At 45.1% G+C, this 288,358-nt stretch overlaps 3 protein-coding genes and 1 long non-coding RNA gene across 4 annotated transcripts; 2 read left to right on the top strand and 2 right to left on the bottom strand.

Annotated features, from left to right (window-relative positions):
- Positions 1 to 32,187: 32,187 nt before the first annotated feature.
- DRAM1 (DNA damage regulated autophagy modulator 1) lies at positions 32,188 to 98,317 on the bottom strand. The gene is made up of 7 exons (XM_044280695.1): positions 97,989 to 98,317; positions 69,353 to 69,420; positions 52,123 to 52,265; positions 38,719 to 38,896; positions 36,682 to 36,740; positions 35,670 to 35,762; positions 32,188 to 32,437 (listed from the first exon to the last, which is right to left on the bottom strand). The coding sequence occupies exons 1-7, from the start codon at positions 98,120 to 98,122 to the stop codon at positions 32,393 to 32,395; spliced, it is 720 nt and encodes a 239-aa protein (XP_044136630.1). The 5' UTR covers positions 98,123 to 98,317; the 3' UTR covers positions 32,188 to 32,392.
- A 36,975-nt stretch (positions 98,318 to 135,292) lies between these two features.
- LOC122926002 lies at positions 135,293 to 146,486 on the top strand. Its single transcript, XR_006387649.1, has 4 exons — positions 135,293 to 135,351; positions 138,211 to 138,443; positions 144,170 to 144,328; positions 146,353 to 146,486. It is a non-coding gene; the product is annotated as an uncharacterized LOC122926002 (long non-coding RNA).
- Positions 146,487 to 159,188: 12,702 nt separating this feature from the next.
- LOC122928137 (protein ANTAGONIST OF LIKE HETEROCHROMATIN PROTEIN 1-like) lies at positions 159,189 to 167,156 on the bottom strand. The gene is made up of 4 exons (XM_044280694.1): positions 166,598 to 167,156; positions 166,402 to 166,508; positions 160,489 to 160,635; positions 159,189 to 160,348 (listed from the first exon to the last, which is right to left on the bottom strand). Exons 1-4 carry the CDS (start codon positions 166,715 to 166,717, stop codon positions 159,442 to 159,444), a joined length of 1,281 nt encoding a protein of 426 aa, XP_044136629.1. The 5' UTR covers positions 166,718 to 167,156; the 3' UTR covers positions 159,189 to 159,441.
- Positions 167,157 to 167,227: 71 nt separating this feature from the next.
- Positions 167,228 to 260,320, top strand: GNPTAB (N-acetylglucosamine-1-phosphate transferase subunits alpha and beta). The gene is made up of 21 exons (XM_044280693.1): positions 167,228 to 167,469; positions 186,543 to 186,628; positions 193,986 to 194,105; positions 194,221 to 194,262; positions 201,064 to 201,275; positions 205,487 to 205,551; positions 207,053 to 207,187; positions 222,141 to 222,302; positions 226,622 to 226,801; positions 229,869 to 230,039; positions 231,227 to 231,350; positions 231,978 to 232,178; positions 233,089 to 234,038; positions 235,476 to 235,675; positions 238,911 to 239,130; positions 241,697 to 241,810; positions 242,818 to 242,903; positions 244,420 to 244,518; positions 251,239 to 251,406; positions 251,489 to 251,579; positions 259,385 to 260,320. Exons 1-21 carry the CDS (start codon positions 167,341 to 167,343, stop codon positions 259,460 to 259,462), a joined length of 3,633 nt encoding a protein of 1,210 aa, XP_044136628.1. The 5' UTR covers positions 167,228 to 167,340; the 3' UTR covers positions 259,463 to 260,320.
- Positions 260,321 to 288,358: the final 28,038 nt, after the last annotated feature.

Below are 288,358 nucleotides of genomic sequence, written 5' to 3'. Positions count from 1 at the left end.
CCCGGCAGTGCCTCGTAGGAGAGCATTAAGTGGCGCTGCTACTCTAGCAAAGTCCTTAATAAACCGTCGATAGTAGCCGGCTACTCCCAGGAACGCCCTCACTTCTCGCAGGGTAGTCGGTGTCGGCCAGTCTTGAACAGCCGCTATCTTGTCCCTTGACGGCCTCACCCCTTCTCCTGATACACAATGACCCAAGTAATCAATTTCAGATTGGAACAACCGACATTTACTGGGTTTCAGTTTGAGCCCATGTTCCCGCAATCGTTGAAATACTTGTCCCAACTGGCGGAGATGGTCCTCAAAGGTTGCAGAGTACACTATAATGTCATCCAAGTAGATGAGAGTGAATTCAAAGTTGAAGTCACCAAGACATTTCTCCATCAATCGTTGAAACGTTCCAGGTGCATTTGTCAATCCAAAGGGCATCCGGTTAAATTCGTATAGTCCCATGGGCAAGATAAAGGCTGTCTTTTCCTTATCTTTCTCGGCCATTGGCACCTGCCAATACCCACTAGCCAGGTCTAGTGAGGAGAAGTAGCGGGCTCTTCCTAGTGCTGAAAGGGACTCCTCAATCCGAGGTAAGGGGTAGGAATCTCGTACGGTGCAGGTATTCAACTTTCGATAGTCTACGCAAAACCGAATGGACCCATCTTTCTTCCTTACTAGTACCACTGGAGCTGCCCAGGGACTTTGGCTTTCTTGAATGATCCCATTCTGCAGCATCTGGGTCAACAGTTCTTTCACCTCCTGATACATCTGTGGAGGAATTTGTCGGTAGCGCTCTCTGATTGGAGGGGTGTCTCCTGTGGGAATCTCATGGTAGATCCCTGTCGTACATCCAAAATCTTCAGCATGACGTGCAAAGGTTGTGCGGTTTTCCCATAACAGTTCATCTACCTTCCGAATCTGTTCCAGAGAATAGTGTTGAGCGCGAATATTCGAATATCGAATTTTTTTCGCGAATATCGGCACTTCGCTAATTCGCGAATATTTCGAATATAGTGATATAAATTCGATATTTCGAATATTCTTTTTTTTTTTTTTTTTTTTTTTTATTGTTATATTTTTTTCTTTCCCACTTCCCTAAAGTTGTTCTTACCTGTCCTTTGGATTCCTGGCTTCCTGGCTGCTCCAGTCAGTGCCCGTTGCCGCTTCTGCCGACTTCCATGCTCATGGAGCGTCCCCATCACCATGGGAACATCTCCATATACTAGAATGTACTGTCGGATTTGAGAATTACGTTGAAATCGCAATTCGATTTTTTCAAGTTATAATAATCGAATTTCGATTTTAACTTAGCACTGCTATATGCCATATTAGTTAGCCTAATATGGCATATAGCAGTGCTAAGTTAAAATCGAAATTCGATTATTATAACTTGAAAAAATCGAATTGCGATTTCAACGTAATTCTCAAATCCGACAGTACATTCTAGTATATGGAGTCGTTCCCATGGTGATGGGGACGCTCCATAAGCATGGAATATGGCTTCAATGGCTTGGTAGAATTAGCGAATTGACGAATATATTCGTTATATTCCACAAAACGAATATAACGAATGTATTCGTCATATTCCACAAAACGAATATAACGAATGTATTCGTCATATATCACAAAACGAAGATAACGAAGTATTCTGCATCTTCATTTTAGCTACCTATTCATAAACTTCGCTAATTCTAGCAATGATATAGGAAAGTTGACTATAGAGACAGCTAAGTATAATTCGCTATGCGATTATATGACTGCTTTTTTTTATAAATAGTATAATTATAATAATTATCAGGTATTATAATTATTCTATTTATTTAAAAAAAAGCAGTAATATAATCGCATATCGAATTAAACTTAGCTGTCCAGTCAGTGCCCGTTGCCGCTTCTACCGACTTCCATGCTCATGGAGCGTCCCCATCACCATGGGAACATCTCCATATACTAGAATGTACTGTCGGATTTGAGAATTACGTTGAAATCGCAATTCGATTTTTTCAAGTTATAATAATCGAATTTCGATTTTAACTTAGCACTGCTATATGCCATATTAGGCTAACTAATATGGCATATAGCAGTGCTAAGTTAAAATCGAAATTCGATTATTATAACTTGAAAAAATCGAATTGCGATTTCAATAGGAGAGTAGCCTTTAAGTTAAAATCGAAATTCGATTATTTAAATCGCATATTAATCGCGATAACAAGAATAATGACGAATATTCGATTTCGACGAATATAAAACGAATATTCTATCGAATATTCGCGAATTTCGTCGAAATCGAATATGGCACCTGCCGCTCATCACTACCAGAGAACACAAAGAAGTCTCTATCTTCATCTGTTCTCGAATTGCACCGCCATTCCATTTAGGGGTGGGGTTCTCGCCTTCCCCCATAGACACGGTTACGGCCCATTCACCTCGTTCAGCCGGCCTCAACTGCATCGGGGTCGCTTTCCTCACTTCCTCCGGAGTCACATAGAGGTTATCCAGCAGCCTTCCTGGGGCTAGGTCTACACTCTGATCCTGAGTGTTCACACATCGGCGGGGTACTCTCCCATTGCGGACTACTGCCAAGGAACGGGCTACTAGCGGATCAACACTTCTTCCGGCTGTCGGCAGTGGTTCTATCAACACAGCTATGCCCTCTAGTTTCCTACAGGTGCCTACAGGCATGGACACTATCATCTCCCGTCTGGGTGGCAACGTAACTTTTGTATGCAGAGGGACCGAAATTCGAGCAAGAGGACACTGTGCATCTGAACTTTTCTGTAAGCCACATGTTCGGACCAGCCGCTGGAAGGCCGTTTGAGTAGGCCGATGGCTAGTGGTTTCTCTCCAATAACCGTGACCTTTCTTTTCAAAGAGAATCTGATCCAATTCTTTTAACACATTCATCCCCAAGATGACAGGGACCTTTACTTCATGTGACTCCTGTACTACCACAATGCCTTTCTTGCCTAGATCTTGGCCACATAATCTGACATTCATGCAGGCCACTCCCACCACCGGTACTGGTAACTGATTAGCTGCGACCACTCGTATGAATGTATGGGGATCATATTTCACATGTCGCTGAAAATACCGTTCGTAACAGTCTCTACTCAGGGTCGTTACTTGGGAACCCGTGTCAATCATCCCGGTAACCGGAATACCTTCCAATTCCATCTGTATGATGGGACCTGCAGCGATCAGATCCTCTTCAGGGCATTCTCCTCTCATAATCTCCTTCTCAGTTTCCCCTACTGCCCGCCCTACTGCAGCAGGGGATTTCAGTTTAACGGCGGTCTCTCATAATCTTGTCGCTGCTCTGGACAACTAGCAGCAATGTGGCCCACGCGTCCACACTCCCAGCAGCGTACTTCCCGTCGCTCTGGCCATCGGTTTGGGCCCCTTCGGTAAGCCCCATCGTTCTCTCCTGAGAGTTGTACTACATTATTGGGACCCCTTCGGTAGGTCCTATCCTCATCCCTCCAGTAGGGTTGTGGGTGATGCTGACCTTCTTGGTATGAACGGCCCACCCCTTCGTCTCTAGTTTTCTGGAGGCCTGCAATTCTAATAGAATTCTCATTACAATTGGTTTGTAGGTGTTCCATTTGCTCTTGCAATTTCTGCATTACTGTAAGTATCTCTTTAACTGTCCCTTTTTCCAGTGTTTCTGGGCCAGAGCTAGCCCTCTGCGACAATGTAACTCCAACTGCGGTCTGAGGCTTCTGAACCATACTATTGGCACGTGAGATGGCCTCCACCTGTACGTCATGAAATTTAGCATCAGTCTCCCGTCGTATAAAGTCCTGCATAGCAACAGTCAAGCTGCCATCACGGATCCCCAGAACAAACTGGTCACGGAGTGTCCGATCAGGGTTACAGAAGGCTGGTGAGCCCCCTCTTTCCTTCCCTTGAATATCTCGGAGCAGTTCTTGTAGGGCATTTGCATACTGAGGGAGACTTTCATTCTCCTTTTGTACCCTCTGAAAGAACCGTGCCTGCAGGGACCCCAGCAATGCGGTTTCTCCATAAATAGTTTCTAGAATCTGGACAACTTGCTCAAATGTCTGTCTTTGTTCAAATGGCCGCAATATCACTGTAGTCTTAGCATCTCCTTGTAACGTCAATATGGCTAGCTCTACTAGTACTTCTGGTGCGGTCTGGTACATGCGCTGTACCATTCGTATCTGTTCTGCCCACACACTCACAGACATATTATTGCCATCAAACTTTGCTAACTGACTCATTACAGCCCCTGCTGGCATTCTTCCTCCAGCACCATCCCTCCTAATGGGTGCGTCGCCGTCCATTCTGGTAGGCGGATCCTGCCGACTACGCCAATTTGTGAACCGAGAGCAAGGCAGGTGGTATGACTCCGCAACCAGAAAAGAGTGCGTACGCAGAAGTCAAGATTAAGAAAATTGCATTTACTATCAATTAATAAAAGCAGGTTAACAATAAAACAGTATGAACAATTCAAGTCAAATACTACAACAATTTCCACCTTTGCTGTGTCCGTGTTCGCGGTGCGGACACTAAGGAATAGCAGTCCCAGGAACTATCCCTAACTGACCCTAACTTTCAAGCGGGTGCGCACCCCCCTTATCCCAGTGGTCCAAGTGGACCTCTTACAGTTTGTGGAAGTGCACGGTGGGGCCCGATGTCGTCCTTTTCCTTTATAACCAGCGCAGGATCCGCAACAAAGAAGTCCTCCTCAGCAGGCCGGAAAACCAGATGGATATAATCCAGAATTTTACAGTGACTGTCCGGTACCTCGACAGCACTGTGAGTCTCTTTACTGTTTGGGGCAATCCACTCAGCCCAATGTCAGCTCCACAGGTTAGCTGCTGCACACAGTCCTTTTTAACTTGGCTTCACTAAATGCACGGTCTCTTTATACTCCATCCGTCTCTAGACTGAAGTACACACAGCTTGGCTGCACAGGAACGTCCTTTAGTATCTCCACACATGTCTTACACAGCACAGAACTTGCTTTCTATCTAGCCAAGATGGCAGCCGTTATAGTTTCAGTCCCTCTTCCTCATTCTTCCTGCTCACACTGAGGCAGGTTGACATCATAAGGGGCGTGTCACTTCAACACTTAACTGCTGTTTTAAAGAGCCACTACCACATTAATACACTTTCTCTATGGCAAACTTCAAGGCAAATTGGTCCTATGCTGCCATCTACTGACCAAACGAATACTGCAGGCATTTACATTTATCTGTATTACTAGAATAGCATTATACATTAAATTTTAACACAGTTTACCAGGATAACGAAACTTAGACACATTACATGACTGTTTCTTACAATTCCACATGTGTTAATTTATAGTTTTGATGCCTTCAGTGTGAATCTACAATTTTCATAGTCATGAAAATAAAGAAAACTCTTTGAATGAGAAGGTGTGTCCAAACTTTTGGTCTGTACTGTAGGTACAATACTGGATCATGATGGGGTGGCTACTGGCACATAAGGGGGGCTACTTGCACATGATAAGGGGGGCTACTTGCACATGATAAGGGGGGCTACTGGCACATGATAAGGGGGCTACTGCCACATTATAAGGGGGCTATTGGCACATGATACGGGGGCTATTGGCACATGATAAGGGGGGCTACTAGCACATGATAAGGGGGCTACTGGCACATTATAAGGGGGCTATTGGCACATGATACAGGGGCTATTGGCAGGCACATAAGGGGGGGCTACTGGCACATGATAAGTGGGACTACTGGCACATAATAAGGGGGGTTACTGGCACATAATAAGGGGGGTTACTGGCACGTGATAGGGGGGCACTCTGGCTACTGGCACATGATATGGGGGAGCTCTGGCTGCTGGCACATTATGGTGGGGGGGGCTCTTATTACTGGCACATGATAGGGGGGCATCTTACTGGCACATAATTGGGGGCATCTATGGGGCACATCTTACTGGCACATGATTGGGGGTATCTATTGGGGCACTGATTACTGGCAGATAACTGGGTGGCACTATAGGGGCATCTACTGAGGCTAAAAAGAAGTAGTATTTCATATGGGGGGCTCTGTATATGGGCATTTTATACTGGGACACATTATGGTGGGTATTATGGGGAAGGGGGGAGAGGAGCACTATGGGGTCATCTACGGAGGCACTGAGAAGGGGTATTTTATATTGGCACATTATGGGAACATTAGCTCAACTGGGGGCATTACAAAGGGGTATGTTTTGCACATTATAAGGAGAATTATTTCTACTGGGGGGGGGGGCATTATGGTGGGCTTTATTACTGCCCCATGGTATGACCCCCTAGTAGCAGCACCAGCCTCTCCCTGCTCTGCTATCCCTCTGCCCCTTCTCCAAATCCTTATTATGAAATCTTTCTCAGTAGGATAAAACACAACAACAGCTCCACCGAGCCCCCAGCCAAAGTGTTGAAGTGGTGTCCGAGATCCCCATGGGCCAAGCCAAGTAATTGTAAGTTTTTATGTGAAATATGTTTATGTTTGTAGTTGATCTTTATTATCGATTTTACATCGCAGATTTTTTATTTATTTTTTTGCAGCATATGGGTGAGATTTTATAAATATTTTTATTATTTGGTCAAAAGGCTCATTGGGGGGGAGGGGGGATTGTAACAGGACTGCCGTAGAATATCTAAAATAGCTGGTCAAGTAAAATGTTGCATGCAACAATCATTAAATAGGTGGCCAACAAAAAAGGGGCGGGTCAAAGGGCGTGGTAAAACACAGTCTGAGCATGCTGAGAGTTGTAGTTTTGCAAAGTTGGAGGCATCCTAGTTGGGAAAACACTGTGATAATATGAACAATGGGGGTTCTACAAAAGAGCTATCGTGGGTCAAAGTTCATATTCGTATTTACACACGTGTTTTAAAATAAATGCTTTCTCCTATTATAAACACGTAAATAAATACGGAATGCTGTGGGGCTGGTATGCAACTTTTGCCAGGGCTGGTTTTTATCCCCAGTCCGGCCCTGTAGGTGACAGGGAATAAAATTTCTGAAATGCTTCTTTAATTGATGCGCGCCACCTCATTTGATTCAATGCTTAAAGGGGTTGTCCAGGTTCAGAGCTGAACCTGGACAGCTCTCCATTTTCACCCCAGCAGCCCCCCTGACATGAGCATCGGAGCAGTTCATGCTCCGATGCTCTCCTTTGCCCTGCGCTAAATCGCGCAGGGCAAAGGCATTTTTCAGAGTTCCGGTGACGTACCGGGCTCTCCATGGAGCTGACAGGAACCCCGGTGACGTCACCGGCACTGATGGGCGGGATTTAGCGCTGCCCTAGCCAGTAAAACGGCTAGGGCAGAGCTAAAGCCCGCCCCTCAGAGCCGGTGACGTCACCGAACACACTGCTGGGCGGAAGTTACTCAGGGGAGCTGCCGGGGTGAAAATAACGGTATGTCAGGGTTCAGCTCTGAACCCGGACAACCCCTTTAAACTTAAACAAGTTGTAACACATTTGCACTTCAATAATTTGTCCCACATTTTCGCTGTACTCTTTTGGCCAACATTTGCGCCTTAATAGCTTTTCCCACAATTCCGCTTGACTCTTTTGGCCCACATTTGGGCTTCTGTAATTTGTCCCACATTTGCTCCTTAATAGCTTTTCCCACATTTCTGCTTGATCCCAAAATTTGTTTATAAATTTATCTCCCTTAAATTTTGTATCTTTTTCTCACGCTCCCTTTCCGGCCTGGAACCCTGATTCCCCGCCACCCACGATCACCATGTTAGGCGCATAAAAGAACATCGGAAGTTGATAGAGAAGATATTAAATTGGATTGTGAACATCACGGGGACGTGCGACATGGTGGGGCAGTAAGTATGCACACACCTACAAGAATTAACTGACAGGGGTCAGCACCTGCAACTTGTGGGTCTCAAAATTGGGCACATGGCCTGAACTTGCCCTTTACACCTTGGAGGTGCTGGCCTACTCTGCAGCTAGTGTATTGTCTGAACGTGTGTTAAGCACGACTGGAGGGTTATATTTCCCAATGTTTTGGGGTGTACCCTAATTTTAAAAAATAAAAATAAAATTTTCAAACCAAAAAGCAGTGTAGGCTACCTCCTCCACTGCCACTTCTACCTACACCGCCACATCCACTGGCTCCTCAACCTCCTACTCCATATGGACCTGGCCCTCCTAGATCAAGATTATTATTTTTTATTTTTACGTATTTTATGTTATTTTCAGTAATTTCCCTATCCACATTTGTTTGCAGAGCACTTGCCATGCTCTTAACCACATTTTGATGACATTTGCAGCCCTCTAGCCCTTTCCATGAAATTTTTACAGCCATTTTAGTGCTCAAAAGTTCAGGTCCCCATTGACTTCAATGGGGTTCGGGTTCAAGTTCGGGTCAAGTTCGGGTCCCGAACTTGAACCTTCTTCTGAAGTTCGGCCGAACCCATCGAACCCGAACATCCAGGTGTCCGCTCAACTCTACAGCTGATCTGACCATCTAAAACATTAGGGGTGAGGACCTGATACTGAGCTGACCCACTAAAACATTAGAGGCAAGTGCCTGCTGCTGATCTGACCCTCTAAAACATTAGTGGCGAGTGCCTGCTGCTGAGCTGACCCTCTAAAACATTAGGGGCGAGTGCCTGCTGCTGATCTTTACCATCTAAAATATTAGGGCAGAGTGCCTGCTGCTGATCTGGTCATCTAAAACATTAGGGGCGAGGGCCTGCTGGTGACCCTCAAAAACATTATGGATGAGGGCCTGATGGTGACCCTCAAAAACATTAGGGGTGAGGGCCTGCTGCTGAGCTGACCCTCTATAACATTAGGGGCGAGTGCCTGCTCCTGATCTGACCCTCTAAAACATTAGGGGCAAGTGCCTGCTGCTGATCTGACCATCTCAAACATTAGGGGTGAGGGCCTGCTGGTGACCCTCAAAAACATTATGGAGAGAGGCCTGATGGTGACCCTCAAAAACATTATGGGCGAGGGCCTGCTGGTGACCCTCTAAAACATTATGGTGGAGGGACTGCTGGTGACCCTCAAAAACATTATGGTTGAGGGCCTGCTGGTGACCCTCAAAAACATTATGGGCGAGGGCCTGATGCTGAGCTGACCCAGCATTTTCAGTTGACAGGCGGATGCGCTTATCAGTTATTATGCCTCCAGCAGCACTAAATACACGCTCTGACAAAACACTGTCGGCAGGGCAGGCCAGCACCTCCAAGGCGTAGAGCGACAGTTCGTGCCTCGTGTCCAGCTTGGACATCCAATAGTTGTAAGGCACAGAGGCATTACTGAGGACGCTGACACGGTCTGCTACTTACTCCTTCACCATCTTCCAAAATGTTTCCCTCCTTGTGACACTAGGCCACACATCAGGGTGATGGTAGAGTGTCATGAAATTGTCCCAGACCTTGGAGAATCAGCCTAACATGAAGTCAGCCATGTGTGCCAGAGTACCAACAGGCGAGACTTTGCTGTCATCATGAGGAGGATCATTCCCAATCGCCTCATCCTCTTCCTGCTCTTCTGCCTACCCACGCAGAACAGATGGAATTAAACTTCCATGGGTACTACCCTCTGTAGCTGAGGCAATCGTCTCCTGCTCCTCCTCTTCAGCCTCCAATTCGTGATAAGAAGACGAACTGAGGGTGGTCTGGCTATCATCAACCTGTGTAATGTCTTCCCCCATTTCCACCTCTTCCACATGCACAGCGTCATCCTTAATTGTGAGCAGCAAGTGTTTGGGAAGACACAGAAGTGGGATGGTGATGCTGATAATAGCGTTATCGCCGCTCACCATCTGTGTTGATTCCTCAAAGTTGTGTAAAACCTCACAGATGTTAGACATCCATGCCCACTCCTCGCTTGTGAATAGCGGAAGCTGACTGGAAAGGCGACAACCATGTTGCAGCTGATATTCCACAACTGCCATCTGCTGCTCACAAAGCCTGGCCAACATGTGGAATGTGGAGTTGCAGCACGTGCTGACATCTCACAACAGCCGGTGAGCTGGCAATTTCAATCGCTGCTGCAGCGTTGACAGACCGGCTGAAGCTGTCGGTGACTTGCGTAAATGTGCACACACACGGTACATCTTCATCAGTAGCTCAGGCAAATTGGGGTATGTTTTTAGAAACCGCTGAACCATAAGGTTGAATACGTGGGCAAGGCATGGGATGTGTCTAAGGTTGCCCAGCTCCAAAGCTACCACCAATTTACGGCCATTATCAGACACAATCATGCCTGTTTCTAGGTTGAATGGTGATAGGCACAGCTCAGTCTGATCTCTTATCCCCTGCCACAGCTCTGCAGCAGTGTGCTGTTTGTCACCTAGGCAGATCAGCTTCAGCAGTTGCCGCTACCCCACTGCAGTGCTACACTGCTTCCAGCTACTGACTGATGACTGACTGGTGCTGCACGTGGATAATTCAGAGGTGGAAGTGGAGGAGAAGGCGGAGGAGAAGAAATGGGGGTTGGAGCCACTAACATAGGTGGTGGCAGATACCCTGATGGAATTGGGGCCCGCAATCCTTGGCGTCGGTAGCACCTGTGCCATCTGAGGGTACGAGTGCCTCCCAGGCTCCACAACATTCACCCAGTGTGCCGTCAGGGAAATGTAGCATCCCCGGCCGAAAGCACTTGTCCATGTGTCTGTGATTAATTGGACCTTCCCAGTAACTGCGTTGGTCAGGGCACGTTTGCTGTTAAGGGACACATGTTGGTGTAAGGCGATGTCACTGCCAGCTCTGTGAGAAGATCTGGCAGACGTTCTTCTCTACCTGTTGTATGATGTTCTTTGTTTTGGTTTCACTTTCTCATCTCTTTTCCTTCTCCCAGCTGTCACCTATTTGCACTGATTGTCTCCCTTTATATTCCCTCCCATACTGCCTCACTTTGCGTTTATACTTCTTCCTGGATTGTGTTCACTGCTGGAGGCTGCGTCTCCTGATTCCTCAGATAAGTCTGTTTCCTTTATTTGTATTTCCTTCCTGGCTTGATTGTAGGGGGCCCTGACTCCGTCCGTATTAAGTGCAGGGAGCCGGTGGTCGTGTCCCCTCACTATTATAGGGTTTTCAGGTGTCACATAGTAAAAGGTACGAGGGCATGCAATCATCTACCATTAAGACCTTTGCATGGGCATAGCAGTCAGCGAGAACTCTAGGGGTTTTATAGGGCTCGCCCATATGCTCCTTAGTTTGGGATCAAGCCAGTCGGATGTTTATTTATAAGTTCCAGCTTTCTGCAACACAATCCGTGACAGGCGGGCACGGCACACCTTGAAAAATAGTGGCGGCTGGGGACTACATAATGAGGAACGGCCACAGACATCAGGCTGCGGAAGGCTTCAGTGTCCACAAGTCTAAATGGCAACATTTCCAGGGCCAGCAATTTGGAAAGCTGAGCATATAGTGCTATGGCCTGTGGGTGGATGGGTGGTTGGATATTTGCGCTTGCGTTCAAATGCCTGAGGTAATGACATTTGGATGCTGAGCTGGGACAGGGAAGTGGATGTGGTCGCTGATTGCTTGCGAAGGTCCTGGTGCAGGGCGGGAGGGCAGATTGGCCAGCACATAGCACAGGGGAAGAGGAGGCAGTGGTGTGACCCTCAGACACAGATTGTGGACCCAGGAATTCGGCCGACCTATTAGGGTGCTTTGATGACATGTGGCGGATCATGCTGGTGGTGGTGAGGTTGCTAGTGTTCACGCCCCGGCTAATTGTCGTGTGGCACAGGTTGCAAACTATTATTCTTTTGTCGTCCACACTTTCCTAAAAATAGCGCCATAATGCCGAACACCTACCCCTTGGCAAGGGAGATTTACGCAAGGGGGTGCTCCGTGGAACAGTTGCGGGCCTGCTCGGTGGTGCCCACCTTCTACCTTTTGCCACCCCACTGCCTCTTCCAACCTGTTGAAGATATCTCCCCCTCTGTACTGCTCTCCTCGCTCGGCTTGTTGCCACCTTCCCAGGTTGGGTCAGTGACCTAGTCGTCCAGCACCTCCTCTTCCATTTCCTCACTTTGATTATCCTCCTGATTTGTTGACCTAACCACAACCTCAGTGATTGACAACTGTGTGTCATCCTCTTCCTCAACTTCTTGAGACAGTAATTGCGGATGAGTCATTGGCAACTGTGTCTCATCATCATCCACCTTATTAAACATTAATTTCCGTTCCCCAGCATCATGTTCTTGTAACTCTGGATGCTCAAGAGGTTGGGAATCGTGGCACAAGATCTCAGGTTCCTCTTCAAGCGTGCTTGGCGAGAGGGCCAAATCAATGCAATTTGCGATGCAAAGAGGACCATGGAATATCCGAGTGTGGGATCACCTGTTTGGCAAGACTATAAATGGTGGGAGGAAGGAGGATCAGGGTGAGGATTGTGTGGACCAGACTCCTGGCTTCTGAGACTGGACTTGGTGGAAAACAGGGTGGGGCTTAACCGACTGGAAGCACTATCTACTGCAATCCAACCGACCGCTTGCTCGCACTGGGCTGACTTCAAGAGTGGTCTCCTGCGCCGCCCTGCAAACTGGGACATGAAGCTAGGTATCTTGGATGATTGTTTGTCTTGTGCTCTGGCAGCAGGCACAGTTTCAACACGCCCAGAGCCACAGCTTGTGCGTGCACCATCAGCGACTTCCCCGTCCCTTAATGCTCGCCTTCTTCATATTAAATGTTATATGTTATAAGGGATCGTTTGTAGGAAAAATGTTGACAAATTATGGAAAAAAATATCATTGTTTTCACTAATATTTTCCCAATATCTGGGCCTGACACACACACGTACTATTGCAGCACAGATGTGACAGTTCACTGCAGGGACCGTTTATAGGACAAATGTGGATAAATTATGGAAAAAATATATTTGCTGCCAGTAATATTTTTCCCAATAACTGGCCCTGACACACAGACGATATTGCAGCACAGATGTGACAGTTCACTGCAGGGACCGTTTATAGGAAAAATGATAATTGTTTTCGCTAATATTTTTCCCAATATCTGGCCCTGACACACACACGCTATTGCAGCACAGATGTGACAATTCACTGCAGAGACTGTTTATTGTAAAATTATGGAAAAAATATATTTGTTTCTGGTAATATTTTTTCCAAAATCTGGCCCTGACACACACACGCTATTGGGACCGTTTATAGGAAAAATGTGGATAAATTATGGAAAAAATCTAATTGTTTTCGCAAATATTTATCCCAATATCTGGCCCTGACACACACACACACGCTATTACAGCCCAGATGTGACAATTCACTGCAGGGACCTTTTATAGGAAAATTATGGAAAATATATATTTGTTGTCGCTAATATTTTTCCCAATATCTGGGCCTGACACACAGGCGCTATTGCAGCACAGATGTGACAATTCACTGCAAGGGACCGTTTATAGGAAAAATGTGGATAAATTATGGAAAAAATATATTTGTTGTCAGTAATATTTTCCCAATATCTGGCACTGACACACACACGTGCTATTGCAGCACAGATGTGACAGTTCACTGCAGGGACCGTTTATAGGACAAATGTGGATAAATTATGGAAAAAAATATATTTGTTGTCAGTAATATTTTTCCCAATATCTGGCCCTGACACACAGATGCTATTGCAGCACAGATGTGACAATTCACTGCAGATTCACTGCAGGGACCGTTTATAGAAAAAATCTGGATAAATTATGAAAAAAATATAATAGTTTTCGCTAATATTTTTCCCAATATCTGGCCCTGACACACAGACGCTATTGCAGCACAGATGTGACAGTTCACTGCAGGGACCCTTTAAACTAGTTTTATTGAAAAAGAGTAACAAGGCACGTTCGTGGTACAATCAGACGTATACAATACAATAGCATGCAGCATACAATATCAGGAATTTCGACAATTTCCCAGGTGGGAACACATTACAATAAAATAAAATCGGACATGTCAGGCATCTTCACAAATGTTATGCAGACATTCAAAACAATAAAGTAAACTAATAACCATGAAAAGCGTGTGAGGTTTGTTTGTTCTATCACTCTCGAGAGTCTATGGAAACCGCAGATCCGGGCGAGGTGATCAAATTAGAATTGCACCACAATCCCCATACTTTCTGAAATTTATCGGGACATTTTCTGTTCACATACAGTACATTCTCATAAGGGGTGATTTGATTCACTAGTTTTTTCCAAATCCCCATAGTAGGAAGATCCTCCGCCATCCATTTGAGAGCAATTACTTTGCAAGCAAGGAACAGGGATTCGCTTAGGAGTATTTTATTGTAATGTGTCCACCCATCATTGTCTAATATGCCCAACAGACATATCTTGGGGCATAAAGGTATTGGGCCCATACCCAATGATCAAAGCACACTCATTATTATGAGAGCACCTAAGACAACCAGGCTGGGACATTTTCCTCATCTTATGCAGTCGGGTAGGAGCTAAATAACTACGGTGCAACATGAACAATTGGATGAGTCTGTTATTGACCGAAGGGGACACGTGAGTGACAACCTCTATCGCTTCCGTCCAGTCCTCTGCAGTAAGATGGGGAATGTTCCCTTTCCACTTGGCCTCGGCTAGTATGGGCTATAATGACATCTGCAGACTTAACAGGTATAGAGTGCTGATATTATGCCCCCAGGTCCCTGTGACTTTATGACCCCGATTAAGGGGTAAGAGGAGACGGCCTTATTCCGGTCTCTAAACTGTTCCTGTAGGGCGTGTCTGATCTGCAAATATTAAAAAAATTGGGTATGCTCTAGCCCAAATTTCTCCTGGACTTGGGAAAAGGAGCATAGAATACCGTCCTGATATAAGTCTCGCAGCGCAGTGATCCCTGACGATTTCCAAATGTGGGTCCCCTCTATGACTTGTAAATGGGGGAGTAATGGATTATCCCACAAGGGTATATCATCTGCCCAGTCTTGGTATTGACGCAATTTGGAGTCTCTCCAGACCTGCTGTGCTAACCTGTGAATCTGTAACAATTTCCCCGACAGGGATTCAGCCTTTTCCAACACTGGCCATAGATTGGATAGCTCTAGATATTGTTGTAAATAATATTCCATGTTCAGAAGGGGCTCCCCATTTATCCAATTAGCTAGGAACCTCAACTGACCAGCAGGAAAGTACAGATGGAAGTCTGGAAGTGCTGCGCCTCCCTGTGTCTTGGATCGCTGTAGAGTATTTAAGGCGAGTTTATGTCTGGCTCTACCCCAGATAAATTGGACCATGAGGGACTGAAGGCAGTCATAAAAGCTCTGTGGCATTGGAGTGCAAGCATGTTCTAGCAAATATAGCCCTTTGGGTAGAAGAATCATTTTTATCAGGTTGTGTCACGGCTGAGGATGGGGAAAACCCTCAGCCGTGCAATGCCAGAAGATGTTAACGGCTGCTCGGCCAGGACGAGAGAATTAGGGAGCAGGTCACCTCCTAACGCATCCCTAATCCGACCCTAACTCCTAGCTGCATGAGCCGACCCATGCTCAGGAACCTCGGATCCCTACTCACCCTCTGCCGGTCCCTGAACTAGGAGTAGGGTAAGACGACCTGTTCCTTCTGGACACGGAGGAACAGGAGTCTCACTGGCCAAGCTGCAGGGAAAAGGGGAACACAAACAGTCCTATGGATATGGCAGGTGAACTGCACTAGTTCCAGCCACCTGCCACAGCCTTGCTGACTGGATCCCTGTGCTGGCAAGCTGAAGTCCACACAATACAAAATGAACTCAGCACACACACATCCACACACAGGAACCCAGATCCATAGCTGCACCGAATAACAAAGGAAAACATCAAGTAAACATCACACATAAACCTTGTGTATAAACAATACATAACAATTTGTTGATGACCACAAGGGTGGCCCCCACTGGCAGATGTAATTACCAGGAGGGTGTCTCTAGCAAAGCATGGCTGAAGAACCCCTCAGCTTCTGATCTCCAAAGAGGCTTTATAGCCCAAAGTGGCCACACCCACACAGACACACACAGGAGAGGGAATTAACCCTTCCAACACTAACCAGGGAGTGAAACCACTTAAAGAGGAAGTGTCCAAAAGAAGATCACACTGCAGCTGTTACCACAGGCAATGACATGGGTGGCAACCATGTCCTGGGAGTCAGCCAGAAGGCCGAGACACTGCCACCACATGTACATAACCAAACCAAACGTTGCCAGGGGCAGCCACAGTGAAGGGAAGAGTCACAGTGCACACCAACATACAAAGTGCATAACAAACACACACCCCTAACTGAGAGGTTGCTAGGTGCAACCGCATGAACATTGCCGCAAGCTGCCAAGCACCAGCTCAGGCTGCTCTACTGCGACAATACAAAATAACTTGTTGCCCGCGGCAACCACAAGTGAGGCAGCACACTAGCGGCCCTCACCTGTGGTTGAACACCCAATAACAAACCACAGGCAACAGCATGCGGTTCAGGAGTCACGACCATGACCATGGCCGTGACAGGTTGATCCTGCCCATGATGGATATAGGTAGAGTTTTCCAAACCTCAAATTTACTAGAGAATATAGATTCTAAAGGGGCAATATTTTTGGCATAGGCCTCCCTTGGCTCTCTAGTAATAAGAATCCCTAGGTACTTAAAATGGTCTACTATCCTAAGATTATGGTAAACATGGGGACAATCAGACCGCCATAATGGCATTAGGACCGACTTGGTCCAGTTGATATGCAACCCGGAGAAAATAATTCTATAATAGTGATGGCCTGTGGCAGAGAGATATCCATCCTACTGATAAATAATATGAGGTCGTCTGCATACAGGCCTACTCTGCCCCCCCCCCCCCCCCATCTCCACTCCTTTATATGTTAGATCTTGGCGGATACAGAGAGGCAGATGTTCAATGGTAATCGCAAATAATAGGGCAGAAAGAGGACATCCTTGCCTCGTACCCCTCTGCAGAGTAAAGTAAGCAGAGGTCGTACCATTTACTAGGATATTGGCCCTGGGACTTCTGTAAATTATCCGTATCCACTGCAAGAATCTAGGGCCAAAGCCAAACTTTCCCAATATTTTCATCAGATACGGCCACTCCAGTGAGTCAAAGGCTTTGGCCGTGTCTAATGAAGCCAACGCCCATTGCCTGGCATGTTGGGTTCCAATCTGGGCTATGACGAGTCCTGCGAATATTGTTAGAGTTCGATCGTCCAGGTATAAACCCAGTTTGATCACTGTGTATAATGCTAGCAATTGTCTTGTTCAACCTATTGGCGAAGATCTTTGTCAGAATCTTATAGTCTAAGTTTAACAAAGATATCGGCCGATAGGAGGCACAGTCCATTGGATCTTTATCCGGTTTCAGAAGTACAACTATGGTTGCTTCATATAAGGAGTCTGGTAGTCTGCCCAACCGCCATGCCTCCTGGAACATCACTTTAAGTTGAGGTCCAAGGATGTCTACATACTTGGAATATACACTCACCTAAAGAATTATTAGGAACACCTGTTCTATTTCTCATTAATGTGATTATCTAGTCAACCAATCACATGGCAGTTGCTTCAATGCATGTAGGGTTGTGGTCCTGGTTAGAGTTGAGCGAACACCTGGATGTTCGGGTTCGAGAAGTTCGGCCGAACATCCCGGAAATGTTCGGGTTCGGGATCCGAACCCGATCCGAACTTCGTCCCGAACCCGAACCCCATTGAAGTCAACGGGGACCCGAACTTTTCGGCACTAAAAAGGCTGTAAAACAGCCCAGGAAAGAGCTAGAGGGCTGCGAAAGGCAGCAACATGTAGGTAAATCCCCTGCAAACAAATGTGGATAGGGAAATGAATTAAAATAAAAATTAAATAAATAAAAATTAACCAAAATCAATTGGAGAGAGGTCCCATAGCAGAGAATCTGGCTTCACGTCACCCACCACTGTAAGAGTCCATTTTCATAAATTTAGGCCCAGCACCCAGGCAGAGGAGAGAGGTCCCGTAACAGAGAATCTGTCTTCATGTCAGCAGAGAATTAGTCTGCATGTCATAGCAGAGAATGAGGCTTCACGTCAGCCACCACTGCAACAGTCCATTGGCATATATTTAGGCCCAGCACCCAGGCAGAGGAGGGAGGTCCCGTAACAGAGAATCTGGCTTCATGTCAGCAGAGAATCAGTCTGCATGTCATAGCAGAGAATCAGGCTTCACGTCAGCCACCACTGCAACAGTCCATTGGCATATATTTAGGCCCAGCACCCAGGCAGAGGAGGGAGGTCCCGTAATAGAGAATCTGGCTTCATGTCAGCAGAGAATCAGTCTGCATGTCATAGCAGAGAATGAGGCTTCACGTCAGCCACCACTGCAACAGTCCATTGGCATATATTTAGGCCCAGCACACAGGCAGAGGAGAGAGGTCCCGTAACAGAGAATCTGTCTTCATGTCAGCAGAGAATTAGTCTGCATGTCATAGCAGAGAATGAGGCTTCACGTCAGCCACCACTGCAACAGTCCATTGGCATATATTTAGGCCCAGCACACACACAGGCAGAGGAGAGAGGTCCCGTAACAGAGAATCTGTCTTCATGTCAGCAGAGAATCAGTCTGCATGTCATAGCAGAGAATGAGGCTTCACGTCAGCCACCACTGCAACAGTCCATTGGCATATATTTAGGCCCAGCACACACACAGGCAGAGGAGAGAGGTCCCGTAACAGAGAATCTGTCTTCATGTCAGCAGAGAATTAGTCTGCATGTCATAGCAGAGAATGAGGCTTCACGTCAGCCACCACTGCAACAGTCCATTGGCATATATTTAGGCCCAGCACACACACAGGCAGAGGAGAGAGGTCCCGTAACAGAGAATCTGTCTTCATGTCAGCAGAGAATCAGTCTGCATGTCATAGCAGAGAATGAGGCTTCACGTCAGCCACCACTGCAACAGTCCATTGGCATATATTTAGGCCCAGCACACACACAGGCAGAGGAGAGAGGTCCCGTAACAGAGAATCTGTCTTCATGTCAGCAGAGAATTAGTCTGCATGTCATAGCAGAGAATGAGGCTTCACGTCAGCCACCACTGCAACAGTCCATTGGCATATATTTAGGCCCAGCACCCAGGCAGAGGAGGGAGGTCCCGTAACAGAGAATCTGGCTTCATGTCAGCAGAGAATCAGTCTGCATGTCATAGCAGAGAATGAGGCTTCACGTCAGCCACCACTGCAATAGTCCATTGGCATATATTTAGGCCCAGCACCCAGGCAGAGGAGGGAGGTCCCGTAACAGAGAATCTGGCTTCATGTCAGCAGAGAATCAGTCTGCATGTCATAGCAGAGAATGAGGCTTCACGTCAGCCACCACTGCAACAGTCCATTGGCATATATTTAGGCCCAGCACACAGGCAGAGGAGAGAGGTCCCGTAACAGAGAATCTGTCTTCATGTCAGCAGAGAATTAGTCTGCATGTCATAGCAGAGAATGAGGCTTCACGTCAGCCACCACTGCAACAGTCCATTGGCATATATTTAGGCCCAGCACACACACAGGCAGAGGAGAGAGGTCCCGTAACAGAGAATCTGTCTTCATGTCAGCAGAGAATCAGTCTGCATGTCATAGCAGAGAATGAGGCTTCACGTCAGCCACCACTGCAACAGTCCATTGGCATATATTTAGGCCCAGCACACACACAGGCAGAGGAGAGAGGTCCCGTAACAGACAATCTGGCTTCATGTCAGCAGAGAATCATTCTGCATGTCATAGCAGAGAATCAGGCTTCACGTCACCCAACATTGGAACAGTCCATTGGCATATATTTAGGCCCCGGCACCCAGACAGAGGAGAGGTTCATTCAACTTTGGGTAGCCTCGCAATATAATGGTAAAATGAAAATAAAAATAGGATTGAATGAGGAAGTGCCCTGGAGTCCAATAATATATGGTTAAGGGGAGGTAGTTAATGTCTAATCTGGACAAGGGACGGACAGATCCTGTGGGATCCATGCCTGGTTCATTTTTATGAACGTCAGCTTGTCCACATTGGCTGTAGACAGGCGGCTGCGTTTGTCTGTAATGACGCCCCCTGCCGTGCTGAATACACGTTCAGACAAAACGCTGGCCGCCGGGCAGGCCAGCACCTCCAAGGCATAAAAGGCTAGCTCTGGCCACGTGGACAATTTAGAGACCCAGAAGTTGAATGGGGCCGAACCATCAGTCAGTACGTGGAGGGGTGTGCACACGTACTGTTCCACCATGTTAGTGAAATGTTGCCTCCTGCTAACACGTTGCGTATCAGGTGGTGGTGCAGTTAGCTGTGGCGTGTTGACAAAAGTTTTCCACATCTCTGCCATGCTAACCCTGCCCTCAAAGGAGCTGGCATTGACACAGCTGCCTTGGCGACCTCTTGCTCCTCCTCTGCCTTGGCCTTGGGCTTCCACTTGTTCCCCTGTGACATTTGGGAATGCTCTCAGTAGCGCGTCTACCAACGTGCGCTTGTACTCGCGCATCTTCCTATCACGCTCCAGTGCAGGAAGTAAGGTGGGCACATTGTCTTTGTACCGTGGATCCAGCAGGGTGGCAACCCAGTAGTCCGCACAGGTTAAAATGTGGGCAACTCTGCTGTCGTTGCGCAGGCACTGCAGCATGTAGTCGCTCATGTGTGCCAGGCTGCCCAGGGGTAAGGACAAGCTGTCCTCTGTGGGAGGCGTATCGTCATCGTCCTGCCTTTCCCCCCAGCCACGCACCAGTGATGGACCCGAGCTGCGTTGGGTGCCACCCCGCTGTGACCATGCTTCATCCTCATCCTCCTCCACCTCCTCCTCATCCTCGTCCTCCAGTAGTGGGCCCTGTCTGGCCACATTTGTACCTGGCCTCTGCTGTTGCCAAAAACCTCCCTCTGAGTCACTTCGAAGAGACTGGCCTGAAAGTGCTAAAAATGACCCCTCTCTCCGCCTGGGGCCCAGCTGCCACTACATTTACCCAGTGTGCAGTTAGGGAGATATAGCGTCCCTGGCCGTGCTTACTGGTCCACGTATCTGTGGTTAGGTGGACCTTGCCACAGATGGCGTTGCGCAGTGCACACTTGATTTTATCGGATACTTGGTTGTGCAGGGAAGGCACGGCTCTCTTGGAGAAGTAGTGGCGGCTGGGAACAACATACTGTGGGACAGCAAGCGACATGAGCTGTTTGAAGCTGTCTGTGTCCACCAGCCTAAATGACAGCATTTCATAGGCCAGTAGTTTAGAAATGCTGGCATTCAGGGCCAGGGATCGAGGGTGGCTAGGTGGGAATTTACGCTTTCTCTCAAATGTTTGTGAGATGGAGAGCTGAACGCTGCCGTGTGACATGGTTGAGACGCTTGGTGACGGAGGTGGTGGTGGTGGTGTTGGTGGTACATCCCCTGTTTGCTGGGCGGCAGGTGCCAACGTTCCTCCAGAGGCGGAGGAAGAGGCCGAGGCGGCAGCAGCAGAAGAGGCCGAGGCGGCAGCAGCAGAAGAGGTAGCAGGGGGAGCCTGAGTGACTTCCTTGGTTTTAAGGTGTTTACTCCACTGCAGTTCATGCTTTGCATGCAGGTGCCTGGTCATGCAGGTTGTGCTCAGGTTCAGAACGTTAATGCCTCGCTTAAGGCTCTGATGGCACAGCGTGCAAACCACTCGGGTCTTGTCGTCAGCACATTGTTTGAAGAAGTGCCATGCCAGGGAACTCCTTGAAGCTGCCTTTGGGGTGCTCGGTCCCAGATGGCGGCAGGCAGTAGCAGGTGGAGTCTCTTGGCGGCGGGTGTTCTGCTTTTGCCCACTGCTCCCTCTTTTGCTACGCTGTTGGCTCGGTCTCACCACTGCCTCTTCCTCCGAACTGTGAAAGTCAGTGGCACGACCTTCATTCCATGTGGGGTCTAGGGCCTCATCATCCCCTGCATCGTCTTCCACCCAGTCTTGATCCCTGACCTCCTGTTCAGTCTGCACACTGCAGAAAGACGCAGCAGTTGGCACCTGTGTTTCGTCATCATCAGAGACATGCTGAGGTGGTATTCCCATGTCCTCATCATCAGGAAACATAAGTGGTTGTGCGTCAGTGCATTCTATATCTTTCACCGCTGGGGAAGGGCTAGGTGGATGCCCTTGGGAAACCCTGCCAGCGGAGTCTTCAAACAGCATAAGAGACTGCTGCATAACTTGAGGCTGAGACAGTTTCCCTGCTATGCATGGGGGTGATGTGACAGACTGATGGGGTTGGTTTTCAGGCGCCATCTGTGCGCTTTCTGCAGAAGACTGGGTGGGAGATAATGTGAACGTGCTGGATCCACTGTCGGCCACCCAATTGACTAATGCCTGTACCTGCTCAGGCCTTACCATCCTTAGAACGGCATTGGGCCCCACCATATATCGCTGTAAATTCTGGCGGCTACTGGGACCTGAGGTAGTTGGTACACTAGGACGTGTGGATGTGGCAGAACGGCCACGTCCTCTCCCAGCACCAGAGGGTCCACTAACACCACCACGACCATGTCCACGTCCGCGTCCCTTACTAGATGTTTTTCTCATTGTTATGGTTCACCACAACAACAAAAATATTATTTGGCCCAATGTATTGTATTCAAATTCAGCGGGATATAAATTTGACGGACACTAAATAACTTTCCCAGCCACAACAGTACAGCGGTAACGAGAGATTTAGCGGGATATAAATTTGAGGCCTAGTATTTAGGCGCTGGGTGACCGGTATGGATTTAGCGACAGAATTAGACTTGGAAATGCACAGTAGCGTGTGTGTGAAGTTATTCTGAATGACCCTATGTGCACCTTGAATATTATATACCCTTTTAGGGATAGATTTCAAATAGCTCTGACATAGCAGGAACCACTAAATTATGAAATTGCTAAATTGGGAATTGTACTTCAACCCAGAACAAAAAATGTGCTTTGACGGACACTAAAACACTTTCCCAGCCACAACAGTACAGCGGTAACGAGAGATTTAGCGGGATATAAATTTGAGGCCTAGTATTTAGGCGCTGGGTGACCGGTATGGATTTAGCGACAGAATTAGACTTGGAAATGCACAGTAGCGTGTGTGTGAAGTTATTCTGAATGACCCTATGTGCACCTTGAATATTATATACCCTTTTAGGGATAGATTTCAAATAGCTCTGATATAGCAGAAACCACTAAATTATGAAATTGCTAAATTGGGAATTGTATTTCAACCCAGAACAAAAAATGTGCTTTGACGGACACTAAATAACTTTCCCAGCCACAACAGGACAGCGGTAACGAGAGATTTAGCGGGATATAAATTTGAGGCCTAGTATTTAGGCGCTGGGTGACCGGTATGGATTTAGTGACAGAATTAGACTTGGAAATGCACAGTAGCGTGTGTGTGAAGTTATTCTGAATGACCCTATGTGCACCTTGAATATTATATACCCTTTTAGGGATAGATTTCAAATAGCTCTGATATAGCAGGAACCACTAAATTATGAAATTGCTAAATTGGGAATTGTACTTCAACCCAGAACAAAAAATGTGCTTTGACGGACACTAAATAACTTTCCCAGCCACAACAGTACAGCGGTAACGAGAGATTTAGCGGGATATAAATTTGAGGCCTAGTATTTAGGCGCTGGGTGACCGGTATGGATTTAGCGACAGAATTAGACTTGGAAATGCACAGTAGCGTGTGTGTGAAGTTATTCTGAATGACCCTATGTGCACCTTGAATATTATATACCCTTTTAGGGATAGATTTCAAATAGCTCTGATATAGCAGGAACCACTAAATTATGAAATTGCTAAATTGGGAATTGTACTTCAACCCAGAACAAAAAATGTGCTTTGACGGACACTAAATAACTTTCCCAGCCACAACAGTACAGCGGTAACGAGAGATTTAGCGGGATATAAATTTGAGGCCTAGTATTTAGGCGCTGGGTGACCGGTATGGATTTAGCGACAGAATTAGACTTGGAAATGCACAGTAGCGTGTGTGTGAAGTTATTCTGAATGACCCTATGTGCACCTTGAATATTATATACCCTTTTAGGGATAGATTTCAAATAGCTCTGATATAGCAGGAACCACTAAATTATGAAATTGCTAAATTGGGAATTGTACTTCAACCCAGAACAAAAAATGTGCTTTGACGGACACTAAATAACTTTCCCAGCCACAACAGTACAGCGGTAACGAGAGATTTAGCGGGATATAAATTTGAGGCCTAGTATTTAGGCGCTGGGTGACCGGTATGGATTTAGCGACAGAATTAGACTTGGAAATGCACAGTAGCGTGTGTGTGAAGTTATTCTGAATGACCCTATGTGCACCTTGAATATTATATACCCTTTTAGGGATAGATTTCAAATAGCTCTGATATAGCAGGAACCACTAAATTATGAAATTGCTAAATTGGGAATTGTACTTCAACCCAGAACAAAAAATGTGCTTTGACGGACACTAAATAACTTTCCTAGCCACAACAGGACAGCGGTAACGAGAGATTTAGCGGGATATAAATTTGAGGCCTAGTATTTAGGCGCTGGGTGACCGGTATGGATTTAGCGACAGAATTAGACTTGGAAATGCACAGTAGCGTGTGTGTGAAGTTATTCTGAATGACCCTATGTGCACCTTGAATATTATATACCCTTTTAGGGATAGATTTCAAATAGCTCTGATATAGCAGGAACCACTAAATTATGAAATTGCTAAATTGGGAATTGTACTTCAACCCAGAACAAAAAATGTGCTTTGACGGACACTAAATAACTTTCCCAGCCACAACAGGACAGCGGTAACGAGAGATTTAGCGGGATATAAATTTGAGGCCTAGTATTTAGGCGCTGGGTGACCGGTATGGATTTAGTGACAGAATTAGACTGGGATATGGCCAAAAAATAACCACACTATTGCTGGTTAAATGCACTTGGTGACGGGCGCAGCTTGCCCCTGATGTAGTATATGGCCAAAAAATGAACAGACTATTGCTGGTTAAATGCACTTGGTGTCACAGCTTGACGAACCACACTACTGAGGGTTAAATGCACTTGGTGACGGGCGCAGCTTGCCCCTGATGTAGTATATGGCCAAAAAATGAACAGACTATTGCTGGTTAAATGCACTTGGTGACGGGCGCAGCTTGCCCCTGATTTAGTATATGGCCAAAAAATGAACAGACTATTGCTGGTTAAATGCACTTGGTGTGATAGCTTGACCAACCACACTACTGAGGGTTAAATGCACTTGGTGACGGGCGCAGCTTGCCCCTGATGTAGTATATGGCCAAAAAATGAACAGACTATTGCTGGTTAAATGCACTTGGTGACGGGCGCAGCTTGCCCCTGATTTAGTATATGGCCAAAAAATGAACAGACTATTGCTGGTTAAATGCACTTGGTGTGATAGCTTGACCAACCACACTACTGAGGGTTAAATGCACTTGGTGACGGGCGCAGCTTGCCCCTGATGTAGTATATGGCCAAAAAATGAACAGACTATTGCTGGTTAAATGCACTTGGTGACGGGCGCAGCTTGCCCCTGATTTAGTATATGGCCAAAAAATGAACAGACTATTGCTGGTTAAATGCACTTGGTGTGATAGCTTGACCAACCACACTACTGAGGGTTAAATGCACTTGGTGACGGGCGCAGCTTGCCCCTGATGTAGTATATGGCCAAAAAATGAACAGACTATTGCTGGTTAAATGCACTTGGTGTCACAGCTTGACGAACCACACTACTGAGGGTTAAATGCACTTGGTGACGGGCGCAGCTTGCCCCTGATGTAGTATATGGCCAAAAAATAAACAGACTATTGCTGGTTAAATGCACTTGGTGTGACAGCTTCACCCTGATGTAGGCTTTAGCCAAAAAACAACCACACCATTGAGGGTTAAATGCACTTGGTGACAGGCGCAGCTTGCCCCTGATTTAGTATATGGCCAAAAAATGAACAGACTATTGCTGGTTAAATGCACTTGGTGTGACAGCTTCACCCTGATGTAGGCTTTAGCCAAAAAACAACCACACCATTGAGGGTTAAATGCACTTGGTCGCAGCTTGGATGCACTTGGTCGCAGCACCGCACAAGACACAAAATGGCCGCCGATCACCCCAGAAAAAAGTGACTGACAAACGGTCTGGGCAGCCTAAAAACAGTGAGTGAGCATTTGAATTTCAGCAGCTCAATGATGCACAGCTGCAGATCGATCGATTAATCAAGTGAAGTCCTTTGGAGGAGTTAATCTGCCTAATCTCGCCCTACTGTCGCATCCGCAAACCTCTCCCTACGCTAATCAGAGCAGAGTGACGGGCGGCGCTATGTGACTCCAGCTTAAATAGAGGCTGGGTCACATGGTGCTCTGGCCAATCACAGCCATGCCAATAGTAGGCATGGCTGTGACGGCCTCTTGGGGCAAGTAGTATGACGCTTGTTGATTGGCTGCTTTGCAGCCTTTCAAAAAGCGCCAAGAAAGCGTCACAAAAGCGCCAAGAAAGCGACGAACACCGAACCCGAACCCGGACTTTTACGAAAATGTCCGGGTTCGGGTCCGTGTCACGGACACCCCAAAATTCGGTACAAACCCGAACTATACAGTTCGAGTTCGCTCATCCCTAGTCCTGGTCAAGACAATCTCCTGAATTCCAAACTGAATGTCAGAATGGGAAAGAAAGGTGGGCTACAACAGCAGAAGACCCCACCGGGTACCACTCATCTCCACTACAAATAGAAAAAGAGGCTACAATTTGCACAAGCTCACCAAAATTGGACTGTTGAAGACTGGAAAAATGTTGCCTGGTCTGATGAGTCTCGATTTCTGTTGAGACATTCAAATGGTAGAGTCCAAATTTGGCGTAAACAGAATGAGAACATGTATCCATCATGTCTTGTTACCACTGTGCAGGCTGCTGGTTGTTGTGTAATGGTGTGGGGGATGTTTTCTGGGCACACTTTTGGTCTCTTAGTGCCAATTGGCCATCGTTTAAATGCCACGGGCTACCTGAGCATTGTTTCTGACCATGTCCATCCCTTCATGAACACCATGTACCCATCCTCTGATGGCTACTTCCAGCAGGATAATGCACCATGTCACAAAGTTCGAATCATTTCAAATTGGTTTCTTGAACATGACAATGAGTTCACTGTACTAAAATGGCCCCCACAGTCACCAGATCTCAACCCGATAGAGCATCTTTGGGATGTGGTGGAACGGGAACTTCGTGCCCTGGATGTGCATCCCTCAAATCTCCATCAACTGCAAGATGCTATCCTATCAATATGGGCCAACATTTCTAAAGAATGCTATCAGCACCTTGTTGAATCAATGCCACGTAGAATTAAGGCAGTTCTGAAGGCAAAAGGGGGTCCAACACCGTATTATTATGGTGTTCCTAATAATTCTTTAGGTGAGTGTATCTCCAAAGGCAGGCCATCAGGGCCAGGGGCCTTCCCGTTTGACATGTCTTCAATAGCCTCCTGTATCTCTTCTAGGGTTATATCCTCCTCTGACAGATTACTGTCTTCCAATGATAAAGTTGGGTGATCTATCTCATCTAGGTAGTGCTCAAGTTCTAATTCTGAGTATTCCACTCGTGATTTATATAATTCTCGATAAAAGTCTGCAAAGTTCGATATAATATCTGGGACAGAATCAATAATCTCACTATTTGGGGCCTGTATTCGCAGAACCAGCGGAGCTGATGAATTCTTATGTACAATATGAGCTAGCACTCATCCTGCCTTATCTCCTCAAAGGCCTGCTGTTTGTAAAAGAATAGCTTACGATTACTTTTTTCATGTAAATGAACTAAATACATCCTGCCTTTCTACATCCAGTCCTGTCTATTTGCCTCAGAAGGGTCTAAGACAAACCTCGCCTCAGCCTCCTTGACACAGGTATTGAGGGATTCCTCTTTTTTTCGGGCATCCCTTTTAACAAAAGAGATAGATGACTTAAGGCATCCCCTGAGATAAGCCTTCAACGTGTCCCATAATAACAGAGGATTTGTATCTGCGTCCTGTACCTCTAGAAACATTTGCAACTGGTCTGGGGTCCTATCTTGATCTTTCAGGAGGGTAAGCCAAAATGGGTGTATTCTCATTCTTATGCTAGATCTCCCCTCCTGCAAATCATTTAACCTTACTATTAATGGTGCATGATCAGATACACTCTGGGGGCTATATGATATATCTGATAGTTCCAGCAATACATCGGGGGAGCCAAATACATAGTCAATCCTGGACATTGCACCAGAAGAGGGGGTATAGATTCTGGATGTTTCTCCCTCCACAGGTCCAGCCATCCCATCTCCTCGATCCAGGTCACCAATAAACTGGGCGGGCCATGACTCGAGGACACTGGACAAGCATGGAAGCGGTCCACCCGTGAGTTCATGACCATATTCAAATCTCCTGCGCACACCAACCTAGCATGTGGCTATTGAGCTGCAAAGGTGGCTGCAGTCTGTAGAATTGACATGTTAGCAGGAGGGGGACAGTAAATATTTAAGAGCACAAACGGGACATTATTCACATGTGCATGCACAAAAATATACCTGCCATCCGTGTCAATCTCAACTGCGTGCGGTTCCCATCTAATGGAGCGGTTAACTACCAGAGACACTCCTCTACAATGTATTATTTTTTGTATTATAATTATATCTACGAACATGTGCAAAAACAGATATTCTCTTACCCGGATCCCCCAAGCCCCTCACATTCCATGACATTAACAATAGGGCAACCATTTTATCTGCGTCAGAAATCTATGGGTGAGGCTGTCCTTCCGGGTTCTCTGGTGTCTGTATCTCCTCATCCCTTCTAATACATATATAATTAATGCTGCCTATAAACAGTGTTTTACCACAATTTGCCCAAACATAATAGAAAAACATAAATCTGAACCAACTATGCTGAAAATTAGCAATAGAATACATTGTGTAATGCCAGATATCAGGGAATGATCCCCTTATGGCGAAGTAGTCAGGGACCAGCATATCACTAGATGTAAAAAGAATATGCCGGTATCCGACCAGCTCCCTCTGCACGATATATGTCGTGCCTGCAGCTAACTCTCAGTATGCATTTTAAACAGCAAAACTCACGCTGAGATCACAATGTTATATCGGTGTCCGGAGCGGATGATGGAACTGCACCGAGGTTATCAACAATGGGCCCTGACTACTAAGGTCACTTGGACAAAATGGACTGTTGACGGATTAATACACTTCAAGGAGGCGGCAATCTGCGCAACTTCCTTACGATCCAGTCATCCGTTTCTTTGGGATCCGTAAAGAAATGTGATCTCTCTCCATCCACCACACGCAGCCTGGCAGGGTACGCCATAGAATATGGTAAGTTCATGTCCCGGAGTCTCTTTTTAACGGCAACAAAAGTTGCCCGTTTCTTCTGAAGCACGGCGGAAAAATCGGGAAATAAGGATATTTTGGCATTTTCATGCATGATGGTTTGCAGCCTCCTTGCTTGAGTGAGGATTAGGTCGCGGTCCTTCCAATTTAGCATGCAAGCTAGTAACGGCCTAGGCGGGGCACCCGGAGGTGGTGGTCGAGTCGGGACCCTGTGGGCCCTCTCCACTGCAAACGCCATTGCGAAGGGCGCCTCTGGAAAAATAGATTTAAACAAGGCCTCGAGGAATGCTGCAGGATCCTGTCCCTCTGTTCTTTCGGGTAGGCCCAGTATGCGCACGTTATTCCTCCTGGCCCTATTCTCCAGGTCGTTGCATTTCTGCAGCCATAAGGAGGCTGAGCCTTCCAGGGCATGTATCTTAGCAGGTAAGGGGCGCGTGAGATCTTCCAGCTCGGAGATCCTCTCCTCATTTCCCCGCACTCGTTCTCTGAGTTGCTGAACATCGTGCCTGAGGAGGCCCACATCCACACGTACCTCCTCTATCTTTGTGGTGAGGGAAGTTCATCAGCTGCTCATGAGCCTCTTTCAGGGTAAGTTCAGCCACCTCAGGTTCATCTATGGCTGCTTGCTGTGCCGCTTGGCCCCGGGTGTGCTGTGTACGAGGTGAGCCGGCCGCCGCAGCGCCATGTTGATTTTCTTGGCGCGCGAATTCCTTCAGCAGTTCTGCAGTGGCTTGAGCTTTGCTGGGTCCCATCACCGGTTACCGTAGAGGTTCGTGGTTCTGCACACCGTTTAATCGGTCTAGTTAGCTGCAATAGCACTCAGGGTGGCTCAGGATTATATTCGGGAGCCGGAGATCAGATCAGATGCAACCGTTCATGCCGGCCGATAGCCACGCCCCCTGCAGGGACCTTTTATAGGAAAATTATGGAAAATATATATTTGTTGTCAATAATATTTTTCCCAATATCTGGGCCTTACACACAGATGCTAATGCAGCACAGATGTGACAATTCACTGCAGGGACCGTTTGTGTATAAATTATGGAAAAAATATAATTATTTTTAATAATATTCTTCCTATCTCTCCCCCTGACACACAGAAGGTATTGCTGAACAGATGTCACAAGTCACTGCAGACACCATCTATAGAAAAAGAATCGCAAAATATGAAAAAATAAAATCGGACTATTTTGCAAGATTCAATTGCTGCCACCACACACAATAGTCCTTAAAAGGACTTTTGGGTCTTTGAAACATTTTAAAATTGAATAAATTGCAATCACAAACTCCCTACACTATCTGTCCCTTCCTAACCGCAGCTCTCCCAGACTCGCAAGGAGCCGAACCCGAGCCATCTGGTGCTATATAGCACCCGATGACACGTTCCGGCCAGCCAATCAGTGTAATGCCAGTAGCCAACATGGCTACTGGCATTACAGTGATGGCAGTACTCACCTGCATGTTTATTGGCTGCTTACCAGCCGTGAAACGTGCGAGAAGGAGACTCGAGCATGGTGCTCGAGCTCATGCGGTACTCGGCCGAGTACCGCCATGTGCCGAACATAGCGATGCTCGAGCCGAACAGGTATTCGGCCAGGGCATGCTCGCTCAACACTACAATCCATCATCCAAAAATGGCAGGAGTATGGTACAACTGCAAACCTACCAAGACATGGCCATCCACCTAAACTGGTAGCCCAGGCAAGTACTGCAGAACACTAATACACCATCCCCACTGCCAAACATGGTGGTGTCAGAATCATGCTGTGGGGATGCTTTTCTTCAGCAGGGACATTGAAGCTGGTCAGAGTTGATGGAAAGATGAATTGAGCTACTATAAATACAGGGCAATCCTGGAGGAAACATGGTAGAGGCTACAAAAGACTTGAGACTGGGGCAGAGGTTCACGTGAAAGCAGGACAAGGATCCTAAACAAAGCATATTCATGTGGTCGAATGGCCCAGTCAAAGTCCAGACCTAAATCCCATTGAGAATCCGTGCATTGAGCTGCATACCATAACAACACACAATTCAACAGCACTCTGCAAATACAAAATATGAAATAGTCCTACCTCTACTGGAGCCAAATGGCTTCCAATGAATACAGGGAGAACAGGGTTTAGCTTTATACCATATTAAAGGGGTTGTCCGAGTTATGAAAAAAAATAATATAGCACTAAAAATCTGATATATAACTGAGCTAAGCAAGTTCTATGCAAAAAAAATATATTTTTCCTCATTTCCCTGGTTCTTTTCTAGCCCTTTGTTTACATGCAATAAAAACAACTTCTGCCCCTCCCCCTGCTCTGCTAAGGGAGTGAATACAAGAGCTGCCCTGAGTGACATGTCTGCCTGCTGGGAGACTCTGCAGCATGTTGTATGTGTAGGACTACACGTCCCAGCTGTATAATGACACTGTTAAGGGAGTGGATACAAGAGCTGCTCTGAGTGCTGGGAGACTGCAGCATGTTGTATGTGTAGGACTACATGTCCCCTCTGTATAATGACACTGCTAATACACACAGGATCTTCCCCCTACCTTCTTGTGCAATGCTCTCTCTAGTATGTCAGCTCTAGTGCCCAGCATTGTCTCCTCACTGCTATGCAGCTGAAGGGGTTAAGAATCCTAGCAGAGAGTAGACGGCAGTGAAGGGGGTGTGGCCAGCACAGTGACGTCTCGTTTACAGGCTTATAAACGACCTTTATCAGAGCAGGGAGTGAAGCTGACATCACAGGTCATGTGACCCTCAGTGAAATCTGAGAAACCAACCCCTGGAGATAAAGTGAGCGAATTGGAAAGCTGTTACATTTGCTTAGTTAGGAACATAAAAAGAACAAAAAAATAAATCGGATAACCCCTTTAAGTAAAATAAGACAGATTTTAATTACTTGCATCCTTTTTAAATAAATGTAACAACTCACTCAGAATACAATAATATCATTTATTCATAAACAAAAAACAAAAACATTTAGAAATGTTGGACTGACATAATTTAATAAAAGACACCCAGTAAATGTTATTTATCTGCAAACAAAGCAGACAGTGCAACCTGTGTACTGCTAATGTACTCATTGACTTGTAAAGTCTTGATTAAATATTCCATCTTTCTATAACACTGAACTGGAGCAATTGTCAAAAATCATCATGGATTTCTGTAGAAATTTTCAAAGTAACACCCTGCAGGAGAACCATAAACATAATTATTAACAGCCCAATGAAACATGTAATATTTCGGATGAGAAGCAGAGCTATAGCAAAAGGATATGTTTTTCCAATATAGTTCAGCCCTTCAAGGGGTTTTCTGAGATTTAGACATTGTTGACCTATCCTCATGATAGGTCATCTATATCAGATCAGTGGGGGTCTGTAGTCAATTATGTTTTTCAATACAGTTAGAATACATTCTGCCTTTAATTAGCTTTCCAAGATTTTGATATTGATGACCAATCCTCAGGATAGGATCAATATTAGATCAGCAGGTGCCTGACTCCCAGCTAATGAGCGGTTTGAAATGGCTGTGGTGCTTCATTGGTCACCTGGCCAAAGGGCAGCTCGGTGCTATTCAAATTAATGAGGCTGAGCTGCAATACCAATCACAGCCTCTATCTAATGGACAATGCTGTACTTGATTAGCTGCAAGTAGCTCATGAAGCACAGAGGCACCTTTGAATAGCTCATAAACTGTCAGGGCAATAGACAGAAATATGGGAGGATATGTATGGCGGTAAGTGGTCTGGATGGACACATGCATTTTAGGGCCGAGGAGGGAGTTAAAAGCAGTCATTTTGGGTTATTGGAAAGTCAGAAGATGAGAGAGGTGACATAGGTCTGTCTGGCAAGGTGGAGGGCAGAGTTGTAGGTTTTAAACATAGATTTATAGTGGTAACTGTGTGATGTCAACAAGTTACTGGGTGTCAATAGTGTATAGTTTTCTGTATGTGTAAAAGTTGGAATCTCATAAGAAGAGTGAAAGATCTTTATAGTAAAAGAAAGTACATTGTGGTCAGATAACAGGAAGGATTGATTCGAAAGTTGGAGGCTGTGCATAGGCAGAATAAGACTAGAACAAGGATATTTCTGCCTTTGCTGTCTGTGTGTGGCAGAAGAAGCAAGTTGTGAGAGACCAACAGAAAAAGTTATAAGAAAAAAAGGGAAAGGCTTATGGGGAGATTAGATGGTCTACGGGGATGATAAAATCAACCATATTAAAGGTTGGTAGTTCTCATGATAGAAAAATTAAGAAGTTAAGCAACAAAGTGATCCAGGAACTGGTGGGGTGAGCCTGAGGCACGATAGACAACAGCTATTTGCAGGGAGAATGCGCAGAAGAGTATTATGTTGTGAGCCTCAAAAGAAGGACATGGGAGAATGATCAAAACATGCACTGTGGAGAAATAAGTATGCCTATTCTGCCTGTCATCAGGTCTGGGAGTATGGGAAAAGCGTAGGCCACGATAAGATAGAACAGCGGGGGAAGCAGTGTCAGAATGTTAAAGCCAAGTTTCTACGATGTTCAGCAAGTTGACAGATTTTGAAAGGAAGAAGTCATGGATAGTGGTTAGTTTGTTGCACACCGACAAAGAGTTCCAGAGAGCGCAGTTTAATGACACAGAAGAAGAAGTGCAACGAACATTAATCAGATTTTCATGTTCTCTCTGTGTGGCAGGTGAGAAGCTGAAATAAGCAAAGAAGGTGGACCCAGGTTTGGTGAGATGTCACCTGCAGCTAATAGAAGCAGAATAGAAAGAGACAGAAGATGATTTAATGATTTGTGAGTGTGTTGTTATGCTGCACAATGGAGAAAGATGGGTCATGGTGATGTAAGAAGGTAAAAAGTTTATGTGAACTGTACATGGGTAAGGGAAGGAGGGAGGGACAGATGTGGGTAGATAGAACAAAGGGTGGAAGTTATGGATCAGTTTGAAGGCAAACAGCAGCAACAATGAAAATAGAAGCAGTGAATAAGGTAAGCCAATACTGAAAACTACCAGAGCTATGAAGAACTTTGTGTAGCTCACATATCATCCCTGTCTCCTGCTCCATCTAACTGCTATGATTAACTGCCTGGCACTTAAACATGCCGGAACTTTGATAGCTATAAGATGGCTCATGCCTACCCCAGCAGGATAGTACAAAGCACTGATTACCTAAAATGCCTGGAGAACCCAGTAAAATCTTTACCATGGATATATCTAGTTTTTCAATTGCCCTTTTAAAAAATGAGTCATTTGACTAAGGCTGGCAGCATGTTGAAATGGTATTACTACAACATCTGTGTAATGTCAGTGTTTCCCTTTGAGAAAGCAAAAGCTTGTCACAAACACAAAAAAATCATGGGGAAACTAAAGTTGCAGCAATTGCAGCATTACCGCAAAGCAGTGTCAATGTGAAGCCCTAGCCTTATAGAGCAGGGAAATTAAACAGATCAGATCTACCTCTCTAGCTGCTGTTAGCAGAACATAGGCAGTATTTCTTAAAATTGGAAAAGTATTTTGCTTACAGTGCTTGAACGCCCGCTGTAAGGAGTATCATTTCCTTACTGCTGCTCTGCTCTGTTACCCAAACTCCTACCCAGTTGTACAACAGAATGAAATAAACAAGAGGTTGTTTATTTCCTAATATAATAAGAAAATAAGGTCCACTATAAAGTCACTGTGAATATTTTTCTGCAAAGCAAATGGAAATTATATTCAGAAATTAACAGTAACATGCATGATAATTATTGCCAGAAGGGGCTAGTATAAATGATACTGTATGCCGTCTTTTTTTTTATATGTGCGCAATTTGGAAAATAATTTCAGTATGGAGGGGACCTTGAATTAAACAACTGGTTGATGTAAGGAATGGCTGAACTATCCATCTATAATGCTATCACATAATACAGTACATGTTTAATGCCAATGATATGAATACTGAATCTGCACAATTTACCAGGACACGTGATATATATAGATGGTTCTAAATGATTCTTTACAATCTTTAGGGCTCATGCACACAGCGGTATATAGGCCCATACTGTGTCTCCATGTACTGCCGATTTTATATGGCAGCATATGGAGGGTTTATCTGTTTGATTCTGACAAAAGAAATACATTTTGACATGTTTCATAAGACTTCATACGTACTGCAGAAGGGGGTACATATAGAACCTGGCAGAGCCTGTATGACAGCACCTGGTGTTTGTGTGGCTTTGTACTAAGGAGCAGATGCAAATTTTAACATGTTTGGACTACGTTTATGTCATATAAACAAACACCAATAATACATTATATACACAAAACACCCATGCAACATCATAAAAAGCAATAAAATTGACCACTAATATATTGTTTAATGATCAGGAAAAATGACTGAAGAGTAATTAAACCGCAAAGCTAAACAGCTTCATGTATGATTTATTGAGACCAACCTGAAATTCCTTTATGTAAGTGAGGAAGAAGGTAACAAATCCAAAAGCTACGATCCACTCACAGACTGCACTTGCCTGGTGATATGGCGAGGGCTGCATTCAGAGAGAAGGAATATAACACTTTGTACTTATCAGAGAATAATAATTTACAGATACTTTTAGTTTAAAGAGTTTTTTGAGCTTTTGAGAGAAAATGTTAAATGACATCCCATCCATGCAGAATAATTTGTGGGCATCATAGTGGCTAAAACTTTCACATTGGCCCAGATTTACTAATGTGTCTGCCACTAGAATCTGTCTAAAAAGTGGTGTCAATTGGCTCAATTTAGTGCAACAAGGGTTTCTACACTTTTTTTTCCTGAGGTGTTTGAAAAGGGGTGTGGCTTACCTAAAAGGGGAGGGCTTTGTTAGGAAGGGTCTGTAGCCTACGATGCACCAAAATAGCACCACAATTCTGGTGTAAAATTCTGTCTCAGAGTAAGCCAACCAATAGTACGTATAGAGCCAGTGAAAAGTCTCCACCACATTTATCATCCAGCCTGAGACCCTATGATAAATCTGGTGCCTGTCTAAGCTTACACCATCTATAGCATTAGTAAATCTGGGCCATTGTGTCAGTGCAATATCTGCAACAATTTGGTTGTACAGGTTTTCAGTGTTTTGGTCAACTAAATTGTGTACATATGAGGCAGGGAAAGCTTATGATCTTCATAAGGAGAACGGCAGCTTGAGATACTCTTCTGCACCAATGAAACAAGGGAGGTCATAGTATTGGTACAACTTGGTTGTAGGGTAAGAGCCATATCATAGTGTTTTATAGGCTTTTTGCTTTTGAATGCTTGGTGTGTTTCAGCACCACCTGTATATGTGTAAGTGATCTCCAAAAGGTTGGGAAGCTCTCTAGTAGGTAACATTGGGTGCTCCTGCTTTTTAATACATGATAAACATGGACACAGTTTAAAAGTGAAAAAATAAAATTCACAGGATGTAAGTAAAACGTACAATCTCATACCTCTTCACCTGTTACACAACGGTAAAATTTCATGCCATCATATGAGGCACATATTATCACTGTTAGATGTACATGTTAAGGAATGTGCTGATAGTAGGAAAGTAGTACTTATAAGTATCATATGCAGCAGACACACACATACAGATAGATACTCATGCACTAGAAAAACATAGGGATTTCATTATAAAGTGAATAAATAATATCACAATACTGTATAATAATATGCTAATATAACAGCCAAGGTGCCCGGTAACTTCTCCATCAGAGTGCCTCTTTATTAGTATCATCACAGAGTTTGCTCTAAATTCCTCTTACACATCCTGACGCTTAATAAATTCTGGTGAAGTCAATGTCAATCAAAGCCGATTAGCCTAATCAGTACACATTGGGGAGCTCCCCCTAGTGGCTGTAAAGAGTAAAAAGGGAAGAGAAGGTGTTGACCCAGAAATCAACTCTTTTCATTTGAAACTTCTGCTTTATCTACACCAGATGACTGTGCTGTGTCTGATATAAAAACTACACAATGAACTATAGTACATGGTCTAGATCGTGGTCAGCACAAGGACTATATCAATTTGGCACACCAATAGTACCATAATATAGCATTGTATATTGCAAAGCAATCAGTGATAAATAGAGAGAGCACATATGTAAAAAAACATAGCATACCGTTATAGCAAAACTGATATGACTAATGCGGTCTCCTCACAGCATACCAAGCACAGCACCAACCACTTGATAGTGGCAGTGCTTGGTATCGCAGCCCAGGCCCATTCACTTGACTGGACCTGAGCTACACTTAGGCCACGTGACAGATACCTGTGATATCTCTGACCTAGGAAGAGGGCACTGTGCTCACAGGAGTGCTGTGGCCTATTCAAACAGCTGATCAGTGAGGATGCTGGGAGTTAAAGTTATTCATGACTTATCATGAGGATAAGCCATCAATATTAAATTCCTGAAAAAAAACTTAAAAGGGGTTGTCTCACGTCAGCTAGTGGCATTTATTATGAAGAGAAAGTTAATACAAGCCACATACTAATGTACTGTGATTGTCCATATTGCCTCCTTTGCTGGCTGGAATAATTTTTCCATCGCATTATACACTGCTTGTATACAGGGTCACGACCACCACTGCAGCACAGATACAAAATGGATGGGACGGGAGCTGGTTTGCATGCATGCCTATGCGCACTCCCACAGTCCCAGCAACCAGAGAGTTTAGTGCTTTTTCCTATACTGTGCAAGCGTGACCACCACTGATGGATTGCAGGGTGGTCATAACCATGGAAATGAGCAGTGTATAATGTAATGGAAAAATTAATGAAGCCAGCAAAGGAGGCAATATGGATAACAATACATTAGTAAGTGCCTTGTATTAACTTTCTCTACATGATAAATGCTATGTGCTGAAGTGAGGTAACCCCTTTAAATCTGAAAAGAAAGAAGTAAATGTAAGATAAATACCATATTTTTCGCTTTATAAAACACACTTTTTCCCACAAAAGTGCAGGAAAAATGGCAGTGCGTCTTATAAGGCAAATAGAGTAATCTTACCGGCAGCAACAGATCCCCCCATAACAGTGTGTCATCTACAGATCCCTCCATAACAGTCCGTCATCCACGGATCCCCCCATAACAGTGTGTCATCCCCAGATCCCCCATAACAGTGTATCATCCACAGATCCCCCATAACAGTGCCTCATCCACAGACCCCCACAACAGTGCGTCATCCACAGATCCCCCGATAACAGTGTGTCATCCACAGATCCCCCATAACAGTGTGTCATCCACAGATCCCCCCATAACAGTGCCTCCTCCACAGATCCACCCATAACAGTGTCTTATCCACAGACCCCCCATAACAGTGCCTCATCCACAGACCCCCCACAACAGTGTGTCATCCACAGATCCCTCCATAGCAGTGTGTTATCCACAGATCCCCCATAATAGTGTGTCATCCAGAGATTCCCCATAACAGTGCATCATCTGCAGATTCCCCCCATAGCAGTGTTTCAGCAGATTGTTAAAGGATACTAGGAAATAAAGCAATAAATGATATCACAGAAATAGTCATTCGTATATAGCATACTCCCTTTTTACTCCATGGCGGGCAGGCTTTGAAGGTGATAATGGATTGAAGACATATATATGCAACTCCACAGGTGAAGGTGAGGAGGGCTCCCACATCATGCACTGTTGTAACAGATGTCTCCTGCAAGATAACATACAGATTATGGAAGTGTTTTTGCAGGGTTAAATCCAAAGATTCACTGATAAGCCCAAATTCTGATGCAGTAAAAAAGAAGCAGACACAATAGGGGGTTCAGCATCAGACACCCCCACTTCATCACTTCCTGCTGTGGCTTAGAACTTTTGAGGTTATTCCACAAACAACCCTCCAGACAATATCTGTCATACAACTCATGATCAGGGTTGCCAACCTCACCAGTTATTTGTGCACAATTGAAGCAAAAATCATGGAAGGACAAAAAAAAATTTCTTATAAATATTCACTTTACTTCCATAAACAAAATACAGCAGTTTTTGGACACACCTTCTCATTCAAAGAGTTTTCTTTATTTTCATGACTATGAAAATTCTAGATTCACACTGAAGGTATCAAAACTATGAATTAACACATGTGGTATTATATACATAACAAAAAAGTGTGAAACAACTGAAAATATGTCATATTCTAGGTTCTTCAAAGTAGCCACCTTTTACTTTGATTACTGCTTTGAACACTCTGGGCATTCTCTTGATGAGCTTCAAGAGCTAGTCACCTGAAATGGTTTTCACTTCACAGGTGTGCCCTGTCAGGTTTAATAAGTGGGATTTCTTGCCTTATAAATGGGGTTGGGACCATCAGTTGCGTTGTGGAGAAGTCAGGTGGATACACAGCTGATAGTCCTACTGAATAGACTGTTAGAATTTGTATTATGGCAAGAAAAAAGCAGCTAAGTAAAGAAAAACGAGTGGCCGGTCGCCACAAATCTACATTATGAACTCATAATAGCGAGAGACTTCCCGGGATTCCCGGCACTGTGGCCTGCTATGAGAGTGACTGATGCCCATAAGACAGGGGTAACCCTAGCAGAGGGGCCCGGCTCAGGGGAGAGACCAGAACCCTGGGAACCTGAGACCGAAGGGGTGGAAGAGGGGGAGACAACCCTGCTAAGTCTGATGGTGGAAGATGTGGAGGACTTGCCGGCAGATCCTGAATTGGCAGAACTCAGTGTCTCTGGGGATAATTTTGGTACCGCCCAACGTCGGAACCCAACCCTATCCGGCACCTGCGAAAATGTGTTAATAGTAGATGGTGAACCACAACAACTTGGGGCAGAGTCAGTGTTTCCCTGTTTTCTGGTTCATCAGGATATGTTGTATCGAGTAACCCAACTACGGGGTGAACCTATTGAACACTTGGTGGTCCCCAAGGCATATCGCAAGCTTGTGCTAGATCTAGCCCCCAACACGTTCTCGGGGGTCACCTGGGGCTGCAGAAAACTCAGGATCATATTCTACATCGGTTTTACTGGCCCAGCATATTCAAAGTGGAAGAGTTTTCTAAGTCTTGCCTGACCTGCCAGATAACTAGCCCCCAGCCACATTTCCGTAAGTCCTCTAGTACCTCTCCCGATTATCGAAGTACCGTCTGACCGAATAGCTATGGATCTCATAGGCCCAGTACCAAAGTCTGTCAGAGGGCATCAGCACACCTTAGTTATTCTAGACTACGCCACTTGGTACCCGGAGGCAGTGCCACTGCAGCATACCCCGGCCAAACTCATAGCTAAGGAATTAATGGAGATGTTTTCCCGAGTAGGACTACCTAAAGAGGTTCTGACTGACCAAGGGACCCCTTTTATGTCCAAGGTGATGAGGGAACGCTGTAAGTTTCTGCACATAAAACAGCTACAGACATCCGTTTACTATCCGCAAATGGACGGTCTGGTAGAAAGGTTTAAACAAACATTAAAAAATATGTTGAAAAGGGTGGTGGCTAAAGATTGGAAGGACTGGAACCTCCTTCTACCCTATCACATGTTTGCAGTGCAAGAGGTACCCCAGGCCTCTACTGGGTTCTCGCCCTTCGAACTGCTATATGGCAGACACCCTCACGGTCTCTTGGATGTGGCCAAAGAGGCGTGGGAACAACAACACACTCCAAATAAAAGTGTAATTGAGTACTTTATCCAGATGCAAGATCAGATAGAGACAGTGTTGCCTCTTGTTAGGGAGCATATGGAGGCAGCTCAGCGAGCCCAGAGTCGGCTATATATTTATATTCAGCAGGCTCGGGTCCAGATCTTTAACCCGGGTGATTGGGTTTTGGTTCTGGTGCAGACCGTGGACAGTAAGTTCCTGGCTAGGTGGCAGGGGCCCTAGAAGGTACTCAAGAAAACTGGAGATGTAAACTACAAGGTACACCAGCCAGGGCAGCGAAAGCCAGAGCAGGTTTACCATGTGAATTTAATCAAACGGTGGAAAGATAGGGAAACCTATACAGAAGACAGCCCGCGGCCAGGTTTTCTATGAGAAGAGGTACCAGCCCCTCTGCCTGATGCAATAGAGGTAGGTGGCTATTACATGAGGTTTGTTCCCCACTTTGCCACTCTAGCCGTGCCCTTGACAGGACTCTTGAAGGGACACAAGTCAATAATGGTTCCCTGGGATGATTGGGCGGAGGAGGCTTTCTCCGCTTTGAAGTCAGCCCTGTGCGGGTCCCCTAATTTTGGTGACAACCGACTTCAAAAGGGAGTTTATAGTACAGACCGATGCCTCTGAAGTAGGCCTCGGTGCTGTACTATCTCCGGAAGTCAACGGGGAGGAGCATCCCATTGTCTTCCTCAGCCGTAAGCTCACCCCAGCCGAGACCCGGTATAGTATAGTGGTCTGTAGTGGCTATCAAGTGGGCACTCGAGTCTCTCCACTATGTTTTTTCTTTCTAAGGACAGTAATGCCCGGCTCACCCGTTGGTTTCTCTCACTACAAAACCTTATGTTTTCGGTGGAACACAGGGCAGGCTGGTTACAGGGAAATGCGGATGCCCTGTCCTTAGAACAATGTCTGTCGTGTGTTCACCCCCTCAGAATTGCATGTGAGTATGTGACACAGTGAGAGTTTTTTTGTGGGAAAAAAGGTATTTTCCTCCCAGAATGTGCTGCTGGGCTGATTTACAGCCAGTTGAGGTCAAATATCGAAACAGATTTTAAGCGCCGGTCTGGGTTTTGGCAGCACCTGGCTGTCCTTAAATAGGCAGCTGGGATCAGAAGCGAGGTCTCTGTGTTGGGATCTGGGAGCTTTGTGTCTGGATAAAGGATTGCTACCTGTTTGGCATGAAAACAGTTTGGCGCTGCTATGCTCAAGGACTCTTTGAGGCAGAATTGCTGCATGGTGTGAATTACCACCAACACCGCAAGGTAACTTTTTGTTTGATTATGACTGCTTATTTGTCACTTGCCCAAAGTGTGAATAAAACACTGAACTGTTTGATCCAAAGAACTAGTTGTTGCCTCTATACTGCGTCCGCTAATACTGTCTACCAGAGTGAAACCCCACAATATATGTACAGATACTAGCTGAAGGACCCGGCTTTGCACGGGTATATTAAATTTAATGTTTGTGTGTGTCGTTAAAAGATATCAACAGTATGCACTATAACAGTGATATTTACAGTACCCCACCCCCTTAACAGTGACCTCCACAGCCCCCCACGCCTTAACACTGACCCCCCACAGTGCAGCGTCCCCTTAAAATAGGATCTCCACAGCAGCCCACACCCTTAACTTTGACCTTCACAGCAGCCTGCCCCTTTAGCACTGAGTTCCACAGCAACCCACCCCCTTGACAGTGACCTCCACAGGGGTCCGTCCCCTTAATAGTGACCTCTACAGCAACCGCCCCTTAACACTGACCATAGGTTACAGTCCCGTTTACTATGACCTCCACCATTCCCGGCCCCCTTAACAGAGACCTTCACAGCGGCTGCCCCTTTAACTGGGACTGACACAGTACCCCGCTCCCTTAATAGTGACTGCCACAGTACCACGCTTCCTTAACAGTGACATCACAGTACCTCACAGTCCCCTTCTCCCTTAACACAGTGCCTGTGACTTTAACATTGACCTCCACAGCGGCCTACCCCCTTAACAGTAACATCCACAGTGCCCTCCCGTTTAACAGTGAACTCCACAGCAGTCGCCCCTTTATTAGTGACCTCCATAGTACCCCGTCTCCTTAACACTGATTTACACAATAACCTGACCCCTTAGCAGTTACCTCTACAGCACCCCGCCCTTAACACTGACCTCCATAGGGGACGGTCCACTTAACTGTCACCTCGACCATTCCCTGCCTCCATAACAGAGACCTCCACACCGCCTGCCCCTTTAAGTGACCTCCAGAGCATCCTTATCCCTTAACAGTGACCTCTACAGCGGCCGCCCCTTTATTAGTGACCTCCACAGTATCCCATCTTCTTAACAGTGATTTCCAGAACACCCCACCCCTTAACAATGGCCTCTACAGCAATCTGCACCTTAACACTGACCTCCATAGTGGACCTCCACAGCAGCCTGCCGCTAGGGTGGCTAGAGTTCCGGTTTTAGGCCGGACAGTCCAGCTTTCAGACTCCCTGTCCTCTGTCCAGCGCAGGGCCTGGACAGACACAGGGATGTCCTTTTGAACAGCCCACTTTCAGACAGCAGCACTGTGCTGTCTGACCGTGAGCTGCAGGGAGAAAGTCACCCTCCCTCCCACCCCTGCAGCTGACAGAAGCAGGGCCGTCTTTGCCGCAGGGCAAAAGGGGCAGCTGCCCCGGGCCCAGTTGCTCCTGGGGGCCCAAGGGAGCTCCGTTTCCCGACTCCCGACTCCCATCCATTCACAAATTTTATGCAGCAGGCAGCACCGCAGCAGTCTTCAGAACAACTTACAACTGCGCTGCTTAGTTGGCAAGCACGTCGGCAGCCTGCCGTCACACACCCCCTTTTACCACGTGACGGCGGGGCACCGTCGTGCTTGCCAACTAAGCAGCGCAGTTGTAAGTTGATCTGAAGACTGCTGCGCTGCTGCATAAAATTAGTGAAGTAATGGGATTCTCGAGTCGGGAGTCGGAAACGGAGCTCCCTTGGGCCCCCAGGAGCTGCCAGCAGCAGGGATTAAGTATTAGCCTCCGGTCCGGAGCTAAAGGGATTGGGTGGCGAGTCACGGCCTCATGTGACCAGACCACCAGTGACTCACTCACCTTACCTTACACAGCCAGACCAGACCTGCCACTGCCGCGCCAGGAGGGGAGGACTCGGTAGGTAAAGAAAAAAGCTTTATTTTATATTAGAAATTTAGAACGGTCAGGACTCTTGGTCTATCTGCAGATATCTGATTGGAGCTGACTTAGTGACCTCTTTTTTACTCTTTTGCACATAAACGGTTAAACTATATTCCTTAGTAAAAATGACCAGTCCACACCACACCATGAGGGCCCCCCTGAGCAAAGATTAGTAAATCTGGTGGTGGCCCCAGGCCGCAGTTCAGCAGACAGACAGAGAATCCCTTATGTCTCTTGTCTCTCTAATAATCCACCAGTAATTTATATAACCCCATTAGTGGGGGATTATTATAGAGACAGGAGACATAAGGGGTTGGGTTCTCTCTGTCTGCTGAACTGTGGCCTGGCCTGGGGCCACCACCGGCCATATTTACTAATCTTTGCTCAGGGGGGCCCTCATGGTGTGGTGTGGACTGGTCATTTTTACTAAGGAATATAGTTTAACCATTTATGTGCAAAAGAGAAAATAAGAAGTCACTAAGTCAGCTCCAATCAGATATCTGCACATAGACCAAGAGTCTTGGTCTATGTGCAGATATCTGATTGGATCTGACTTCTTATTTTCTCTTTTGCACATAAAAGGTTAAACTATATTCCTTAGTAAAAATGACCAGTCCACACCACACCATGAGGGCCCCCCTGAGCAAAGGGTGACACCAGCCATAGCAACGTCACTGCCTCTATCTGTAAGTCGCTGGAGTGCACGGCAGGCTCACCTTTCTGAAGGAAGTGGAACTGTGAACTGTCTGAACACTGAATGGCTGTACAGTCAGTAGTGGCATGTGACACATGTGGCAATAATGATGTGTCTGCTGGCCTGCAGCCTGGTAAAGACCTGTGTCATGTCATGTGTGATGTGCATCCCAATTATGCCATACATACGTGTACAGATACTGGTCCTGTACTCCTGTGAGGCTGCAAGGCAGGGGTGTGGTGTGGACCACTCCTGAGACTGCATGTGCTTAGGCCTCATGCACACGTCCGTTGTTTGGGTCCGCATCCGAGCCGAGACTGTGTGTTGTGGTGGAGGGCATGATTGCATGCTAGGGTGTGTGAAGGCGGGATCCAGGGGGCCCAAGTAAATTCTTGCCCAGGGTCCAATCAATATTAAAGACGACCCTGGACAGAAGTAGATTTTTACCTTCATTTTTTTGAATCCCCGTTGGCTGCGGAGTGGGAGGGTGCATGGCCTAACCAGGTCGGGGCGTGGCTTAGTGGGACTTGGGGGTGGTATTTTTAAGTCCATCTTATGAGGGTGGACTGAATGGCCACCCTACCTGCCCCCTGAACTGTGACCTCCACAGCACTCCGTGCCCTTAACAGTTCTCATCCACAACTCCCTGCCCCTTTAACCCCTTCAGTAACGAGCCACTTTTCACCTCAAATCCCTGGCCGATTTTTGCAAATCTGACATGTGTAACTTTATGTGGTAATAACTTTGTAACACTTATCCAAGCCATTCTGAGACTGTTTTCTCGTGGCACATTGTTCTTAATGATAGTGGTAAATTTAAGTCGATATATTTCACCTTTATTTATAAAATAATCAAAAATTTAACAAAAATTGGGAAAAATTCACAATTTTCTACATTTCAATTTTTCTACTTTTCAAACAGATTATTCCTCATAAAATACTTATCAATCAACATTCCTCATATGTCTGCTTTATGTTGGCATCATTTTGTAAATGTAATTTAATTTTTTAGGAAGTTAGAAGGCTTAGAAGTTTAGAAGCCATTTTTCAAATTTTCAACAAAATTTCCAAAACCATATTTTTAAGCACCAATTCAGTTATAAAGTGATTTTGAGGGGCTTAGAGCCATAAATGACCCAATTTTATAAACTACACTCCTCATTTTTTTTAAACTGATGTTACAAACTTTGTTAACCCTTGAGGTGTTCCACAAGAATTAAAGGAAAATGGAGGTGAAATTTCAAAATGTCACTTTTTTGGTAGATTTTTTGTTAATCATTTTTTTATTGCAACACAGCAAGGGTTAACAGCAAAATAAGCCTCAATATATATTACTCTGATTCTGAAGTTTACAGATATACTCAATATGTGCTGGTAAACTGCCCTATGGGCACGTGGTAGTAGTCAGCAGGAAAGGAGCGCCATATTAATTTTGAAGGCAGATTTTGCTAGAATGGTTTTTAGGCACCATTTTGTATTTGAAGAGACCCTGACGTACCCTTACAGTGGAAACCCTCAAAAGGTGACCCCATTTTGGAAACCACACCCCTTAAAGAATATATTAAGGGGGTACTGAGCACTTTGACCCCCTAAGGATTTTACAGAGTTTGGAAACACTTGGCTGTGAAAATGAAAAGTTTCATTTCTTCCAAGAAAAAGTTGCTTTAGCCCCAAATTTTTCATTTTCACAAGGAGTAACAGGAGAAAAGGTACCCCATAATTTGTTACCCATTTTCTCCTAAATACGGCAACACCCCATATGTGGTGGTAAACTGATGTGGGGGTTCATGGCAGGACTAAGAATGGAATGAGCACCATATGGCTTTTGCAGTGCAGATTTTGATGGATTGGTTTACGGGTGTCATTGGTTTTTATCTTTTAAGTGATTGTCTTATGTGGGGGTTCATTTTTTGCGGGATGAGACAATGTTTCCATTGGTACCATTTTGGGTTACATAAGACTTTTTGATAGCTTGGTATTACACTTTTTGTGAGGCAAGGTGAAAAAAATGGCTGATTTGGCATAGTTTTTTTTTTTTTTTTTTTTTTTACAGCATTCACCTGAGAGGGCATATAATGTGAAATTTTTATAGAGCAGGTCGTTACAGATGCGGCGATACCTAATATGTCTATCATTTTTATTTTTGTTAAGTTTTACACAATGAAAGCCTTTTTGAACAGAATAAAATATTGTTTTTGTGTAGCCATTTTCTGAGAGCCATAGTTTTATTACATTTTGGCCGATTGCCTTAGATAGATTTCATTTTTTGCGAGATGAGATGATGATTTGATTGGTACCATTTTGGGGTACATAAGACTTTTTGATTGCTTGTATTACACTTTTAGTGAGGCAAGATGAAAAAAAAAATGGCTGTTTTGGCATAGTTTAAAAAAAATTTTTGACAGCATCCACCTGAGAGGGCATATAATGTAATGCTTTTTTTTTCCCTTGAAAGGTTACTTTTATTTTTTTACTTTATTTTCACTATTTTTTTGTCCCACTCTGGGACTTCAACTTTTGGGGGTCTAATCCCCTTTACAATGCATTACAATACTTCTGTATTGTAATGCATTGGCTGTTAGTGTGCTACTCACTGAAATACACTTAAAGCTTCCTAACTGTGAGATCCAGGGGTCTGGATCTCACAGGCTCACACGGAAGGCAGCCACGATGCCTAAGTAAGGAAGGCATCAGGCTGCCTTCCCTGCCATCAGGTCCCCGTCACAGCAGCGCAGGGACCCGATGGATACCCCGCACCAGGCAGGATAACATACATGCCACGGTCAGCGTTTTCACCGATGCCGGCGCATACAGCAGGGGTCCCGCTATCAGTATAACCTTGTAGCTGGCCGTAACACATTGTAACTAGGGATGAGCAAATTTCATATTTTGAAATTCGAGTTTGGGTTTGGGTTGTGGTATAATCTGAATTGCGTTATATATAATCTCGAATTTCACTCATCCCCATTCCCCAATTGTAACAGTAACAGTTATTATCTTCTTCGTTAGTGTACCAGGAGGCCATAGATTAGCATAAAGTACCCAGAATATCATAATAATAGATGAGTCTGTGCCCAATTGTATAATTATGCATATTATTGGCCATAGGCAGATAATGCATGACCTTAATATACAAATGAAGAGATGTCAACGTCAAATGAATAGATAGAACTAAATGATGTTTAAATATGTAAAAAGTATATATATATATATATACAGACGTGGACAAAATTGTTGGTACCCTTTGGTCAATGAAAGAAAAAGTCACAATGGTCACAGAAATAACTTTAATCTGACAAAAGTAATAATAAATTAAAATTCTATAAATGTTAACCAATGAAAGTCAGACATTGTTTTTCAACCATGCTTCAACAGAATTATGTAAAAAAATAAACTCATGAAACAGGCATGGACAAAAATGATGGTACCCCTAACTTAATATTTTGTTGCGCAACCTTTTGAGGCAATCACTGCAATCAAACGCTTCCTGTAACTGTCAATGAGACATCTGCACCTCTCAGCAGGTATTTTGGCCCACTCCTCATGAGCAAACTGCTCCAGTTGTGTCCGGTTTGAAGGGTGCCTTTTCCAGACTGCATGTTTCAGCTCCTTCCAAAGATGCTCAATAGGATTGAGGTCAGGGCTCATAGAAGGCCACTTTAGAATAGTCCAATTTTTTCCTCTTAGCCATTCTTGGGTGTTTTTAGCGGTGTGTTTTGGGTCATTGTCCTGTTGCAAGACCCATGACCTGCGACTGAGACCAAGCTTTCTGACACTGGCTAGTACATTTCTCTCTAGAATTCCTTGATAGTCTTGAGATTTCATTGTACCCTGCACAGATTCAAGACACCCTGTGCCAGACGCAGCAAAGCAGCCCCAGAACATAACAGAGCCTCCTCCATGTTTCACAGTAGGGACAGTGTTCTTTTCTTGATATGCTTCATTTTTTCGTCTGTGAACATACAGCTGATGTGCCTTGGCAAAAACTTCGATTTTTGTCTCATCTGTCCACAGGACATTCTCCCAGAAGCTTTGTGGCTTGTCAACATGTAGTTTGGCATATTCCAGTCTTGCTTTTTTATGATTCGTTTTCAACAATGGTGTCCTCCTTGGTCGTCTCCCATGTAGTCCACTTTGGCTCAAACAACGACGGATGGTGCGATCTGACACTGATGTTCCTTGAGCATGAAGTTCACCTTGAATCTCTTTAGAAGTCTTTCTAGGCTCTTTTGTTACCATTCGGATTATCCGTCTCTTAGATTTGTCATCAATTTTCCTCCTGCGGCCACGTCCAGGGAGGTTGGCTACAGTCCCATGGATCTTAAACTTATGAATAATATGTGCAACTGTACTCACAGGAACATCTAGTTGCTTGGAGATGGTCTTATAGCCTTTACCTTTAACATGCTTGTCTATAATTTTCTTTCTGATCTCTTGAGACAGCTCTTTCCTTTGCTTCCTCTGGTCCATGTCGAGTGTGGTACACACCATATCACCAAACAACACAGTGATTACCTGGAGCCATATATATAGGCCCAATGGCTGATTACAAGGTTGTAGACACCTGTGATGCTAATTAGTGGACACACCTTGAATTAACATGTCCCTTTGGTCACATTATGTTCTGTGTTTTCTAGGGGTACCATCATTTTTGTCCATGCCTGTTTCATGAGTTTATTTTTTTACATAATTCTGTTGAAGCATGGTTGAAAAACAATGTCTGACTTTCATTGGTTAACATTTATAGAATTTTAATTTATTATTACTTTTGTCAGATTAAAGTTATTTCTGTGACCATTGTGACTTTTTCTTTCATTGACCAAAGGGTACCAACAATTTTGTCCACGTCTGTATATGTGTGTGATGGGAGTTCAGGGCAGCACACCTCGTAGCAAGTACTGGGTGCCAGCGATGTCAACACTCTACCACAGTGTCGAGTCCAAAATAAATAAATACATCGCAGCACATCCAATGGTGAAAAAAACTGTGGGATCCTTTATTCACCCAGGCAACATTTCGGTCCGCTTACTGGGACCATTGAAAATGGTCCCAGTAAGCGGACCGAAACGTCGCCAGGGTGAATAAAGGATCCCACAGTTTTTTTTCACCATTGGATGTGCTGCAATGTATTTATTTATTATATATATATATATATATATATATATATTTAGTGACACAGTGAGAGGTTTTGTCTGGGAAAACAGGTATTTTCCTCCCAGCATGTGCTGCTGGGCTGATTTAAAGACAGATGAGGTCAAATACTGGACCAGATTTTAAGTGCCGGTCCGGGTTTTGGCAGTACCTGGCTGTCCTTAAATAGGCAGCTGGGCTCAGAAGCGAGGTCTCTGTGTTGGGATCTGAGAGCCTTGTGTCTGGATGAAGGCTTGCTACCTGTTTGGCGTGAAAACAGGTTGGTGCTGCTATGCTCAAGAACTCTTTGAGGCAGAATTGCTGCATGGTGTGAATTACCACCAACACCACAAGGTGACTTTTTTGCGTGTTAATGACTGCTTGTTTTGTCACTTGCCTAAAGTTTGAATAAAACACTGAACTGTTTGATCCAAAGAACTTGTTGTTGCCTCTATACTGCATCCGCTAATCCTGTCTACCAGAGTGAAACGCCACAATATACAGTACAGACCAAAAGTTTGGACACACCTTCTCATTCAAAGTGTTTTCTTTATTATCATGACTATGAAAATTGTAGATTCACACTGAAGGCATCAAAACTATGAATTAACACATGTGGAATTATATACATAGCAAAAAAGTGTGAAACAACTGAAAACATGTCATATTCTAGGTTCTTCAAAGTAGCCACCTTTTGCTTTGATTACTGCTTTGCACACCCTTGGCATTCTCTTGATGAGCTTCAAGAGGTAGTCACCTGAAATGGTTTTCACTTCACAGATGTGCCCTGTCAGGTTTAATAAGTGGGATTTCTTGCCTTATAAATGGGGTTGGGACCATCAGTTGCATTGTGGAGAAGTCAGGTGGATACATAGCTGATAGTCCTACTGAATAGACTGTTAGAATTTGTATTATGGCAAGAAGAAACCAGCTAAGTAAAGAAAAACGAGTGGCCATCATTACTTTAAGAAATGAAGGTCAGTCAATCCGAAAAATTGGGAAAACTTTGAAAGTGTCCCCAAGTGCAGTCACAAAAACCATCAAGCGCTACAAAGATACTGGCTCACATGCGGACGGCCCCAGGAAAGGAAGACCAAGAGTCACCTCTGCTGCGGAGGGTAAGTTCATCCGAGTCACCAGCCTCAGAAATCGCAGGTTAACAGCAGCTCAGATTAGAGACCAGGTCAATGCCACAGAGAGTTCTAGCAGCAGACACATCTCTAGAACAACTGTTAAGAGGAGACTGTGTGAATCAGGCCTTCATGGTAGAATATCTGCTAGGAAACCACTGCTAAGGACAGGCAACAAGCAGAAGAGACTTGTTTGGGCTAAAGAACACAAGGAATGGACATTAGACCAGTGGAAATCTGTGCTTTGGTCTGATGAGTCCAAATTTGAGATCTTTGGTTCCAACCACCGTGTCTTTGTGTGACGCAGAAAAGGTGAACGGATTGACTTCATGCCTGGTTCCCACCGTGAAGCATGGAGGAGGAGGTGTGATGGTGTGGGGGTGCTTTGCTGGTGACACTGTTGGGGATTTATTCAAAATTGAAGGCATACTGAACCAGCATGGCTACCACAGCATTTTGCAGCGGCATGCTATTCCATCAGGTTTGCGTTTAGTTGGACCATCATTTATTTTTCAAAAGGACAATGACCCCCAAACACACCTCCAGGCTGTGTAAGGGCTATTTGACCATGAAGGAGAGTGATGGGGTGCTGCGCCAGATGACCTGGCCTCCACAGTCACCGGACCTGAACCCAATCGAGATAGTTTGGAGTGAGCTGGACCGCAGAGTGAAGGCAAAAGGGCCAACAAGTGCTAAGCATCTCTGGGAACTCCTTCAAGACTGTTGGAAGCCACCTGAATGATCACCCACCATCCTGATGATGCTGCTGGGCGGTACATTGTACTGCTGGGCGGTACATTGCCATTGAAACCCCGCATGCATAGGAACAAGAGGCTTGAGAGCAAGGAGTTGGCGGATATTCGCGAGCTATGGATCCAGAACAGGTGAATAACTCATTCACTTGATGGAACACCTCTGTAGTTCCCCACACAGTCAGGTAGATAGAGGCTAATGTGCAGGTGATAACCCCTTTATTTTTGGGATTGGTTTTGCCAGCTCTTTATGGGATGTGAAATCCTTTTAAATTTACTAAATCAATTTTTATAATATATTCCTTTTGAATTGTTAAATCAGTTAAAAATATTCACTCATCTGTACAGGCTAAAAACCAATCCTTTAATTGGTAACTGAGAATAAGCATTCGGTTGACTAACCCACCTGAAAGGAAGCCACTACGCCCATCCCAATGCAGCCAATTACTCCAATTAGCAATGATGTCAAGTTGAACCAGTCGCTCAGGAAAGAGATTCTCACATTTTGAGCCTGGATTACTTTAAACCTTGCATACATTGTAGCAGCACCTGATGAAACAGACACACAAGTGTAAATTATAGCCTCTATAATCTCTTAAAAGAAGCTCGGATTAGTTAAAATGTATAATTCAACATTTAAAGGTTTAAGTACACATGTAGTCAGCTCACCTCTGGGTGCATGGAAAATAGCTGGAAAGCTTCAGACAAAAAGAACGGAATATCCAGCACTTCTGTGAGCGGTATCAAATCTTCAACATGGATACATCTTCAGTATCTTTACTCACGCGTTTCGATCATAAGATTTTAGTCAGAGCGTATGTTACACTATTAAATCCATCTCTAAATAATGTTCAGTTTGAGCCTCCCAGCATGCACCACTCACTAATGGATGAGTGCTTGCAACTGTGGTTTCCAAACTTTAGTTAAAGGGGTTGTCTCATCTCACCGTTACCAAGGCGAGATGAGACACAGTTCCGACCACCTCCCGGCTCTTATTGCCATGCAAGAGAGCTACTGAAACTGCGTAGCACAACAAGCTATTCTGTTTCCCTAATTCAGAAATAGTGTTGAGCGCAAATATTCGAATCACTAATTTTAATCGCAAATATCGCCATATTGAGAATTTTGCTAATATTTATAATATATTCGTATTTGCGAATTGTGTTGAATATTCTAAACGCAAATTTATTGTGAATTTAACGAGAATTTTTCACGAAAATATTACATTGTCGTTTTTCACAATCAAGTAAACAATGACTGGAGATCCCAAATTCTCGAATTTGCGAATTTATGTCGAATATTCGGCCAAAAATGTGCGAAATATTGCAAATTCGAATATTGCCTATGCCGCTCATCAATATTCAGAAACAGTATAGCTTGTTGAGAGCTACTGAAACAGTGAGCGGCGGAGCACTCTGCTGTTTCCCGGCCAGGAGGTGGTCGGAACTGGGTCTCATCTCGCCTTAGTAATGGCAAGATGAGACAACCCCTTTAAAACAGACAGATATAATTAAAAACCTAAGCATATCCAACCATGGATAGTGTGGTATAGTGTAACATATGCTATGACTAAGATCTTATGATCCAAACGCATAAGCAAAGATACTGAAGATGTATCCATGTTGACGATCTGAAATAAAGTATAGAAGATTTTATACTGCGTTTATTATGCAGAGAAAGTTAATATAAGCCACTTACTAATGAATTGTGCTTGTCCCTATTGCTTCCTTTGCTGGCTGGATTCATCTTTCTATCACATTATACACTGCTCATTTCCATGGTTACCACCACCCTTCAATCCAGCGTCCCTTTTGGGGGGCAGATGTTTGCCGATATCGGAAAAAGTAATGACTTGTTTTTAACAAGCAGTCCCAAAACCCCTTTTTGGGGACTAGCAACAGGTTTGGTGGTATTTTAGAGAAAATATATATATCACTCTTGAAAATGAAAAAGTGGCTTTTTACAAAAATCATCAAAAAATGATCTCTTTTGGGAACAGGTTTCAGGTTTGTTACACTGTGCAGAAGGAGTACAGTATGAAATATAATGGACAGACAAGTCAGGCTATATGCAGCAGTGTAAAGGTAGTAGCGGCAGCACAGTATGGAACACGATGGACAAGGCAGAAGATGTGTGGCTGTGTGTAGGGCTAGTAGTAGCAACAGCAGGGGTAGTAGTAGCTGCAGCTGTGGCAGCACAGTATGGAACATCATAGACAGGAAGACAGTGGCATCAATAGGCGACTTATAAACATCCAGTGCTATATCGGTGGCCAGCATCCGTTTCTGCTCTGCCTCTATTACAATCTTTATTCATTGAACTACTACTAATCCCATTTTTGCCATGACCACCACAGCTCCTTTCTCTGTGTTGTTGTGCTGGTGAATTGCTGCCTCTAATTATTAATCAGCTTCTGCTATAATTACTTGGCCCCTCTCTCTTTGCCTGAGCAATTAAGTTCCTAGATTGCTAAGGTGTTTGTTCCATGCTGCCAGCCATCATCTTGGACCTATATGAAGCATTTATATGAAAACTGCCTGCCTTGACCTATCTCTGATTATTATTGCCTGATCCCTTGGTGCTTTGTACCACTGTTTTTGACCCCTATGGGTCAGTTGCCAACTACATCGGGACTATTTCAAAAGGTAGCAGCCTTGTGATTACACTGCAGCAAAGCCAGATTTATGTATACGGGTTAAAGGATGAATACCGGCGGACCACCAGGACAATGCCCTTGGGAATAGTGCAGCAATCCATGAGGGACTGTGAACTCACAGTTCCCGTTGTACTCATATTGACAATCTCCCACTTCCTGGAGTTGAGTCTCCAGCCTGGTGATACTGTAGTTGGGATGCCCTTGATGTAAGGTATTTGTCTGGGTGCACAGCAGGAGAGCAGGTGAAATGGCTGGCGAATGATGGAGTCAATAAACAAAAAATAAATTCTTTAGAAATATTTCCTTTCACAGCAGTAAAGTTTTTTTCTGATACAAACATGCACAATACCTTGCTGTCTGCGTCCTATCCATGGCATTGTGAGTTTTAGACCTTCTAATCTACCTTTTCCTGGAGAACTCTGGAAGCAAAGTTGCTTCCTTGGCTGTTGCATCTTTGGAAGTTTCAGAGATTTGCTGAGCCTAATCCTTGCACTGAGGAGCTTGCACATGTAGGTCTTTACTGTTCCTGAGTCAAAACTAGACTCAACTAACTAATGTAGGGGGTAGATGCAAGTCCAGCACCCTGACAACTTAACATAATGGGCTAAGATGTTATTGATTATTCATACAGTACAATTAAGCACATGCAGTGACCAGGAACGGGATACGCTGACGCCACTTATGCAGTGGGTCAGGGTATGGGTGGTTAATAGTCTATAGTTTGTTCATGACGCCAATTGCAGCATGTGCAGGTTACTATAACAGGGCCGTCCCAAGGTGTTATAACGCATGTCCCAGGTTAGAAATGCCAGAGTGGTGTAATGGCCTATAATGTCTCTATAGGTGGTGATAATTGTGTCAACTGTGTCTCCTACCTGGGTACGGCTGGACTTCTGGCTCACTTGCAATAAATTTGAGTGTAGTGATAGCAGGAGTAATAGAGGAATTTTGCAGCAGAAATTATGTCCAGACCTTTAGATTCAGTTCAGATGTTTACTGAAGATAACTGGTATTCAAGCAGTGTACAGCTTTGGTCTCTGGTCCCAGCAGGTTTTAGCAATGGTTGGCAGGAATAAACACTTCTGCACTTTAAATCTGGAGGAGCTTGCATGATAGTTTGTCTGCTTGGTAGCTCTGTAGTGGTGGCAGGAACTAATCTTCTGCACCTTTCTGTACTTAAGCTGTATGGGGACAGACTAGCTGAGGAGGATATGGCTTCTCCTAGGTCTCTGCTCTTAATCTCAGATGGTTTCTCAGGGAATGCTTTCATCCTAGAACTCTGGAGGTTGTCTGCTTTCTGCTCATCCAGCTGAGGCTGAAGGTTCTCAGGCTGGGGAGGTGATCAATGTCTCAGCTGAGACAAGATCCTTGCTTTCTTCCCTATGCACCCCAACAGGGGTGGCTGGAACACTGGCTCTAACTTCCTTCTCCACCCAAGGTACAGGATGTGGGAACAGTCCACACCTCCACAGAGGGGAAGCTAAGCTGGAATAAAGCATTCCAGCCTAGATACACTAAACTGTACTAGTTCCTTACCAACGTGTTGCTGCCACCTGCTGGTGAACATGGAAAATTACAAGGAAACAATTACATTTAATATAGTTTTACATGCACAGTTGTGGAGACATAATGTAAATTACATCAAATGACAATGTAAAGGTTCTTAACAGATAGTAGCGGGGTAGAGGCGTGTAGTAACACAACTCTGGGGTGTTATACACACAAACATAACAAACCACACTGTAACAATGGCAGTTGGCAGCCGCCAGCGTGCAGCGCATCCTGCTATGTACCTCAGTCGAACTGCACACAAGGCTCCTCCTCTCCGCTGCAGGCTCAGGACCCTCTTTCCTGCACTGTCGCAGGCGGTGACAGCTTCAGTTGCACCTTGTAGGAGCCTCATGTGTCCTGTTTCTTTAAGGTTTCGTGCACGCCCTTTAATCCGCCTTCTAAAGTGTATGATTCGGATTGTCGACCATGCCTGCTTGGCCAGCTACCACTTAGCAAGGACCATTCTTGCGGTAGCGACCTAGTGTCTCCCCTGCAGCTAAGACCAGCTTCCGCATCCTGGAGCGGGATAAAGGATGAAGACCAGGGGAACACTTAGATTCCGCCCAAAGCCAAACCGGTAAGTGGCACAGCGGGTCCACACCCGTTGGAGCGTTACAGTTTGCTCAGGCCATGGACCCCGCTGGCAAGTCCAAGCCTGTGGTGCAAGATTTATACCAAGAGCTACAATGCCAGAGTGAACACCAACATGTCCTGCTGCAGTGTCTGAACAAGATATCCGCCCGTCTGGACACGCTATCTACACCTGCTCCTGCCATACCACAAGTCCCAGCAACTCCTGCAAATCCTGTTGTATCGTAGTCACGCAATAAGAGAAAAGAAAAAAGAGGTTGAGTGGTTCTACCAGGACTGTAGGTCCTGGGAACAAGGCGCCAGAGGGATGGAGGAGATGTGGGTATAAATGGAAAGAGAAATATAAAATAAAATAAAATAGAGTAGCACCACAAAACTACGTGCCTATTCAATGACTATTTGGGGAAGGCTGCGCAAGTGTTGTAGGGAAGTGAAAAATATTTTCATTCCCTATAGACAAATACCAGTGACAGGTGTATTCACACCATGGCATAACTGCTGTCCAGCTGCCTTTGCCTCCACGCTAGAGTGACGATCCGAAAGCCTGCAGAGGGCTCCTGAATCAGTGCCTGATCCACTTTGAGCTACATGGAGACAAGTTCCAGTCTGACCGAGCAAAAGTAGCTTTCATAGTCTCTCTGCTCTCTGGAGAAGCGCTAGCCTGGGCTAATCCTATATGGGAGAGAAGAGGACCTGAGACTGCAAACCTCCAGACCTTCCTAACTATCTTCCGTACGGTGTCATGGCGCAAATACAGTGGGACAATACGCAATTCAGTTCCGTACTCTGTCCGCAGAACTGTCCTGGAATGATGAAGACCAACAAGCCGTATTCTGGGAGGGTCTTAGTGACTGTATTAAATATGAACTTGTGGGAAGGGATCCTTTTGTCTCTCTGGACGCTTTGGTCACATTGGCCACACGTATTGACGTGCGATTTCGAGAACGTTTCTCAAGCCTCAAGGGTGAGGCGTACATCTAGACTCGCACCTGTCTTCCAGAGGACTGTTTAGACTCCTGCTGCGGTTCTGTTGTTCGTACCTGTCATTAGAAGGCGGAAAACTTCTAAGCCTAGGCTCTATGGGAGAAGTGACCCTAGGTAAAAGAGACAATTCTCCCAAACATCTTGTTCCTGTACTCTTGTCCTCTGGGAAAACCAGTATGTCTGTACCTGCCTTCCTGGATTCCGGTGCAGCTGAAAATTTTGTTAATCAAGCCCTGGTGACCCAATGCCAGTTATCCACTACTCGTCTGGCGAAGCCTCTGGTGGCAACTATTGTAAATGGACAACCACTGCCCAGACCTATTCAGTTCATCACTGCTCCTGTTAAACTCCAAGTTGCTACATTCTGAAGAAATATCTTTCTATGTCCTGCCAGATTCCACGGATCCAGTGCTTCTGGGATTGCCCTGGCTACAGCAACATTCTCCCGTCTTAGACTGGCGTACGGGGATATTCTCCGCTGGGGTCCTCAGTGCCATACTTCTTGTCTGTCTGTGGTTCGCCCAATGTCTCCTCGTCCGGTCCCTATGAAACTGTCAGGTCTGCCTCCGCAATATGTGGCATATGAGGACGTTTTCTGTAAGAAGAGACTTTATCACCTTATCGATCTTATGACTGCCTGATCGATCTTCTACCTGGGACTTCTCCATTATCTCTGAACGAGACTCAGGCTATGGCCGTGTACAGGTCCTTCTAAAAAAATTAGCATATTGTGATAAAGTTCATTATTTTCTGTAATGTACTGATAAACATTAGACTTTCATATATTTTAGATTCATTACACACAACTGAAGTAGTTCAAGCCTTTTATTGTTTTAATATTGATGATTTTGGCATACAGCTCATGAAAACCCAAAATTCCTATCTAAAAATATTTGCATATTTCATCCGACCAATAAAAGAAAAGTGTTTTTAATACAAAAAAAGTCAACCTTCAAATAATTATGTTCAGTTATGCACTCAATACTTGGTCGGGAATCCTTTTGCAGAAATGACTGCTTCAATGCGGCGTGGCATGGAGGCAATCAGCCTGTGGCACTGCTGAGGTGTTATGGAGGCCCAGGATGCTTCGATAGCGGCCTTAAGCTCATCCAGAGTGTTGGGTCTTGCGTCTCTCAACTTTCTCTTCCTAATATCCCACAGATTATCTATGGGGTTCAGGTCAGGAGAGTTGGCAGGCCAATAGAGCACAGTAATACCATGGTCAGTAAACCATTTACCAGTGGTTTTGGCACTGTGAGCAGGTGCCAGGTCGTGCTGAAAAATTAAATCTTCATCTCCATAAAGCTTTTCAGCAGATGGAAGCATGAAGTGCTCCAAAATCTCCTGATAGCTAGCTGCATTGACCCTGCCCTTGATAAAACACAGTGGACCAACACCAGCAGCTGACATGGCACCCCAGACCATCAATGACTGTGGGTACTTGACACTGGACTTCAGGCATTTTGGCATTTCCCTCTCCCCAGTCTTCCTCCAGACTCTGGGACCTTGATTTCCGAATGACATGCAAAATTTGCTTTGATCCGAAAAAAGTACTTTGGACCACTGAGCAACAGTCCAGTGCTGCTTCTCTGTAGCCCAGGTCAGGCGCTTCTGCCGCTGTTTCTGGTTCAAAAGTGGCTTGACCTGGGGAATGTGGCACCTGTAGCCCATTTCCTGCACACGCCTGTACACGGTGGCTCTGGATGTTTCTACTCCAGACTCAGTCCACTGCTTCCGCAGGTCCCCCAAGGTCTGGAATCGGTCCTTCTCCACAACCTTCCTCAGGGTCCGGTCACCTCTTCTCGTTGTGCAGCGTTTTCTGCCACACTCTTTCCTTCCCACAGACTTCCCACTGAGGTGCCTTGATACAGCACTCTGGGAACAGCCTATTCGTTCAGAAATTTCTTTCTGTGTCTTACCCTCTTGCTTGCAGGTCGGCAGTCTTACCCATGATTGCGGTTTTTAGTAATGAACCAGGCTGGGAGTTTTTTAAAAGCCTCAGGAATCTTTTGCAGGTGTTTAGAGTTAATTAGTTGATTCAGATGATTAGGTTAATATCTCGTTTAGAGAACCTTTTCATGATATGCTAATTTTTTTAGATAGGAATTTGGGGTTTTTATGAGCTGTATGCCAAAATCATCAATATTAAAACAATAAAAGGCTTGAACTACTTCAGTTGTGTGTAATGAATCTAAAATATATGAAAGTCTAATGTTTATCAGTACATTACAGAAAATAATGAACTTTATCACAATATGCTAATTTTTTTAGAAGGACCTGTATGTTAAGGAAAACCTCAAGAGGGAATTTATCCGAAAGTCTACCGCTCCGGCAGGAGCCGGTTTCTTCTTTGTGGCCAAGAAAGTCGGGTCACTTCGTCTGGCATAGATTATGGTGGGCTAAACAAGATCACAGTCAAGAACAAGTACCCTCTGCCTCTGATTTCTGAACTGTTCGACCGTATCCGAGGAGCCCAGATATTTTCTAAGTTGGATCTGCGTGGTGCGTATAACCTTATCCGAATCCATGAAGGCGACGAGTTGAAGACGGCGTTCAATACCCGTGATGGCCACTATAAGTACCTGGTCATGACGTTCGGCCTATGCAATGCTCCTGCAGTTTTTCAAGAATTTGTGAACGATATCTTCCGGGACCTGTTGTACATCTGTGTAGTGGTATATCTCGATGCTATTCTCATCTATTCCCCCGACTTGACCATTTACTGGAAGCAATTGCGCCTTGTTTTGCAGTGATTAACGGAGAATGGTCTGTACGCTAAGCTCAAAAAGTGTGTCTTTGAGCAGTCCACCTTACCCTTCCTGGGATACATTGTTTCCTGCTCTGGTCTGCAAATTGACCCTGACAAGGTCTCAGCCGTCCTGAGCTGGCCTCGACCTCAAGGCCATTCAAAGGTTCCTGGGGTTTGCCAACTTCTATAGACAGTTTATCCCAAACTTCTCTTCCCTCACAGCTCCTATTTCTGCTCTGATGAAGAAAGGGGTGGATGCAAAGAAGTGGACCCCTGAAGCTGAGTCTGCTTTCCTGCATCTCAAAGACTGCTTTGCCGCTTGCTTCTCCTGTTCTCCGTCATCTGGATACCTCCAAACAGTTCTTCCTTGAAGTGGATGCTTCCTCTATTGGAGCAGGTGCCGTCCTGCTACAAAAGAACTCCAAGGGGGGATATGTGTCGTGTGGTTTCTTCTCCAAGCTCTTCTCTTCTACGGAAAGAAACTATTCCATCGGCGATAGAGAGCTGCTGGCTATCAAAATGGCCTTGGAAGAATGGAGATACCTTCTGGAAGGGGCTCTGCATCCTGTGGTGATATAAACTGACCACAAGAATGTGACATATCTGCAGTCTGCACAGCATCTAAATCCACGTCAGGCTCGATGGGCACTTTTCTTTGCCAGATTTAATTTTCTTCTGCATTTCCGACCAGCTGATAAAAATGTAAAGGCTGATGCACTTTCCCGTTCTTTCGAACCAGCGGATCAGATTGAAGAACCTCAACATATTATAGAACCTGTGGAGCCTCCAAGGAAGATCTTCGTTTTGCAGGCCAGGAAGAGGAAAATTCTTTCTTGGGGACATTGCTCCAAGTATACTGGTCACCCTGGGGTGTGTAAGACCCTTCATTTGCTGTCCCGTCACTATTGGTGGCCGACCCTACCCATAGATGTCCGGGGGTTTGTGTCTGCCTGTACCTCCTGTGCCTTCATGGTCTACCTCTGCACATTGTGTCTGATCGCGGGGTACAATTCACTTCCAAATTCTGGCGAGCGCTCTGTGGGCTACTTGAGGTCAAGTTGGATTTATCTTCTGGTTACCACCCTCAGTCTAATGGGCAAGTTGGACAATTTAACCAGATCTTGGAGAACTACTTACGTCACTTTGTCTTTGCTCAGCATGGTGACTGGGTTCGGCTCCTGCCTTGGGCGGAATTCTATTACAACAGCCATTCTGGAGAATCTACGGGCTCTTCTCCCTTCTATATAGTGTATGGACTTCATCCCCGTGCTTCTCTACCCCTGTATGCATCTTCTGAGGTACAGTACCCGCTGCTAATTCTTTGTTCAGAGACTTCCTCAGCATCTGGAGACAGACTAAGGACTCTATCGCTGAGGCAGTTAGGCCTCATGCACACGACCGTTGTGTGCATCCATGCACCGTTTTGCAGCCGAGACCGTGATCCGTGTATCCTGTCCGTCAAAAAAATATGACCTGTCCTATTTTTTTGACGGACAACGGTTCACGGACCCATTCAAGTCAATGGGTCCGTGAAAGAATGCACACAAGATTGGCATCCGCGTCCGTGGTCCGTGGCCATAGGCTACTTTTACACAGATGGATACGCAGATCCGTCTGCATAAAAGCTTTTTCAGAGCTGAGTTTTCACTTCGTGAAGACTCAGATCCGACAGTATATTCTAACACAGAGGCGTTCCCATAGTGATGGGGATGCTTCAAGTTAGAATATACTAAAAGAACTGTGTACATGACTGCCCCCTGTAGTTAACTCATTGCTGGCCAGTGGGCCCCCCTCCCTCCCCTGTAGTTAACTCGTTGGTGACCAGCCCCCCTCCCTCCTCTGTAGTTAACTCGTTGGTGACCAGCCCCCCCTCCCTCCCCTGTAGTTAACTCGTTGGTGACCAGCCCCCCCCCCCTCCCTCCCCTGTAGTTAATCGTTGGTGACCAGACCCCCCCTCCCTCCCCTGTAGTTAACTCGTTGGTGACCAGCCCCCCCTCCCTCCCCTGTAGTTAACTCGTTGGTGGCCAGTGGGCCCTCCCCCCTCCCTACCCCTCCTAATTAAAATCTCCCCCCCCCTATCATTGGTGGCAGTGGAGCGTACCGATCGGAGTCCTAGTTTAATCGCTGGGGCTCCGATCGATAAGCATGGCAACCAGGACGCTACTGCAGCCCCGGTTGCCATGGTTACTTAGCAATTTGTAGAAGCATTATACTTACCTGCGAGCTGCGATGTCTGTGTCCGGCCGGGAGCTTCTCCTACTGGTAAGTGACAGGTCTGTGCGGTGCATTGCCTAATGATCTGTCACTTACCAGTAGGAGGAGCTCCCGGCCGGTCACAGACATCGCAGCTAAGTATGATGCTTCTACAAATTGCTAAGTAACCATGGCAACCGGGACTGCAGTAGCATCCTGGTTGCCATGGTTACCGATCGGAGCCACAGCGATTAAACTGGGACTCCGATCGGTAAGCTCCACTGCTACCAATGATGGGGAGATTTTAATTAGGAGGGGTAGGGAGGGGGGAGGGCCCACTGGCCACCAACGAGTTAACTACAGGGGAGGGAGAGGGGGGCTGGTCACCAACGAGTTAACTACAGGGGAGGGAGGGGGGCTGGCCACCAATGAGTTAACTACAGGGGGGAGGGGGGGGCGGCCGCACTGGCCACCAATGAGTTAAAAACAGGGGGGGGTCTGCCCCCTGCTGCCTGGCAGCACCTGCCAGGCAGCAGGGGCAGTCATGTACACAGTTTGTAGTATATTCTAACCTGAAGCGTCCCCATCACCATGGGAACGCCTCTGTGTTAGAATATACTGTCGGATCTGAGTTTCACGATCTAACTCATATCCGCCAGTATATTTTAACATAGAGGCGTTCCCATGGTGATGGGGACGCTTCAAGTTAAAATATACTATCGGATTGGAGAAAACTCCGATCCGATGGTATAAAGGGACTCCAGACTTTACATTGAAAGTCAATGGGGACGGATCCATTTGCAATTGCACCATATTGTGTCAACGTCAAACGGATCCGTCCCCATTGACTTGCATTGTAATTCAGGAGGATCCATTTGGCTCCGCACGGCCAGGCGGCCATTGATCCTCCAAAAATCAAGGAAGACCCACGGACGAAAAAACGGTCACAGATCACGGACTTACGGACCCCGTTTTTGCGGACCGTGAAAAAATACTGTCGTGTGCATGAGGCCTTACCCGTATAAAGAAGAATGCAGATACCAGACGTAGACCACCTCCTCTGTTCTCTCCTGACGACAAAGTCTGGCTTTCCTCCCGGAACATCGGCATGAAGGTACCCTGTTACAAATTTGCTCCCCGGTTTCTGGGCTGGGTTTGAGATCCTAGAGTGCATCAACCTTTTTTCCTACAAACTCCTGTTGCCTCCTACCCTCCGGATTCCAAACTCCCCTCCTAAAAAACTATTGGTCCTCAACTCCTTTTCCAGACCCCCCTGCACCACTACTTCATTTCCTACTGGCGAAGAATCTGAATTTGAAGTACAGAACATCCTCGATTTCAAGGTAGTCGATGGTAAGAGGTACTTCCTTGTAGACTGGAAGAATTATGGTCCTGAGGAACGTTCCTGGGAGCCGGAGGAAAATGTACATGCTCCGAATCTTCTCAAAAGATTTTTTCAGCACATCAGGACCAAGAAGAAGGGGCGTGATTCCATCTTCTCTCCAATCCTGGCCAAGCACCACCTTTGTAAGTGTGCTTCCCCCTTCCTGTGATGCCTGTGCAATATTGTAGTTTTCTATAGCGAAGGTTACAGCTCGTTGTTCCTGTATTGTTATCGTGCTTCCGACCTTAGCCTGTATCCTGACCTCGTCTCTGCTTGATCCTCCTGTACCTCGCTGCTCTAAAGTGTATGATTCGGATTGTTGACCACGCCTCTGTCTGCTGTTCAGCTTGTTACACTTGCTGCACCTGAGCTATTCAGCTCTGCTGTTCTAACAGCTCCAGCTCTGCTTCATCTGACTCTACTGCTGCGCTTCTTCCATCCAGCAACAGCTCGCTCCACCTGCCTGTATCCTCAGTGCTTGCTCCAGGGTGTTCTGGCCTGCTTGGCCAGCTGCCACTTAGCCAGGACCATTCTTGCGGTAGTGACCTGGTGTCTCCCCTGCAGCTAAGACCAACTTCTGCATCCTGGAGCGGGATAAAGAGTGAAGACCAGGGGAACACTTAGGCCCCTTTCACACGGGCGAGTATTCCACGTGGGTGCAATGCGTGAGGTGAACGCCATGCACCCGCACTGAATCCTGACCCATTAATTTCTGTGCACATGAGCTGTGATTTTCACGCATCACTTGTGCGTTGCGTGAAAATTGCAGCATGCTCTATATCCAGCGTTTTCAACGCAGGCCCTATAGAAGTGAATGGGGCCACGTGAAAATCGCAAGCATTCGCAAGCAAGTGCGGATGCGGGGCAATTTTCACACATGGTTGCTAGGTGACGATCGGGCTGGGGACCCGATCTGTATTATTTTCCCTTATAACATGGTTATAAGGGAAAATAATAGCATTCTGAATACAGAATGTAAAATAAAATTGTGATGGAGGGGTTAAAAATTAAAAAATATTAACTCACCGAGTCCACTTGATCGCGTAGTTGCGGATCTCTGCCTTCTTCTGTAATGTTGAGCTGCCAGCTAAGGACCTGTGGTGACGTCACATCACATGATCCAATCACATGGTCCCTCACCATGGTGATGAACCATGTGATTGGACCATAGTGATGTCACCACAGGTCTTTTGCCAGGTCCTGAAGATAGAACAGAGACCAGCAGCTATGGAGCAGGTAAGTTAACTTGTTTTTTTTAACCATAACCATGTAATAAGGGAAAATAATAAAATCTACACAACACCTAACCCAAACCTGAACTTCAGTGATGAAGTCCGGGTTTGGATCTGGGTACCAAACATGGCGATTTTTCTCACGCGCGTGCAAAACGCATTAAAACGCTTTGCACTCGCGCAGAAAAATTGTGCATTTTACTGCAACGCACCCGCATCTTATCGGGCCCTTACACGCCACGCTTGTGTGAAAGAGGCCTTAGATTCCGCTCCCAAGTTTGTCCCAAAGCTAAATAATATGATATTACAGCAATTAACCCTTTTCAGCGGCCCAGAGTCAAAACAGTTAGTTGGTACAGTGGTTCTACAGTCATTGTCCATAACAGTTTGCTTAGGCCGTCCTCTCTAATACCACTCCTACCACAAGCCTCAGTGTCTGCACCATCACCTATGCCAGCCACTTTGTCTGCAGCCTCCAGTTTGCACCTCCAACTTCTGTCACGCTATTACTGGGATTCCAAACTGTCATGGATTCCTTAACCAGTGCACTGTCCACTTTGAGTTACTAGCCCTCTAGTTTCCTACAGACCGGTCTAAGATAGCATTCATGGTCTCCCTTCTGTCTGGTGAAGCACTTACCTGGGACACTCCTCTATGGGAACGCAGCGACTCTCTGACCAGTAATCTACAGAAATATCTGTCTACCTTCCACAAGCCTTTGAGGAGCCTAGCTGAACCTTCGCAGCCTCATCCCTTCTGCACTGTCTGCCTGATAGTCTGACACCAACAGTATGCCTTTCAGTTTCCCCCTGTCACAACCAGACAGCTGAGAAGCTCTGACAGAAGCCTTTCAGAACCTCCTCCTTGAGTTTTCTTTGCTGTGCTGTTCAGTTCCTCATCTCGTTAGCCTCTCTCAGCTGTCATGTAGTTGGACTGATTGCTTCCCTTTAAATTCCTCCCCATAATGCATTACTGGGCGGCTTATATTACTTCCTGGAGTGTGTGTGCATGCTGATCCTGTTTTCCACTCTGCTACAAAGTTAAGTGCTGAACGTTTATCTGTTATTTTCTGTTTGCTGGATCCCAGGTGACCCTGACTCCCTCCGTGTCTGGTGTAGGGAGCCGGTGGTCGTGTCCCCTCACTATTGTAGGGTGTTCAGGGGTTATATAGTCGAGGTACGTGGATATGCAACCATCCACCTCTGGGATCTTTGCATAGGCTGAGCAGCCAGGGAAAGTCTCAGGTCTTGTGCAGGGGTCTCCCTTTTGGTTCCTTAGCTTTGGATCCAGTGAGTCATATATGCATGTTGCTTTGTCTTGTTTCCTGTACACCGTCCGTGACACCCCCTCAGCTTCTGAGCCATCATGGAACAATGAGACTTTGGTGGCAGCTTTTTGGCAGGATGTCAGGTCGCATAAAAGATAAACTGGCCGGTCCTGTTGTTCCATCTCTCCTTGATTACTTGAACATACTGGCTACCTGAATAGAGCTTTGCTTCATAGACCGTCTCAAGGAATCTGTACATAAGAACAGAGTTCCCAGGTTGGCACTTACTATCCACCTGCTATATGGATGACATCTTTATTTTCCCAGCTGACCTGACTTCACACAAAAGTTAGTTCCTGAGAGAAAATGGACTATGCACTAAATTTGAAAAAGGCATGATTGTGGCTTAGGATGGCTCCTGAGAAGCTGTCTGCTTTATTGAACTGGCCTCGGTGAAGGGGTCTGTGTGATATCCAACAATTTCTGGGATTCACTAATTATTACAGGCAGGTTATTCCATACTCTTCCTCATTGCTTGCCCCTATTGTAGCCCTTACTAGGGAGGGGACAAATGCCAACATGTGATCTCCTGATGCTGAATCAGCATTCCAGTCCTTCAAGCAAGCCCTATCCTCTGCAACAAACCGTCATCATCCAGATTTGTCTAAATAGTTCTTTTATTTAGTTTTACTACTTCTTTTTCTGTTAAAGCGTTCACCACGCAGGAAAATATTATAATATATTAATAGTGCAGACATTTAACCCTTAGGGGGCTATAACCTGCGATCTACTGATCACTTGTATCATACACCATAACAGAGAGCTATTATGATTTATGAGATTTTCCTTACCTGCCTGTGAAGCTTTACAGCTTTAGATCGAATGCACACGGCAGTGTTCAGCGGCCGAGAGCGGTCCGTGGTATGCCAGGCTGGATTCCTGTTCAGAGCAGGAACCTTCAGCAGGCCCCAGGATGTTATGGTAACCAATCGGAGCTCCAGAGTTTCACTGGGCACTGATTGGAAGGCAGAGGGAGCCCCATTATTATAATTTTTTATATAATCTTTATTTAATGTTTTTTACATTTTTTTTATACAACATATGCAAAAGCAAGTTCAATAGGTCATTTAAACAAGACCGTGCATCTTCGGCATCTTCTCATTGCGGATTGTATATGTAGAGGGAGCCCCGAACCTGGTCGTCCGGCAAGCTAGTGAGCCCCATTTTAACCCTGAACTAGCCTACCTCCCAAACATCCCAGATCCCGCGGGACAGTCCTATATTTTGGCGGCTGTGCTGTGGTCCCAGAACGGCTAAGGGAATGTCCCACTTTTAGCTGTCTCTGCGTCCATAGGACGAAGAGACAGCTGATTCTAATGGTGGAGCAGAGACATCGGCTCCTTGGTTCACCATTCCTCTCAGCTGCAGGAGGGGCAGGGCAAGCAGGGAATTTGCCTCTGATCCTCCTCCTCCTCCTACACAGAACAGCAGCTCTATGTGCATCGTGCCTGCTGCAGGGGAGCACAGGTCATTGCAGGAACCAGGTGAGTATTTAGTGTTTGTTTTTTTACCAGCTGTGAAGGGGCATATATCTGGGCATAAGTACTGTGAGGAGGCACATATCTGGGCATAAATACTGTGAGGGGGCACATATCTGGGCATAACTACCGTGAGGGAGCACATATCTGGACATAACTACTGTAAGGGAGCACATATCTGAACATAACTACTGTCAGGGGGCACATATATGGGCATACCTACTGTGGGGGGCACATATCTGGGCATAACTACTGTGAGGGGTCACATATCTAGCCATGACTACTGTCAGGGGGACATATCTGGGCATACGTACTGTGAGGGGCACATATCTGGGCATAACTACTGTGAGGGGGCACATATCTAGCCATGACTACTGTGAAGGGGGCACATATCTGGGCATAAGTACTATGAAAGGGGCACGTATATGATCATAACTGGTGGCACTTATCTGGGCATAACTATTGTGAAGGGACACATCTAGGCATTGCAACTATGAAGGGAGCACATCTGGGCATAATTTACTGTGAAAGGGGCACATATGGGCATGACTATTGTGAAGAGGGCACATCTCGGCATAAGTACAGTGAAGGGGGCACATATCTCACATAACTACTGTGAAGAGGGTACATCTGGTCATAACTCCTATGAAAGTGGCACATCTGGGCATGACTATTGTGAAGGGGTACATCTGGGCATAAGTACTGTTAAGGGCGACTATATCTAGGCATAACAACTAATTACTATGTGGGGGCATTTAGGGGACTAGATGGAATTAGGTTTGTCTTGGGCGGAGTTAGAGGCATAACCTAGTATGAAAACATTTGTCACGGCACACTGCGTACGCCACACAGGCGTTTCTTCTTTTCAAAAGTTGTGAGGTATGAATTAGCTATATTCTGTGTTAACATCTCTTTCATCTATCTACTAGACGTCCTATCCTTCGAGTGTATAAGCCCAGAAAACACATGCAGGTCCTGGCTGTAGTGCCTATGACTCATCCACTGGCTGTAGTGCCTATGACACATCCACTGTGCCTATGACACATACAACTATAGTTCCTCATGAGTCACACAGCAAGGCATTATGGGCAAGGTTGACCGAAGGGGTCAAGATCCTCCTTCATCTTCTCATCTTCTTTGTATTCTAATATGTAAAATGCGGATGCCATTTTAAATGATTCATGTGGGAATCCTCCCCCCCCCCAGAGAAATGGTTTGTTGGAAACCAGAATTTTTGGGATATTTGTAACAAATTTGATTTGTGTAGAACTGATTCACTAATATCTTCTCAGAATTTGTTATCAATATTTGTATGATAAAACCAGGAGTAGAACATACAGAGAGATAATGAAATGATTTGTGTCTCTTCTGTGTTTTAGAGACATTGCTGGTTTTCACTTACAAATACTGATGAAAAATACTGGCCAACTACTAATCGTGTGAATGTGACCTAAAAAAAAAGGTTGTATAAGATCTTTTAGAGGCACTTACCTAACATGGCAGTGACACTTATCATAAATCCAAACAGTCCACTTTCCGGAACGCATGTGCCAGTGTCACTAGAGAATGAACAAAGGTATACAAATTGAGACTGAAGGACGTCAACTATATAGCAGTGCCCATGGCTAACTTGTAGATTACAATTTCTTTTAGAACACATACAGATACATGAGCAAATAACCTGAAATGACCTGGGAATTTTTATAATGGCATTCTGCTACTATGCTACCCACCAGTAGAAATAGAATCAAAACAGCCTTTAGCTTGAATTGCATCTACAAACTACAGGCAAATTGCAAAGATAATAACTTAGAATTTAAAGTTCCCCACCTCCAACATTCTGACTGGATTTTTAGATCTCTCTCACACATAACAGGACATACTACAGTCAGGGTGGGGAGTGGGGGAAAACCCCCACCGTATAATGAAGTGAATAAGGGAAGTAACCAGGCCTGTAAGCAAGGATAGGAAATATGAAAACCTTCAATACAACCCTCATCCTAGCCCTGATCTCCTGACTGTATGAGCACCCCCTAATGGTGGGAGGATTTATACACTGAAACCTGGGCCCTACTGACCCTAACGATCCCTAGCATAGGGATCAGGAATAGGAGACTACCGATTCCTCAAGGACACAGACGAACTGGAGTCTCCACAGGCCAAACAACCAAAGACTAATGTCATGTACAAGAGTGGGACCACCTGACCCCTTGTACATGAAACAACATCAGAAAGTAAACTACTCTTATTGTTATGTTCTGACCCCTAGAACAACACCACAACAGTAAGAGAGACAAGACAGTGAGCCCTCAACCTATATACAGTATATGTATTTGCTTAATACATGTGAAAGCATGTGTTGCTCTAATACTCTTCCTGTCTTCATCTATTTTCTGGTTTTACTGAAGTTAGATCACTCAAAACAGAGCAGACTAAAACAGTCCACCTAAATTTTCCGGTGCTTGTATGAAGAAGACACTTCTACTGCTTCTTATTTACTGGCCTGCACAGTAGCAAATTTCACTACTGCCTGAGTACAAGGGAATCCAGGAGGTGGGATTGAACATGTGTGAAAGCCAGTAGTGGACACAGTAGGTGGACATTCTAAGAGGGAATAAAAAAAATACAATGTTAGTTTCTGGATTCCATGGCTATAAGGCTGTCTGTGGCACCCCTAATTTCAGCCCTGCTTTCAAGTGTTTAACTTGCTTTGAACTTTGCATGCACAGATATTATTTGGGGTAAAACACACCCTTCCAACTGACTATGTGCTTTTTTCCCATCCACCAAAGTCTTCACAAAGTTAAGTAATGATAACTTGTTCAGATGTGCATACCCCCAAACAGTCAACAGAACAGAAAGCCCAATGTTACCATAACTTGTCTGTTCTGACTACCGACATTTGTCTGATAGGAGGAGTTTAGGGAGAGCAGGTATGCTCATGTTCAGAAACTGGCTGGTGGTAACCATCTATATAAGAAAGTGGAACTTAAAGGGGTTTTCTGGGTGTTCAGTGACAATGGCCCATCATTAGGATAGGTAATAAATATCTGATTGGTGGGAGTTCAACTCCCGGTACCCTCACTGACCAGATGTTTGATGAGACCACAGCTGTTCATGGCCACTTTCTTGGTCAGTGATGTCATGTTTATTGGTCACATGGCCTATTTGCAGCTCAGTCCCACTCAAATGAATGGGCCTGGGCTGCAAAACCAAGAAAAGCCAATATACAATGTAAGGCGCTCCACGTATTCTGTGAGGAGGCAGCAATGGTCACCGAAGCACTGTGGGCTCTTCAAACAGCTGATTAACAGGGGTTTCAGGAGTCAGAACTCAGCAATTATATACTGATGACCTATCCTGAGGATAGACCATAAATAAAGAAGTCCCTTTAAGTTACATAGATGACTAAGCATGCACATTAATGCCTGAGCCCAGTAAAGGCGTATTTAGAGGAGGAACATCAGATTGTAGGCAAGGAAACATTCCTTCCCTACAGTCGGATGCTCATTCAGTGGATCTACATGCATAGATCACCTCCACAGTATGCAGGATCCCTATTTTGATCGCTCGTCCTCATACAGCTGCATTGTTTCTGGGCAGCAGATCTCAATTTACACAGCAACATCTGCTGCCCAGAAACAATAATTAACGTGCCTGCACGAACAGGATCACCCGATGAACGAGAGTTTCCATACTTCTATTTTGCACTCAAGTAAAAAGAGAAGTTTATTCTTCTATCTCTGGCCTGGTTTCCTGACTCCTACCACACCATACACTGGCCCTTTTCACTACAGCCACCAACATCAAGGGCACCCAAAACTACCACCAGGGAGGAGCCCCCAACTACAGTGAGTGCTCCAAGTGAAGAAAAGGTGCAGCCTCCTCTCACTGCACTAGCCCTAGGGAGTAACGCCCTGAAAGAAACCACTGTGACACATTCTATAGTCAGAGCCACTACCACTCCAATCCTCCATTCCAGCGCCTCAAGCGCTTGCTGCACATGTCATGAGACTGAGATGCAATATAAATAGCATATTTGGAAGTTAGGTTCAAACCTTCTGCATCAGAAGGTGTCCACTTCATTTGCAGGGTGCAATCATGCCAATCCAAACATGTAGTCCAAGTGTCAAATATCCTACAATCACTGCTTTCAGGACTTTATCTATGAAGAGATGCCTGATTGCTATCTTTCTCTTTTCCCAATTATCTGCAGCACTCCGCAGAGCAGTGTCCCAACAATCAACAACCAGTGGCACAAGAATCAGGATTTATACCATGATTCTGGCTCAGAATCATATTTCAAGACAATGTACCCAGCATTGTAGAAGTGAACTTTTCACCAAAATAATATTAACAGGTAACTTTATTAATTCACCTTTTTAATAGATTGTGACTCTAGTTTATTGTTGACACACTGAAGAGAACTTACATCTCTCATAACCATACTGTTTCCAGACACGGAGATTGATATTATTCAGTGTAAGCTTTACATAGTTCCTCTTTTAAATGGGAAATCCTGAAATATCAGTGTAGTGATGTAATAAAAATTTCCCTTAGCAATGACGAGCCTAAGAGAACTACATTATAAGAGCTAGCTGACAGTTATGGTTATATCAGTTTGACAGCCTGGCAGGGGAGCTTTGTGGAAGTATATTTATGTTTTCAAGCACAGATGTGACTGAATCCTTTACTTTTCCTGAATGACTAGTCTTAATTTTTTAAAGAGGTTATCACACAAAAATATTACTATAAAATGTACATGCAACAAAATATTGTTTTTTTTTCTTTCTGGTAGCAACCCCTACTGTTTATACTTCTGGTCTACCTTCTCCTGCATTCAGAGATGGACTAACATGCCCCTCCCCTCAATGCTCGCAGAGTGATGCCATAGTGAAGCAGGTGATGTGGTTTAGAGACCTTTAAATCACTCATAAACTAATTGCAGTTCATCCTGGGAAATGAAGGCACATGATGAGCTTCTGCCCACCCATTGAAAGGCAAACAAGTCCACCAGATATGTGAGTAAGAAACAGTTTTAACTTTGGGATAATCCCTTTTAAGGAGCTTCTACTTTTTGTAATGCCCTGAGTAGGACATACAGTTGCAAGAAAAAGTATGTGAACCCTTTGGAATGATATGGATTTCTGCACAAATTGGTCATAAAATTTGATCTGATCTTCATCTTAGTCACAACAATAGACAACCACAGTCTGCTTAAACGAATAACACACAAAGAATTAAATGTTACCATGTTTTTATTGAACACACCATGTAAACATTCACAGTGCAGGTGGAAAACGTATGTGAACCCTTGGATTTAATAACTGGTTGAACCTCCTTTGGCAGCAATAACTTCAACCAAACTTTTCCTGTAGTTGCAGATCAGACGTGCACAACGGTCAGGAGTAATTCTTGACCATTCCTTTTTACAGAACTGTTTCAGTTCAGCAATATTCTTGAGATGTCTGGTGTGAATCGCTTTCTTGAGGTCATGCCACAGCATCTCAATCGGGTTGAGGTCAGGACTCTGACTGGGCCACTCCAGAAAGCATATTTTGTTCTGTTTAAGCCATTCTGTTGTTGATTTACTTCTATGCTTTGGGTTGTTGTCCTGTTGCAACACCTATCTTCTGTTGAGCTTCAGCTGGTGGACAGATGGCCTTAGGTTCTCCTGCAAAATGTCTTGATAAACTTGGGAATTCATTTTTGCTTCGATGATAGCAATCCATACAGGCCGTGATGCAGCAAAGCAGCCCCAAACCATGATGCCCCCACCACACAGTTGGGATGAGGTTTTGATGTTGGTGTGCTGTGCCCCTTTTTTCCACACATAGTGTTGTGTGTTTCTTCCAAACAACTCAACTTTGCTTTTATCTGTCCACAGAATATTTTTCCAGTACTGCTGCGGAACATCCAGGTGCTCTTGTGCAAACTGTAAATGTGCAGCAATGGTTTTTATGGACAGCAGTGGCTTCCTCTGTGGTATCCTACCATGAAATCCATTCTTGTTTAGTGTTTTACGTATTGTAGATTTGCTAACAGGGATGTTAGCATATGCCAGAGACTTTTGTAAGTCTTTAGCTGACACTCTAGGATTCTTCTTCACCTCATTGAGCAGTCTGCGCTGTGCTCTTGCAGTCATCTTTACAGGATGGCCACTCCTTGGGAGAGTAGCAGCAGTGCTGAACTTTCTCCATTTATAGACAATTTGTCTTACCGTGGACTGATGAACAGCAAGGCTTTTGGAGATACTTTTATAACCCTTTCCAGCAAGTCAACAATTCTTAATTGTAGGTCTTCTGAGAGCTCTTTTGTGCGAGATATCATTCACATCCAGCAATGCTTCTTGTGGAAAGCAAACCCAGAACTGGTGTGTGTTTTTTATAGGACAGGGGAGCTGTAACCAACACCTCCAATCTCATCTCATTGATTGGACTCCAGTTGGCTGACACCTCACTCCAATTAGCTCTTGGAGATGTCATTAGTCTAGGGGTTCACATACTTTTTACACCTGCACTGTGAATGTTTACATGGTGTGTTCAATAAAAACATGGTAACATTTAATTATTTGTGTGTTATTAGTTTAAGCAGACTGTGATTGTCTATTGTGATGAAAATCAGAACACATTTTATGACCAATTTGTGCAGAAATCCATATCATTCCAAAGGGTTCACATACTTTTTTTGCAACTGTATCATAATTTTCAGCATTTCTCCACTCTCTGTAGACACATTTCAGCTACCTGCCATTGTCATTACCCTGATGCTTCTATATACTTTACCTTTGTTCAGACCATTAAAACACTGACCTGTCAGAGGTCTTGCTATCTTGACCATGGAAATATTTTGTACGTTTGATTAGTTCTAACTTCTGAACAAAATCTATAAACTGGCTCCCAAGAAATTTGATTTCCCAACAGCGGCCCTTCACTATCTCAATATAGTTAAAACTTATCGGGCCAAAATGAAAGTATGTTACTCCAAATTCAGTTCAGTTGTTGTAGACATACCTCCAAACTGTACCAGATCAGGAGGGACAGTCCCAGATTTAAAGAGCAGTCCCATGAGGGAGGCAGTATGTTCAATGCAATGGTGAAGTAGGGAGCCAACAGCACCTTGCTCCACCATTCCTTGGCCTGTACACTCCCCAGCAGGCAGGTGCTGTGCAGTGTTGGCTGAATGGAACAAAGCAAAATATATTGGCTGAGAGTCTCACATTTTAGCATATCAGAATGAGGGCTTAGTCTATATATAATGTTTACATCTATAGTGTAATATTTTCTGTGATTTTGGTTTTATAAATGGCACCTTGGCTCAGAAGCACTATGATGCAACCCATGCTATCGTGATCACTCATTCTCATACAGCTGCATTGTTTCTAGGTAGCAGAGCGCTGCTTTAAAAGTATGATCTGCTGTCCAGAAACGATAATTTGCCTGCTCGCGGGAACAAACAGTTTGACCTGATGATTGAGCGTTTCGCTCATTCATCAGGTGATTGGCTTGTTGGAAGCAAGCGTTTGCAGGAACATTTGGCCCCAATAAGCTGCCCGACTATCAGGCCACCATTAGTTTACATATCCTTTCATAGTATACATAACAAAACAAGGAAAAAATGTAAAATCATGGTAGCCACAAGTTTCTTCACTGTGGGGTACAGCATATAGTTTTGCCGTTTTACAGGCTAGGGCAACTGCTCCGATGCTCAAGGCAGGAGGGTGAAAATGGGGATATGTCCGGGTTCAGCTCTGAACCCGGACAACCCCTTTAAGTGCTCAATCCATACCCATTGGGGCGCCGCATAACATGCTTCTCATTTACTGTAGGTCCGTAGTGCTTGCAGCTGTTGTGAAGTTCTAACTGTAGTTTGGTATAATTCAGAAACCAACCTTCACTTACAACCCACACACCTTAGTTATCACTCAAGGAAAACGTGTTGCAACCCATTGTGGGGGCTATCTTATCTGGACAGCGTCTTTCTAGCCACTAACTATCAGTGGTTCTTGTGGAGCTGATTGGAAACATTCCCTGCCTAAATGAGATGTTTGCCAGATGTCTCTGACGCCAGTACACAGTGATCAACTGATTGTAATAAGAACTCTCATATTATTATCAGCATAGACATAGCTTTATCATCAACCACATGCTAATAAAAGCGCCTTAAATCACTAAACGGAAGACCAAAAATGTTATCTACTGATTGAAAACGGTTATCTTGATGCAGGACAACCACAAGATTGTCACAATAATTTCCTCATTCATAAAGTGCAGCAGTGAAAGTGCAGGGTAGATAAACAGAGTACACAAACTAAAGATATTACTAGCTATATTTCTCAGAAGGAGCTATGACCACCATTACTGATGACTGCTTTGCCTCTCTGCTTGGACCTAACATTTCAACATTGTTTCTCTCACTTTACTACTATCATATCCTTAGTGTTCATCCAATTTGGTCATTTTTCAAAACATACTGGTGACTTCAAACAACTATGGAGCAATTGTCCTTGAACACCATCCAATCAAATACTCATTATTGATATAGAAACAAATCAAATTAGAACTGAACTGAAATTTGGGTCAAAACTGAATTTTTGGCCCTTCATTTTGGTTGAATTTCTCAAAATGGCATTAGTTATTTTACAAATCAGAACACAGGAAAGACAAAGAAGGAGGATCACATGACCCCAGGTGATCTTTGTGTGTGTGTGTGTGTGTGTATACACATAGTGACAGGCAATTGCCGCCAAAAAGCAAACATTTTGGACCATGTTTTTTCAAAACATTAAAAAATCCTACAGTGCAGTTTGTTTATAAAGAAGCTGTTTATTACCACCAGCTACCATGCATTTACCCATAGCCATATACAAACCGGGTTCCAAAAAAGTTGGGACACTAAACAAATTGTGAATTAAAACTGAATGCAATGATGTGGAGATGGCAAATGTCAATATTTTATTTATGGGAGAGGCTTAACTGTGATGAGTGGGTGAAGCGCTTCCCCTGACCTAGCTGGCTGTGTTGTGCCGGAAGCCAGGAGCGAGGGTAAGCCTAGTAGTGGGCATACCCTAAAAGGGAGTGTTTGAGAACAGGGGGGGTGGGTGGGTGTGAACAGAAGCGCCCTGAGGAGCTGGAGGCTGGGGCTTAAGAAGGTAATATGCCCCTCCCACAAATTCAGGCTGACTTTTCAGCCTTCCACTTATGGGAGAGGCTTAACTGTGATGAGTGGGTGAAGCGCTTCCCCTGACCTAGCTGGCTGTGTTGTGCCGGAAGCCAGGAGCGAGGGTAAGCCTAGTAGTGGGCAAAAATAAACGAGGAGAGCAGAGTAGTGACCAAAAGCCTTCAAAACCACCCAGAGAGCAAGATTACAAAATGCCTGGGAAATCTCAACATGCGGGTTCGGGATGTATCTCGTGAAGCAAGAAGAGCGCCACCTACCCAAGCATTTAACCCGTGCGCCGAGACCCCGTTTTCGATGCTGAGGGCGCAGCTCCAGTTCAGAGCGAGTGTCCCGTGGTGGCCAGCGGGTTACGACCGAGACCTGAGGCCAGCGTTATGATGTGGGCCACAAAACTGGATTGATGACAGGGGCCCCCAACGCCAAGGAAGCAGCGGGGCCTCTGGGGAGGCCATTGCAACGGGGCCAGCAATTGACGGGGGACCATGACTGGGCACCAATCGTTGGAGGTTTTAAAACCTGACCTCCGAGGATGGTCCATGCTGATTGGCCTTCGTGGAAGGGAGCCAGAGGCCACAAAGGTCATGGGCCCAGGACAACTGTCGCACCGGCAACCCCTAACGTTTAGGGGAGGTGCTGGTGAACTCACCTGGCCCGAGGAACCCGCAAAACCCGAGATACACGGCTGCCCTAACAATCAAACTAGGAGAGTGGCCAAAAAGGAAATCCATCCAGCGCGGACGAGAGTCGCCCAAACATCTCACCGGAGACAGGCTGCGCGCCACCTACCCGCATGGCGCAGTGCTGTCTCCCCGCTAGGTACAGCTTGATGGTGTTAAATGACAGCCTGAGATTTGCAGTGACAGTGGGCTATGAACGCCAGGGTGTAGGAGACATCGTTCAAGCCACCTGCGGGTGGGACCTTGAAAAACTTTGGAAACCTTGACGCCGGCTTGGTAGTTTCCTGATGGTACGGGAAAACCTCTGAGCGTTTCAGGCAAATATATTGGATCCTGACCGATTCAGGCAAATGCGAACAACCTGTGGGAAATAAGACCTGAGCGATTTCAGGGAAATACGTGACCTGAGTGAATCAGGAAAATACATAGTAACATAATAACATAGTACATAAGGCCGAAAAAGACATTTGTCCATCCAGTTCGGCCTGTCATCCTGCAAGTTGATCCAGAGGAAGGCAAAAAACCCCTGTGAGGTAGAAGCCAATTTTCCTCATTTCAGGGGAATAAAAATTCCTTCCCGACTCCAATCAGGCAATCAGAATAACTCCCTGGATCAACGATCTCTCTAGTAGCTATAGCCTGTAAAATTAATACATACACCCTGGAAATACCGACAACCTGAAGAGACAGGAAAATACAAACCTGAGCGATTCAGGGAAATACATGACCTGAGTGATTTCAGGGAAAATACGTAAAACCTGAGCGATTCAGGGGAATACATAAAACCCAAGCGATTCAGGGAAATGAGACCTGGGGTGCGTCAGAAACCCCCCCCCCCTCCCCCCCTCCCCGGAAACCCCCCCAAAAATATATACATATTTCCCCCCTTTTTTTTTTATATATATTTTTTTTATTTTTTTTATGGAGGTGCGTAAAGCCGCCACCCGGCTCGAACTTACCTGAAACCTGGCACAGTGGAATAACCAGACACGGAGACGCCCTGTGACACAATTGAGGAAGGATCGAAATTCCGGTGGCCTGAGGCCCTGCTTACCTGAAATAAACTAGCGTTGGTACGAGACCCGGAGAGAGGTGTGATCTGGTGGCACTGGAATGAAGCGACGGAGAACCAGGATGCAGCCTGGGCATCATGGCCAACTGCTGGATGACCCTGAACTGCCAGAATCAGGGCCCGAAGTCGCGCTGCATGCAACAAGACCTGTGGGAAACAGAAATCCAGACGTGCCGGACACGAACCGGGTAACCAGGAACCAGCCGGACCCTGCTGAGAAACCCCCGAGCGTTCCAGGCAGACGCATGGAACCTGAGCGATTCAGGCAAATACATTGAATCCTGAGCTTACCTACACCTTTCGGGGAGGATGACAGGCCTGGGTGAACCAGGAGGCAGAGGTAGGAATGAGCCTGGGCGAACCAGGAGACAGAAGAAGGTGCGTGCCTGGACGAACCAGGAGGCAGAGGTAGGTATGAGCCTGGACGAACCAGGAGACAGAGGTAGGTATGAGCCTGGATGAACCAGGAGACAGAGGTAGGTATGAGCCTGGACGAACCAGGAGACAGAGGTAGGTATGAGCCTGGACGAACCAGGAGACAGAGGTAGGTATGAGCCTGGACGAACCAGGAGACAGAGGTAGGTATGAGCCTGGACGAACCAGGAGACAGAGGTAGGTATGGGCCTGGACGAACCAGGAGACAGAGGTAGGTATGGGCCTGGACGAACCAGGAGACAGAGGTAGGTATGGGCCTGGACGAACCAGGAGACAGAGGTAGGTATGGGCCTGGACGAACCAGGAGACAGAGGTAGGTATGGGCCTGGACGAACCAGGAGACAGAGGTAGGTATGGGCCTGGACGAACCAGGAGACAGAGGTAGGTATGGGCCTGGACGAACCAGGAGACAGAGGTAGGTATGGGCCTGGGCGAACCAGGAGACAGAGGTAGGTATGGGCCTGGGCGATCCAGGAGGCAGAGGTAGGTGCGTGCCTGGGCGATCCAGGAGGCAGAGGTAGGTGCGTGCCTGGGCGATCCAGGAGGCAGAGGTAGGTGCGTGCCTGGGCGATCCAGGAGGCAGAGGTAGGTGCGTGCCTGGGCGATCCAGGAGGCAGAGGTAGGTGCGTGCCTGGGCGATCCAGGAGGCAGAGGTAGGTGCGTGCCTGGGCGATCCAGGAGGCAGAGGTAGGTGCGTGCCTGGGCGATCCAGGAGGCAGAGGTAGGTGCGTGCCTGGGCGATCCAGGAGGCAGAGGTAGGTGCGTGCCTGGGCGATCCAGGAGGCAGAGGTAGGTGCGTGCCTGGGCGATCCAGGAGGCAGAGGTAGGTGCGTGCCTGGGCGATCCAGGAGGCAGAGGTAGGTGCGTGCCTGGGCGATCCAGGAGGCAGAAGTAGGTAGTAGATGAGACAGCAGTATATCACGTGAAGCATAGATATATAACATGTGGCACTGTCGCCCATAGAGTAGAAGACTGCGGTGAGCGTATGGTGACCGCTGAATGGGTATGGCGAGTAATGATGGCCTGGACTACTTGTGGTGAGACCCCCGATTTTTTTTTTTTTTTTTTTTTTAACCCGTGCTAACCTGGTCCCTTCCAGCCCAGCGGAATGAGGAACCAAGGATGACTGCCTCGCTCCCGCACGGCGGGAGTGCGTATGAAATGGCTGGAGATTGGAACCTACCGATTAACTTGTAGATCTATTTAAATTTCTTTATACAATAAAATAAAATTTTATTATATAAATTATTATTATTATTTTTTTATATATTGTAAGAGAATGTCTGGAGTGGTAGTGGATGGAAGATACGTACCACCGGGGGTCGTGGCCCTGGTGGAGTAAGAGCAGGGTGGGTGTCTGTTCCCCACGGACCACCACGGGTGGACAGGTTTCAGTTGTTGGTGTCAGTCTACACTGATCCTGGCAGGTTGGTTATCTCTGGCCTTAGTTGGGTAGGGAAGGAGTTAATCCTTCACTATGCTTGCTGGGTGTGGTCTGCCTGCTACACCCAGGGCTGTGAATATAGGTTTGATGCTCACTGACTGTGGGGCTGCTGATGAAGTGTGGTCTCCTGTCTCACTGCAGGAAGCTGTATGGGAGGCTGATCGCTCGGTCGGGCTGAGCGCTGTAGTCCGCTCGTCTACCAAGGACTGCCCAATTGCTGCAGGCTCAGCAAAGGACCAAAAGAAGGGGATCCTGTGGCCGGAGCCAATCCCTTGTCCAGGCCGACACGTGGCCTGTCTAACTTGCATGAACTTGGACAAACCCACCCCATGACAAGGTGTAGTATTGACCACGGATGTGAGAGACTGTGTGAACAGGCACCAAGACGCCTGCAGCGTTTGGGGATCCTTTGTGGGAGGTGGGGGTTTATGGACATTGCTGTTGTGTTGAATTGCACAGTTTTGATGTGATGCACTGGAGTGAATAAAAGAGCACGGTTTGGACACAAAGCCTGTCTCCTGAGCCTCTATACTGCCACCGCTATCATCTGCCTACCAGAGCAAACCCCCACAATATATATATATATATATATATATATATATATATATATTTATTTTTTTTTGAATTTTTTTTTTTTTTTTTTTTGAGGGCATGGCCTGACGTTGCCCGGGGGCTAGATACCCCTGCTTTGGCCGTAGACCTAATGGGAACACTAAATACAATAAAATATATTCACCAGGATCCAGATTTCAGCAGTATAGACACAAGCTTCTGTGACATCATTCTACACTATGAATATATATACTATAAACAAACATCTGCTGATAGCCTGTCTATCATGAAGAAGGATCCACAGGAAAAATGACCCAACAATTAGAGCTTAATTCCCTTAACAAAAGAGTCATGGTGCATAGTGATTTTAACTTTGACAGGGTTTCTGATGTACATTTATGGGCCCAGGCCTGACGGAAGCACTCCAAGCTGGAACGCACGCCGCACACGCGACCAGGCCCAGACCCGGCCGAGGGACTCCGGCGTGCGCTCCAAGCCGGAACGCACGCCGACCACGTGACCCGGCCCATGCCTTGCGGCGGATTTCCGGCGTGCGCTCCACGCTGGAACGCACGCCGGCTTGCAGTGGGGCCTGAGGTGAGGACGGGGAGGCCGTGTGGAGAGGGGGATCTGCGGGCCAGACCCTGCCCCCCCTGCTATCTCGGGAGGAAGTTGGAGGGGAACACAGGGAGGGAACCAAGGAAGGAGACAAGAAGCAATTTGGTGCGGACATGAGAATTGGCACGCGTTCCACGCTGGAACGCATGCCAACTCGGGGAGCCGGGAGTACGTGACCGCGGCTGATGGAGCCCTTGTGGCGCATTGTTTGCGCAAAATTACCTCTCCTGAAGACGTGACCGCAGCGTATGAAAACGAAACCAAACGAACCGAACCGAACCAGATGAAAGCTACTCACAACATGCACAGATGCAGCACCAGAGCAGGCGACTCCCTATCCAGAATGTGAACAGAAGCGCCCTGAGGAGCTGGAGGCTGGGGCTTAAGAAGGTAATATGCCCCTCCCACAAATTCAGGCTGACTCTTCAGCCTTCCACTTGTAATAGAACGTAGATGACAGATCAAACGTTTAATCCGAGTAAATGTATCATTTTAAAGGAAAAATACGTTGATTCAAATTTTCACCGTGTCAACAAATCCCCAAAAAGTTGGGACAAGTAGCAATAAGAGGCTGGAAAAAGTAAATTTGAGCATAACGAAGAGCTGGAAGACCAATTAACACTAATTAGGTCAATTGGCAACATGATTGGGTATAAAAAGAGCTTCTCAGAGTGGCAATGTCTCTCAGAAGCCAAGATGGGTAGAGGATCACCAATTCCCACAATGTTGTGCAGAAAGATAGTGGAGCAATATCAGAAAGGTGTTACCCAGCGAAAAAGTGCAAAGACTTTGCATCTATCATCATCAACTGTGCATAACATCATCCGAAGATTCAGAGAATCTGGAACAATCTCTGTGCGTAAGGGTCAAGGCCGTAAAACCATACTGGATGCCCATGATCTCCGGGCCCTTAAATGACACTGCACCACAAACAGGAATTCTACTGTAAAGGAAATCACAGAATGGGCTCAGGAATACTTCCAGAAATCATTGTCAGTGAACACAATCCACCATGCCATCCGCTGTTGCCAGCTGAAACTCTACAGTGCAAAGAAGAAGCCATTTCTAAGCAAGATCCACAGGCTCAGGCATTTTCACTGGGCCAGGGATCATTGGAGTGTGGCAAAATGGAAGACTGTTCTGTGGTCAGACGAGTCACGATTCGAAGTTCTTTTTGGAAATCTGGAACACCATGTCATCCAGACCAAAGAGGACAAGGACAACCCAAGTTGTTATCAACGCTCAGTTCAGAAGCCTGCATCTCTGATGGTATGGGGTTGCATGAATGCATGTGGCATGGGCAGCTTGCATGTCTGGAAAGGCACCATCAATGCAGAAAAATATATTCAGGTTCTAGAACAACATATGCTCCCATCCAGACGTCATCTCTTTCAGGGAAGACCCTGCATTTTTCAACAAGATAATTCCAGGCCACATTCTGCAGCAATCACAACATCATGGCTGCGTAGGAGAAGGATCCGGGTACTGAAATGGCCAGTCTGCAGTCCAGATCTTTCACCTATAGAGAAGATTTGGTGCATCATAAAGAGGAAGGTGCAACAAAGAAGGCCCAAGACGATTGAACAGTTAGAGGCCTGTATTAGATAAGAATGGGAGAGCATTCCTATTTCTAAACTTGAGAAACTGGTCTCCTCGGTCCCCAGACGTCTGTTGAGTGTTGTAAGAAGAAGGGGAGATGCCACACAGTGGTGAAAATGGCCTTGTCCCAACTTTTTGGGGATTTGTTGACACCATGAAATTCTTATTCAAGATATTTTTCCCTTAAAATGGTACATTTTCTCAGTTTAAACTTTAGTTCCGTGATTTATGTTCTATTCTGAATAAAATATTAGAAGTTGGCACCTCCACATCATTGCATTCAGTTTTTATTCACGATTTGTATAGTGTCCCAACTTTTTTGGAATCCGGTTTGTATGTCTCTGTAACATTACTAATACTGGCTAGGCATGAGTTGCATACAGTCCTAGGAGACCCCAGAATGTCATCCACAACCTTTCAGTGGAGCACTTATGATTCCCATCAAATTTATTCTAACCCAAATCGCCCCACCAATTCCTCCTAATCTGATCTAAATCAAATTAAAAAAATTTGCTCATGACTATATGGAAGGTATTATCTCTGAACTCCAGCTGACCAATGAGAGGATCAAGGGTATCTTTACTAGTCTAGAGAGCAATGTAAAAGCCAGTCACCAGAATTATGCAGTGTTAACCGCATCGGACTGGCCCACCAAAGTACCAGAGGATCTTCCAGGTTCTCATACCATAGTGGGACCCAAAGGACCAGGAGAAAAAATAAACATTCAGGACTGCCTTTGGAGCCAGTCTTGTGCTATTAGTGTCCACTCACCTAAAGAATTATTAGGAACACCTGTTCTATTTCTCATTAATGCGATTATCTAGTCAACCAATCACATGGCAGTTGCTTCAATGCATGTAGGGTTGTGGTCCTGGTCAAGACAATCTCCTGAACTCCAAACTGATTGTCAGAATGGGAAAGAAAGGTGATTTAAGCAACTTTGAGCGTGGCATGGTTGTTGGTGCCAGACGGGCCGGTCTGAGTATTTCACAATCTGCTCAGTTACTGGGATTTTCACGCACAACCATTTCTAGGGATTACAAAGAATGGTGTGAAAAGGGAAAAACATCCAGTATGCGGCAGTCCTGTGGGCGAAAATGCCTTGTTGATGTTAGAGGTCAGAGGAGAATGGGCCAACTGATTAAAGCTTATAGAAGAGCAACGTTGACTGAAATAACCACTCGTTACAACCGAGGTATGCAGCAAAGCATTTGTGAAGCCACAACACACACGACATTGAGGCAGATGGGCTACAACAGCAGAAGACCCCACCGGGTACCACTCATCTCCACTACAAATAGGAAAAAGAGGCTACAATTTGCACGAGCTCACCATAATTGGACTGTTGAAGCCTGGAAAAATGGTTTCTTGAACATGACAATGAGTTCACTGTACTAAAATGGCCCCCACAGTCACCAGATCTCAACCCAATAGAGCATCTTTGGGATGTGGTGGAACGGGAGCTTCGTGCACTGGATGTGCATCCCTCAAATCTCCATCAACTGCAAGATGCTATCCGATCAATATGGGCCAACATTTCTAAAGAATGCTATCAGCACCTTGTTGAATCAATGCCAAGTAGAATTAAGGCAGTTCTGAAGGCAAAAGGGGGTCCAACACCGTATTAGTATGGTGTTCCTAATAATTCTTTAGGTGAGTGTATATTTCTTTGAATTAAAAACCTAATAGACTTTACTGATGATACAGTGGTTGGGCCCATAGAATAATTTTCTCTGGTGGGCCCAAGGAACCCCAGCCCAACATTGAATGTTAGCACAAATATATAATTTCGTACTTGTCAGTCTGTGGTTCCATCATCAGAATAAAGCTACATTTAGCTAGACAGAAATAGAAATGAAGCTGGATTATACATACTTATTGTAACTGGCCATCTGTGACATCCATATGATACAGTATTTTGGGTTTCAGGGGAGCAAGGGATGGTTTAACGTTGTGATTTCAGCAAATTCCCCATATACTGACCTTAGATTATTATTATGTGTGGTTTACATACAGAGGAATGCAGAGATAAGCACATGGGGCTAGCATGATACAATAACAATATTAATGTTGTACAAACCGGATTCCAAAAAAGTTGGGACACTAAACAAATTGTGAATAAAAACTGAATGCAATGATGTGGAGATGGCAAATGTCAATATTTTATTTGTAATAGAACGTAGATGACAGATCAAACGTTTAATCCGAGTAAATGTATCATTTTAAAGGAAAAATACGTTGATTCAAATTTTCACCGTGTCAACAAATCCCCAAAAAGTTGGGACAAGTAGCAATAAGAGGCTGGAAAAAGTAAATTTGAGCATAACGAAGAGCTGGAAGACCAATTAACACTAATTAGGTCAGTTGGCAACATGATTGGGTATAAAAAGAGCTTCTCAGAGTGGCAGTGTCTCTCAGAAGCCAAGATGGGTAGAGGATCACCAATTCCCACAATGTTGTGCAGAAAGATAGTGGAGCAATATCAAAAAGGTGTTACCCAGCGAAAAATTGCAAAGACTTTGCATCTATCATCATCAACTATGCATAACATCATCCGAAGATTCTGAGAATCTGGAACAATCTCAGTGCGTAAGGGTCAAGGCCGTAAAACCATACTGGATGCCCATGATCTCCGGGCCCTTAAACGACACTGCACCACAAACAGGAATGCTACTGTAAAGGAAATCACAGAATGGGCTCAGGAATACTTCCAGAAACCATTGTCAGTGAACACAATCCACCATGCCATCCGCCGTTGCCAGCTGAAACTCTACAGTGCAAAGAAGAAGCCATTTCTAAGCAAGATCCACAAGCTCAGGCGTTTTCACTGGGCCAGGGATCATTTAAAATGGAGTGTGGCAAAATGGAAGACTGTTCTGTGGTCAGACGAGTCACGATTCGAAGTTCTTTTTGGAAATCTGGGACGCCATGTCATCCGGACAAAAGAGGACAAGGACAACCCAAGTTGTTATCAACGCTCAGTTCAGAAGCCTGCATCTCTGATGGTATGGGGTTGCATGAGTGCGTGTGGCATGGGCAGCTTGCATGTCTGGAAAGGCACCATCAATGCAGAAAAATATATTCAGGTTCTAGAACAACATATGCTCCCATCCAGACGTCATCTCTTTCAGGGAAGACCCTGCATTTTTCAACAAGATAATGCCAGGCCACATTCTGCATCAATCACAACATCATGGCTGCGTAGGAGAAGGATCCGGGTACTGAAATGGCCAGTCTGCAGTCCAGATCTTTCACCTATAGAGAACATTTGGCGCATCATAAAGAGGAAGAAGCAACAAAGAAGGCCCAAGTCAATTGAACAGTTAGAGGCCTGTATTAGACAAGAATGGGAGAGCATTCCTAATTCTAAACTTGAGAAACTGGTCTCCTCGGTCCCCAGACGTCTGTTGAGTGTTGTAAGAAGAAGGGGAGATGCCACACAGTGGTGAAAATGGCCTTGTCCCAACTTTTTGGGGATTTGTTGACACCATGAAATTCTGATTCAAGATATTTTTCCCTTAAAATGGTACATTTTCTCAGTTTAAACTTTAGTTCCGTGATTTATGTTCTATTCTGAATAAAATATTAGAAGTTGGCACCTCCACATCATTGCATTCAGTTTTTATTCACGATTTGTATAGTGTCCCAACTTTTTGGGAATCCGGTTTGTACATAGTTCCTATATGATTAATGTCAAATATTTTACACAATGACGATGGGTAAGATCATTGTAAAATAACCAAATGAATAGTTCCTCAAAGTGCACACAGGAATACTTCCTTATAATGCTTATTTGAATACCTATATTTGGTTCCTTGTTCTAACAGTTTTTCTTAGATGTCCTTGCTTTCACATGAAACACATAGTTGAAGGCCACAGACTTTTCCCAGGTTGTGGCCTGGGCAGTCCAGCTTCATAGGTACTGTGACATCATTACATCACATCAACCCACTTTGCAGAGGTAGGCGAGAAATAGAGGACTGTTCAATGAATGGTGGAGGGAAGCAACACGATAACTGGGATGGGATTCAGCCAACAACCAGTTCTGCAACCCAGCTTGGCAATTTGATCAGGAGAACCAGGTCAAACACGCTGAGTTTTATCACTTGCTAAAGCACCAAAGAATGGATGAATATCAGGGCCCAAAGTAGAAAACTGCAGGAAGAAAATGCAGCATTAGATAATAGGCAGAAATAATTGTAAGGAGTAATCTGTGTAAGAATGTAATTATTAGCACCAAGCACATAGCCTCAATTGCTTCAGAATCAGACCAGAACATTCATGCCAATCAATTTCAAAACTTTCCTGGGAATGCTGTGTCAGACACACAGCATTCACATAACAACATTCCTGTGATTTGAATCATCTTGATATAAGAGGGCAAAAGAGAATTAAAAGGATCTTCTATGCCATCAACCGGGCCACAACTGCTCATAAATCAGCACAGTGCAAAATCCTCAGTGTACTGTGTGATGCATGCCTCATAGATTTAAGAAGCAAGCAAACAAAAGGATATGGGCACAATTTAAGGAATCCTGATGCAGTTTTGAAAGTGAATTAAAGAGGAGAAGTAATATCTGTCCTTAAAATGGTTTTCCGAGATTTTAATACCGATGACCTGTTTGAGAAGACCACCACGGCCTTCTCACAGCTTACCAAGCACAGTGCGGTACATTGTACAGCGGCTGTGCTTGGTATTGCAACTCAGCCCCATTCACTTCTATGGGGCTGAGCTGGTCCTAGGCCATCTGACCGATGAACATGTCGTCATTTGCCCTAGGTAAAGCAGCGAGAAGGCTGTGGTGCTACTACAAGCACCTTTGCCTTCTCAAACAGCTGATCGGCGGGGTCCTGGGTGTCAAACCACCACCGATCAGATACTGATGACCTATCCTCTGGAATTAAATATCGGAAAACCCCTTTAATACTTTCTCTCTTTTTGTATCCAAAAATTAGAGTGAATCTGCATCACACCTCCTCATGCTATGCTTTGATCTAATTGCTTCTCAGCATAATAAACATCGCTTCTCTGTGCATTTCCTAGAATACCGCCCCCTATGCTGCATGCTATATATGGGCATTAGTATACATTTTGATCAAAAAGCATTGGCCCACTCACCACAACAAGGTTGCCTCCTCGAGTGGGAACCTACCCTAACTTTGGCGTGGCACTGCCCGACGACCACCGGCGCCGCGGCACCGCACCAGCAGGCGGCAGGACCCCATCAACCCACCAGTACAGCACCAAAGCAACAATGGCCGCCACACAGCACCCGCACTATGTGAACAGTCGTCAAAGCTCACCTTTCTCTCCTTTTACAATCTATTCCTGATTTTGGCTTCCAAAATACATGAAGAAACCTGAGCGTGGCTGTACCCTAATAGGTTCCTTAAGGCCTGTGGCTTACCAGATGCCCAGAGGTTCCGCTGCCTGGAGGTCAGGAGCATCTAGAAGACATCAGGCAGCATGATGATGTCACTGCTGCTGGATAGCTCACAGCAAGCAGGAGGAAGTGGATACTTTTTGTGGGAAAGGTGCTGGGCGAGTTTCAGTTTTTTTCTGTTATTATTATTGTGGCAAAGGGTATTCATTACTATAACAGGGCATAATTGGGGACATTACTATATATCAGGGCACAATATTACTATCATAACGGCACAGTGAGGGTGAATACTATTATAACAAGACATAATGGGGGACATCACTATTCTAACGGGGCACAGTCAGTGGGGGATATTAATCTTAGATTGCATTCATCATGAGGTGCCAGTCGAATGATAGAGGGAGTTTTATCACTTGCTAAAGCACCAAAGAATGGATGCATCTAAGGGGTGAACTCTGATCCTGGCAGTGAGAGCAGGGTACCAGCTGTATAATACAGCAGGCAACAGCTAGCAAATGCGCAGGCCCAGGCCTTGTCAACTGTTCACAATTCCTCTTCTCATTCTTCCTAAGGGCTCATTCACATGAACGTGTGCTGCCCGTTGCCGTATTGCGGACTGCATTTGCAGATCTGCAATACATGGGCACCGTTCCGTGTGCATTCCGTATCACGGATGCAGACCCATTCACTTCAAGGGGTCCGCAAATCCGGAGAACATGCTCTATCTTTTTGCGGAACGGACAGATCGCGGATCCATTCAAGTGAATGGGTACGCGATCCCCATGCGGTCCACAGCACGGGCACGGGCTTCACACGGTCGTGTGAACAAGCCCTTAAGGACATTATATTATTTTCATAAATACTGCTGGTTTTGTTAATATCACAGGCTGTTATATGCTCTAAAGCCTTTTGTGGCGTGTATAAGTGGAAAAAGTAAAATATATTTGCCGTTCAGCAGTGCAGTTATATGTTCTAAAGTCCATTTTGTCATGTAATAGGGGCAAAATAAAAATATATTTGCCGTTCAGCGGTGCAGTTATATGTTCTAAAACCTTTTGTGGCATGTATTAGTGGCAAAAGAAAAATATATTTGCCGTTCAGCAGTGCAGTTATATGTTGTAAAGCCTTTTGTGGCATGAATTAGTGGCAAAAGTAAAATTTATTTGCTGTTCAGTGGTGCAGTTATATGTTTTGAAGCCCTTTTTGTTGTGTAATAGTGGCAAAATAAAAATCAGCTGACGACGGTGTAAAAGGAGTGCGCTTCTTCTTTGACGCTAACATCGACCTGTAAGGCTGAGTTCATACTTGAGTTATTTGGTCAGTTTTGGCCCAAATAAGTAAAAGGTGCAGTGATTCTAAGAGCGATGCCTGCCATCTGCATGTAATACTGACTCACAGTATTATTTCACTACCAAAGCAGACTCCCTATGCATGTTACTGCAAGGCACAGTGTTCTACACCACTATAAGGCCCCTTTAACACTGGCGAGTTTTCCACGAAGGTGAAATGCGTGAGATGAACGCATTGCACCCGCACAGAATCCGAACCCATTCACTTCAATGGGGCTGTGCAGATGAGCGCTGGTTTTTATCACTTGTGCGTTACGTGAAAATCGCAGCATGTTCTATATTCTGTGTTTTTCATGCAATGCAGTCCCCATAGAAATGAATGGGGCTGCGTGAAAATCGCAAGCATCCGCAAGCAAGTGCGGATGTGGTACGATTTTCACGCATGGTTGCTAGGAGATAATAGGGATGAGCAACCCCGGACCCCATTAAAGTAAATTCACTGTATTATTTTCCCTTATAACACTGTTATAAGGGAAAATAATATCATTCTTAATACAGAATGCTTACTAAAATGTCGATTGAGGGGGTTAAAAAATAATAATAATAATTACCTCACCTCATCCACTTGTTCGCGCAGTCGGCATCGTCTTCTTTCTTCTTCTTTCAGGACCTGCAAAAGGACCTTTGATGACGGACAGTGACGTCAGCGCAGATCCTGCTGAATGAAGATAGAAGGATCTTTTGCAGGTCCTGAAAGAAGAAGAAAGAAGACATGCCGGCTGCGCGAACAAGAGAATGAGGTGAGTTTTTTTTTTACTTTTTTAACCCCTCAAGCCACATTTTATAAGGGAAAATAATAAAATCTACAGAACACCTAACCCAAACCCGAACCCGAAGAAGTCCGGGTTCGGGTCTGGGTACCACATTCAGTTTTTTCTCACGCGCGCGCAAAACTGGAAAAAACTGGAAAAAACTGAACATCGGAACGCAATCGCAGTCAAAACTGACTGCAATTGCATGCCTACTTGCGCGGGTTTCCCACAAGGCACACGCGACGCATTCAGAGAAAATCCAGGACGCCCATGTGAAAGAGGCCTTAGTGTTCATGAGTCCACCATCAGGAGGACGCTGTACAACAATGGTGTGCATGGCAGGATTGCAAGTAGAAAGATACTTCTTTCCAAAAAGAACATTGCTGCCTGTCTCCAGTTTGCTAAAGATCACCTGGACAAGCCAGAAGGCTATTAGGACAATGTTTTGTGGACGGATGAGGCGAAAATAGAACTTGGTTTGGTTAAACCCGTAGAGTTCCAGCACAGTATGTGTACATGAAAACCAGCGTCAGGGGTCCAGCTGTTACTGACAACCCTGCTGTATCTGCCAGCATCGGTGAAAACACTGATGGCGACATATTAACTCCTTATATGCTGTGGTCAATTCTAACTGCGGCATGTACGGGGTTTTCAGAGAGAGGGGGCTACCTCTCTGACTATTGGCCTTGAGGCCTGCCAGCTACGGATGCCACATAGGCACATTGTAAAAATAAAAAGTAAAAAAAGTGTCTTATAAGTTTCAAGTAAAAATGTGCCCCTTACCCATAATCAAATAATTTAAAATTGTAAAAAAGAAAACGATATATTACGATATATCACGTATCGCCGCGTCCGTTATGACCGGCTCTATAAAATATCACATGCTCTACCCCTTCAGGTGAGCGTTGTCAAAAAAAACAACTGTGCCAACACAGCCATTTTTTGGTCACCATGCCTCACAAAAAGTGCAATATCAAGCGAGCAAAAAGTATTATGTACCCCAAAATGGTACCAATGAAAACATCACCTAATCCTGCAAAAAAATAAAAAAAATGGCACCCAGAAAATGGTGACACAAAAACATTTTTTCTTTAAAAAATCCTTTCATTGTGTAAAAATAAACCTAAACAAAAAAAATAGACATATTAGGTATTGCTGTCCATGACTGCCTGCTCTATAAAAATATCACATGCTGCACCCCATCAGGTGAACGCCATAAAGAAAAATAATAAAAACTGAGTCAAAACAGCCATTCAGTGTAATATCGAGCGATCAAAAATTCATGTGTACTGATGAAAACATCACCTCATCCGTCAAAAAATGAGCCCCTAAACAAGACATCGGCTGAAAAATAAAAATAAATATGGCTCTCAGAAAATAGCAATGTGAAAACATGATCCTTTTTTCAAAAATGTTTAAAAGTGGTAAAACATAAAAAAACTGCAAAAAAATTGGTATCACTGTAATCTTACTGAACTGCGGAATAAAGATAACATCATTTTTTCCCCATGCTGCTTGTTGCAATAACAAAACTCAAAAAGCTGTTTATTCTGCTCTCCAAAAAGCTAAATAAAAGTGACCAAAAAGTTGTATGTACCCCAAAATAAAATCAATGATGATGGCAACTCATCTAAAAACATCTAAAAAAAAATAAGCCCTCACACAGCTCCATTGAGAGAAAAATAATTGTATGGTTCTCAGAAAATGGCTGTACTGGTGCCTCAGAGGCTGTTCAACATGGTACCCATAAACCAATCCATAAAAATCTGCACAGCAAGAGCCAGAAGAGCTGGTGTTTACCTTCTCAACCCTGCAGCATACCCAAACAGCAGTTTACGTCCACATTTATGGCATTGCAGTACCCAGTAGAGCCTACTGAACAATTTAAAAGGTGTGGTGTGTCTCAGATGGAACAAGCTGGGCACATATTGGGCACTGAAATGCTGTATCTGTGGAAAACGTGCAGTTTAAATTTTGCACAGTCCCCTTAATTAATTAAAAGGGTTTTCTGATATTTGAATAATGATGGCCTATCCTCGGCATAGGTCATCAATATTAACATATTAGAGAAACCCTTTAATTTCTACAACACATCTATGGAGTCAAAATGCTCACACCACTCCTCAATAAATACCTTGATATAGGGTCATTTCTCAGGGGTTCCATTTATTATTTCACCCTAGATACTCTACAGTTGTCAGCACAAGATGCATAAATCCCCACATTGGGTCTCAAATGTGCATGGTGCTCTTTTACTCATACCCAGTAATCCTTGAACAGCCCTACAGATAATGAAAGGGGTGTGAGACAACCTGTGTCTCCGAGATACAGAAGAACAGGAGTCTCTCCCGGCCTAGATGCAGGGAAAGGAGAAGACCATGAACAGCTACTGGATTGGCAGGTAAGAACCAGAACAACACACTTACCTGCCGCAGCCACACGACTGCAACCCATGCATATGTATTGGATCCCCCACACCAAACAGGACACAGTACAAACACCAAACATAGGAACCTGCACACCAGTAACTGCCTGGACCCCCATGCGGACAGGATGCATGAAGGCACCAGGTAGAGCTGCTGACTAATTTGAAATTCCCCCTCCAGGGAACCCTGGGGCCCTCTCACCAAAGGCACAGACACACAAGGAGATGTCTAGCATCCATGCAGGACTGAGCATACACCATAGACAGACCAGACATCGAACACCAAACAAGACATCACAACACCCACCCATATATAAACAACACCATACCACAAAACGGATAGTGAAGGGAAGGAGAAAACGGGAACACATCGGAGAGACATCGATGTCCCACTAGGTGGCCCTCAAGGACTGGGTAGATGGAACACCCTGGAAAGGAGCAAAGCTTCAGCACAAACAAAGGCTGGAGTACAACTGACTCCATCCTAAAAGCCACAGGCAATATAAACCACTAGTGGCCACACCCAGCCAGGTAGTTAACCCCACCAGTACAAGACAGGGAAAAAAACAGGAGAAAGGAGGAGGCTAAAAACATGCTGCAACAACAACACGTTGCCCCTGGCAAACAGCATGCACTGCACACGTGTCACGACGAACAACAACAATATTGTGACACAGCCGTGACACCGCCTCCACGTTCTCACGTTGTTGGTCCTACGACAATGTCCGCCTCTGCCTCCTCATCCTCCACCATGTCCTCAGCCTCCACTGCAAGGACAATTCACAGTGCCCCACCAGTATACCACATGTGCAGGGCACAGTGGTGTCACGCTGTTCAGCACCTAGTTTGCCTGGGCGAACTGAGTCACACAGGGGAGGAAATGCTCCTTCATCAAGAAATCAAATCCTGGCTTTCTCCTCGACAACTCAAAATCGGAACCATGGTGACCAACAAAGGGAAGGAAATGTTGTCGGCGCTGCTTCAAGGAGGGCTGAGCCATGCACCCTGCATGGCGCACGTGTTCAATCTGGTTGTAAAGTGGTTCCTGAAGTCTTCAGCCCATCTGCAAGACATCCTGAAAATGGCCAGGAAACTTTGCATGCACTTCAGCCACTCGTACACCGCAAAGCACACCCTCCTTGAGCTGAAACCCAACATAGGCTGATATGCAATGTTTCCACCTGTTGGAATTCCACCCTACATATGTTGGACCGTTTATATGAACAGAGAAAAGCCATAAACGATTTATTGATGATACAGGCGGACAAAGGTACTCCCCTGTGTAATTTCGATGTTAGCTCATGCATGACACCTTCCGTTTGCTTAGGCCCTTTGAGGAGTCCACTTTATTTGGCAGTCGCCAGGACTACGGGATGAACAACGTCATTCCACTGATTCATGTCCTGGAACATGGCAACTACATCTCTCGGCCACATGAGCCCTGTGGGGGCTGAACTAGAGGAGGAGGACATTCGAGCACAAGCAATGTGTAGAGAAATGGGTGGTTTTTCTACACATGTGACAGGAGAGGAGGAGGAGGAGCAGCCAGAGGAGCTACAGGGCGATGAGGAAGAGGACCCAGACACACCATGGCAGTTTGCAGTGGAGATGGAGGCAGGGAGTCCCTCCGAGTCACTTGCGCAAATGGCCTGATGCATGCTCACTTGCTTGCGTAGTGACAGCCAAATTGTCACCATTCGCCAGAGGGATGACTACTGGCTCTCCACCATTTTACAGCCTCACCACCGGTTCAAAATGGGGGCCTTTTTTACACCCACTTAGAGGGAGGACAAACTGAACTACTTTTGAGACATCCTATGTAGTTAGTTGGCCGCTGCATATGTGCACCATCGCCCATCCTCACGCAGGTCTGGCCGGGGGGGGGGGGCCCTCTGCGCTCACATTCCACTGCCATGGCTGCTGGGATGTGGGAGAAGGGGCAGGAGCAGTACCAGCTCCATCAGCAGTAACTTAAGTCTAGAGTTGCTGATGAGCAGTTTTCTTCACCTTCCTACTGAAGAAACTACTCACCAGCAGCAGATACATAACTACAAATATCCATAATTAAAAAACAATAACTAAAAGCCAATGTTATATATGACTCCTAAAAATATGTATAGGGATTTTCTAGCATAAATATTGCCTACTTGCACGGCCCGTCCTAACCGACGGCGTACAACTTGGTGGCAGTCCCTCGCTTAGATACGTGCAGGGGCCTACGAAGCTAAGAGGAATACCGTAACAGAGTCAGGCAAGCCAAAGTAAAAGCCAGGAGGTCACACAGGTACACAGGGAGCAATAGAATAACAAGGTCAAAACACAATCCGGAGTCAGAAGCCAAGAGATCATGTCAAATCCAGGGAGGTCACAAGGTTGAGGTCAAAAACAGAGCCGAGGTCCAAGAACACAGGAATGCACAATAGGAATCTTGCTAGGACTGAGGGTAGCAAGACCAATCACAGGCAACCTGTAGTCAGCGAATTCAGCCAAGGACAAATGTTTCCTCCAAAGATGTTGTTTGACTGGAGACGTAACACCTCAAATACTGTTCAAGAGACTGATTAAAACGTTCAGTTTGACCGTTGGTTTCCGGATGAAAGGCCGAAGAAAAAGACAGAGAGATAATAAATTTATGACAAAAGACCCTCCAAAACTTTGAGACAAATTGAACGCCTCTGTCCGAAACTACATTCTCTGGAATTCCATGTAAAGGTATTACATGGTCCACAAACAGGGAAGCTAGAGTCTTAGCATTAGGTAATTTTGCCAGAGGGACGAAATGAACCATTTTGCTAAATCTGTCATTGATTACCCACACAACTGATTACCCACACACCTCTGAAACCGGTAGGTCGGTGACAAAATCCATGGAAATATGAGACCACGGTCTACTAGGAATGGGCAGCGGTCGTAACTCACCCATCGGATGGGACCTAGGAGTCTTGGACCTGGCACAAACTTCACGGGAGGATACATATGCCTAGATATCTTTAGACAAAGAGGGCCACCAGTAAAACCTGGACACTAGTTCCTTGGTGGCATTAATACCTGGATGCCCACTGAAAACAGAATTGTGGCACTCACCTAGCAGCCGGAGACACAAATGACCAGGGACAAACAACTCATCTTTAGGAGATTGTACTGGAGTCAAGTGTTGTCCCGCAGTGATCTCGGTCGTCAAATCGGAGGAGACCGAAGCCACAATGATACCTGCCAGCAAAATAGGTTCTGGTGGAGTATCAGGAGACTGAAAGGCACAAAAACTCTGGGATAGGGCATCAGCTTTAACATTTGACTCTGCAGAGACTCCAGCCTGAATAACAGGTAGACAACATGAATCACATTTCACTCCTCACTTCTCTAATTCACCCGTGGACCAGTTGATGACTGGATTATGAACCTGGAGCCAAGGTATACACAGAACTACCTCCACGCGTACATTTTTTTTAATCAAAAAAGAAGTACACTCCATATGACAGACCCCCACCGTAACAGAGTCAGGCAAGCCAAAGTCAAAGCCAGAAGGTCACACAGGTACACAGGGAGCAATACAATAACAAGGTCAAAACACAATCCGGAGTCAGAAGCCAAGAGGGAGGTCAAATCCAGGGAGGTCACAAGGTCGAGGTCAAAAACAAAGCCAAAATCCAAGAACACAGAAATGTACAATAGGAAACTGCTAGTGAGGGTAGAAAGACCAATCACAGGCAACCTGTGGCCAGCAGGTTACCTGTTACCAGGTTACCCTGGGTCATGTGACGTGGCCAGGGTCACATGACCCATCCCCCGCAACTCAGAACAGCTGAGTGCCTAATTATCAATATCTGCACTCAGTTCCCCATGTGCTCATTGCCTAGGGGATGGAGGACGCCAGCCACACCAAGAAAGCGTGTTCGGCCGGGTCCTCGCCGCCCTCTGGTTGCTATGGAGATGAGGACGCCAGCCGCGTCCTCACTCCTCTTTACTAGCGGGATGCTGGAGGCGCTGCAGAGGGGAAGCGCGTCGCCCGCTCCCCATTACACAACAGCTACCAGCTCAAGGTTGTCAAGAATTTTAATTTTTTCTGGAGCATGGCAAACATGCAAAACTCAATGCAAAATCACTGACATCCAAAAAAATGTACTAATAAATTGGAAAATCTTAATGAATTATAAAGATTACAGTAGTACATGTCTACACCTCAATATACCGATGAGAACTCATTACCAACATATTTTGTAAAATGAAAATAATTACCACCAAAATAACCACCAGGCTCAAAAATAATCACGGACACATGCTTTTTTTTTATGGACACAGGAAAAAAAAAGGGCCTATTTTTACGTACGGTCCAGAAATTTGTGGATGGTTGGAAACCCTCTACCAGCCCTCATAAATGTTGACATTCAATTCTACAAAATGTTATACCAGTGACAGACATCGGTTGAGAAATACAGTGAAAGACAGTGAAAATGGAAATTCCAAAATTACACAGATTTTGTTATTTCTCGCACAAGCAGAAAGCAAGTTGGAATCATTCTCCTGAAGTAATAATGCATAAATAAATAAATAATAATAAATGTGCAAGTAAAAAAAATTCTATATCTACTAATACAGATTTCATTTAATAGAAAGCCATTATACCTTTCATCACATCTTACCTTATATAAGGTACAAAAGCCACCACATGTCCCTCAAGCACTGCAAAGATGTAAGAGGCAATAAATGCAGCAGAGGACCAAATAACCAAGACACATGGCAGCACAGCCACACCGTCCATGCACCAAACAACCATGGGGTCGTCTTCCTTCGCAGCTGGTCTGCAGCAGCCTCTGAGCTCTAGGAGGAAGTGTCTATTTCCTCTATGTACAAATCAGTATAAAGTACAAGGGTATACGAGAAACCGTATAAAACTCATTCCTTCAATTTTCTTAAGAACAAATTCCCATTCACGTGATCTCAGTGAAGTTTCATAGCCACCTTAATGTTGCTGCCGCCTCCCACATACTTCCCTTTTTTCAACATTTTCTGTTTGCCTTAACATTAACATTGATCCTGACCTTACGGCAGTTCTGAAACTAATATTTCACAAGTCACGCCTCCTCCAGTAATAGTTCTGCTCTTCCTACAGTATACAGACACAGTGATCTCAGTTGTTTAAAGCAATCAAAACATGACACCCTGAAAAAATCTTATTTAATGACAAAAATGCCTGTTTCATGGGTACATTTATTGTGTGGACAACTTATATTAAGCCATTAGTGGCATAATGCCACAAGTATGGTCCTTGTGTGGATTGGAGAGTTGGCGAGAAATAAGAACATTTCTGGAATTTTAGAAATATGGAAATCTGTAAGTATATCCATAATATTCACTAGGACCCCAGGCAATCACTAGAGGGGTATTTCATGTCTCTGTATACACACATCTGATCAGTCATCAGTGCATGCGCAGGCACATAGCAGAAAATACTTTATGTGGTCATTTCCAAACATACCAGTGCATATTCTAAAAGCAGTCACCTGCTTTGACAGTCAGCTGTTTGTAGAACCTCCAGCACAGAAACCAGGTAAGCTTGGTTACTGCAGCTCTGCTCCCATACACTTGATGTTCATGACTAGAGATGAGCAAAGTTTTTAATACAAATTTATTTGCGAGGAAACGCGCTAAGAATCAGATATTTCCCAGCCTCAGAGAGCCTGTATATTGGTGTATAACACTGTGCATTGCAGACACATGCATAAGTAGTCCGCTGTGGTAGTAAAATAGTTACTATTCGTCAGTATGACACGCCGATGACAGGCATCACTCTTAGAATCACTTAACACTTCAATTATTTAGTCAGTTATGGGGCCAAAACTGACCAAATTACTCAAGTGTGAACTTATCCTTACAGGTCAATGTTAGTGTCAGGTATAAAGAACTGTACAGCGGCCGAAGATTGTACTATAGCGTGAAAGAGAGCACTCCTTTTACACCGTCATCTGGTTCCACATAGATTTCTTCAGAATCTGTTCTGTTACAAGCTGATACAAGTAGTGGCCCCATGACAGAGTGGAGATGGTGTCAGCAGTAAGTTTGTATTGATGTCGCAAGTTATTTTACCTTCTTCTGATCCATCACAAGAACAACCCCAAAAAAACAGATCCTGTCTTTTGAGCATCCTCCTTCACATGGTCAGCTTTGGGTCAGTAATCCATCAGTATGGCTAAGACCAACAAACACAGGAGTGGATGCAAAACAGAGATGACACGTGATTAGAATATTTGCATGTATTCTGTGTTTTTTACCCACTCCTGCTTTTGGCTTCCAAATCATTAGCATATCCTGATGCAAAATAGGCTGATACAAGCCTTATGGATGCTCCAAAGACAGGATCTGTTGTGTTTTTTCATTTTTCCTTCCTTCTGACAGATCAGAAGAAGGGTAAAATAACTTGTCACCAAGGCCCAGCCTCAGAGTGGCGACGGTGGCAACCACATGATGAGTCGACACAATGGCCCAGTCACAGAGTGGTGAGGGTGGCTACCGCATGAGGAGTCAACATAGTGGCCCAGTCACAGAGTGGGGAGGTGGGGGGCAACAGCAGTGGCAGTAACAGCACAAGATGGCGCATGGCAGTAGGATAAGATGGCAGTAGAGGCAGCAGGTGTGTGGCATCAGGCAGGTGGCAGCATCAAAATAGTGGCTGAGGCTGGTGGACAGAAGAAAGTGTGGCACCCAGAATGATCTACTTTGATGCGTCAGACACTGGCGTGTGGAAATCCTGGCAGATCCATGCCTGATTCATCTTTACAAAGGTCAGTCTCTCAACATTTTGGATGGAAAGGCAAGTTGTACTTGGGGTAACTATGCCCACCGCCGCACTGAAAACCCACTCTAATGCCACACTACTGGCCGGGCAGGAAAGCTTTTCAGGGCAAACTCAGCCAGTCGGGGCCACAAATTAAGTTTGGCTGCCCAGTAGTCCAGGGGATCTTAGATGTGGGGTGGCAGGGTGCAGTCAAAGTATGCCACCACCTGCTGGTTCAGATTCTGCTCCATGTCTTGCTGCTGGTGGTGGGTAGTTTCTTCAGTAGGCGGGTGAAGATAAGTGCTCATTAGAGACTCCAAACCTAAGTTGCTGCTGACAGAGCTAATGCTGCTCCTATCACCCCCAACGCCCTCCAGTAGTCATGGCAGTGGAGTGTGAGCGCAGAGGGCCCCCCCAGTCAGACCTTTGTGAGGATGGGCGATGGCGTACATAGGCACTGCCAACTGACTATATAGGATGTCTCGTAAGTAGTTGAGTTTATCATCCCTCTCAGTGGGTGGAAAAAATTCCCCCATTTTGAAGCAGTAGCAAGGGTCTAACATGGTGGAGAGCCAGTAGTCATCCCTCTGCCGAATCGTGATAATACGGCTGTCACTACGCAAGCAACTCAGCATGCATCTAGCCATTTGAGCAGGGGACTCGGAGGGACTCCCTGCCTCCATCTCCACTGCACACTACTACAGTGTGTCGGGGTCATCTGCCTGGTCTTCCTCATCTCCCTCTAGGTCCTCATGCTCCTCTTCTGTCACTTGTGCAGAAAAACCACCCATTTCTGTATACATTGCTTGCGCCTGAATCTCCTCCTCCTCCTCCTCAGCCCCCACAGGGCTCAGGTAGCCGTGAGATGTAGATGCCACGTCTCCTGTCCCCTGGCCAGCCAGATTTATTAGCATCTGCTCCAGGACGTGAAGGAGTGGAATGCTGTCATTCATCCCATAGTCCTGACAAATAAAGCGGCCTTCTCAAAGGGCCAGAGCAAATGCAATAGAGCAGGATACGGGGTATACACACTGACGCCAAATTATGCAATGACTGGGTCAGGTGTAGATGATAGTCTATGTTTGGTAGTTGTTCGTGACACCAATTGCAGCATGTGCAGGGTACTATCACAGGTCCTTTCCAAGATGTTATAACTCACGCCCCAGGTTAGGAATGCCAGAGTGGTGTAATTGCCTATAATGTCTCTGTATGGTGATGATAATAGTGTCAACGGTGTCTCCTACCTGGGTACGGCTGGACTTCTGGCTCCTGGCTCACTTGCAATAAATTGAGTGTAGTGATAGTAGGAGTAATAGAGGGATTTTGTAGCAAAAATTGATGTCCAGACCTTTAGGTGAAATTCAAACTTGGCTTTACTGAAAATAACTTTCATCCAAGCAATGTACAGCTTTGGTCTCAGGTCCCAGCAGGCTTTGGCAATAGTTGGCAGGAATTAATCTTCTGCTCTATGAATCTGGAGCTTGCAGGAAAGAACGTCTGCTTAGTAGCTCTAAAACTGTGGCAGGAATTTGGCTTCTGCATTTTCTTTCTATCTTCTGCTTTATGGGGACTGACTAGCTGAGGAGGAATATAACTTCTCCTGGGTCTCTGGACTTTACTCACAGAAATATTCTCAGGAAAGGCTGTCGTCCTGGAACTCTGGAGATTGTCTGCTTGCTTGTCATCCAGCTGAGGCTGCAGGGCTCAGGCTGGGGATTGTGATCAATGTCTCAGCCGATACAAGATCCTGGCTTTGTTCCCTATATTGGGGAGCTCCCAACACACACACACACCCTACCCCTAGCTGGGGGTGGGCTCCACTCTTCCTAACTTCCTTCTCCACCTAGGGTGTAGGCTGTGGGTCCACACCTCCACAAAGGGGGAGCTAAGCTGGAATGAACCATTCCAGGCTAAATGTACTAAACTGTAACTAACTCCTTACCAATCCATTGCTGCCACCTGCTGGTGAACATGGAAAATTACAACAATAATTGTATTTACCTTGTACATTAGTAAATAATATAATATAAAATCATATCAGATAACAAGGTAAAGGCTCTTAACAGACCCTGGTTCTGATTTTCAGTTGGCTAGGAGAGAGACAAGATTCGACTTCCTCTTGAAGAACGCAGCATACTTCCTCCCAGGTGTCACTCCGTTCACCCAGGCAAACCAACTGCCGAACAGCGTGACACTGCATAGGTGGTATGCTGGAGGAGCACTCCGAATTGTGCCTGCAGTGGAGGCTCAGGATGAGGAGGCAGAGGAGGACATTGGCGCAGGACTCACAGCTTGAGAACACGGAGGCTGCAGTGCCGTCACCTGGCCAAGTTGTTGGTGTGGCTGAGCAGGAACTACATTTACCAAGTGGGCCGTAAAATACATATATTGTCCTTTACCGTAGGTACATCTCTACACGTTGGCGCTGCCGTGAATTTTAGCAGACACCGACAGGCTCAAGGACTGGCCCACCTGCAGTTCAACATACATGTGCAGGGCTGGTACAGCCTTTTTGGAGAAGTAATGACGGCTTGAGACTCTCTACCTTGGCTCAGCAGAAGCCATCAGTTCTCTGAAAGGTGCACAGTCCACCACATGGAAAGGGAGGGACTGTAGTACCAGCAACTTAGCCAATAGCAAGTTCAGCTTCTTCGCTGTTGGATGAGTGCACATATACTGTTGTCTTTTTGCAATCGCCTCTGTGATCGTTTGCTGGTAAAACACATGACGAGGAGGAGTAGGAGCTTAAGGACCAGTAGATAATAGGAAGGAAACACAGCTCCCTTCTGCTGAGGTGGTGGAGCCCTAACTGCTGGAGAAGGGGGGCAAGCCACTGGGAGAGGTACCGGTTGCTGCGTCAGGCTGTAGTACTACATTAGCTCCACGGTTTTCTCAGCCCACTTTATGGTGATGCTGCATGTGTTGAAGCAGGGCTGTGGTGCCAACAACTTGGCCCCACTTCACCTTCTGCCCACAGATTCTACAAACTGCCACGCGGGAAAAAAAACACACCAGCGAGTATGAAATTTCCCCACCACCACTCCGTGCTGACTGCCTACTGCCGCTGCCTCCGTGAACCCATGCACCGCTAGCTCTTTTCGGACGGGTAGGCTCCTGAGTAGCAGACAGTCTAGCCTGGACACGTTTGACTCTAGACCTTACACTGCTGCCACCCTCCTGACTCCCGACCATGCTAGCACCCTGCTGGCTAAGCCACTGCCTCACATACAACCTGCCACCCTCATTCCCCCATGATGATGAAGCCCCCTCGTCACCCGGCTACCACGAGCAATTGGCTATATCATCATCCACTACTGTCTGCCTGTCAGTGATGTCAACCTCACCAGTCTCAGGGCATTGTGCCTGACCGCTCGCAAACACCTGCTCCCACGCGATTCTCATTGTCACTACTTTCCCTCCTACCAGAGGAAGCAGTGGATCTCTCCTCCAAATCTTAGTTGGGCAGTAGCTCCTGACTGTTCTCAATAAGCTCATCCTCCCTAAAAAGCAGAGCAGAGCCGACAGCACACAATAATTTCCGAGCAGAAGGAACAGAAAATGATAGAGGCAGGTTCAGGACAGGTGGGGGCACAGAATATGTTTCTGGGCCATGCCAACTAAGCGTGGTGTCAGAGGAACCCACCAACTCCTGGCTAGGGGTTTCTGATGTCACTTGAGATGATATATTTAAGACCGAGTCAAACATTCAAGGACAGCTTGGGTGCTGGTCAAAACACGACCGCTGGATGACACTAGCAGCTCTGGCTTGTTGCTGCAACTGCTGCTACCACCCCCCTTCTTAAGCTCCTACTTCTGCCAGCTCTGGAAACATTTTGACCACTGCCCATTCCCTTAGAAGGGCCTAGCACCTGTCTGTCGAACATACTGTACTGTAACAGTAACTGTAAGTGTAAAATAGCAGTAGTATCAGGGTGCAATTTCACCCCCAAAACAAGAATGAATGGATGTACTTAGGTATAAAAGAATGTGAACACCCCAAAATCTGTAGTATCAGGCCGCAATTTCATCCCAATTACACAATTACGGATTAACGGATTTATTTATGTTTTAGATAACATGAACAAATGTCACGGAAGGTGTACAGAAAACTAGAAGACACAAAATGAAGATCCGACTGACTGGATCCAAAACTAAGGAACCAAAGGGAGAGCCCTGCAAAAGACCTGGCTCTCTCCCTAACTGCTCAGCCTATGCAAAAATCTCAATGGTAGATGATCGCATATCCTCGTTCCTCGACTGTATAACACCTGAACACCCTATAATAGTGAGGGGACACGACCACCGGCTCCCTACACTTGATACGGAGGGAGTCAGGGTCACCTGGGATCCAGCAAACAGGAAAACACAAATGAATGAACAAAAGTGATGCAGTATGGGAAGGGATTTAAAGGGATGCAATCAGTGCAACTACATGACAGCTGAGAGAGGCTAACGAGATGAGAAAACGAAAGCAAAACAAAAGGAACCTCAAGGAGGAGGTTCTGAAGAACGTCTGTCAGAGCTTCTCAGATGTCTGGTGGTGACAACACCCCAAAATTTGTAGTATCAGACAGCAATTTCACCCCAATTACACATTTAAGGAGGATTGAATTATGTATAAAAGAACGTGAAAACCCTAAAATCTGTAGTATCAAGCTGCAATTTCACCCCAATTGCACAGTCAAGGATAAAGGATGGCTTGGCTTAAAGGTGTTCTCCAGGAATTAAGACAATAAAATTACTGAAAATACTTACCGTATTTTTCGCTTTATAAGACGTACTTTTCCCCCCCAAAAGTGGGGGGGAAATGGCTGTGCGTCTTTTAAAGTGAATACCAGTGAGCGCTTCCATTATGGAACCACTCACTAGTACGCTTTTGGTGCCGGCAGTAGGGAGTGAAGTGCTGCAAGCGCTTGTAATACTCACCCTCCCGGTCTTCATTCCTCCCGTCTTCCCGGCCGGCGCTGCACATAGTGCGTGAAGTAGTGCGCGCACTATGACCTGACGCTGCATACAGTCAGGTGACAGAGCAGCGCCGGCCAGGAAGACAGGGGATGTCGGAATATTTATGCTGTCTCCGATTGACAGTCTATATTATTTATGTGAAAAAATTAGAATCTGTAATGAAGGAGATTCCAATCTAATATTATAAATGCCAAGCTAAAACAAGCTCGTGATCTGCGAAGACAAAACCCAGTTACAGACAAAATATATATGTAATTTATGAATACAATTTTTAGTGCAAAATAATATACAGTGGGATGCGAAAGTTTGGGCAACCTTGTTAATCGTCATGATTTTCCTGTATAAATCGTTGGTTGTTACAATAAAAAATGTCAGTTAAATATATCATATAGGAGACACACACAGTGATATTTGAGAAGTGAAATGAAGTTTATTGGATTTACAGAAAGTGTGCTATAATTGTTTAAACAAAATTAGGCAGGTGCATAAATTTGGGCACCACAAAAAAGAAATGAAATCAATATTTAGTAGATCCTCCTTTTGCAGAAATTACAGCCTCTAAACACTTCCTGTAGGTTCCAATGAGAGTCTGGATTCTAGTTGAAGGTATTTTTGACCATTCCTCTTTACAAAACATCTTTAGTTCATTCAGGTTTGATGGCTTCCAAGCATGGACAGCTCTCTTTAAGTCACACCACAGATTTTCAATCATATTCAGGTCTGGGGACTGAGATGGCCATATCAGAACGTTGTTCTTGTTCCTCTGCATAAATGCCTTAGTGGATTTTGAGCAATGTTTAGGGTTGTTGTCTTGTTGAAAGATCCAGCCTAGGCGCAGCTTCAGCTTTGTCACTGATTCCTGGACATTGGTCTTCAGAATCTGCTCATACTGAGTGGAATCCATGCATCCCTCAACTTTGACAAGATTTCCAGTCCCTGGACTGGCCACACAGCCCCACAGCATGATGGAACCACCACCATATTTTACTGTAGGTAGCAGGTGTTTTTCTTGGAATGCTGTGTTCTTTTCCTCCATGCATAGCGCCACTTGTTATGGCCAAATAACTCAATTTTAGTTTCATTAGTCCACAGCACCTTATTCCAAAATGAAGCTGGCTTGTCCAAATGTGCTTTAGCCCACCTCAAGCTGCACTTTTTGTGCTGTGGGCAGAGAAAAGGCTTCCTCTGCATCACTCTCACATACAGCATCTCCTTGTGTAAAGTGCGCCGAATGGTTGAACGATGCACAGTGACTCCATCTGCAGCAAGATGATGTTGTAGGTCTTTGGTGCTGGTCTGTGGGTTGACTCTGACTGTTCTCAACATTCGTCGCTTCTGTCTATCCGAGAATTTTCTTGGCCTGCCACTTCGAGCCTTAACTTGAACTGAGCCTGTGGTCTTCAATTTCCTCAATATGTTCCTAACTGTGGAAACAGACAGCTGAAATCTCTGAGACAGCTTTCTGTATCCTTCCACTAAACCATGATGGTGAACAATCTTTGTCTTCAGGTCATTTGAGAGTTGTTTTGAGACCCCCATGTTGCTACTCTTCAGAGAAAACTAAAAGAGGAGGGAAACTTACAATTGACCCCCTTAAATACTCTTTCTCATAATTGGATTCACTTGTGTATGTAGGTCAGGGGTCACTGAGCTTACCAAGCCAATTTGAGTTCCAATAATTAGTTCTAAAGGTTTTGGAATCAATAAAATGACAACAGTGCCCAAATTTATGCACCTGCCTAATTTTGTTCAAACAATTATAGCACACTTTCTGTAAATCCAATAAACTTCATTTCACTTCTCAAATATCACTGTGTATGTCTCCTATATGATATATTTAACTGACATTTTTTATCGTAACAACCAAAGATTTATACAGGAAAATCATGACGATTAACAAGGTTGCCCAAACTTTCGCATCCCACTGTATATATATATACTCTCAATTATTTTTGACTTTCTTACTATTTTGCAGATCATTGATTGAATTTCAATTGTCACCAATTTTATTATATACAGTGGGATGCGAAAGTTTGGGCAACCTTGTTAATCGTCATGATTTTCCTGTATAAATCGTTGGTTGTTACGATAAAAAATGTCAGTTAAATATATCATATAGGAGACATACACAGTGATATTTGAGAAGTGAAATGAAGTTTATTGGATTTACAGAAAGTGTGCTATAATTGTTTGAACAAAATTAGGCAGGTGCATAAATTTGGGCACTGTTGTCATTTTATTGATTCCAAAACCTTTAGAACTAATTATTGGAACTCAAATTGGCTTGGTAAGCTCAGTGACCCCTGACCTACATACACAGGTGAATCCAATTATGAGAAAGAGTATTTAAAGGGTTTCTACCACTTGCTGTGGACACATTTCGTTTTCACACACTAGCGATCCGCTATTGTCTGATGTACCATACAAGCCAAGTATTATATTCCTCCGTTCCGCCGTTTTCTTTAAAAAAGCACTTTTATATTTATGCAAATGAGCCTCTAGGTGCTATGCGGGCGTCTTTTCAGCACCTAGAGGCTCCGTCTACCTTCCTAAACTGCCGCCCAGCTCCTCGCTCCAGCACGCCCATCTCCTAGTGAAATCGATCCTCCCCCTGCTTCTGGCGTCCGAAATCTTGCGCCTGCGCCATTCGTCTCTGCATTCGGCGGCATTCGGCGCAGGCGCAGTCAATGTCTGAGCGCTCAGACATTGACTGCGCCTGCGCCGAATGCCGCCTAATGCAGAGACGAACGGCACAGGCGCGAGATTTCGGATGCCAGAAGCAGGGGGAGGATCGATTTCACTAGGAGATGGGCGTGCTGGAGCGAGGAGCTGGGCGGCAGTTTAGGAAGGTAGACGGAGCCTCTAGGTGCTGAAAAGACACCCGCATAGCACCTAGAGGCTCATTTGCATAAATATAAAAGTGCTTTTTTAAAGAAGCCATGGGGGTCTCACTATGTGGGCTGATGTAAAGTCTGATGAGGGTCTCACTATGGGCTGATATAAGGTTTGGTGGGGTTCTGACATGAAGGGCTGATGTGTTGTCCTGATAAGGGGGTCAGATGGGATGTCCTGATATGGGGGCCTGATCTGATGTCCTGATATTTATGGGGATCTGATCTGATGTCCTGATATTTATGGGGGTCTGATCTGATGTCCTGATATTTATGGGAGTCTGATCTGAGGATCTGATATGAGGTCTGATGAAAAATATTTTTTTCTTATTTTTCTCCTCTTAACCCTATGGTATGTCTTATAAAGCGAAAAATACTGGTAAATATTACTTTATTATAAATATATTTCAAAATACCTTTCATTAGTTATAATGGCTTGTTTTGTCTCGGGAGAAATCAATAGGAGAAATAAAATGGACGCCGTCCTATTAGTACACACAAAACCTGTCCTAATCACACAGCAGGACAAGTTACTTCACAACACTGAGGTAAAGGGCTGCCTCATCCTCCTCTCCTACTTGTCAAAGATTATGATCCCGAATACAGCTGATAAGATCTAAAGCTGATTCTCTTTAGGCATGGAGTTAAGGAGGAGACATGAAGTATGCTGAGGAGTGTAGGGGTGTGACTACTGAGCAGCAGAACTTGTATGCAGTCTCGATTACCACAGCCCCACATTACCACTGTCTGTCCTATCTGTCCTCTCTGTACTTCATGTCTCCTCATGGATTCCATTCCCAAAGAGATTCAGTTTAAACAGGACCTTTCATCTGGCAAAAAATTGTGAATTAAGTATCATGATGTAACGGACCGTTTCAGCAGACAAGGGGTTAAAATCCGTTTAGGCGATATGCCCCTTTCTGAAAGACAGGCACAGCTAGGCGAGGTTGGGTTTGCCACACATCTCCCCCTCCCAGGGAAGACTAACCAGATACCTGATCTCACGGTCAGTACCTGAGTTAGTCTGGCAGTCCAACCACAACCCAATACTGGACCTGTTGAATCTTGGGGCCTGGCTCCGTTCTGTATGTCCCCAGCTGTTGAGTGTGCATCTGCTACTCCTTGCTTTGTGGTTCTCCAGCTTGGAGCTGTAAGTACTTGGTGGGCAGAGGCCGACTGCGCTCTGCCCAGATGCCAGCTCTTCCGCTGGGGATGCCTGTGGGAAGTCAGTCTCTGGACAAGAGGATAGGGGAAGGCAGAGGCCGACTGCGCTCTGCCCAGATGCCAATTCTTCCGCTGGGGATGCCTGTGGGAAGTCAGTCTCTGGACAAGAGGATAGGGGAGGGCAGAGGCCGACTGTGCTCTGCCCTGATGCCAGCTCTTCTGCTGGGGTGAGGGGGGTACAAGCCAGTCCTGTAACAAGGGGGTCGGTGGAGCAGAGGCTAGCGGCTCTCTGCCCTGATGCCAGCTCTTCCACTGGGAAGGGATCAGTGGGTATTGCAGGCTCATTCCCTGCCCCCAGAACTCGGTTGGGAAGTAGCTGGGAAGGGGAGGGCTTGCTTACCTCCTCCTCCTGGTATCCCTGCGGAGATGGCTGGAGATCTGGTTGTTTGAGGGGGAGACTGACTGTCTCCTCTTTAGCTAAACAGCCCTGTTGCTGGGGGACAGGACCGACTGTCCCTACCCCCTGTGCTGTAAGTGCAGAGACCACGGTCCCATCTGCACAGTTGTGGGGCTTACTGTCTCCCCCTGGTAAGTTAAGCTGCCGCTGGGGAATGGAGACTAGGCTCCCAGTTCCCAACAAATCCTTCTGTTGCTGTGGGATGGAGACTGGGCTCCCAATTCCCAACAACTCAATCTGCTGCTGGGGGACAGGACCGACTGTCTCTGCCCCCTGTAACTCAGCCTTCCGCTGGGGAATGGAGACTGGGCTCCCAATTCCCTGTAAATCCACAGCCGCTGGGGAATGGAGACTGGGCTCCCAATTCCCTGTAAATTACGGATCCGCCGCTGGGGAGAGGTGGCAAGCTCCTCTCCCATACATACTTCCATACTCTGTGGAGGGAGACCGACTGTCTCTGCTCCCAATACAGTGTCCTGCTGCTGGGGAAAGGAGACTGGGCTCTCTATTCCCTGCTGGACACTCTGCCGCTGGGGAATGGAGACTGGGCTCCCAATTCCCGGCACATCACTCGGCCGCTGGGGAATGGAGACTGGGCTCCCAATTCCCAAAAAATCATGCTGCTGCTGGGGGGCAGGAACAACTACCTCTGCCCCCTGTAACTCAGTCTGCCGCTGGGGAGGGAGGACGCTGCTCTCCTCTCCCTGCATTTCACACTGCCGCTGGGGAATGGAGACTGGGCTCCCAATTCCCTGCAGGACCGGTGGAGAGACCTCGGTCCCATCTCTAACGGCCACCTGGGGTCCTTCCCAGTAACGCTCTACAATATCTGCCCAGCTGAATGGGTCTGGATCTGGGTCTGTCACCTTACTGTCCTGCTGAGCCTTCCCAATGGAGTGGAAGAGATCTCGGTAGTCCTGCTCCAGTTCCCACTTCAGGGTTGCTAGGTGAGCCAGGTCTTGCTCTACCTCATGGGGGTCATCCCACTCATGCCTAGCCTCCCTCTCATAGAAAATGTCCTGAAGTCTGGTTTGCACAGGGCTCCCAAAGCCAGGCTCTGCAAAGGACTCCCATAACAAGCCAGGACCATCAAACTCCTCTCCATCTGGCTTGTCATGCTCAGCTGTCCAGGGTATATACTGTGCCATATACCACCAGAGCGCCTGGTAGGCATCCTCCAGCCATAGCTCCTGCCATACCCGGTGCTCTAGTTCCTTCACCCATTCCTCCAGGGGCTGCTCTCCCAGGAAGGGCATCCGCAGGGCCACTTGCTTCTGCAACTGCTGCTCTTCACTGGGGAGACTCTCACCCCGCTGGTATTGTACATTATCCAGGGCCTGGTACCAGATGCCTTTCCTTAATGCATCCCGGCCATCTAGGTCCTCCTCCTCGTATAACACTGCTGGTTCCATCCTGTTGCTTTTAGGGTCGCTGTACTGGGACATGCGTTGCCCTTAAATTGTAGAATCCACAGAAATGGTGTCTCCTGTAGCTGTCCTTCTGGCTGTAGGAACGATCCCGCCGCTTGCCACCAATTGTAACGGACCGTTTCAGCAGACAAGGGGTTAAAATCCGTTTAGGCGATATGCCCCTTTCTGAGAGACAGGCACAGCTACTGCAGAACACCAAACTCCCGAACTGGATACAAAATAGCACTCCAAACTGGAACCTCGCGAATAGCTGCCAGTAGACGAACAGGAAAAGCATACAATCAGCTTACACTCCTGGCAATCAGTCTCTAACAGCATACAGGGAATCCCCCCAATAACGAGACAAGGCTCCGTGTTGAGGGTCAAGCAGTGGTCTGACGTGCTGGCACACCCAGCCTGGTTTTTATTACAGTTGTTGCAAATACAGGACAGATACAACACATCCCCACAATGCATCATGGTTTCCTCCTCTCTGTCCCGGAGACAACCGAGAAGTAATCCAATTATCTCTCAGGACAAAGGGAAATCACCAATACACATGTGGAGACAACAGGACAGACATCACCATTTAAACACACAATGGGACAATGGAACACACTCAGCATTTTCCTCCCCTCTGTCTATCCACCCAACTGTCTCCCAAGCTGACAAGTTACACAAACATATATATGCTTGGTTCTTTAAAGTGGTATACCCATATGCCCTAACATCATACGTACAGGAATTACCGTATATAGTGGCTGGGTTTGCCACAGGGCCATAATCCTGAGGCAAGAGGCTTTTAAACAGGCCTCCCCAAAACCCAGTGGCGAGGTTGGTTTCGCCACACATGATATGTACAGCGGCACCCAGGGATCTTACTGCACTTACTATTATCCCAGGGCGCCGCTCCGTTATCCTGCAATGCCCTCCGGTATGTTCGGTCATTTGGTTATAGTAGGAGGAGACTGCCCTTGTTCTCCTGGGCGTCTCCTTCTCCCAGGCTGTAGCACTGGCCAATCGCAGAGCAGAGCTCACAGCCTGGGAGTTTTTGTTCTCCCAGGCTGTGAGCTCTGCGCTGCGATTGGCCAGCGCTACAGCCTAGGAAAAGGAGACGCCCAGGAGAACAAGTGACCGAACATACCGGAGGGCATTTCAGGAGAACGGAGCGGCGCCCAGGGATAATAGTAAGTGCAGTGAGATCTCTGGGTGCTGCTGTACATATCATGATACTTAGTTCACAATTTTTTGCCAGATGAAAGGTCCTCTTTAAGTTCTCATCATCTGTATTCAGGATCATAATCCCTGAAGCAAAGCAGAGAGGAGAATAGCTCTTTAGCTCAGTGTTATGAAGTAACATCCTGCTGTGTGATTAGGACAGGTTTTGTGTGCACTAATAGGACGGCAGCCATTTTATTTCTCCTAATGATTGCTCCCTAGACAAAACAAGCCATTATAACTAGGGTTAAGTCAAGGGGGTTCAGACTGCTCTGTCCGAACCTGATTCATTCCAAAACTTTGTTAATAATATGCGCTCTGTACAGCCTTACAATGTCTTGGCTCTGATGAGGCAATCTTCTTATAACCACCAGTAATACGAGACTTGTTTAGTCTCGTGGCTGTGACATTACAGTTAGTTTCTGTGCGTACATTAATGTTGCAAAATCCAAACCCGAACTTGGGTTCGTGGCTCATTAACGAACCCAAGTTCGGATTTTGAAACATTAATGTATGCGCAGAAACTAACTTCCACGCACAATAGTAAACAAGTCTCGTGTTACTGGTGATGATAAGAAGATTGCCTCAGTGGAGTCAATATATTGTAAGGCTGTATGGAACTTAATATTATTAGGTTTGGGAACGATTCGGGTTTTGATAGAGCAGTGTGAACCCACTTCGCTCAACCCTAATTATAACTAATGAAAGGTATTTAGGAATATATCTATGATAAAGTAATATGTAAGTATTTGAATTTTTTTTATTCCCGGAGAACCCCTTTAAAGTTAGAAAGGTTGGGGAGCTATTGTTTATGGAACATGCCTTCAGCAGTGCTCTGAAAGAGAAGTTTTTTCTATTCATGGTACACCAACAGTCATATTTTTGGGGACATCCGCTTTGTCAAGTGTTTAGCAGGCCCTGATGCTGCCCCTCCTCCTACAAAATTAACCCTTCTTCTCTACATTGATACAGCTTATAGGATTTCCACTGACCACCTCTATATTCTGCAGTGGGTGCTATGGTCTCACTCTATACTCTCATTGTGCCCTTCCTCCCCTCTCTGCTGGTACTGTATCTCCCTTTGACACTGCTACTGTGAGAGGAGAGACAAGTAGAAAAATTACATCATCCCTGAGCTGACAGCAGCCTGGAGTAGTGTGTTGATGGTTATACAAACTAAATCAGAATATTAGGAAATTTTTTATAAAGACTATATAAAAATGTGGACTTTAAGCTTTACATTGATTATACATTGATTAAAGAAGTTTTCTGGGAGGATGAAAATATTGATGACCTACTCTGTGTAATACTACCACTTAATAAAGTGTTGGTGCAGCCTTATCTGAAATATGCAGTTAATTGAATGAATTAAATTTATTTAGTCTTGAGAAGAGACATCTAAGGAAGGGGGGGGGGGGGCGGACATGATTAACCTATACAAAAATATCAATGGGCCATACAAAAAATAAGGTGAAAAACTGTTCCATGTAAAATGCCCTTAAAAGACAAGGGGGCATTGCCTTCGACTGTAGAAGAAAAAGTTCAGTCTCCAGAAGCGTCAAAGCTTCTTTATTGTACGAACTGTGAATCTGTGGAATAGTCTACCTAGGACGTGGTCACAGCAGGAACAATGGATTTATGGAAGTAAGGGCTTACAGTAGATGAATTCTTAAAAGTAAATGACATTAATGCTTATGAAAATGTGTAGAAATCTGAGTCTCACTTACTTCTGGGATTCACATCCCCACCCATCCCTTGTTGAACTTGATGGACTTATGTCTTTTTACAACCATGTTAACTATGTAACTCTCGGGATAAGAAATCAATAACTGATCTGTGGGTTTCTGACACCCAGCTCCACCACCTATCAGCTGCCACCCGCTTGCATTACAATGCCACTGGGAGGAAATCGAGGGCATAGCTTTCCCTCATTGGCTTAGAAGCTGATATACAGCCTGGATTAAAGGGTTTCTACCACTTTGATTTCACATAATTGGGTGTCAGACACTAGCGATCCGCTAGTGTCTGCTCTGCCAAACTATCCCGCTATAATAGCTTTTGGGGCAGCCGTTTACCTAAAAAAAGAACTTATATTGATATGTTAATGACCCTCTAGGTGCTATGGGGGCGTCATTAGCACCTAGAGGATCGGTCTACCTTCTCAAGATGCCGCCGCCCAGCGCCTCCCTCCAGCCCGCCCATCTGCTTCGGAATGCGATCAAACGGACGACTTCACGCGCATGCGCCATGCGCGGCTGTATTCGGTGCATGCGCAGTGAATGTCCGACCGCTTCCCTGCTCAGACATCTCCACTGCGCCTGCGCCGATGGAGCACTATGACGTCATCGGCGCAGTGGAGATGTCTGAGCAGGGAAGCGGTCGGACATTCACTGCGCATGCGCCGAATACAGCCGCGCACGGCGCATGCGCGTGAAGTCGTCCGTTTGATCGCATTCCGAAGCAGATGGGCGGGCTGGAGGGAGGCGCTGGGCGGCGGCATCTTGAGAAGGTAGACCGATCCTCTAGGTGCTAATGACGCCCCCATAGCACCTAGAGGGTCATTAACATATCAATATAAGTTCTTTTTTTAGGTAAACGGCTGCCCCAAAAGCTATTATAGCGGGATAGTTTGGCAGAGCAGACACTAGCGGATCGCTAGTGTCTGACACCCAATTATGTGAAATCAAAGTGGTAGAAACCCTTTAACCTATCAGTGGAACAGCAGGCAGGGAGGTGGCTGTGAAGGCTTCTCATTTGTACTTGCGACGTCTGTAGATTGATATTCTGAGCTAAGGGCAGTATAAAAAGGTTATAGGCAGAGAAAAGATAGCAGGGACAGTCTAGGAAGATTATAGGGAGAAAATAGCTATATTTGGGGTATATTAAGGGGTGTAATCAGGGAGAAGGATTGAGTACTGTGCGTTTGCTAATGAGCCTAGCTCATTAAGGTGTTACATTTGTTGCTGGGGGAGGAGCTTGTGAAGGAGTGTGTGTATATATAGAGACAGACTCATTAGCTGGCCTAATTCATTAGCTGCAAGTACTACCTTCAAGTACTACATTAAGTACAGTGAAGAGATATTGCAGGAGACTGAAGAGATTGAAGAGATACTGCAAGAGATTGGCTTGGAGTTTGCAACTGGCTCATCTGTGTTTCTTTTGCTGACCATTGCTTGAGAAGAGGTAAGGAATTTGGTCAGGTGTTTGCTATTGTGCGTTTGCTAATGAGCCTAGCTCATTAAGGTGTTACATTTGTTGCTGGGGGAGGAGCTTGTGAAGGAGTGTGTGTATATATAGAGACAGACTCATTAGCTGGCCTAATTCATTAGCTGCAAGTACTACCTTCAAGTACTACATTAAGTACAGTGAAGAGATATTGCAGGAGATAGTCAGGAGGTAGGCTGGAAGGTGGAAACAATAAAAAAAAAAAAGTAAGATTTGTTTGATTTAAATTTACAATTTTTTTTTTTCTCCTCTTTAAAATGGCAGACTTGGTTCAGTGCAGGAATTGTTGTGCATTTATTTCATGTTCCACTCTTTGGAGATTCGGATGCTGTCAGATCTGTAGACAGTTCTCCTTACTGCAGCAGGAAATTGCATTTTTGAAATCTGAGATATTTAAATTATCTGTTAAACAAACTCCAGCTAGGACTGCTGCAATGCCACTGCCACAGAGGACCCCCAGAAATGGCAGATGGGTTACTGTAGGTTCTGGAAGACTTAGAGTGGTGGATAGAAGACATGTCCCACAGTCGGTGGTTCTCCATAATTCATTTGCAGCACTCTCAGAATGTAAGGACAACATGGATATGGACTCAAGCACAGAGGGTGAGAAACCATCGACTCCTATGTCTAATGTATGCAAGACTGCAGCCAAGGACAAAAAAGATAAAGTGAAGTCTCAAAGGAAGCAGCTGTTGCTGGGTGATTCAATCATAAGAAGTGTGGAGCTTAAAGAAAATGGTTTTGTGAGATGTCTCCCTGGGGCTACTGCTAGAAGAGATAGAAGACGTATTATTAATATTGTTAAGCAAGCAAAGCAGGAAGGGGACGTGGATGTTCTTGTCCATCTAGGGACAAATGACCTGGCTTGCAATGAAGTGTCAGAGGTGAAAAAATATTTTATCACACTTGGTAATGACGTACAGGATTTTGCATCCACCATTTCATTTTCTGAAGTTCTGCTTGTGCATAATGTTCAGAATGATAGGCAGAGGCGCATAAAGGAGTTCAACATATGGCTTGGTAAATGGTGTCAAGAGCAAGGATTTGGCTTTGTTTCTCATGATAGCTCTACTTGGAATAGAAAGGAACTGTACAAAAAAGATGGTTTGCATCTTTCTCTCAAAGGAACAAATGTACTTAGTGAACAACTCCAAGAATTTGCGAAAGAGTATTTAAACTAGGAAGGGGGGGCAAAAGAGTGAAAATAAAAGAGTCCAATTGCCCCCCGAAACAATGCCAGAACAGGTCAGAAGCACAGAGGTTAAGAAATGATAAGCTCAGAGTCCTGTCTACAAATGCTCGCAGTTTAGGTAAAAAAATCAATGAACTTGGGTCAATAATGGCATCTGAGAATGTAGATTTAGTGGCTGTTACGGAGACATGGTTTAATGAAAGAAATGACTGGGACATAACCATACCAGGGTACTCTTTATACAGAAGAGACAGAGAAGGCAAGAAAGGAGGAGGAGTGGCCCTGTATGTGAAAGATAGCATTAAATCTAACCTAATACAAGTTGGTGAGGCCAACATAGAGTCAGTTTGGGTTACGTTGCAGTTTGCTAATCATGCAGTAACTCGTGTAGGTGTGATATATAGACCACCTGGTCAAGTTAAAGAACTAGATGATCTACTAGTTGAAGAAATAGCTAAAATGACAATGAAAGGAGAAGTTATCATTATGGGAGATTTCAATCTTCCAGATATAAACTGGAAAACCAAAATAGCAAGTTCTACCAGGAGTACAGATATTCTAAATTCCCTACTGGGGTTATCCCTACAACAAATGGTTGAGGAGCCAACCCGGAGGGAGGCCATTTTGGATTTGGTATTCACAAATGGGGATTCGATTCGGTATAAGATGTCATTGTAGGCGAAACCTTGGGATCTAGTGATCACCAGTCAGTGTGGTTTAATATAAGAACTGTGAAAGAGTCCCACCACACAAAAACAAAAGTTTTAGATTTTAGAAAAACAGACTTTTCAAAAATGAAATTAGTCATAAATGAGTCCTTATCAGACTGGAACGGATTACATGGAGTCCAGGAGAAATGGGACTACTTAAAAGGTGCATTATTGAAGGCAACAGAAAATTGCATTAGACTTGTCAGTAAAAGCAAAAAAAAGGAAGAGACCACTGTGGTACTCAGGAGAAGTGGCCCAAATCATTAAAAATAAAAAGCTAGCATTTTGTAATTATAAAAAAAAAAAACAGAGCAATGAAGATAAGGAAATCTACAAGATTAGGCAGAAAGAGGCCAAGCAAGTTATAAGAACTTCTAAAGCGCAGGCAGAAGAAAAACTAGCTCAGTCTATGTAAAAAGGGGATAAGACATTCTTCAGATATATAAATGAAAAAAGGAAATTAAAACAAGGAATAACTAAATTAAAAACAAAGGACGGAAGGTATGTAGAAGAGAATAAAGGGCTAGCCGACTGCCTTAATGAATACTTCTGTTTAGTTTTTACAAAAGAATAAGGAGAAGGACCTCCACTAGAAAGGATGACTAATTAATCGTTTGATGCATGTGTCTTTACAGAGGAAGATGTTCTAAGTTTGCTGTCTAAAGTGAAGACAAATAAGTCACAGGGGCCTGATGAGATACACCCAAAATTATTAAAAGAGCTTAGTGGTGAGCTGGCAAAACCGTTAACAGATTTATTTAACCAATCATTAGTAACAGGAGTCGTCCCGGAAGATTGGAAATTGGCAAATGTCGTGCCCATTCACAAGAAAGGTAGTAGGGAGGAATCGAGCAACTATAGACCAGTGAGTCTGATATCAATAGTAGGCAAATTAATGGAAACCCTATTAAAGGATAGGATTGTGGAACATCTAAAATCCCATGGATTGCAAGATGAAAAACATGGGTTTACTTCAGGGAGATCATGTCAAACAAATCTTATAGATTTTTTTGACTGGGTGACTAAAATAATAGACGGTGGAGGTGCAGTAGACATCGCATATCTAGATTTTAGTAAGGCTTTTGACACTGTCCCACACAGAAGACTTATCAATAAACTGCAGTCATTGAGCATGGACTCCCATATTGTTGAGTGGATTAGGCAGTGGCTGAGTGACAGACAACAGAGGGTTGTAGTCAATGGAGAACATTCAAAACAAGGTCATGTTACCAGTGGGGTTCCACAGGGATCTGTACTGGGACCAATTTTGTTTAATATCTTCATAAGTGATATTGCAAAAGGCCTCGATGGTAAGGTTTGTCTTTTTGCTGATGACACAAAGATATGTAACAGGGTTGATGTTCCTGGAGGGAAACGCCAAATGGAAAAGGATTTAGGAAAACTAGAAGAATGGTCAGAACTCTGGCAACTGAAATTTAATGTGGATAAGTGCAAGATAATGCACCTGGGGCGTAAAAACCCAAGGGCAGAATATAGAATATTTGACACAGTCCTGACCTCAGTATCTGAGGAAAGGGATTTAGGAGTAATTATTTCAGAAGACTTAAAGGTGGGAAGACAATGTAATAGAGCAGCACGAAATGCCAGCAGAATGCTTGGATGTATAGGGAGAGGTATAAGCAGTAGAAAGAGTGAAGTGCTTATGCCGCTGTACAGATCACTGGTGAGACCTCACTTGGAGTATTGTGCGCAGTACTGGAGGCCATATCTCCAGAAGGATATAGATACTCTAGAGAGAGTTCAGAGAAGAGCTACTAAACTAGTACATGGATTGCAGGATAAAACTTACCAGGAAAGGTTAAAGGACCTTAATATGTATAGCTTGGAAGAAAGAAGAGACAGAGGGGATATGATAGAAACTTTTAAATACATAAAGGGAATCAACTCGGTAAAGGAGGAGAGCATATTTAAAAGAAGAAAAACTACCACAAGAGGACACAGTTTTAAATTAGAGGGGCAAAGGTTTAAAAGTAATATAAGGAAGTATTACTTTACTGAGAGAGTAGTGGATGCATGGAATAGCCTTCCTGCAGAAGTGGTAACTGCAAATACAGTGGAGGAGTTTAAGCATGCATGGGATAGGCATAAGGCTATCCTTCATATAAGATAGGGCCAGGGACTATTCATAGGATTCAGATATATTGGGCAGACTAGATGGGCCAAATGGTTCTTATCTGCCGACACATTCTATGTTTCTATGTAGTATAAGGTGTATTTGCTCGCAGGCTACTGTCAGCTTGCCTTTTGACCACTAGTTCTACATTACAAATTCCTGCAAAATCAGGTGTGTTTTTTTTTTCTAGAAACCAGTTGTACATCGCCGCAAGACATGGGGTAGATACAGCAGCAAATGCATGCCACATCAGTAACAGGGTTACTGATGGCAACTGCATCACAGCATCGAGTTCAAAAGCATTGCTGCAAAAAAAAATGGAGCCACACACTGGTTTTGATTGAAAGAACTGTATTGTTTTTAAAGAGCATTGAACAATTTTACCGCCATAAAAATAATCATACGACAATCATAATGCCATTACCATAGCAGTGTTACTGAACATGTTGTATGTACATTGCTGCAAAATAAGGCATAGATACAGCAGGAAAGGCATTTCACATCAGTAACACAAATTATTACTGAGAGAGGGTTTTTAGTGCCACAGAAGATATGGTGATACCCAAATGGACCAATTGTCTTCTGCCAGTGTCCAAAACATCACTTTTGTCAAAATGAATGATGCATGGATCCGGGAGGATTTTCACACTCTTCCGGCTGAGGCTGACAAATAGATCTGGGCTGGCTGGTGGTGCTTCATCTTGCCACTGCTTCGGCCTTCCTGCTTACAATAATGTTGCCTGTCTACCATCATGTTCTGTACCTTATAGCTTCTGCTGCTGCCGTCGCCATCATGCCACTGCTACCATCATGCCGCTGTCTGCCTGCCTGCCATCATGTTTCGTGCCATATGGTTCTGCTGCCAACATAGCTGCAGATGCTACTGCTCACTGCTAATCGCCTACTGGTACCACTATTAATGCTACACAACTGCCACTACTACTATCCCTAAACAGCCAATCTACTGCCTTGTCTGTTCCATGCTATGCTGCTACTGCTGCTGCTACTGTCGGGGCCACATGTCAAGATTACTCTACCCTTTCCATACCATACTCCTGCTGCTCCCAATAAAACAATAGAATTTTTCTAGGTTTGTTTAGACCCAGCCATTCTTTCTTCTGACAGTTATCAGTTGTGCAAGTACAAATACTGGCAAGCCTCTGCCTTCGATAAAGGCTCATTCAGATGCCATATGAATGAGTCCGCATCCGTTCCGCAATTTTGCGGAATGAGTGCGGACCCATTCATTTTAATGGGGCTGCAAAAGATGCAGACAGCACACAGTGTGCAGTCCGCATCTGTGGTTCCATTCTGCTGCCCTGCAAAAAAAAGATTTTTCTATTACAGTTGCATCCATGTGCGGTCCGCAAATTGCGGAACGCACACGGCCAGTGTCCATGTTTTGGGTATCTGCAAAACACTACGGTCGTGTGAATGCGCCTTAAGGGACATTTTTGGAAGCTATGTATTATGAGAAAGCATAGCACATGTGCAAGCACGTTGTGTTTATTAACGCCGTCAACCATGCTTTTACACATAGCTATGTATGTCAGTGTCACTCTGACATTATTTGCTATTGCTGTCATTACGTTTAAGAGCTTGGTGAGGGGTAAGAGAAAATGCTTAAATTTGGAAAAAAAAAATCTACAAAAGAGATAAGATCTTTTCTAGTGCTTGTGTGCTCGCGTGCTCTGGCCGAACACATCGGCATGCTCGTGTGCTCTACCGAGCATCCAAGCACAATGGAAGTCAATGTGAGAACCCCAGGCACCCCCTGCTCGGAAGAGAAGAAGGTGTCTGGTTTACAAAAAAAAATTTGAAATTGATGGAAACCCCATCAAAATGGTTTGGAAACAGCATTAAGAGGATGGCTGGATGCGTCTTGGACTCCTATATGCAAGCCATCAATTTATCCATGAGACAGATGACAGGCTTAGCCAGAATACCTTACAATGGCAGCCTTGTGCACTATGAGACATTCCAAACCAGCTCTCATCTGACTGAGAGCCAGTAAGCCTCAAAGCTACTTCACATCTGTTGGATGGCTTGGGTGGACCTGCCATCTATTGGTTTTATAGTCTTATGACAAGAGTAATAGTCTTGTCATCAGACTATGAAACCAATAGATGGCGCTGTTCATGAGTAGTGTAGATCACGAATTTTCCATGCAAATGGTTTTTCAGCTTAAAAACAAGGCAAATTTTGCTAATTTGCATGTCTTTCCCATATGCCCATGTTTATGCAAATGAGTTTTTACATGACAAAAAAGGATACATAGGTTATTGAATATTATGTTAGGACAATCAGAAAACTTTTTGTCACCCTAATGATATTTATCTAGGTGCCCAGGTCCACCTAAGCCATCCAAAATATGTGAAGTAACTTTGATGCTTACTGGCTCTCAGTCAGATGAGAGCTGGTTTGGAATGTCTCATAGTGCACAAGGCTGCTATTGTATGGTATGCTGACTAAGCCTGTCATCTGTCTCATGGATAGATTGATGGCTTGCATATACCTGGCTTTTGGCATATAGACTTTGTGTGGTTGTCTATTGTATGTTGTAGATAATAGGAGTCCAAGATGCATCCAGCCATCCTCTTAATGAGGTTTCCAAACCATTTTGATAGGGTTTACATCAATTTCTAACCTTTTTTTGTGAACCAAAGACCCTCTCTTCTTCAGAGCAGGGGGTGCCTGGTTTGATGCTCGGGTCTTCCATTGACTTTTATTGTATTAAATTGTACTCAAGCACCCCCAGTATTCGGCCGAGCACTCCGATGTGCCGAGCATAGCGATGCTCAAGCCGAACATCAGTTCGGCCGAGCATGCTCACTCAACACTAATCTTTTCCTAAAAGTCCTTGGAGACTAGAGGATTTTCAGGTCAATTGGAGTAACTTTGGTTTTGGTAGAATTGATTCTGGTCTGAACTAAACTTTTTGAAAAATGAGTCGACCTAAAATGAAACGAATCTCAAAAGATTCTCTCATCACAACTCTGCATCGGTAATACTTATAGCGAAGGAAAGGCTGATTTAATAGGGTTGATCATGGTTACAGTGATTTATACTTTGGCTAATCAGCATATTAATTAATTAAAACAGAAACATATTCTGCGGGGCAGTTCTTTTGTTATTACAAGACTTGCCATACTTTATTCTCATTTCCTGATTCATGTTAATCTGAGTACTGAGAATAAGAAGTACAGCCAGACTTACAAGAATTCCAAGCCGATGTGACATGCTTACCATTTCCTGATGGGGAAGATTTACACAATGCATCACAAGACTGAAAACTTAACTGTGGTTCTAATTGTGAAATAAGGGCAGAAAATATACATACATACAAGGTGTAAGGGATCGTCTCTTATTTGGGGGTCATTCTCACAGAATTATCTTCACAACCACTGGGTTTCAGGTCCAAACAGTGCAATTTATTTTACACTCTTCATACACAACATGGCATAAAACAAAAGCCTGCCCGTCTGGGCTCTACCTAAACATAATAAACATTGTATCCCTAACTCAGCTATACTATAGCGTTCCCACATGGAACCAGGTGTGGCTTACCCCAGGCATACAGTGCATCAGCCCTCAGGCTGTAACAAATGCAGTACCTTTGGAGGGGGTTGTGGTCTAGCAGTCCTCCTGACTCTGACTTTTCAATGCTTGTTCCCAGGTGTCGCTGAGTCCCCCAAAGTCCAGGCTATTGCATAGCCTCGTGGCCCCTCAGCCTTGCCTAGCTGAGACCACACTGACAGAGCCTCACCAGGCCTCTGTCTGCACACTCTCCAGAGTGAGACACACCCAAGATCCAGTAGCAAGATTAAATAGGATCCCTGGACATGAGCATGCCCTAAGTCCCGGACTGGAACCTGGGGAAACAACACCTCAATGTTCACATTGCCACAAAGGTCATTGCAGGAATCCACATGCAGAATAATTGCAATACGGTAACATAAGATTCATTTTTATACTGGAGAAAAATGTATGAAGAATAGTGATGAGCGGCAGGGGCTATATTCAAATTCGCGATATTTCCCGAATATTTGGGCGAATATTCGTCATTAATTCGCAAATTTGAGATTATTTTCTTGATTGCGAAAAATCGGCAATGTAATATCGGTGTAATGCGCACAAATTTACAGGCGTGGGTCACTTTTGCTACATTTTACCAAGCTGCTAGAAGTTTCCTGAGACTAGAGAAAATGGTTGGCAAGGCAGAACATAAAAAATGGCTTTATATGCAGTTAGAGTGCTCCAATATATTTGCGATTGTGCTAATCAGCACTAATGATGCAAATATTTTGGCACAATACGTGAAACTTCACATTTTAGTAGGTCTGCATGTATGTTCGGACAGCAGAACCTATCACACTACCTAACACCCTGCACTGCAACAGCTACACTATATCAGAATAACCTACACTGACTATCTCCCACTAACTATCTTATTATATATATATAAGCTATCTAACTATATAATGTAGTGTGGAAAGCACAGAGCACAGCAATGTCACTGCTCTCTCTCTCTCTCTCTCAGAACTTTAAAAAACGGTAGAAAATGGCTGCTGGGGAGGTTCTTATATAGAAAGGGGCAGGAAACTTTCCTATTGGTTGCTAGGGATGTTGCTAAGCTCAGACAAAGACATTGCAGCCTTCTCATTGGCCCACAAGCAAGAAGGGAGGTTACTGATGGAAAAATATCTAGAATATTCAAAATTACGAATATATATCCCTATATTCTAAATATTCGCAAATTCTCAAAGTGCCGATATTCGCGATTAATATTTGCAATTTGAATATGCGCGCCCAACACTAATGAAAAACAGAAATTGTTTTGGCACATATCATCAGGTGCCAATGGTACAGCCATCACACAGCTGTTTGAAGAACAATCGTAGTCTACGGGGTTATTCACACGGCTGTTTTTTTGAAGGCTCATGAACAGTGGTTGTCAAAAGTAGGACATGTCCTATTTTGTCCGTTTTCACAGACTGACAGCCTCCATACAATTGAAAAGGACCATATTTAACAGCCATTTTTTTTACTTTAACAAAGTTGATTAATAGTACACAATTCTGCCAGCAAGTATTCTGATATGTACCAACTCAAGGCCTTCTAAACTGTTGTATTATATTTACTGATGGCCTCTAATGAGTAAGTTAGGCTGGAAAAATAAAGCTGGCCATAGACATGGTCAACTGAAGCTGCTTTTTTATTGTCTATTATTGTAGCCATTGTTTCATTCAAACAATAGATAGCTAACAATCTTTAATGATTGTTGTTCATAACATAAAGTTTATGGTACAAGAGGTTGTTAACGTTGAGTCTTCTGTTGGTCTTTTGGTATGTATGATTGCAGACATCTTAAAGGGGCTTTCCAACCCCTAAAAATACCCACTAAAGTGCTCCAAAAGACTAAATGTAACAAACATTTATATGCCATACTATTTCCTTCTGTAATGCTGGTGGTCATGCCTGCTGACGTGCCTCTGGTCCAGACTGGTCCAGCCACTAGGATACTCACCTTGATGCTGTGCTGCTTCGGTGTCCATGCCCCATGGCATCCTCCTGCATCTTCCCAGGTGGCACTGCCACCAGAGCAGTGATACTGTTCTACTTCTGCTCTCGGTCTACGTGGCCCATTTTTATTCCTGTCTTCACCTTCCTGCCTAGGGCACGGGCATTCTCTTCAGCTCATACAGAACCAGCATGCGCACATACTAATATGTCCCTAGCCTATGGCTGATATTATATAATATTATATTTTATATCATGTTAAACCCATACTGCCTTACCTGACCTTTGGACTGTTTACCGGGTTGAATTTATGCTGCCTGCCTCGACCATGGCTCATCTAATGACTATGATACTGCCTGTTCCATTGGTGCCTTGCATCAGTATCTCTTGACCTGTGTGGATCAACTGTCACTGAACGGAGGCTGCTCCAGGTAGCAGCCTGGTTCTCCTGCAGCCAGGGGGCCACGTAGGTTCACATCTGCTGAGTAACACATCACCATTGCTAGGCTGCCAGCACATATGGTCATCTGAGCTGCAGCAGGAGATTGAGTATAAACCCCCTATGGACACTTTTGGAGCATATTTTTTATTGCATTGCCTATTATATGGGATTTTTACAAAATGTTTTCTCAGTTTGGCTTCAGAAGGCTGCGTGTATTCTCATACATTGCAGGCCAAGCAGACCCATTTAGTGTGAAATCTGTCAGACAAGTTCTCCAATGGCTCAGTCTGGGGTTCCTCTATTTGCTCACCTAAATGTACTAGTGCACTCGCCTCAGGCACTTGCTGTAATATTTATAACTACAACCTACATGGGAATAGAATTGAATTCTTAATTTGTTATTGATGAATGGATCATGTCCTCTATAAGCACCCCAAGTTAAACCCTACAAAACCTACAGTGTGCAAGGTTCAGCCTTTGTGAGAATACATGCAGGCTTCACAAGACAAACAGAGCAAAACTTTTTAAAATAACTAATGTTGGAAATCGTCTGCAGCAATATGAAATTCTTGAGACAAATTGTTCTTCGGAAAGTTCTTACATGTTTATTAGAGACAGAGCAGCAAGGCAGAATATGGCAGTGAGGTGATATTGAAAATGGCAATAGTACCCTATTTCTCTCCCCAGAGAGCACAGGAGAGATCATTAATATAACTTACGTTTTCCGCAGGGTAACCCAATTCATAGACATCAATGTTTCACATTTCATTACATCATTGATACATTAACCCCTTACGCATAATCACATACGTGTATGTGAGGGAATGCGGCTTCTTGCAGCATCCTCACTGCATGTATGTGATGTGATCGGGCGGGTGCAGGAGCTGCACCCGCCCAATCTGCAGCACGAGTTCGGCTGTTACTGATAGTCGGGCCCCCGGCTGCATCCGCCGGCATCGCTGTATGGGGGTGATGCAGGCGGATTAATCCTTTCACATGCAGCAGTCAGCGCTGGCCGTGGCATGTGCGGGGTTTGAAGAGGGAGGGGTCTGACTACATTGGCATATTAGATATCGCCGCCTCTGTAATGACCCGCTCTATGAAAATGTTACATAATCTACCACCTCAGGTGAATGCCAAAAACAAAAAAATGAGAAAAAAAATAAAAAAATTTGTCCCCTTACATCTTAAAAAGTGTCATTTCAAGCGATCAAAAAGACATATGTACCTCATAATAGTACCAATCAAACGTCATCTCTTCCCACAAAAAATGAAACCCCACATAGAACAATAGCCATAAGAACCATTTGGCCCATCTAGTCTGCCCAATATACTAGGTACTATGGATAGCCCCTGGCCCTATCTTATATAAAGGATTGCCTTGTGCCTACCCCATGCATGCTTAAACTCCTTCACTGTATTTGCAGCTACCACTTCTGCAGGAAGGCTATTCCATGCATCCACTACCCTCTCAGTAAAGTAATACTTCCTGATATTACTTTTAATCATTTTCCCCTCTAATTTAAAACTATGTCCTCTTGTAGCAGTTTTTCTTCTTTTAAAACATGATTTTTTTTCCTTCAAAAATGCTTTTATAGCGTAAAACTGAAATAATAAAAAATAATAAAAGTAGACATATTAGGCATCTCCACGTCCATAATGACTTGCTCTATAAAAATATTATATGACTTACCCCCTAAGGTGAACACCATAAAAAAACTGTGCAACAAATTCAATTTTATGTCACCTTTCATTACAAAAAATATAATACCAAGTGATCAAAAAGTCATATGCAACCCAAAATAGTGCCAATCATCTCTTCCTGCAAAAAATTAGCCCCTATATAAGACAATCGCCAAAAAATAAAAAAAATATGGCTTTTAGAAAAACATGATTTTTTTTTCAAAAATGCTTTTATTGTGTAAAACTTAAATACATTGAGGTATTGCCGCATCCATAAAAACCTGCTCTATGATCTACCCCCTCAGTAGAACGCTGTTAAAAAAAAACAGTGCCAAAATAGGCATTTTTGGGTCACCTTGCCCCAAAAAAGTGTCACATTTAATAGTCAAAAAATCATATGTACCCAAAAATAGTACCAAAAAAAGAGCCCCTGCATCAGCAGAAAAATAAAAGAAATGTAGCTTTCAGAAAAGGAAGACACAAAAACATGTTTATTTTCAAAAATGCTTTATTACGGGATGTAAAACTTAAACAACAACAACAAAAAATACACATATTTGGTATTGTGGCATCCGTATCAACCTGCTCTATAAAAGCAACACATGATCTATCCTATCAGAACTCCGTAAAAAAACAAAAAATTAAAACTGTGCCACAACAGCCATTTTCTTGTTACCTTGCCTCACAAAAAGCGTAATATCTAGCAATCAAAAATCATATGTACCCCAAAATCATATGTACCCCATAGTTTACAAAATTAGGTCACTTTTTGGGAGTTTTTACTCATGGGGTGCATAAGGGGGTCTTCAAATGTGACATGGCAACTTAAAATTATCCCAGTGACATCTGCCCTCCAAAATCCTCTGCACCCTGCCATGTGCCCATACAGCAGTTTACCACCACATGTGGATTGTTTCTGTAAACTGCAGAATCAGGGTAATAAATATTAAGTATTCTTTGGCTGTTAACCCTTGCTGTGTTACCGCCACCTCCATTTTCCTTTCATTCTTGTGGAACACCTAAAGGGTTAACAAAGTTTGTAAAATCAGTTTTGAATAACGTGAAGGGTGTAGTTTCTAAAATGGGGTCATTTATGGGTGGTTTTTACTATGTAAGCCCCGCAAAGTGACTTTATAACTGAACTGGTCATTAAAAAGTGGGTTTTGGAAATGCTCTTAAAAATAATTGCTTCTAAAATTCTAAGCCTTCTAATGTCCTAAAAAATAAAATGACGTTTACAAAATGATGCCAACATGAAGTAGACATATGGGGAATGTACAGTAACAACTATTTTATGAGGTATCACCAGGCATGGGATCCAGCCGGTTCTCTCCGGTTCTGCCGAACCGTTTGTTAAAATTACAGGCGGTTCGCAGAACCGGTGAGAAGCAGGGATCCCGACCCGGTCCTGCAGCTGCGCCTGCACCAGTGGTGTAGCTATAGGGGTGGGGGCGGAGCGGAAGCCGAGAGGAGAGGCCCTGTGTGACGCGCACTATGCAGGGCAGCTGGACAGGCGAAGTGAGGAGGGGCCGGGGGAGCGGCTTCAGTTGAGGTGCGACGCAGGACTTAGTCACGTACCTCACTGTGACCTCCTGCGGCGGATCTCGCGAGATGACGCGATGACGCGGCGCGGGAAGGCACAGTGAGCGAGGCATTGGTGACCGCCTGTACCAGGATGCCACAAGCTGTGAAGGAGAGAGAGGTAAGTATTAATTATTTCTCCTAAGCAGGTGCCTACTCCACCTTCCCCTCATCCTGACCCAATGTTTAGATTCTTTTAGCCAAACAAGAGTTATGGATGGGGTTGATGACAATATTTAAGGTGGCCACACACAGGGAAACACATCTATTTTGCCCACAGAGTAAGAGCAGCTTTTTTAAGCGGTACTCCACTATGTAATGGCCCCCTCTTTATTATTAATATAATGGCCCCCTCTTTATTATTAATGTAATGGCCCCCTCTTTGTTATTAATGTAATGGCCCCCTCTTTATTATTAATATAATGGCCCCCTCTTTATTATTAATGTAATGGCTCCCTCTTTGTTATTAATGTAATGGCCCCCTCTTTGTTATTAATGTAATGGCCCCCTCTTTATTATTAATATAATGGCCCCCTCTTTATTATTAATATAATGGCCCCCTCTTTGTTATTAATATAATGGCCCCCTCTTTATTATTAATGTAATGGCCCCCTCTTTATTATTAATGTAATGGCCCCCTCTTTGTTATTAAAGTGGGGGCCATTATATTAATAATAAAGTGGGGGCCATTATATTAATAATAAAGTGGGGGCCATTATATTAATAATAAAGTGGGGGCCATTATATTAATAATAAAGTGGGGGCCATTACATTAAAAATAAAGAGGGGGCCATTATAATAATAATAAAGAGGGGGCCGTTACAGTAATAACAAAGAGGGGGCCGTTACAGTAATAACAAAGAGGGGGCCGTTACAGTAATAACAAAGAGGGGGCCGTTACAGTAATAACAAAGAGGGGGCCATTATATTAATAATAAAGAGGGGGCCATTATATTAATAAAAAAGAGGGGGTCATTATATTAATAATAAAGAGTGGGCCATTATAATAATAATAAAGAGGGGGCCATTACAGTAATAACAAAGAGGGGGCCTAAGGCTTTTTAAAAGTTGAGTGGTATGTGTGTAGTGTATATATGGTGTATGTAAATATGTCGTGACTGTGTTGCATATATATGGTGTATGTATATATGTGTCATGACTCGTGACGCGCTGCGTATCCACCGCTGAGTAGGGAACCTGTTGTTAAAAATTTGAATCCCACCCCTGGGTATCACAATCTGATTTAAAAGCAGAGACATTCAAAATTTATAAATAAAGGTGAAACATATTGACTCGAATTTACCACTAAAATGAAGTACAATGTGTCACGAGAAAACAATCTCATAATTGCTTATATAAGTAAAAGCGTTCCAGCGTTATTACCACATAAAGTGAAACATGTCAGATTTGCAAAATGTGGCTTGGTCCTTATGGTGAAAAGTGGCTTGGTCTTGAAGGGGTTAATATTTATTTCTATGACCACATCACCATATGTAAGTAAAGTCACACCTCCTGTACACTAAAGCAGTTCTTGATTAGTCAAAAGTTCTTATTTTCTGACAACCTCCAAACATCAATATGCATAAATAAGGAAGACTTATGTCTTCTTATGCTTTAGGCTACATGCACATGACCATTATGTGTTTTGCGGTCTGCAATTTGCGGAACGGCGCGGAGAGCCATTAATATAACTGCCTGTTCTTGTCCGCAAAACGGACAAGAATAGGACAGGTTATATTTTTTTTGCGGGGCCACGGAACGGACCAACGGATGCGGACAGCACACAGAGTGTTGTCCGCGTCTTTTGCGGCCCAATTGAAGTGAATAGGTCCACATCCGAGCCACAAAAACTGCGGCTCTGATGCGGACGTGTGCATGAGGCCTTATGTTAGTTAATTGGCTAAAAGTTTTCTATCACGTATGAGAATGAATATCGAATGCATTCTATCCTTTCATCCATCTTCCTCTGATCGCATTGTCTTACAAAGTATTTGCCATAAACTGAAGTGTCTGTAAAATGTCTGAAAATCAAGTATCTAGGGGAAACATTAAATTACATTTATCTATCACTCCGTGATCTTATAACTAGTTCTCATCAGGAAATCTGTTTTAAACAATCACATTCTTGCAAAATTATTCACCATTAACCAAGCTATCTTTTCCGTTTAACTCTTTGCTGAACTTTGATGTAGAAATACAAGATAAGAATACAACTGAGACAACATAGCAGACCTACAGGTAGTGTCCTACAACTAATTGCAAATATGTTTTTTTTAAATCCCATAATACAGCCAATGCACAAAAATCGCCTTAAAGGGGTATTATCATCTTAATGATCACTGTTAAATCTGTTAATGATTTAACAGTAATCATTTTCCTAAATATATTTCATTAACAAATCCCCACCCCTTAGAAAAGGGTCTCCCCTGGTTACGGCCACCGCTCTTCTCAGGAATCGCGGTGGCCGCACGTGCGCAGGCGACTTCTTTTCTTCTCCCGGCCGGCCGCGCGCTGTACTGAACGCGCACGCCGAGTCCACGCATGCGCCCTGGTGACTTCTTCCTGGGCGGGAGAAGACATCAATGAAAATGGAGCCCGCCCCCTGCCGAGTGCCGAAACCAGGAAGTGGACGGCGCGCCGGGAGCAGGTAAGTATAAAACTGCTTGTTGAGAAAACCCCTTTAAGGCCTCTTTCACACGGCCGTGTGCTGGCCGGGCCCATGCTTCGGACTGCAAATTGCGGTTCGAAATGCATGGGAATGTTTATTCCCAATAATTGCCTAGTCAGTCAGTCTGTTTAAAATGATCTTTAGATTTCAGTACAGTTTGTAACACATGCCCTTTGCGGTTTGATTCCCAGGAGATTCACAGAAGCAAAGCTGCCAAGACTACATTACTGATTTATATCCAGCAAGTCCACAGATGAGTAATGCAGACCACATACATCAGCATCTTCTTCTCCAGTCCATATGATCTGTGAGGAAGTAGCTAGGTTATTGAAGACATTTTTTACATCTAAGGACATTTTGTTTTACACCCAGTAAAATAGTTTCTGTTATACAGTTGAAAAGTATAGAGAGCTAAATATAATTCAGTATGATAATAGTCAATTATGTTATTACTTTATCTATAACTATACTGGACAACTTAACCATCGTAAAGTGACCATGTACATTAGATTAACTCTTAGGCCTCTTTCCCACGGGCGTCTCGTGTGAGGGCCGGATTTGCGGGAAAATGCTAGATTTTTCCGTGCGAGTGCAAAGCGTTTTAATGCGTTTTGCACGCGCGTGAGATAAATCGGCATGTTTGGTACCCAGACCTGAACCCGGACTTCTTCACAGAAGTTCGGGTTTGGGTTAGGTGTTCTGTAGATTTTATTATTTTCCCTTATAACATGGTTATAAGCAAAAATAATAGCATTCTTAATACAGAATGCTTAGTAAAATGTCCATTGAGGGGTTAAAAATAATAAACAAATTTAACTCAACCCATCCACTTGATCGCGTAGCGGATCTCCTCTTCTTTCTTCAGGACCTGGGTAAAGGACCTTTGATGACGTCACTGCGCTCATCACATGGTCCATCACCATGGTGATGGACCATGTGATGAGCGACCAAGTGGATGGGGTGAGTTCAATTTGTTTATTATTTTTTAAACCCTCCATCCCTAATTTACTTACCATTCTGTATTAATAATGCTATTATTTTCCCTTATAACCATGTTATAAGGGAAAATAATAAAGATCGGGGTCCCCATCCCGATCGTCTCCTTAGCAACCATGAGTGAAAACTGCACCGCATCCGCACTTGATTGCGGATGCTTGTGATTTTCACGCTTCCCCATTCACTTCTATGGGGCCTGCGTTGCGTGAAAAACGCACAATATAAAGCATGCTGTGATTTTCACGCAACGTACAAGTGATGCGTGAAAATCACAGCTCATGTGCACAGCCCCATAGAAATTAATGGGTCCGGATTCAGTGCGGGTGCAATGCGTTCACCTCACGCATTGCACCCGTGCAGAAAACTCGCCCATGTGAAAGAGGCCTTACACGCACCACACTTATGTTGTGGTACAGTGTAAAGAGTATAGAGCTGGCTCACATGCTGAGACCACTCCATATGTGGCGGGTGCGGGTTGTGTAATACATCTGGCCGAAATGACTGGCATTGGCCATGACTTCAATCCCAATCATTTAACCCCTCCAATTCCATAGTCAATGGCAATTGCACCATCTGTGGGGTTAGCAGAAGGAGAGGATCCCTCTGCCTTACAATCAGAGCCCCCATGGCAAGATTTTGGGGCTCCGGTCAGTTGCCATGACAGCCTGGGGCCTTGGAAAGTTTCCAGGGCTGTCATGGCTAACTGCCTGAAAAGCGGTGCATAAGGCACCGCTTCTCAGGCAGGCAAGCAGTGATAATCCCATAGACCGCAATATTCCATTCCGGTCAGTGGGACAAGCAGAAGATCACATTTTCAAATCGTGATATCTGCAGCAAATCATCTGCCTTTAACTGATGCAAAGTTTGCAGAATAAGAGTTACAGATTTTACCACAGATTTATGGCAAGACCCATGGTGGACTTGTTCCATTCACTTTATATACAGTGTAGAAATACTGTACAGTAAATGAGATCTGGATCCTTGGCTTTGGCACCAGACGTACAGTCTAGTCAAACATATAAGCACAAACTGAGCAAAAATATCATTTGGTCATGAGAATCAGTGGGGTTTCCATCACTGGAGTCAATCTGTCTAATGGTTTTAAGCAGTGGGAAACTACGTTAAACATTATATTTGGTAGACCATCACAGTACACTTACAGATATCTTAAGTGTTCTCACAGCAGAATTCCATCTCTTGCTGTTCTTAATAGGAGATATGCTAAGAATGCAAATATTAGCTTGTTGAAGTTGATGACGTCCTTAGTAAAACATCATTGCAGTGGTGAATATATCTTATCATTTTACTTGGTGACCCTAGAAGGAGGACAACTTTACATAGTCTTTGTGGTATATTTTGTATATAAAATAGATAATCAAATATAAAATATTTGTATAATCTATGAACATTCTGTAGACATTGAAGTCATTATTCCCACATCAACCACAGCCAGTGATAACAATCATACATTGATCGGTACAGAGCTGTTCATGAAATCTTAATTTAGTTCAGGCAATAGTAAAGTTTAACAATATAGTGCTACTGCACATAGATACATGCTCGTTTCTTATGCCACTAGTGTATAAATAAGGTTTCTTATGGTTGCAGGTGTGAACAGGGACTATGGCTGGTCCATATATTTAAAGGAGTGGCATTTGCAGCTTTTGCAATGAGGCATTATAAAAACTGGAGGAACATTTCAAGTATATTTAAACATGTACCGAACTTAGGCTGAGTTCACATCACAGTTTAGTTTTCCATTCTTTTGATCTGTCAGAAGAACAGAAAAAATATATTTTCTTTTGAGCATTAGTTGTGCTTATTTTGCATCAGTTTTAATCAGTTCCAGCTGAGATCCATTATTTTTGACAGGGGGAGGACTTTTTCACCTGTCAAAAATATTGGATCTGAGACAGAACTGGCTGTGGGGGTTACTGTTAAAGAAGTGGGCTCCATGTAGGTCACTGTTAAAGGGGTGGGTACTGTGTAGGTCACTGTTAAAGGGGTGGGCACTGTGGAGGTCACTGTTAAAGGGGCAGGCACTGTGGAGGTCACTATTAAAGGGGCGGGCCTTGTGGAGGTAACTGTTAAGGGGGCGGGCACTGTGGAGGTTACTGTTAAAGGGGCAGGCACTGTGGAGGTCACTGTTAAAGGGACAGGCACTGTGGAGGTCACTTTTAAAGGGATGGGCACTGGGGAGGTCACTGTTAACGGGCAGACACTGTGGAGGTGAGGTCACTGTTAAAGGGGCGGGGTGCTGTAGAGGTCACAGTTATGGGGATACTGTTGATATCTTTTAACGACACACAGAAACATTAAATAAGTGTTTTATATAGTTTTCATAATTAGCATTAATAGATATTCCCGAATAAGAAAGAGTTGTTGAAAAAAGGACACTTAAAGTGATATTCCAGCATTTGGATGAGAAAACTGAAAGAAGACTGCAGAGTCATTGCACACAGAGCAACGGTACAACAGACCATAATAGAGAATTATCAAAACCGGTGTGAAGGAAAACGGGTTTAGTTTCCCATAGCAACCAAATTTAGTTGCCCATAGCTCCTTTGAAAAATGAAAAGTGGAATCTGATTGGTTGCTATAGGCAACTAAGTCAGTTGTCCTTTACATCAATTTTGATAACTCTCCCTCCAATCTTGCACTGCAGACACCTATTCCAGGCTGGCCTCCTCCACTTACTGCTCCAAACTCTATAGGACTGCTGGAGATAGTCACATAGTTTGACTGGAGCGGCAATGCCCATGCTTGACCACTGCTCCATTCCAGTTGGGGACATAGGCCCCCCATTCTTGTTATCGGTGTAGAGTTGGTAAATTTAAATCTTGGGACCATCTTATTAATATGTAATAGACCCCATAGAAATCTGTCTGTTCTCATTTGGCTGTGTTTACTTTGCAGGGCCAAATTGGTGGCCAGCTCTGGCAAATATCGAAGAGGAGAGATTGAAAGGAGGAGGGGGTAAGTTATCAACTCCATGTTATTATAGGAAGTCAAATGTAATGACTACTTGATGTTCTGATTCAATGGCGTTAGTCAGTGTAGTTTATGTTCAGACCTGTATTTCATAGTTCCTATATAGACATACTCTACACACAAATTGAGAAATTTACTTTACTTACCTTGAATGAATCCACATACAGTATATATCATATGTCTTAAAGAGATCCTGTCACCTCTCCTGACATGCTCGTTTTAATATCTTCATGTATCCCCCATGTAAAAACAATTCTGGAGCATCTGTAATGAAACAAAATCGCCGAAATATAGTGGCCAATATGGGGGAACTGCTCATACCCCAAACACTGTGGCGTGTTTCTCATTGGGGGAGCAGTCCCACCGCATGTGGACCGCAGCAAACGACCATCCCCAGCAAAAAATGCGTACAATGGAGGATGCCGGCGCGGTCCACATGCACCACAAAGGCATCCTACACAAAACGGAGCATTGTGCGGATGAAAATATAATATAAATCACAGAAGAAATGCACCAAACGGATATGCCACTGACTATACTAGCTAGTCATGCAAGCAGATATTAAAAGCTGAGACTTTTGCCAATATATTCCTGTCAGGAACATATCGGAGCCCATCATGCACCACGTCACGGTCTCTCAGCATGGCAAGGGGTCCTACCACTGTGCTAACTGTGGTGTGAACACGGTCTGAAGGTGATGAAATCCAGCTCACAGCCAAGCTTCCACACAACCGCATAGCAGGACAACTAATGCAATGTGAATAAAGCAAGACTGTAAGCCACACCCATATCAGTCCGTGTGATGGAGGCTACCAGGTGCAAAATAATGTTGAATGCCAGGTAAAGGCACATGTTAAATGAGCAGGATACGGGGTATGCATACTGAGGCCAAATTATGCAGTGACTGGGTCAGGTGTAGTTGATAGTCTATGTTTTGTTTGTGACGCCAATTGCAGCGTGCGCAGGGTACTGTCACAGGGCCCTTCCAAGATGTTATAACTCACGCCCCAGTTTAGGAATGTCAGAGTGGTGTAGAGTCTCTGTATGGTAGTGGTAATTGTGTCAACGGTGTCTCCTACCTGGGTACGGCTGGACTCCTGGATCCTGGCTCACTTGCAATAAATTGTGTAGTGCTAGTAGGAGTAATAGAGGATTTTGCAGCAGAAATTGAAATCCAGACCTTTGGTGAAGTTCAAACTTGTCTTTACTGATTGTAACTTTCATCCAAGCAAGGTACAGCTTTATTCTTTGGTCCCAGTAGGCTTTCAGCAATGGTTGGCAGGAATTTATCTTATGTTCTATCAACCTGGAGCTTGCAGGAAAGGACTTATGCTTTGTAACTCTAAGCTGAGGAGGAATATGGCTTCTCCTCGGTCTCTGTACTTTACTCACAGTTTACTTTACTCTCAGGGTATGCTTTCTTCCTGGAACTGGGGTTTGTCTGCTTGGTTCATCCAGCTGAGGCTGCAGGGCTCAGGCTGGGGATTGTGATCAATGTCTCAGCATGAAACTAGATCCTGGTTTTCTTCCCTATATCTGGGCGCTCCTAACATGCACACCCTACCCCTAGCAGGGGGTGGGATACACTTCCCTAACTTCCTTCTCTCCCCATGCTGCAGGATGTGGGCACAGCCCACTCTGCTCACAGAGGGGGAGCTAAGCTGAAACAAACTATTCCAGATTAGATGTACTAAACTGAACCTAAGTCCTTGCTAACACATTGCTGCCACCTGCTGGTGAACATGGAAATTACAGCAATTATTAGATTTAACAAGATTTATGCATATCTGTGAAGATATAATGTAAAATTACATCAGATGACAAAGTTAATGCTCTTAGGAGATTGTAGTGGGGTAAAAGAGTTTAGTAACACAACTCTGGGGTGTTACACATCTATTCTTATGTCTGTATGTTGTCCCATTCCTCTGTTATTTCTACTAGAAGTTATGAATAATTGGTAGTAGTCTGCAGTAAGGGTACAGAGGGGTGGTAACCAGTTGGGGGGGGGGGGGGTCCTGCACAGTCTGAAAATGGCAGCACTGATTGGATAGAGTCTGTTTGTGCAGGTACAGCCCCCCCCCCAACTGGTTACCTCCCCTCTGTACCCTTACTGCAGACTGCTAGCAATTCATTCATAACTTCTAGTAGAAATAATAAAGGAATGGCACAATATAGAGCCATAAGAATAGATGCTCCAGAACTGTTGTTACATTGGGGATACATGAAGCTATTAAAACAGGCATATCAGAAGAGGGGACAGTTCCTCTTTAAAGTTGACAGTTGCATTTACAATTCTCCAGATTACTAAGCTCAGGGGTCACGACATCCTTTACTTGTTCAGTGTCTGTGCAGAACATTTTCTAATGATTTACACTCTGAGAAGTGCAATGTGAGTCATGATACGACAATCTGATTTGTAAAACAGGCTTGCAGGATTATATGGAGCTATAATAGGTTAACTTTGCATTATTAAAGCTCTGCTCAAATCTGAATTTTGGATTCTATTCAGAATGTAAGCCACATCATAGTGCCAGATCCATCATATTAAAGATCCAAATAGTTCAATGGGGTCTGTTGAGGTTCTATCAAAATGGCCTTCATTTTGTCAGCAACAATAGAGTTGCATAGGATGTTCTTGCCTCAAAACTATCAGAACTGGAATGGAGGCTCCAAATGGAATGTGAGCCGCAGTATAACTACACAGCAGACTACAATTTCTGTTACTGTGAAGAAAAGTATACTAATATAAACCAGGCATACAGATGACCAAATCTATGTCCTGTAATAAAAAGCTTTCATAGGATTGAGGTTTCTGAGAAATGATGATTTGTGCTTTTACTGCAGATTTTAACTTACTGAACCATGAGGTGGCAGTATAAGATAACATTGTACAGGAAGAGGAGAGGGAGCCAAGGAGGAGAAGAGGACGTGTGGGTAAAATTGCATACTTCTGGGTATTGAGAATACTATAATATTCATTCATTCTTCATTTAACTTACTGGACCATGAGGTGGCAGTACAAGATAACATTGTACAGGAAGAGGAGAGGGAGCCAAGGAGGAGAAGAGGGCGTGTGGGTAAGTCATCATTTATAGATGATGTCATTTTTATTTGGGGTGGGACACAGGAAAATCTGAATAAATTTGTTGAGGAGATCAATGACAACGAAAACAACCTGAAGTTCACCTCGAATATTGGAGGTGAGAAGGTTGAATTCTTGGACATTGAGATTACACGGATGAACAACAGATATTTATGTAACACCTTCCATAAACCTACGGCGAAGAATGGTTATATTCCTTTCTCAAGCTGCCACCTACCAAGGTGGCTAACAAATGTTCCCTTTGGACAGTTCCGCCGACTCAAGCGCAACTGCACAGAGGTTGACAAGTTTGAGGAGGAAGCTATAGGCATGATTAATCAATTTAAAGAAAAAAACTACCCGGAAGTAATTATTAACGAGGCTCTCACAAAAGTGAAAGAGTTATATAGAAAAACTTTTTTCGAACCAACACAAGAACATGTATCTGACACATAGCTGTAAGGTTATAACATTTAACAAAGTCAGATGGCCACATGTCCTCTAATATTGGATATTTCACATATTAAATGGTTTCATGTAGTATTAGAAAAAAAACCTCTAGTATTTGGTAAAGACAGTATGACAAGTGTAACAGAGATGTTTAAGGGGTTGCCAGAGTTATATAAAAATGTAGGCAACCCCTGTTAATGGCCTAAAATATCAAATGAATGGATAGGCACCCATTCTCTCCTTTGCTTCACACTGTGCTGAGCTTTCTTGCTGGAGTGGTGACGTTCCAGGCACAGGTCACTGCTGCAGCTTTTCACTGGTCTCAGCAGATATGTCACATGCATAAGTGCGGCCAGTGATTGGTTGCAGCAGTTACTTGTGTCACTGTTGCAGCCAGGAAAATGAAGTCAGCAGCGGGAGAACCGGAGTGCAGCGCTTGAAGAAACGGGAGAAAATGGGTGAGTATCCATTCATTTGTTATTTCAGGCCAATTACTGGGGTTGCCCGAGCTTTTATATAACTGGGACAACCCCTTTAAGTTACTAATGAATTTTAAAGTTTATATAAGATACTAAAAACCCATATTACCCATTGTGGAAAATATCTGACCCATTAAATTAAAAGGAGACCTACCAGTAGAGATAACTAATAGGTCAATTAATGTACATTGAAATACAACAACAAAAAAAGAACTCTGTTCACATTAGTGTCATTGATTTGTAATAACACCTTACTTCTGTGATGACATTGCTTAAAATGAATGTCCACCTTCAATGCCATTTAACGTTTTAACTTACGATAGTGGATGATAAAAATTTGACTCCCTGCAGCCAGCACTAGAGGGAGTTTATACACTTGCTGAATACTTATTAGACATCGCACTCAATGTGTTAAAAAACTGCGTGTAGTAAGTTCCTAGCTCCCCCTAGTGTTGGCTGAAGTCAGCCAGAATTTTAGCATTTAAAGATGTTCTGTAATGGTCACGTACACACACACACAGAGGGGAGGATATTGACCACTGCGCTCCACCCTCACCCCTGGCCATCAGCTCTCTCCCCCCCACCCCCCGTGCCATCAGCTCTGACACATGGAGTGAGTATTAGGAACACTGTGGGCATGGTGATGGTGACATACACACACATAGACACAGACACACACAGGGACAAACACACACAGACACACACACAGGGATGGCAAATACACACAGGGACAGACACACACAGGGATGGTCAAATACACACACACACACACACACACAGGGATGGCAAATACACACAGGGACAGGCACACACAGGGACGGTCAAATACACACACACACAGGAACAGACACACACACACAGGGACAGACACACACACACAGGAACAGACACACACACACAGGGACAGACACACACACACAGGGACAGACACACACACAGGGACGGTCAAATACACACAGGGACACACACACAGCTAGGTTTCAACACACTCCAGCCTGGCTCCTCTCTGTGCAGGAACACATCTCTCTGCTCCCCCGACGCCTCCCCCACTGGTCACATGGACGGAGGACATCAGTAAGGAAACACCATCTACCCTGTTCTGAGTCCTGGGGACGCCCACCCCAGTAGTGCACTCTGTGAAAATTGTCTGCTTGCTGGGGTAAGCTGCCCTAGAATTCAGAACAGCTAGTTTAATGAACACCAGAACACGGCTGCAGGAGTGAGTGGGCACAGTGGGCCCCCCTCCCCCCTCCCAGGAGCAGTGGGTCCCGGCACTTGCCCAGGTATGCTGGGTGCAGATGCCGGCCCTGCTTAGAATAGGTCATCAATATCTGATTAGCGGGGTTCCGACACCTGACACCCCTATTAATCAGCAAGTGGAGGCGGCACATCATGTGAGCACTACCTCCTGTTCATTCAGGGGCGGATTGAGAATTTAAAGTGGCCCTGGAAAAAATATTAAAGTGGCCCCATGTTTTAGGCGAGGATAAACTGACAGAAGGTGTGGCCAACATGAGTGGGCGGGGTCAAAACACATGGGCGAAACTAGCAATATCATAGGCAAACAGAACCAGATATCACAATGCAGCACAATATACTGCCCCAGCAGAGCCAAATATCACAGTACAGCACAACATACTGCCCCAGCAGAACCAAACACCACAGTGCAGCACAATATACTGCCTCAGAAGAACCAAATACCACAGTGCAGCACAATATACTGCCTCAGCAGAACCAAATACCACAGTGCAGCACAATATACTGCCCCAGCAGCACCTAATACCACAGTGCAGCACAGTATACTGCCCCAGCAGAACCACATACCACAGTGCGGCAGAGTATACTGCCCCCCCCAACACAACCAAATACCACCGTTCAGCACAATATACTGCCCCAGCAGAGCCAACTATCACAGTGCAGCACAATATACTGCCCCAGCAGAACCAAATACCACAGTGCAGCACAATATACTGCCCAGCAGAACCAAATACCACAGTGCAGCACAATATACTGCCCCAGCAGAACTAAATACCACAGTGCAGCACAATACACTGCCCTAGCAGATCCAAGTACCATCCCAAAGTCACCAAACACCACAGTGCAGCACAAAATAGTGCCCCAACAGAAACAAATACCACAGTGCAGCACACTATACTGTCTCAGCAGAGAGTTTGCTGCACTGTGGAATGTATTTCTGCTGGAGTAGTAATTTCTTCTGCATTATGGTTTTGTGCTGTGCTATTTGGTGCTGCTGAGGCAATATATTGCGCTGCACATTAGTATTTCGTACGCTACAGAACCATATACCAAAGTGCAGCACAAAATACTTCTCCATCAAGCACAAAATATATCCCCAGAAGTTGCCTCTCTGTAGTGGCCAGTTGCCACGTTCTGTCCTCCTCCTCTAAGATCTGGAGTTAGGGTCTAAAGAGGTGTGACACAGGCCACAGCAGCAAGACAGCGCTAACTTTAGCTATTGTCATGTTGTAAGGTTCACTTTGGGCTAGATTTTAGTCTTCTAATGATCCACCCGTAGCTGTCACTAGAGGGAGCTGTGAAATTTGCTGTAATGCATACTGTGTTATCATTGACTACAATGTATATCATTGTAAAATATGCTCACATCTTCCCTGTAGTGGCTGCAGCAGTCAGCCAGCATATATGTATCCAGGCGATCTGCAGCTTTGTCTGACAAGAGCAGAATCATACACACATCACATTAAAGAGGTTGTCTAACTTCTAAGTGTGTTTTAAATAACCCCCCTCCCACCACCACCCAGTGAGACCTGTCAAGGGACGCACACTTACCTGCTCCCTAATGCTCAGTTCTGGGTCTGTGGGTCCACCGCTTTCTTTGCTGTGCTTCGATCCTCGCATGTACATTTTTAGCATGGGTGGGGGACACATGTGCTGATGCAGTCAATGACTTGCCACAGTGGTGATGTGTCCACCAAGCGGCACATCTCACTTTTCACGTGCCATTTGGAGACACGCCACTGCTGCAGCCAACCATTGTCTGCAGCAGTGCACTTGATCTCTGTGCATGCTGTAAGGTTGCTCAAACAAAGCGCAATGAAGACAGCATCGGAGAGCAAGTAAGTATGCTTCCTTTGACAAGTTCTGCTGGGTGGAGGTCTGGGGCAATTCTACACACACATAAAAGTTGGACAACCCCTTTAAGGCTGGGCTACACAGTGATCTTTGCTGCGACACTTGTTGCCGCGATCAGAAATCACTATGTGCAGTATAGCCATTGAACTAATTTGGGTTGCAGCATGTCTCGCAAGCTGATGCCACTGCAAACAGCAGGACTGCAAATAAATCTGCCAGTGTTGGTTTCTGGGGTCACAGTTGCAGCAGTTTGCAAGTCGCACTGCAATCCTATTCAGTTCTTTGGCTGCAATACGGCATAGTGATCTTGGATCACACAACAAGTGCCGTGGCCAAGATAATCAAGTGGCCTAGCTTTAAACGATGTGGCACACTGAACCTCATTTGGACCCTGGGTTTAAAGGGGTATTCCCATCTCAGTGATCATAGTTTAATTTAATAAATATGTCCCACTGAGCATTTTTGTAAATATATCTTATTAAAAATTTCCCAGTGTTCCCCCTAAAATTTGTTGCCTCCTACCTCATTGTACATGTTTGGTATTCCATGGATACGGCCACCTCTTGGCCGCCGCATCCATGGGCCACGCTTGCGCAGAAGAAGTAGCTCCATCCAGTGCCTGGCCTCTTCATGTTATCATGAACGAGCACGGCTCTGGGCGGCCGCACATGCGCTGATGTTTATTCCTCTGTCCACGTCTAAAACAGAGCCGTGCATGCGCGGCTCAATTTTTGGAGCGGTGCAAAAGAATATAGATCTGCACATGCGCGGACGCCCCAAGACTTCTGAAACTATAGAGGAGCGTGAGGACATGCCAGAGAAGGATTAGAGGACCGGAGGCAAGTTCAAAAGAGGTATTATTTTTAAAATATTATATGCACCACCAAATCCACCAACCATATAATAATATATGATAATAAAGGGAATCAACAGGAATTGAGGAACTCTATTATGGCATCTAGGCACATAGGGGGAAGACAAATATGGAGTGGCTGGAACAAAGTGGCAGAGGGGAGGGTCTTAACAGACACTGCAGGCTGCTGATGACTCATACAATCCACATGAACCAGTACGCAAGGACTGAGCTCTGAGTGATGTCATAAGAAGGCGTGGCAGGCCTTCACTCAAACTGCCTAAGTCCGCCCAGCCTTAGCAGCAGGAAACCAGGTAGTCAACAGCATAGCTGGCTGCAGGTAAGGATGAAGTAGCAAGATGGGAATACCCCTTTAACCCAATGATGGCTTCTTCTTGAGATTCAGAGTGCCACATGGTTGTAATGTGATAATCACTTTTTTCCCCAAACCTCCACAACGGCACTCCCCAGGGACAGTAAACAACGTGGAAATCAATCAATAAAAGCCCCCTCCTCTTTACCTAATCCAGTTGTTTCCTGTCCCTCTGGGAGTGCGTGGAAATCGCCTGCAAGTACGGAGGTGCCTGCTACAGGAAAATCCACCCGGCTTATAGTCTCCCTGACGGTTCAAGAGAGCTGTGGCAGAGAGGGTTGCCACAGGGCTGCAGTTGGCAACCTTTGTCCCCTCTAGGCATAAGTTCTCTGTTGAAGGCTGCTCCGGGCTAGGTCGGGTAGCACGTGCTGTAAAGTTGTTGGCGTCTCCTTTGGATGACGCAGCCGAGATCTCGCAGGCCATGACGTCTCTTCTGATGCGCCTTCTTTCCCTAGACAAGGAGCATAAGAATTAGAGTGGGACCCGGAATTGCTGCAACTTTCAGCAGTTGAAAAGTACTGGCCTTCTGTTTGCTTCCTCCTGCTTTCCCACTGAGGATGTCGGGGCCAGAGATGGAACATAAGCCTGCAGACCCAACCAGAGCCCTCAGCCCGGTAAGCCTCCTCCTCTGGACCAAATACAGTTGCAAGAAAAAGTATGTGAACCCTTTGGAATGATATGGATTTCTGCACAAATTGGTCATAAAATGTGATCCGATCTTAATCTAAGTCACAACAATAGACAATCACAGTCTGCTTAAACTAATAACACACAAAGAATTACATGTTACCATGTTTTTATTGAACACACCATGTAAACATTCACAGTGCAGGTGGAAAAAGTATGTGAACCCTTGGATTATAACTGGTTGAACAGTATCTGTTAGCATATGCCAGATACTTTTGTAAGTCTTTAGATGACACTCTAGGATTCTTCTTCACCTCATTGAGCAGTCTGCATTGTGCTCTTGCAGTCATCTTTACAGGACGGCCACTCCTAGGGAGAGTAGCAGCAGTGCTGAACTTTCTCCATTTATAGACAATTTGTCTTACCGTGGACTGATGAACAGCAAGGTATTTGGAGATACTTTTATAACCCTTTCCAGCTTTATGCAAGTCAACAATTCTTAATCGTAGGTCTTCTGAGAGCTCTTTTGTTTGAGGCATCATTCACATCAGGCAATGCCCCTTGTGAAAAGCAAACCCAGAACTGGTGTGTGTTTTTTATAGGGCAGGGCAGCTGTAACCAACACCTCCAATCTCATCTCATTGATTGGACTCCAATTAGCTCTTGGAGATGCCATTAGTCTAGGGGTTGACATACTTTTTCCACCTGCACTGTGAAGGTTTACATGGTGTGTTCAATAAATACATGGTAACATTTAATTATTTGTGTGTTATTAGTTTAAGCAGACTGTGATTGTCTATTGTTGTGACTTAGATGAAGATCAGATCACATTTTATGACCAATTTGTGCAGAAATCCATATCATTCCAAAGGGTTCACATACTTTTTCTATCAACTGTATGCTTATTTGGCTATTCTGGAGTTAGCCTTAATGCACTTATTTTTGGTTTTCTGTATCACCGTTAGGTGGTGGGTCCTTATCCATTTCTGGCAGCATGATTATGATTTAATGTTTCTCTAAGGAAGGGAGTCTCAAAAACCTGGCAATAAAGGATCACAGAGATACAGAAAGTGCACCATTTGTAAGAAAGCCTTAGGCACTACACATAAAAAAAGGGTTTGCCTAAAATGTATGGCCAAAGTGATCAGAACCATAATCAAAAAAAGAAAGCCTCGGATAGGAAAAAAAAAAGTTTCCAGATATTATTATATATATATATATTTTTTTTTAGCAAGATGTAATTTTTGTGCCCAAAAACATAATTAGACAGCCCAGAAAAAAGGAAAGGTACTAGCAGATGGTAGTCATCAAGAGGAAGGAGTATGGGTTTCCTTTTTCAACCCAGGAAATTCCTCCCAGCAACAGAAAAAAACTATAATGTCAGAAGTCAGGATTCAAATAATTTTTCAGGCCTGACAAAAAAAATAAAAATTCCCCTTGGGTTCTTGTAGTTATAAACAAAAGGGTTATCTTCTGGAATTTTCCTCCCCCTCCAGAAAAGTTCAAGGTTAACAACCCACATCATCAGGCAATACAAGATCAGGTATATATTTTCCAACAGAAAGGTACATAAAGGGTTGTCCCAAAGAAAGAGTTTGCCTTAGGGGAACTTCACAAGCAAACATCAAAGGTACCATTAGAATCATAGACTGCTATGCTAGAGCGCTATGTAAGCAGTCTATTAGGTCACAATCTGGTGACAGACTCTGGATTTTCCTTTAGCCTCCACAACAGCACCCTGTTCCCCACCCTTTTTGTTCATTTGTTTTGCTTAATGTTCATGTATTGTTATTTTCAGTTTGAATACATATAAAGGGAAGTCCTCTATCATTAACTGGATCAGGTAAAGGGAAGGGGGCTTTTATTGATTGATTTCCACATTGCTTCTTGTTCCTGCTGAGTGCTGTTGTGGAAGCCAGAGGAAAATCCAATTACCAGTAAGTAACTTTCATATTTCTTTCTGCTCTTGAGAGTACATTGAATAAAGAATTTTATTTGTTTTACCTCACAGGTGTTTTTTCCAAATGATCCAAACTTAGGGACCTAAGGGGAACTAAACTTTACTCTATATACCATCATCATTTTCAGTGTGGAAATACATCTTTATGAAAGAAAAGACAGGCACGCCAACTAACATATTTTTCTCTGTGAGCAACATTTTTCTTCTTGAGAATTGAAGGCTGGTTAGTGACTTTGATTTGAAAACTGAACCTACATTTCTAGTGTAGTAGCCCTGAGGGCATCGATTTTGTTTTATAAAGTCTAATTGATGGAGGTTTGACATTTAACCTGCTTAGATGCATCTTATAAATGCAGTGCATCGCATCTTGCTACATATGGGACTGCATAACTGCGAGTGCTGTGTTGATTCCTGTTAATCTCCAAAAGCATCCAAAATGGGCACACAAACATCAGAACTGCACCATGGCGAAATGGAAGAAGGTGGCCTGATATGATGAATTGCGTTTTACATCATGCAGACATCCAGTTGCGTGTACGTCTATGCGTGTACAACTATGGTAAGAAGGCACAGGCAGTATGATGCACTGGGCAAAGTATTTCTGGGAAACCTTGAGTCCTAGTATTCCTGTGGATGTTACATTGACACATACCATCTAAACATTGATGCAAACAAGTACACTTCTTCATGGCAATCCCTATTGGTAGTGGCCTCTTCAGCAGAATAACGCACCCTGTCACACAGCAATTATCGCTCAGTAATGGACTGAGGAACATGACAGAGTTCAAGGTCTCTGAATTGCCCAGATCTCAATCTGATCAAGCACCTGTGGGATGTGCTACAGAAATAAGTTCAGCTCATGGAGGCTCCACTTCACAACTACATGACCTAAAGTGGTCAGACAAGGAGGCATACCGCTAGGCATACCGCATATCTCTAAAATGAAGCAACTAACATGAGGCCGGCAAAGTGGTGGTTGGCAGTGCCGGCCACTACCAAGCCTTCCTATTGGCCCACCAAAAATAGCTGGAATGCTCTTTAGCGATGATCTGGCAATGTAAGGGTCCATTCACACGTCCATTGTTTCTTTCCTGATCTGTTCCGTTTTTTTGCGGAACAGATCTGGACCAGTACTGTACCCATTCATTTTCAATGGGTCCTGAAAAAAATCGGACAGCTCAATGTCTGATTTTTTTTGGGTACCATTGAAAATGAATGGGTACAAAACTGGTCCAGATCTGTTCCGCAAAAAACGGAACAGATCAGGAAAGAAACAACGGACGCGTGAATGGACCCTAATACTGCCGCCAATTACCTGGGCAATCCAGGTTTTCAACCATGCTTAAAAATCATTGTTTGCCGGCGGCAGATAGTGCTGTCTAATCAGGATCTGCTGCAGGCAAACGAGTCTGTATGGGAAACAGCGATGACATTAGTGATTGCTCCTCCCTATACTGTGGAGGAGATCGCTGCATGTAATATCAGCAGTCTTCTTCACTAAAGAGGAGGCGATTGCCAGGAAGGAACCCTTCCTTCCGGACAATCGCCTGCATAATCTTAATGTACTGTAATACAGCCTTTAAGAGATCTGCTGCTAATGTCTCTGTACCAGATACCACAGGACACCATCAGAGGTCTTGTGAGGCCTATGCTTTGAGTGACCATAACTTATTTGATGACACAAGGAGGACTTACACAATAAAAGGCCTTGTTTAATATTAGAGCTGATTAGTGTATACTGTATATCTGGAAAGATTTTCAACTGCTTCAGTTGTCAGATGATATTACTATCAGATGTAAATCCTTCCATGTGATAAACATCTGAGAAGCAGCTCTGAGACACTGCCTGCTTGCGTCAGAAGATAAGAACTGCAGTACAGCTAAAACCATATCTGGCCCTCCATGTCAGGCTTTATGCAGGTCATGTTTATTTCACGTTCAATAAGTGGACACATATATATGCAGTCATCATTTTGTAGACTTACAGTCGGTAACAACAAATTATTATTTTACCTAATCAGTTTCTTCTTTCATATTTGTTCCCAACTGAAATAATTATTGAATCTTTCAGACTCTGCATTGAAGTTCTGCAAAAGTACACTTGCTAGGCAGAGCCCCAATGAGTTTATCATATTCCTAGTCACAGCTGCCGCAACTGGTGGGCGACAGCACCATTTCTATATACATTTAAGATTCAGACATTATCACCCACTATCAAATAAAATGATTAGCGGAGCATATTTAAACAAACCATACTACCTCTGCCCACTTTTACCACACAGGGAACATCAAGACATTAATGAGGCGGTCCAGCAGTATTACATTTGTTATATATGGCTCACAGTGGGTTAAAAATAAAAAAGAAGAATGCCATTCCGACACTTACCGGCCATGGCCCGACGTTCAGGAAATGCCAGTAAAGGCCCTTTCGGCCAATCACTGTAGTAGTCTTTTGAAACTGTCCGGGGAATGTTTTACTGAAGGAACCATAGCTGAGGAGTTTGTCTCTTGATCAATGTAAAGGGTAAGATGTTATACCAAAAGGCTACTTTCACACTAGCGTTTTGGCTTTCCGTTTGTGAAATCTGTCATGGGCAAAACTGATCCGTTTTGCCCTAATGTATTCTGTATGGAAAGGATCCGCTCAGAATGCATCAGTTTGCCTCCCATCAGTCTCCATTCCGCTCTGGAGGTGGACACCAAAATGCTGCCTGCAGAGTTTTGCTATCCGTCCTGGGATGCGGAGCAAGACGTTTTCTATTGTGTCAGAGAAAACGGATCCGTCCCCATTGACTTGCATTGTGTGTCAGAACGGATCCGTTTTCTCTGACACAATAGAAAACGGATCCACCCCCCACTGACTTTCAATGGTGTTCTGGACGGAACCGTCTTGGCAATATAAGACGTAATACAACCGGATCCGTTCATGACGGATGCATGCGGTTGTATTATTGTAACGGAAGCGTTTTTGCAGATCCATGACGGATCCGCAAAAAACGCTAGTGTGAAAGTAGCCTAAGCTGGCCATACACATTAGTCCTTTGTCGGCCAAACTCGCCGAGAGCGGCTTAGTTTGGCCGACACTAATGCATGTGGAGAGCTCCCAACTCTCCCCTGATAGATGATGTTGGGGGAGACAAGAATTGGGCAAAATGAACATCCTTTGTTCTCCAGGCAGAAGTGTCTGGCAGCGGCTTTCTCTGCTCTCTCCGCAAAACACATACAAGTTTGGCCGAGCTAAACGCGCATCTGTATGGGGAACACGGGGGGGAGTCAGGAGAAATAACTGTCGGCCAAACAATCGTTCGGCTGACAGCTATTCAGTGTGTATGGCCGTCTTAAGTCTTGCGTCTACAAGCTTCAAATGATTGAAAAATGGAAATCTACCCATCAACACTGAACATTCCTTAATCTCAAGGGACAATGCCAATTCAATATTCTTGCCTGTACTTACCCGTTTAGTAATTTACTGGCCAGTCGTACACAAGAAATTTGGATAATTAACCAGAATAGTGGCTCTGAAACACGAGCCAAGGACTCAAAGTATGACGCACGATTGAAGCAATAGGCAGTGTTCATATTTGAGGGCCAGATAAGTCTGAGATATGAATCCATTGCTCTGCCTACCCTCATAACAACAGAAAAACTTGTAAGCTTTACGACTCTTATTATTTTCTCCCTTTTTTTTATAACTGTTTTGCATGTAATTTTATTTTGTCTCCTTTTATATTTTGCAAGCACTGTACCTTTTAAATTAAAGCTTTATTCTTTAAACTTTAATCTTTTTATACCCTAATACTCCACAGTCTTTGAAAGAATGTTTGATGCCTGACATCAGTGTGTGCCAGTTTGTACTTGTGTGTTAATGGATTGGCATCTTGTCAGCTCTAATAACAGGTGGTGGCAGTGTGTATTTGGGGTGGGGGGGACTGTATTTGAGGTGTGATTTATGCTGAATTTGGAGCCTTACTGGAAGGTGTATACAAGATTGAGTGGAGACAGATTCACCCTTTGTAGTGGTGCCCATGTCACGTGCCGGCGTGGTGTGTATTCTTCACCCCAAAAAACTGCTGGTCATGTGCCCCTTTTGCCATTTTTTTGGATTTTTTTTTTCCAAGGCATAATGAAAAAAGATACCAAAAAAATGAAAGATTTATGAAAACTGTCTAAAAGAAAAACCATAGCAACTGATCACCGGGCAGCTTTACCAGAGCAACAGAATAAAATGAAAGCTGATTTGTGATTACTCAGTATGGGCGATAAAGCCAGTTTTTATTTTAACCCCTTCATGTACAACTGAAGTCTAAAGAGATTGTACGAAAAGGACTCCACATGGGGCAGGTGCCGACAGTGTAATAAAGTTGACACCCACCTACAGCAACTGGAATATGAGATCATTTCTGTCCTGACCATTTAATCTCAGATTCTGCGATCAATAACAAATGTGGCATCTGCAGTGCCCCAGAGGATCACTGCAAAGGGTTAATTTAATGCTATTGAATCAGTTTGTTGTTTTAAGCACATATTTCTTTATGCGCTATGTATACCTAATGGCAATGCATAGACAACAAATACTCAAGTAACTGGCAGACTTGGTTAGTTCATTAGGGTGATGGAGATAGCCCTTCACCTGGTTAGAGACTCTTAGATGAGCAGAGCAAGAGAAAATACCTACTCTGTTACTATATGTGAGCTGGGAGATACTGCTCCTGAGACCGAAAAGCTGCCAGAGAACGACTTAAAGGGGTTTTGCCATGATTGTTGGAAAAAATGAAAATCAGACATCACATAGTACATGAGAATACCATTCGAACAAAGCTAGAACCAGCACTGTACCTCACATGGATCCAAAGATCTCCCCATTTATAGCCTTTTCCACCATCTCAGTGAGACAGACAAAAAATAAGGACAAGAATAGACAGCAGGTGGCGCTATACAGATATTGACTATAGCTCCTTGGTTACATTTTTAATTACATATTCAGATCCAGGTACTGGTAAGAAAAATGCAAAAAAAATTTCTTGACACAACCTCTTTAACTGAGAGAATACTCCTGAAGGAAAGAGAAAAGACATCTATAGAAGGTCTAGAACCAACATGGCCGTGCACTGGATTCAGACAGTAAGGTGCCACACTTATATATGGCATTAAGACTTTACCGCTTTTGGACCCAGACTGACTTACCTAATGCAATCCCTCCCAATCAAAATGCCAAAATCCTTCTTCATCACTTTCAATAAATCAATCCGTAAATTAATCTGGAAAGGACGGCGTCCTAGAATCTCCTTCAACACTCTTACCAAACCTAAAAGGCTGGGAGGAATTGGCCTTCCTGACCCAGAAATGTACATGAGAGCCATACACCTAGCCAGAGTAGTATAATGGATCAGATCTCCCCCCCCCATAAAGCCTGGGTCTGCATGGAAAACCTTTCTTCCCTCCTCTCCACGGGCTCTCCTACTATCAGGCAAACCCCTCCTACTACTACAGAAAGTCCCAAATCCCATGATAGAGTACATTATCAGTCTGGGACTGGTTCTCCTCACATAATAAGCTATTAACAACCCCCTCACCTCTCCTCACTCTAGGAGACATAATGGATCTAGCTCCTATGGCTCTGAAGGAGGGTTGCCCTCCCTCAATTAGACTTTCAACTACACCCTTACCAGAATTACTAAATGATTGTCACGGCCACGGTTTAGGCCGTGACTCCTTCGGAGCCGCATACAGTTGCCCGCGGTTTGGGTTGTTGTGTCAACCGCAGCTGGAGGCATAATGTAGTTAGCCTCAGTGCGGTTGCCGCGGACAACAGCTATGTGTGCGGTTCCCTTGGAGTTGTGTGCGTGTGTATATGCACTTTTGTATGCCTGTGTGCACTCTGTTTGGTGTTTGCGGTGCACTGACATCGTCCCTTCACTGTGGCTGTCCATGGCAATGTTTGGTTGATGTGTACATGTGGTGGCAGTGTCCCGGCCTTTGGGCTGACTCCCAGGACACGGTTGCCACCCATGTCATTGCCTGCGGCAACAGCCACAGTGTGTTTGTTGAGTTGGACACTTCCCCTTTAAGTTGGTGTTTTCCCTTCTGTGGTGTTGGAAGGGTTAACTCCCTTCCCAGTGTGTGTGTGTCACTGGGTGTGTCCAACCGTTGGGTGTGGCCACTTGGGCCTATATAGCCTCTCTCTTTGGCATGGCTCAGTAGGTTGCTTCAGCCTTGCTAGCTGGAGCAGCCTCCTTTGTTTGCTATCTGCCAGTGAGAGCCACCACTGTGGTTATAATGTTTATGTTTTCCTTTACTATTCTGTGCAGCTATGGATCTGGGTTCCTGTGTGTGGATGTGTGTGTGCTGAGTACTATTTGTATTGTTTGTGGACTCCAGCTTGCCTGCACACGGACCCAGTCAGCAAGGCTGTGGCAAGTGGCTGGAACTAGTGCAGCACCTGCCATATCCATAGGCCTGTTGATGTTCCCTTCTTCTTGCTGCTTGGCCAGTGAGACTCCTGCTCCTCCGTGTCTAGGAGGAGTGGGTTGTCTTACTCTGTTCTCTAGTTCAGGGCCGACTTGAGGGCTTGTAGGGACTATAAGGTTCCAGCGTATGAGCCCTCCTACCATCAAGGTCGGCTCATACTGACAGGAGACAGGGTCAGCGTTAGGGACGCAATAGGAGGTGACCTGCTCCCTAATTCTGTGGTCCTGGCCAAGTAGCGACCGGACATCCACCATCATCGCACGGCTGAGGATTTCCCCCATCCTGAGCCGTGACAATGATAAAGCATGTGTCAGACCTCATTGAAGGCTTGGGGAACTCCGCAACTCTTACCTTTCTACAGGGTTTCTTCAACTCAGAAGTCATTGCCCTCCTTAAAGCGTCTCCCTTACAGCCCCTGTCTTCCTGGTTTGACACAACACTCGTGCAAAACAGCCTCCCAAAAGAATCATCTCAATTCTGTATAGCCGCTTGAAAACACCCGTATCTCTTATTAAGCCAGCAATAATTGGAACATGGGAAAGAGATTTAGGTCGATTTCTGTCTCCTACGGAGAGTTCTACGGTCTTTTTAACCCCTCACAAAATATCTAGGTGTATACGCATTCAAGAGAATGGCTATAAAATTCTGACAAGATGGTACAAAACTCCTGAATCAATTTCTCTCTATTTTCCAAATTGCTCTGACTTATGCTGGAGATGCCAGACCTCCAAAGGTTCTTTCTTCCACATCTGGTGGAAGTGTCAAACCATCAATGACTGGTGGCGTACTATAGTAAAAAATTGCAACCATATTTGCCAAACTACACTTCCCTGCTCCCCTGATCTAACTCTCCTCAGCTAGGGCCTTAGGGGTCTAGGGCCTTCTAATAGCGTCCTCCTGGCTTTCCCCTGAAGTCCCAGATGTGGCTAAATGGATCCAAAGACTAGACCAGATCTATAGGTTAGGGGAACTCTCTAATTGGGAACTACGTTCTCGGTCCTCTTTCCTAACTATTTGGTTCCCTTGGAAACAATTTAGAGGGTTCCATTGACCCTTTCTCAGTACCCTTACGTACCATCATGTCTTTAAATGATTACTCTCTCTAAGCCCTATCTGTTGCTAAGTGGCTTATATTCCATCAATCATGCCCCTTAGTTCTTTCTATGTTTTTTGTACTGTTTTGTAATACTTTACTTTACAATACATTATGTTGTGCCTACTTCACTTCTGGGCCTCTTAACAGGCTTAATTTACCAATGCAGTCTTTTTCTGTAATTCAAGTTTCACCGAAATTAACCTACCATTGTCATCTCATCGAGCATAAGCGTTGTTTACATATCTGATGGAATGTACCTTTTATTTTTTGGTGAATGACCTCAAAAACAATAAAAAATTGTTAATAAAAAAAAATTAAAAAAAAGACTTTACCGCTTTTTGAAAAGGTTCATTGCCACCAGTTGCTGACCACACTTTGAGATGGACTGGCCATCTGGATCTAAGATCTGCACCCCACGGAATTGCATGGCTGTGGTTATTTGGGAAAAGTTGCAATGTGTGTTTTAGAGTGAGACTCGGAAAGTATTACTACCATCATTGCCGCTGCCTATACACACACCCATTGGAAAAAAGTAAGCTCTGTGATATACCTCAGGACTGTACCAATTGCTGCTATCTGAACTCCATCACTCATCACCTACTCATCATTATCTGCTCAGTAAAGAGAGACTTTATTGTAATTAAACTGGGCCTGGTTATTGCTTCCATCATTTGCCAGCCCTTACTCCTGTATTCATGCCTTGTAACCTGCCCAACCGTTCAACATCATAGCCTCCCCAACTATCACAAGACAGGAGTACCATAAAGTCATGGAGTGCCCCAAGGGAAGCAAGGATGCACCCTCCATTCACTGTGCACGGCCTGTGGAGCGCCATAGGGAAAACTGCCACTGTGAACTGTGAGTATTACTACCACAACCATCACTCCCATTCTCCACTGTGGCTCGCTGCATATCTGAGCAGTAGGCTCTCTGTCCCCCTATCACCCAAAAACGTCCCTATGATGCACATCACAGGGTCCCATAGGTCTGAGGTCTGCTACTGTAGTACTGCCTGTCAGAGGTGTTGAAAGGATAATATAATGTTAATAGCATTTTCATGTCCCCTAGGGGGGGGGACGCCAATTGCCGCTTCTTGGTCACCTGACTTTGCAAAAAATAAAAAAATAGGCAAAAATGATTGAAAAGTTGAAGGTACTCCAAAACAATACCAATAAAAACTATATCTCGCACCTTGCACAATTCCATCAACAGAAAAATATAAAAGTTATGGGTTCTTTTTTTAACTGCCTCCAGACCTGGTAGTCAACGTTTATCTCTGCAAGGATGTTTCTGAACATCCTTTCAGTGATGGCAGCTGCACGAAGACCGCGCAGCTGAATGAACAGGGAGTCAGTTGTCAGTGATAGCAGGGCTCCAAATAGAGAAGGCGGAGACATTTTTGCTGTTCCTGCCTTCCCCATTGCAGTATACATAGTGCTCAATGAGCACTATGTATACAGATCAGAAAGCAAAAATACCACTTCATGGGACTGCCAGATCCTGGGTATCCACAAGGGTTGCTGGGTGTTAGCAGATCAGCTCTGCAGGGCATATCAGGAGGCTTTGTTCCTCCCGTGACTGGAGTTAATACGTCAGCCCCAGGAAAAATCAAGAATTACATTTTAATGCCCCACCCAAAGGTTTCGTATGACTTCATGGAAGGCAAAAAGTAAAAAAAAAAGGCTAAATAAAAAAAATTATAAAAAGGAATGCCACTACTAGCCTACAGTATGGCTTCTAAACAAATGTAATGCAAAGGGGACACAATTTAAAGATGTACTTTAGTTGCACTTTGGCAGCTTTCACAGGATCGTATTTGAAATATGTCAGTATTCTGGCTTTAGAATATGCATGTATTCCTGAAAATATACCATCAGTATTGCTTCAGGATTTCATCCTCCGTGCATTTCTGATGCACTGCCATAGACCATAATGTGTGTATTTGGAAACAAATATGCATAAAACTCAGACATGCTGCGGATTTCAGATGCTAATGGAAATTATACGCCCATGGGAATAGCTCTAATGATTAACATTAGCAGCGGATTCCGGTACATATAATCTGGGCCATATACGGATTGCAAATACGTTTGTGTGAAGGCGGCTTTAATCCTTTTTCTACCTTACATGTACGGCGCAGGAGCGATGGGCACAGATGGTGCCCGCTCGGGCGTGCAGCGGGCACCATAGCTGGCAAGTTTCAAACAGCAGAGACCCACAGCTAATGACCACAACCGCCAATAATGTTGATCGCAGTCATTAAAGCATTTAGATGCCGTGATGAGGTGTGCCTGTTAAGCACTGCCGAAGTCAATAAAAATCCCATAAACATCAATAGTATATGATTGTAGTCTATGGTATAAACGATCAAAGGTTTGGATATTCAAATCCCCTAAGGGGACTAAAAATGACAGTAAAAAAATGTTAAGTAAAAAAATAAATAAAACACAAATATTTCCCAATTTTACATATAAAAATAAAAAATAAACGTAATTGGTATCACCATGCCGCAAATGTCCAAACTATCGAAATGTAAAAATATATCCTGTGTGAGTAAAAAAATTTACATGGAAAAAAATTGAATAAAAAGTGAGCAAAGTCATATGTATCACAAAATGGTACAAATAAAAACAAACCCTTACACAGATCTGTAGACAAAAATATATTTAAAAAAAAGTTATTAGCGTCAGAATATGGAGACATAAATCATTTTTTTCGAAGATTTTTATTTTTTAAATAGTAAAACATAATACAAACTAAGTAAATTTGCTATATCTATAATCATACTTACCCACAGAATAAGGTTGTCAGGTAATGTTTAATGTACAGTGAACACTGTAAAAACAAAATCCAAAAAACTATGTTTGGAATTGTGTTTTTTCCCCAATTACATTTTTTTCAATTCTTTTATGTTTTCCAACACAAGATATGGTACATTAAACAGTGCCACCAAAGAGATGTCTCATTTCAGCAAATTATATTTAGGCCTCATGCACACGGCCGTGTTCTGCGGCCGAGAGCGGACCGTGGAAACTCGGCCGGGATTCCTCCTGACAGTATGAGCGCACGGCGTCATTGGTTGCTATGACGCCGTGCGCTTCATGCAGCCGCTCCTGTACAGTAATACAATATACTAGTGTATTACTGTACAGCAGCGGCTGCATGAAGCGCACGGCGTCATAGCAACCAATGACGCCGTGCGCTCATGCTGTCAGGAGGAATCCCAGCCGGGTTTCCACGGTCCGCTCTCGGCCGCGGAACACGGCCGTGTGCATGAGGCCTCATCATGTAGAGAAAGTTAAAGGGGTTGTCTGGGTTCAGAGCTGAACCCGGACAAACCTTTATTTTCACCCAGGCAGCCCCCCTGATTTGAGCATCAGACCAGTTCATGCTCTGATGCTCTCCTTTGCGCTGCGCTAAATCTCGCAGGGCAAAGGCTCTTGTTTACAATAACACACTGCCCGGCGGAGGCTTTCGCAGGGCAGTGTGTTCGTTGACGTCACCGGCTCTGATGAGTCGGCATTAGCGCTGCCCTAGCCGTTTACTGGCTAGGGCAGCGCTAAAGCCCGCCCATCAGTGCCGGGGACGTCACCGGGCTCCCTGAGCAGCCGAAAGAAGAGGCTTCAGTGCTCCTGCAAAGGATCCGGTACGTCACCGCGTCTAAGAAAAGTTCACTTCCGGCAAAGAATTTCCTATAAGAAAACTGGGGCTTGAGAAACATGTGGAAAAGGTAGGATATGGATGTATGTTATATGTATGTCTGTCTTGTAGTAATGTAAGTCCTCAATCCCGGACAACCCCTTTAATACAAGCCAATGTATTGTTATTACCCATATTGCCTCCTTTGCTGGCTTCTCTGGTGGCTTTTTTCCTATATTGTACAAGCACAGCCACCGGTGATGGATTACAGGGTGATCATAACCCCTGGATAGGAGTCGTGTATAATGTAATGGAAAAATGAATCAAGCCAGGAAAGGGAGCAATATACAGGTGAAACTCGAAAAATTAGAATATCGTGCAAAGTTAATTTATTTCAGTAATGCAACTTAAAAGGTGAAACTAACATATGAGAGAGACTCATTACATGCAAAGCGAGATATTTCAAGCCTTTATTTGGTATAATTTGGATGATTATGGTTTATAGCTTATGAAACCCCAAAGTCACAATTTTGAGGTCCCCTTTGCTCAGGGGGTATGGATTAATTAGCTGACTATAGTTTGACACTTTGAGCCTAGAATATTGAACCTTTTTACAATTTTCTAATTTTAAGTTGCATTACTGAAATAAATGAACTTTTGCACAATATGCTAATTTTTCACCTGTAGATAATGATAATACATTAGTAAGTGCCTTGCACTCCTTCTTCCCCTACCTTCTGACAACATACAAAAGCAGTAGGCCAACTAACCTTTGGAACCCAGCCATCTACCCCTTTCTGTCCACAATAGTGAGGGAAGTCCTCCCTTTTCAATAATTTTTAATATTTGTGTTGGGCTGAGTTTGTATGTGTGGTTGGTGCCAAAATATGTAAATAGTTTTTTTATTTAATGTTAATTTTCTATTTGAATTTTCATTAAAATTGTTATGAAAATGGTTCAGAGTCTGAGTCTAAATTTTGCCTATGATCCAAAACATATACACATGTACACACATGCCTTTTGGCACACATAATGTCTCTGAATTTACACGAGGCATCCCTTGTTCAGATCCAGAGCAAGCAATAGAATGCGGCAATATTTTATGTTATAGTGTCAACTGTCAAGAATACATGTGCAAAATAGTTTATTGCCAACCAGGTGATTGGCAGAGGTCCTAAGGATAGGTCAACATTAAAAAGGGATTTTCTTGCCTTGATTTGTGATTGATGGGCTACCCCCATGATAGTTGATCTAGGACAGATTGGTGGCGGTCTGGTACACCAAATGAATACTTGTTTGTCGTAGTTGTGGGTGCCATACTACACAGAGGATGGTGTGAAAAAGAGAAGTCTCCATACACTGTGGCGGTGTACTCGCAATGCCTTCAATAGGAGGTACAGTATGCCAGTACATCCACTACATAGAGTATGGAGTCTTCGACTTCCAGGTTCTACCACTGTATTGTTTCCACCACAGATCAAATATTCATTACTGTTCCAGAGGCTAGCTCGTCAATATATAAATGGATGAAAAAACTCCTTTCATATAAACACAGACATATACAGTATGTCAAATTTTGCATACGCTGCAAAATCTACAGTGTTTTGCAAACACATCTTGGTATATGCGAACACACAATACAGTTTATCCTCAAAATTCATAAGGCTATAACTGATGCACTGCATTCTCATTATTCAAAATAATATTTATTATAACAAACGTATACCACCATGTGGCAATGTAATGTGTGTGGGGGCAGTTGGACAACAGAAAAATATTCACAGGCCAAAAGTCAAAAAGTTCAGATAGAATAATAATGCCTAAGGCAATAGTCCACTGTGGAATGAGTCCATACTTGAGATCAATATTCTGTTGAAAGAAGCAGCCAAGAGAAATGAAATACAAAGATGGTGTGCTGTCCAACATGAGAAGATTCATCACTCCTGGTGTGGTTGCCCATCACGGAGGCTGTCAAATTGCCCAGACACGGCACCTTCAGGACTCATGAAGTAGTCCGCAAAGGTTTTTCTCACCAGCATAGCGCGGTTGGATGGCCTACCCAAGCCCCAGTTGACATTTTGGTCACCAAAAGCAGACTGTGTCTCCATGTCCATGTTGGTACTGTCATAGTCACGCACATAGTTGTGGAGAACACAGGCAGCTTTAATGACCTCGTCAACTGTGGCCTCATCCAACTGCATTGCACTGGTGAAGACCCTCCACTTACTAGTCAACATCCCAAAGGTGCCCTCCACAAAGCATCGTGCCTGGCTCAACCTCATGTTGAAGACTCTCTTTCGGGCATCCAGTCTTCTTCGTGGGTATGGGCGCAGCAGGTTGGTCATCAGCGGAAAAGCCTCATCGGATACCATAACGAATGGGGCTGGATCTGTGGTACCCGGAAGAGGTTGTGGTGGAAGAAGAGTCACCTGGTCTTGCAGTACTTGCCTCCCTAATTCCGATTTTAATAGCACCCGGGAGTCCTCAGTGCTTCCATAGGCGCCGACAGCGATACCAACAAACTTGTACGTGGAATCAGCGACTGCCATCAGGACCACAGAAAAGTACTTCCTGTAGTTGATGTGTCGTGATCCTGAGTGCGGTGGCTGGCGCACACGTAGATGCTTACAGTCGACAGCACCTATGCAATTAGGGAAATTGGCCACAGACTGAAAGCCTGCTGCCACCTGCAACCAAATCTCTGGGGTCGGACTAGGCATTGAAATGGGTTGCAAATACTGCCAGATCACATGGCATGTGCTCCTGACAATTCCGGATATGGTAGATTTACCAACTCGGAATTGGACATGCAACGATGCAAAACTCTCCCCTGTAGCCAAGAATCTGTAAGAGAAAAAAAGAGACGTGTAGGTTAAAAGAAATTCTTGACAATTTGCACCAAATCCCAAACCATTAGTGGAGATGGTCAAGAAGGTCATGACATGTAGATCGACCAAAAAGAAGTTGCAATCGATTGTAATCACCTCAAGGTGATGAGCAGCCTCTCCATTGGCGTGATGGACCTCCTCATGATGGTGTCCTGACGACATAAATGTTCTGACAAAATTTCCAGCAGCCTATCAAAAGCATTAATTGGCATCCGCACGAAATCAAAAAATTTTTGTGGAAAGCTGATAAAAAGAACACAAGAAATACTTATATCAGTTTTTTCATGCAATGGATTCCACATGTAACAACATAGACACCTATGGGGGAAAATGGCCACACATTTTTCATTATTAAACAAGTTTTATGAGATTTTTATACTGATTGATGACCTATCCTCAGTATCTGATCTGTGGAGTGAATGGGGCTGAGCGAAATAACAAGCACAGCCACAATACAACGTACTGAACTGTGCTTGGTAAGCTACGATGCTCACATGAGCGCCGATGCCTTCTCAAACAGCTGATCCGCGCCGATCCCAAGTGTCGGACCCCCACCAATCTTGAGGATAGGTCAGCAGTATAAAAATCTCAGAAAACCCCTTTATAGATGTTGGCTGACCTAGCAGCTAACAACTTCAATGATCTGAACTTGTATCACTTTGCCTGTGATAGTCCACTGTTGATTTAAAGGGGTTGGCCCATCAGGGACATTGATGGCATATTGCTAGGATTTGCCATCAGATAGATGAACCAAAAATAGGTTACATGAAAAATGCAAAAAGCGACAAGTAACATAAACCCCTCTAGCAAAGCTATCTCAGCAACATGAAAAGACCTATAACAAAACACTGAGACTAATTAATATATATTTTATTGAAATACATGTTAAAAAACATCCAAAACGATATGACAAACTTATAAATACAAAGTGCGGTACACCACTGGGAGATATAAATTATGGGTATGGCATAAAGAGGAATGTAGGAAGAGGATACTAAAATTAACCTATTGAATGGGCATCCAACCATATAAAGTGCAAAGTGCCATATAGTTTAAGTGCAAAGACAAGCCCTATTATACAACAGAGGTTGTATCCCTACCCTACCAGATAACTACCAGATAGTATATAGTGTATACAAGTAACATCATACCGTTGTAAAAGTAATATCTCCGCAGGAAGACCGCACACCCAGACGCGCGTTTCGGTGAAAATCTTCCTCTTGGGCACATAGGTGCAGGCCCCACTCCTGAGACTCTCTCCTATGTCCTGAACGGAAGTCCCAAAATGAACAGAGAGAGGCCGTGCATGTGCAATCACCCTCCGTTCGCTGCTTACGGAGTTCCGAAAATAGCAGTGAATGGAGAGGTGGTTGCACTTGAGTGGTGTGCTCTCCATTCACCACTATGAGACCATTAAAAACAGGGGTGACCAGAGAATGGCAGCACATGTGCAGCTGCTCTCTGTTCACTTTGGGGACTCAGTTCTGGAGATAGGAATGGATCCCAGAGGTGGGATCCGCACCTATCTGACATTGATGACATATCCTAGAAATATGCCATCAATGTCCCGGATAGGTCAACCAGTTTAACCCCCTAACAGTTTTGCCCGAGCTTTGCTTGGGCAGCAAGATGTGTGTGGGGGAAGAGCTGCATTAAGACCTCATATCGCAGGTCTGAAGAACATAGTGATATGGGCCTGGTGTTTAATAGCAGGCAAACTAAACTTTAAAATAAGACCAGAATCACAGCATTATCTCCTGTACATCAGGAGACATAGCCTTTACAAATCAGGTTGGGAGTTACAGCAGCTGAAACTGAAAACAGTTTTCAATCCTGAACCGATTTCTAAGGGCTACATCTTCTGCTGTAGAGGAGATAATGTCAGCTTTCAAACAAGACCAGGCCCATATCTCTATCTTCTACAGGGCCAGAGAAATAAAGGCTTAAAGCAGCCCTCTCTTCAGCTGGCTGTGATCTCAGCCAGGCTGGAGGAGAGGGGAGCAGTTGGGGAGCTGACATGCTACAGTAGGGTCTAAAAAACATCCTCCCTCATTATAATGATTATCACTAGAAAGGAATCTAATATATTGTCGTGTCGTCAGAAAGTAAAAAGGTCCTGGGTCTTGGAATCAGCGGCACAAAACCAGATATAACAAAAACCACATAAATATGGCTTCATCATAATTGTACTGACCCACAGAATAAAGTTATTGTGTTAGTTAGACCATACAGAGAACACTGTAAAAATAGATCCCACAAAATAATATTAAAATTGCCCTAAAAAAATAAGTTATGTAAAAGTTTTAAAACACAAGAAAAACTATATAAATGTGTTATCACTGTAAGGCTACATGCACACGGCCGTTGTTTTGGTCCGCATTCGTGGCTCCGTTCCATGGACCGCAAAAAAAAATATATAACATGTTTTATTCTTGTCCGCGCTTTGCGGACAAGAATAGGCAGTTATATTAAAGGCTGTCCGTGCCGTTCCACAAATTGTGGAAAGCACACGAACGCCATTAGTGTTTTGCGGATCCGCAATTTGCGGACCACAAAACACACAACGGTCGTGTGCATATAGCCTAATCGTACTGACCCAGAGAATAAAGGTAACTGCTCAGTTTTACCACATAGGGAATGTGGTAAAAAATAAATAAATAAAACCCTTGCAGAATGGCTTTTTTTCTCTAATTCCCCCCCCCCCCCCCCAAATAATAAATGGAGCCATTAAAAAGGTACAATGTGTCCCGCAGAAAACAAGCCCTATATGGCTATGTGAACTGAAAAATTAAAAAGTTATGGCTCTGGGAAAGCAGGGAGTGAAAAATGAAAATGCAAAAATGGAAAATCGCAGGGTACTGAAGGGGTTATCTGTATATATCACATATGGACATGGGGCAACACAGATACCTTCAGCTACCAAGTGCACAGGTAAGGCTGGGTTCACACTTGAGCGTTGCGCAAACGCGCGTTTTACGCGCGTTTATGACGCGCATTTTTATGCGCGTTTTTGTAATAGTAAACGCGCGTTTGACGCGCGTTTGTGTGATTCACTACAGTGTCCTATGGCCACAAACGCCCCAAAAGTCGCTCATGTACTTTTTGGAGCGTCGGGCGTTTTACAGCGCGATCGTACGCGCTGTAAAACGCCCAAGTGTGAACCATTCCCATAGGGAATCATTGGTTTCTCCTTGTTGAGCGTTTTACAGCGCGTAGGAACGCGCTGTAAAACGCTCAGGTGTGAACCCAGCCTAACAAGTCAGCCAGTGTCACAGGTACAAATCTGCTGACAGATGTCCTTTAATACACTATTTCTGAGCCAACCTACATACATTTGATATTGTTTTTCACTGGAGACCTTGCACCTTTATTTTGTGCCATTAGATGACAGATATAATATTTAAAAAGTAAAAACTGTGAAAATTATAATAAAAAGTATATTTATACTTTTTTTACTTATTTTTAAATTATATGGTAAAAAAAAAGAATTATTGGATTTAATTTCATTTTTATTTTTTACCACTTACTAGTCAAACAAGGGAACTATAAGGCCTCTTTCACATGGGCGAGATTTCCGCACGGGTGCAATGCGTGAGGTGAATGCATTGCACCCACACAAGCAAGTGTGGATGCGGTGAGATTTTCACGCACGGTTGCTAGGAGACGATCGGAATGGAGACCCGATCATTATTATTTTCCCTTATAACATGGTTATAAGGGAAAATAATAGCATTCTTAATACAGAATACATAGTACAATAGGGCTGGAGGGGTTAAAAAAATTAAAAATAATTTAACTCACCTTAATCCACTTGTTCGCGCAGCCATGGGGCACAGGCAGATCGCAATGTCATCCAATGCTTTTACAAGTACGGTTTATAGTCGTGGTAAGGAAAGGTTTAACTAATTCTGCATTATCAATAGTACAGTGTGTGTACATGAGGAAAACACTATTTCTGGCTATTATATGACTTGTGTCTGGAAGTTTCTAGCAGTTTTCCTCTGGGCACACAAAATATCTAGTTTTCGGTTCTCTCAGACATGGTGGGTGGAGACTAGCTCCTATCCATTGCACACAGAAAGTAGAGGGGAATCTGCTTCCTAACCTTCCTACTTTTACTCACTTAGAAGTAGCCCTAGCATCATGGAGGACATTACAGAGAAGTACTGACCTGTATAGTTATTAATAAAGCACTTGTGCTGAGACATAACCTTCTTATATAGCTGTGCAGTCTGCTTGTTTGTGTGTGCCTCCTCAGCTCCTTCTCAACCTTGCCTTTCCCAATAGACTTGACATGTGTAATATGATCCTCCTGTGGAACTGAACTGTCCTAGGCAGGAATAAGGATATGTTGTGCAACATTTCACGTAATGTTTGCCAATAGTGTTACAAAGCGACACGCGATATTCTGTGACAGTCACAAAAAAATCCATACATGTCATTGACTATAATGTAAGTCTGGCGCAACATACGACTTGCCTGTGACTTGACTGTGTTTTCACAGCCAAATCTGTTCTAAAATAGTCGCACGACAGCAACTTGCAGACAAGTCGGACAACTTTTCTGCGACACATGTTGTCGTGTAGCCGCACCCTAAGACATTTTTCAAAGTAAAAAGCAATTAGCAAGGTGGGGGGATAGTTAAAAAACTAGAAATTAAGCTCTGATAAGTTGTGTGAAAAGTTAGTGGCCATTTTAAGGCTAAAATTACTATGAGATTAAAATGCACTTCAGTCTCCCGACTTGTGCACCAACTATATTTACTTCAGACATAAATTTAAAATCTACAAAAAACTGATATTTGCAGGAGTTTTTTTTAATTTTTTTTATAGTGACTGTAGGTGAAGTTTTATTTTACATGAATATTAAATGATTACTTTACAATAATCAAGACTATTGTTAGTTTGGGTGAAATTTTAAAGGCTACGTACACCTTCAGAGGCAATTTTGTTTTATGATTGCATTTTACTGTTCTGTCACAAAGGGGTTAAAGGGGTTGCCCGGGTTCACAGCTGAAACTGGACATATCCCCATTTTCACCAAGGCAGACCCCTTTGATATGAGCATCGGAGCACTTCATGTTCCGATCCTCTCCCTTGCCCTGCGCGATACAGGGCTGTTTGTTTATATTTTTTAGACTTCCGCCTAGCAGTGTTCCTGGTGACGTCACTGGCAATTATGGGCTAAAGCCCCCCCATTAGTGCCAGTGACGTCACCGCGCTCACTCCTAGGTGGAAGCCTCCAACTAGCTTTACACACGGAGAGCCCGGTACGTCACCGGATCTCCAAAAAAGTATTTGCCCATGCTCATGTTAGAGGGCCTTCATGCTCATGTGTGAATTGTGCTTTCACTTTGTGCCATCATCTAATATCTAATAAACCTTATCTGTAAATTACTAATAGCTCAAAAACACTTATTGTATTTTTTGGACTATAAGGACCCCCCCCCCCCAAATATGGGGAAACATGGCAGTGTGTCTTATAGTCTGAATGCATGTGGGAGGCACGCGCTGGCTGTACTCACTTCCCCTGGTCCTTCTTCCAGGTCCCGCTGTGATGTCTTGACTGTGCACACTGGCAGGACGTAGTGCACGTAGGCGCACACTATGAACTGACGCTGTGCTCGGTCAGTTTACAGTACACAGAAGGAACCAGAGAAAGTGATGGAGCGTTGAGTCCTGGATCTGCAGCACCATCTGGAGCAAGCGAGGTAATTTTATTATTTTATTTTTTAAATGTCTTATCTGAGGTCTGATGGGGGTTGGCAGAGTCCGATCAGAGGTTGATAAGGTCTGATCTGAGCCTAATGGGGGCTGGAGGGATCTGCTCTGAGATAGAGTGGGTCTGGGGGTGTGTGAAATGAGGCTGAGTGGGTCCGATCAGAGACTGATGGAGGGTAATCTGAGGCTGATGGGGGCTCTGGGGTCCCATCTAAGGCTGATTGGGGCTGAGGGGTCCAATCCGAGGCTGATCCAAGGCTAATAGAGGGTGGCCTTTAAGGAAATGTACCTTCGTAATTCGCTGTATAGCTGTCCAATATGGCCCCTTTCATAGCGCAAACGATTTATTGGGTGGACCCAATAGCGGCGACGACGTTGGCGACGTCTTGCTTCTTCCTGTTAAAACACAATTTTTAAGAAATACATTACTTCTGAGAAAGTTTTTAATTTTTGAATTAACAGTAAGCTCATTTTAGCCGACCTACCTCCTGCCAGCGCCGTCGCCGAACAACATTGATGATTATTTTCATCAACAGTCGCATTTCCGACATGCGAACCTTGACTGTCCGATCCTGGCGTCCCCGGGAGGTACCGGGATCAGCCATAATACTGATCTAATAGGTTATTGTGAAAACCAAATACAACTTGTCCAAAACAGCACTGGGAAGGGAAGGGAAGGGGTGCAGGTGAGGTAGGTTGTACAATCTTCAATGGGCCTGGCTTTGAAAATCCGTAACAAAAACACATCCAAACAAACATGCGGAATCCTGAAGCAGATTCCGCATCAGTTACTTTTCAGCACACCAAAAAACTCAGTGTGAATATCCCCTTAGGCAAGGGTTAGGCGTTTCATTTCTGTCCCCTTCTCTTTGCCTATTAGGTGTTTAATGGGAAAGCTTGTTGATGTGTAGGGTGCTGTCCTGTACTGTCCATACTACATAGAGCTTTCATCACTTCACACTGTGGCGCCGCCTCTGCACACAAGAATAACGCGCTCTATGTCTTCAGTGCAGTGCGAGGTGACACTGACCACGGCCATTTCCTGATGCCAGGTCACACAGTCAAACACCGACGTGCTCGCGCTGCTCTATTGTGTGAGAGTGCGCAGTATCGGCGCTCGCCTGCTCAGGTCTGGTTCCGGGACTTAGTGACAGCGGCTGGCTGTGCTACACGTGACTTGGTGGCAGGGAACTGGTGAGGGTGGCTGAGGGATGCTGCCCATCCTGCCATGCTGCTCAACTCCCTGCTGAAACTCCTGCAGAGGCAGACCTATACCTGCCTGTCCCACAGGTATGGGCTCTATCTCTGCTTCGGGGGCATGGTGCTGATGATCGTCTCGGCTCTGCAGTTTGGAGAGGTGGGTAACCCTTTCCTTCCCCTGCCAGCTGTGTGTGTGTGTGTGTGTGTGTGAGTATGGGCTGGAGCCTACAGACCTCCTAAGTCATTCATTGCAATCAGATGGACCCCAGCCATTATAATAGCAAGTCCTTCCTGACTGTAGCTGGTTCTGCTGGGCGAATGACCTCCAAGGACCGTGCGCTCCTGGGTGACTGAGAATGTGCCATATGGACACTTGCTGGACTTTTATGTTCAGTTAGAAAAAAAGAACATGTCTTATTCTTGTCCGTTTTGCAGAGAATTATAGGACATGGAAGTAAATAAAATAAAAATGGCGCCATGCACTTGGCCGGGATCCGCGATTTGCAGACCACAAAAACGTCTACACGAACCTTTAGAGCTAGAGCAAGAGAAACTCCAGCTATTGTGACACTACAACTCCCATAATTCTCCATTCCCTTCTGTGGGAACACCAAGATTGCTGTACGATGTGTCACAACTAATGGAGTGCCGGAGGTTGCGAACCCCCCCCCCCATGCCAAGGGTTACATGGTGACTTGTGGGCGCGTGACGTGTTAGGATAGCAAATGTGGCATCAGATGGTAGTGAATGAGTTGTGCCTGCTGGCTGTCATGTGACACATTCACTGCTATAGTGTGACTACATGCCGCCGTGTGGCTACGCAGCTTCTGCTGTTTTGGGCACAGTTTTAGGGAGAAGGACTACCTTCTGTGAGAATATTATACAGACGGGGGCATTGCCACCTAGTAGCCGCTATACACGTGAGAGAAAAGTTGGTTGCACAACCAATACTGAGGGGGATTAATCGGCAGTCGCGTGTGAATGGAGGCCTAACAACCGTGCCCCAATTATTGATTGTGGGGGGGGGGGGGTCGGTAGAGGGATTCGGCGTGTTGGTTTACATGTCCAATTCCTTGTTCCCATTGGAGACCTCTTGGCCTACTCCCTATTGAATTAAAAATACATTGAGGGTCATTTATCAAAGATCAGTGTTTTATGCCGGTCCTTGATGGTCCCTGTGCTGCCGAGGATGCACCTAATTTATGATGAGGCACATCTTCTGGCAGTCCCTGACTGAAGAAGGTTTCAGACATCATTTATACCTGTTTCCAGGCGTAAATGTTAGTGAATTTGCTGGGCTGATGGCCTGGTCCCCGACACAGGATCTTATGTTTTGTTTGTTTTTTACGCCCAAAACTGCCATAGCGATGTTAGTAAATGACCCCCATTTTCTTCCAAATTTACAAGTTAAATTAGCTTTTTGGTAACAGCTGATTTATCTCCATATTTAAAAGGGTAGGTACACTTATAGGGTACTCATTTATGACATACCCACAGGATATGCCACCAATGCCTGATGGATGCTGGTCCTACCTCTGGTACCCCCATGTATTTCTAGAACATAGGTCCTCTAATGACATCCTGGCCACCACCAGAATGTGGTGAACGGGAATTATGGAAAAAATGCAGCACAGCAATCTGCACAGTTTCCGTAGCTTTCAACCAGTTATATAAGAAATACAGAAACAGCGTTTCTATAAGGCTGGGTGCCTTTCTGTTTATACAGGTGGAGGCCTGGGTCTGGGGACTCTCATTGGAAATATAGAATATGGCACAGAGTTTCAGCAGACACTTTATTAGTAAGTGCCAAATAATCATCTTACAGACACATTAGTCAACAATAACCAGAAAGTGGACAGCCCCATTAAAGAGGACCTGTACCACTCCTGACATGCCTGTTTAATAGCTTCATGTATTCCCCATGTAATAACAATTCTGGAGCATATATTCTTACGTCTGTATGTTGTGCCATTCCTCTATTATTTCTAGAAGTTATGAATAATTGCTAGCAGTCTGCAGTAAGGGTACAGAGGGGAGGTAACCAGTTGGGAGTGTGTACCTGCACAGTCTGAAAATGGCAGCACTGATTGGATAGAGTCAGTCTGTGCAGGTGCACACCCCTAACTGGTTACCTCCCCTCTGGACCCTTACTGCAGACTGCTAGCAATTCATTCGTAACTTCTAGTAGAAATAATAAAGGAATGGCACATACAGACGTAAGAATAGATGTTCTAGAATTGTGATTATATGGTGAATGCATAAAGCTATTAAAACAGGTATTTGAGCAGTGGTGACAGGTCCTCTTTAAGGCCTCTTTCACACCTGCGTTGTCCGGATCCGTCGTGTAATCCATTTGCCGGAATTACACGCCGGATCCGGAAAAACGCAAGTGAACTGAAAGCATTTGAAGATGGATCCGTCTTCAAAATGCGTTCAGTGTTGCTATGGCAGCCAGGACGCTATTAAAGTCCTGGTTGCCATAGTAGTAGTGGGGAGCGGGGGAGCAGTATACTTACCGCCCGTGCGGCTCCAGGGGCGCTCCAGAATGACGTCAGAGCGCCCCATGCGCATGGATCACGTGTCCATGCGATCACGTCATCCATGCGCGTAGGGCGCCCTGACGTCACTCTGGAGTGCCCCGGGAGCCGCACGGATGGTAAGTATACTTTAGCGTCCTGGCAGCCATGGTAACCATTCAGAAAAAGCTAAACGTCGGATCCGGCAATGCGCCGAAACAACGTTTAGCTTAAGGCCGGATCCGGATTAATGCCTTTCAATGGGCATTCATTCCGGATCCGGCCTTGCGGCAAGTCTTCAGGATTTTTGGCCGGAGCAAAAAGCGCAGCATGCTGCGGTATTTTCTCCGGCCAAAAAACGTTCCGGTCCTGAACTAAAGACATCCTGATGCATCCTGAACGGATTTCTCTCCATTCCGAATGCATTAGGATAATCCTGATCAGGATTCTTCCGGCATAGAGCCCCGACGACGGAACTCTATGCCGGAAGAAAAGAACGCAGATGTGAAAGAGCCCTAAATCTGTTGCATTCTTACCGCAGTCCATAGACATCATTGTCACATTAATATTCCTTCACATGATGACATCAGAACATCACCATACGTCAGTAAAGTCACACCTCCTGTACACTAAGCAGTTCTTCACTAGTTGAAAGCTCTTATTTTCTGCCAACCTTCAAACATCAGTAAATGCATAAGGAAGACTTATGCCTCTTTATACTTCATGATAGTTAATTGGCTAAAAGTTTTCTAACACGTGTGAACATAAATATCTGATATACTCTAACCTTTGATCCTCATCCTCTGATCTCATGGTCATTACAAATGTTTGCCAGAAAATAGAGAAGCTGACAAATCTCCAATAGTCAAGCGACCATAAATTTCCACCCTGTATTACAGAACGCATTAATCTGTCACTAAGGCCTCTTTCCCACGAGTGATCAGGATTGTGTCAGGATCTGTTCAGGGAAAAACTCATGGTTTTGCAAGCAAGTTCAGGCCGTTTTTTCTGAGGTTGCGTTCAGTGTGTGCGGATTTTTCCATCCTTATTGCAAGCATTTTTAATACGCATGAGAAAAAACGAAAGAATACTAATCCACATCACCTAACAATCATCAGTGTTAGGGCTCATGCACACGAACGTATTTTCTTTCCATGTCTGTTTTTTTAAAACCGTATACGGAACCATTCATTTCAATGGGTCAGCAAAAAAAACATTCAGTTTCCGTATGTCCGTTCCGCAAAAAAATAGAACTTGTCCTATTATTGTCTGCATTACGGACAAGGATAGGACTGTTCAATTAGGGGCCAGCTGTTCCGTTCCGGAAAATACGGAATGCACATGGACATCATCCGTATTTTGTGCGGACCGCAAAATACATACGGCCGTGTGCATGAGGCCTTAAATGTATTGCATCTGGATGGCTTCCGTTTTTCCCACAAGCTCCATTCACTTTTATGGAGCCAGGGCTGAGTGAAAAACGCACAATATAGAACATGCTGTGATTTTTCCTGAACGCTCATGTGCACAGAGCCATTGCAATGAATGGATCAGGGTTCAGTCTGGATGCTGTCCATTCACAACTCGCATCCGGACGGAAAACTCGCTCATCTGAAAGAGGCCTAAGAATCCATGGTCTCATGGCTAGTCCTAATCAGAAAAGATATGTTTTAGGCCTCATGCACATGGCCGTACCGTGTTTTGCGGTCTGCAAATCGCGGATCTGCAAAACACAGATACTGGCCATGTGAGGCCCACAATAGATCAGTCCTACCTTGTCTTTGATATGGGCAAGAATAGGATATGATCTATATTACTGTACAGCGTTGGCGGCACGAATCACACGGCGTCATAGCAACCAGTGACCTTGTGCACTCAGCAGGATGGGCCGTGGTCCACGTATGTGTGAATGAGGCCTAACAAGATCACAGCACACCAGAATCATTCACTAATAGCCAAGTTCTTTCTTCACTTTAAAGCCCCTTTCAGACTAGCGGGTGTCACGCTCCGGACTCGCAGCGCAGCACCCTGCCTGACCATAATACTGTCAGTGTTATACAATACATTCCAGACCTCGCTGGTAGCAAAGGGGTTATCCAACCCATATAATGACCCCCCCAATGCCCGGGCCCCTCGTATACATTATACTTACCTGCTCCCCAGTGTTGCTCCGAATCTCTGAATGACTGCTGCTGCATCTCCCTGTCTCACGGATCAAAACATCCGGCGACGGGGACAAGCCTCTCTACCATCTCCTGTATCATAAATCAGTGTAGTAGTGCAGTCAGTTCAGGGAGATGTGGCCGACACACGGACCGTGTTTCCCGGGCAGATGCCGTTCTTGTGAATCAGCCCTTAATCACTGTGGTACCATCGGATGACACAACTCCTCATAAGAGGAAATGCAATGTAGCGTTGAAAAGTGAGACCTGTTGTATCAGAGCGGTTATTTGTGAGGCTGTAGGATTTGGAGCCTTCCTCTACAGTCCTGTCACTTTGGAGGGCAGGAATACTGCAACTTGCAGTACTGTGTTTAAGGCCACCTACACAAGCTGCGGAACACGTGCGGTTTTTCCATGCCGATTTCCGTGTGGAAAAACCGCAGCACAGTATAGTACCAGCAAAGTGTATTGGGATCTTATGTGTGTTCACCGGCACTTGTGTACGGGCAGCCTAAGTGTACCTGCAGATATAGCGTATTTGCATGCAGAAAATCCGCAATATATCAAATTTTTAGGCTACATGCACATGAACGTTGTTTGTTTCTGTGTCCGTTTTTTTTGGTTTTTTTTTTGCGGATAGGATGCGAACCCATTCATTTCAATGGGTCCGCAAAAAATGCGAACAGTACACAGTGTGCTATCCGCATCAGTATTTCCGTTTCGTAGCCCCACAAAAAAAATAGAACGTGTCCTATTCTTGGCCGTTTTAGGCATTGTTACAATGGATCCGCATACGGATCTTTTTTTTTTGGACCGCAAAACACATACGGTAGTGTACATGTAGCCTTATTAGCATTTTTTGGGGGGGAGATTTATCACGACAAGTGCTTTCCGCACCAGCCTTGTTTTCCCCTGCACTGCTGTCCATGCGCCTACACAAAAATCTACGACAGTTCAGAGCTGCTGTCGATTTCAAACAGCTGACATGCTGCAGATTTGAAAATTCACACAACAGGTCAATTTCTGTGCGTCCAAAATACACAACGTATACATGAGATCTGGCTAATCGCATTCACTTTGTTGACACTGTGTTACACCGTTTTTTCTGAACAACAATCCGCTTGGAAAAACAGACATAATCCGCATGGTGTGCAGGTACCCTAAGGGCTCATGAACACAACCGTATGTATTTTGCAGTCTGCAAAAAACTGATCCGCAGAAATTACGGATGACGTCCGTGTGCATTCCGTATTTTGCAGAACGGAACAGCTGGCCCCTGATAGAACAGACATGTTCTATCTTTTTGCGGAACGGAAATACGGACATACAGAATGCACACAGAGTAACTTCAGGTTTTTTTCCGGACCCATTGAAATGAATGGTTCCGCATACGGTCTGCAAAAAGGAACGGACACGGAAGGAAAGTACGTTCGTGTGCATGAGCCCTAAAGGTCAGGAACACTGACGGTCAATGAAAAGTCAACAGGGGAATTTATTATTCCCTTTGCACCAGAATTCAAAGCCCATTTTGTAGCATGCCATTGTTGTGCAAACATTTAGCAACTATTTGCGATAAAGTGAGTGAAGCGGGCATGGCTAGCTATGCTAAAGGTGGACACCAGATTTATCAGTTCCATTTTTTTAAAATATCACAAAAAAGCGTGATTTATACTCCGTTAGAAGGGTGCTGTACAAAACTGGAGTAATCTCTATAGTAAAAAGTGTTATATTGTTATAACAGTGTTATATATATGATTTTATATTTTATGTTTTATAAATTTGATGCAAGATATGGTAAGGGAAAGGGTTTTCTGGGAGTGAAATACTGATGACCTATCTTCAGCATGGCTCATCAGTTTCAGATCAGTAACGGTCCGACTATCGACATTCCCACCAATCAGCACATGGCCTAACGGCACTGTGCTTGGTATGCTGTGAACAGGCCGGAGCCCCACAACCTCTTCACACTGCTGATTGGTTTGGGTGCCCGGTATCAGAACCCCACAGGTCCAATATTTGTGACCTATGCTGAGGATAATTCATCGATATAGTACTCCTGGAAAACCCCATTTAAAAGACTCGCCTCATGATAAATTGCCTCCAACAGATTGACCATCAGGCACAGTGTCATGGCTTGCATTATGAATGGCAGCCACCCCACAGGTGTGATCAAAGCCTTACTGGCGGTGTGAGAACCCTACAACTGTCACCGCCCTGTGCTAGGGAGATAGTGGGGTCTGATGACGCGGGAGCATCTCTGCCGCTTCCCGGTTTTGTTTTTGGATGACGCAGTACCAATAATGGAGGTGCGGTATATCCTGTATATTCATCTGCTGTACGCAGAGATCAGAAACCTCCAGCACTCCAGCTGTTCTACAGCTACAACTCCCAGATTCCCCCTTTTGCTTCTATGGGAGTTAAAAGAACAGCCAAACAAGTGTGCATGCTGGGAGTTGTAGTTTCCCAACAGCTGGAGTGCCAAAGGTTGCTGATCCCTGTTGTAGATTCTTTGTTGTTCCTGCCATCCTCAGCTTATCAAATGGCAGTTTTCTTTTTGGCTTTCTTGACCATGTCAGTTTGCTATAGATATAATCATTTTTTTTTCAGTTTGATATAATCTCGTAGTTTGTCAGTATTTAAAGGAGAACTACCAGAAGTGTTAGAAAAAATGGCTTATTGTCTAAAAATGCACATAAAAAGTCTTATGTCCTTTCTTGACTGTCAGTGCTTGAAGCTACAGACCCCACGTCGGCATTATGGCGACACGCGGGTGACCTCACTGTCTCCCCACTGAGAAGAAAAGTTGCTCGACAATCTAAGGGTTCTGATATAGTTGGAAGGAATCGCCATAATACCACAATTGTGAGCAAAATTACAGGAATAGAGCTCTTGCGGCAGGCAGTTCCAGTGCCGGAACTGCCTGCCGGATTCGGCAATCCGGACGCAAACGGATGGCATCCGGATCCGTCTGACAAATGTATTGAAATACCGGCTCTGTTTCTCCGGTGTCATCCGGAAAAACAGATCCGGTATTAATTTTTGGGGCATTTTTAAAGGTCTGTGCATGCGCAGACCGGAAAGCCGGATCCATTTTGCCGGAACACTTAATGCTGGATCCGGCACTAATACACTTCAATGTAAATTAAGGCCAGATCCGGCACTAATACATTTTAATGGAAATTAATGCCGGATCCAGCATTCCAGGAAGTGTTCAGGATTTTTGGCCGGAGAGAAAACTGCAGCATGCTTCAGCGGTATTTTCTCGATCCAAAAAACGTAAGAGGAACTGAACTGATGCATCCTGAGCGGAATGCGCCCCATTCAGAATGCATTAGGATAAGGCCTCATGCACATGACAGTTTTTTTTCACGGCCCGCAAAAACGGGGTCCGTGGGTCCGTGATCCGTGACCGTTTTTCCGTCCGTGGGTCTTCCTTGATTTTTGGAGGATCCACGGACATGAAAAAAAAGTCATTTTGGTGTCCGCCTGGCCGTGCGGAGCCAAACGGATCCGTCCTGAATTACAATGCAAGTCAATGGGGACGGATCCGTTTGATGTTGACACAATATGGTGCCATTTCAAACGGATCCGTCCCCATTGACTTTCAATGTAAAGTCTGGAGTTCTGTTATACCATCGGATTGGAGTTTTCTCCAATCCGATGGTATATTTTAACTTGTAGCGTCCCCATCACCATGGGAACGCCTCTATGTTAGAATATACTGTCGGATATGAGCTACATCGTGAAACTCATTTCCGACAGTATATTCTAACACAGAGGCGTTCCCATGGTGATGGAGACGCTTCAGGTTAGAATATACAAAAAAACTGTGTACATGACTGTCCCCTGCTGCCTGGCAGGTGCTGCCAGGCAGCAGGGGGCAGACCCCCCCCCCCCTCCCCAGTTTGATATCATTGTGCGGCCCCCCCCTCCCCTGTTGTTAACTCGTTGGTGGCCAGTGTGCGCACCCCCCTCCCTCCCTCCCTCCCTCTATTGTTTTAATACATTGGGGCCAGTGTGCGCGCGCCCCCCCAACCCCCCCCCCCTCCCTCCCTCTATTGTTTTAATACATTGGGGCCAGTGTGCGCACCCCCCCAACCCCCCCCCCCCTCCCCCCTCCCTCCCTCCCTCCCTCCCTCTATTGTAATAATAGCATTGGGGCCAGTGTGCGCACACCCCCCCCCCCCCTCCCCCCCCCGATCATCGGTGGCAGCGGAGTAGAAGATTTTCATACTTACCTGGCTGCTGGCTGCTGCGATGTCTGCGTCCGGCCGGGAGCTCCTCCTACTGGTAAGTGACAGCAATGCGCCGCACAGACCTGTCACTTACCAGTAGGAGGAGCTCCCGGCCGGACGCAGACATCGCAGCAGCCAGCAGCCAGGTAAGTATGAAAATCTTCTACTCCGCTGCCACCGATGATCGGGGGGGGGGGGGGGGGGGTGCGCACACTGGCCCCAATGCTATTATTACAATAGAGGGAGGGAGGGGGGGGGGGGGTTGGGGGGGTGCGCACACTGGCCCCAATGTATTAAAACAATAGAGGGAGGGAGGGGGGTGCGCACACTGGCCACCAACGAGTTAACAACAGGGGAGGGGGGGGCCGCACAATGATATTCAAACTGGGGAGGGGGGGGGTCTGCCCCCTGCTGCCTGGCAGCCCTGATCTCTTACAGGGGGATATGATAGTACAATTAACCCCTTCAGGTGCCGCACCTGATGGGGTTAATTGTACTATCATATCCCCCTGTAAGAGATCGGGTGCTGCCAGGCAGCAGGGGGCAGTCTTGTACACAGTTTGTAGTGTATTCTAACTAGAAGCGTCCCATCACCATGGGAACGCCTCTGTGTTAGAATATACTGTCGGATCTGAGTTTTCACGAAGTGAAAACTCAGCTCTGAAAAAGCTTTTATGCAGACGGATCTTCGGATCCGTCTGTATGAAACTAAAACCTACGGCCACGGATCACGGACACGGATGCCAATCTTGTGTGCATCCGTGTTCTTTCACGGACCCATTGACTTGAATGGGCCCGTGAACCGTTGGCCGTGAAAAAAATAGGACAGGTCATATTTTTTTCACGGCCAGGAAACACGGCTCACTGATGCGGCTGCCAAACGGTGCATTTTCCGATTTTTCCACGGACCCATTGAAAGTCAATGGGTCCGTGAAAAAAAACGGAAAACGGCACAACGGCCACGGATGCACACAACGGTCGTGTGCATGAGGCCTAAAACTGATCAAAAACACGTGTGAAAGTACCCTTAGGCCTCTTGCACACGAACGTATTTTCATTCAATTTTTTGAGGACTGTATACAGAACCATTCATTTCAATGGGTCCACAAAAAAATACAAAAGGTACTCCGTGTGCATTCCTTTTCTGTATATCCGTTCCGATAAAAGATAGAACTTGTCCTATTCTTGTCCGCATTACAGACAAGGATAAGACTGCTCTATGATGGGCTAGCTTTTCCGTTCCGCAAAATACGTAATGCACACGGATGTCATCCGTATTTTTTGCAGATCTGTCCGCAAAATACATACGGTAGTGTGCAAGAGGCTTTAGAAAGTGTTTCCTGACGATTCCATAGGACTAAACAAGACCAGAAAACGGATGTCGTCATCAGGGCCTTCACCCTGAGGCTGGGTTCACACTTGAGCGTTGCGCAAACGCGCGTTTTACGCGCGTTTTTGACGCGCATTTTTATGCGCGTTTTTGTAATAGTAAACGCGCGTTTGACGCGCGTTTGTGTGATTCACTACGGTGTCCTATGGCCACAAACGCCCCAAAAGTCGCTCATGTACTTTTTGGAGCGTCGGGCGTTTTACAGCGCGATCGTACGCGCTGTAAAACGCCCAAGTGTGAACCATTCCCATAGGGAATCATTGGTTTCTCCTTGTTGAGCGTTTTACAGCGCGTAGGAACGCGCTGTAAAACGCTCAGGTGTGAACCCAGCCTGAAAAGACTATATTGGTTTTTGTTTTTGTTTCCTGAAACAGTAGTTTTACTGGGCCAAAAATCAGAAATGGTAGAATTTTTCTTTTTTACCTGTGGATGCAGTAATTGTTGCAGGTTTGTTGTGGATTTCACTCTATGCATGGTGAGGCTGAGTTCACACCTGAGCGTTTTACAGCACGTTCCTACGCGCTGTAAAACGCTCAACAAGGAGAAACCAATGATTCCCTATGGGAATGGTTCACACTTGGGCGTTTTACAGCGCGTACGATCGCGCTGTAAAACGCCCGACGCTCAAAAAAGTACATGAGCGACTTCGGGCCGTTTGACGCGCGTTTGTGGCCATAGGACACTGTAGTCAATCACACAAACGCGCGTCAAACACGCGTTTACTATTACAAAAACGCGCATAAATATGCGCGAAAAAATCGCGCATAAAAACGCGCGTTTGCGCAACGCTCAGGTGTGAACCCAGCCTAAAGTATGACATTTGCTACAGAAAAGTGCAGCGGATTTACTTCTTATGCAAGTCTATGCAAATGTGCAGAGTTAACACACTTGGTGAGTTATGACATCTAGTTAACGCGTTATGACTCTGCTGCATCTGTATAGCTTGACACGCTGCGGATTTCTGCACTTCACGTCTATTTCTGCACGGATTCCACACAGATTTTTTTACACAATGTGTGGATGAGACTTATTTAAATCTCATCCGCCGTGATGCTGCCATAAAACAGCAGAGATTTTCTGCCTGCAATTCTGTGACACAGTGTATGGGCCTGGTGTGTGGACGACTTTTACTCTTTGCTCTCCTGCTAGAGAGAAGTGTGACACTTACTGCTTCTCAGACTATGTTCACACCACTGTTAAAGGATATGTACAGTCGTGGCCAAAAGTTTTGAGAATTACATAAATATTGGAAATTGGAAAAGTTGCTGCTTAAGTTTTTATAAAAATATAATAATTTGCATATACTCCAGAATGTTATGATGAGTGATCAGATGAATTGCATAGTCCTTCTTTGCCATGAAAATTAACTATTAATCCCCCAAAAAACGTTCCACTGCATTTCATTGCTGTCATTAAAGGACCTGCTGAGATCATTTCAGTAATCGTCTTGTTAACTCAGGTGAGAATGTTGACGAGCACAAGGCTGGAGATCATTATGTCAGGCTGATTGGGTTAAAATGGCAGACTTGACCTGTTAGGCCGAATGCACACGGCCGTTGTTCACGGCCGTGAGCGGTCCGTGGAACCGCGGCCTGGATTCCTGCTGCTGCCACAGTACAGTAATACACTGTTTATTTAGATGCCGGTGTAACGTTATACTTCCCTACCTCGTGAGATTTCCCTACACTCGTCACTTCCGGACGCACCGGACATGACGTGAGGAGGCGTACCGCGCCGCGCAGGCGCACAACGACGGGTTAGGAAAATTTCACAGCAGAGTGCGCATGCGCCGAGAGCTTCGCTGGCGCTTAGGGTAGGGAAAAATTATTGGCCAGTGCGCAGGCGCGGTGATCGGATGGATGTTCTCAGCTGGACACTGGCCGACACTGCGCATGCGCTGGGAGCCTCACCAGCGGTTAGGGAAAAGTACTGGCCCATATGTAATATTCCCTTCCCTAACCGCTGGTGAGGCTCCCGGTGCATGTGCAGTGTCATGCCGTTGTCCAGCTGAGAACATCCATCCGATCACCGCGCTTGCTCACTGGCCCATAATTTTTCCCTACCCTAAACGCCTGCGAGGCTGCCGGCGCATGCGCACTCTGCTGTGATATTTCCCTAACCTGTTGTTGTGCGCCGTGCAGGTGCGGCACACCTCCTCACGTCATGTCCGGTGCGACCGGAAGTGACGAGGGTAGGGAAATCTCACGAGGTAGGAAAGTATAACGATACACCGGTCACAAAGTGAAAGTAAAAGTACCAGTCACACAGTTAGCAAAACAGTTAACCCTTTTGACAGAACAGCTCAATATTTTAAAAAAAAGGGCAATTAAAAAAATTGCCTACGAAGATGTACATAGCCTTTAAAGTCTCTGTCCAGAGCCAGCAATGCAAGTTTTTTAATCAGTAATACAAAAAATAGAATTGAGCCCTGAGGAACACTATTATAATTCAAAGGAGACACTCGGGTGCCGGTGATATTTGGTGTATGACAGATCCTATAGTGTTGTCGTCGCCGATATGAGCAGCAGCTGCCATGCATATGTCAGCTGATCCTTATGTCAGCCCAGCGTGCGAAGCAATGAAAAACTGGTTCGCCATGTCTGATCGCACAATGACCAGGCTAAGATGGCTGTTGTCCCGGACTGGCAGCAATTTCAGCTATGTTCTTAGGGAGGTTGTACTTCCTCCCTGCAGCTCCGATCTCTGCGATTGGCTGGTCAATGCTGACCAGCCATTTGCATCTGCTTCGCTCTAAAAGCCAGTACGGGGGCTGCTGGTGGACTTTGATGGGGTGATTGGTGCTGCAACTGACAATACCAATCCCCCCAAGGTTATACAAGGGGACATCAGTGTTTGTCATCCCCTGTACGCGATGCGATTGGCAGGTATGCTGTACCAGCTGATCTCAGTACAAGAGTGGCAGAAAGATTAGCCAAAACCTCAATACATGCCACTATTCCAGTTGATAATGGTATTCTGTGAGGTTATGTGTCGCACTGTGCTCTCTGCATGCTGTGACTTGTTTTTGATCTCAGATCAGAATTTTTTTACATTTTTTTTGCATCTGTGCTCTTTTTTTTTTTGGCACAGTCTTTTTAGAAATAATAGTTAGGGGTAAGATAGATCTTTTCTGTGCAGGTTTTTTTTTTTTTTTTTTGAAAAGTTAGTGGAGATAGCTTGATCTCTCTATCTATATAGAATCTCTGTAAGGCCTCTTTCACACTTGCGTTGTCCGGATCCGTCGTGTACTCCATTTGCCGGAATTACACGCCTGATCCGGAAAAACGCAAGTGAACTGAAAGCATTTGAAGACGGATCCGTCTTCAAAATGCGTTCCGTGTTACTATGGCAGCCAGGACGCTATTAAAGTCCTGGTTGCCATAGTAGTAGTGGGGAGCGGGGGAGCAGTATACTTACCGTCCGTGCGGCTCCCAGGGCGCTCCAGAATGACGTCAGAGTGCTGCGCATGGATGACGTGTCCATGCAATCACGTCATCCATGCACGTGGGGCGCCCTGACGTCACTCTGAAGCGCCCCGGGAGCCGCACGGACGGTAAGTATACTGCTCCCCCGCTCCCCACTACACTTTAGCGTCCTGGCAGCCATGGTAACCATTCAGTAAAAGCTAAACGTCGGATCCGGTAATGCGCCGAAACGACGTTTAGCTTAAGGCCGGATCCGGATTAATGCCTTTCAATGGGCATTAATTCCAGATCCGGCCTTGCGGCAAGTGTTCAGGATTTTTGGCCGGAGCAAAAAGCGCAGCATGCTATTTTCTCCGGCCAAAAAATGTTCCGGTCCGAACCTGAAGACATCCTGATGCATCCTGAACGGATTTCTCTCCATTCAGAATGCATGGGGATAATCCTGATCAGGATTCTTCCGGCATAGAGCCCCGACGACGGAACTCTATGCCAGAACAGAAGAACGCAAGTGTGAAAGAGCCCTAAGTTTCAGGTAGTGTTAGATCTGATTTTTGCACGTATGCAATCAACGCTTGCAACCACTGAGTGCTGATCAGTACAGTACATTTCTGATCATATCTGTGCCGTATTTTTTTTATTTACTGTATTTACTACCTTTTTTTTTTAACTGTTTCTTAATTTTTTTAATTTTTTTTATTACACATTGTTTACTTTTTTCATTTTTTTTCTTCTTCTACAGCCCCTTTATGTGTAGAATCATTACATACACACCCCTGTAAATAAAAAAAAATTAATACAAGCTTTACACGTATTGAATCAAACACCCCAATAAAAATGTCCTGTTCATCCCAAAGAATGTATTCAGGTAAGGAGGCATACGTCATTATTGCCTCTGGTACAGATACGGCCAGCAAAAGAGAAGCTGATGCCACATTCCTCTGCTTCTCCTCATTATCTATTGATGAGACCCTCAAGACTGCACTGCAGCTGAGGAAGCCCCCTAGAGTGATCCCATAAGATCCCGACCCCCAGAGGATTATCAGTCTCAAATTCCAGAGTTTGTGGGCAGCTTAGAAATCCAGGTTGACACTGTTGGCTATACAGAAATTGATTTCAAAATGTTTTTCTCTGAGGACATTTATGGTGGCCTAATTATATGCTTAGCAATTTATTGCTGATGTGGACCCCACAAAGCCAGAATTTAGACAGTATTGTTTTGTACCACACTCCAATTTACAGTAGGGCCATGGTTCAGAATCAATTCTAGCAGATTCTAAAAATATTTGCATTCCAATGATAAAGCACAGTGCCCACCCCAAAATAACCCAAGATTTGACTGTCTATTTAAAATTAGGCCAGCCTTAGACCACTTTAGCACCAAGTTTGCTAAAAAATAAAAAAAAATCTGTGTAGATGAGACACTTATACATTTTAAAGTCAGGGTAAAATTCTGCCAATACCTGCCCAGCAAGATGACAAGGTATAGCATTAAAATGTATAAACTGTGTGAGAGTACCTCTGGGTAAACCCATAGGTTCCAGGTTTATGAAGAAAAGGACACCGGGATTCAACCCCTAGAATGCCCCTGTTCTAGGACTAAGTGGGAAAATAGTGTGGGACTTGACGCATCCACTGCTGGATCAGGGTTACCACCTTTATGTGGCTAACTATTACACAGCATAGCACTCTTTAATAGTGATGTACGAACATCAGCCAGGACGGTTCACGATTGCGATCAAATGTGGGCCCCATTCACTTTAATGGCTGGCAAACCTGAAAAACCTTCAGCTCATATTTGCAGCCATATTTGCTCTTCTGGAACACCTAAAGGGTTAACAAAGTTTGTAAAATCAGTTTTGAATACCTTGAGGGGTGTAGTTTCTTAGATGGGTGTCACTTTTATGGTGTTTCTACTCTAGGGGTGCATCAGGGGAGCTTTAAATGGGACATGGTGTCAAAAAAACAGTCCAGCAAAATCTGCCTTCCAAAAACATATGACGCTCCTTTCCTTGTGCGCCCTGCCGTTTGGCCATACAGCATTTTATGACCACATATGGGGTGTTTCTGTAAACTACAGAATCAGGGCAAAAACTATAGCGTTTTGTTTGACTGTTAACCCTTGCTTTGTTAACGGAAAAAATGGATTAAAATGGAAAGATTTTTACACCGTTTTTTTTTTTTCCATCCTCGTCCTCACTGGGGCTCTCGGAATCGGAGACAAGCAGGCCATAGGGGAGTGTATTTGTGTGCGTGTGTGTAAAACTTTATTGGGACGGGTGTTCACGTTCACTTATACCCTACCCTAACCCACCCTAAACCTAACAGAAAAAAATAATAAAACTAAATAAAATAAAAAAAATGAAAGCCCCAAAAAATTGAAAAAAAAACTCGCTGATCAGTGGTGGGGTGGGCGATGCGCTAACAGTGGCCAGACACTAATAGTGCCGGCCACAGGGTTCTTTTTTTAAAAAAATTGTTACTAAAATTCTAAGCCTTCTAATGTCCTAAAAAATAAAGTGACATTTAAAAAATGATGCAGACATAAAGTGGACTAATAACTATTTTATGAGGTATAACTATTAGTCTTAAAAGCAGAAAAATTCAGATTTATAAACTTCCCCAAATTTTCTGTAAAGTTTGTATTTATTTTTTTAAATAGGGGTGACATATTGACCCAAACGTATCTGTATTAAAGTACAATATGTCACAAGATGTCACATATTCTCAGAATGGCTTTGATAAGTAAAAGCATTCCAAAGTTCTTACCACATAAAATGATAGTCCTGGTCAGGAAGGTGAAAACTGGCAGTGTCTTGAAGGGCATGCACATGGCAGTATTTTTGTCACTATTTTGTATCAATGTTTGTAAGGCTAAACAAGGAGTGGAGTAAAATAAAGGAAAGATAGGCCATCAATAATAAGTTAAGGAGCGGGCAACCACTGTCCGTAAAAGTGGTTGTCCGCTCCTTAACCTCCTTGCCGGTATTCCCGAGCGTGACTCGGGGTTAATTTTCGCTGCCAGGAGCGGTAACCCCGAGTCACGCTCGGGGTAACATTGCAGTCCCCCCTCACCTTCTGCCGGCGATCCGGCGATGTCCTGTGCTGCGAGCGCCGGCCGGCATATCACTTCCTGGTTCCGTTCCCTGCGCAGCAGCTGCGCATGGGGACGGAACTGGGCGGGAGATTCAAAAAAAATATAAACACAAACAGTGACACACACACATAAAATAGGTTATACAGTGTAACCTGAGAGGATTACACTGTATAACCTCAGAGCTGACATTTTATTACTGTACAGTGCCCCATGCCTGCAATTTTACTGTAATTTGTGCCCATAAAATAAATTTGTAACATGGCATCAAGAAAGCGCAACTTTACTTCAAAAACGCTTTCGGACCAGTTGAGCGAGGTGCTTGCAGAACTGAGCGATAGTGAGTCGTGGGGAGATTTGTCGTCTGACACTGATCTGGCAAGTGACAACGGCGATGACCCTGCACCTGACCTCAGCCATGTGCGCACTTGGTGCCCTATTGACTGCGATACGGACCAGGTAGCGCCCCCCAAGATTCCCGTTCACTGGATCACCTGGGATGAAGGTACATGTTGAGCGTGACAACCCTCTGGCATACCTGCAATTATTCCTCACTGAGGAGGTAATTGAAAAAATTGTAACGGAGACAAATCGCTACCAAGAGCAGCAATCCGCTACACAGGAATGCCACGTTTTCCAGAAGCAGAAAGTGGGAACCGGTGACCAAAGAGGACATGTGGCAGTTTCTGGGACTCATCATTTTTCAGGGGGTGATGGGAAAACCGCTCCAGAAATGGTACTGGACCACCAATAAGTTACTGGCCACTCCATTTTTTGGCACCGTGATGTCAGAATACCGGTTTTCCCTCATCATGAAGTATTTCCACTTCACGAACAATGAAGAATTTGATGAGGCCACGCATCCTGCGCCCAAACAAAAAAAAATCTGGGAGGTATGGCAAATTATTGTGACCAATTTCCAGCGGACCTATGTGCCAGAAAGGGACGTCAGCGTAGATGAAAGTTTGATGGCCTACAAGGGACGCCTAAGCTGGATACAGTACATTGCATCCAAAAGAGCGCGGTTTGGCATCAAATCCTACATGCTGTGCGAGTCATCCACTGGGTACATCTGGAATTCGGTCATTTACACCGGTAAAGGCACGAAGTTCAACCCCAGGTACAGCGGCTATGGGATGGCCACATCATCTGTCCTTACACTGCTGGAGCCATTGCTGAACCAGGGATATTGTGTGACCACGGACAATTTCTACACGTCTCCGGAACTGTATGAGGTTTTGCTACAAAACAAGACTGATGCATATGGTACCGTTAGGCCTAACCGACGTGACATGCCATCTATGTTTGCCCAAAAAAACCTCAAAACCGGAGAATTGGTTGCCTGGCAAAAGGGTAAGATGATGGCAATGCGATGGCGAGACAAGAAGGACGTGTGTCTCATGAGTACTGTGCACAATACCTCTACTGCCATGGTCCACACAAAAGGTGGGAAAGATGTGCTGAAGCCGCAAGTCGTGATAGACTATAATAATACCATGGGAGGTGTCGACAGAGCCGATCAGGCAATGACATTTTATCCGGCTATGCGCAAACGGCAAAAAAAATATTATAAGAAGATCTTCAGGCATCTTCTGGAACAATGCCTTTGGAATGCATATATCCTGCACAGAGCAAAGAGTGACAAGCCTCTTGTTCATTCTGACTTTATATGGAAGGTGGTTGAGCGGATTTTTGTCAACCACCAGACGCCATCAGTAGCTGTGAACAGACCTGGACGTCGTGCTGTTGACGTTGTCAACCAGAACGCCTGACTGGTCGTCACTTTTATCGACTTCATCCCGCCAACCGCAAAAAAGGCAGCACCTACCAGGATGTGCGTGGTTTGCTGCTCAAAGAGAGATGGCAATAGAAAGAAAGTCCGAAAAGAAACCAGGTTCCATTGTCCTGATTGTGACGTCGGACTTTGTGCAGTCCCATGTTTCAAAATTTATCACACTCAGGATGTTTATTGAATTTTCTGTGTTTGACAAATTTCATTATTTTTATTACATTATTAAATAAAATTATATTATTTATTAGATTTTAATTCATGATTTTGTGTTTGAAACTTTATCACATCTGGGATGTCTACTAAAGTCTTGTTTGGTCAGGTTTAAGTAAGTAATTACTAAGAATTGCAAGCCTACAATACATAACGCCAAATTTCATGCAAAAAATGGTACCACTTTTGGTACACAATTCCTGACATAATCATACCGCCAGGGAGGTTAACTTATTATTGATGGCCTATCCTCAGGCTACCTCATCAATATCTGATCTGTGGGGTGGGTCTAACACCCTGCACTTGCGCACCCTACAGGAGTCTTATAATGCATGGACAGTTGCCATAATTCATTGTGGTGCCAACGCAAAATCTTTACCTTACAGGAGCAACTTTTTTTTTTTTTCAGGTGGTTCTGGAGTGGAGTCGAGATCAGTATCATGTTTTGTTTGATACTTACCGGGACAACATTGGTGGGAAGTCATTTCAGAACAGGTAATGTGTTAACATCAGTTAAAGTTGCGAAATGAAAAAATTATCTTCAGGAAACAATGGTTAAATACGTGTAAGCCACAGGGTTTGCATAATCTGCTGCCTACACTAGACGGGACGAATGTCAATGAAGGGCATCCGCGGATTTATTTGAATAGTATGCCTCAGATTCCATACCTGGCTATATGAAAACCTTACTGAAACCCCTGACTGAGTGCAACCAAAGCCTACGTGCAGCGTGTTCACAGGAATAACATCTAGTAAAAATCTAGTACTATATATTCGCATAGTCCAATGAGCAGTCCCCCCTTACCTGAGTACTGATAAGGATGTGTGGGTATGTGGGATCAAAGAGTTCACCCTTTGCCCGTGTGCCCACCGTTTGCGGACCCATTCACTTGAATGTGTCCACGATCCGCAACATTCAGTCCGCACCGCAAAAAAATAGGCACGGACCGAAATTCCATGGATGCACTCCATAGTGCTTCTGTGGGCTTCCGCTTCATGCCTCCCATTCAAGAGTTTGCATGTGCATGAGCCCTAACTGAAGAAAAAATGATTCCAGCATCCAGAAAATACATTTCTCGCTCATATCATTGGGGGACACAGGACCATGGGTATAGCTTGCTGCTGCCACTAGGAGGCGACACTAGGCTGAAAGCTGTTTGCTCCTCCTCTGCAGGCTATACCCCCTCCAGCCTGGAGAGAGCATATCAGTTTTTAGCTTAGTGTCGTAGGAGGCAGACCTCCCTGCTTTGCAGGGTGGCGCGATGATTTTTTTTTTTTTTTATTTTTATTTTTTTTTCCAGAATCCGGATGGGGGGTCCAGGGTGGCGGGCCGGTGTACCTTGTTCACCGCCTTGCCGCCCCAAGAAGAAAAAGCGGACCAGGGCAGCCTCGCTCCCCTGCTTCCCCCCAGCTACAGGACCACCCTCTCTTCAGCCCTCTTCTGCCCGGACCCCTGATGCCTGGTGCCAGCGGCGTAGGGTGGTCCTGCTGGTGTTACATCTGAGGGTGAAGTCTACAGATGAAGATAGGTAAGTGATTCGCCTCCCAGGCCCCCACTCTCGGCAGCACCAGTGCCCCTGAGCGCCCATCCCCCTTCCCCGCACGCCCGATCGCCCGCCCGCCTGCCTGCGCCCCCGCACCCGTGTGCGTTCCGCCGGCACCTGTCTCGGGCCTTTCCGCCGTCCGCTCTGTCTCCCTCCGTTCTTCGCCGCTGCATCGCACACAGCAGTATCTTTTCAGTGCGATCGCAGCCGGCACTGCGCAGGGCAGATGCGCCATTCGCGGCGTGCCGGGACCTATGTTGCCGCACGGCGGTGTCGGGATCTTCCCCTCTTCTGCACCGAAGCGGCCCCTTCTGGGCAGCCATATTATCGGGGACATTAGGCACGCTGGCCGCGGCTGCGGTCACGTGCACAGGGGTGGGCGGCGCTTGTGTCCTGCTTCAATTAACCTGTCGCTCCCGGGCTGTCAGGGGGCGGGGCTTATTCTCCCGCCCTGCTGAAACTTCCTCTTCCTCCCGGCGCAGCGTGGTGGACACAGGACCTTGGCTCTCGCTCCACTCTGGTAGGAGATAGATACCCCGTTCAGCAGGATATCTAACCATGTCTGACCCGGCCACTGACCCCCCCTCAGGCAACCTGTATGACCACTCACTATGCCTGTTCAGTGTGTTCAGCTAAATTCCCTCGGGGCCAGTCACTTTCACTGTGCTCGGCTTGTCAGAAGCCTGCGCAGAGCAATTCCCCCTAGAGCACTGCAGCCCACAGAAGCCTTAGATCGCCCTGTTCAGGGGGAACCAGACTGGGCAAGGTCCCTGTCTCGGGCAGTGGAGGACCTCTCTAAGATCTCCCATTCCACCCTTTCTCTGTTGGGTCGTTTGGTAGAGAAATCGCCACCGGTGCAATCCGCGCAACCGCATTGCACACAAACCAGAGGCAGACCTCCTAGTAAGCGCCCCAGAGCAGGTAACCGTTCCTCCTCTGACGCCTCAGCATCCCCCCCTGCTCCTGGATCCCAGTCACAGGCGTCCTCCCTGTTAGGTGACGCACTGTCAGAGGGTGAGCTTGGGGATTCGGATGCGGATATGGATCTGGAGCACTCTTCTCAGATTGCTTCCATGGTGGATAGCCTGATTTCGGCGATAAGGGACACCTTCCGGGTTCAGGAGGATCTTCCCTCCACTAGTCAACAAGGGGTGTCGTTTCTGCGTGCGAAACAGACTCCTAAGGCATTCCCGTTGCACGAAGATTTTTCTATTGTGGTTAACAAGGCTTGGGACCAACCGGGTTTGCGTTTTGTTATCCCGAAACGCCTAGACCTTCTCTACCCCTTTCCACGCGAGGCCGTGGAGCAGTGGTCCTCCCCGCCAAAGGTGGACCCGCCGGTGGCTCGCTTGGCGAAATCTACGACCATTCCGGTTGCGGATGGTTCTTCCCTCCAGGATCCGGTGGACCGTCGCGTGGAGTCGCTCTCCAGGTCCATTTTTACGGCGAGCGGTTCAGCGCTGCGTCCGATTTTCGCATCCGCTTGGGTAGCCAAGGCAGTTTCGGAGTGGTCCCTCCGTTTGAGCCAGGACGTGTTATCCAACCTCCCGCCCGCGGAACTCGAGTTGTCTGCGCTCCAAATCTCCCATGCGGGGAAATATCTCTGCGAAGCGGCACTGGACGCTGGGTCGATGGTGGCCCGTGCCTCGGCTCTCACCACTTCGGTTCGCCGGGAGTTATGGCTCAAGGCCTGGAAGGCCGATTCTTCCTCTAAACGTTCTCTGTTAAAGCTTTCGTTTTCTGGGGCTCGGCTTTTTGGGCCAAAACTGGATGTAATAATCTCAGAAGCTACGGGTGGGAAAAGCTCCCATCTGCCCCAACCCAAAGCGAAGCGGCCCTTTCAGTCCAGGTCCGCGTCTTCACGCTTTCAGTCCTTTCGCCGTTTCTCGGGCACCCGTTCAGTTCCCACCTCCGCGGCGGGGCCGTCCAACCAGAATCGGCGGAAAGGTCCGTCTTTTAGGCCCCAGCAGGCCTGGCGTCCGCGGGCCCAGCAACCTCGCACAGCCCCAAGTAAGCAGCCTTCCGCATGAAGGTTTGTCCCCACCCTCGCAGGTGGGGGGGCGTCTTCTCCTGTTCCAGGACATTTGGCACGCCCACATTCCGGACGCATGGGCGCTCGAGGTAGTTTCTTCAGGCTACAAAATAGAATTCAGATCTCTTCCCCCCAACCGTTTTTTCCTTTCCCAGCCTCCCAGGGATCCCGTCCGGGCCGCGGCTTTCTTGAACGCCGTCCAGTCCCTACTTCTGCGGGGGGTGATTTCTCCGGTACCCCCGGAGGAACGTTTCACAGGTTTTTACTCCAACCTGTTTGTGGTCCCCAAGAAAGAGGGCGATGTGAGACCGGTGCTGGACCTCAAACTTCTGAACCGTTATCTACGGGTTCAGAGGTTCAGAATGGAATCTCTTCGTTCTGTTGTGGCCTCGTTGGTGCAGGGGGAGCACATGGCGTCTTTGGACGTGCAAGATGCGTATCTCCACATACCTATCGCTACCATGCACCAACGGTTCCTCCGATTCGCCATCTGGTCGGATCATTTCCAGTTCGTCGCTCTGCCATTCGGTCTGGCGACGGCCCCGCGTGTGTTCACGAAAGTTCTGGCACCCCTTCTGGGGATTCTGCGGTCCAGGGGCATTACCCTTCTCCCATACCTGGACGACATCTTGGTCAAGGCCCCTTCAGCGTCGCAATGCGCAGACAGTCTTCGGATTACAATGAGCACGCTCACTCGCTTCGGGTGGATTCTCATCCGGGGGAAGTCTTGCCTGTCTCCGACCACTCGGATCAGGTTCCTGGGTATGACTCTGGATTCCGAGGCTGCCGTGGTGCGTCTCCCTCTGGACAAGAGCTCGGGCATTCGGAATGCAGTGGATCTGCTCACCCGGCGTCGCAAGGTGTCGATTCGCGACTGCATGCGAGTTCTGGGGCTGATGGTGGCCTCATTCGAGGCGGTACCGTTCGCCCAGTTCCACACCAGGGAGTTTCAGCGGCTCATTCTGTCCTCCTGGGACAAGTCCCGGGATTCACTGGACCGCAGGATCTCGCTGTCTCAGCCCGTTCGCGAGGCTCTCGCCTGGTGGATGGTTCCAGACCACCTGTCGTCTGGGAAGTCGTTCCTGCCGGTGTCATGGACGGTGATCACGACAGACGCCAGCCTCCGCGGTTGGGGAGGGGTGTTCGGTACTCGGACGGCCCAGGGTGTCTGGTCTCTGTCGGAGTCCAAACTACCCATCAATATCCTGGAGCTCCGGGCCATCTACCTCTCCCTTTGCCATTGGACCACCGAGTTGCGGGGACGTCCGGTAAGGATACAGTCGGACAACGCGACAGCGGTTGCCTACATCAATCACCAGGGGGGGACGCGCAGCGGAACGGTGATGGACGAGGCCGCGAGGATCCTGCAGTGGGCGGAGGCCCATGTTTCGGTGATCTCGGCGATTTTCATCCCGGGCGTGGACAATTGGACGGCGGATTTCCTCAGCCGTACGACTGTGGACGCGGGGGAGTGGGCTCTCCACCCGGAGGTGTTCGAGGACCTTTGTCTCCGGTGGGGTCGCCCGGAAGAGGATCTAATGGCATCTCGGCGCCAGGGACCCGATGGCCTACGGCGTAGACGCACTCGTGGCACCGTGGGACGACTTCAGTTTTCTGTATGTGTTCCCGCCGCTGCCGCTCCTACCACGGATTCTTCGCAGAGTCAGGATGGAGGGTGTTCAGACGCTCCTGATTGCCCCGGATTGGCCGCGCCGAGCTTGGTACTCGGAGCTTGTTCTGCTCCTGGGGGACGCGCCGTGGCCTCTTCCACTCAGGCCCGACCTGCTCTCACAGGGCCCAGTCTTCCACCAGGGTTTACATATGCTGCGTTTGACGGCGTGGCTATTGAAACCTTCCTGCTGAAGAAAAGGGGTTTCTCGGATGCGGTCGTTCGCACGATGATTAGGGCTCGGAAGCCCTCCTCCGCGAGAATCTACTATCGTACGTGGAAGTCGTTCCTGAAGTTCTGTGAGGACAGGGACCTCCCCGCTAGGAGGTTCTCCCTCCCTACGGTATTGGCCTTTCTTCAGGCGGGTTTGGAGCTGGGTCTGGCCCTAAGTTCGTTGAAAGGGCAGGTTTCGGCCCTTTCTATATTTTTCCAGCGTACGCTGGCGGTGCTGGGGCCCGTCAAGACCTTCATGCACGGGGTTGCGCACACAGCGGTTCCATATCGGCCGCCATTGCATTCCTGGGACCTGACTTTGGTGCTGGTGGCGCTTCAGGCCGAGCCGTTTGAACCCCTGCGAGAAGTCTCCCTCCGCATGTTGTCATGGAAGGTCGCATTCCTAGTTGCCATTATGTCCATACGTCGGGTATCGGAACTGGCGGCACTGTCGTGCAAGGAGCCCTTCTTGGTGTTCCATCAGGATAAGGTGGTGCTCCGGACGGTGCCGTCGTTTCTGCCGAAGGTGGTGTCGACGTTCTATGTCAATGAGGACATTGTCCTCCCTTCGCTTTGCCCTAAACCTTCCCATCCTAGGGAAGTGGCGCTTCATCGTTTGGATGTGGTGCGGGCCTTACGAATCTACCTGGCCGCAGTAGCCTCCTTTAGGCGAGCGGATTCTCTGTTCATAGTTCCGGAGGGTCCTCGGAAGGGTTTGGCGGCATCCAAGGTGGCGATTGCTCGGTGGATTAGATTGGCCATTCACGAGGCCTACCGCTCCAAAGGCAGGGTTCCTCCGCCTGGTATAACGGCTCACTCTACCAGGGCGGTCGGGGCTTATTGGGCACACTTTCACAACGCTTCGGCGTCTCAACTGTGTAAGGCAGCAACTTGGTCTTCGTTGCACACCTTCACCAAGTTTTACAAAGTGCATTCGTTCGCTTCGGCGGATGCTGCTCTTGGCCGTAGGATTTTACAGGCCGCAGTGTAGTGGCTCGACTGTGGGAGGTGGAGTCAGCGGTTTTTCCCACCCTGGGGACTGCTTTAGGACGTCCCATGGTCCTGTGTCCCCCAATGATATGAGCGAGAAAACGAGATTTTTGTGAACTCACCTTGTAAAATCTCTTTCTCGCTTTATTCATTGGGGGACACAGCACCCACCCATTGTTGTTGGTTTCTACTGAGACCAGTGGTCCAAGTTGCCGGTTTGGACTGAGGTCAGGTTCGGTTATTTGGTTGGACTGTGGTCTTCCTGTTTTTGTTTTGTTTCGGTACTTTTCTCCTACTGCTGAAGCACAAACTGATATGCTCTCTCCAGGCTGGAGGGGGTATAGCCTGCAGAGGAGGAGCAAACAGCTTTCAGCCTAGTGTCGCCTCCTAGTGGCAGCAGCAAGCTATACCCATGGTCCTGTGTCCCCCAATGAATAAAGCGAGAAAGAGATTTTACAAGGTGAGTTCACAAAAATCTTGTTTTTCAGGCTTTATTAGACTATTCCAATACAATCTATCAAAGTTCTAACCATACAGCCTGAGTGTTTCAGGCACACATGGATTCCTTAGTCATAGCATGCGTGATATATCCACAAAAAATCAGTCTACACACACGCTGGGGCTCCAAGGCCATTCAGTGGAGTAGAAAATTGTCACAAATAAATGAGAAAATGCTCCCTCCTCTTTCTGCATCTGGTCCATTTTCTGGTCGATATCTGCATGGAGATCTCATGTACTTTGTGTGTTCTATCCTTGTATCTCCTGAAGCTGTTGAGTTCATGCTAATGCCAGGAAGAAGATTGTCCAGGGTTTGAAAAACATGGCTGTTTTATTCCAAAAACAGCACCACGCCTGTCCCAAGGTTGGGTGCGCTATGGAGATGAGCTGCAATGCTAGTCACAACGCATGGACAGGGGTGGAGCTGTTTCTGGATGAAAGCAGACCTGTTTCTAATCCTGGACAACTTCTTTAACGGGAACCTGTCGCCATAAACATGCAGTCCAGTCTGCAAGAGAGCTGGAGGAGCTGAGCAGACTGATATATAATACTTGTGTTTTATATACGGTATTAAAATCCCAGCTTTTTCTATTCTTAGGAGTCATGTGGGCGGTCCTAATCTCTGTATGCACATGCAGAGGAATGTATCAGGGAATGCTATCAATCTCTGATAGGACCACCTCCTGGACACTTATGAATAGAAAAAGCTGGGATTTAATGTATAAAGCATAATTAATATTTTTTGCCATAAAACTATATATCACACTGCTCAGCTCCTCCTGCTCTATAACATGCCGCCTGCAGATTGCACTGCATTTTTCTGCTCACCCATGATCGCTGCGCTGTTATCAGAGATACAGAATTTATGACCGATTTTTCTTCTTCCTTTGTGTGGGCCTCATACAGGCTGTGTCTCCCCATGCCCATTGATGTAGTGTATACCTGGGTTAATGGTACTGACCCAGAGCTTGTAAAGCAGCTACGGGATGTTCGAGAGCAAATGGAAGAAGAGCAAAGGGCTTTGAGGTAGGTTTGTCTTTTAGCCTTGTTTTTTTAAACTTTCTAAATAGATATAATTTAGAATCTCATAATATCTTCTGGTCTATTCTGGTACATTAATGTAGTCTTTATTTCTACTTAGGGAACTTATTGGAAATAACAGAACAGAGCCAACAAGGAAAGGGTAAGTATGTCTGGTTTGTACTGTGATTTGCACTTTGAAATCTATTTAACCTCTAAATGGTTAAAGTCATGTGTACCTAAAAATACTGCATTTTAAATCCTGATGGAGTACGCAGTAATGCAGTATACGCATCAGTTCATCCACATGGTGTTCCACAGTGACCTACCGTACCTGACACATGACCTCATCTTGATAACATAAGCATTGGTACTGATAATATGAGATTTGCTGGATAGGCTTTCATTGTTGAGCTCATGCCACAGGACCCATCTAGCTGTGTCTTCAGGCACCACATTTAACCGCCTCCGGACCGCCTAACGCATATCTGCGGTCCGGAGGCGGCAGCTCTGCGCAGAGTGACGCATATAAGCGTCATCTCGCGAGAGCCGAGACTTCCTGTGAACGCACGCACACAGGCGCGTGCGTTCACAGGAACTGAAGGTAAGAGACAGGATCTCCAGCCTGCCAGCGGCGATCGTTCGCTGGCAGGCTGGAGATGTGATTTTTTTTAACCCCTAACAGGTATATTAGACGCTGTTTTGATAACAGTGTCTAATATACCTGCTACCTGGTCCCCTGGTGGTCCCTTTTGTTTGGATCGACCACCAGAGGACACAGGTAGCTGTGTAAAGTACCACAAAACACTACACTACACTACACCCCCCCCCCCCCCCGTCACTTATGAACCCCTGATTACCCCATATAGACTCCCTGATCACCCCCCTGTCATTGATCACCCCCCTGTCAGGCTCTGTTCAGACGTCCGTATGATTTCTACGGATACATGGATCGGATCCGCAAAACACATACGGACGTCTGAATGGTGCCTTACAGGGGGGTGGTCAATGACAGGCGGGTGATCACCCATATAGATTCCCTGATCACCCCCTGTCATTGATCACCCCCCTGTCATTGATCACCCCCCTGTAAGGCTCCATTCAGATGTCCATATGATTTTTACGGATACATGGATCGGATCCGCAAAACACATACGGACGTCTGAATGGAGCCTTACAGGGGGGTGATCAATGACAGGCGGGTGATAACCCATATAGATTCCCTGATCACCCCCTGTCATTGATCACCCCCCTGTCATTGATCACCCCCCCTGTAAGGCTCCATTCAGACGTCCGTATGATTTTTACGGATCCACGGATACATGGATCGGATCCGCAAAACGCATACGGACGTCTGAATGGAGCCTTACAGGGGGATGATCAATGACAGGGGGGTGATCACCTCATATACACTCCCTGATCACCCCCCTGTCATTAATCACCCCCCTGTAAGGCTCCATTCAGACGTCCGTATGTGTTTTGCGGATCCGATCCATGTATCCGTGGATCCGTAAAAATCATACGGACGTCTGAATGGAGCGTTACAGGGGGGTGATCAATGACAGGGGGGTGATCACCCCATATAGACTCCCTGATCACCACCCTGTCATTAATCACCCCCTGTAAGGCTCCATTCAGACATTTTTTTTGCCCCAAGTTAGCGGACATTTTTTTATTTTTTTATTTATTTATTTTTTCTTACTAAGTCTCATATTCCACTAACTTGTGTCAAAAAATAAAATCTCACATGAACTCACCATACCCCTCACGGAATCCAAATGCGTAATTTTTTTTAGACATTTATATTCCAGACTTCTTCTCACGCTTTAGGGCCCCTAAAATGCCAGGGCAGTATAAATACCCCACATGTGACCCCATTTCGGAAAGAAGACACCCCAAGGTATTCCGTGAGGGGCATATTGAGTCCATGAAAGATTGAAATTTTTGTCCCAAGTTAGCGGAAAGGGAGACTTTGTGAGAAAATACAAAAAAAAAATCAATTTCCGCTAACTTGTGCCAAAAAAAAATATTCTATGAACTCGCCATGCCCCTCATTGAATACCTTGGGGTGTCTTCTTTCCAAAATGGGGTCACATGTGGGGTATTTATACTGCCCTGGCTTTTTAGGGGCCCGAAAGCGTGAGAAGAAGTCTGGGATCCAAATGTCTAAAAATGCCCTCCTAAAAGGAATTTGGGCCGCTTTGCGCATCTAGGCTTCAAAAAAGTGTCACACATCTGGTATCGCCGTACTCAGGAGAAGTTGGGCAATGTGTTTTGGGGTGTCATTTTACATATACCCATGCTGGGTGAGATAAATACCTTGGTCAGATGCCAACTTTGTATAAAAAAAATGGGAAAAGTTGTCTTTTGCCAAGATATTTCTCTCACCCAACATGGGTTTATGTAAAATGACACCCCAAAACACATTCCCCCAACTTCTCCTGAGTACGGCGATACCAGATGTGTGACACTTTTTTGCCGCCTAGGTGGGCAAAGGGGCACACATTCCAAAGAGCACCTTTAGGATTTCACAGGTCAGTTTTTACACATTTTGATTTCCTTCTACTTACCACACATTAGGGCCCCTAGAATGCCAGGGCAGTATAACTACGCCACAAGTGACCCCATTTTGGAAAGAAGACACCCCAAGGTATTCCGTGAGGGGCATGGCGAGTTCCTAGAATTTTTTATTTTCTGTCACAAGTTAGCGGAAAATGATGATTTTTATTTTTTTCTTACAAAGTCTCATATTCCACTAACTTGTGACAAAAAATAAAAAATTCTAGGAACTCGCCATGCCCCTCACGGAATACCTTGGGGTGTCTTCTTTCCAAAATGGGGTCACTTGTGGCGTACTTATACTGCCCTGGCAATTTAGGGGCCTTAATGTGTGAGAAGTAGTTTGCAATCAAAATGTGTAAAAAATGGCCTGCGAAATCCGAAAGGTGCACTTTGGAATATGTGCCCCTTTGCCCACTTTGGCTGCAAAAAAGTGTCACACATCTGGTATCGCCGTACTCAGGAGAAGTTGGGGAATGTGTTTTGGGGTGTCATTTTACATATACCCATGCTGGGTGAGATAAATATCTTGGTCAAATGCCAACTTTGTATAAAAAAATTTGAAAAGTTGTCTTTTGCCAAGATATTTCTCTCACCCAGCATGGGTATATGTAAAATGACATCCCAAAACACATTCCCCAACTTCTCCTGAGTACGGCGATACCAGATGTGTGTCACTTTTTTTGCAGCCAAGGTGGGCAAAGGGACCCACATTCCAAAGTGCACATTTCGGATTTCACCGGTCATTTTTTACAGATTTTGATTGCAAACTACTTCTCACGCATTTGGGCTTCTAAATTGCCAGGGTAGTTTAACTACGCCACAAGTGACCCCATTTTGGAAAGAAGACACCCCAAGGTATTTTGTGATGGGCATAGTGAGTTCATGGAAGTTTTAATTTTTTGTCACAAGTTACTGGAATATGAGACTTTGTAAGAAAAAAAAAATCCCCCCCAAAAAATCATCATTTTCCGCTAACTTGTGACAAAAAATAAAAAGTCCTATGAACTCACTATGCCCATCAGCGAATACCTTAGGGTGTCTACTTTCCGAAATGGGGTCATTTGTGGGGGTTTTCTACTGTCTGGGCATTGTAGAACCTCAGGAAACATGACAGGTGCTCAGAAAGTCAGAGCTGCTTCAAAAAGCGGAAATTCACATTTTTGTACCATAGTTTGTAAACGCTATAACTTTTACCCAAACCATTTTTTTTTTGCCCAAACACTTTTTTTTTTCTTTTATCAAAGACATGTAGAACTATAAATTTAGTGAAAAATTTATATATGGATGTCATTTTTTTTTGCAAAATTTTACAGCTGAAAGTGAAAAATGTCATTTTTTTGCAAAAAAATCATAACATTTTGATTAATAACAAAAAAAGTAAAAATGTCAGCAGCAATGAAATACCACCAAATGAAAGCTCTATTAGTGAGAAGAAAAGGAGGTAAAATTCATTTGGGTGGTAAGCATGACCGAGCAATAAACGGTGAAAGTAGTGTAGTGCAGAAGTGTAAAAAGTGGCCTGGTCATTAAGGGGGTTTCAGCTAGCGGGGTTGAAGTGGTTAAAGAAGTGCGCAGGGGAGCATAGAAATGGAGGTAAACTGTGAACAGTAAATGTAATTAAAGGGAACCCGTCATCAACTTTATGGAGCCAATACTAACGGCAGCATAAAGTAGAGACAGGTGAGTTGATTTCAGCGGTCTGTCATTTAAAAGTTAAAAGTAAGTGGTTGTTGAGAACCAACATCACAATCATTGCAGACTGGGCCTGGAAGAGAGTCCCGGCCCCCTGAGAAGAGTCCTGGTTATTCATAAATTCCTGTTCTCCTGCCCACCTGCTGATGACTGACAGTCTTCTACCTAGTTTTCTCCCTTTCTCTCTAGGAGAGAACTGCCAATCAGCAGATGGGTGAGAGAGCAGGAGATACATGAATAACCATGACTCTTTTCAGGTAGATTTGACTCTTTTTGCTGCAATGATTATGATGCTGGTTCTCAGCAACCACTTACATTTAGCTCATGAGTGACACACTGCTGACATCAGCATTTCAGTCACTACTTTATACAGCCCTCAGTGAGGTCAGCATAAAGTTGATGACTGGTTCCCTTTAAATAAATACTTAGCACCCACCTCTTAATTGGAACCTGTCGCCATGAAGATGCAGAGTATTCTGCCAGCAGCATCTTATAGAGCAGGAGGAGATGATCAGGTTGATATATCATTTAGGAGAAAAGATTCAGTAAAACATGTATTCCAGTCATTTAAATTCCTGCTCATTCTGGGCTTTGAAGTCAAGGATTCGGTCCTATCAGTGACTGACAGCCTTCCCTCTATGACTATGTATACAGAGATAGCGGTCAGTCACTGACTGAAGACAAGGATTCGGTCCTATCAGTGATGACAGCCTTCCCTCTATGACTATGTATACAGAGATAGCTGTCAGTCACTGACTGAAGACAAGGATTCGGTCCTATCAGTGATGACAGCCTTCCCTCTATGACTGTGTATAGAGATAGCTGTCAGTCACTGACTGAAGACAAGCATTCGGTCCTATCAGTGACTGACAGCCTTCCCTCTATGACTATGTATACATAGATAGCTGTCAGTCACTGACTGAAGACAAGGATTCGGTCCTATCAGTGACTGACAGCCTTCCCTCTATTACTATGTATACAGAGATAGCTGTCAGTCACTGACTGAAGACAAGGATTCGGTCCTATCAGTGATGACAGCCTTCCCTCTATGACTATGTATACATAGATAGCTGTCAGTCACTGACTGAAGACAAGGATTCGGTCCTATCAGTGACTGACAGCCTTCCCTCTATTACTATGTATACAGAGATAGCTGTCAGTCACTGACTGAAGACAAGGATTCGGTCCTATCAGTGATGACAGCCTTCCCTCTATGACTGTGTATACAGAGATAGCTGTCAGTCACTGACTGAAGACAAGGATTCGGTCCTATCAGTGACTGACAGCCTTCCCTCTATGACTGTGTATACAGAGATAGCTGTCAGTCACTGACTGAAGACAAGGATTCGGTCCTATCAGTGATGACAGCCTTCCCTCTATGACTGTGTATACAGAGATAGCTGTCAGTCACTGACTGAAGACAAGGATTCGGTCCTATCAGTGACTGACAGCCTTCCCTCTATGACTGTGTATACAGAGATAGCTGTCAGTCACTGACTGAAGACAAGGATTCGGTCCTATCAGGTGATGACAGCCTTCCCTCTATGACTATGTATAGAGATAGCTGTCAGTAACTGACTGAAGACAAGGATTCGGTCCTATCAGTGACTGACAGCCTTCCCTCTATGACTGTGTATACAGAGATAGCTGTCAGTCACTGACTGAAGACAAGGATTCGGTCCTATCAGTGACTGACAGCCTTCCCTCTATGACTATGTATACAGAGATAGCTGTCAGTCACTGACTGAAGACAAGGATTCAGGTCCTATCAGTGATGACAGCCTTCCCTCTATGACTGTGTATACAGAGATAGCTGTCAGTCACTGACTGAAGACAAGGAGATGGTCCTATCAGTGATGACAGCCTTCCCTCTATGACTGTGTATACAGAGATAGCTGTCAGTCACTGACTGAAGACAAGGATTCGGTCCTATCAGTGACTGACAGCCTTCCCTCTATGACTATGTATACAGAGATAGCTGTCAGTCACTGACTGAAGACAAGGATTCGGTCCTATCAGTGACTGACAGCCTTCCCTCTATGACTGTGTATACAGAGATAGCTGTCAGTCACTGACTGAAGACAAGGATTCGGTCCTATCAGTGATGACAGCCTTCCCTCTATGACTGTGTATAGAGATAGCTATCAATCGCTGATAGGAAGTGTCTCCTTGACTTCAAAGCCCAGAATGAGCAGGAATTTAAATGTATAAATTATGTTATACTGAATATTTTCCCATAAAACTATATAACAATCTGCACAGCTCCTCCTGCTTTTTTAACCTATTGGATGCGACAGATTCCCAAGGATGATCAGGCAGAGGGAAGACGTGTTTGGAAAAGTTATAGTTTAGACAAAGCATCCACCACCAATATTACTACATTTATGAATTTTCTCTTAATGTGCCTCCTCCTATAGAGGTGTTGAATTGTTGAGTTTATTAGGCACAGCAGGGTTAATTTGTCATCTGGTGCAAACCATGGTAAAGAGCTGAATACAGTTGCTTTGCATATGACTTAAATCCTTAAAGAGAATCTGGGACCACGACATGCAGGCAGTATGCTGTAGAGCAGGAGGAGCTGAGCAGATTCATATATGTTGTCAGGATATACTAACCGTGCAGCCTCAATTCCTATAACCAGTTCAGCTCTGCTACATAGCATAAGTGCCGTTTAAAATTGCTCACTCCTTAACACCTGCATGTCTTGTAGTTCTAGTGACAAGAACCTGGAGTGTCTTCTTACACACTGTATCCGTGTCCCAATGATTGTGCTAGACCCAGCCATTCCTGCCAACACCACGATGAAGGACTTGCAGTCCAGCATGCCTTTCTTTCATGGAGCTATATCATTATTTCATGTTGCAAAACCTAAGAACCCGTCAACCAATGTCACAGTAATTGTCTTTGAAACTCAACAAGAAGGTAAGTATTTTATTAAAGGAACTTTCAATTTCAGCCTAGTATACATTAGGCTATGTCATATATTTCCAGTCTCTTTCACAAGCCTGTGCCTCGTGACTTGTACATTCTGTGTCATTTCTTCTTTTGTCAGTTTGTTACGTAATGTCCCACTTCATTTCAGTTCTTCTTTTCAGAAACTGCTGTTAACAATTGGTTTAATGTATGGGATATGTGGATCAAAATGTACTTAAAGGGGTTTTCCATTATATTATTTTTGTAAAGTGGGAGTGCTTTACAAGTATAAAATAACTAGGGATCGACCGATATTGATTTTTTTTAGGGCCAATTCCGATAATCTGTGAATTTTCAGACCAATAGCCAATAATTTATACCGATATTCTGTGAATTTTCATTTTTGAAAAAAAAAAAAAATTCCTACATAAATCTGCTGAAAATAATTATGTTTATTGTTAACGTGTATTTTTTTTTGTAAATCTTTTTTTCATTTATAATTAATAGTTTGGTGTGTGTGTTTTTTTTGGGGGGGGGGGATAAATTTTTTTTTTTTACTAACTATTGGCCCCCTTAGGGACTAGAACCCTTGTCCTATTCACCCTGATGGATCTCTATCAGGGTGAATAGGACCTCACACTGTCCCTGCTGCTCTGTGCATAGTGCACACAGCAGCAAGGGAGCTGACTATGGCAGCCAGGGCTTCAATAGCGTCCTGGCTGCCATGGTAACCGATCGGAGCCCCAGGCTTACACTGCTGGGGCTCCGATCGGAACTGCCACTGAGGAGGAGGGGAGAGGGGACCCTGTGGCCACTGCCACCAATGGTTACAGTAAAACCGGGGTTGGGGGGGCGCACTGCGCCACCAATGATTACGGTAATACTGGGGTTGAGCGTTAGCTGCGATCCACGGCAGTTAACCCCGCAGGTTAACTGCCGCAGATTGCAGCTACTTGTCATAGAGGTCGGGAGTCGGCTATGTGATTCTGCAGCCAGCTTCCGCCTCCGGTATATGAATTAATGAGAGACTTACCTTCATTGGTGGCGCAGTGGCCACAGTCCCTCCCCTCCTCTGGTCCTCCCTCCTCTCATTGGTGGCAGCAGCAGCACAGGGGGAGGGAGACACCGCGTCCTTCTCCCCTGTGCTGCTGAGGGAACACGGAGAGCGCTGACAGCAGCACGATCCTTGTTCCCCATACGTTAACGGTATATCAGCAAAATAGATGCCGATACCGATAACGTTCAAAATCCTGAATATTGGCCGATAATATCAGTAAAACCGATAATCGGTCGATCCCTAAAAATAACTAATACTCATCGGTGCAAGACCTCTGCAGCCCCAGTCTCCTCTCCGATCTTTTTTACTGCCAAGAGGCTGTTCATGTGCCTTCTAAGGCTACTTTCACACTAGCATTTCTATTTTCCAGTATTGAGATCTGTCATAGGGTCTCAATACCGGAAAAAAACGCTTCCGTTTTGTACCCTTTCATTGTCAATGGGGACAAAACGTAACTGAACAGAACGGAATGCTCCAAAATGCATTCCGTACCATTTTCAACCGCATGCTTCGGTTTTCTTTCCGTCCTGGGATGCAGAGCAAGACGGACAATGCAAGTCAATGGGGACGGATCCGTTTTCTCTGACACAATGGAGTTCCTGACAGACCCGTCTTGGCTGTGTTACAGATAATACAACCGGATCCGCTCATAGCGGATGCAGGTGGTTGTATTATCAGTAACGGAAGCGTTTTTGCTGAACCCTGCCGGATCCAGCTATCCTGGAATTTATTTTTATTACCTCTCCTCTGGTGAGTGCGGCAGCTCCCTGAAACAGCTGATTGCCAGTGGTGCCGGGACTCGGACCGCCGCCGATGTGATGATGAAGACCAATCTTGAGGATTAGGGGTGCACCGAAATTTCGGCGGCCGAAAATATCGGCCGAGAATGCACCTAATCTGTTTCTGCCGATATTTTTACATATCGGCCGGAAATAGCGGGGAGGGACTGGGAGGAGGAGCTGGGGGCCGGTGCGTTCACTGTGCTCCGGCCCCCAGCTCCAGTAGTTATAAAATGTTGTACAATTAATAAGCATTCTATTAATTTGGCCCCCCTCTGCAGTATTACATTCAATACAGCCACATCCTACTCACAGGGCTGTGCTGGCCGGCCGGGCAGACGAGCGGCAGCGTCACGACTGACGTCACATGCCTGCGCCGCCTCCTTCATTCAGAAAGTAGGCCGGGCACATGACGTCAGTTGTGACGCTGCCGCTCCTCTGCCCGGCTGGCCAGCATTAAGATGACAGCCCTGTGAGTATGATGTGGCTATATTGAATGTAATACTGCAGAGGGGGGCCAAATGAATAGATTTCTTATTAATTGTACAACATTTTATAACTACTGGAGCTGGGGGCCGGAGCACAGTGAACGCACCGGCCCCCAGCTCCTCCTCCCAGTCCCTCCCCGCTATTTTCTATTAATCTATTAATTGTACAATGGGGGCTGTGGATGGCACTGTTATGGGGTGGGGGTCTGTGGATGGCACTGTTATGGGGTGGGTGGGGGTCTGTGGATGGCACTGTTATGGGGTGGGTGGGGGTCTGTGGATGGCACTGTTATGGGGTGGGTGGGGGTCTGTGGATGGCACTGTTATGGGGTGGGTGGGGGTCTGTGGATGGCACTGTTATGGGGTGGGTGGGGGTCTGTGGATGGCACTGTTATGGGGTGGGTGGGGGTCTGTGGATGGCACTGTTATGAGGTGGGGGGGTCTGTGGATGGCACTGTTATGAGGTGGGGGGGGGTCTGTGGATGGCACTGTTATGGGGTGGGTGGGGGTCTGTGGATGGCACTGTTATGGGGTGGGTGGGGGTCTGTGGATGGCACTGTTATGAGGTGGGGGGGTCTGTGGATGGCACTGTTATGGGGTGGGGGGTCTTTTAAAAGTATTTGGGCAAAAAGGCAGTTTCGGTTTCGGTCAAGGGGTATCCTGAATTTTCGGTTTCGGTTTCGGACCAGAATTTTCATTTCGGTGCACCCCTATTGAGGATAGATCATTATTACGAGGTCATCAGCAGCTGAAGCTGCGGTGGCACTTGGCCAACAGTGGCTTACACGTGAGCATTGGTTATTTTATTCTATTAATGCACTCCTAACCTTTACAATATTGGAAAACCCCTTTAAAATGTTTACACTTTCACTAGGCAAACAGTTGAGTTACTATCTTAAAGGGGGTTTTCTCGGTGTACAATATTGCTGACCTATCCCTCAGGCACTGCTGACAGGTGAGCGCTGCGGCCCTTCCCTATGCCAGTGATGTCTTATTCATTGGTCACATTCAAGTGATTTACTAATCCTGTAGATGGTGTAAACCTGCAGCAGATTTATCACAGGGTTCAGGCTGGATGATAAATGTGGTGCAGGGATAGACACTTTTCACTGACTGTATACCAACTATTGGTTGGCTTACTTTCAGACAAAATTTTACCCCAGAATTGTGGCACAAGCTTGGAGCAAAATGTAGCATTTTAGGCCACTTCCAATTTGTGAAGTCCTGCCCTTTTCTGCTAATCCCAACCTTTTATGAACAAGCCGGAAAAAGTTGTAGAAACTCTAGTTGCGACAATTTTTGCTCCACTTTTTAGAGTACTTTCACACTAGTGTTATTCTTTTCCGGTATTGAAATCCGGTAAAGGTTCTCAATACCGGAAAAAAACGCTTCCGTTATTTCCCAATGCATTCTGAATGGAAAGCAATCCATTCAGTATGCATCAAGATGTCTTCCGTTCCGTCCCTTGTACGGTACTTGACCGGCCAAAATTCCGGAACACTACGGCACTTTCCGGATTTAAATGTATTATCGCCAGATCCGGTAGCAAGTGTACTGGAAATTGCAGCATCGCCGGATCTTGTTTTCCAGTCTGTGCATGCGCAGTTCTTTCTAGCTTTGAAAAAATTCAATACCGGATCCTTTATTCCGGATGATACTGGAAAGACGGATCCGGTATTTCATTGAATAACTCTAATGGATCCAGAAAAAAAAAGATATTCATTTGCATATGGATTTCCGGATCCGGCAGGCAGTTCCGGATTCTGACAACGCTAGTGTGAAAGTAACCTTAGACAGACAATTACTATATCTGGGCCGTTTTCCGTATCCCATTGCTCCAGGCTGGCAAGCTGATTACTCCCATTTCAACAATATATTTCTTTTTTTTCTTTCTAGCGGAAACTGCACAAGTTAACGCACTGTTTGAATTCATAAAGGAAACGATATGGCGAGCTTATATGGTAGGTTTATTCCACATGATGATAGCAGAGTTATTTTATTTCTGCCGCTACACGTTGATTCATGAGCAATAGTTCTTGGCCAACAGCTATTCCTTCCAACTCCATAAACATGTGTTTAGCAGACTGTGCAGTGGAGAGTAGGCAGTGACTAATCTCCAGCAAGTGATTGAGCATGTAGATATCCGGTATGCCCCATCCGTCTTTCTCCAGAACTCCCATTGTTTTTGATGACAGAATGGGTCTGAGGACTCGCACATGATCTGACATTTGTAAGTCATAAACAACACACCATGCCCATCCCTCACTTCTCAGAAGACATTGCACTATAAGTATGTATTGTCTGTTCATTGAGTTTGCCACCAGCGACCCCTCCCCATGTCCAGCTGTTTGCAAAGAGACACAGATGTGGTTCACCTGATTTAAAATGCTGCTTTTCTTTTCTTGATCTGAGGCTCTATTCCCGATTGATGATATTTTTTCTAAATAACCAAATTAGGCTTTTGGCGCAATGAGGATGTCACCATTGCCAAGCTCCGCTCCTTTTTGTGGCCAGCTTTTCCCACACTGCATTGCCACTGCCTGGTCCTATCGAGCAAAGCAGCGAGGGAGAGGACGACCACAGAAAGGAGTGGAGCTTGGGAGCAACAAGAGCAATGGTGACACCTTCATTGCACCAAATGCCTCATTTGCATATTAGGAAAAAGTATCATAACTTGGGAATGGAGCCTCAGATCAACAAAAGAAAGACGTTTTAATCAGATAAACCAGTCCTATTTGTGTCTGCCAGGCATGGCCAACCTGCGGCTCTCCAGCTGTTGTAAAACTACAACTCCCATAATGCCCTGCTGTAAGCTGATAGCGGTTGGCAGTCTGGGCATGATGGGAATTGTAGTTTTGCAACAGCTGGAGGGCCGCAGGTTGGCCATTCCTGGTCTATGCAGACAGTTTGATAGGGAGGTCGCTGGTGACAGATTCCCTTTAAAGACTATCGACACCTTTTTGAGAACTTTTTTTTTATTATTATTGCATTTATTTTGGGCATCAGTTTATCTCCCTGGAGGACAGAAGGCTTGAGTGTGTTGAAATCCAACATGCCCAACCCTTCTTTCCCCTTACATTCACCCCAAAGGCAGATTCTATGGGGGGCATCCCTATACATATTAAATGGTCAGCCAAGTTTGGACAGAACTCGACCGTACATGGCTAGCATTCAAGGGGGCGTTCTTTTTTTGTTGTATTTTATATCTTTAACTATCTTTAGTGCATCTTTGGACATCATCTCCTTGGCAGTTGAGAATAAAAGAGGCTGATAACATTTTCTGACGTGTCTCTTTGATATGTCAGACGATAAAAGACTCTGTGATTAACAATACAATGCATCCATTTGAATTATGAGGCAAACAAGACGTAAACTAAGACTTTGTGCTAATGCTGTATAAACCGTCCTATATAAATATGAGGCTTTCATTTTCTGAGTTGGTATCTTGCTTATTTCATACAGACCACCGACAAAGATTCTCCAGGGTTAGTTCTCATGCAGGACTTGGTTTTTCTTAGTGGATTTTCATCAACATTCAAGGACACAAACCAACTAAAAGCAAAACTGCCAGAGAGTCTGTCTTCTAAGATAAAACGGGTAAGGAAACTATTCATGTATTCTGTGGCCATGTTGCTATTCAAGCCACTCAACAATGCTAAGAAGTTCTGTGGGTTAGAAATACATTTTAATGAGTTCTTTGTCCTTTTAACTCCTGCGGTCTTATCTTTTGTAAGCCTGTCTTCTACATGTGATCCTGTATATTTCAGAAAAACCAGGAGATGCGTTTACTGCAAGAATCTCGGAGATTGATCTTTGCATATAAAACTCAAATGTTTTTACCACTCAGAAACGGCCTGGATTGTAGCAGACCAGCCAACTTCTCAGAGACCTTACCCTGGACATACAACCATAGGTGAAATTGTGTCTCTGGATTCTAAGGCCCCTTTCACGCGGGCGCAATGAGTGAGGTGAACGCATTGCACCCGCACTGAATCCGGACCCATTCACTTCAATGGGGCTGTATAGATGCTCTGTGTTTTTTACGCATCACTTCTGCTTTGCGTGAAAATCGCAGCATGTTCTATATTCTGCGGTTTTCACGCAACGTAGGCCCCATTGAAATGTATGGGGATGCGTGAAAATCGCAAGCAAGTGCGGATGCGGTGCGATTTTCACGCATGGTTGCTAGGAGATGATGTTAGTAAATTGATTAAAGTAAATTTACTGTATTATTTTCCCTTATAGCATGGTTATAAGGGAAAATAATAGCATTCTTAATACAGAATGCTTACTAAAATGTGGCTTGAGAGGTTAAAAAATAAAAAACAATTAACTCGCCTCATCCACTTATTTGCGCAGTCGGCATCATCTTCTTTCTTCTTCTTTAAGGACCTGCCAAAGGACCTTTGATGACGGAATCGCGCTCACCTCGTGGGAGGTCCTGCTTCTATCTTCATTCAGCCGGACCTGCGCTGACGTCATGAACGCGATTCCGTCATCAAAGGGCCTTTTGCAGGTCCTGAAAGAAGAAGAAAGAAGACAATGCCGGCTGCGCGATCAAGTGGATGAGGTGAGTTCATTTTTTTTATTTTTTAACCCCTCAATCGACATTTTAGTAAGCATTCTGTATATAAGGGAAAATAATAAAATCTACAGAACCCCTAACCCAAACCCAAACTTCAGTGAAGAAGTCCTGGTTCGGGTCTGGGTACCACAACATGCGTGCAAAACGCATTGCACTCGCACATAAAAAAACTGAGCAATGCAATCGCAGTCAAAACTGACTGAAATTGCATACGCACTCGCACGGTTTTCCCTGATCGCAGGTGCAACGCATCTGGACCTTATCCGGACACGCTCGTCTGCAAGGGGCCTAATATCCCTAATTTCCTTAGGACCTGTGTTTCCACATACCATTCTTCGAATTTTGTGTATGATCTTTTAGGGTCTCATGGGACCTGTAGTTCCACGCACTTCCCAAGTCCTAGTCCACGCTGTTATCTGACTGGGCTCTTTTAAAATAAATTGGACATGGTGCAACACCACAATATTCAATGCGCTTTAAAAGGGTTTTCTGAGACTTTAATACTGATGACCTACATTGGATTGGTCATCAGTATCTGATCGGTGGGGGTCCACCATTCACGACCCCTGCGATCAACTGTTTAAAAAGGCACAAGCGCTCCTGTGAGCACCGCTGCATTCTCCTTGTTCATCAAGCACAGATCTGTATATTGTATAGCGGCTGTGCTTGGTGTCGCAGTACAGCCTCATTCACTTCTATGGGGCTGAGCTGCATATAGGCCACGTGACCGATGAATGTGACGTCACAGGGCCTTGAAAAAGCTAGAGAAGGCAGTGGTCCTACTGCAAGTGCCTTCTCAGACAGCTGATTGGTGGGGGTCCCGGGTATTAGACCTTCACTGATCAGATACTGATGAGCTATCCTGAGGATAGTTCATCAGTATTTAAAGGGGTTGTTTCACTTCAGCAAATAGAATTGATTATGTAGAGGACATTAATACAAGGCACTTGCTAATGTATTGTGATTGTCCATATTGCCTCCTTTGCTGGCTGGATTCATTTTTCCATCACATTATACACTGCTCGTTTCCATGGTTGTAACCACCCTGCAACCCATCAGCGGTGGCCGTGCTTGCACACTATAGGAAAAAGAACTAGCCTATGTGCGCTCCCACGGTCCCAGCCACCAAATAGGTCCGCCTTTCTTCCTATAGTGTGCAAGAACGGCCACCACTGCTGGATTGTAGGGTGGTCGTAACCATGGAAACGAGCAGTGTATACTGTGATTAAATTAACCCAGCCAGCAAAGGAGGCAATATGGAGAATCACAATATATTAGTAAGTGCCTTGTATTAACTTTCTCTACATGATAAATGTAATTTAAAACCCCTTTAATATTAAACTGACATACTAAAAGAATATAATCACATATCAAAGAAACACATCAAGCTTGGTTTTGCCTGTTTTTGAGCTGTAAAAACTTTCTGTATGTGTTATTCAGCATATAGGACAGTGCTGTTTGTAGGGCCTCCAGTTGGAAGAAATTAGTGTTTGGTTTATTCATTATATCGGTATTGATCTCTGTAAATGGTTGTCCCACGATGAAATATTACACTTCTCTGTTACATCGTGCAAAGGATAATCAAGGATTCAATTGTGATCATTAAAGGGCTTCTGTCACCCCACTAAAACTTTTTTTGTTTGTTTACTTATAATCTCTACACTGCGATTTATGCCTACATAATCTAATTAATCATTTTGCTCCAGTAGATTTTGTTTAAAACGTTCTTTCAAAATATGCAAATTACCTTGCTACCAGCAAGTAGGGCGGCTACTTGCTGGTAGCAGCCGCATCCTCTGATCCTAAAGACGCCCCCTCCGCGTGTTGATTGACAGGGCCAGGGAACGGGATTGTTCTATGCTGGCCCTGTTTGCATTCAAATTTCGCGCCTGCGCCGTACCTGTCTTCAATCGGCGCAGGCGCACTGAGAGGCGGCCACTCCATCCTCAATGCGCCTGCACCGGGTGTAGATGTGACGTCATCGGCGCAGGCGCATTGAGGATGGAGCGGCCGAGCAAGCGGCCGCCTCTCAGTGCGCCTGCGCTGACTGAATAAAGTTACGGCGCAGGCGCGAGATCTTGATAGCAGTCAGGGCCAGCAGAGGACGATCCCATTCCCTGGCCTTGTCAATCACAATGCGGAGGGGGCGTCTTTAGGATCGGAGGATGCGGCTGCTACCAGCAAGTAGCCGCCCTACTTGCTGGTAGCAAGGTAATTAGCATATTTTAAAAGCACGTTTTAAACCAAATCTACTGGACCAAAATTATTAATTAGATTATGTATGGATAAATCGCAGTAAACAAAACAAAAAAAAAAAAAAAATGTTTAGTTTTGCTTCTGTATGTAGATATTTCTTTTAACCCCTTATGGACACAGCCTAGTTTGGTACTCAAGGCTTCAGCAATTTTATTTATTTTTGTTGTTTTCATCTATGCATTCAACAGTCAAAACTGCCATAGCCTTTTTATCTTCCTGTCAACATAGCTGTATGAGAGCTTCTTTATTCGAGAAATGTTCTGGTATTATACAGTAAAAATAACATGTTAGCTTAATTTTGCAGATCAGTATGATACCACATTTTATAAGGTTTTGATATTTTTTATTACTTTTAAATAAATTTTAAATAAATTAATTTATTTATTACTTTTAAGGCTACTTTCACACTTGCGTTCAGAGCGGATCCGTCTGAGACGGATCCGCTCATATAATGCAGACGGTGGCTCCGTTCAGAACGGATCCGTCTGCATTATATTGTTAGAAAATTTCTAAGTGTGAAAGTAGCCTGAGCGGATCCGTCCAGACTTTACATTGAAAGTCAATGGGGGACGGATCCGTTTGAAGATTGAGCCATATGGTGTCATCTTCAAACGGATCCGTCCCCATTGACTTACATTGTAAGTCTGGACGGATCCGCACGGCCAAGCGGACACCCGAATGCTGCAAGCAGCGTTCAGGTGTCCGCCTGCTGAGCGGAGCGGAGGCTGAACGCTGCCAGACTGATGCATTCTGAGCGGATCCGCATCCACTCAGAATGCATTAGGGCTGGACGGATGCGTTCGGGGCCGCTTGTGAGAGCCCTTCAAACGGAGCTCACAAGCGGACACTCGAACGGTAGTGTGAAAGTAGCTTTATTCTGACACCTGTAATTGTTTTTATTTTTCTACTGACGTAGCTGTGTAAGGGCTCATTTTTGCTGGTTGATTTCTTGTTTTTATTGTTACCATTTGGTGATTCATGTGACCTTTTTGATAATTTTTTAATCAATTTTTTTGGGCAGGTGAGGTGACCAAAAAGCAACATTTCTGGTATTGGGAATTATTTGTATATATTTTTTGCAACATTAACCGGGTGGGTTACCGTAAATAATGGGATCATTTAAAGGGGTTGTCTCACTTCAGTAAGTGGCATTTATCATGTAGAGAAAGTTAATACAAGGCACTTACTAATGTATTGTTATTACCCATATTGCTTCCTTTGGTGGCTGGATTCATTTTTCCATCACATCATATACTGCTCATTTCCATGGTTACAGACCCTTCCATCAGTGGTGGTCGTGCTTGCACACTATAGGAGAAAGCATCAGCCGCTCTGGTGGCCGGGACCATGGGAGCACACATGGGCTGGTGCTTTTTCCTATATTGTGCAAGTACGACCACCGCTGTTGAGTTGCAGGGTGGTCTGTAACCATGGAAACGAGCAGTGTATAATGTGATGGAAAAATGAATCCAGCCAGCAAAGGAGGCAAAATGGATAATAACAATATATTAATAAGTGGCTTATATTAACTTTCTCTACATGATAAATGCCACTTGCTGAAATAAGACAACCCCTTTAATAGATTGCCCAGATCAGCTCATTACATCACAACTTGCATTCTGTGTCCTGTTCGTTAGCCTTTGCGTCATTGCATTAAAAGCTATGTACACTTTCATAGGCATTTTTTTTTTATGATTGCATGTTACTCATTTTTGGCAAAAAATATATTTTTCAGTTGGTCTTCATTAAGAATATTGAGCCGTTCTGTCACAAAGGAATAACTGTTTTTCTAACTGTGTGACTGGTACTTTAACTTTCATTTTGTGTTGGTCATCTAATAACCCTCATCTCTAAATTACTAGGAGGTCATGAACTAGGGTTGCCACCCGTACGGGAATGACCCGGACAGTCCGGGTTTGTAATTTTGTAATTCAAATAAGTTTGAATCCTGTGCCCGGGTCTGAGAAAGGCTTGTACCTGGGCACAGGATTCAAACTGCAGACTTGCACACCTGGCAGCTGGCGGTGAGCGGCGGCGGCCGATGAGGTGTCAGCAGTGGGGACGGTCAGCTGTCACTGCGGGCGATCAGCTGTGATTCTAGCGCAGGGCGGCACTGTCTTCAGACACTCCCTCCCTCCTTTAAATGTTTTATTTTACTATTGTTCCTCCTTGTGTTTCCTTTTACCCTACTGTCCTCTCTGATATCCTGTCTGCTTGGCCCGTTCCTCAGTTACAGCTTGCACTCCACAGCTGGACCCACTTCCGGCCTGTGGAACGCAACTTCCGGTCCCAATGCATTCCACCCGTGTTCGGGTTTGGCTTGAATAAAAGGTGGCAACCATATCATGAACACTTATTTAAGCCACATTCATATCAGTAAGATAAGGACTGAGCTATAATGAATGTTTATAAGGGCAGTGAGCAGAGATTAGGAGTCTGTCTGCTCCTGGTCTGACGGAAAAAATGAAAATCCAAAGGATACAGAAAAAAGGATGCCATATTTTTAATAAAGACCAATAAAAAAATAAAAATTTGGGCTCAAAATGAGTACAATGCAATAACAAAAAGTTGCCCCCAAAGGTGTACATAGCCTTTAATTCTGGTGCATATTTAGCAAAAATGGTGTAAAGGAAAACTGGCTTAAGGCTACTTTCACACTGGCGTTTCTGGGTCCGCTTGTGAGATCCGTTTCAGGGCTCTCACAAGCGGCCCAAAACGGATCAGTTCAGCCCAAATGCATTCTGAATGGCTAAGGATCCGTTCAGAATGCATCAGTTTGGCTGCGTTTGGTTTCCGTTCCGCTTTTGAGGTGGCACCAAACGCTGCTTGCAGCGTTTTGGTGTCCGTCTGACGATGCAGAGCCAAACGGATCCTTCCTGAATTACAATGTCAATGGGGACAGATCCATTTTAACTGACACAATATGGTGCAATTGAAAATGGATCCGTCCCCCATTGACTTTCAATGTAAGGCCTCATGCACACGACAGTATTTTTTCACGGTCCGCAAAAACGGGGTCCGTAGGTCCGTGATCCATGACCGTTTTTTCGTCCGTGGGTCTTCGTTGATTTTTGGAGGATCCACGGACATGAAAAAAAAGTTGTTTTGGTGTCCGCCTGGCCGTGCGGAGCCAAACGGATCCGTCCTGAATTACAATGCAAGTCAATGGGGACGGATCCGTTTGACGTTGACACAATATGGTGCCATTTCAAACGGATCCGTCCCCATTGACTTTCAATGTAAAGTCTGGAGTCCCTTTTATACCATCGGATCGGAGTTTTCTCCAATCCGATGGTATATTTTAACTTGAAGCGTCCCCATCACCATGGGAATGCCTCTGTTAGAATATACTGTCGGATATGAGTTAGATCGTGAAAACTCATTTCCGACAGTATATTCTAACACAGAGGCGTTCCCATGGTGATGGGGACGCTTCTAGTTAGAATATACTACAAACTGTGTACATCACTGCCCCCTGCTGCCTGGCAGCACCCGATCTCTTACAGGGGGCCGTGATCAGCACAATTAACCCCTCAGGTGCCGCACCTGAAGGGGTTAATTGTACTATCATATCCCCCTGTAAGAGATCAGGGCTGCCAGGCAGCAGGGGGCAGACCCCCCCCCCCCCTCCCCAGTTTGAATATCATTGGTGGCCAGTGCGGCCCCCCCCCCTCCCTCCCTCTATTGTAATAATAGGTTGGTGGCACAGTGTGCGGCCTCCCCCAGCCCCCCCTCCCTCCCTCTATTGTAATAATAGGTTGGTGGCACCGTGTGCGGCCTCCCCCAGCCCCCCCTCCCTCCCTCTATTGTAATAATTCGTTGCTGGCACAGTGTGCGCCCCCAATCGGCCCTGGTTGCCATGGTTACTTAGCAATAGTACAATAGTAGAAGATTCATACTTACCTGGGAGCTGCGATGTCTGTGTCTGGCCGGGAGCTCCTCCTACTGGTAAGTGACAGTTCATTTAGCAATGCGCCGCACAGACCTGTCACTTACCAGTAGGTGGAGCTCCCGGCCGGACACAAACATCGCAGCAGCCAGCAGGTAAGTATGAATCTTCTACTATTATACTATTGCTAAGTAACCATGGCAACCAGGACTGCAGTAGCATCCTGGTTGCCATGGTTACCGATCGGAGCCCCAGCGATTAAACTGGGACTCCGATCGGAACTCCTTGTACACAAAGTCTTGTACACATTTTGTAGTGTATTCTAACTAGAAGCGTCCCCATCACCATGGGAACGCCTCTATGTTAGAATATACTGTCGGATATGAGTTTTCACGAAGTGAAAACTTAGATCTGAAAAAGCTTTTATGCAGACAGATTTTTGGATCCGTCTGTATGAAAGTAACCTACGGCCACGGATCACAGACACGGATGCCAATCTTGTGTGCATCCGCGTTCTTTCACGGACACATTGACTTGAATGGGTCCGTGAACCGTTGTCCGTCAAAAAAATAGGACAGGTCATATTTTTTTGACGGACAGGATACACGGATCACGGTCTCGACTACAAAACGGAGCATTTTCCGATTTTTCCACAGACCCATTGAAAGTCAATGGGTCCGCGAAAAAAAACGGCACAACGGTCGTGTGCATGAGGCCTAAGTAAGGACAGATCCGTTTTGACTTTTTTTTTTTCAAAAAATAATGCAAACGGATCAGTTCTGAACTGATACAAGCGTTTGCATTATCGGTGCGGATCCATCTGTGCAGATACAAGATGGATCTGCACCGAACGCAGGTGTGAAAGTAGCCTAAATTGCCCATATCAACCAATCATGTCCCATCTCAGGAACTTTTAAAAATGATAGTTGGAATCTGATTGGTTGCTATGGGCAACTAAGCCAGTTCTCCTTTACACCATTTTTAATAAATCTCCCTCACCGATCCATTTTTGCTCAATGTAGGTCCTGTCATAACTGTTTAATTGGGTTCAAATCTGGACTTTGATTGTTTTTTATTTTGTCTTTTGGATTATTGTGTGTATCCCATTTTTACATTTAGATGACCAACTCGTTCACATATGCTCTGTGAACTCCGGCAGTCGGTTCTGGTAGAGGAAAAGACTGCTGGAATTCACTGTATCCAACGTATATGCCGACTTTCAGACTACATGCATTTTTTTGTCCGGCTGAAATCCGACATATATGCCAGAGAGTGGCCTGCTAGAATTCAAACCAGAGTAGCCTCATCCAGTTTCATAGGTACAAATCTGCTGACAGATGCCCTTTAGGGAATAGTGAGGCTGAGTTATCAGCATTGTCGAAACCCTTTGTTGCTTGTTACTTTTCATTCTGGTTAATCTTTCCTTTTCAATGATTCTTTTAATACTTAGGAATGGAAAAGTTTTAATGAAATCTGGGTATAGATTATAAAAAATAACATTTTATTTTAATAGACTATACAATAGTTGCTTTTGTATATGGGCAAAGGGATTAAATTCGGGATTGACCACAGAGCATACCATGCCTATTCATTTTATTTATGTGATGCAATAAAACCTTCTCACTGTTTTTCCATTGTACATTGACTAGGACTGTGTACTAGATTGTCAAAACTATACGTTTTTGTGTTCTGGGAAATATGTGCATTTGTGATGGGCGCTTTACTTTTGCGCTCTTCAAGCACTAGGTGGAGCCCTTTACTCTTCAATATCTGTAGCTTTTGATGTTACTGACACATGCAGAACAGGATCTTCAAGTGACAAATGCAGAAGATTACAAAAAAATGACGACTGAAATGTCTGTCCGCATAGTACAGAAATATCCTGCCTCATGTCTAATCTTCAGACATTAATTCTGTCCAGAACACAGGGTCCATGTTCTGCCAGTCATCGGGGTTATGTGGGATATGCTGCAGGGTGCACAACAGTCTTAAGTCCACCAGCATCAACGTTCTTCACAGCTATGCCGACACATGGTAGAAACTTTACAGCTTTCTATGCTTTGGAGTAGAGTAATACAGGGTGCTGTGCCCTTCTCTGAATGTCTGTGGTCTGTTTGCAGATTGATGACATTTGCATTCTATTTTGGGATATAGAGTGTATAGTTTATACAATTTAGGCTTTTTTTATTTTATTTTGTTATTTTTATGCCCCTAACTGTTTGACACTTTGTTTTGTATTATACATACAGTACCTTGTAAAAGTATTCCTTGACTTTTTTCGTATTTTGTTATTATTACAGCTTTAAATTCAATGTTTTGTTAATGTAAATTTTATGTGATGGATCAGAACACAATAGTCTAAGTTGGTGAAGTGAAATGAGAAGAATATATAAATCAAACTATTGTTTAGAAATAGAAAACAGAAAGTTGGCATGTGTGTATGTATTCACCCCTTTGTTAGGAAGCCCATAAAAAGATCTGGTGCAACCAACTACCTTCAGAAGTCACATAATTAGTGACATGATGTCCATCTATGTGCAATCTAAGTGTCACATCATCTGTCATTACATATACACACTTTTTTTTTTTTTTTATTAAACTTTTTGGCAATCAAAGAAAACGTTACTGGTGCAAACCCAACACATCACCCAAAGAACACCATCCCCACAGTGAGACATGGTGGTGGCAGCATCATGCTGAGGGGATGTTTTTCAGCAGCCGGGACTGGGAAACTGGTCAGAGTTGAGGGAAAGATGGATGGTGCTAAATACAGGGATATTCTAGAGCAAAACCTTTACCACTCTGTGCGTGATTTGAGGCTAGGGCGGGGGTTCCCCTTCCAGCAGGACAATGCCCCCAAACACACTGCTAAAGCAACACTTGAGTGGTTTAAGGGGAAACATGTAAATGTGTTGGAATGGCCTAGTCAAAGCCCAGATCTCAATCCAATAGAAAATCTGTGGTCAGACTTAAAGATTGCTGTTCACAAGAGCAAACCATCCAATTGGAAGGAGCTGGAGCAGTTTTGCAAGGAGAAATGGGCAAAAATCCCAGTGGTAAGATGTGGCAACTGCTCATAGAGACTTATCCAAAGTAACTTGGAGCTGTGATTGCCGCAAAAGATGGCTCTACAAAGTATTGACTTTAGGGGGGTGAATAGTTATACGCATTGGGTCAGATTTATCATTAGCTCAGGTCAGAATAATGGAGTGAAAAAGTCCCCCAAAAAGTCCCAAACGCTAAAACTGCGCACAAATCTGCTCTGCACTATGCTCGCCAGTTTTCTGAAAGTGGGCTTATTTTCTTATGTAAATGAATCTCTAGACAGATTTACTATTGGGACTATTTAAAAAGTCGCAATTCCACTCCAGTGAGGACCATGCTTATCTTATGAGACTTTTTAATAGAACATGCGACTTTTTCATAAAAACGTGCAAATTTTTTGTAAAGATGTGCGACTTTTGTAAAGCTGCTTACTGGCGGATAAACTGCTACCGTCAAAACACATTTATTACAGTCTTAAAGGGCTGATCATAAATCTGACTTAGCTAAAACTGACTTTATGGTTCAATTTGTTTTTATTGGAAACGATGTAAGCTTAGACATATGTAACATATGCAAGTTTCTGAATTACATGTCACATCAGCGTACAGATATAAATTAAACAATCCGCAATCAAAATGAAAGGATGGGGGGAAGGAAGACGAGACAAAGGAGCAGGGGGGAGGGAAGGGGAAGGGGGGGGGGGGGTGAAAAGATAGTGCCTAGTAGACCTGACAAGATTCTATTGCAGCCAGATTGAACAGAGTACGTTAAGTAATAGAGCCTGAGGTTAACCAACCCGAGAAACCCATCGAGGCGCGAAACTGATACCAGACCTCCCATTGTTTGGCGTGCGCCACTCCCAAGCCTTGGTCTTCCGCACCCAACTCTTCAAGGCGCGCCAGAGAATCCAAAGCCCCAACCCAGGTCACTCTGAGGAGAGTTTCTGTTGAACGCCAAACTCGAGGAATTATTTGGCGCATTGCTATGATAAAGAATCTGAGGACGCCTTTCTTGATCCCCTTAATTCTGCCCGAGTAAAAGAAAGAAGAGCTAACTGAGGAGAGATAGGCGTACAGACTTTGTATAAATGGTCATAGAGCGAGAGTACCTCACGCCAAAGTGTTGCTACCCCTGGGCATTCCCACCAGATGTGTAACATAGTGCCTCTAGAGTTCAAACACCTCCAACAAGTGTCCGGGACAGTGGGGTAAAATTGGCTAAGCTTGACCGGGGTCCTATACCACCTGGACCAGATCTTGTAATTGAGTTCCTGGATCTTACAGGAGATAGAGGACTTATGAGTGAACAGAAGGGATCTCTTCCATTGATCAGGTGTTAGGGTACATCCCAACTCAGATTCCCATGATTGCATCATTTTCTTAGTCGGAGCGGGGAATTCTTCCCGGTCGTCCCCGATCTCTCTCTCCCTAATTCAGAATAGCATATATGAGAGATATAGAATGCCTGGGAGCAGAAGTAGCTAGGCATAATTTCTCAAAGTCAGATAAGGATGATTTGAAGTTGCGTACCGGGTGCCAGAGATGCAGTGAAACTGCGCAGTTGTAAGTAGTGGAACCATCTCCCTAAAACGGACTTTAGCCATATGTGAAAGTGGCATGAGCTGTCAGAGTGATGATAAATCTGGCCTATTGACTTTTTCTGTTATTTTGTCCTATTTGTTGTTTGCTTCACAAAAAAAAAAAAAAAAAATCTTCAAAGTTGTGGGCATGTTCTGTAAATTATGATGCAAATCCTCACACAATCCATGTTAATTCCAGGATGTGAGGCACCAAAATACAAAAAATGTCAAGGCACTGTAATTCTTGTGGTTTATGACATTGCCGTACTGTTGCTGCTCTCTGATAAATTTTTAAGGGAAACAGTCATGACATATACAGACAGTAATATGCTGCCTTGGCATTTTGCTGGATGGGCTTCTAAAGATTTCACTCTCTGAAAAGTCCCTTGCAGTGAGGGAAAAACAGTAAAGGGGGGTTTACACTGGACAATGGAGCGGCCGATTGTCGAGAAGCGTTCCGTCCCAACGGTCGGCTTCTTGTTCAGTGAAGGGGACCGCTGAATTTACATGCATCGACCTTCTTCACAGTATGAGGACTGAGGACAAGGGTCCCCATACAGAATCATTGTTTCTGGGCAGCAGGTCACTGTTTAGACAGCACGATCTGCTGCCCAGAAACGATGATTGGTGGTGCCTGCATGAACGACAGGTTCACCCGATGAACAAGTGTTTTGCTTGTTCATTGGGTGATTGGTGGCACACTTAGATGGCCAGATTATTGGTAACGAGCGTGCAAAGGAATGGTTGTACCCAATAATCTGGACGATTTATTGGTTCATCGAAATCCACCTTTACTTATGAAGAGTCATGTGGACAGTCCTGGTCTCTTGCTTGATTGATGCCCTGCAGGATTCATTATTAAAAGTCATCTAAACTGAGGTTAAAAAATATAATACTTATGTCTTCTCACAGACACCCAAACGCTGGTGCATAATTGCATGTAAAAAAAACGCTTTAAAGGGGTTGTGCAGCACCAGTATATTGATGACCTATTCCCAGGATAGGTGATTAATGTCAAATTGTTATAATGACATACAGTTTCAAAGGTGTGGATCGGTGAGGGTCACAATGCTGAGAGACCCCCACCAATCGCTAAAACAAGGGGATATAAACTTTTCTTTCATTGCTGGAATAGGAAGTTTATAAGCCCAGCTTAGTCTGTCTTCAGCGGCAAGGGGTCACCCACAGCTTTTAGATTCATATCATCATGAGATGGGAACCATGCAGTAGCTGTGAAAGATAAAAATCAGGATGATCCGCTGCTATATCTGTGTGTTTTGCAGACATTTCTCCCAGAATAGTTGAGTATTAACATGAAATGCAATCTCTTCACGTCAAGTCTTTGCCTGTCCAGTTGCTCTTCCTGGATAGCGGAAGCATCTGTGCCAGATAACGGGAATATTACACCACGGTCAGCTGCCTCCCCACGTATTGTCTGCAAGGCTCATTGCAAATGTTGGGCTGTTTTTAGAAGGCCTTTGGATGCTCCTTTTCCCTGCCCTACTGCAAAATGACAAAATCTCAGTGTCAAATGACAGTCATGCTGCTTCTCTTTTTATAACTATTTTTCTAAATAGTTCAAAAAACGTCTTGACTTTTGATAAAAACCTCGACTAACAACAGTCAAATGTGTATAGCCTTTTAGAGAGTGTGTACGCTTTTGCACCAATTGCACCAATGGCTGAATAATAAGGGTAGGTTCAAATTGTGGAACAATAATCTGGATCTCACACCAAAATCTGTGTGAAATCCACCCCCCACTGGTTTGAATGGGTATTTATATGACCGAGTTGAATAGGGCTAGTTCAGACTGCAGATCCATGGCAGTTTGTAAAAAAAACTTTGATTAGGGAATCTGTCTCCATGATATTGGACTATTTTCTGTAGTAATACATGAATAGTACGGCACATAAGGGGTTCAGATCACAAATCTAGATTTTATGCCGCCCTCACCAAGCGTACTAACAGGGGGAGGAGTGTGGGCATTGCAAAGGTGAGGCCATCGGACCTGGCTTATTCAGTATTATTTATGCCAAAGCTGCTGTAAATGTAATTCATTCCAGGTGCCGGAGAGCCGGAGGAGGCAGGTAGGTTATCAGGGCTGTCCAGACCGCTGTGCCACGCTAACATAATGGAGAGGACTCCTTTGCTTGGCAGTCCTGACAATATATTTCAGCACAGCTTTGAGCAATTGAGTGATGGCAAGGGAACGGGGAAGTGGGAAAAAATAAATAAATGGAGGTACCATGCCAATAAAATATAAAGTAAAGTAATTGTAAAGCCCCTTTAAGACCTCTCGGAGATATTTTTGTTTGTCATTAAACCTCTTAGTTTTTATTCAGAAACCTGTTTTGTGTTCCAATTTTTTTTTAATTTTTTTTTTATGCATTCAAATGGATCCATTATAAAAATGTATATTAGTTTGCATCATTTTTTGGAACATATCCTGTTTCTCTATAAACTGATTCTATGCCTGAAACAAAAAAACATGTGGGGTCATTTATCAAACTGGTGTAAAGTAGAACTGACTTAGTTGCCCATAACAACCAATCAGATTCCACCTTTCATTTTTCACAGCTCCTTTGGAAAATGAAAAGTGGAATCTGATTGGTTTCCATGGGCAACTAAGCCAGTTCTACTTTACACCAGTTTGATAAATGACCCCAATGGTGTGAAAGAAAGCATCAGCTTTAGGGTCCATTCACACATCTGTGTGTGTTTTGCGGACCGCACATCGCTGGCACTTAATGGAAAATGCCTAATCTTGTCCGCAATTGCGGACAAGAATAGGGCATGTTCGCAATTCCGTTCCTGAAAAAAATAGGACCCGGAAGTGCAGATCCGCAATTCCGGATCCGGGCAGCACATAGTGCGGCCCCATAGAAATTAATGGATCCACAATTCCATTCCGCAAGATGCGGAACAGAATTGCGGACGTGTGAATGGAGCCTTATGCATCTCAGTATGTGGACATGCACGGGCAGACATTGATGGTGTATATTTCTGATCAGGTATTCACTAGGTTTTCATGATTTTGCAGCTCACAGATGTAGAGGACATAGTAATGTAAGGGACACTTGGATACATTTATCTTTACTATACTTTCTCTTGCAAATATGAAGAGTTGGTCACCATTACAGTTGAAACTTTTCTTGAATGTCTTGAGTAATTTCACACTATTTTTAATTGTCCTCAGATACATCTATACTCGGAAGCAAGTGTCGCACTTTTGCAGCTGAACAACCCCAAAGATTTACAAGAACTCAACATACAAGCAAAGAAGAATATGACTATAGAAGGGAAAGAGGTGACATTGAGTCCGGCTTACTTGCTCTGGGATCTTAGTGCTGTTAGCCAGGTATGCCATGCATCCTCTTCCTTGTGTTTCCCGGCTGGGTATTTATAAGTCTACCTTTCTGAGTTCTAAGAAAAAGTATTTGTTAATTGACAACTACCTCGAATGTAATTGGGGCCTAAAGGTCATGGCTCATTTTTCACGTCTGGGAAAGCCATACCTCTCAACAGCCATCCAGCTGGTGGTTGGAGATAAAGAAACACAACATAACTTGAACGCTTGGCTAAGCCCGAATGAAATATTCATAAATAGGGGGTCATATGAGCACTCAGCAAGTCATTTACCATATAGAAACTGCATGAAGCTTCCGAAATTGACAGCTCATGAGCTCAGGATATAAGACTGCAGCAAAGAATACAGCCAGATAACACTCGCTTAATTCTGTGGTGGCCATGCAATAAGTCTATTTATGAGGAAGCTTTTTACATGAGTACATCTCTGGAACTACTGTCCTATGGTTGGGTCTATATCTTGGAGAAATGTGACTGATTTACTTAATCAGGTTTAAGAGGACCTATCAGAAAAGAGTTACAGCACGGTGGCTTGCTGGTTAGCACTGGTTGCCTGGCAGGGCTGGGGTCCTGAGTTCGAATCTGACCAAGGAAAACATCTGCATGGAGTTTGTATGTTCTCCCCGTGTTTGCATGGGTTTCCTCTGGGTTCTCTGCTTTCCTCCGATACGCCACTCCACATACTGATAGGGAACATAGGTTGGTGTAAATATCTGTAAAACGCTGTGGAATATGTTGGCGCTATAGAAGTGCATAAATAAATAAGAATGAAGCTATGAGACTTTTCTCAAATGCAGGGATGTTCCTGGTTTGTAGCTGTTGGTAGCTAACAAAAGTGGTCCAAAGAAGGTCAACTGGTGACAGGGTCATGGGCAGCAAATGCTTAATGGGGACATGGGGAGTGAAGGCTAGCCCCACTGGTCTGATCTTGAAGAAGAGTGGCTGTAGCACAAATTGCTGAAAACATCATGCCATTTATTATAGAAAAGTGTCTGAGCACCATAGAATGCTGCATATAAGGCTGTGTAGCTATATATTTGTTAGAATGTCCATAGCTGAAGGCACCTGCAATAGGCATTTCAGCATCAAAATCCAACTATGCAGCATGGCCTGGTCTGATCAATCAGATTTTGTTCTTCATTATTTGGTGTCTGCATTGCTCAGCTGGGGAAGAGGGGTGGGTGTTACTTTGACACTTATCGCCTAACTAAACAGCATTGCAGACCAAGTACACCTCTTCATTGGAATTGTAGTCCCTGCTAGCAGTGGTCCCTTTTAGCAGGATAATATTGTTCAGGATAAAGAATATAAGGTGTTGACTTGGCCTCCAAATTCCCCAGATCTCAATCCAGTTGAGGGAAAAAGTCTGATCAATGAAAGCTCTATTTTGCTACTTACAGGATTTGAAGGATCTGCTGTTAGCGTCTTGGTGTCAGATACCACAGGACAGCTTGGGGAGTCCATGCTTTGATGGGTCAGAGCTGTCTTAGCTGCACAATCGGGTTAGAGCTGTTATGGCTGATTGCTATGTACATGCTACTAGCAAAACACATTTTCAAGAAGTTCTTTTAACTCCCATTGTTTTGAGTTGTTGATAGCCTTGGTTGTATGGCCATCTTTCTGATGAAAATGAGGGCTAAGACCCTCTAATTCTGAAGATCATGGCGTTGAAGCTGCTGGAAGCCTCAACTTTGTGGTTGTTCACTTCTGTGGACCTTTTCTGCAGACGCCCCATTGTGGCGGTAATCATACTTGCCTGTGTTCCATGCTTCTTTACCCCTCAAACACCGCATGTCTCAGGTCTCCCCGCATCAACATCTGGTTTGACACAGGTCACGTGGCTGCTGCAGCTGACATGTTACTGCTGAGACCGTTCATTGGCTGCAACTACCACGTGACCTGCGTTAAATTGGACGTTGACACAGGAAGACCCAAGATCTGTGGCACCTAAGAGAGAGTGATGGAATAGCGGGGATCATGCAAATAGAATTCCCACTGCAGATCTGGCCATGCTGAGGGTCCCTTTAATAGTTCAGACATTTCATATATGTTATACCACACCTATAAGAAGACACTCGTTCTTTGATTTTTCTATGTTACATTTGGCATTTCACTTTTTGTATGCTGGATATACATGTACAGTATATGTAAGACTATCCATGAGATGACTGTTACCTGACATAATGGTTGAAGAGTAGAAAGGTATCTAGATACCCTCAGGAATGGCTTTTCTGTGTCTTTTATAATGTCAAAGGCAAATATCTTTAACATGAGATAAATGTTTAAGTCTTCGTACTGTATATTTACTAAGCATCTCACTCCAGCACACAAGCCGGTAATCTAGATATATTTATCTTGGTAAGACTGTTTCGCTCCTTATTAGGTACAGTGGGTGCAGTGCTCTGGTACCCAGCCCATTTTCCCATTACTACCATGTGCATAGATGCTTCACGTGTCTATGACTTTATTTTTCTATATACTCTTCCGCCAGTAATTCTCTTTTAGCCTATGGCTTTAACAGTGTGAATGTGACAACCATGTGTCTTCAGACTTGAAACATAATGAGCACTGAATGACAGAGTAGACTGAGATGACGTATGCGTGGAACTTTACGACGTACCAGAACTGCAGCAGTGAAATCTCCCAGCCTAAAACATGTCTGTCTTGGTTTTATGGCTGTTTTGACTATTTGAATATTTTGGGGTTAATAAAAAACTGTATAATTCTGGTTCTGTATTACAAGGACCCATTAATTTAGCTACTGCAGCATTCAGACTGAATGTACCGAATTTTTCGCCCAATAAGACGCACCTAGGTTTTAGTGGAGAACAATAAAAATATTTTTCATTAGACCCCAATCAGACCCCCCAATGTTAAGATCCCAATGTGAATGACCCCCAATCAGACCTCAGATAAGAACCCCATGCCTCTCATATCAGCCCCCATGCCACAGAGCATATAAAATAAAGAGCCACAGCACAGTCGACAGCCGAGGACCACGAAGCGGTGAGTACAAAGCCTTCACCACTTCCCGGTCCCCTGGTACTAATGAGAGCTTCCATAATAGAAGAAATCATTAGTATTCGCCCTATAAGACACTGGGGCATTTTTCACCCTTTTGGGGGAAAAAATTTGTCTTATGGGGCAAAAAATAAGGTATATCTTTCAGTATCTATATGTATCTTTTTTGCTTTTTTTCCCATGATTTTGGTGGCATTAAAGGGGTTATCCCTTAAATTTTAAACTCTTTTTAAAACCGTTTACGCAATTATCTGAAGGGCTTTGTTGTGAGTGGGCAGCAGCTCATCAAGCTCCTGCATCTCCCAGGATGCATTGCAATTATTTATTGTTAACTCCTTCCTACCCTACACATAAAATCGCCCCTCACATATACCCTCAATACAGATGGTATATAGCTATAGCTATATATTTCTATAATTTTTAGTAAGGATGAATAAATGAAAGGTGTCTGGACCACTTCACTATGAGATCAGTATGCCAGAAATGACAGGAGGAAGTATGCAGGGAAGCTACTGAGCATGTTAGTCCACCTCTGAATGCAGGAGAAGGTGGACCAGAAAGATAAACAGCAGGGGGCGCTACCAGAGAGGAAAATGTAATGTACCTAAAAAAAAAAAATATTGCATTTATATAACAATAAGTCTTCATTTGAAATGCCCTATTCATTGCATAGTAAATGCCATTTGAATTCTGGAGTTTCACTTTAAATGTCTATACCATTGTGTGCCAGACAGATCCGCTGCAGTATTAGTGAGTCTTCTGTGGACCCTAGGGTTTTATTGCCTTTCTATAGTCATGTGTAACACAATGAAAAGTTGCAAACACTATGACCGAAATGATGTCTAGTACAACTGTTGGTATATATTTTTAATTCGAGGGGCTGTATACTTATTAATGTGTGCTGATACAACTGAGCGCTTATGTAACGGGAGTAATATAGTCATCCATGAACCATGAAATGACGAGGCCGTTTTCAGACATGGTATATTTACTGCAGATGTGCAGAGTAGATCCCACACTGCGAATCCACATCAAATGACAGTACAACATAAATGGGGTGGGGTTTTGAATGTAGCAGAAACCTTTTCGACCATTTCAATGTATAGTGGTGAAATTTCCAGCGAATCTGTAGAAACATTCATATGCAACACATGAGGATTTTGTTGTGGACAAGCCGTGGAAAACTTCTGCTATGTGTGGCTTTACCTTAACAACAAATTTAGTCCTCCAAGCAGTGGCAGAAATCATGGCAGACTCGGCATTCATGGCCTTTTATTTTTATTTTTAAAGCTTAAGCAAGATGAGGACATCTCAGCAAGTCGTTTTGAGGATAATGAAGAATTGCGATACTCCTTGAGATCTATAGAGAAACATGCTCCTTGGGTTCGTCATGTTTTCATTGTGACAAATGGCCAGATCCCATCCTGGCTGAACCTTGATAATCCACGTGTCACCATTGTAACTCACCAAGTAAGATTTGTCTTATTACTGTTTGCCATATACTCTGCTATTGAGACGAAATTCCATTCTGCCATTATTACATTCAAATATGTAAAGATTGTGGATGGAATATATTCCAGAAACTAGTCCATGCTGTTTTGCTGTAATGAGTTTTAGCGATATCTATTGTAGGGCTGCAACGAGTACTCGATTAAATTGAGTAATTCGACACACATCCTCGATGCAAATTGTTTGCATCGAGGATTAGTTTGTGTCACGTGACCATGGAGCGGGAGTGAAGCGCTTGCTATTACTTCTGCTCCGTGGTCTCCCTCTGGCCCGCAATGTGCTCGGAATACTCGCCCCCTGCTGGAAAGGCCTCTGTAGACACTCCACAGCACGTGCATGGTCCCTCGCTGCACTGACCTCCTGACGTACGCACGGCGTGACCTGACACGCTGTGTGACATCAGGCCCAGAGCAGGTGACATGGAGGGGGTGGGGGCACGACTAAGGCCGGGCGCTCGGAGTGCACAGCGTCATAGCAACCAATGACGCTGTGCACTCCGGGTGTCAGGAGGAGGGCAGGCTGAGATTTCACGGACCGTGCGTCCATGGTTTTACTGAAGTGTGGCCCAGCCACAGGACAGAGCTGATGGCAATGGGGGAATGGAGCTGATGGCACTGGGGGAACTGATGCATTTGGGCTGATCGCACAGGGGGGAACGAAGGGTGTTGGGGACTGATGGCAGGGAGTCTGAGTTTTTATAAAGGAAAACAGTCTATTAATTCATTATTTCTTATTAGATTAATCGTAAAAAAAAAAAAATAATCTGTAGCATACTCGATTGTTAAAATAATCGTTAGCTGCAGCCCTAATCTATTGTACAGTTCTTGTTGAAGTCAGTTTGTCTTGGTGACAGATATGAGACCTCTACAAATTAGTAAGGGAACCTGTCGGGAGCACCCAGGCTTACTAATTACAGACAGCTATGTTTTACCCTGAAGCGCTGCAGCCTTTCAGGGCAAACAGAATTTAAAAGGTGCAGGTAACGGGCAGAAGAGTCCCGAGGCAGGTCTCGGTCAGCTTCCGTTCTAGTTATGTATATGTAGAGACCTGTGAAGCAAGCCGAGCTGAGTTCCTCCCTCTGTAGCAAGCACTAATTTATTATTATTAATATTTATTATTAAAGCGCCATTCATTCCATGGTGCTGTACATATGAAAAGGGGTGCACATACATAATAAAACAGGTACAATAAGCATGAACAAGACGAGTTACAAACTGGTACAAAAGGAGAAAGGGCCCTACACACAAGGGCTTACAATCGGAAAAGTATGGAGGAAGGACACAGTAGGGGAGGGTAAAGCTGGTCATACAGGTATAGCGGCAGCAGGGTCACTGTAGGCTTGTCTGAAGGGGTGGGTTTTCAAGTTTCTCTTAAAGGTTTCCACTGTAGGGCTGAGAGTCTGATATGTTGGGGTACAGAGTTCCAGAGTATAGGGCAGTGGTGGTAAACCTATGGAACACGTGACAGAGGGGGCACTCAGAGCCCTCTGTGTGGGCCGTGCTTAGGGTTGCCACCTGTGCACTATTACTAATGAGCGCTTCCATTGTGGAGCGCTCATTAGTACAGCCTTTGTGCCCCTTTTCAGCTTTTGTTAAAAATGAATAAATAAAACTCATCTCATCCATTTGACCGTGCTGTGGGGAACACTCACTGCTCACTGGATGTGCAGGACAGGACCTGCACTCCAGCATGATGACGTTTCCCATTGACTGGAAGCAGCAGGACCTGCGAAATGTCATCACGCTGGAGTGTAGGTCTTGTCCTGTGCATCCAGTGAGCAGTGAGTGTTCACCGTGGAGCGATCAAATGGATGAGGTGAGGTTTTTTGTTTCTTTTTTTGCACAAGAAGAGAGGGGAAGGGGTAATTAATAATACTGTGGCCTCTGTAGGGTATTATTAATACTGGAAGCCACTAATGGAGAAAAAAATTATACTAGGAGGCTCTACTGGGGGCATTCATTTTTTAATAGGGGCCTTAATAATACTGGGGGCTACTATTTGGGAATTATTATTACTAGGGGCCACTAATGGGGCCCAGCACTCTCACTTTCCAAATAACACAGCATCCTATGTGTGGACATGAAGTCAGTTTCTCTATGTATTCCTATAGGAGCCTCAATGTCAGTCTAATAGCGAAACTGACACCCTAGCCTCTGTCAGTTGAAGATCAGTGTTGGTCACATAACACAGCTGAGGATCAGAAGGGAGGTTATAACTCACAAATACAGTCACTAGTAAGAAGAATACCTTCACTACACTTTATATCATGTACCTTTCTAACAGATCAGAGAATAAAAGTTTGTGTGGGAGTGTTTCATTAAGATAGGCTAGTGGTAAATGCAAAATATATGCAATAACTATTAGTGGTATATTACCAAAATAATAGCCAATTGAGTTAAAGTGTGTTTGTAAAAGTGTGCCAAGGATTGTAAAAGTGCTTGCTTTAAACACTAGACAATAATGTGTACAAAATCACATCAATGGATGGACAGACTTGCATGTTCCATCACTCACAACTTCTAGTTATTACTAGGCTCACCAGGAGAGATACTGTGTTCAAGTTTTATGTGATCTAGTTACCATTGAAGACAACCCTAATAGATATGCATCTTATACACTATAATAGGTAAGCATCACATATAGGATTATTAAAGGCAACCCACATCGTACAACAGATATAAAAGGATATGATGCCCAATATAAATGCCAACACCCTCAGATGGAATATCACAATGCCATTATGCAGATCAAGCAGTCAACCTGATATGATATATCACCACTGCATGGGTTGCAGTAGCTCAGGCCTATGGCTCAAAACGCCATAGCCATGGTTCCTGAATGAGGCTGGGATTCAAGCATGGCACGTATGTGTGCATCCTGTGAAATGATCTGATCTCCTGATAGGCCATCACTATAAAAGCAACGGAAAACCCCTTTAAGGAGATGGTGGCCTTGCAGTCACCTTCTTGGCTATTGTATTAAGGATATCATGAAAAACACTTTGACTGATTCTCATTTTTTTATACAGGAAATCTTTTTGAATACCAGCCATTTACCTACTTTTAGTTCTCCAGCCATTGAAAGCCACATTCATAGGATACCAGGGCTTTCCCAAAAATTCATATACATGAATGATGATGTTATGTTTGGAACCTATGTCTGGCCTGATGACTTCTTTAGCCATTCAAAGGGACAAAAGGTAAGTAACTGGCATGTTAATTGAAGGATTTCTTGCCCGCACGCATTTTCCCCTATCCGAGGGCTTGTTTTCATTCCATGTTTATATTTATATATTTTAGGAAACTAAAACAACTAAAAATAATAATTGTTAATGATATTTTAAATAATTGGTTTTTATTTTTTATAGTACAATGCATTTTTAAGTTGTGTTCCCCCTTTCTGTCATTTTAGATAAGAGATGTGAAGTTTTAAGTCATAGGGCTGGGGAACAGGTGCAGTTTAGGCTAGCAGGGGCCTTTTTTTATTTTTAAGGTTTTTTATTGTGTCTTTATCTTTTTTACACTTTGTGCCACGATAGACCTTTTGAGGCCGATTTTAATAGCACATTTTTTTCTTCTATTCCTTATACACTCTATAACTGTGACTAACTTATTAGGTTCTGAGATAAACCTTTAGCGCTGATCTACATCGATCAGTAGGGCTGCAGCGGTAATCGGAATTGCCGCTTCCTGATCTGTGTACATAGTGTTCATTCGGTGATTGTGGCGGCAAAGATGATAATACACCTTCTCCATAGGGAGTCCAGTTGTCTCTGACAGCCAGCTGCACAAGTTCCGTGCAATTGAAGACATTTTGAAACATCTCTATAGTTATATGTGGACCAGCTGATTGTTTTAATTAGGACCTTTCAATGGTCCTGACATTACACTTTTAGTACCTGGCAGTGCGCTAATTTTTTTTCAGACACACTGCTCCTCCCCCCCGCTGTGCCCCCCGTTCTCTTTTGCTGCCCTGTAATCGGTACAGGGAGGAGAAGACGGCCGTGTTTCTCAAGGGGCCTCTCCTTCTCCCTGGCTGTGAGCTGGCCAATCATAGCAGAGCGCGTCACAGCCAGGGAGAAAGTGAACCCCCTGAGAAACACAGTTGCAGTTGTACAGATGCAATTAATTAGCATACAGGGCGGAGAAATTGAACTTGGGGCACCATGGGGGAACAGAGCAGCGCATCTGAAAAAAAAAAAATGTGTGCACTGACATCTACTCATTATGTCCTACACTGCTAGGTAATGTCAGGACCTGTGAAAGGTCCTCTTTAAGATGGTCGGCAGTCCACAAGTAGTTAAAGAATCAGTAACTGATCACAGACTACATTTCTAACATTAAAAAATATATATAACACATCCTTGCATTTTGTACCCATTTTAAGGTTTATTTGACTTGGCCCGTCCCCAACTGTGCAGAGGGATGTCCAGGATCGTGGGTCAAGGATGGTTATTGTGACAAAGCATGTAATAATTCGGCATGTGACTGGGATGGTGGCGATTGCCTTGGTAAGATTATTTATTTACATTAAGCACATTACTTTGTATTTTATTCAGTGCCAACAAATATTGTTTACTTCACTAGGTTTTTGTGCATGTGCTTGTTAAAGGGCATCTGTCAGCAGATCTGTACCTATGACACTGGCTGACCTGTTACATGTGCACGTGGCAGCTAAAGGCACCTGTGTTGGTCCCATGTTCATATGTAGCTGCATTTTTTTGAAAAAAATGAAGCTTTATTAAATGCAAATGAGCCTCTAGGAGCAACAGGGGTGTTGCTGTTGCACCTAGAGTCTTAGCTCTCTCTGCAACTTCTCCGCTCTTTGCCTTTTGATTGACAGGGCCAGGCAGTGATGATGTGATCACACCTAGCCCTAATTTCTAAAGTGCAGAGGACGCAGCAGCTGCAGAGGAGCAGAGCCTCTAAGTGTAATGGTAATGCCCCTATTGCTCCTAGAGATCATTTGGATGTATTAAAACTTCAGCAATGTGGGCACATATGAACATGCGACCAACACAGATGCCTTCAGCTGTCACACGCACATGTAACAGGTCAGACAGTTTCATAGGTACAAATCTGTTGACAGAAGCCCTTTAAGGTTGGTAATGACTTTTTTATCTTTTCAATTTCTATAGGGAACAATGCAGCTGGTCGGTTTGCCCCGGCAATGGCTGGTGCGGGTCTTCTTAATGGACAAGCTTGGCAGCCTGGACTTGGAATAAGTGGTGTATCTTACTGTAATCAGGGTTGTGCCAATTCATGGCTTGCTGATAAGTTCTGCGACCAAGCATGCAATGTGCTCAGCTGTGGGTTTGATGCAGGAGATTGTGGGCAAGGTACGGCATTTAGAGTTGGTGTCAAGCTGTTTACAACCTTCTCTGGATTCAAAAAAAATTAATCTTATAAGTATTTCACTAGCTCTTGTCATGTTTGCCTAGCTGCCAAGATTATTAGTCCGTCACATGATATACCTCAAGTGGCAATTCCCATACCCGGCTGCTTGGCTTTAAAGGATAACTGTCACATTTAGACCCTAATTTCAATTTTCATATATGTAGTTACTAATAACATGATATTCCAGAATCAGTTACTATTAGACTGACTTACCCCATATTTAATAAGATTCAGCCCTTAGCAACCAGTCTGCATAAAACTGTAATTTCACTATTCAGTTAAGATGGCCACCACTGCCCTCACCCTGAGGCTAATCCCGCCTGCCCTCACTAGCCAGTAACAATAGCCCCCCAAAAGTGTCAGTAACCAGAACCCTCCCCCTAAAGGGTTAATCTCCTGCAGCACAAAGGGGTCCTGTTACCACATGTTGCTTTCATTTATAGACTGAGCAGATGGCAGATCTCCCTTCCCTGGTCTGCGCTGCTTCCACTCTGCATTCTCCAGCTCTGCTGAGTGAGGGAGCGTCTGCCAAGCGCAGAGACAGGGAGCCTGCACGCTGCCTGCTTCTGCGTCCTCCGCCCTTCAACACATAGACGGACCATGCCTAGCAACCCTATTTTAAGCACAGGTAAAAGTAGGCAGTACAGGGAACAAAACTGTGGACTTAAGGGGTAATTGAATACACAGTGAAAAGTTGAAATAGGGCCACCAAGGAGATATCACCACAATCCAATACTCAAAAAAAAAACCCCCAAAAAAACGACAGTTATCCTTTAACTATATAGAGTTTTATTTGGTATATACATTTTTTTGGTATTGTAATGTGAACAAGCCAATTTTCTATCTTCCCAGATCATTTTGGAGAGCTGTACAAGCTAAACTTGCTTCTGAATCAAACCCACTATGTGGTTCCAAAAGGGGAATATTTGCCATACTTCAGCTTTACTAATATAGCTAAAAAGGCAGTGGATGGAGTGTACAATGAGAACCCAATTATTCGTCATGCCTCTGTTGCTAACAAGTGGAAAACCATCCACCTCATTCTGTATCCTGGAATGAACGCCACCGTGGTACATTTCAATATTACTTTTCATGATCAAAACGACAAGGAATTCAAAATGCACCTTCTCATAGATGTTGACACAACAGAAGACCAAAAGCGCACTAATACTAGACCTGTACAAGGACAGAAAGAAGCAGGCGTTACTACTCCAACACCAGAAGCAGAAATCCTTTTTGAGGACATCCCAGAAGAAGACCGGTTTCCAAAACGAAAGAAGCAGAAACCAGATGGAAATCACGATTTACATGTCCATATCCCAAACCTGAATGTTTCCTTCCTTCCTAACAAAGTCCAGGTGGCTCTTCAGAGCCTGGACCTTCAACTTCACAATGGTGATATCACATTGAAGGGATACAATCTGTCAAAGTCAGCTCTGCTTGAACCTTTTGTCACTTTATCGCCACGGAAAAAAGAAAATGTAAATGTGCAAAAGCCGATCAGTCAAGCAACTATACCTGAAAACAAAACTATGTCAGAGAATAATGCAGATCCTTCAATGGCCAAATTAGACTCTAGAGTATCAGAGCAGGAACATGGTAAATATTCTGTCCAAAGTGAATCCAAACTTAATAGGATTGGAGGGCTAGGTTCCAAATTGCCGAAAGGTGTAAGTTATTTAGATACTTTGCCAAGAGAAACAGAGGACAATGTCTTTCAAGGTAGAAAACTGCAATATCAACCAAGTTATGAAGGATTCCTACCATGGGAAAGGAAAAAGTACTTCAAAGACTTGTTGGATGTGAGTAGTTTTTGGGTTGATACAGTTTTATCATTTATGATGTCATGTTGACTGGGTTTCTGTCCTCAAAAAATCGTTATGCAGCTGGCTGACATTAGCGATGTGCTAATGTCAGCAGAACATAACTGTATGACTTATATCTCCCTGCCTGCCGCCGTTTGCGCTAAATAATGACTTTTTTAATATGTAAATGAGCCACTAGGTGCTAGTAGGGCGTTGCTGCAGCACTTAGAGGCTCCGTCCTATCACCGTTTGGCACGCCCTTGTATCTGTGATTGACATCCTCTTTCGCCTCTGTGCCTGTAAAATCCCACGCCTGCGCCGTCCCGTTTAGTATTCAGCACAGGCGCAGTGAGTTAATGACGCTCACCTGCTGCCAGTCTCCTCACTGCGCCTGCGCCGAATACTAAACGGGACGGCACAGGCATGGGATTTTACGGGCACAGAGGAGAAAGAGGATGTCAATCACCTTTACAAGGGCGTGCCAAACGGTGAGGGGACGGATCCTCTAGGTGCTGCAACAACGCCCCACTAGCACCTAGAGGCTCATTAGCATATTATAAAAGTCATTATTTAGCGTGAACGGCAGCAGGCAGGGATATAGAAGCCATATAGTTATGTTCTGCTGACATTAGCACATCGCTAATGTCAGCCAGCTACATAACGATTTTTTGATGACAGAAACCCTTTAAGATATAATTGCTGGCCTCGGCAGTAAACATTTTCCTACTTTTTAGGCTACTATATGCGTTTTTGCTGTACAGTTTTGAAATCCAGCAGGGGAACACTTCCATTCTAAAAATACAACTGGCTACATCCATTCAGAACAGATCCGGTTGTATTATATTGAAAAAAACAGATCCGGCACCATTGACCTACATGGTTTTTGGTGCTGGATCTAATTCGTCAGTTTCCCATGCTGCACACACAACGCTGCCTGCGACGATTTTGTGTAAGGCATGGGAATGCAACAAACCAGAATGGAATGCATTCTGGTGCACTCCGTTCCCATTTGTTCAGTTCTGTCCCCATTGACAATGAATGGGGAGAGAACTGATGAGTGCTGCGGTTTTGAGACCCTGTGCCGGATCTCAAAACCAGACATCACAACGCAAATGTGAAAGTAGCCTTAAAGTGAACTTTTTACATTGAACATTCAGTCCAATCTGCCAGCAGAATGGTGTATGGAGCAGGAGGAGCTGAGCAGAGTGCTGTATAGATCTGTGGGGAAGATATAGAAATCCCTGCTTATTTTATGGAGTTTTTGTCCTTTCAGTTTTACCTTTAGCCCTACAGTTCTACAGCCCTACTGTAAGTTTCTGGGACAGATAAATGGGCCAGTGATACCACTAACAGCCATCTTCTTACTATCTGTTCATTGATCTAATGTTTCAGTTTTGCAATCAAACTAGCTATTGTGATGATGATGTTTTGCAGGAGAGAGATACATTGCAGCTTGAGCTTTCTTACATCACTGATGGCAAGCAAGTTAGCAGGAAGCTTCAAGACACATTTGCCGATTCCCTTCGCTATGTAAACAAGCTCCTAAATAGTAAATTTGGCTTTGCATCTCGGAAAGTTCCTGCTCACATGCCACACATGATTGACCGTATCGTTATGCAGGATCTACAGGATTTGTGAGTATACTTTATCACCAGGTGGCTGGCTTTGAAGGAGTGCCCCGTCTATAAGCTAGTAGATCTGTAGGTATGCCAAGTATTGCGAAAAATCAAGCAGCACATAAACCCTTCTTATATGGTAAACTCCTTGCAAGCACTCGCTACCCTTCATTCATTGTTGCTTGCCTGGCAATATGTTATTGTACATTATGTGTTAATACACACCATTATTGAAGAGATGATAAAAAGAAGTGTTGCTGCAGAATCAGAAATCCTCCATTCACTTTGGGATCCCGTTCTGAAGATAGGAGCAGGTCCCAGAGATAGAATCCATGCCTATCTGACAATTATTGCATATCCTAGTGATATGTGCTATAAATGTCCCAGATGGGTAAACGCCTTTAAGGGGGACCTGTCAGCATGATTAACCCTGATAAAACAGGGCATAGTGCCCGGTAGGGTTGATCATGCTGTTTAACACCCAGCACCGTACATTTACAGCGCACTGATCGGGCAGTTGCAGGAGCTGCGCCCGCCCGATCCGTGGCAGGGCTCTGGCAGTCACTGATAGCCAGACCCCTGCTGTATGCGCTGGCACCGGTGAAATCTGACCGAGGCATGTGTGGACTTCAGACGTGTGCAAGGTGTCTATCAGATCTCCGCGCTGCTGTAACGGGGACCCCGATGACAGAGAAGGCAGCCTGATTCCTTCCTTAGGCATCGTGGGTGCCTTCTAGGAGAGTCTGTTAGATCCAGCCCCCTGGATCTCACAGCCAAGCAGGCTGTAAGTGTATCTGTGACAGGTCTGAAAGACTTCTTACACATGAGTGATCTGACAGCCTCATTTTGTTTCACTTTGTCTGTGTGTTGCTGGTATGTCCACACCTCCTGTTCAGGTGTGGATCATGTGATCTTTACCTCTCCCTATTTAGTCTGACTTTACTCATCACTCCTTGCTCTGGAGTTGTGGTTCTTGTTGAGGTCCTGTTCATCCTTCATACTCAGAAGTTAAGTGTTTAGCTTGTTGTGTTTTGTATCTACCCTCCCCCAGTTGTTTACTAGGCCTCAGCAAGACAATGGTTTCTTCACCAGGAAAGGAATGGGTTGTCTCTGCCCTGTCATTACCTTTAGGGCATCTGAGGGTCATCAAGGTTTTCTAGGTTCCTGTGTATGGGCATCTTTACCATTGAGAGGTGCCCATACGGATAGGAGTTAGGGCCAGAGCAGGGTTTTATAGGTGACCCTTTTCCTTCCCTAGCGGTGAGGCCTAGTGTCTGTCCCCCTCTTTCTTGTTGTCTTTTGGTGTTCTCCCCTACTACATCCGTGACATTAATACACTTACAGCCAATGCATCACAATACAGAAGTATTGTAATGCATTGTAAAGGGGATCAGAGCCTCAAAATTTGAAGTCCCAGAGTGGGACAAAAAAATAGGTGAAAAAGTAAAGTTTTACAAAAAAATCTTTTTAAGTTTCAAGTAAAAAATAAAGCGTCCTTTTCTCCAAAATAAAGTAAAAAAAAAAAATAGGGAAAAAAATAAAAGTAGACATATTAGGTATCACTGCTTCCGTATAGACCGGCTCTTTACAAAAATCACATGACCTAACCCTGTAGGTGAACACCGTAAAAAAAAAAAAAAGAAATAAAAACTGTGCTAAAAAAAAACATTTTTTTGTCACCTTACATCACTAAAAGTGCAACACCAAGTGATCAAAAAGGCATATGCCCCCAAAATAGTACCCATCTAACCTTCACCTAATCCCGCAAAAAATTATACCCTCCCTAAGACAATCAAAAATAATATGGCTCTCAGACTATGGAGACACTAAAACATGATTATATTTTTTTGTTTCAAAAATGCTTTTATTGTGTTAAATGTAGGCATATTAGGTATCGCCGCGATCATAACAACCTGCTCTATAAAAATGCCACATGACCTAACCCCTCGGGTAAACACCATAAAAAATAAAAGGTGTTTAAAAAGCCATTTTTTGTTCGCTTACATCACCAAAAGTGTAATAGCAAGCGATCAAAAAGTCATCTGCACCCCAAAATAGTACCAATCAAACCGGCATCTCATCCCGCAAAAATGATACCCTACCTAAGAGAATCGCCCAAAAAATAAAAAAAACTATGGCTCTGAGAATATGGAGACCCTGAAACATTATTATAATTTTTTTATTAAAAAATGTTGTTATTGTGTAAAACATAAATAAATAGAAAAAAGTATACATATTGGGTATCGCCGCATCCGTAACAACCTGCTCTATAAAAATAGCACATGATCTAACCTGTCAGATGAACACTGTAAATAACAAAAAAAAACTGCGCCAAAACTGCTATTTTTTGTTACCTTGCCTCACAAAAAGTGTAATATAGAGCAACCAAAAGTCATATGTACCCTAAAATAGTACCAAAACTGCCACCTTATCCCGTAGTTTTTTCTTGGGGTGCATCAGGGGGTCTTCAAATGTGACATTGCAGCTTAAAATTATCCCAGTGAAATACATCAAGGGGAGAAAAACAGAACTGGATCGCACATCCACAATGCTATGCTTAGATCTAATTGAACTCGCTTCTCAGCGCAATATTAAAGTGTACAGCCCCCTATACTGCATGCATACTGCATGCTGTACAAGAGGCATTAGTGTACATTTTGATCAAAAGGCATGAGCCCACTCACCACGCCAAGGTTGCCTCTTTGAGTGGACAAAAAAGGCGCAGCACAATGCTGTGACAAAGTGGCACTGCCCTAGTAGGCGGCAGATCCCAGGAGTCAAACAGCAACCCTGCCACAAAAACAAAGGCCACACGCAGTACTGCACCATGTGAACAGTTGTCTAACAGAACATGTCCATTTCTATCAGGAACTGCAGATCAATTACCACTTATATGCAGACCTCTGCGATTAAAACCACCTGTGCCGAATGGGAGGAGTGCTGATACCAGTAATAAAGATTAAACATGCATATATACTGGTATCAGCACTCCTCCCATTTGGCACAGGTGGTTTTAATCGCAGAGGTCTGCATATAAGTGGTAATTGACCGCAGCTCCTGATAGCAATGGACATGTTGTGTTAGACAACTGTTCACATGGTGCAGTACTGCGTGTGGCCTTTGGTTTTTGTGGCGCTGTGCTGGTGGGTTGGTCCTTTAAGAAGAGTACGGCATAAAGAAGTTGTGAAGAAGTTGACAACCACTTTTATACGTTAGCCTTTGTGTCATAATAAGTTTTTCTTTGTTATTGCAGGTATCCAGCAGAGTTTGACAAGACATCTGCCCATAAAGTGCGCCATTCAGAAGACATGCAGTTCGCCTTCTCCTTTTTCTATTATCTAATGAGTGCAATCCAGCCACTAAACATCTCCCAGATTTTCTATGAAGTAGACACTGATGGGTCAGGAGTTCTGTCTGATAGAGAAATACGGACACTGGCTACAAGAATACACCAGTTACCTTTAAGTTTGCAGGTAGTTTTATATATGTGTCTTTTCACTAAACATAAGTACATGCTGGACAGTATAGTTCCCACATGTTACCTCATTAGCAGCTAAAGATACCCTGACACACCAATAACACTAGAGATTTTAGAGGGTACTAAAACTTGGCACCCGGATCCGAAACCTAGAACCATTTTACTGTCACTTGACTCCTAAGACAGAATCAACAGACTCTTTGCTCTACAGCCAAGCACTACACAACAACACAGTATCACTGACACTTGACATTTTCACACTGAACTCTTCTATATTTTGTTTCTTTGCTCCTATTAATAATTGCTTGTAAATACATTATATTATGCGTACACTTATTACATTCTGTCCAGTTTGCAATCACTCACTCCAATACGGATTCATTGTAACTGGGCAGCAGAGTGCTGTTTAGACAGCAAGATCTGCTGTCCTGACATGATAATTTAGGTGCCCAGACATAAAACGATTATTTCCCCCAATGAATGGCACCTTTAAACAGGCAGATTATCAGGAATGAACGTTCATCCCCAATAATCTGCCGTGTCAAACCGGCATTAGGTATGGGTTACTTAAGTAATGCACTAATGCATTACTTTGAAAGCCTAATGCATTAAAGGGGTATTCCCATCTCTAGGATAAGGCCCTGATGCCTGATAGGTGTCGGTCCCACCTCTGGGCCCCACACCTATACTTAGAACGGACCCCGCAAAGTGCCAGAGGGTGCAACGCACATGCACAGCCGCCCTCCATTCATTCCTATGAGAGCAGCAAAAATAGCCGAGCACTGGCTCGGCTATTTCCGTAAGCCCCATAGAGGTGAACATAGCACTTTCTACGCTTGCGCAGTGCACTTCCCATTAATTATAATGAGACTTCTGAAAATAGCCAAGTGAGCCGCTCAGCTATTTTTGGCGCACCCATAGAAATGAATGCGTGCTCCGTTCTAAGTATAGGTGGGGTCCACCTAGCGATATGACCCCACCCCAATGTCCCAGATGGGAATAACCCTTTAATGGTTTAGACATTGAGAAGAATCCCCTTGAAAACAATGGAGACTGTGATAGTAATGTTTTATTTGTGATCTTCAGTAAAAATTATGAAAACAAAAAAAAATGTCAGATGGAGCATTTCAAAGTCATCATCTAGCCCCAGCCTAATAGCATTTAATGGCATATGGGCATCATTCCATAAAACCACACTTCACATTTTAAGCATTCTGTTTTACAGTATGTTTGATAATTCACTGCCTAAAGAAACATTTTATGAGTAGTTAGGCAGCACTGTCTGAAATTACTCACATCTTCAGCTCAGGAAAAATGTGGTATTGCGCTGAGGGTAGAGGAGAGAAGCTTTGCAGGGCTAAGAACAGGTCCTTCTGTGCTGCAGCCTAAATAAAGTTTATTTTTTTCAGGCTGGAGATATCGATGTCCTATCCTCAGCAGAAGTCATCAATATCAGATCAGTGGGGGTCAAAACCAACCACTCCCACCTAGGGTTGGGCGATATACCGGTATTACGATATACTGCGGTATAAAAAAAACTGCGATATGGCGATATCGCTGTTTCCTAAATACCGCAGTATTTTGTGACGTCATCAAAGCGGTCATGTGCGTTGACCGCTTCTAAACATGCGTCCTCCCGCCCCTGCAACTTGCATAGCACTGAGTACAAAACTACAAACATTACTTCCTCTCGCTCCTGGCTCCTTCTTGCTCCGCCTCCCTCAGTCAAATCGCCAGACTCCACCCACCATCTGACATCATCACCGTCCGTCACCCCTCTGTGCCGGTTCTATTGTATATGTGGCGAACTCTGTGTGAGTACTGGTGTCTCTGTAGAGACTTTTCCTGCGGCTGCCTCGCTAGTGTGTGCTGTGTTGACAAAATATAACTTCCCGTAGCGGCCGCCCCGGCTCGCTCTCCTCCTTGCTCCCATATTAAAATCTCCGTCCACCGGCATCTGATGTCAGAATCGGAGCACACAAGCGAGGCAGCCGCGGGAAAGGTATATCGCAAAGTATTACTGCATGTATGGTGGCCTGTGGCCACAAGACTTTATTATAACGCCTCCTTGTGGCTGCCCCCATACAGTGTAACGCCTCCTTGTGGCTGCCCCCATACAGTGTAACGCCTCCTTGTGGCTGCCCCCATACAGTGTAACGTCTCCTTGTGGCTGCCCCCATACAGTGTAACGTCTCCTTGTGGCTGCCCCCATACAGTGTAACGTCTCCTTGTGGCTGCCCCCATACAGTGTAACGTCTCCTTGTGGCTGCCCCCATACAGTGTAACGTCTCCTTGTGGCTGCCCCCATACAGTGTAACGTCTCCTTGTGGCTGCCCCCATACAGTGTAACGTCTCCTTGTGGCTGCCCCCATACAGTGTAACGTCTCCTTGTGGCGTCCACTGTTCAGTTTTTGGCACCTGCCGCAAACGGCTGATCACTGGGGGTGTTTGGTGTCCGATACCTGAACCCCCCACTTGCATTCTTCTTTTTGTAAAAGTAACTGTATTGCGTTTATCGTTGTTTGTGATTATTTCACATTTTTAAAACAATTGTGTTCTAGGATTTGACTGGCTTGGAACATATGCTTATTAACTGCTCCAAAACACTCCAGCTGAACAGCACAGAGGATTCGATTGCTCCAGCAACACAAGAATCGTATTATGATCCAAATTTGGTAAAAAAAAAAATATATATATTTTGTTTAGTTTTGTGTTTATGTTGTAATTAAAACCAATGGTGTCAATAATTAAAGTGACCCTCCTATTCCTCTTTTTGTCACTGGTGGTTTAGTACCTTCTGTTTGCGCTGTAATAGAAACCAGCTCTCCCTGCACTGACTTTCTGGTGAGCCTGTGGTGGACGTGTTTATCCACATCAGCCAATCAGAAGTGGCAAAGCTGTAGGGAGGAGGGGAGAGCAGCCTGAACCAGTGATGAGACGGGGGGGGGGGGGGGGTCTTAGACTCCCCGTAGTCAATGTAGTTCAACTGTAGTCATGGCTTTGCCCTAATGGATTTGACAAGCAGCAAGATCTGAGGAAAATAGCAGGAATCCATCGTCTATAGGTACTGACTTCCATATCATTTTTAACTCCTGACTGGACAGAAGCTTACACAGAGATCAGGTGTAATGATTTGCCCAGTAGCAGACCGATCTCTGCTGGACCCAATTATAGTCAATGGGGCCGGCGGGCATTGTGGTAATATCCGGCAGTGCCAGATTTAGAGAGCTCCAGCGGGCTGTTCTATGTTGGAAGAGCCTGCTGGAACTACAATTCGAGTGTACAGGAAGCCTTACACTTCAAGGGTGCAGTCTAGTTTGGTACTTTGCTGTTTTTGTTTGTTTTTTCTTATTTTTCTTGTTTTTTTCATCTCCGCATTTTAAAAGCAATAACTTTATATAGACCTATAACGGCTTGTTTTATGTGGGACAAGTTGTATTTTTTAATGCCACCAATTTGGGGTACCTTTACTGTAGTTTTGGTGCGGCACTTTGAAAAAACGGAGCAATTTCACCATTGTTTGTAGGGTTACGTTATTGCGGTGTTCACTGCTCAGTAAAAACTACATTAACTTTAGTCTACAGATAACTATGATTAAATTATATTTGAAGCAGAACGTTTTGAATGTATCTACACTTTTAGTGTCTATGAATTAAATCTGAGAATGTGTTTTATTTTATAGCCTTCTGTCACTAAACAGCTGGTAATGAAGTGTAAACCGGTTACAGATCTGATACGGAAGGCATACAAAGATAAGAATAAATACAGGTATGGTGTTCATGTTGCTTTTAGACAGCTTATATGTTCAGATTCAAGTGACTTAATATTTGGAGGGGTAATGTCATCAGATATGTCGCAATAAAACCATCTCATCTGAGACGTGTGCTTGACAATTGAACATCATGGACTTGGTCCCATTTTCCTAGGTGCCCGCATTCTTGGGTAAATTACAGTTTTTTAAAATGCAAATGAACCCCTAGGAGCAACGAGGGTGGTGCCATTGCAACTTGTTGCTCCCAGAGGCTCCATTCACTGCTCTTCATGCTGTGCACCCACCACTGACTGACAGGGTCAGGCATTGATGATATATCCACTCCTGGTCCAGAGGTCTCGCAGGAGCCCTTTCAGTGCACGTGCTGGAGAGGGTCTAAACAACCATTTATATGCAGAGAAGTACTGCTTGGGTGGTATCAAGAATAATTGGTCCTATACTATGAAAATGAATCCTGGCTTTTCAACACGCAGAAGAAGCATTTCCCTTCCGGTCACCATTGATTCATAAGTTTACATAGTTGATGCGGTTGAAAAAAGACAGTCCAGCAAGTTCAACCAAGGGATAGGTGGGGACGCGAATCCCAGAAGGAAGCGAGACTCAGATTTCTACACTTTTTCATAAGCATTAATGTCATTTACTTTTAAGAATTCATCTAAACCCTTTTTGAAACTGTCCACTGTTCCTGCTGTGACCACATCCTGAGGATGTCTATTCCACAGATTCACCGTTCTTACAGTAAAGAAGCTTTGACGCTTCTAGAGACTGGACTTTTTCCTCTCCAATCGGAGGCAATGACCCCTTGTCTTTTGAAGGCATTTTACATGGAACAGTTTTTCACAGTATTTTTTTGTATGACCCATTTATATATTTCTATAGGTTAATCATGTCCCCCCTTAGACGTCTCTTCTCAAGACTAAATAAATTAATTATTTTAATCTTTCTTCATAACCAAGACCCTCCATGCCCCTTATCAGTTTAGTCGCTCTCCTCTGTACTTTTTCCAGCTGCAGAGCATCCTTTCTATGTACTGGTGCCCAGAACTGAACTGCATATTCCAGATGAGGCCGCACCAGTGCTTTGTAAAGTGGTAGTATTACATCCCTGCCCCGCGAGTCCATGCCTCATTTAATGCATGACAATATCCTGGTGGCCTTAGAAGCAGCTGATTGACATTGTATGCTGTTATTTAATCTACCATCCACAAGGACACCCAAATCCTTCTCTATAAGTGACTCTCCCAGTGTTACATCCCCTAGGACATATGAAGCACAGAGATTATTACTACCAGGATGCATAACTTTACATTTATCCACATTGAACCTCATTTGCCAAGTTGCAAGCTACTATTATAGCAATAAGAGAGATCATGTCTTAAAGATTTTTATGCGGGTCAGATAATGATTTTGATAATATGACATACCCACTGAAATTAAACTGCTTATCACTGTATGTAAGGTTGTGGCTTTGCAATCATTTTGGTAAATGGTATTGTATTTAAAAATGTTTAAGGTTTGAAATTATGGGAGAAGAGGATATTGCATTCAAAATGATTCGTACTAATGTATCCCATGTGGTTGGCCAGTTAGATGACATAAGGAAAAACCCACGGTAAGAACATTACTTCTTTTACTATACTAGTGCTTTTGTAATATTAATAAAATATAATTAACAAGAATTTTCAAGAAGACCTGCTTGAAGAAAAATATTAAAGGGGTTCTTCTGAATTTTGATATCGATGGACTATCCTCAGGAGCACCAATCAGCTGTATGAAGAGGCTGTGGCACATTGGTCACATGGCCTAGTCGCAGCTCAAACACATTCAAGTCAATGGGCCTGTGCTACAATACCAAGGCGGTAAGCTGTGAGGAAGCTCATCCTAGCTCCAGCAAGCGTCATGGCTTCCTCAAACAGCTAACAAGTGGGGGTGCTGGGAGTCTGACCCCTGCCAATCTCATATTGAGGACCTATCTTAAAGGGGTTATCAGAGACTAAAAAATTTCCCCCATATGCCCGTGCCCCTCGCACTGAATCTACTTACCTGGCTAACCACGCTGCTCCTGGTCCCCGCACCGCCGCTGCTTCTCCCCATGCACGGTTGAAAATATCCGGTGTCAGAGGGGAGCATCCCTAGCGTCACCCGCGCTGGTTCCTGTCACCGCCTGCCATTGGCTGGTCCCCCTCGACACCGGATGTTTTCATCCACTCATGGGGAGAAGCGGCAGTGCGGGGACCAGAAGCGGTGCAGGGAGCCAGGTAAGTATATTCAGTGTGGGGGCCCGGCTTTATGGGGGGCTGTTTATAGTATTGGATAACCCCTTTAACCACTTTCCATCTGGGCCATTTGCCCCCTTCCTGACCAGGCCTAATTTTGCAAAACTGACATATCTCACTTCATGTGGTAATAACTTTGGAACGCCTTTATTTCTCGTACTTTTTTCCATTGGGGGACACAGACCATGGGTATAGCTTAGAGGTATTAGTAGGAGGGACACTATGCAAATGAAAGAGCTCCTCCTCCTCAGGCTATACCCCCCGACTCCACCAGGAGGAACTCAGTCTTTGCTTAGTGTCTGGTGAAGGAGGTTGACGCTCTCTGATTCTACTCCTTTTTGTTATTTTTATTCTAGATGGGGACACAGGTCGGCATGGCGCCTTCCTGGTCCCCCGTGGAGTGCCCGCCGCCGTCTTTGGGACGTTGCCTGGCTGCCTCCATTTCCCCCCAAGAAGATAAGTGGATCCGGGCTCGACCTGTTAGCTCCGGCATCCCACCAGCTGCTGGGACGCCTGCTGCCTACCCTCCTCCAGAGCACTGTTCTCCTGGATTGGAGTCAGAAGTCTGAAGAGGCGCATCCCTGCTGGTCTGGACATCGAGGGAGCATGCTGAGCAGATAAGTATTGCCCAGTCCCTCCCCCTCCCTCTGTGTCTGTTTGTCTGTGGCTACCTGGGTGAGCTTGAAGATGGATCCTGATGGGGCACTTTCTTCATTTTGGCACTGGAGTACTGGCATGGAGCGGGACCCCTCGCCTAAGCTCTCCACCAGGGTGGCTGACTTAGTGGCGGCTGTCCGAGACGCCTTTATTCTCCAAGGGGATTCTCCTCCTTCCACTGGTCAGGAGTTCCCCCTTTTTCCGTCCAGGCAGTCGGAGACTACCATGTTCCCGGTCCATGAGGGATTTTTCCGCGGTCATGTCCAGGGCCTGGGGTAGTCTTAATAAGGTTCTCGACCACCCAGCGCATGAATATACTTTCCTTTCCCTGCTGACGGCGAGGAGAGGTGTCTCCTCCCCCTAAGGTGGATCCTCCGGTGGCCGGATTAGCCAATTATATGGCCCTTCCTGTCTTAGTCAGTTCCTCTTTCCAGGATGCTGTAGACAGACGCATAGACTCTCTTCCAGGTCCTTTTTTCGCTGGCAGCGCGTCCCTGTGACCTACCTTTCACTCAGCAGGAGTAGCCAGTGCTCTCTCGGTGTGGTTACAGCACCACCACCAGGAACTGGCGGTACGAGATGCGGCTACTAACACACTGGAGTTGGTTCTCCAGATGTCTCAGGCTTCTAAGATTCTTTGCGAAGCTTCTAGGGACATTGTTTCCCTCTTTGCCCGCAGGTTGGCCATCTCTGTCACTCAGCGCGAAGAGATCTGATTGAAGGTGTGGGACGCTGATGCCTCCACCAAGCGTTCCCTTGCTAATCTCCCCTTTGGGGTTTCCAGACCTTATGGGGATCAGCTGGACGAGTTCATCTCTGCATGCCTTTTGCCGTTTCTCATCTGGTAGGCCGTCGCCTGCTTCCTCCGCCGGGGGTCTCAGGTCGCCCGCAAAGAGGCCTTCCTTTGCACCAGCCTTCCCGGCGCTAGAGGGCCCAGTCAGCCCGCCCTGCTGCTCCTAGGTCTATCACATGTCCCGATTGCGGAATCCCACCATCGATTCCTGCGCTTCGCCATTATGAGTCGACACTGTCAGTTTGTCGCCCTTCCTTCGGGTTGGCGACCACCCCGCGGGTCCTTACCACGGTCCTGGACCGCTCATGGCGCTTCTTCGTACCAAGGGCATTACTTTGCTGCCCTATCGGGACGATATCCGGATAGAGGCCCCCCTCTCTACCGCAGACCGAGGACAGCGTCCGGATCACTGTTCAGACTCTGGAACGGTTCGGCTGGCTGGTAACTTTCCCAAACTCCTGCCTCTTCCCGTCCCAGAGGCTCTCCTTCCGGAGGATGATTTTGGACACCTCGGCTGCCAAAGTATTCTACCAGCCTTCAAGTCCTCCCAGATCCAGGGGGCAGTGTCGCATCTGCTGCGCTCCCCGTGCCTCTCCATTCGGGAATACTTGCAGGTCCTGGGTCTTATGGTAGCCTCTTTCGAGGCCTTCCATATGCCCAGTTTCACACTCGCCTGGCGCAACAGGAGATCCTTTACCTTTCAGCGGGTTCGGGCAGCTCTCCCTAGGTGGCTGTTCCCGATGAACCTGAGGTCGGGGAGTTCCTTTCTCGCATTCTCCTGGACGACCGCCACCACCGATGCCAGCATCCTGGGTTGGGGGGGGCGTTTTCCAGTCTCGCACGGTTCAGGGGATTTGGTCGGCGGCAGAGTCTCGCCTTCCAATCAACTTTCTGGAACTGAGGGCGATTTTTTCCGCTCTCTCTCTCCTATTGGACCTCTCTCCTTGCGGGCCTCCCAGTGCGGGTTCAAACGGGCAATGCCGCGGCCGTGGCCTACCTGGATGGCCTTCCTGTCCTTTTGTGAGGGTTCGGGGTTCCCTCCCCTTCGGTTTTCCATCTTGATGGTACTGTCTTTTCTTCAGTCTGGGCTTGTGCAGGGACTGTCGCTTAGTTCCCTGTAAGGTCAGGTTTCGGCGCGGGCCGTCAGAGGTCCCTTGCTCTTAAGGGTCCGGTGGTGGCCTTTCTTCGGGGGTGGCGCATTCGGTTCCCCGTATGTTCCCCCTTTGTCTCCTTGGGATCTCAATTTGGTTCTGCGCGCTCTGCAGTCGGCCCCCTTCGAGCCTTTGAGGAGGGTCTCTCTGACTGTTCTCATCTGGACTTCCTTGTGACCATAGCTTCTGATACAGCTACATAGCGTAGTGATTAAAGTTCTGGGCTATTATGCAGTGGCTGTGAGTTCACATCCCATCACGAGCTTTTAAGTCAGACTGGTGTCGAAGCTGGCCGCTCTTTCCTGTCAGGAGCCTTTCTGGTTTTCCACCAGGATTAAGTTGTGCTCCGTCCAGTCCCCTTCTTTTTGCCCAGGGTGGTCTCTCCCTTCCACCTTGATGAGGATCTTGTCCTGCCTTCCTTTTGTCCTTCTCCGGCTAACCCCAAGGAACGCACTCTGCATTCCCTGGATGTTGTACGGGTCCTGAAGGTGTATCTCGCGACTACTGCTTCCGTCCGCCGTTCTTGGCGCTCTGGATCTGCTTGGCTATTTCCGCGGCTTGTCGCGCTTGTGGTGGAGTTCCCCCGGCTAGGATTGCCGCTCGCTCCACTAGGGCGGTGGGGGCTTCCTGGGCAAGACGCAATCGTGCCTCTGCGTCTCAGCTGTGTACGGCGGCCACCTGGTCGTCCTTGCATACCTTTGCAAATTTTTGTCAGTTGCATTCACTGGCTTCGGCTGATGCGGCTTTGGCCGCAGGGTTTTGCAGGCTGTGGTTCCTGTTTGACCGTTGGGCGTTCCTCCTGGCGGTGCTGATATTTTTTCCCACCCCATGGACTGCTTTTGGACGTCCCATGGTCTGTGTCCCCCAATGGAAAAAAGTACGAGAAAAGGAGATTTTTGTGAAACTCACCTGTAAAATCTTTTTCTCGTCTTTTCCATTGGGGGACACAGCTCCCACCCATTATTCCTGTTGCAGGAGGGGTCTTTAGTTCAGTTTTTCTGTTTCTGGTTGGACCTTATGGCTTGGTCCGATGGTTTCCATGATTTTTTTCTTGCTCCTTCTCCTACTGCTTGTGCAACGCCTGAGTTCCTCCTGGTGGAGTCGGGGGGGTATAGCCTGAGGAGGAGGAGCTCTTTCATTTGCATAGTGTCCCTCCTACTAATACCTCTAAGCTATACCCATGGTCTGTGTCCCCCAATGGAAAAGACGAGAAAAAGATTTTACAGGTGAGTTTCACAAAAATCTCCTTTTATCCAAGTCATTCAGAGATTGTTTTCTCGTGACACATTGTACTTCATGATAGTCATAAATTTGAGTCAAAATATTTCACCTTTATTTATGAAAACATCCCAAATTTACCCAAAAATTTGAAAAATTCGCAATTTTCTAAATTTCAATTTCTCTGCTTTTAAAACAGAAAGTTATACCTCATAAAATATTTATTATTTAACATTCCCCATATGTCTACTTTATGTTGGCATCATTTTGGAAATGTCATTTTATTTTTTTAGGACGTTAGAAGGCTTAGAAGTTTAGAAGAAATTCTTCAAATTTTTAAGAAAATTGCCAAAACCCACTTTATAAGGACCAGTTCAGGTCTGAAGTCACTTTGTGGGGCCTACATAGTGGATACCCCCATAAATGACCCCATTGTAGAAACTACACCCCTCAAGTTACTCAAAACTGATTTTACAAACTTTGTTAACCCTTTAGGCGTTCCACAAGAATTAAAGGAAAATGGAGATCAAATTTTTAAATTTCACTTTTTGGGCAGATTTTCCATTTTAATCCAATTTTTTCTTTAACACATCAATGGTTAACAGCCAAACAAAACTCAATATTTATTACCCAGATTCTGCGGTTTACAGAAACACCCCACATGTGGTCATAAACTGCTGTATGGGCACACGGCAGGGCGCAGAAGAAAAGGAACTCCACATGGTTTTTAGATGCCATGTCCCATTTGAAGCCCCCTGATGCACCCTTACAGTAGAAACTCCCAAGAAGTGACCCCATTTTGGAAACTAGGGGATAAGGTGCCAGTTTTATTAGTACTATTTTTGGGTACATATGATTTTTTGATCATTCATTATAACACTTTATGGGGCAAGGTGACCAAAAAATTGGTTGTTTTAGCACAGTTTCTATTTATTTATTTATTGTTACAGCGTTCACCTGAGGGGTTCAGTCAAGTGACATTTTTATAGAGCAGATTGTTACGGACGTGGCGATACCTAATATGTACACTTTTTCTCATTTATTAAAGTTTTACACAATAATAGCATTTTTGAAACAAAAAAATTATGTTTTAATGTGTCCATGTTCTGATAGCTATAGTTTTTTTTATTTTTTGAGAGATTTTCTTATGTAGGGGCACATTTTTTGCGGGATGAGGTGACGGTTTTATTGGTACCATTTTGTGGGACATACGCGTTTTTGATCACTTGGTGTTGCACCTTTTGTGATGCAAGGTGACAAAAATTGCTTGTTTTGACACAGTTTTTTTTTTTTTTTTTTACGGTGTTCATCTGAGGGGTTAGCTCATGTGATATTTTTATAGAGCTGGTTTTTACGGACGCGGCAATACCTAATATGTATACTTTTTTTTATTTGTTTCACTTTAACACAATAATAGCATTTTTGAAACCAAAAAATGATGTTTTAGTTCTAAGAGCTATAGTTTTTTTTATTTTTTGAGAGATTTTCTTATGTAGGGGCTCATTTTTTGCGGGATGAGGTGACTGTTTTATTGGTACCATTTTATAACACCTTTATTTTTTTTTATTTTTTTTTACACTTTTCGTCCCCCATAAGGTCATACAAGACCTCTGGGGGACATTTGCTTCACTTTTTCTTTTTTTTTTCATTGTTGATTTCTCCTGTAACTGGGGCTGACATAGTAGCCCCAGTTACAGAAGAAATGCACCCCCCAGAGAGGCTGTACAGCGTGATTCTGCGCTGTACAGCCTCAGAGCAGGGCTGATCGAGGTCTCTGTAACACCTCACAGCTCCTGCACGCTCCGGTCCCGGTCCTGCTCGGTGAGCGCTGTGTCTGCAGCGATCTAGAAGGCAGGGACACCTGGGAACTGTCCCTGCCTTATCTCTGGGTTGCACTGCTGTCACTGACAGCGGGCAACCCGATCAGCAGCTGCACGATTAGCGTGCAGCTGCTATTTCTGAAAGGACGTTTTAAAACGTGCTTTCAGAAATAGAGGTCCACCCATAGGACGTTTATATCCTATGGGCGGACTTAAAGCGGTTAAGGATAGGCCAATCTATGTTGACACATCAGAATCTCTCTGAAGAGCAGACACATATCTTCACATTAAAGTATTAAATGTGACACACAAAATGTCATTATTCACAATGTTTTAGTTTTCATCTTCTTTTCTTTAGCAAAACACGTATGTATAATGTGTATATGATCTAACAAACAAACATTTTGACTCCCCCAGAAAATTCATCTGCTTGAATGATAACATTAATCACATTCACAAGGATGCCCAAACAGTGAAGGCCGTTCTACGAGACTTCTACGAGTCAATGTTTCCAATTCCTTCTCAGTTTGAATTACCTAGAGAATATCGCAACCGCTTTCTACACATGCACGAGTTACAGGAATGGTAAATTGCTTTTATTTATTTGATGCTAATATGTGCATATTATAAGAAATGCACTGACGGTGAGAATTGCTATGTTTTCCAGGAGGAGTTATAGAGACAAGTTGAAGTTTTGGACGCACTGCGTCTTGGGAACGTTGATTGTATTTACAGTCATCTCTTTTTTTGCTGAACAGGTAACTTTTTTATTTCTTCTTCGTTCTAAGGCCGTTTAGATGGTTAAAGGGATATTCGTGTTGTGACAACTTATCCCCTATGCACAGGATAGGGAATAACTGTTAGACTGGTGAGAGTACTATAGCTGAAACCCCCATTGATCACGAGAACAGAGGCTCTGTACCCCTCAGGACCCTCTGAAATGAACAGTGGCATGAGTGGCAGGTTGGGCATGTGCACTGCTGCTCCAGTCATCTCTATTGGCTTTCCAGAAATAGCTGACCACCATTCCCATCTGTCTCTAGAACTCCCTAAGAGATTAATGCTGTTGTGCTCATGCTCGACCTGCTGCTCCATTCTTTTCAAGGGGCTCTGAGGGGTCCAGGGTCCTGGTTATTGTGATTAGTGAGGGTACCAGCAGTAGAACCCCCACCAATCTAATAGTTATCCCCTATCCGGTGGACAGGCGATAACTTGCCACAACCAGAATACCCTTTCATTTCTCATCCATCTCATTGGGGGACCCAGGCATTGACTGTGCATAGCTGTCGCCGCTAGGAGGTGGAAACAAAGTGTAAGCTCCTCCCTCTTCAGCTATATCCCTTCCTGCATGGACCAAGCTAATCAGTTTTAGCTTAATGTCTGTAGGAGGCAGACCTTCCTGCGTTGCAGGTCTGCTGATTTTGATAAATTTGTAAATTTATCTGCCTGCACTCCCACCCAGGAGACGGGAGACCAGGGGGTCACCCAAACCCCCTGCTCGTTCCCGCTCTCTAGAAGAAAAGGAGGACCAGAGGTCCCTGTAAAAACCTCTGTCTCCCGCCAGGAAACACATCACCACAGCCACCCCAGCGAAAGTCCCCTCTGTTCCGGTGTAGCGTCCCTCACCGAGGGGTGGTGATCCGGCTGGAGTCAGGGGTGCAGAAGACGTCTGAGAGGTGAGTAGGAGCATTGCTCCCCTCCACCTTCCCTCCAGTAACCCTCTCAGTACCACCTCCAGTGCCCCTCTCCAGGACCCCGGCCAGTATTCCCTTGCACTTGGGCAGCAATCTCCTTTAAGGGTTAACATACCTGGGACATTGCTGCAGCAAGGGGGTGGCTGCTTTCTTTGTACACACCGCACGTCTGCTGCGGCTTCCCGGGCTGACGGCGTCCTCTGGAGCGCACAGGGAGGGGGGGAGGCAGGGTTGTCCTGATGAAGCACCGTTTCCTATGTCGGCGCGTCAGCTTGGTTCTGTGGCAGCCGGGTCCATTATTATTCAATGCCCCCGTTTCTGTGCGGCCTGCGACTGTAGGCGTCCCTGCGGTGGCCGGGGACGCCGTCGTGGGAGGCATTGCCTGAGAGCGAGGGGGCGTGGTCTGGGAGGATGGACGGGTGCTGGAACCGGCAGCATTTTAGGGGTGGGGCTTGTGTTCATCCCGCCCCCACGTTAGCAGCAGAGCACTGGAAGAGTGGACTCTGTCTACTTCCGGATTTTTTAAGCTCGTGGAGGAAATTAGGGTCTGACTGGCGTTTCGAGGGACACAGGCTGGGTAAGTGTTTTTTGTCCCTTCTTGCAGGGCCAACCTTCCTATTTGCCTCATTGGGGTGACAGGGGTGTCATTATGTCTGAACCCAGGTCCCGAAGCAGGCGGTCCCGTTGGTGCGTCATTTTGCCTGCACATCAGGTCGCACAAAATTTCCATCCCCTCAGTCAGACTCCCTCTGCTTTGTGTGTTGTGCGCCGCCATCAAGCGGCTCGGCTCCGGACCCATTGCTTCCCGCTGCCAAACCTACGGAAGAACCGGAATAGGCGCGTTCCCTGTCTAGGGTTGTAAAGGATGTCTCCAATACCAACAAAGCTATTGTGGATATATTGGGGAATTTTTCAGCAAGGCAGTTCTCTGACCGGTATGACTCTGGGGATCATGGGGCTTGTGCCCATCGCGGCCGCCCCTCAAAACGGGCCAGAACTTCCTCCTACAAAAGGGGTTCTGTGTCTCCCTTGTACTCGGCCTCTCCTCCTCCTTCACTTCGACATGTCCTCAGTTGAAGAGGCATGTTCCGAGGAGAGAGAGTCAGATGAGGATGTTGTCTCACCAGAGGGTCAGTCACCCAAACTATCCTCCATGATGGACAATTTAATTACGGCAGCTATTGAGACGTTGCAGGTTGAAGATCCCGCTCCGTCATCTGCCAGCTCAGGTTTTTCCTTTCAAAGGTCCCGTCGCTTGCACAAATGTTTTCCCAACCACCAGGAGTTTGATTCCCCTCTCCAAGGAGTGGAATTTTCCAAATAGACTTTTTATGTTGCCAAAACGCTTTAACGTCCTTTATACTTTTCCGAGTGGACCCGCCAGTTTCCCCCTTGGCTATGGGGGAGTGGGCAAATAACTTACGTCAGGGTCTTGAGTTGGGAGTCCCCTCGGAGGAACTTGCAGATGTGGCCCTGCAGCTCTCGCATGCCAGTGCATATATTTGTGAAGCATCTTTGGACGCGGCCAGGTTTATGGCTCATTCGTCAGCCCTGTTGGTGGCTTTTCGCTGTACCCTATGGCTCTCATGCTGGGTGGCATATAATGCTTCAAAGCGGACCGTGACGGCCCTCCCATTTACTGGCAGCAGACTTTTTGTTAAGCGCCTGGATGAGATCATTTCGGACGCTACAGGTGGTAAGAGCACCCATTTACCTCAGAACAGGGAGTGGTCTAATAAGGCAAAAAAGCGGAAGCCTTTTTTTTTCAAGTTTTTCCGGCCCAAAGGGAGCGTCCGATAAGTCAACCGCAGGCCAGAAGCGCAAGCCTTCTTTCAAGCTGCAGCCTTCCTGGCATTCCTGTCAACAGGGCTCCAAGTCCTTTAACCCTAAGAGCTCCGCTGCATGGCGGGTGGCTCCCGGCGCCCTCCTTTCGGATGGGTGGCCAGCTTCACGTGTTTCGGCATGTTTGGCTGGCTCACGTCTCGGATGAGTGGGTGAGGAAGGTCATTGCAGAGGGCTACAAGCTGGATTTCAAATCCTCCCCTCCATCACGTTTCTTTCAGTCGTCTCTTCCGGACTCTCCTGCAGCCGCAGATTCATTTTTTTCTGGCAATTCACATGCTACAGCAGCAAGGTGTGATTGTTCCGGTCCCTATGCAAGACCGTTTTCAGGGGTTTTAATCCAATCTCTTAGTGGTTCCCAAAAAAGAGGGGACGTCCGTCCCGTTCTAGACCTTTAAGGCGCTCAACCTTTTTCTTTGTGTCCGCAGATTCCCGATGGAGTCACTGAGGTCGGTCATTGCGTCCATGGAACCGGGGGAGTACCTGTACTCGATAGACATCAAGGACGCTTATCCTCACGTGCCCATATGTGTCAGTCATCAGAGGTTTCACCGGTTCGCAGTGGGTCCATTTCACTACCAATTTGTAGCCCTCCCGTTGAGCCTAGCCACAGCTCCCAGGGTCTTTACGAAGGTTCTGTCGGCAGTCATTGTCCTGCTCCATGCCAGGGGGATCGTGGCAATCCCTTAATTAGACGACATCTTGGTGAAGGGTGTGTCGTTCCAAGGGATGGCAGACAGCCTGAGCATAGACCTGGACACCTTGGAGCGCTTCGGATGGATCGTAAACAGACAGAAGTCTTGTCTTTATCTATCGCAGCGATTGACTTATCTGGACGTGGTACTGGACACTTTTCAGGCCAAGGTGTTCTTGCCTCCGGAAAAACTATCCGCTCTCCATCTTCAGATTTGCTCATTGTTGCGGCCAGCTCCGGTTCCCATTCGTCGCTGCATGCGGGCTCTGGGGCACATGGTTTCTGCCTTCGAAGCAGTTCCCTATGCTCAGTTCCATACCAAAGCGCTTCAGCGATCCATTGTGTCCAGCTGGGAGGGTGTTAAGTGTTAACAGCGGACACAAACCTCGGGGGTTGGGGGGGGGGGGGGGGGGAGTGTTGGAAAATCTCTTGGTTCATGGGGTATGGTCACGCGAGGAGCGCTCCCTTCCAATCAATGTTCTGGAGTTGAGGGCGATTCGGCTCTCTGCAACACTGGGGCAACCATCTCAGGGGTTGTCCTTACGTGTTCCCACCTCTTCCTCTCATTCCGCGGCTTCTCCAGAAGATATGGTCCGAGGGACTGCCCGTCATTCTCGTGGCCCCAGATTGGCAGCGCAGGGTGTGGCACGCCTCCCTAGTCGCCCTTCTCGCCGACTAGCCTTGGCATCTTCCTCTTCGGGAGGACCCGCTGTCGCAGGGGCCAATCTTCCACCCGAATTTAGGGTCGCTACATTTAACGGCATGGCTGTTGAAGTCGCGTACTGAAGGCTCTGGATTTTTCGGATGCAGTGGTCCAGACTATGATTCATGCCAGGAAGCCTTCGTCTTCAGAATCTACCACCGGATTTGGAAGTCCTACTTTAGTTGGTGCAAGCGGAGACAGCTGTCTCCCGTTCGTTTTTCTTTGACGCAACCTTTGGCTTTCCTGCAGTCGGGCATGGACCTGGGGCTGGCTCTCAGCTCTCTCAAAGGGCAAGTGTCGGCTCTCTCCATTCTTTTTCAGCAAAATTTAGCTTTGCTTTCGGAGGTTCAGACTTTTCTGCAGGGGCTGGCGCATGAGCTGTATGAGGGCTTGTTTTTTGCAGGATGAACTGTAGTTTTTACTGGTACCATTTTTGTGGCATGTATGACTTTCTGATAACTGTTATTGAATTTATTTATTTATTTTTTTGGGGGGGGGGACTAAAAAAAAACTTTTTTTCCAATGTAATGTTTGATGCACATTTTCAGAAGTGGTGATACCTGATATGTTCATTTTTTATTGTTTATAGATTTTTATATGAAAAATTTGGAAAGAGGGTTCATTTCAACTTAAGAAAAAAGCATATACAGTTGCAAGAAAAAGTATGTGAACCCTTTGGAATGATATGGATTTCTGCACAAATTAATCATAAAATGTGATCTGATCTTCATCTCAGTCACAACAATAGACAATCACAGTCTGCTTATTACACACAAAGAATGAAATGTTACCATGTTTTTATTGAATACACCAGGTAAACATTCACAGTGCAGGTGGAAAAAGGATGTGAACCCGTGGATTTAATAACTGGTTGAACCTCCTTTGGCAGCAATAACTTCAACCAAACTTTTCCTGTAGTTGCAGATCAGACGTGCACAACGGTCAGGAGTAATTCTTGACCATTCCTCTTTACAGAACTGTTTCAGTTCAGCAATATTCTTGGGATGTCTAGTGTGAATCACTTTCTTAAGGTCATGCCACAGCATCTCAATCGGGTTGAGGTCAGGACTCTGACTGGGCCACTCCAGAAGGTGTATTTTCTTCTGTTTAAGCCATTCTGTTGTTGATTTACTTCTATGCTTTGGGTCGTTGTCCTATTGCAACACCCATCTTCTGTTGAGCTTCAGCTGGTGGACAGGTGGCCTTAAGTTCTCCTGCAAAATGTCTTGATAAACTTGGGTATTCATTTTTCCTTCAATGATAGCAATCCGTCCAGGCCCTGACGCAGCAAGGCAGCCCAAAACCATGATGCCCCCACCACCATACTTCACAGTTTGGATGAGGTTTTGATGTTGGTGTGCTGTGCCTCTTTTTTTCATAGTGTTGTGTGTTTCTTCCAAACAACTCAACTTTGGTTTCATCTGTCCACAGAATATTTTGCCAGTACCGCTGTGTAACATCCAGGTGCACTTGTGCAAACTGTACACGTGCAGCAATGTTTTTTTTTTGGACAGCAGTGGCTTCCTCTGTGGTATCCTCCCATGAAATCCATTCTTGTTTAGTGTTTTACGTATCGTAGATTCGCTAACAGGGATGTTAGCATATGCCAGAGACTATTGTAAGTCTTTAGCTGACACTCTAGGATTCTTCTTCACCTCATTGAGCAGTCTGTGCTGTGCTCTTGCAGTCATCTTTACAGGACGGCCACTCCAAGGGAGAGTAGCAGCAGTGTGGAACTTTCTCCATTTATAAACAATTTGTCTTACCGTGGACTGATGAACAGCAAGGCTTTTGGAGATACTTTTATAACCCTTTCCAGCTTTATGCAAGTCAACAATTCTTAATCGTAGGTCTTCTGAGAGCTCTTTTGTGCGAGGCATCATTCACATCAGGCAATGCTTCCTGTGAAAAGCAAACCCAGAAATGGTGTGCGTTTTTTTTTATTATTTTTTTTATAGGGCAGGGCAGCGCAGCTGTAACCAACACCTCCAATCTCATCTCATTGATTGTACTCCAGTTGGCTGACACATCACTCCAATTAGCTCTTGGGGATGTCCTTAATCTAGGGGTTCACATCTTCTTCCACCTGCACTGTGAATGCTTACATGGTGTGTTCAATAAAAACATGGTAACTTCTAATTCTTTGTGTGTTATTAGTTTAAGCAGACTATGATTGTCTATTGTTGTGACTTGAAGATGAAGATCAGATCACATTTTATGACCAATTTGTGCAGAAATCCATATCATTCCAAAGGTTTCACATACTTTTTCAAAACTATATATAGTTTAACTTTTTTTTTTAATAATAATTTTTAACCCCCTTAGGGGGCTATAACCTGGGATCTTTTTATTTCCTCCTTGCCCCATTCACCATAATAGAGATTCTATTAGGCTGAATGGGATTTTGGCATGCTCTCTGCTGAGCTGTGCTTTGTGCACAGCTTAGCAGGTAGGTTACTATGACAGCCCTGGGAAGTTCCAGAAGTGTCCAGGCTTCCATGGTAACCGATCGTAGCCCCTGCGGGGGCTCCAATTGAAAGCCAGAAGGTGCCACAGATGCTGCGATCACTGTTGATCCTGAGGGGGTTACATGGCGGTTAATTTGCAAGGATCGCCATTCCATGTCATTGCGGCTGTGTGACTGCTGTATTATACAACCGGTATCTGCCACGCATGGAGCAGGCTGACTGGAGCAGCCCGCTCCATACATTCCCTCACCCACCGTGACGCAAGAGTACACCATGGTGGCTGAGAGGGTTAAAGAGATTGTGCTGTTTCAGGATAGTGATAGGTCATCAATATCAGATTGGTGGGGTTCTGACTCCAGACACCCCGCCGCTGGTTGCAGATGCTGCGCTCAAGCAATGTAATTACGCCTTCCTCTCTTGTTCACTTGAATTACACTGAACAGCTGCTACAAGAGAGACTTTGTGCAGGAACATTTTGAAGAGGACACAACACCCGCACAAGTGCCTCAGTCTCTTTTATTCAATGATTGGCAGGGGTGTCGGACCCCGGCCAATCAGATATTGATGACCTTTCCTGAGGATAGGTCATCAATACCCTGACACTGCACAGCCATGTTAGGCCCCATGGACACGGCCGTGTTTCACAGCCGTGTGCAAGCCGTGGAACCGCGGCCTGGATCCCTCCTGAGAGCAGGACCGCACGGCGTCACTGGTTGCTATGACGCCGTGCGCTCCCTGCTGCCGCCGCAATACAGTAATACACTGGTATGATCTATACCAGTGTATTACTGTACTGTGCCGGCAGCAGGGAGCGCACGGCGTCATAGCAACCAGTGACGCCGTGCGCTCCTGCTCTCAGGAGGGATCCAGGCCGCGGTTCCACGGCCCGCACACGGCCGTGTGCATGGGGCCTTAAAGGGGTACTGGTTGTGCATTGAAGAATAAAACTGAAATTTTATCTTTTAACAGAATTTCACAGCTGAAATGTAATAACTTTAAAAACACATTGCTTTACTGTGGTATCGATGTCATGTTGTCTTCTCTATTCACTTAGCTGCTTTGAATCTCCACTTATAAGATAGTTGGTTTCATTTTACCCAACATGTCATCAAGCAGCTTAGTTGGAGGCTTACAGTAACTGAGTCATTTCTCTGCTCCTTAGTTAATTGCACTTAAAAGAAAGATATTTCCCAGAAGAAGAATGCAAACCGAAGTGAGCCAAGAAAGAAGTAAAGTGTAGAAAAGGAATGGCTGCTTTAAAGACTACCTCAATACGAAGTATGTGGATGTGTCAGAATCTCAGCAGAAGACAAGGAATATGTTCCACAGCACAAGGGTCGTGAAGAGGGGCTGAGTGTTCTGGCTGCGGTTAGGTGGTTTCACTTTATAGCTATTATGTCATGAAGAGAACATCCAGCACAAGCAGGGGTCATGGATGTGTACATGTGTAGCATGTCCAAGCCACTGGAATCTAATATGTGGGAATCTGCTAGCGGTCACGCTTCTGCTTTGAACATCTGACCTTTAAAACCAAAGGATTATGAAACGACAACAGCACTTCACATTTTCATGCCACTAAAAGTGGCAGCCCAGCAGGGGCGTTTTCAGAGACTTATCGAAAATGAACTACTTACACTCCAGTTTCTACTACTCTCCTTCCACAAAAACGTCTTCAGTATCAAAGTTGTTACCAATATTGAAATTGTGTGACATGGGAATGTATATGTAAATACAAGTCAAGTGCCTGTGTACAGATAATAATCCTTTTATCATATTTGTGACCTACTTGTAATGTATTGTATGGAAGAGTTGAGACATTGATTTGCACTCCAATGGAATGGCTTTGGTCTACAAGTTGAGAAGGTTCGCCGCTGTTATGTGCATGTATGGATGTTAAACCCATTCCTCCTTTACCTCTCTCCTCCATATTTATCACTCACTTTGGGAATTTGACAAAGGGTGACGTTTCTTAAAATAACAATAATGCGTATCTGGCGCCAAGAAATGCAAATGATTGTGTGAATGTAAGTAATTTTGAAAATTATATGGTTTTTAATTATCACAAAATTTTATTGTGCAATAAATTTTGTGTCACAAATGTGTACTTTATGTTCAGAATTTTATTACTGTCAAACTTTGTCAGAGTGATAAGAAAATCCACTCGAGCAAATCTCAGAGCTTTTCAAAGTGGTTTCTGTTCTCCACTGCAACCAATGAAAGGAGATAGCACTGTACTCAGCTATCTCTGGCGCTCCCATAGAGAATGAATGGAGCGGCAGTGCGCATGCACAACCTGCCACTCCATCAGAGCGGGGAACGGGACCCCCATTCTTGTGATGTGTGAGAGTCCCAGAAGTTGGATCTCCAGCGTTCAGCTATGACTTAATAACCTGGCACAACCCCTTTAAACTTCAGCGCTGTTTTGAAAATGAAGCAATAAAGGGTTTGTGCACTGAATAGGTCATCATATCAGATTGCTGAGGGTCAGCACCCCTGCCGATTAGCTGTTTGAAGGGGTCATGTGAGCGCTGCACCGCCGTCTAGATTGTAGAGGCGGTCCTGTGTAATTACAGCTGCTCGTCCCATTCACTTTAATCTTGATGGCATGTAAACATTGAAGGGGTTGCAGCGCTTATGTGTGCGCTGTATCCTCTTCAAACAGGTGATCGGTTGGGGTGCCATCTGTCAGACCCTCACCAATCTGATATCAATGACCTATCCTGAGGATAGGTGCACAATGCCTTTAACAGATTGGGGGCTATGAACAATAAGTCCGCTCTTTATTCCCTGACAATTAATCCATGAGGCCAAGTACTAAGAATGTGGAAAAATATGTACATTAAAGGGGCAGTCCTATCTGGACATTTATGGCATATTTTATATGGATATGTCATTAATGTCCAATAAGTGCAGAACCACCCAGAGGGAGCATGTCCAAAACAGCCACAGCCTGTACCTGTGTAGAGGCATCTAGGAGAGCCCCCACGCAGCAGCCATTTTCAGTTCTGGGATACTCTGATTCTATGCTTCCCACTGGTCCCCGACTCTGCAGAAGATGTGCTCTATAAAAGGGAAAATGTTGCCCTTCTTTGGAATCGCCCCTTCTCAAAAGTTGGCAAGTATGAAATCTAACTTAGTATTGCATAGATTATTTAATCTTGTTATTCTTAATTCAAAAAAAATTTTGTCATACAGATTTGATGCTGTGCTGAAATAATTTAAGGGGATTGTGCCGTGATTAATGCAAAAAATGAAAATCAGACACAGTATAGTACATGACATTTCTAACAAAGCTAGAACCAGCCCTGTACCTTACATGGATCCAGAGATCTCCCCATTAATTGCTGCAATTGCTCTGCTAGATTTATTTCAGGCTGGCAGCTCAGAGGGCTTGTACTTTTGCAGGGGGCATGCTCTTTCTGCTGTAGCTCTTTTTTTGTAAATCCCACAGCCTCTAACAGAAGATATGGCTGGTGAGAGTTGAAGATGTAAACTGAGCATGTGCAACGACCTCAGTGAGGTGGACAAGAAATAATGAAAAAGAACAGACAGCAGGTGGCGCTATACAGATACATTTTATTGAACAGCTCAATGGCTATAATACATTTTGAGTTACATGTAATTGCAAAAGTATTCAGATCCAGCTGCTGGTTTGAAAACTGTAGGATATTGTTTGTGGCATAACCCCTTTAAATTAGTTTACCATAAATTGGTAACATAGTAACATATTCCAATTCCAAAAGCATCTGTTCACTTTTGTGTTATAGACCTTAGTAGGGATTCTGTCAAAGTTTCTAGCATTGTTGATGGCAAAATGATTGTTGTCTATTCTTGCTGTTAAACCTCCCTTTAATGTCTTTTTAAAGGGGTTTTCTGGGATTTTACTACTGATGACCTATCCTTAGGATAGAAAAAGGGGGTTAGTCAGCACATCCCAATGTGCAGGTGCGCGCTGCCATGGCTAGAAACACAAGGAAATAAACACAATGCAACAGCACTCTGCAAACCAAATAGAGTACAATAATGCCATAGTAATAGAAAATATTCTGGTGCTAATGCCAGCTTATTTAGTAAATTTGAGATTCTTGGCAATTACATTTTGTACAAAATTATTGTGACCTGTCTGCCACACGTCAAGGTGATCTCTGTAAGACGGGAACCTAACACTAAATGCTACCTGTTATGTGCCATAACGGCCACCAGAAAATTCAGGGAGTGCAAGTTCCACATGCATGCTGGGTCCACTCTGCTTTTTATCATTTTTGGTGCACTCACTGGAAGCCTTTTGGCACCAGGAGATGGAGGCCATTTTGGCACCAAAAATGATAAAAAGCAGAGTGGACCCAGCATGCATGTGGAACCTGCACTCCCTGAATTTTATGGTGGCCGTTATGGCACATAACAGGAAGCATTTAGTGTTAGGTTCCAGTCTTACAGAGATCGCCTTGACGTGTGGCAGACGGGCCCAAATAATTTTGTACAAAATGTATTTGCCAAGAATCTCAAATTTGCAAAATAAGCTAGCATTAGCACCAGAATATTTTCTATTACGATGGCATTATTGTACTTTATTTGGTTTGCAGAGTGCTGTTGCATTGTTTTTTTCTATCCTTAGGATAGGTCATCAGTATCTGATCGGTGGGGGTCTGACACCTAGGACCTCTGCCGATGCTGTTTGAGGAGGCACCAGCACTCCTGTGAGCGTCGCGGCCTTCTACATGTTTACCAAGCACAGTGTTGTACATTGTATGGTGGCTGTGCTTGGTATTACGCTCAGCCCTATTTACTTCAGTGGGGCTGAGCTGCTCCTAGGCCATGTGACTGATGAACGTGTCATCACTGGCATCGGAAAAGCTGTGAGAAGGCCACGACGCTCACAGGAGTGCCGCTGCCTTCTCAAACAGCTGATCGGCGGGGGGTCCCAAGTATCGGACCCCCACCGATCAGATACTTGTGACCTATCCTGAGGATAGGTCATCAGTAATAAAATCCTGTAAAACCCCTTTAAGTGCCTCCATCCAGAATTGCATGATTTTCCTAGTTTATGACGTAAAGTCATGATTTTATTAAGGACACGGAGGCGAGTATTGCATTCTCTTTCTTTACTGAAATTTCTATAGCAGCACAGAAAAAAGAAAAAACCTTTACCACACAGGGTAACTATGGCAACAAGCCCCCCCTAACCCAGTATAAGAGTCCTGGCATCAAACAGCTCCTCCTCTTTCTTTGATGAAGACACATCCTGAAAAACCGTGATAACAACAGGACCGAATCCAATCACGAAGAACCCAATCCGAAAATATCCAACCGGGATGATTGTAGAGACAAGGCAACAGAGCCAAACTTGACCTCAGGCACCAAGAACGCCAGTGTTGTTATCCTAAGGAAAAAACAGACAAAAAGAACATAGATAATGTAAGATCAATGCAAGCCTATGTACTGCATAGCAATAAGAACAGATCAGTACTGTAGTAAAGCAGAATAAGAATATAAATAAATATTAGGAAACATGAAGCATGATACAGCATAACAGTAATAATAAGAATATCATAAAAATACCATAAAATAGACAATAAGGGTAGGAGAATATCAATATGGGAGGGGCAATACTCGCCTCCGTGTCCTTAATAAAATCATGACTTTACGTCATAAACTAGGAAAATCATGCAATTTTATTACATGACACGGAGGCTCCTATTGCAAGTTTAAAGTGGTTGAATAACAGAAGAAAATACATGAGTGGATGGACGGAAATAAAACTCACGAAATGTGGAAACTCGAGACCAGTTAGCCACACGAAGAATATCCTCCAAACGGGCACCAGCGACCGCCATTGATGTAGAAGCAGCGCCTCTAGTGGAATGAGCCGTGAACACCGAAGTATCCACACCAGCTAAGGACATAACCCACTTAACCCATCTGGATAAGGTAACACAGGTGACTGGAGCAAATGGACGCCGATACGACAGAAATAATTCCGGCGATGCCGAAGAGCGATGAGGAAACGTGCGGGCCTCATATACCTGCAGGCACGCAACTGGACAAAGGGCAGGAACCTCGGGAAACCTAGGATAAGAAACAGATCTAATGTTGGTTTTAGTACGCCGCAAAATGTTAAAAACAACACCCTCTGGTGTAAAAGACCTAGCATCATAATCTAAGGCCCTGACATCGGATACCCGTTTACATGAAATCAAACAAAACAAAGTGACCAATTTTGCAGACAACTGTCGCAAGGATAGCTGCTCATTGGAGGGCCAAGAAGAAAAGAGGGAAAGAACCAAGGAAACGTCCCAGGTACAAGAAAAGCGAGGACGAGGTGGACGGGAAAGACGGGAACCCCTGAGAAGACGACAGACTAAGGGGTGTTGCCCAGCCAGGCGACCATCAAAACCAGAATGATAGGCAGAAATGGAAGAACGGAACAAGTTAATTGTTCGGTAAGCCTTACCTGACTCAAACAGCGAAGTGAGGAACTTCAAGATCTCAGTTACAGGGTCTGATACAGGATCCAAGTTCCCTGCCAGGCACCAGTCAGTCCAAGATCGCCAGGCGGCATGATAGGATCTCCTAGTCCCCGGGGCCCATGCGCTCTCAAGAAGACGTCTAGTTGCTTCCGGAACCTCCAAGACGTCCCAGGAACTCCTGAAACTCTGCATGCGATCAGGCGTAGAGACCCGTCCAAAACGAGCGGATGTTGGCGACCTGACGGATCGAGTAGAAGGTCTGGGAAAGACGGTAGGAGTAAGGGAGGTTGGACCAGACACTCCAGTAGCTGAGGGAACCACGACTGGGCCGTCCAGAACGGAACCAGAAGTACCATCTCGGCTTTCTGAAGACGCAGTTGAGCAAGGACTCGAGGGATCATCATGAACGGTGGGAACGCATATGACAGACGACTGGTCCACTTCTGGAGAAATGCGTCCACCGCGTCCGGGTCCGGCCTCCAGCTGTAGAATCTCGGAAGCTGAGTATTCAGGCGAGAAGCGAAAAGGTCGATGCACATAGGACCCCATCGAGAAGAAATGGAGGAGAACATCCTCACGTCTAATCTCCAATCGCTGGAGTCCATCAGGAAACGAGAAGACCAGTCCGCGTGAGTGTTGTGCAAACCCGGAAGATATTCGGCCACAACATTGATGTCCTTCTCCAGGCAAAACTCCCAGAAGTCCCTCGCAAGATGGGAGAGGACTGAAGAACGTGTTCCTCCCATGGCGTTGACATAACGCACAGCCGAGATATTGTCCATCCGCAGTCTCACACATGCGCTGGCCATACCATTCGTGAAGCTGCGAATAGCGAAAGAGCCAGCCAGTAGCTCCAGAGAATTGATGTGTAGATTCGTCTCCGCAGGGGACCAACGCCCGCCAGTGGTCACTCCGTTGCAGTAGGCACCCCAGCCCGAGAGACTGGCGTCCGACTCTATCGTGAAGTCCGGAAGCGGACCGAAGATAGCCTTGCCGTTCCAGGCATCCAGATTGTGGATCCACCACCGAAGCTCGTCCCTGGTCGCTCTGTCCAGAAAAATCAGGTCCTCGTATGTAGCACCGGCACGAAGGTGTGCAAGCTTGAGGTGTTGAAGAGCTCGGTAGTGTAACAGAGCCGGGAAGACCACCTGAATGGAAGCGCATAGCAGGCCTATCACTCGGGCAAGCTGGCGTAGCGAGACCTGAGGGAGAGTCAACGTCCGGTGAAGTTCCCTGCAAATAGAACGAACCTTGGCGGAAGGAAGACTGAGGGATTCTGAGGCAGAGTCGACCCGGAAGCCCAGAAACTCCATGGAACGAGATGGGACAAGGCAAGATTTCTCCAGATTAATGAGAAAACCTAACCGGGAAAGAAGATCCATAGAAGTCGACAGGTGCTCCAGAAGACAGTTGCGATCCTGGGCCATGAGAAGGATGTCATCTAGGTAAATAATTAGACGAATCCCACGACTGCGGAGGAAGGCCACGACCGTCCGCATCAGCTTGGTGAAGCACCAAGGGGCTGAAGATAGGCCGAAGGGAAGACATGTGAACCTCCAAGTTTCGCCACACCAATGGAAACGCAGCAGGTCCCTGGAAGAATCCGCTACCGGAACCGTCAGGTAGGCGTCCTTCAAGTCGAGCTTGGCCATCCAATCGTTCAAGAGGAGCATGTCCCGGAGAAGGTGAATGCCCTCCATCTTGAAATGGCGGTAGCGGACATAGTGATTCAGGGGACGGAGATTTATCACCGGGCGCATTTGACCGTCCTTCTTGGCCACCAGGAAGATGCTGCTGATGATACCAGTGGGAGTGGAAGGAGCACGTTCTATCGCGCCCTTTCGATAAAGAGAAAACAGTTCCAAGTGTAGAAGACGTTGTTTCTGGAATGGAAGACAAACGGGATGGGGAACAGGAATCTGAACAGACGGAACAATCAATTCTATATGGAACCCCTGAACCGTAGTTAAGACCCAAGGGTCTGAGGTAACAGTCAACCAAACATGGGAAAAATGATGGAGTCTGCCTCCTATCCAAATTGCTGAAGAAGACAGAGGTTGACTTACCAAGGGTTCGACGATAGGAAGAACCTCTGGGGCCTCTGGATCTCCAAGAGGAACCGCGGGACGGGAAGAATGCCGGAGGTTGTCTTGAGTCCTGGGAGGCACGGTATGGGTAGGAGCCTCGACCCGCAGAACCGCGGGACTGAAATGTTGCACGGCCGGACAGGCGGCCCCTGGAGCTGCCGGCCCTAGAAGAGACCCGCCCCTGGAAGACGCGTCTCATTGACGACTGGGCCTTATCCAGTGCAGTGAAGGCCCCTACAAAACGGCCGAGGTCCTTAATAAAGGAGTCCCCGAAAAGTAGACCCTGGGCGTCCTTGCCGGCCTCAGTAAGGGCCAAATTAGAGAGCTTCGACTCTATCTTAAACAGTATAGCCTTTCTCCTCTCTAAGGATAGAGAGGTGTTGACATTGCCGGTAATACACACGGCTCTCTGAACCCATACACTAAGCTCCTCTGGGTCAATAGCCAGATTTTGGGTTCTGGCAGCTTCTGCCATCTAAAAAATTTTGGTAAGAGGGCCTAAAACGTCAAGTAATTTATCTTGACAGGCCTTCAGGGCCGAATCCAAACCCCTACGCGGGTTCCATCCGGACTTAGCCAGGAACTGAGTCATCTTCGGATCTACCAAAGGGGTCTCGCCCACTTTGTTTGGGATAATGGGCCTGGGACATTCAGCCCGTAATTTATTTCTCGCCTCCTTGGACAGGGGATGGCGAACCCGGGATTCCAAGTATCTCGCCACATGGTCAGATGGTAACCATTCGGCGGAGCGAGGGTGATGCAGAGCATCAGGGTCAAACGGACTCTCTGGACGGGTCAAGGACCGCCGAAATAGGAGTAGGAGGAACAGAAGGAGAGACCATAGGTTCTGCCATTGTGGAAGAGGTGCCCGGGAGGACCTCGTCTGAGAAATCAAGTCCCTCTTCATCAGAAGGAACATCTTGTATACTAGCCTCCTCATCAGATAATACATCCGATTCAGAATCGGGTTCAGGTTGCGCTCTGGCGCATTTCCAAGGCCTCGCCTTTTCTGCCCGGCGGGCATGGGCTCTTTTGCGCGATATCTGCTCTCTCTCAGTGGTGGATTTCTTCACACCAGTCATAGGGTTTCTGGAGGCGGTGGGCTCAGGCACAGAGTGGCTGTGCTGACGGGCAGGGCGATGCTGACGTTTAGATGAATGACCCCTAAGCGCCTCAGAGATAGAGGAAGAAATGGCGCTAGATACAGAGCCCATGGCGGCTTGAATAGCAGCTGCAACAGAGCGCTGCAAATCAGATTCTTGTAGTGGCATAGCACTAGCTGGGGCACTATGAAGCAGAGAAGGAGGGGACAAAACCTCAGGGCCCCCAGGTAAGGAAGGGTTAACATTATTGCCTTCAGCCATAATCGGAGACTATAAGTAAACCGGAAGAAAAATATATATCCTATAATGAGCAGTAAATCGCAGTCAAGAGACTAATATTACTATGAGCAGATATCACCAAAAATCGTGAACCGGAGCAGTAGAGGAACGGAACAGTCGATTCAGGAAGTGCAGGAGAAGACGGCCGTAATCTCGCGAGAATTCGCGAGACTTCCTGCAAGAGCCAGAAAGAGCGCGCCGTCCCGCCGAGTGAAGAAGCGGGAAGGTGAGCAGGGAAGAAGAAGGCGGGCAAAGATGGCGAGGGGGAGTGGCTACAGGGCAGACGGCTGTAACAAGGTGAGGGCCATAAGGAAGGGGAAGAAGCGACGAACGGGCGTCACAGAAGATGTCCCTCACAAGGGGAGAGAGATAGAAACGGGGCGAAAGCAGAACCGAGGGAAAAATCCCAGGGGACCAAATTAAAACAATCGCCACAGACCGAAATAAGATTAATGGCAAACAATAAGTATACAGTAATACCAGACCCCAGAAGGGGGAAAAAAAACCTGTGTCTAATAATAAAAACACTATCTCACAGTATATATATATCACAAGGCTACACAAGAGAAAAGTGCTACTTATCTGATGTGGAGCAGCAAAGAAAGAGGAGGAGCTGTTTGATGCCAGGACTCTTATACTGGGTTGGGGGGAGGGGGGGGGGGCTTGTTGCCATAGTTACCCTGTGTGGTAAAGGTTTTTTTATTTTTTCTGTGCTGCTATAGAAATTTCAGTAAAGAAAGAGAATGCAATAGGAGCCTCCGTGTCATGTAATAAAATTGTTAAATACCTGCTACTTTAATTGCATTGCTCTTGATTATGCTACAAAGTGGCCAATGTACCAACATACAGGGTGGGCCTTTTATATGGATACACCTTAATAAAATGGGAATGGTTGGTGATATTAACTTCCTGTTTGTGGCACATTAGTAAATGTGAGGGGGGGAACTTTTCAAGATGGGTGGTGACCATGGTGGCCATTTTGAATCCAACTTTTGTTTTTTCAATAGGAAGAGGGTAATGTGACACATCAAACTGATTGGGAATTTCACAAGAAAAACAATGGTGTGCTTGGTTTTAACGTAACTTTATTCTTTCATGAGTTATTTACAAGTTTCTCTTTGTTTACAGCCATTGACATGTCGCTGAGGTTAACACGTGCGGAGTGGATAGAAATTGTGTTGATGTCTGGTGAACGCAGTAACCGGGTCATTGCAGCAGATTTCAATGCAAGATATCCTACGAGACCACCCATCTCCCATGCTACAGTTAGCAAACTGCTTGCTAAGTTTCGTGAAACTGGTTCAGTGTTGGATTTGCCAAAATGTGGACGCATGAAATCTATCACTAATGAAGAAACATCAGTGGCTGTCCTAGCTTCATTCAGCAAGAGCCCACAGCGTAGCACTCGCCGCATGTCACTTGAGAGTGGCATTAGTCGAACATCCTTTTGGTGGATATTAGCTACTCACAAATGGCACCCTTACAAACTCCAGCTACTGCAGCATCTCAACGAGGATGACCCAGATCGGCACACTGAATTGCAGAATGGGCAAAACAAAAATTGGAACAGGACCCTCAGTTTACGCAGAAGATTTTGTTCAGTGATGAGGCAAACTTTTATGTGAATGGTGAAGTTAAACAAAACCACTGCTATTGGTCTGACACTAACCCACATTGGATAGATCCCTCCAAGACTGTTAGAAACAAAAAATTGATGGTATGGTGTGTTATATGGGGTACAAAGATAGTGGGGCCATTCTTCATCAATGGAAACCTCAAGGCCACTGGATATGCGAAATTGCTACATGATGATGTGTTTCCCTATTTATGCACTGAAGCTGGCACGTTCCCTGAGTTTTTCCAGCAAGATGGTGCACCACCACATTATGGGTGTCCGGTCCGAGCATTCCTAGATTAACAGTTTCCTGGAAAGTGGATTGGTCGTCGTGGGCCAGTTGAATGGCCCCCAAGGTCTCCCGATCTGACCCCCTTAGACTTTTATCTTTGGGGTCATCTGAAGGCAATTGTCTATGCTGTGAAGATACGAGATGTGCAGCACCTTAAACTATGGATACTGGAAGTCTGTGCTAGCATTTCTCCTGCGGTGTTGCTATCAGTGTGTGAAGAGTGGGAGAAGAGGGTTGCATTGACAATCCAACACAATGGGCAGCACATTGAACACATTTTATAAGTGGTCAGAAACTTGTAAATAACTCATGAAAGAATAAAGTTACATTAAAACCAAGCACACCAACTAAAGTTGGATTCAAAATGGCCGACTTCAAAATGACCGCCATGGTCACCACCCATCTTGAAAAGTTTCCCCCCTCACATATACTAATGTGCCACAAACAGGAAGTTAATATCACCAACCATTACCATTTTATTAAGGTGTATCCATATAAATGGCCCACCCTGTAGACTAGTGTACATCAGACATAACATCTAGAGCAGACCTGTAACATGATATAGATTGTCTTCCCCCTCCATTCTCTTATCCTACAATTAGGATGTCATTGGCTTTCATTCAGTGACACCCTGGAGACACGGGTCTCCTGACAGATCTTTATCGTACAAGCTCATTCTTATTTATAGATATGTCTCAAATATAATCTAATGGCATCAGGGGACTGACTGTTACAGTGTTCCTATTAAGGATCTGAACTGCTATGTGACCGGTAAGAAGTGCAGACCTCTCATTTCACCACCGGTCATGAGCAAAACATTTCATTATCTGCCCTGTGATGGCATTTTCTCATTCAAATAAAACAGTGGGACTGTATAAGGTGTTACACTGCTTTTTGGACATACCTGGCACTTGTCATGTTCCTATGGCTCTTTTTTTCTGATCACCATTCAGTATATTTAGCAACAACATGTGCAAGTGTATTAGAATACGTTTTTTTTGTGGGAGTGTTTTTATTTGTGAAGTATGAAATATCAAGCATTTATGCAGTGCTTAGCCTTTAGGAAACAATGAATAATAATCTAAATCTTCACCTCTCAAATACAGAACAATTAACCCCTGGGATACCAGCGGCGTATATGTCTGGCACTCTGATCGGACGGGTGCAGGAGCTGTGCCCGCTCGATCAGTGGCGGGGGAGCCAAGCCCCTACTGTATACATTAGCATTGGTAAATACAACAATGCTGGCATATTAATCCTTTGTGTGCCACGGTCAACGCTGATCACGGCATATACAGTGTTTGCTGAGAGTACAGGCGCCCTCTCTCACCCTGTTGGGTCCTCGTGCTGCGGTGACGGGGACCCGATGGCTGGTATGGCAGCCCGATGCCTTTCAAAGTGTAAATGCTGACAGGCAATGTATTACAATAAACAAAGTATTGTAATGCATTGTAGAGGGGAATTAGACCCCCAAAAGTTGAAGTACCATACAAAAAAAAAAAAAAAAAGGTTTTTTAATAATAAAAAAATGTAAGTTTAAAGTTAAAAAAAATGCCCCTTTGCGATATTATAACATAACATTTTAAAGAATAGAAAAAAATGAAAAACGGACATATTAGGTATCACTGCGTCTGTAACTACTCTATAAAAATATCACATACTGTCAGGTTAACTCAGTAAAAAAAAATATAATTTTATATAAGCCAAAACAGCCTTTTTTTGGTCACTTTGACTCACAAGAAGTGCAATACCAAGCGATCAAAAGGTCATACAGTGCCTTGCAAAAGTATTCACGCCACCCTTTGACTTTTTTTCGTATTTTGGTGCATCACAACCTGTAATTAACATGGATTGTTTGAGGATTTGCATCATTTAATTTACAGAACATGCCCATAACTTTGAAGATTTTTTTTATTTTTTTTAGTGAAGCAAACAAATAGGACAAAATAACAGAAAAAGTAAATTTTCATAACTATTCACCCCCCCTAAAGTCAATACTTTGTAGAGCCACTTTTTGCGGCAATGACAGCTCCAAGTCACTTTGGATAAGTCTCTATGAGCTTGCCACATTTTACCACTGTGATTTTTGCCCATTACTCCTTGCAAAACTGCTCCAGCTCCTTCAAGTTGAATGGTTTGCGCTTGTGAACAGCAATCTTTAAGTCTGACCACAGATTTTCTATTGGATTGAGATCTGGGCTTTGACTAGGCCATTCCAAAACATTTACATGTTTCCCTTTAAACCACTCAAGTGTTGCTTTAGCAGTGTGTAGAGTTGAGCGGACACCTGGATGTTCGGGTTCGAGAAGTTCGGCCGAACTTCCCGGAAATGTTCGGGTTCGGGATCCGAACCCGATCCGAACTTCGTCCCGAACCCGAACCCCATTGAAGTCAATGGGGACCCGAACTTTTCGGCACTAAAAAGGCTGTAAAACAGCCCAGGAAAGGGCTAGATGGCTGCAAAAGGCAGCAACATGTAGGTAAATCCCATGCAAACAAATGTGGATAGGGAAATGAATAAAAATAAAAATAAAATAAATAAAAATGAACCAATATCAATTGGAGAGAGGTCCCATAGCAGAGAATCTGGCTTCACGTCACCCACCACTGGAACAGTCCATTCTCAGATATTTAGGCCCCGGCACCCAGGCAGAGGAGAGAGGTCCCGTAACAGAGAATCTGGCTTCATGTCAGCAGAGAATCAGTCTGCATGTCATAGCAGAGAATCAGGCTTCACGTCAGCCACCACTGCAACAGTCCATTGTCATATATTTAGGCCCAGCACCCAGGCAGAGGAGAGAGGTCCCGTAACAGAGAATCTGTCTTCATGTCAGCAGAGAATCAGTCTGCATGTCATAGCAGAGAATCAGGCTTCACGTCAGCCACCACTGCAACAGTCCATTGTCAGATATTTAGGCCCAGCACCCAGGCAGAGGAGAGAGGTCCCGTAACAGAGAATCTGGCTTCATGTCAGCAGAGAATTAGTCTGCATGTCATAGCAGAGAATCAGGCTTCACGTCACCCAACATTGGAACAGCCCATTGGCATATATTTAGGCCCCGGCACCCAGACAGAGGAGAGGTTCATTCAACTTTGGGTAGCCTCGCAATATAATGGTAAAATGAAAATAAAAATAGGATTGAATGAGGAAGTGCCCTGGAGTACAATAATATATGGTTAAGGGGAGGTAGTTAATGTCTAATCTGCACAAGGGATGGACAGGTCCTGTGGGATCCATGCCTGGTTCATTTTTATGAACGTCAGCTTGTCCACATTGGCTGTAGACAGGCGGCTGCGTTTGTCTGTAATGACGCCCCCTGCCGTGCTGAATACACGTTCAGACAAAACGCTGGCCGCCGGGCAGGCCAGCACCTCCAAGGCATAAAAGGCTAGCTCTGGCCACGTGGACAATTTAGAGACCCAGAAGTTGAATGGGGCCGAACCATCAGTCAGTACGTGGAGGGGTGTGCACACATACTGTTCCACCATGTTAGTGAAATTTTGCCTCCTGCTAACACGTTGCGTATCAGGTGGTGGTGCAGTAAGCTGTGGCGTGTTGACAAAACTTTTCCACATCTCTGCCATGCTAACCCTGCCCTCAGAGGAGCTGGCCGTGACACAGCTGCCTTGGCGACCTCTTGCTCCTCCTCTGCCTTGGCCTTGGGCTTCCACTTGTTCCCCTGTGACATTTGGGAATGCTCTCAGTAGCGCGTCTACCAACGTGCGCTTGTACTCGCGCATCTTCCTATCACGCTCCAGTGCAGGAAGTAAGGTGGGCACATTGTCTTTGTACCGTGGATCCAGCAGGGTGGCAACCCAGTAGTCCGCACACGTTAAAATGTGGGCAACTCTGCTGTCGTTGCGCAGGCACTGCAGCATGTAGTCGCTCATGTGTGCCAGGCTGCCCAGGGGTAAGGACAAGCTGTCCTCTGTGGGAGGCGTATCGTCATTGTCCTGCCTTTCCCCCCAGCCACGCACCAGTGATGGGCCTGAGCTGCGTTGGGTGCCACCCCGCTGTGACCATGCTTCATCCTCATCCTCCTCCACCTCCTCCTCATCCTCCAGTAGTGGGCCCTGGCTGGCCACATTTGTACCTGGCCTCTGCTGTTGCAAAAAACCTCCCTCTGAGTCACTTCGAAGAGACTGGCCTGAAAGTGCTAAAAATGACCCCTCTTCCTCCTCCTCCTCCTCCTGGGCCACCTCCTCTTCCATCATCGCCCTAAGTGTTTTCTCAAGGAGACATAGAAGTGGTATTGTAACGCTGATAACAGCGTCATCGCCACTGGCCATGTTTGTGGAGTACTCGAAACAGCGCAACAGGGCACACAGGTCTCGCATGGAGGCCCAGTCATTGGTGGTGAAGTGGTGCTGTTCCGCAGTGCGACTGACCCGTGCGTGCTGCAGCTGAAACTCCACTATGGCCTGCTGCTGCTCGCACAGTCTGTCCAGCATGTGCAAGGTGGAGTTCCACCTGGTGGGCACGTCGCATATGAGGCGGTGAGCGGGAATGCCGAAGTTACGCTGTAGCGCAGACAGGCGAGCAGCGGCAGGATGTGAACGCCGGAAGCGCAAACAGACGGCCCGCACTTTATGCAGCAGCTCTGACATGTCGGGGTAGTTGTGAATGAACTTCTGCACCACCAAATTCAGCACATGCGCCAGGCAAGGGATGTGCGTCAAACCGGCTAGTCCCAGAGCTGCAACGAGATTTCGCCCATTATCGCACACCACCAGACCGGGCTTGAGGCTCACCGGCAGCAACCACTCGTCGGTCTGTTGTTCTATACCCCGCCACAACTCCTGTGCGGTGTGGGGCCTGTCCCCCAAACATATGAGTTTCAGAATGGCCTGCTGACGTTTGCCCCGGGCTGTGCTGAAGTTGGTGGTGAAGGTGTGTGGCTGACTGGATGAGCAGGTGGAGGAGGAGGAAGCCGAGAAGGAGGAGGTGGCAACAGGAGGCAAAGAATGTTGCCCTGCGATCCTTGGCGGCGGAAGGACGTGCGCCAAACAGCTCTCCGCCTGGGGCCCAGCTGCCACTACATTTACCCAGTGTGCAGTTAGGGAGATATAGCGTCCCTTGCCGTGCTTACTGGTCCACGTATCTGTGGTTAGGTGGACCTTGCTACAGATGGCGTTGCGCAGTGCACACTTGATTTTATCGGATACTTGGTTGTGCAGGGAAGGCACGGCTCTCTTGGAGAAGTAGTGGCGGCTGGGAACAACATACTGTGGGACAGCAAGCGACATGAGCTGTTTGAAGCTGTCTGTGTCCACCAGCCTAAATGACAGCATTTCATAGGCCAGTAGTTTAGAAATGCTGGCATTCAGGGCCAGGGATCGAGGGTGGCTAGGTGGGAATTTACGCTTTCTCTCAAATGTTTGTGAGATGGAGAGCTGAACGCTGCCGTGTGACATGGTTGAGATGCTTGGTGACGGAGGTGGTGTTGGTGGTACATCCCCTGTTTGCTGGGCGGCAGGTGCCAACGTTCCTCCAGAGGCGGAGGAAGAGGCCGAGGCGGCAGCAGCAGAAGAGGTAGCAGGGGGAGCCTGAGTGACTTCCTTGTTTTTAAGGTGTTTACTCCACTGCAGTTCATGCTTTGCATGCAGGTGCCTGGTCATGCAGGTTGTGCTAAGGTTCAGAACGTTAATGCCTCGCTTCAGGCTCTGATGGCACAGCGTGCAAACCACTCGGGTCTTGTCGTCAGCACATTGTTTGAAGAAGTGCCATGCCAGGGAACTCCTTGAAGCTCCCTTTGGGGTGCTCGGTCCCAAATGGCGGCGGTCAGTAGCAGGCGGAGTCTCTTGGCGGCGGGTGTTCTGCTTTTGCCCACTGCTCCCTCTTTTGCTACGCTGTTGGCTCGGTCTCACCACTGCCTCTTCCTCCAAACTGTGAAAGTCAGTGGCACGACCTTCATTCCATGTGGGGTCTAGGACCTCATCGTCCCCTGCATCGTCTTCCACCCAGTCTTGATCCCTGGCCTCCTGTTCAGTCTGCACACTGCAGAAAGACGCAGCAGTTGGCACCTGTGTTTCGTCATCATCAGAGACATGCTGAGGTGGTATTCCCATGTCCTCATCATCAGGAAACATAAGTGGTTGTGCGTCAGTGCATTCTATGTCTTCCACCGCAGGGGAAGGGCTAGGTGGATGCCCTTGGGAAACCCTGCCAGCAGAGTCTTCAAACAGCATAAGAGACTGCTGCATAACTTGAGGCTCAGACAGTTTCCCTGATATGCATGGGGGTGATGTGACAGACTGATGGGGTTGGTTTTCAGGCGCCATCTGTGCGCTTTCTGCAGAAGACTGGGTGGGAGATAATGTGAACGTGCTGGATCCACTGTCTGCCACCCAATTGACTAATGCCTGTACCTGCTCAGGCCTTACCATCCTTAGAACGGCATTGGGCCCCACCATATATCGCTGTAAATTCTGGCGGCTACTGGGACCTGAGGTAGTTGGTACACTAGGACGTGTGGATGTGGCAGAACGGCCACGTCCTCTCCCAGCACCAGAGGGTCCACTAACACCACCACTGACCATGTCCACGTCCGCGTCCCTTACTAGATGTTTTCCTCATTGTTATCGTTCACCACAACAACAAAAATATTATTTGGCCCAATGTATTGAATTCAAATTCAGGTCTTTTTTTACAGACTATCTATTTAGGTACCGTATTACACTAATACAGGCACAGCAGTAACCACAGATTTAGCTGACTATGAATTTGAGGCCTAGTATTTAGGCGCTGGGTGACAGGTATACATTTTACGGACAGAATTAGACTGGGATATGCACAGTAGCGTGTGTGTGAAGTTATTGAGAATGACCCTATCAGCACCTTGATTCTGATATACCCTTTTAGGGATGTATTTAAAGTAGGCCTGATACAGCAGAAACCACTAAATTAGGAAATTGCTAAATTGGGAATTGTATTTCAACCCGGAACAAAAAATGTGCTTTGACGGACACTAAATAACTTTCCCAGCCACAACAGTACAGCAGTAACGACAGATTTAGCTGGATATAAGTTTGAGGCCTAGTATTTAGGCGCTGGGTGACAGGTATAAATTTACTGACAGAATTAGACTTGGAAATGCACAGTAGCGTGTGTGTGAAGTTATTCAGAATGACCCTATGTGCACCTTGAATCTGATATACCCTTTTAGGGATGTATTTGAAGTAGGCCTGATACAGCAGAAACCACTAAATTAGGAAATTGCTAAATTGGGAATTGTATTTCAACCCAGAACAAAAACTGTGCTTTGACAGACACTAAATAACTTGACCAGCCACACCAGTAACGACAGATTTAGCTGGATATAAACTTGAGGCCTAGTATTTAGGCGATGGGTGACAAGTATACGTTTACTGACAGAATTAGACTGGGATATGGCCAAAAAATAACCACACTATTGATGGTTAAATGCACTTGGTGTGACAGCTTGACCAACCACACTACTGAGGGTTAAATGCACTTGGTGACAGGCGCAGCTTGCCCCTGATGTAGTATATGGCCAAAAAATAAACAGACTATTGCTGGTTAAATGCACTTGGTGTGACAGCTTCACCCTGATGTAGGATTTAGCCAAAAAACAACCACACCATTGAGGGTTAAATGCACTTGGTGACAGCTTGCCCCTGATGTAGTATATGGCCAAAAAATAAACAGACTATTGCTGGTTAAATGCACTTGGTGTGACAGCTTGACCCTGATGTAGGCTTTAGCCAAAAAACAACCACACCATTGAGGGTTAAATGCACTTGGTGACAGGCGCAGCTTGCCCCTGATGTAGTATATGGCCAAAAAATAAACAGACTATTGCTGGTTAAATGCACTTGGTGTGACAGCTTGACCCTGATGTAGGCTTTAGCCAAAAAACAACCACACCATTGAGGGTTAAATGCACTTGTTGGCAGTTTGTGCTGGCGCAACACAAGACACAAAATGGCCGCCGATCACCCCAGAAAAAAGTGACTGAAAAACGCTCTGGGCAGCCTAAAAACAGTGAGCAATTCAATAGCAGCAGTTCAATCATCCACAGCTGCAGATCGATCAATGGATGGAGTCTTTTGGAGGAGTTAATCAGCCTAATCTCGCCCTACTGTCGCAGCTGCAACCTCTCCCTACGCTAATCAGAGCAGAGTGACGGGCGGCGCTATGTGACTCCAGCTTAAATAGAGGCTGGGTCACATGGTGCTCTGGCCAATCACAGCCATGCCAATAGTAGGCATGGCTGTGACGGCCTCTTGGGGCAAGTAGTATGACGCTTGTTGATTGGCTGCTTTGCAGCCTTTCAAAAAGCGCCAAGAAAGCGACGAACACCGAACCCGGACTTTTACGAAAATGTCCGGGTTCGGGTCCGTGTCACGGACACCCCAAAATTCGGTACGAACCCGAACTATACAGTTCGGGTTCGCTCATCCCTAGCAGTGTGTTTTGGGTCATTGCCTAACTGGAAGGTGAACCTCCGTCCTAGCCTCAAATCACGCACAGAGTGGTACAGGTTTTGCTCAAGAATATCCCTGTCCATGTTTCCTTCTACTCTGACCAGTTTCCCAGTCCCAGCTGCTGAAAAACATCCCCACAGCATGATGTTGCCACCACCATGTTTCACTGTTGGGATGGTGTTCTTTGGGTGATGTGTTGGGTTGGGTTTGCGCCAGACATAGCGTTTTCTTTGACCGAAAAGTTTAATTTTAGTCTCGTTAGACTAGAGCACCTTCCTCCATACATTTGGGGAGTCTCCCACATGCCTTTTCGCAAACTCACAACGTGCCTTTTTGTTTTTAGCTGAAAGTAATGGCTTTCTTCTGGCCTCTCTGCCATAAAGCCCAACTCTATGGAGCGTATGGCTTATTGGTGTCCTATGTACAGATACTTCAGTCTCTGCTGTGGAACTCTGCAGCTCCTCCAGGGTTAACTTAGGTCTCTGTGCTGATTTTCTGATTAATGCCCTCCTTGACCGGTCTGTGAGTTTTGGTGGGCGGCCATCTCTTGGCAGGTTTTCTGCTGTACCATGTTCTTTCCATTTGGTTATGATAGATTTGATGATGCTCCTGGGAATCGTCAAACATTTGGATATTTTTTTATAACCTAACCCTGACTTGTACTTCTCAACAAGATTGTCCCTTACTTGTTTGGCGAGTTTCTTGGTCTTCATTGCAGTGTTTGGTTAGTGATGCCTCTTGCTTAGTTGTTGCAGCCTCTGGGGCCTTTAAAAAAAAAAAGTGTGTATATGTAATGACAGATGATGTGACACTTAGATTGCACACAGGTTGACATAATTTCACTAATTATGTGACTTCTGAAGGTAATTGGTTGCACCAGAGCTTTTTATGGGCTTCCTAACAAGGGGGTAAATACATACGCACATGCCAACTTTCTGTTTTCTATTTCGGAACAGTAGTTTAATTTATATATTTTTCTCATTTCCCTTCACCAACTTAGACTATTGTGTTCTTATTCATCACATGAAATTCAGATTAACAAAACATTGAACTTAAGGCTGTAATGTAACAAAATACAGAAAAAGGGGTGAATACTTTTGCAAGGCACTGTATGTACCCAAAATAGTACTAATTAAACCGTCACCTTATCTTCCAAAATAGACCAGAAAAATAAAAATAAAATGGCTTTATAGTATAAAACTTAAATAAATTTAAAAAAAATGGACATATTTGGTATTGCTTCGTAACTGTCTGCTCTAAAACTGCTGCTCTAAAACAAAATACATAATCTACCCTCTCAGGTGGATGCTGTCAAAAAACTAATAAAATAAAAACTGTGTCAAACCATTTTTTGGTCACCTTGCCATAAAAAAGTATAATATTGAACAATCAAAAAATCATATGTATGCAAAAGTAATACCAATAAAAACGTAAACTTTTCGTGCAAAAAACAAGACACTACATAAGACAATCGCCCAAAAAATATAAATAAATATGGCTTTCAGAAAAATGGTTTATTATGTAAAACTGAAACAAAAAAATTTAAATACACATATTTGGTATTGTTGCATCCGTAACAACTTGTTATATAAAAAAAAAACACTAACAGCCATTTTTTTAGTTACCTTGCGTCATAAAAAGCTTAATATTGAGCCATCAAAAATCATATGTACTCCAAAACAAGAGGGAGGAAGGGGTCTGGTTTCAAAGTGCTGGGCTTAAGCAGTGTTCCAATATAATAGGCCTGTTAAATGTATAGGGGAAGGAGCCTAGTAGAGTTTACTAGATGTCCCTATGCACTTACCCTACTTGGTAAGTATAGGCCCCTATAGGCCCCCACACAAATGCCCTACCAACTAAGGAACAAAGTGTAAGGGGGCGTACAGGATACACTAATTTATCCAGCAAAATGCAAATCATTAACCTGTCCTCACATATCTTATCCCCAAGTGATAGATCACTATTGAGTAAAGGGCTGTCATTTGTCCCCACAGTTAAATATGATACTTTCGAGTGGAGTAAGGACCTGGCATTATTCACACGCAAATTGCTCTGGCATAAACACTTCCGCCTCCAGGATCGTAAAAAATATGAAGAGCTTAATATGAACCCCAGGGAACTGGAGGCCACACGCACCCTTGTTGGCCTAATGGAGGAAGGGGAGTGAGATAGAGCAGAGGGTCCCTTTACTGAACTTAAACTAAAAAGTACCCAAATGCCACCACCTCTACCAGACTCTAGTGTGTCCATATTCCATAAATTAGTATCCAGGGGTCTGGAACTAATTAAAACGACCAAGGATATCTCAAACTTGAGTAATGAAGAGTACCAAGCCCTAATAAGCCTAGAAAAAGACCGGAATTTAATAATAAAACCCTCAGATAAGGGAGGAAACCTGGTCATAATGGATCAAGATGTATATAAAACCATGTGTCTAGATAGAAGAAAACCACAGAAATAAGATAATAATGCACTTAGTAGATGCAAGCACTATATATGGACAAAGTCCTCACTCTGATATGATAATATCTGAGACACTTAGTCAATATATTTTGATCAAAACACATCTAAGCCCGCCTACCGAACGCCAAGGTGGTCTCAGGTCAGGCGGGTCGTACGCTAAACCTACCTAAGCCGTTGGGCTTCTATGTTCAGGAGCGCAGACGCCGCACATATGGTGTGCTGCTTCTAGTCACCTCCATGTGCATCAAGCAACCGATGGGAGGAGGAGCAAGCACAGCCATATGTACCACCTAATCAAGGAGCTCTATTGGATAGGAAGGGCAAAAGTGCAGAGGAATGCTACGCCCAAGATAAAATAGGTGCGCATTCACACTTGAAGGTGCCAGGGACATCCGCACATTTGTATATCATATCGTGCAGGATGTTTTTATCTTAGTTCTTTCTGTGGATTTTTTTGTCTATGTAGTATTTGCTTGAGGGAGTGGCACCTTCAAGTGTGAATGCGCACCTATTTTATCTTGGGCGTAGCATTCCTCTGCACTGCCTATCCAATAGAGCGCCTTGATTAGGTGGTACATATGGCTCTGCTTGCTCCTCCTCCCATTGGTTGCTTGATGCACATGGAGGTGAATAGGAGCAGCACACCATATGTGCGGCGTCTGCGCTCCTGAACATAGAAGCCCAATGGCTTAGGTAGGTTTAGCGTAGGACCCGCCTGACCTGAGACCACCTTGGCGTTCGGTAGGCGGGCTTAGATGTGTTTTGATCAAAATATATTGACTAAGTGTCTCAGATATTATCATATCAGAGTGAGGACTTTGTCCATATATAGTGCTTGCATCTACTTTACTAAGTGCATTATTATCTTATTTCTGTGGTTTTCTTCAATAATATGGCCAGGGACATCTGCACATTTGTATATCATATCGTGCAAGATGTTTTTATCTTAGTTCTTTCTGTGGATTTATTTGTCCATGTGTCTAGATATCCTGAAAGACAGGGAAACCCATGAAATCTTACCAAAAGACCCTGGCCCTATATTTGTCTCAGAACTCCGGCAAATTTTATCTAAGGGATTGAAGGATAAACTAATTGACCAGACAGAACTAGACTTCCTCCTTCCTAAATATCCGGTCACAGCCACCTTCTATTCCACACCCAAGATCCATAAGGGCACCACACCACACCACTGAAAGGACGCCCAATAGTATCAGGTGTGGGTAGTCTAGGACAGAACGTAGGCATCTACATCGACAAAATCATTAAACCCTTTGTGGAGACATTACCGTCGTACATACGCGATACATCTGACCTCCTACTGAGACTCAGTGTTGTACGTATGGACGATCAAACCATACTGGTGTCCATTGACGTCGAGGCCCTATACAGTTCGATCAAACATGATCTAGGAATGAAGGCAGTAGAAAGCTACCCAAGTATGAGGGATATAAGACAAACTCGACACAATCAGTTCATACTCGATCTATTGAACTTCAGCCTCACTAGGAACTATTTTGTCTTTGATGACCACTACTACCACCAGCTCAGGGGCACCGCGATATGTAGTTCCTGTGCGCCGTCGTACGCAAACCTGCTCCTGGGCTGGTGGGAAGCCAACGTCATTGGCTCAGAAAGGATGGAGAAGTGGCAAGATATGATAGTTCTGTGGCTAAGGTTCATAGATGATGTCTTTGTATTGTGGCGAGGTACGGTAGACGAATTTGGGGACTTCATGGAGATGATTAATGACAATACTATGGGCCTTAGATTCACATCTGAACATAGCCATGACTCTACCTTTTTTAGATGTGCTCATTGAAAGAGGCCCAAATAATAACATAATTACCTCGGTCTACCGCAAAAAGACAGTGACAAATAGCTTGCTCCGTTGGGAAAGCGCACATCCCTACGCCCTACGGAAGGGCATACCAAAAGGTCAGTACCTTAGACTCTGACGCAACTGCTCCACCGTTAAAAAATTCAAAAGTGAGGCAGAGGATCTAAGGTACAGATTCAGAGATAGAGGGTACCCTGACGGCATACTACGAGTAGCCTATGAGGCAGCAGTCTCAGAGAAGAGGGATATGCTACTCATACCAAAGAAAAAAAGGATGAACTCTATAGTTCCCTCCAAGACTACTCGCATCATAGGGACTTTTGACAATGCCCATCAACAGGTTAGGCAGGTACTAACAAAGTACTGGGACATATTAAAAACGGACCCTGATCTGGAAGATATAGTAGGTCCATATCCAGCAATAACTTACAGGAAAGGCAGAAGCCTCAAAGACAGATTGGTCAATAGCCACCCCCCAGTAACCCTGGTAACTGGCTATCTAGGAGACCTACAGGTACCTTTAAGTGTGGTAGGTACCTGGCCTGTAGCCAGGTAAAGAAAACCAAGACATTCACGTGCTCACACACAGGCAGAGAGTATACCAGCCGTGATTACGTGAACTGTCTAACCATGGGGGTAGTATATCTGGCACAGTGCTCCTGCCCTCTTGACTATGTAGGGAAAACTAAAAGAGAATTCAGGAGACGCATTAGAGACCACTACAATGACATTCAAAATAACATCAGTGGCACGGCATATCAATCAATGCCATGGCGGAAACACGACATGCCTTCAATTTATAGGTATCCAACATGTCCCTAAACCTAGGAGGGGAGGTGATTGGGATAAATTGATCCTGAAGGCAGAAGCTAGGTGGATCTATAGACTGAAGTCCGTGACACCAAACGGTCTCAATGAATATCTCTCATATAAACCCTTCCTATAGATACAAATCTGGAATATATATATACAGAGGGCAGGTCTAAATGGGCACTAATATGCAATATAGAAGACAGAATAAATTCTGCTCTATAATTAACTTAAGCCCTATATATATATATATATATATATATATAAAATAATAAACAACAATGATCCTATTTTTCTAAACATCAGATCATCTCTGTGTGCATGGTCTGGATGGTTGGATGGTATTTTCCCAGAACAGCCATACAGCTATCGACCTAACAATGAGGGTGTTAACACCAACATGACAGAAACCAAAAAATCGTAATATAACACTCAGGATAGATAGGGTTAAAATACTCCATGCCTTGTGAGAGTCTTTATAGATACTTCTTAGCAAATAAAACTGAGCCCTTAATGACATCCAGCGATCTCCAATCTTGCTATACACAAAGCCGGCCGGGGACGCGGTGTGAGATCCCCATGACGACTAACCACGCCCAAGCACAACGTCACTTCCGCCTTCTAGCGGAGCATAGCTAGGCCGCCCGACCTAAGAAGCAGAATCCTACTGCGCATGTCTCCGCCTCGAAGTAGACAGGTGACTATGCGGGGGGGGGGGAGTTACCAGTGCACATTGCTCACACCAACTGATTGGTTAAATCCAATTAGGGGTGGAGCGATACGCACGTAAAAGAGACGCACAGCATAACAAAGTTGCCACTGCCGCATGATGGATACAGGCACAGAGCCGCTGCCTTCAGCGCCTGGAAATCCTTTCTCCCTGAAGAGCTACACCTGGCGAAACGCGTCAGATGACACAGGACATCAATCGTAGAGAGGTAAGAGCATAGGGATCTTAAGTACAGGGCCGAGGTTCCTGAGGCTGGGGGTCGTCCTTTTAAAGACGAGTGCCCCGATTACAGCCATTTAGGTAATCACACTGACTAGACTAGGTCAAGTAGGGTAAGTGCATAGGGACATCTAGTAAACTCTACTAGGCTCCTCCCCTATACATTTAACAGGCCTATTATATTGGAACGCTGCTTAAGCCCAGCACTTTGAAACCAGACCCCTTCCTCCCTCTCAAATAAAAAAGCGCAGGAGTTCACTTTACTCCGTCGTCTCATTTTATTTTAAATGATAGAAATAAAAGTTAAATCTTAACATAAGAATAATAAGGCATATATACATATTTTTGAGACCACTGAGAGTAATTAATAGTGGGTCTACTGTATGTAGACACCGACTATATACATATGATGTACTCCAAAACAGCACCAATAAAACTGTCACCTTATCCCATGGTTTCTAAAATGGGGTCACATTTTGGGAGTTTATTTTGTATGGGTTCATCAGGAGATCTTCAAATGTGACTTGGCAACTTAAAATTATCCCAGTTATCCTTCCAAAACAGCAGTTTACAACCACATATGGGGTGTATCTGTAAACTGAAGAATCAGGCCTCATGCACACGACCGTTGTGTGCATCCGTGGCCGTTGTGCCGTTTTCCGTTTTTTTTCGCGGACCCATTGACTTTCAATGGGTCCGTGGAAAAATCGGAAAATGCACCGTTTTGCAGCCGAGGCCGTGATCCGTGTATCCTGTCAGTCAAAAAAATATGACCTGTCCTATTTTTTTGACGGACAACGGTTCACGGACCCATTCAAGTCAATGGGTCCGTGAAAGAACACGGATGCACACAAGATTGGCATCCGTGTCCGTGATCCGTAGGTTGCTTTCATACAGACGGATCCGAAGATCCGTCTGCATAAAAGCTTTTTCTGATCTAAGTTTTCACTTCGCGAAAACTCATTTCCGACAGTATATTCTAACACAGAAGCGTTCCCATGGTGATGGGGACGCTTCTAGTTAGAATACACTGCAAACTTTGTACAAGACTGCCCCCTGCTGCCTGGCAGCACCCGATCTCTTACAGGGGGATATGATAGCACAATTAACCCCTTCAGGTGCGGCACCTAAAGGGGTTAATTGTACTATCATATTCCCCTGTAAGAGATCAGGGCTGCCAGGCAGCAGGGGGCAGACCCCCCCCCTCCCCAGTTCGAATATCGTTGGTGGCATAGTGTGCGCCCACCATCGCCCCCCCCTCCCTCCCTCTATTGTAATAAATCATTGGTGGCACAGTGTGCCCCCACCATCGCCCCCCCTCCCTCTCTCTATTGTATTAAATCGTTGGTGGCACAGTGTGCCCCCACCATCGCCCCCCCCTCCCTCCCTCTATTGTATTAAATCGTTGGTGGCACAGTGTGCCAACCACCATCGCCCCCCCTCCCTCCCTCTATTGTATTAAATCGTTGGTGGCAAAGTGTGCCAACCACCATCGCCCCCCCCCCCCTCTATAGCAGTAACATTGGTGGCAGTGTGCGGTCTCCCATTCCCCCCCCCCCCCCCATCATTGGTGGCAGCGGAGTTCCGATCGGAGTCCCAGTTTAATCGCTGGGGCTCCGATCGGTAACCATGGCAACCAGGAAGCTACTGCAGCCCTGGTTGCCATGGTTACTTAGCAATAGTACAACAGTAGAAGATTCATACTTACCTGCTTGCTGCTGCGATGTCTGTGAACGGCCGGGAGCTCCTCCTACTGGTAAGTGACAGTTCTTTAGCAATGCGCCGCACAGACCTTTCACTTACCAGTAGGAGGAGCTCCAGGCCGGACACAGACATCGCAGCAGCAAGCAGGTAAGTATGAATCTTCTACAATTGTACTATTGATAAGTAACCATGGCAACCAGGGCTGCAGTAGCGTCCTGGTTGCCATGGTTACCGATCGGAGCCCCAGCAATTAAACTGGGACTCCGATCGGAACTCTGCTGCCACCAATGATGGGGGGGGGGATGGGAGACCGCACACTGCCACCAATGTTACTGCTATAGAGGGGGGGGGCGATGGTGGTTGGCACACTGTGCCACCAACGATTTAATACAATAGAGGGAGGGAGGGGGGGCGATGGTGGGCGCACACTGTGCCACCAACGATTTTTTACAATAGAGGGGGGGGGCGATGGTGGGCGCACACTGTGCCACCAACGATATTCAAACTGGGGAGGGGGGGGCTGCCCCCTGCTGCCTGACAGCCCTGATCTCTTACAGGGGGATAGGATAGTACAATTAACCCCTTTAGGTGCCGCACCTGAAGGGGTTAATTGTGCTATCATATCCCCCTGTAAGAGATCGGGTGCTGCCAGGCAGCAGGGGGCAGTCTTGTACAAAGTTTGTAGTGTATTCTAACCTGAAGCGTCCCCATCACCATGTTAGAATATACTGTCGGATCTGAGGTTCACGAAGTAGCTCATATCAGACAGTATATTCTAACATAGAGGCGTTCCCATGGTGATGGGGACGCTTCAAGTTAAAATATACCATCGGATTGGAGAAAACTCCAATCCGATGGTATAAAAGAACTCCAGACTTTACATTGAAAGTCAATGGGGACGGATCCGTTTGAAATGGCACCATATTGTGTCAACATCAAACGGATCCGTCCCCATTGACTTGCATTGTAATTCAGGACGGATCCGTTTGGCTCCGCACGGCCAGGCGGACACCAAAACGACTTTTTTTTCATGTCCGTGGATCCTCCAAAAATCAAGGAAGACCCACGGACGAAAAAACGGTCACGGATCACGGACCCACGGACCCCGTTTTTGCGGACCGTGAAAAAAAACAGTTGTGTGCATGAGGCCTCAGGGTAATAAGTATTGAGGTTTATTTTGGGGTTAACTAGTGATGAGCGAGCACCAAAGTGTTCGGGTACTCGGTCCGAACACATAGCGATATTCGTGCGCTCGGCCTAGCACCTGAGCAGGGCCGGTGCTACCATAAGGCAGACCAAGCGGCTGCCTTAGGGCGCACCCTGGGGGAGGGCGGAAAATGTGACATGGAGGGCTGATGTGACATAGGGGGGTGATTTGACATGGAGGGGGAGAAATGTGACATGGGGGCTGATGGCTGACAGGGGGGCATGATGGCTTACATGGGGGCTGATGGCTGACATGGGGGCTAATGTTTGACATGGCGGCATGATGTCTGACATGGGGGTCTGATCTGAGGTCTGATTAACATTGGGGGTCTGATTAACATTGGGGGTCTGATTGCTGGTCTGACCTGAGGTGTAATGGAAAATATTTTTTTCTTATTATCCTCCTCTAAAGCCTAGGTGTGTCTTAGAGGGTAAAAACTACGGTCCTCAAACCAGCGATTGTCTGAAGCAGAGAGAAGATACCAGGACCACACAGAGGAGAAGCCAGCTGCTGCAGACGGGACCAGGGCCAGGTGAGCTGCGAGGGAGGGGGAAGGGGGGCGCCAAAATGGAGCTTCGCTTGTGTTGGCAAAAATCCTTGCACCGGCCCTGCACCTGAGTATAATAGAAGTCAATGGGAGACAACCAGGCACCCCCTGCTCGGATGAGGGGAGGGTGCCTGGTTCATAGGAAAAGGTCTGAAAGTGATGGAAACACCTTTGAAATCGATCAGGAACAGCAGGGGGGCCATGTCTGGATGCATCTTGGACTCCAATGTCGCTGCTGGGAACTATGTTGTACTCCACTTCTACAGACCGACAAAAAAACTTTGTGGATTGAACGCACACACAGACATGCCTAAAACTAGTTAAATTT

Source organism: Bufo gargarizans, chromosome 2, assembly GCF_014858855.1.
Source record: "Bufo gargarizans isolate SCDJY-AF-19 chromosome 2, ASM1485885v1, whole genome shotgun sequence".
Taxonomy (NCBI): domain Eukaryota; kingdom Metazoa; phylum Chordata; class Amphibia; order Anura; family Bufonidae; genus Bufo; species Bufo gargarizans.
Note: the sequence above shows the minus strand (reverse complement) of the source record. Positions and strands in the feature narration are given on the sequence as shown.

What these genes read in the sequence shown, in the direction of transcription:
- DRAM1 (XM_044280695.1), bottom strand. Translation starts at nt 98,122, where the DNA reads ATGGTTGTTTGGTGCATGGACGGTGTGGCTGTGCTGCCATGTGTCTTG. An exon ending in ATTTATTGCTTTATTTCCTA is followed by an intron (nt 36,741 to 38,718) that starts GTATCCTTTAAC and finishes TACATCTAACAG; the next exon opens with TGATAATATGTGCCTCATAT. An exon ending in GTTGTGTAACAGGTGAAGAG is followed by an intron (nt 35,763 to 36,681) that starts GTATGAGATTGT and finishes CTCTGAATGCAG; the next exon opens with CCCTCGCCATATCACCAGGC.
- LOC122928137 (XM_044280694.1), bottom strand. Translation starts at nt 166,717, where the DNA reads ATGGCTGATCCCGGTACCTCCCGGGGACGCCAGGATCGGACAGTCAAG. An exon ending in GGCGACGGCGCTGGCAGGAG is followed by an intron (nt 166,509 to 166,597) that starts GTAGGTCGGCTA and finishes GTGTTTTAACAG; the next exon opens with GAAGAAGCAAGACGTCGCCA. An exon ending in AGGCTGCTCATCACCTTGAG is followed by an intron (nt 160,349 to 160,488) that starts GTGATTACAATC and finishes TTTCTCTTACAG; the next exon opens with ATTCTTGGCTACAGGGGAGA.
- GNPTAB (XM_044280693.1), top strand. Translation starts at nt 167,341, where the DNA reads ATGCTGCTCAACTCCCTGCTGAAACTCCTGCAGAGGCAGACCTATACC. An exon ending in GGGAAGTCATTTCAGAACAG is followed by an intron (nt 186,629 to 193,985) that starts GTAATGTGTTAA and finishes GGCCTCATACAG; the next exon opens with GCTGTGTCTCCCCATGCCCA. An exon ending in CGTATTATGATCCAAATTTG is followed by an intron (nt 241,811 to 242,817) that starts GTAAAAAAAAAA and finishes TTTATTTTATAG; the next exon opens with CCTTCTGTCACTAAACAGCT.